Below are 288,358 nucleotides of genomic sequence, written 5' to 3' on the forward strand. Positions count from 1 at the left end.
GCCTTGGAACTTTCGGTGAGGTCGTCGAGTTTGCTCTGCATGTCCGGTTGTGTTTGGGCGAGCAAAACAATATCGTCAGCCAGGTCAAGGTCGTTCAGTTGCTCCATTGTTAAAGGATTCCACGGCAATCCTCGGTTCGGTGCACAGTCGATCGATCCAGTCAGAATCTCATCCATTACGATGAGGAAAAGTAGCGGTGATAAGATACATCCTTGTCTCACTCCAGCAGTTACCGGGATTGGTTCGGACAAGACACCATCGTGCAAGACCTTGCACGAAAATGCCTCGTATTGTGCTTCGATGAGATGGACTAGTTTCTCTGGGACCCCTCGTCGCCTTAGAGCCGCCCAGATGTTTTCATGATTAAGTCGGTCGAATGCTTTTTCGAAATCAACGAACACCAGCAGAAGAGAGTCCTGGAATTCGTTGATTTGTTCCAGTATGATTCGTAGCGTTGTGATGTGGTCCACACATGATCGTCCGGATCGGAATCCAGCTTGTTGCCGTCGGAGTGTAGCGTCGATTTTCTCCTGGATCCTGTTCAGGATCACTTTGCAGAGTACTTTGAGGGTTGTACAGATCAACGTTATGCCTCGCCAGTTACCGCACTCTGTCAGGTCTCCTTTCTTCGGGACCTTTACAAGGATACCCTGCATCCAGTCGGCCGGGAATGTTGCAGTATCCCAGATGTCAGCGAAAAGACGGTGCAACATTTGTGCTGACAGGGCAGGGTCGGCTTTCAGCATTTCAGCAGGGATGCAATCGATCCCAGGTGCTTTGTTGGATTTCATGTTTTTGATTGCCGCTTCTATTTCAGCCAGCGAAGGCGCTTCCGAGTTGACGCCATTTATGCGACTTACTGTTGGCGCTTCAAGCTGCGGGTTCTGTTGGCCATCGCTATTCGTGACTCGGAAGAGTTGTTCGAAGTGCTCAGTCCATCGTTTGAGCTGATCTGTTCGATCGGTCAATAACTGACCTGCTCGGTCTTTCAGCGGCATTCTTGCATTAGTCCTTGCACCACTGAGGCGGCGAGAAATGTCATAAAGTAATCGGATATCTCCATTGGCGGCGGCTCTTTCCCCCTCTTCGGCTAGGGAGTTTGTCCAGGCTCTCTTGTCTCGTCTACAAGCTCGTTTAACTGCCTTTTCCAGCTCCGCATATCGTAAGCGGGCGGCTGCTTTGGCTGACCCGGTACATGCCTGCTCAATTCCGACTTTCGCCTTTCTCCGATCATCGACCATCCTCCAAGTTTCATCCGACATCCAGTCACTTCTTCTTCCACAAACTTTACCGAGAGTACCATGGCTCGTCGTGATAAAGGCATTCTTGATTCCACACCACTGTTCTTCGACTGTTCCGTCTGTCGGCAGCTCCGAGGCTCGGGATTCTAGCTGTTCAACGTATGCCCTTTTCACCTCTGGATTCTCCAACCGGCGGACGTCGTATCGACACCCGACTTTCTCCTCACGCCGTTGGACACGCGCAACTCTCAGTCGTATCTCGCCAAGGACGAGGTGATGGTCAGATGCAATGTCTGCGCTTCGCTTGTTGCGGACATCAAGAAGGCTCCTTCTCCATTTTCGGCTGATGCAGATGTGGTCAATTTGATTTTCTGTTCGGCCATCTCGGGATACCCAAGTGACCTTATGTGCTGGTCGATGGGGGAAGAGCGATCCACCGATCACCATGTTGTTGTTGCCACAAAATTCTACAAACAGCTCTCCGTTTTCGCTCATCTGTCCTAGGCCATGGCGCCCCATGATGCGCTCAAGGTCTTGATTGTCGGAGCCAATCTTTGCGTTGAAGTCGCCCAAATGGATTTGAATGTCACCCTTCGGAATTCTCTCTACCACGCTGTTCAGTTGACTGTAAAACTGCTCTTTCTCCTGCAAATCGGCAACGTCAGTTGGCGCATAACACTGGACCATTGTAAGGTTTCTAACCCGTGTTCTAAATCTGGCTACGATTATTCTTTCGTTTATCGGTTCCCATCTAATGAGGGCCGCGTAGACCTGCGGGCTTAACAGGAAACCAACTCCTCGTTCCCGAGTAGCATGTTCTCCTCGTATGCCAGAGTAAAGCAGGACTTGCCCGGATTGTGTCTTGTGTTCTCCAGTATTAGGCCAACGGACTTCGCTCAGTCCCAGAATTTCAAGCTTGAGGCGGCTAGCCTCTCTAGCAAGTTGTTCCAGTTTGCCTTGTTGGGCAAGGGTTAAAACATTCCAAGTTCCAATTCGTGTCCGTGTTTTCATGCTAAAAGTCGTCGCCAAAGTTCCAGATCGGTCATTTCTTTCGGATTCCGTAACAAGTTATGAATCGGGAGCAGTAGGTTGTTAGCCTAAAGTCCCTATCCCGCGATGGGGCTGCCATCTTGGACTTAGCTGGCGGGAGCCGCATTTCATAAATTCAGCCGCTTGCTGCAAGACAGACGCTGTTTGAGCCGCCCCTGACCTGGAGAACAGACGCTCGGTTGTTGTTGCACGCCGCCCCTGACCTGGGGAACAGACGCGTGCGGCCACCTTCTCAGTCTGCATGCGACCAAAGCATCCACCCTGCGCAAGGATGACACGCAAAATCGTGAAGCGTTCCACATTTTTTCATATTTCGAGCAAGTTTTACAAAAACCTAATGAATGGTTTTTTGGGAGCCCTTAATTTAATTTTAAGTCTTCTGATAAGTTTTTATGAAAAAAAAAATGATATTTCAAGTTTTTTTTTCTTGATTTTTAATGAATAATTTCTGGATTTTGATCAAATTTGCCCGATTTATAATTTGCCCAAAATTTATAAAAAAAATTCTTTAAAAAAAGAAATCAACAAAGATTTTGAAAAAATAAAAGGTTTTTACTCAATGGTTTTGATATCTGAGATTAAAAAAGTGCTAGATGTTTTTATTTTGTTCATTTTTCCCCGTTTTGTAAAATTCCATAATTTTGATGGTATTTTAGAATTGAATCAAAATGCATTTTATTTATTTTTTGAACCATAAGTCAAAACGCTTTGCAGTCTTGAACAGAGTTGTTGAATATAATTTTTTATATATTATAATCTTTGAATATAATATGAATATAATCTTTGATATCAAATACTTTAAGACTTTCTTCAGTGATGTTAGGAATTGTTATGATGCTATTTAGTCATATTTATATACATTGAAAAAAATAATTTTAGAAAATGTATTTTGTTCTCTTTTATAAGATAAATTTCAAACTTTTACTGTAGCATTTCTGCATGTTTTCAAATTTGAAAAATGCTCTTTATTCAGAATTCCAATTTTATTTCCAACTCTGAGTTTTTATTTCTGCTTAGATTTGAATTGAAGTATGATTATGAATTATTATCTGTACGACAAAACCATTGGTATTTGTGAGTTTTTACAGATTTCTGATTTGAAAACTGTATTTTGTTTTTATTATCCTATACCAACACTGGTGGTGTAAACATATTTTTCGGACAATCGCCTAATTTTTTACAATACTTTTTTTTATAATCCAGTTACCAGTCTTGGCAAAAATGCATCAAAATGAAAAACGAAGATGCACCTTTTCAATCTCATTTCCATATGCTGGGATATGGTTGTTTTGCATAACGCGTTTGTTGATTTCAAAATTTCATCCATCAAGTAGAATTTTTGTATCCTTTGTTATCCCTAAGTGTATGCATCACCCTTATTCTTTTTCTGGTATCTGGTTTTTTTGCTCTAGCTGTTGACAAAACCTGCTTATGATGACCATAAACTTCCATGAAAATAATATTAAAACTGGAGTTCGATCTCAGCTATCGTTGAGTAAACAGCTATCTGATAATCAGTCTGTGCGAAATCACGAGTCTATCTGGTTCAAGGGAACCACAAAAGCGCATCCGTTAATATGCCGCAAATTTTACCGGGCCCTTTGTGGTAATCGCTGAAGCTCCAGAAGGAAGCTTATCTACCGCCAAACTATCCGCGCTGATCCATAATGATTTTGGAGAAGGCTATATCAAAGCAGTCACCATGTCGCCATCGCCATGAAGGAAGTCCAAAATTCTCATGGAAAATCGCATCGATGCCAATGCGTTAGTTTCTAAAGAGTATCCCAATACTAAGCTGTACATTCCCCAAAGGTTTTGCGAGTGTTTGGGAGTCGCATATATCGACCCTGAAGTATCCGACTCGGAGCTCGAGCATGCGAATCCATTTGACAAGGTAAGAGCTAACCAAGATAATAATACTTCAATCATTGAATCCAGGCAGATCACGAGAAAAGTGGGAGAAACGACTACTTTACAGTGGACAGTAGTGTTCACTTTTTCGGGCACTCACTTACCTACTCATGTCGAGTTTGGTAAAGTATTGTATCCCATCAAACCTTACTTATATCCCGTTAGGCAATGTCGTAAGTGTTGGCGATTCGCTCACCACGAGAACAATTGTCGTAGTGCGAAATGCTGCAATCACTGCATACAAACTCCCATTGCTGATGATCACGAATGTCCTACGAATGGCCCTAAATGTGTTAACTGTTCTGGAGAACACTCCGCCGATGAACGAAACAAATGTCCTATGTTCACTACAAAACGAGATGAAATGCGAGTGAAGCAGACCACCTTTTCACAAGGTAAAACCAATTGGTTTGAAGCCCTAGCCAATCCAACATCTTTCCCGGTTGTTTTCATAACGAAGCATTTCCTCCACGCCCAAAAAGGCCCCGAGTTAGCTCTGTCAGTGGAAGCTCGATTTCAGTTTGCGTGGATCCTCCACAATTGCAATTATGCATAGATAACAAACTTGGAAGACGTCATAAATGAATCATTATAGTCCCAAGTAGTAGACGAGACTATCCAAAAAATACGGGAAAAGTATTTTGTAGCCGATGAAGAGGTGTTAACCGGATTATCGAGACATACAAACAAACTGACAGCCGTGCCATTTCAGACGAGGTACAGGAGTTCATGAGTTCTGTGCGTTTATGATAAACATCAGGCTCTCCATCGTATATTCCCCTGCGGTTCCTACAGTGGAACTGTAGGGGCGTGGTAAGAAAAGTTCCTATAATTCAAAATATCATCACTTCAAACCAAATAACTATTGCCCTTCTTTCCGAGACCCACCTGGACCAACATATGCGCTTTGGGATACACAATATGGACGTGTATCGACTCGACTGTCGCAGTAATTCTATGGTTGTAGCCATCATCTGCAACAAAGGACTCCAATCAACAAATATCCAGCTACAACGACCGACTTCAATACAAGCCGTGGCATGCCAAGTGAAATTGGGAAGGAGTACACTCATCGTTTGCTCGGTGTATATTCGTCCCCAAGACCGAATAACACCGGATGAATTGGAAATTTTTCTCTCAGAGGTACCTCAACCATGCGTAATAGCAGGCGATTTCAACGCTAAACATAACTATGATGTGGGGATCCCAGGATACGAATACACGAGGCCGATATTTGGAAGCAGCAATCAGCGAAGCTAATCTGGTCGTTATCAATAATAGGATGTTCACCAGATTTGAAGCAAACCGACAGAATAGTGCATAAGATGTTACAATTGTATCTGCTGATATTAGTCTCAACACGAGTTGGGATACACTGGATGCCTTATACACTAGCGATCATGCGCCTATCGTATTCGATTTGGACATCAGAGGAGAATGCACATACCCTGCATAGCCCAATGTTCAGTGACAATATGACTGAACGTGTCGAATCCAACCGAAACATGCCATACGATGAGTTTGTGTCATATATCAGCGAAAGTCTGGTTTCTTCATCAAATGATAGACAATCCATCCATCGGAATCGGCCTAGTCAACATTTTTGAGATTACGAGCTTACATTAGCGGTAAACGATATGAAGAGTAAATTTAGAGCATGGAGACGCAGCGCATACCATCGTGACGCCCATAATGCATATCTAGTTGCCGAAAATAAGTTTAAAATTATGCTTAAAACAAAGAAGCAGGAGTCGTGGCGAAAGCTCTGCGAATTCTGGAATAGTCAAACTGCGCTGAGTAAAATGTGGAAAATGGCAAAGACATTTAAAGGCAATTATAGAGAAGCCTCTAAATTACGAAACGAGGTATTTCTTTATAAGGTTCTTCCATTTCAAGAGCTCCAAAATTGCATTGCAGAAATAATCACTACAGCGGACATTCAGGCATCTCCCCTAGGATGTCATAATTCCTTTCCAGGAGTCGATCAAATTTCAAACGAGATCATCAAACAGTTACATTTTACTGCAAAACACTGTCTTGCAGAAATCTACAATCGTGTGATAAATGAGGGCGCGATTCCGTCGGCTTGGAAAGTTTTCAACATTATTCCGGTACTCAAACCTGAAAAGGATCCGAATGATGCAAAATCTTATCGACCAATTTCACTAGCATGTTGCCTAAGAAAGCTTTCGAAATCATCATAAAAGAAAAACTGGAGTGGTATATGGAATCTTCTGGGCTGTTTCTTAAAGAAATGTGCGGTTTCAGAAAAGACTGCAGTACTTTGGATGCCATCCATGCGGTTGTCGAACAAGCAAGGATAGCAAAATCCTTCAACGTGTATACCTTCATATCTTGCCTGGACATACAGAGCGCATGTGACAATGTTAACATACCCTGCTTGGTTGACGAAATGAGAAAACTAGGTATTAACAGCTGGTTCATCCGAATAGTTTATCACTTAATGTGTGAACGTATATTGGTAACATCGGTGGACCAACAAAGAATGAATTGGCAAGGCTTGCCCCAAGATTCTCCACTCTCTTTAATATGTTTCAACATTTATCTAGTCGGACTGCTGAATTAAGTTAAGCAAACAGTTCCTGTAGTTTGTTTTGCGGACGACGTCACGCTGTTTTACCGCGATAGTTCTCCAGCTAGTGCGGTTGAGAAACTGCAATCGGGATTGGATGTCTGTTGTGATGGCCTACATGATTTAGGACTAAATTTATCGCCTTCCAAATGCAGTGCCATGATATGCTGTCCAACAAACTGAAATCAAATATGTAAACGTTATACAACTGCTCGGTGTTTTCTTAACTCCACCATTATCTTGGGCCGCCCACGTTAGACATCTCATATGTAAAACTTCGCCGTACATAAATTCTCTCAGAAGCATTGCAGGACAAAAGTGGGGCGCTGATCCAGTTGCCCTGCTGACTATCTATCGGTCGTGTGTTAGAGCTTGTTTAGAATATGGCTCTTTATTCTATAGCGAAGCCAAAGATAATATTTTACTCCCTCTTGATCGGATACAGTGGAGAGGCTTACGGATATGTCTTGGTTCCACCAGAACTTGTCACGAAGAAGAATTACTGCTGAAATTATTACGTGTCTAGAAAGCTTCCAATCAGATCGTGGTTTGAGAGTATGCAGCTGATTTAATTGAAACCCGGAATTCTCAAACTTCTATTCAAAGAGCTATACTTCGTGTCCATGACCAGTACCCAACAGCTAAAATGTTAGATCACGCCGTTATCTATATGTTTCCCGATTCCATGCGTAAATATGACATCCGAGTAGATTGCAACGTAAAAGATTCGATCCTAAATCCAACATCACCCCAAGACAGCGTCTGCGCATTAGTGGAAGAATACTTGATAAATAAATACCCAGACTACAAAACTTTAGCAACAGATGGATCGAGAACGGAACACAGTACCGGGTATGCTGTGTCACCTTTGACCAACAGATTTCGCTTAAAATAAAGCTACCTGATTATTGTACGGTTTTCAATGCAGAGATACTAGCAATAAGAGACGGTATATCGTGTATCAACAACCTGCCACGTGGAAAATATGTGCTACTATCCGACAGTATGAGTGCTCTACAATATCTGGTCAATAAGAAAAGCAGAGCTTATTTGCCAGAAGTATGGTTCATGATCCGAGAACAGATTATATAAATGGAACGATCAGGTTATGAAATAACTCTGTTGTGGGCACCAGCTCAACAAGGAATCGCGATGAATGAATCCGCGGATCAACTGGCTAAGGAAGCCACAGATGATGGAAACCCCTCATCTTATACCTTCAGTCACTATGATATTACATTTCCCTCGGAGGTTCGGCAACAAAGTTGGAATAGTGGATTGAAAGGGGGATATTGTTACGGTATCCTGTCGAAAGTACAAATAAGACCATGGTGGATGGGAGAAATCTTAATTAACAAGCTGATCAGTAACCACTCTCGTTTGCCGGCACACCTGACCAGAAACAGGATTATCCAAGATGCTCGCTGTAGTTGCGGAGCAGCTTCAGCAGACCCGCAACATCTGCTGTTTGAATGCTCAACGAATAAGGACGAGAGAAGGACCCTAATGGCGGAACTAACGGAACGACGATAGGTAGCAGATATTACATCGATTTTGAAGCAAAAACACAAAGCTGTATTGAGATCCGTAGCACAATTTTTCCTAATTTCTCATACTGACATGTAAATTAAGCTTAGTTCGAAAGCTTGGCTAGCGAGGCGTAAAGCAAACAACCATTAATTTTAAGACGAAAAAAAACAGAATATAAAAACAATCATTTTTCTAATAACCGTTCTTATTCTTGGAATAAACACAACTAAAAAAAAATGCAATTATACATTTCCTTCAATTTTTTCAAATAATTGTTCTTCGTTTAACTTATGTTTATTTCTGATGAAACAACGAACGAACCCATCATCTAAAGATTTCTAAACCTATTTTTTTTTAAACAATTGAGTCTCATTTTCCCCAAGCTCTACAAAAAAAAACTGTTATCTAATAATTCTCTCGAATTTTCCACATTACACAAAACAATCTGACAGACAACTTTTCCCAATTCCGATGAAGTTTATTGCCTGCCACGGATAATTGATAATGATCACATTAGCAGTAGTCTGGGTCTGGCTGTAGGCTGCTGCCGCTAATTGATAAACTGTCAGTAGAATGTTAATTTATAACTTTCTCTCACCATCATCGGTATCATCTGTCCGATCCTCTTCTAACTGATGTGCCCTATGCCATTCAGAATCGGACTGTAACGGTACCTCTCACTTCCATTTCATGATGGGAAGTTCTGTTCCATGAAGTATGATATGAACTACTGGACAACCTTGGCTTCCATTTGCAAGCTTTCCATTCGTTCTAATTTTATCGGCGTTTGACAGTTCTCAGTTTCGCATTTCTAATTGGAGATCTAATTGCTTAATGCTGTTTGTTTGAAGGGTTAGTGAGTGACTGCTGTTTTTGTCTCAAATGATATATCAAATCTTTTAGGTATTTTTTTCGAATTATTGATTTTATTTATTGATAGTTCAAGAAGAACTAAAGCGATTGATCGGTATATGATTTTTCTCAAGCTCATTGAGTAAATGACTGCAGCATTTCTGGGAATTACCGGTTACAGAACTTTCAGCTGTTATTACCGGGCCATTATGCAATATTTATTGTGAGTCTTTGACAGTTAATGCCGTTAGAAGCGCGAAGCGTGATTCTGCTCCAGCATTGATGATTCCCCATGACATAGTAAAATGGTTTTCGCTTCCACCCACTCGGGTGCCAGCTTATCCATTCGGTGTCTACGGGCCGGGGAGATTCACTCAGTGACTGTCATTCATTTTAATTGCTCTTTCAAGTTACTTAATATTTAACGGCGAACGCCCTCTACTGGTGCTGCATCATTAGTGTTACGTTGTAATTAGAAAATTTTGCTAGGATTACTTTCCAAAAAAGTATCATTCAAATAATTAAAAAAAAAGTTGTAGGTATCTCGATTGTAAGATATTTTACAACAAAATCTGATCAAAAAATTAATAAAACGCTGTAACAAGTTCTACCATATTATTTAGTTGAATCATCCGATTAGCAGAATTCTCCACATTTAATCGTTTCATTGACCGCTCCAAATAAACTGGGAATTCCGCCCGGCAAGCGCGCGTCAAGATTCAAACTGGTTCGGGCTTCACATTCCCCTTTTATTGTGCTAAACTGCTGCTGCATATGCAACAAGCAGGAGGTTTGTTGTCATTCTTGATTTTTGTTTTTCATTACCATACGCAATTTGCGCATGATCCGAATCACGGAATCGAACTGATGTGCAGTTAAAGTTTTATGGTGTTTCATGGGGATGAAATTAACATTTACATTTTGTAATAGTGAATCGATATACTGACAGGAGAAATCAAAGATGTGTGTGCTTATCTTGAAACAATTCCAACCACGCAGTATAACAAATAGTGCAAAATACGATAATTCGTAAATAATTGTTCCCACATTTGCTTCATCCAACAATGTTGAAACTTCAAATTGCAAAAATGCAATGATGTTTATTGCGAAAGAAATTGAAACTATATTCTTCCGCAGCAAACATCACCAATACTCTTTGATCTCACGTTTGCAAGTTAGTAACAAAACAGAAGATCAAAACAAATTTTAATTACTTCCGCTACTATCATTATTCCAGTTCAAAGGATTGGCACTTAACTGTACTCACTCGTTTGATGATCCAAATTTACACCTGAGCAAATCTTCTGTTTTTTTTCTGTCAGCTTTGACGATTGTTTTACGTAGTTGTTTGTTTGTTTTGCAAAATTGAACCCCATCTAAAGAACCCTTTTTTCAACTTTTTTCAACAAGCACCTTTTCATTGTGGATAATAATTCTCGGAAACAGATCCGTTTTGTGTTGTTTAGCCTCAATACATCAGAAAAAAAAATCAATATTGCAACGCATTAAAAACTCTTGTTTTTGATCACGAAAGCAGGATCTACATAGACTGTCGGTCAAATTGAAACATCTATTTTCATAAAATCTCATTTAAAAAACAACAACAAAGTTATACCAACTTTTGAATAAAACTTATGTGTATCTATCAATATCAACTATCAAAATCGACATAAATCCAAACAGACAATTGTTGAAAACATCTTCCATCCATATTCGAACCCAGCACCAAAGTCAATGTTTGTTTACTCTTGAAATCCACTTTAAAACCCGAGAAGTGTTGTGTTGTTTTTTGCATCTTTGTCAGCTGATGGGAAGCTTTTGGGGGAGGTTTGTGTTTTCTGATGAAATTGATTCTTCTTTGGAGAGAAACCAAAGTTGCCCTACTGCATTATGTTCTCCTCTCTTCCATATTTGGTGAGAAAGGAGCTTTCTCGTCGTGAGATGGGAGAATTGTTGGAGCTTGGTGTAGTGTTTCTCACGTTTATTTTTCGTAGGCTATTCTTTCGAATTATTTCTTTGTTATTTGAAAATGTGAATTGATATTTAATAATGATTTCTTTTCTCCCTCTCTCTCTCTTTTCAGGTAAGTTTACCTACCATTTTCACGTATGAACACACTAACTATTGCTGGATGACCAGATTTTGACGTAAGTTAACACATTGAGGACTGCGAAGAAATCGACGTCCAAAAACACAAAAATTTGGCATTCTCTATCTCAGAAACCACTGGACAAATTCTACAAGTTCTTTGAGTTATTGAAAGTGTTTTGAATTTTCTAGAATGAAGTTTATTATTAAAATGTTTATTTGAGTTATGCTTCTCAGTGAAGCGTCCAGCAAAAAATCGAGATATCTAGAGATAGACATCTAATGTGCAGTGAAAATAACTCAATTAGGATATGAGTAAAATGTTTCTTACAAGTTAATTCAAATTGGCTGATATTGAACGTCAAATCATAAGTCTTTTGCATTTTGATCAAAATTCAAGAGACTCAATTAAGAAACAAGAAATTTTGCTCCAAATATGACGTTTTTTTTTCAACCGGATGACTTTTTTGAATGAGAAATCATTAAGCTAAAAGGCATGAAGTGCAAATTAAATTAAATTATAAATTATTATAATTTATAATACAATGACTTCTATTAAGTTTTATTTGATTATTTATAAAGAAGTGGCAACCAAATCCTTCGTGAACAAGCCCAAAAAAAACTTCGTAGTGATACCTTAACATACATGCTCAAAAAATGATATGGTTAGTTTTTCCCTACGCAAAACATATGTGTTACCCAAATTTTGTGTCTTATTATGCTTATATAAATTTCGTGGACTTTTCATCAAAGTTATGAACTGCGAAAATGGGCTGGAAAAGTTCAATAAAGAAGTAACTATTCATATTCTGCAAATCGGAAAAAAGTCGCACCAATAGAGCCTTATACCAGTCTTATGCATTCTGACATCAGAAATTTGATGATTTTGATAAAGTATGAAATTTTAGATCGAGTGTGGAGAGTTGGGAACCAAATATCAAAGGTTCGGGATCATAAGTTATGATTCAAGTGTCGAAAGTCGTGAGCCAAAATGCGAGTATCAAAATCTAGAGTCTAAAGTCGAGAGTCAATAAAATCTTAGCTAAGTTTTGAGTTCAACTTGGTACATGTTTCTACCTGAAAATTATCACATTTTCAAAGGTGATGGAAAGTATTAGAGGAACATGAGATATGAAGGAAAGAAAGTACATAAGCCGTAAATATTATGATCTTTTCACCGACGGGAATTGAAAGCGGAAATTACGGATGTATCTTTTTCGAAAAATTCATGATTTTTACGGCTTAGGTCCTTTCTTTGGGTTGTTCAGATACTATGGAATTATCGACTACTTTGAAATCATAGTTTCATTCAGCCAAGAGGTTCTTCAAACCTTTTATGGAATATGAGTGACGAATGTAGCGTTTTCTTCATACTTTTAAGAAAAAAATGCGGATAATATTATTCGTCACGGTTTCGAAGGAATTCTCGATTTTTTTTCCTGTAACACGGCTTACTAAGCGGCGCACACCATCTTCGTCCATCGTTGTAGCTATCTTATTCCTTCAGGTATTCAACTTTGCTGTAATGACAGCTTGCCAAATCTGACCAAAACATTAAGGCATGGTCGTGGGATCGAATGAACGGCAAAATTCGTTTTTCGAGACACTATTTTTGGAATAGTTCTGACGCGACGTCTTAGTCTTGTTTGTAACGAAAACTTTCGTATTTTTTTTTTTTTGCCGCAGCTCCAAACGCCCTGCCAAATCCTAAATTTTCGTGCAAATTTGTTGGCAAAAACAAATTTTAATTTGGCTGAAACATCCCCCCGAGCCGTTTCCAAGTCAAATTTTTGACCTGGGATCTCTGCCTGAAGTCAGCCTTGACATAGGTTTCGTCTTTCATCAGAAGACACCCGGAAATTTGAATATGGGAGTGTTAAGGAACGTGTAATTGATTACAGGAGTCAAATTTTAGGTCAAGGGTCGGTAAAAGGGGTCGTTCATATCAACTTTTTAATGTTTTTGCGATATTGATGTTATTATACATTGGATTGAGTTTAAAAATTCTTAAGTGAAACTATATTGCTTTCAGGTGTCAAGTTTTGGATCGATAAAAGGGGTCGACCATATTATTTGTTCACTGTTTTTACGATATTGTCTTGATTATGCATAAGATTGTAATGAAAATTTACATATGGGAGTTTTACAGCACAGGTGGTTTAAGGTGTGAAATTTTCAAAAGGAGCGGTAAAAGGGGTTGTCCATAACAATTTTTCAATGTTTTTGCGATAATTGCGTTATCTGGCTCACGTCGAGGCAAAATTTCATACACGGAAGTTTTACAGGGCGAAAGATAGGATCCCGATTTCAAACTTTCTAATAAACGATAGAAAAATTATCCATATTAACTGTTTAATGTTTTTGCAATATCCGAACGAAACCGGAGGGTATCCAGACGAAAATTCATTCACGGGTTTTTACAAATCGGACAATTGATTCCTGGGTTCAAATTTTGAATCAAACTACATGTTTTGCAATTATTATGTTAATATGCATTAGATCGATACAAAAATCTACATTTGGGAGTTTTGGAAAACGAAGGATCTATTCTTGATTTCAAATTCTGTATCACACGACTGACAAAAGAGTCGTCAAACATTAACTTTTAAATGTTTTATAAAAAAAATTTTTGGTGTTTTTTTTATCGACGATCAATCAATTTCTTATTTTTAATTTCAATTTGGTAGATAAGCAAATAGGTCGCCTATATATATTTCAAGCAATTTTGTCGCGAAAATGCTTTCAAATGCCATTCAAATACTAACTCCTCAGCTTTAAAGCTAATGGCGAAACGATGTTCGTACGGGATCATCTATTTCATTATAAACAAACATCATGCGTGTGTTGTTCTCAACAAAACCCAGCTTATCCAAGGTAGTCGGGGAAAGGGCCACATTGAATAAGAGAAAACTCGGATTACATGAAATACTTCGGCATACCCTATCAGTTCGACATTGTTCAGAAAATACATGGTCTTTATGCTATTTAATCTAAGTTTTTCGGCAAATTTCTATTTTAAACTCGCCGAAAACATCGAGTAAAATATTAAACAATGATAAAACTCAACTTTACTTGGATTTGGTATGAAAATGATGGCTTGGATAATTCGGAAACTCAGATAAGCAGGATTCTACTGTATGTTTTATATAGGATTATTTCACTTTTCCGCTTTCTTCGCAGTTCACAGCCAGACTCATATGGGTTGTTCATTATACATTTTTAAGTTTTTCTTTCAAGTTAGAGATCATTTGTTCTGCGCTATGAGCTTGTGTGAAAAAGTCTATTTTTTTTTAAATTTCCGTATAAGGGTTCAGCAAGCCATTGCCAATATAAAATCATAATTTTATGATGCATGATGGTTGATACTACCAGCATCTATATGGATTTGTTTGATGTATTCGTTCAACTCAAACTGAAAAAAAATTGAAAACATTAAACTATCAACTTGTACAGAAATTTACTAACAAATTCGAAATTCAGCAGAATATCCACAAAAAAATATTTTTCACAAAAACAAAGTAGGACAACAACAGTTTTTTCGACCTTCGAAAGTCTTTCTATCGGGATTCATGTAGGTTTTTATTCCCATCATGCCAACTGTTTCTGAAAAAAGCTGGCATGGGCTAAAGAGACTAAATTAAATATAAAGAGATGCCATCCGTTAGAAAAACAAAACACATACATTGCAACCAGGGGTGCCAGGTGGTTTCGTCAAAAATCAGGCAACGCGAAGTCAAAAATCAGGATTTTTCAGGACACCTCTTGATTCATGAAAATAATAAGGATTTCTGCTGAGATTGCATAAATAAAAGCACAATACAGGTGCTGTTAACGCCTTGATTTATGCAACAACAGTACGCAGCTTGTTTGCTGGCATGTAGTTCATATCGAAAAACACCATTCAAATGTCATCTGAACCGAAGATTACCATCTGGTAAATGGGTTTAACTATTTTATAACCTATTTATTCGATTTTGTCATAGTAAAACTACAAATTCGACCATATTTAAGAAGTTTTTATGAGAATCAGGACATATCAGGACATTTTAGGGACAAATTTTCAAAAATCAGGACAACACGACAGTTTTTAAAAAATCAGGACGGTCTCTCGAAAATCAGGACAAATCCCGATAAATCAGGACAAATCCTGATAAATCAGGATACCTGGCACCTCTGATTGCAACCCTGCGGTAAGATCTGTCAGATACAAGTAACATTGCACTGAAAATAATTTTCAATTAAAATAAAAGTGACCTCTTGAGTGTTTTCTGAGGTCATTCAAATTTTCTGTAAAAGCGATTTTTTGTGCTAATTTTTTGTATTCTTTCTGACAACAATGAATATTTTCAAAGGGTTGCATTCATTTAAGTTAATTATAATCCATCAGACATTCAGAATTCAAAATTTTGTTTTCATTTATTTGTTTTGTCTAACAGTTCCGACGCAAATTTTTTTCCCATTCCGAGAAGAAATAATCGTTGCGAATAGTCTCTCCGCAGCCTAATTTGAATCAGAATCTGAAAAATTCATAAAAAATGTAAATATACAACCTTTGATTGATTCATAATTGCAATGCTCGCTACGTTGATAGATAATTTCTCATGAAATTTTTCCTGCTGTTTTGGTGAAACACTGCAAGTTCCGAGCGACATTGTCAATGAGCTCTGAAAAATTATAATTGCTTTAAATCCAATAACTTTGGTCTACTTACATGTTCCGTTGAGTTCAATCGAAACCAAAATAAAAACAATGATTTCCAGTGCAGTTGATCGACGATAGAATTTCAAATGCCAGTCACTTAAAATTCAAGTGATGAATCAGTGATATTGATTCGTTCACTTGAAACTTAAGTGAGAGACAAGTGAAATGTACATGAGCCACTTGAAAGGAAGAAATTCACTTGTCCATTACATTTAACTGAATACTCAAGTGCATTTTAAGTGTGATTTTGGGTTCAGTGTGCGCCTTTCGTTCCAAATCTGTAGTGTAACATTTCATAAAGGGCGAAACTGCCAAATGTAAACAAATCGAGTTAACGGTTGTTCTGGATGAACATTGTACGTGGTTGCACTTTAGCTTAGCTTAGCTTAGCTTAGCTTAGTTGACTACTCATATCCACCTTAAATCATTGAACTTGAAGTGCTTAGATATGACCATTCATTTAAAGCTTCAGATAACATATTTGATTAGACTTTGTTCAACTTACGCACTTCGAATTCCATAATCGCTGGCGTGGCTAAGCAGAACAAGTTCTACCTCGCCAATGGTTGCTACTCCGTGATTGATCGAGGCCATCAGCTTTGTGCAAGGGCCAAAAGAATGATGCTTGGGACTAGCAGTTCATTCACAATGCACAAAACTCATGCTCTCCCTTTGAAAATGATCAATAACGGCGCCGGCCACGTCCTAGTAGTCAATGGGGGAAACAGGTAGGAATGTTAGTATGATACTTTTTAGGTTCAATCGACAACCTCTTATCTCTATATAATCCAAAAACTAGTTTCGAAAAATTCAGAAACAAAGGTAAATCAATATCGCCTACTATAGAAACCGTCTATACGTCTGCGAATCTATATTCAAATATTAAAGGAAAGGGTTATGTTAGTTGGGGAAAGGTTATAGATCAGGATCCATTTTGGTGAATGGTGCGATCGGTTTTTCCTACACCTCCTATGCTCCTAGATTTTTCTTAAGGAAACTCCTATTTCTATCTTTGAGGCAGTGATAAAAAGTTTAATAGTGAAGTGAAAGGTGTGTTTATATTTTCTTTAAACTAACTTGTTTCCCTAATTCTTGTTCCTGATAGACTAATGTGTTTTCAAAAACGACCCTTTAAAGTAAAGATACTTCTATCAAACTTCGAAGAATATTTATAAGCACAAATTTAAAATATCATAATCTTGTTAATGGATGATGTTAATCTCCTTTCTGGAATTTTTATTTTTTAAGTTATGTAATTTGTGTAACTAAATAGGATCGTTTTTGCAAACCCATCAGTGCAATTCAACTCTTTGCCTCATATTGTTTTCATGATTTCACGGATACAACAAATCATTTAAAAAAGAATAATTTTAAAACTTGAAAAGAGTACATTAGGTGCGATTTTCTACGTTGGCTTTTTGAAAATGTCATGTTTCGTGAGTTTAAAATAACTAAGAATTTTGATATTCTCAAAATATGTATAAGAGAACATTAATTTCATTAAATCATTTGGTTCAAGAAAATCTTTAGATCGAAGTTTTGCTACAGAAAGCCCGAACACTATCAAAACAGTTTGGCGAACAAAGGAACAAATTTTGATCGAAGCTGAATCAAATAAGAAAATTAGGTGAATGTCAAGTTGATATTAATATGTACCTATTTCTTATTCGGTAAATTATCAGGTTGAGAAAAAAAGGATAAATTTTATCGAAAAACTGAAAACAAGGGTTTTTGGAAACGGCTTTGAAAAAAGCGCAGTATTTTGATTTTTGTTTTTCAAAAAAAATATTATACTTGAAAAAAAAATATATTTTTAGAGATTTATGAATTAGTGGGTTTTTATTGAATCTTACTTTTTGAAAAACCTTTATCTTACCGTTTGCGTTCAGTTATTATTTTAAATTGAAAGGCTAGTGTACAACATTTCTCAATGTTAAAAAGAAAACTGGTGGTAATAAGTGACCGGCTAGATCGCGAATGAAAAACTATTGGAAAAACGACTGTAATCGAAGCAAATAATAACCGAAAATTAGTGTTGATCAATCATGAATTATATTGATTGGGGATCTTATTAATGAGAAATATTTTCATAAAAGTACCTGATATATTTAAAAAAAATACTCTATCGAAGTAACAATAATTTATAGTATATGTGTTATTTTCATCTATTTTCAACAGCACAAAATAAAAACATGAAACAATGAATTGAAATTTTAATTTTGAATCAGCCCCAGTTATTTAGATGTGTTCTTCGTAATAATTTTTTGTTGCCTAGTTATTCATATATTTACAATCTTTTTGTTCAATTATCGTTTAAATTAAGAGGGAAGTTTTGAAACGGAATAAAAATAATCTTCATTTATTTGTACAATGAACTTCTGTACTCCCCGAATGTCAGTATTTTAAGCTTGGCTAAAAGCTTGATTAGCACCATCTTCATTCTTTTTATCCTATGGAAATTTTATCCCTTAATTTACGATGCGTATTGAACACATTCAATTATGAAACCAAGTCACAAAACTATAAAAAAAATCATCAATACACCTTCACTCGCAGGAACTTCCACCTTCAATTCCATCACACCACTATACACAACCTCTCAACTCACCCCTCGTTATCAAAACTATCACCTTCATAAAATTTTGGAATATTTGTATTACAAAATATATTTGGAATGTTTTGTAATACATTGAGATTAATATCGTTTTAAGTTTCTTCCTGTTTCTGATAAAATCCCATTGGAAACTTTTATTACAGTAGAGGCTTTTGCGTGCAACATTAGAAGCTTTTAATTGCAACAAAACTTGTATGAAAGATTTCATAGCACATAAGTATTGCTGAAATATTTCACATAATGCAGTTTGAAATGTTAAAATGAAATTATAATACTTAATTTAGTGGGAAGAATGTTAAATTCCCGGATTCAAATACTTAATTTTGTGCAAATAATCATCTTCGGAAAGCAATTAAATAAATAAAATAAAACCACTTATCTTCCAATTATAGCTGATACTCCCTTGAATGTTTTAATCTCCGTCCTCTAGCTAGAAAATTCACTCAGGTTGGCCGGAGGGCATAGTCCGGGCCCCCGGAATCATCCAGTTTTTCAATTATTTCACCAAATAACATAAATTTAACTTTTTGTATTCTATAACTTCACTTTCTATCGATGGAAAACTTAAAAACATTCAAAGTCAACCGAGGTTCAACAGTTTAAAACTTGTTTTCGGATAAATTTTCTGAAAATAAATTTCTTTGGAAAAAATTCGCGACACTTCATTCCAACAGTGTTGTCAGTTCCTCCATTGTACGTGGTTGCACTTTACTAAATTAACGCAGTATCATCTTAAAACCACTAAAAACAAAAAAAAAAATGATATTTTTTTTTGTAGAGAAATGAATCCAACTTAGATGAAATTTCAGGGACTAGATAAGAGGAAATCGATGTTGATGTGGGTTCAAGACTCACCGGGAGACAAGGCGAATTTTTTTCGCATGTTTTTCAACATCGATTTTTTCTTATCTAGTCCCTGAAATTTCATCTAAGTTGGATTCATTTCTCTTCAAAAAAAAAAAAAAGTTTCGCTGACTGAATGTTTGAGTCAAGACCCATCTCTGGGTCGCAATTTAAAAATATAAATGATAAATTTCAATTGTGCGACACAAACTGTTGATGCATTTCCGTTGGAAAGTGAAGTTACGCCCATAGGCGTGACTTAGTAGTTGCTAAATACAATGTATAACTCAAATTCCTCTTCAAAGTTTTAGTTTTTGTGTCCAAAAATGAGTTTTAGAGTTAAATTAAAAATGAGCATCAATTTTTGTTTAATCGATTTGAGCGCTGCTGATGTGATTCGACGAAAAATTTAAATTTAAAATAATTTTATATCACTTTTCGCTTGTGTGTTTTTGAAAAATGTCTATATTTGGTTCAGATTTGCCCTGTTTTTTTCGAAAATTTTTGAAAAATCGTTCGAAATTGTGGTAGAAAGTATGGTAGCTTAAGGTTCGAGATCATCGTTTTTCTTAACAGCTATTTTGAACGTACACAGAAATTTTTTTTTGACTATTACGTGTCACTGAAAACTGCAACCTTTAAAATAAATCACCTGTAATTAACAAAACCTGTAATTTTAAATTGTTTTCCTTGAAAGTTAACGAAGATTCATTTATTATTACAGCAAATGTCCTGTAAAAAAATTGTACACTAAAAGTTAAATGTCACGTAATCATGTTTTCGACCTGTTCAATTACGGTAAATGTCCTGCTCCTTTTTGTTTCAGGACATTTGCGTAATTTTACAGAAAATAATTTTTGCTGTGTTGTGAGTTTTCTACTAGATTCATTTATTATTACAGCAAATGTCCTGTAAAAAAATTGTACACTAAAAGTTAAATGTCACGTAATCATGTTTTCGACCTGTTCAATTACGGTAAATGTCCTGCTCCTTTTTGTTTCAGGACATTTGCGTAATTTTACAGAAAATAATTTTTGCTGTGTTGTGAGTTTTCTACTGACATACTAGACATACTAGACATACTCGCAAAGTATTCTTAGAACATACCCAGAAGCTTTTATATTTGTTGACTTTTCTGTTTCATTCATTCCAGTTCAAGCTTTTTACACTGATAGAAAATGACAGTGCTTTCAGAAAATTTGCAGCACTGGTTGGAACAACAGTCTTCCTTTTTTCCGTATATTCATTGCCTTGAAGCAATATTTTGTGCCTTAGTATGGATCCCTTTTAGCAGTCAGGGCAAAATAACCCCCTGAGTAACTAGCAAGGGTTCTAGCAAGCCGTTGTTAATATTAAATTACTAATTAATTTTCATTATTAGTTGAATGATTAATGGCATTTCGGTGAACTATACATTCTAAAAGGAAGAATATCAAATGAAAGTAATGAAAATTATAAATGGATAGATTAGATTAGGAAGCATGAAAGGTGTTGAAAATGAGCCAAGAGCGTGATTTGAGAAAACTTCTTGCCGCACAAGACCATTTGTCCCACACCGTATTAGGGTAACGGACTTATTTTGGACCGCTTTGGGAAGTGGCTATGCTATTTTCTGAAATAAAAAATTACATGTTACAATTTTTAACTGCTTTATCCGTTCATTACGAAGATCCAGGGATTTTCTATCGAAACATATCGTCGTTTGTTGCAATGCAACAAGATTTAAGCCTAAAAACTCGATTCTTCGATCATTACTCTGGTCGGTATTTTGGACTACAGGTTTGATATTTTGGACCACTCTCTGGACCTATTTTGGACCACCCTTAATTTCTTTCTACTACCATCCGTTTTTTCTACAACTTTACCTCAAAAACAGTAATTTTCGATAAGAATAGAATAAAAACAAACAAAAACTCTGTGTTATATGTTTCATGTTATGTTATTGTTGACGAGCACTTAAAAAGTCCGTCGGTACTTCGCGGTTACACACTTGGGGGGAGTTCTAATTCTTGCGAGTAACAACACTTATTTTAAAATTCACAACGATCAAATGTGATCATACACTAAGGAGCAACTTTATTTTGTCCAAGAAGGTACAATTACAACTCGCGATTTAGTTTTAAAGAACGATCCGAGTTCAACGAGCCTTTATTGTCAACTAGCTTAAGTATACAAATCAATTTTTTCTGAAACCTACGTGCGATGTTTTCTCACTCATTATCAGTCGATCGGGAGATCAATAGATCTGATAAGAGAGTGCACCTACAGAACAATTGCTGTTATCATCATCCAATGATGATGATACTTAGGTTTTAAACAGTAGTGTGGCTAGTTTTTCCCTGATTGATGATTTTAATTGGGATCGGCGTTAACAGTTATGTTATCCTATGTTTCAAATATTTCCTACAGCGCACTGCAATTTTGACACAATTTGTTCCGCAGTGTTAAATACTGGCCAGTAAGCTTATAATAAGGATCAATTTTTAGTACACATCAGGTAACCCAATGATAAGTTAAGAAAGTCTGACATCATCAAATCTGCGTCATCAATTTGATGCATTTTGACTTCTAAAACCTTAGTGGATTTGTTTTGGATTCAGTTCTGTAGAATACATAGATTGAAAAAAGATCAAAATGTGCAAGAATTATGTGATCTTTTTAACCATCTAAAAGTCAGATTTTTTTCGCTGAAAAAATCACAAAAGTTCAGTTTTATCTTCATACAGCTTTTGTTCTGCGAAAAAAATTTTTTTTGAGTAAATTTTAACTCTTTTTTTTTTTAATTGCATAACCACAGGGGCTGAAATACTATATTTTAGTACTTTTTCGTTTCTAATTTATACACATTTCACCAATTTTTTTTTCTCAAGATTTGAAACATATTAAGATTATAGCATGGCTATAGCTAAATGTAGTTTTTGTTAAAATCGTTCTACTATTAACTGAGATATTTCAACTGTTATATATTTGCCGATTTATTGTCATTTTTCCCCGCCCCTCCTTTCGACGGGGTTTATATTTTGTCATTTCTACCTAACCGAGCATTTTTTTCTCGAAATTCTACCCTGATTAGTTATAGCTTTTAGACCAAACTGTCAATAATTTTTCATGATGCATTAAAAATAATAATTTAATAAAAAATTGGTCCAAGTACAGTTTTTACAGCTTCTTTAAGCTGTAGCTTTTGACAACTGCTTATTGAACAGTTGACATTAATGTGAGTTGTTAGATTCACGTGGTTTAAAGCATAGTGAACAAAAAGTTGGTCAAAACAAAGCATTGGAAATGATTGGCTCGGTGTCGATTGAAGTGAACTCCGTCTAGAGGTGGGTGTGGGCTTTAGCGAGTTGATTAAATAAAGTAATGCCAAAATTCCAAATTTTATTTATAATAAGCGATTGAAATACTGAGCACCATTCTTTTCATATCGTTTTACATTACGATGTCTTATTACGTTCATGAACATTTGACAGCAAGTTTAATACCCAGGTTATGTTGAGTGGTCCAAAATAAGTTCCTAAGGAATTAAGTAGGACCTATTTTCGACATGGGTCAAATTGCTATCAAAACAAGTTTTTTTGGTTCTTCGAACTTACAAACTAGTTTTCAAGTGTTTAATCATAGCTGTGAACATAAAAGTAGTTGTTAAATTCATCACAGCTGTGCAGAAAACTTCTTGAAAGTTGACTCCAATAATGGCACATCCTCCTGAAATAAGCTTGATTCGGCCCAACTGTGAAATATGATAACTTAATTTTCAATTTTCTCTCCCTTGTCAGCTCATTTAAATGGAATGATAGATATGATTAGAATCATAAGAAGTAGCTTTAATTATATTTTTTGAAAATTTTCATGATTAACATGATTTATGAGAGAAATATTGTTGAATAGCTGCAAGGTGGTCCAAAATATGTACCCGGTCCAAAATAAGTCCGTTACCCTATTGTCTAGAAGAAGCAAAGTCGGTAGGCTGACTTTGCATTGATCTATACAATGATACATGGATGGATCGAAGCACGTGTTTTTCGTATCCCGATCGGACAAAAGGACCCCCATCGCCTATCGACTTTGCTTCTTCTAGACAATAATACGGTGTGGGACAAATGGTCTTGTGCGGCAAGAAGTTTTCTCAAATAACGCTCTTGGCTCATTTTCAACACCTTTCATGCTTCCTAATCTAATCTATCCATTTATAATTTTCATTACTTTCATTTGATATTCTTCCTATTAGAATTTATAGTTCACCGAAATGCCATTAATTATTCAATTGAATAATAAAAACCAGCGGTGATAATCTGTTAACACATAATTAATTTTCAGCAATAATTTTAAAACCTTATTCCAGGTTTTCTATTACGATTCAAAACAGGCTGATATTGTAACTTAGATGTATAGGTAATTGATAACATTTTTTTTATGTAGAATATTAGATATCAACATCGTGTTGGGTTTGTTGAGTCGTAAACAAACGAATGAGACAAACTTGTTCTACTTTTTTCAGTAAACTGAAAAGTCACAAAACTTTATTTGTCTCATTCTTATTGCTTCCACCCCACCGTGCATTCTGTTTTCCATCCGATTTCATCTCACCAAAACGTAAGCTTTGGGAGAACCGAAACGCCAAACGCTCTAACTCTCGTTTAGCAATGAGAGCTTCGAAAAGCTTTCGCTCCCTCAACAGCTCACTTTGTTGATTTTCCACCAACCCACGCGGTGGATAACTGGGGGGCCCTCACTCACTGCAGCAGCTTTCCGGCTGACCAGACCAGATTGGATGAGGATGCAGCAAGCTTTTCTACCCCATGCTGAGATGGGTGGTTTTTGATGAGAGATAAACAGGTCGGTCGATTCGTTTCGTTCGTTCATTTCGATCCCATCTCACCTTCGTTTGTTTGTTGCTCGCTGCTCTTCTCAGACCACTGCAGCTTTTCAACAGGGTCGTACTCAAGGAGTGTATCTGCTGTATTTCTGACGTGTATGTGTTTCGAGCTTTTCCGTTGAACTGGAGCAACACACGCAGCAAGTCTCCGTCTGCTTACTGCTGCTGCTCCAATGGATTAAGTTTCGGTTTCAGTTGTCTTCGGTATCGCGCTCAGAACAGACGTGTAGACGTGTTTTCTCGGTCGTGCCTCTCTTCTGGTTGGGTGCGTTTTTCCCCCATTGAACAGTGTTTTTTTTTCTTCTGTTTCTGCTAAGCGCGTTTTGAGTCGCGTGTCTCGAGCTTCCCGTTCGCCGTTTGTTGTAAATTCGACCGCGCTCCTCCCTTTTCGCTAGAAGTAGTGAGGGGTGCTTTTTTCGCATTCGGTACTAACTAGCTAGCAACTTTTCGGAGTGTGGAGTGTACCTTTGATTTTGAGTGTAGTGCATTGATCGTGTTGCGGGATCAGATTGTGGAATGCTTGTTAGAGCTGTCGAGTGTTTGAGACAAGGGAATTTTGCGTTAGCTTTTCGATACACTCGCTTGCCACTTGCTATTTTATATTAGATGCATCTCGGAATTGTATGGTGAGAATCGGCGATCGAATGGGTTTTGTTAATAATGTGCATCCGTGTAAATTTCTAGAAGCTGTGTAAAATGGACTTTCAACGTGTTTGTCGTGTTTGTGTGCCTGCTATAGCCTGTTTTGAACTTGTTAGAGCAACATTTTGAGTGATCTTAAACTTCAACACGAGAAACTTCCACAAGCGACGAACCCTATCCAATCAGGAATCCCAGCTCAGCCTCGACCTGTTTAGCTGAGCGAAACAGCTGTCAATCACAAAAAGTCCTAATCTTCAGCTCCATTCACCAATAACCGGGTAGACCAAGCCCCTTCAATTTCATGGGACTCTTGAACTTGAACAGCGCCAGGGGCAGGTTGAGCAGCAGGAAAAAAATTAATAATAATCAAAAACAGCCCCCAAACTAAGGTCGAAGAAATGGCCTGCCCGAACCTGAATCCTTCAATACCGGAGAGCTGGGGACTCAAGGTAGCCCCCAGTCAGCAGGGGGGAAACCCAGAGCAGCCATTTTATGTTTATAACTCCCGAGAGGCTGGCTGCCTAGCGGGTTGGTACTTTCTTTTTGCTCCCAGCCAGCCAGCCCAAGACTTCGATCCAACAAGACCAAAGATCGTTTGGGCAAACACAACAACTCTCCGAAGAAAGGTGGCCCCCATGTGCAGGAAGAATGAAATTCCTCCTCAGTTTGGCTCCAAAAGGTGTTACCCCTCATGGATGTTGGATGTGGATGGATGCTTCAGGAAAAAAGTGAAGATGGCGTCCTAGTCCTACTCTGAAGTGGAGGCTGAAGGCGCAGAACACACAAAAAAGCCTCATTCCCGAGAAATGAGTTTGAGCGCAAACCGGTCCGGGTACGCCTTCGCCTTCGGTTCAAGTTATTATTCCAAGAGGGGTTTTGCGCCGATGATGATTTGCGTCAGTCAGCTGGATCATGGATGGAATGATTCGAAGTTTCCTAGGAATTCTTGGGCGAGATCACATGACTTGGGAAGTTCTAAATCTAAATGGTTTCAGAACTCAGAGAGAAACTCAACTTGAAAATTGTATATCAAACTTGGGTTTTTTTACTAGTGATCTTTGTTGAAACTTTTGAAAGTTTTTGAAGAGTTTAATAATGTTTTGCAGTTTTTTAAACAATGATATAAACATATGTACATATGTACCTACTGAAATTTAAACTAAGTTCCATACGAAAAGTAAACTATGAATTTTCAGCTTCAAATGTAAAGAACAGATCAGGAAATATGTTCTGAAATTTCAAATCTATAATCTTATATAAGAAAGTGTTTATAAGGTTTAAATCAGAAAGCCTATCTATTTCTTGAAATTGCATATTAGTACAAAAAAGAATGTTATCCCTTTTTTTGTATCAAAACGTTGAAAACAGATTATTATAAAAACAGATAAACTCGAACTGGTTGACAATTTGGTGTAATTGTTTATCGTGTGTTTTTGTTGAATTTGATTGTATTTAATTTTAAATCTAAAGTTCATCTTGATCTCCAATGATTATTTTTGGTGATTCTTAGTCATTTTTCTGTATCGAATGACAATATTCTATATTAAACTTTAAAAATTTCAATTTTTATTATAAAATGTTATTTTATTAAAATTTTAAATTTTGGAAACAAATCCATAATTTACATTTTTAAGTGCGAATCTGTAATTCAGAAACGAAATTTCAAAGTTTTTTTTTACAATTTAATTTCATTCAAGTTTATTTATTCATTTATTTATTAAGTCAAACTTTTTTTCAAACCAAATTTTTAAGATTTTTTTAAAATTTCATGTCATTTCAATTTCTACATGAGTCAGAATTATGGAAACAGAATGTGAATTACATTCAAATTCTAAGTCACAATCTAGTTCATACACTAATAAATATAAGTTCAGCACATTGGAATTATGAAGCCAAATTCATATTTTCAACGAGCTTACTAATTTTGAATGCATTTTTGACACTGAGTTGTGCAAATTTCTGAAATCTATTTGAATTAGATTTCAGTCTTGTGGTTACTCGCCTTGATAGCCTTGCCCTTTATTTCAAGGTTTTTTACTAATTCTTCTTAAAATAAGGTTGCCAGAATTTTTTCAGCACGTATCCGGGCCGGACAAATCTGAGCAGTTTTATTTAAAAATCTTGCAAAATCTGGGCATTTGACTTCAAAATTGACGATAAAAAATCCGGGCAATATACGGTAAAATTATATCAAATCCCAGAAATTACTGAACAAAAATTGCTAAGAAAAATTTTTGTTTCATCAAAATAAATCGACAGGTTTAAATCGGTTTCCAAAAAACCTTTCGTCATTATTTAAATAAAACGTGTTCTAAACGCTTCGTTCTGGAGCCATAAAAAACATTTTTACAACTCAATTTTTTTGTATGATTTGCCAAATAACGTGAATAAATCCGTGCAACCGGGCCGGGTCAGACTGTTCCTAAATTTGGCTTTAAATAGTCGGCAAACCCGGATAAAACCGGGCAAAATCTGGTAATCTTATATAAAAAAATAATTTTTAACAGTTAGGAACAATTGGTACACCAAAAATAATTATAAAAAAAAACTCGATTTTTCACATTATCTTTTCAATTTTTTCTTTCGACTATATTTCACATTATCTTTTGTAAATTTGTTATTGTATTAAACAAATGACTAAGTTAGAGATTGAAATTATTTTGACATTGCTTCTTAACCCTTTGAGGCATGATTTTATTTGCACTTTTTATAGCAATTACTGAAACAAAAAATTAATACAATTTCAATTTAAATAACACAAATGAGCAGGTTTGAAGTTAGCAAGGTTTCCGAAAAAAAAATCTGTGTTTTTGCGACCAAGAAATCTGAATTTCTGTGATTTTTCCCAAAAATTCTGTGCCGGTTTTCTGAAATGGAAATAGCATTTATTTCATCAAAAAGCTATGAAAAGTGTTTTTTTTTTTACATTTCGCATGGTAAAAATCAATTAACATTACTAATCTTATCATATTTTTCCAAGACAAAGTGAAAAATTAAAAAAAAAATACAGAAAAGAAATATAATTTTGGAAATACGTAGGTACAAAATTTAAAAATCTGTGAAAACTGTGAATATTTCCAAAATTCTGTGTTCTGTGACACAGATTCTGTGATGAAAATGTGCTCAAAATTCTGTGAAATTATTGATTTTTCTGTGATTTCGGCAACCTTCATCATTGTTCTAGTACATATCATAAAAATTATGACTCATCAAACTTAAAAAACATCATTCATCAATTGTTAATTTATTTCAATAAGATTTGTTCAAATTTTACCATAAATTTGTCATTGAGTGCAGGGAGATCTTTTAGATTGATTTCCAAGTAACATTGATTGATTTATAAGACTCTTCAAGCCTCTTATAAAACTTAAACTTGGTCTTGTTGCCGGTTATAAAACCTAAAATGTTGCTTGAGATTGAGACCAAAAAGTTGGTTAGAAATTCCAATTCTGTAGAAATAAGAGCTATTTTCTTAGAAATTTCTTTGTTAAAAATGTAAATTATATTCATTTTAGCCATTTTTATGCATATCCTTGTTAACATGTACAAGTACATTAAACACGAATGCCATAATGCTGGTAAAGTGTCAAAAATAAAACCTAAAAAAAATGTACCTTCACATACAGTGATAGATATACCATGAATCAATTTCTTTTGATCTCTGGAATATTTCTTGTGAATTTTTGACTCAAAATACTGAGCTAATTTAATTGAAGCAGAGATGAGCCACGTTTTGAAGCAACGGGCCACCTTGAATTTGGAATCTTCTTGGCGAGCTGCACTCAAAATAATATTTATTTATAGTTAGCAAAACTTTACGTTTTTTTATAACAAAAATTTTTTTGACGAAAACATATCTGAAAAGGAAAAATAAAACGAATTCATAAGTTTAAATCAAACGGAAATTTAACGCCGTTTTTTTAAATTACAAGGTGGATAATATTTGCCGAAGTTGAATTGGTACATCACTAAATCTCGATCATTTTTGAAAAATTTAAATTTTGTAATCGAATTGAACTGTTTTGCGAATATTCATTTTAACTAGCAGACATACAATTAACCTCCCTTTTTTATTTTAACCAAAACGTTTTAAGGTCTTTTTAAAAAAGTTTGAACCGTTTTGCTAGGAAAAACCCTTTTTTGTTGGAACTGATGCTACAATTCGTCATCACTTCAAACTTAAAGTCTCACGATTCCTTAAAGTGAGGAAATATAATTTTAAGAAATCACTGTCTTATCAGCATCTGACCTCGATTCATTATTGAAATTTATATACTTAAAATCCTTTCAAATTTTGTCCTCGAAGTTAGGATTTTTTCTTCTATCGGTGAAAAATCTGATTTTTTTCTTTCTAAATTTGTAGTTTTGTATAAGATTATTACATTGTTGCATGTTCAGCAAGGTTGTCAAAATCACAGAAAATTCATAATTTCACATAAAATTTATATTCTTGATTCTAGAACATTTTCACAGATTTCAAAAATTTTCTTAATTTAATTTAGACACTGGGACAGGCTTTTTAAGCTGATTCATGAACATCTCATGACTTTGGAAATTTGGACTGCTCAATTTCAAATAGAATTACACAACTTATCGATATTTGACACGACTTGTCTATGATATTTTGAAAATAGCAGAACAGATAATCGTCTCAAACTTTTGGGTCTAATCCCAGAATGACTGACATTGTTTTTGTCGAAAATTCAAAAACATTCTTGAAAACTATGATGCGAAGTCATGTCGATAAGAAATCTTAAATCGTTCACAGAGACTTTATTATTCTACTTTCAACATTCAGGGCAATATTCAAGAACAAAAATATTTCATTTGTTAATAGTTCTATTTTTAATCTCCATTTTTTGTTCAGAACTAGCCTTTTTCCGAATTTGATCAAATAATCAAATTTAAAAAAAAAACTGTTAAGCATATTGATCACAAAACTTTATCTTTGCTTTAAAAGAAATAATAATGATCTAACTAACGGACTTAGAAATGTCTGTGATCATCTGTAGCCTTCCGATTTTTTTGGTTGCTTTCTCGATCCGCGACCATGGATTTTAATTGAATAATATTGCACGACTTCAAAATAACACAATATGAATGATTGCGTGGCAAATGCAACTAGGAACAAGTGAAGTGCATATTTGATCAAGCTACTGATATTTCCTTTTTTTTCATTAGATATGGACAAACATCGTTAAAAAGAAATAATGAAATAAATTCAAATTTGAGAAAAGCTTCGCAGGCCGCACAAACATGCCAAGAGCGCCGCAGGTTGCTCACAAGGTTGGCGAAATCACAGAAAAATCTATAATTTCACATTTCTGAGCAAATGTTCATTACAGGATCTGTGTCCCATAACATAGAATTTTGAAAATGTTCAACAGATTTCACAGATTTTAAGATTTTTGTACGTATTTTCAAAATTCTAATCTTTTATCTCAACATTAATTTCGAATTTCTAACCTTCTATTGGAAATTCATGATAAGATAGTTATTGTTTATAAATTTTTCTCAAATAAAATGTAAAAGAGACACAACATCTTATGACTTTTTAATGAAATCAATACTTTTTTCATCACAGAAAACCGTCAAAGAATTTCTGGGTAAAATCACAGAGTCAGAATTTTTTGTCACAAAATTTGCCGCCGGACGTGGCCTAGAGGATAGCGTTCCAGTCTTCTAAGCCAGAGTCTATGAGATCGAATCCCGATCACGGCACACATAGTACTCTTTCTGTGGTCTGGTGGTTTTAGCATTTGTAAGATGCTAGCCAAAATATCCTTGAAAGATGTACGCCTTAGAGTTAAGTAAATTAGATCTCTTCAAAGAAACAAGAAGTTTCACTGAGATCCTATATGTGTGTGTTCGTTTTAAAATTACAGATTTTTTTTCGGCAACCTTGGTTGCTCACCCCTGTTTTAAAAGCTTAGTCTTTAAATACTGAATACAGTAAATAAAACTTATTGCTTAATTGGTTGACATTATGGAGCCTTTGAAAAATTATGATTTTGGATTTTCAGTCAAAATTGAATATTAATTTATGTCTAAAGGTCGAAATAGAGATAAATATTAAAAAGCAATCCCTAGCAAAATTTTACATTTCACAACAAAATTTCTCTAGAACTAATTATATTTCAACATTTTTTATTTGCTGGAACGCGGGGAATTTTCCGTTCAGAAATCAAAGCTTGATTCCAGCCTTTTGGTGTCGTTTTCGAGTTAACAATTTTAAATATTATTTTTTCTTTAAAAATCTTTTGTGTATTTAAATTCTTAAAAGAATGTTGAAATTCCGATTTTTTATTTTGAGCTCTGAAAAATAAACGGAATTGTTTATCATCAAATTCAGTCATATGTGCAATACGTTTCCATGTTTTTTCCCCCGAATTTCGCATTCTTTACTTGGATCTCAAACTTTAAATTCTGAAAATTTATTTAGAATGCAGGTTCCTCCAAATTATTGAAATCGAAATATAGGAACTCAAAATTTGGAATCGACAATTCAAAACTTAGAATTCGGATTTTTTTTTTATTGTAAATTCCAAGCTCTGAATGCTGAGCAGAAATAAAAAATAATCGCAATACCTTATAAGGTTGTCGAAATCACATAAAATTCATAATTTTGCAGATTGTGTTAATGAAGCTTTCAATGTCATTTTTAAATATTTTGGATTTTCAGAATTTGAGCTTAATTTAAACCTTAATGTTTGAATTGACAATTTTTAAACTTGCATTACGTAATTCTGAATTAAAATGCTCATTTTTAGAAGTCATAATTTAGAAACCTTAAGCTTCTTACAAGCATACATTTTCAAACTGATGTTTGAAGATATGTACTCAATCAGACTTCGGTTTCTAATTTTTATTAAAAGGACGTAAGATTTCTGATCCAGAATTTTCGCTTCGAACATCAATTTGCATTCTTAACCCTCCAAAGCTGTTCGCAAAATATCCGTTTCGGGAAAAATTTATTTTCTTTATATTCCAGTCTATTTTCTTATTATTTCAAAAATTAAGTAGATATGTTCAACCAGGTTTTCTGTAGTTTGTTCCGAATGAAAAGAAGTTATATATATTTTCTGACAGCTTTGCTGTATTTCAGCATTTCTTCGATCTTCGGAATTGCCAAGAAAAAATCTATCCGACGATGTATAAATATGTTCGAGTTCGATAAAATTTTGCCCACTATCCCAGATGTTCCGGTAGAAACAAATCTTTCTTATTAAAAATTACATCCAGTTTTGGCTTTGCTCCGCTGTATCGTAAAAAACTGATTTTTGGTACTAAAATTTTAAATTTTTCTCGTTAATTTGTTTATTACATACTTTGTCTTTATAAAATCTTAGTTTTTCAATATATTGGAATAAACATTAAGATGATCTGAATGTGTGTTTCGGGTCTTTGGCAGGTTAAATATTTTCGAATGGATAACTTTTGAAATCTACCTTTGATTATCAAATTGACACAATATTCTGAATTTTAAATCGGACTAAGAAATTTCGACATGGAAATTGTCATTTTTTGTTATTTTATTTCTCTGCTAAATTTTAAATTTCCAATTTCATTTTTTGTGAGTTCTGAAATAAAAACTCAGAAGTTAGTTCGGGTTTCTATTTTTTTTCCTTCTTTTTTTCTTGTTCTCGAGAGATTTTAAACCAAGGTTGTTTATTTGTCCGATTTTTCAACCGGAACCGCAACCGGAAAGATATTTTTAATTTATGCATTATAAATATAAAACAGTTAATTTTTTTAAGAGAAGACGTTCAAATCTAAAAATCATTATCTGGATAGTGAACAAAATACTGAATATCTGATTTTAAAATTCATATTGTTAATCAAAATTCATAATTTCAATTTTTCATCATCATAGATTGCTCTCATTTGCTCGCTATAACTCTTATAATTTTCTGATTTTTCAAAAAATCAGTAAATTTTTAATCTCTCGAAGAATCATAATTTTTTGAAAGTCAAATTTGGAAAAAATATGACAGATTTAAAATTTATTTAACATAACATCAAGCTTAAACGTTGTCGAGAATTTGATGAAATGCTATCTGCATCTCACTCGCGTACGTGGAAAACCATCATTCAAGCAGGTTTAAACTAGACTGCTGTTCCATGGCAAATCGCAGCAAGCTGTGAAAATTTGTCTCATAAATGCTCAAATGAAGAAAAAAACAAAATTATGCCGAGTATCTTCAACGAATCCATTTTTTTGAAAAAATGTTTTAAGTTTAACTTATCTGACAACGATTGTGACAATTTTCCAATTACATTTCTTTTGAAGGGCACCTGTCCATTTTTTGTTTCTGCAAAAAAACCACACAGAAATCTTTCCACGGCATTAATTTTTTTTCTCAGCCAAGGCCAACTTCGTATTCCTATAGATGATTTTTTGGTTAAATAAAAAAATCCATAAAATCTGTTTTTCTTAGACTTTTGACTTCTAGAATCTGCATACTAAACCTAAATTTTGATTTTAAATATTCAACATGTACTTGCAAATTCAAAATTTTGATATCTATTGTTTTTATTTTCTATCCCAAAATTGAAATCCAATTTAACCTCTATCTGGCTCAATCTGATTCAGAAAATTTCCAAATTATCGGTTTCTGGCTGGGTCTAGGTCCTAGGTTAGGAATTTTTTCTAGTGTTTTTTTTTTTCATTCAAATTTTGAACCTCAATTTTAAGCATTTTCTTTGAATTTTATACTTTAATGGCAAATCTAGATTCAACTAGATTTGCCATTAAGGTTTAAATTCAAAGAAAATGCTTAAAATTGAGGTTCAAAATTTGAATGAATAGAAAAACACGTCTGCTCTTGAATGCAGATTTCGATTTTTAAAAATTCGAAACTTGCGTTTTGAATTTTAATTTTTTTTTCTCAAGATTTTTTTAAATTCCAGATGGTATATGTTTTTTTTTTTTATTTTTTTTAGGACACTTCAATTTGGATTTTTTTTGAGTGTTTGTTGGATTTATTGTTACATCAAGCCTTGATTGGATTTTCACGCGATGGTTCATTTGAAACTTTCTCAATCCCCTTTTTAATTATATTTTTTCTGCTCTAATCAGATTGTTCTAGTGTTAAGACCTTGTGATGTACGAATATATTAGCTCTTACAGTTTTACGATGTACATGGTTTCGAATATGGATCATTGATCTACATTAAAACGCCCTCAAGGATTAATGCTCGAGCCAAAAACTGTCAAATGTATCTAATGCGTCAGGTACGAGCCAAAAGTAGGGTGACAGAAGTTAAAAATTATTTCAAGAATGTGTAGGTATCAAACTCTTCGAATGAATTTCTTGCAATCTTGTCATTGAAATCGGATGAATTTTTGATCGACTGATTTCCAAGTGTGAATATTCAGTTTTCTCGATCTCAATTCTCAACCTCTCTGTCAGATTTTCTAAATTTACATTTTTCCCATCAATCCGTCACCGCATTAATTTGCAATTAATGAAGCCCGGTACAAGATCAACCAACAATGATAGCCGAAAGTAATCAAAGTCAAAGAAACGAACCATTTCCAGTGTGGGTGGGTGGTTTGTAATCGACCAAAAAAAAAGTTGAAATATATGTGACATAACATTAAGTGGCGGCACCACTCCAAATGGACGGCAAAAAGCATGGCAAGCAAACACGACAAACGAATGGAGTTCAGTTGAAAGAAAATTAAGAAAACAGTGTGCGACATAGTGTCTAATTCTTTTTTTTTTTTGGATCGAAACATTTGAAAAATTTTGTTCCAATTGTCATTAAAATGTCGGCTGCGGTTAGCTGTGGCTAAAAAATAAAAGAAAACCTGCGGAGAACATAAGAAGGAAATAAGAAGGCCTACGGTGGATGCGTCAATTTAAAAAATAAACATAGGGCATTCCTTGCTCAATGGGGGTCTTAGTTGTGAATCAATTGCAATAGAGACAGCCGCCGCGTGAAGGTGTCAGACCGAATCAATGATCGGTTTTTTTATTCGATGTAGTATTGTGTTGGTAAATTGCAGCTCCGAAAGACAACTGCCATTGAGAAGTGGTGTGAACACACAAGTTCGAAAAAAAACACAAAACAACAAGAAGAAAAACAAATCGACAACATGGGAAAAAGGGTACGAAACGCGCGAAAAAAAAATTAAATAATCCAAACCCCCTTAGACAGACTTGTGGTCAATTGAAAAGTTGCTGTTGTTGTGGTTGTTTTGCTCCATTGATTAACGAGCTCTTGGCGGTTGTAAAGAAGAATGTTGTTGGTTTTTTCGGGTACAAAATTTCAAAACAAAGTAAAAACAAGAAGAAAGGTGTCCATGCAGTTTTTTTTTCGAAGTTGAAATCGGACGCAGCCAGTTTGTTTCGAGGCATCGTCGTCATTGGAATTCATGCTCGACCGTCAATATGTGACATGGTTAAATTTTTCCGTTTTTAAGCTCTTTATTTCGGCTTCTTCTCTAACTATTTATATGCCCCTGTGATCCACATTTTGTTCGAGATGGTCTGCTCCGGTAAATGTGTGTCTCCGGTGCAAACCTCGAGCCAAGAGGGTTGCAAAACTGAAGCTTAAATCGAATGATTTACTACACTATTGCCTCACAACTACTAGTGGAAGACCCATCGTTGGTAAATGGAATAAATCGTCAAGTTAAACGATGGAACAAAGTGAAATTGGAACCAAAAGCAGCGTCCATGAGTAATTTTTTGGATGAAAAATGTATCCAGATGATGGTCTTCAAGGAAAAGCTGAGCAGAGACAGAACCCAAAACGTTTTGACAGTCAAAGTCAAAACGTTTAAACAGGTGGGCCGTTTCGTTTGAGATTTATTATATATTGTTCAGGTAACAGAACTGATGGTTGGCTTATAGAATCGAATAATTTTGTTTCTTGCATTTTCTTAAAAAAGTCAAAACTACATTATTTATATTGTTCCATGCTCAAGATAAATTTGGAAAGGTTTTCAAACACCTGGAAATATTCCCCAGAAAACCAGAAAAACGGATATTTTGATCCAGTTTGTCTGCAGGATTCCAAAGAAAACTCTACATACAAACAGAACTAAACAGTTCTATTTTTGTGGAAAATATCAATTTTCTATCCCAAAGGGAATAACACAATATCGCTGTCAAATTACTGAAAGTTTCAAATTTAGCTATATTCAAGATTTTAATGTCTAAAATGCAATAGTTCTGCTATGCCGTATATATCATATACTGGGTACTGGGTATAATATAAAAATTAAAAAAGGCTTCTCAGACCATCGAATCTACTTCAGAACACTTTAAATTATGATTCCAAATACCGTAAAAAGATGGAAACACAGCATAGACAGCGAAAATTATGATAATCTTCAGAAAAGAACATCCGAGAAACTCCTACGCAAAGAAAAGGTTGAAGTTAACTAAAAATATTTTTTTTTTAATTCGACATAACTTTTTGTGCAAATTTTCATCACAGAATATGTGTCACAGAACACAAAACTTTGAAATTTTCACAGACTTCACAGAATGGAAGAAGAAATTTTTTTTTTACATTATCAAATTTTGATTTCTTACTTTGAATTAGAAAAGTATGATAAGATATGTGATGGTGTTTGATTTTGCCCAACTTAAATGTGAAAATGACTCAATTTAACGTGAATTTTCTATAAAATTCAAGGAAATAGCATCACAGAAATCCATCACAGAATATTTGAGTAAAACAACAAAATGGCCGATTTTTTTTCTCAAAAACACAGAACTTTTTTCGGCAACCTTGAATTGTATACCTTTGATAAAAATCCGAAATGGAAAAAAATATGTGTGTTTCCATTGTTCAATGTTCGCTTTTCAGCCGAATGTTAAAAATAAAAGCCAAAATTGACCGAAATTCTAATTTCACAACCCATATTTTGGATTCAGAATTGATATAGAAAAATTTTATTAGAAAGTCAGGCTCAGTATGATATTTCAAATTTAGATTCTGAATACATATTTGATTCAAAACTCGGAATTAAGAAGATCGAATTGAGTTCTCTGTGTTAAGACTTGAATCATGCATTCAAAAGTTGGACTGAACATCTTGATGCATTTTTAAAAAGGTTCTGGTATAAGTTTGAGATTTCAAGTTCTAAAATAGAACTCAAGATTAAATTTCAATATGTTCAAATATAACTAAGCTTGAGAATTTCTTGTTATCTTTATTTGAGAGGTTTTCAGCCAAAGGCTGGTATGCCTCTATAAGAATGGGATTTCTAATTCTGTTTCATAATCGGATTTAACATACTCATTATAGAACTGAAATAAAACCAAAACTAGAAAACTAGTACATAATCTAAATCCTTAATTTAGTGAACAGTTCACAGTACTTAAATAATTCTTCAAATAACATTCGAAAATCAAATATCCATATTCAGAATCAAACAAAAAAAAAGCTATTTATTCAATTGATATTTATTTAAATTTCTTTAGTTTAGATCTCAGGATTACAATTCGAAATTTAAACTCAATTTGTTGTTCGACCGGAAATAATTTTGAGGTTATGTATTGGTTTTTCGGTTTTATCAGGTCAATTATAACACTTTTTATATATGCTTCATGAAGCACCTGACCTGATCTGATAAGACCGAAAAGCCAATATATAACATCGAAATTTAAACTCAAATTTCGAAATGGCAAATGAATTTTTAAAATAATACCAACATTTGTGGATCAGAGCTCCAATACCAAGTTGGTACTTCAGAATTTGAGTTCAAATATTCAAGTTCGAGATAAAAAGTAAAAAACATTAACAGCACAAAATAAGTTGGTTTTTTTATCTGATTATACTGATTTATCAGAATTCTTAAAAAAAATTTAATTTGGTTCATTCTGACGATTTTTATAAATTATATTTTTTAAGAGTATTGAGATTGATAACTCCCTTTTCAAATGCACATTTATGACTTTATAACTTCCCAAGTGAAATCAAATAATAGCATTGCAATTTTTCCAGGTTTTGAATAAAAATATAGTAGTTACACAGCGAATGGAAACCATCATAATTTTGCTGCTGGTTGAAAACGAACAGTAAACTCAATTGCTGGAAAATACAGCAATGTTCTTCTCATATTGATCTCTTTTCATAAATATTGCTTTTTGCTCATAATTTGCAATGTAATTTTTTCCCATGCTTTGGTACAAATAATTGGTTTCTTTAATGAATATAAAACAAAATTTAAGTTGCACAAAAAATTAACCAAATCGTATGCTCTTCCTAAATCTTTCAGCGACTATCCGGCCGGGATTTAAAAATTGAATTAATCTGTAAAACAAGAAACGCATAGTGAGCTCCTTTGTCAAATTCATGCTAAATATTCTATTTACAGAATGATTCACTTTTAGAGTTTAGACATCATATTGTGCTTTTCGTTCTTTTTAGAGTTATGGAGGAAATAATGACAATAAATCTCTTTTTTGCGTCCAATCTAACATGATTTTCGAAGAATTAATTTTTTTTTAATCCCCGCAGTTTAAAAATGCCAAAAAATAGCATTTCAAATTTGTTTTCCTCCCAAAAATTTTAAACATTTTACAAAACAGTTACAAACGTGTGTATTTTAAAAACTATTCATTTGGTCGAAACTCTTTCTATGGAGGAAATGAAGGTGTTAATATGACATTTGATCTAAAAATATAAAAAAATATTTATCAATGATTTCAAGAAATACTCTTGCTTTTTCATAAAATCACTTTTTTTTTTTTCTTTTCACACTTTTTTAAGTAATGTATTAATCTATAATCACAAAAGTGAAACCTTAGCAAAATCATGATATTTTACACAAACTCACTTGGAAAAAGCAACTGGAATCTGGTTGGAACCTTTCCATGAGTAGGCATCTCGAGGAATTTGATCTCTTAAATCCGATTTTAACAAAAAAAAAAAATTTGTCCATCAGAACATATCTGTCACATTGCTCAAAAATCGGTTGCACAGATTGCAATCTATTAACTTGCTCACTTTTAGTTATTTACTCGGTGTCTACTAGTCGGGCATCACTTTTTGCCTACCGGAAATAGATTCATTGCATTATTTAAGGGGTCTGTATTTAGTTATTCCCAATAACCATAGACTTTTACCATATTTAGGATCAAGGGTTCACCTTCATTTGATCCAAAAAAAAAATCAGAAAAAATCAAAAGTTCATGAGTTTTCAAGTCAATAATGCAGAATTTTTGAAGCGCAAAACTCGCAAAAGTAGCAAATTCATGCAAAATTATTTTTACCATGTCTTTTTGTACCGTGAATATCTCAAACACACGTTAACATAAAAATCTGGCAAAAATAGACAAGATAGTCCTTTTTATAATCAACACATAGCTGCTAAAGTTTTGCATATCCGACCTCCAGTAATATAGCTATTACCGAAATTAAGTGTCCGGATACTAAATGATCATAGCTTTAGTTAGATGTACCACATGATGGAAAAGCGTTACTTCAAGATTCCAAGATGAAGTCCAAAAGATTCAAATTATAAAAATAAAGAAATTTCCGCAAAAAAAAAAACAGAAATCAGAGTTGGAAAAAGTGTTGTTGTGGAATTATTTTCTTACCCTTTTACATTTCAACATTCAAATACTTATCGGTACGAAATCCTACAAGTCTCATCACAATATTTGTATTTGTGAAAAACTTTCGAATTACAACATAGATTCACTAAAAAAATTTATGTTTTCACACACGTTCACTTACAAATATCAAAAATGACTAATAATGTTTAGAATAAATCGTGTAAAATGTATTGATCAGTGTACTCTTAAACCGTAAAAAAATAAAAATATCACAAGGGAAAACCGGGTTAAAACCGGAAATTTAAAAATGGAAACCCGCTGACCACCCTGATTATTTCAAAGTTGTCTAAATCACTGTAAAATCTCCAATTCCACAGAGTTTTCAGCTATTTTTCGTTCGTACATCCGAAATTATAATTATTCATTTATTTTTCCAAAGCAAAAGGATGAAAAGGCAAACCCTCACAAATTTTTTGGGTAACAGAAATGCATTTTTTTCTGTCAAAAACACAGAATGTTTTTCTTCATCCCTGCATCTTACATGAATTTGAATTCCATAAAGGAAAAAAGAATTTTTTCGCATGTTTTTCAATTTTTTTTTTCAAATTTGTTTCCTTGTCGTTTCTATTTTCTAGACCTGGGAAATTTTTTATTCTGAAACTATCAATGATGCATTTCAATGATTCATCATAGATCTAGATCTTTAACTATTCCCTAATGCCCAAATCGTACACTCAGTATACCGCTTGATCTCATGACTTAACCTTTCAAAGTCTCCTGGTTTCCTGAAATTTAATTGAAAAAAAAGGTCAAATCATTCGTAAATGTTGATGATCTTCGTTCATAGCAGTGTCTCATCATCTGATGTTTGAATAGTTACTAGGAATTAATCTCTGAATCTGAATTCTGAATTCTGCACATTCAACATAACCAATCGAATGTCAATCATGGTCTTCTCGCGATTTGAACATAAAACTGTGCCATAAATTGCCGAATAAAGTAGACATACAAACACAATCTAGAAATTTGAGAATATATTGCTTTTTTGAGCTCATTGACTGGAAACAACTTCTCTTTTCACTATTTTACACAATTTCATCAAATTTTCATAACATACTGAGTTATGATTACTAAATACATATGTTAATTTTTATGTAGATAGACATAAATAAATGAGTAACAAAAATACTCCATTTTGTCTTAATGAACAACTTTGTTGCAAAAATAATTAAAAAACTCTTAAATGCTTTAGAATATAACCTATACAATTGATGGGAATTGATACACCCAAAATTAAGCTTTTACTCCAATCATGAGTTCTCAATATTTCTACGTCATTGGCACACAAAATAAAAACTTCTTCATGTCCCTCCCGATCCTAAGGTTGCCAGAATTTTTTTCAGAACGTACCCGGGCGGACAAATACAGGTTATTTTATTTGAAAACCTGGCAAAATCCGGGCATTTGTATGTATGGTATGTATGAAAAAAGCTGGCATAATCCGGGCTTTTGATTCCAAAATGTCGACCAAAACTCAGGAATTACTCAACACAAATCAAGAAAAAAAATTGGAACAATTACCGGCATAGAATTAATTGATCCGCTACAGTAAGACTAAGACAATTAACCCTCTTTCTCCCTATTGCTTATTTGTTAAGCTGTCCGACAAGGTTGCCGAAATTACAGAAAAATCTATAATTTCACAGAATTTTGAGCCAATTTTCGTCACAGAATCTGTGTCACAGAACACAGAATTATAGGAACATTCACAGATTTCACAAATTTTTTTCAATTTCGGACGTATTTTTTTTTAAATTTAATTGTTCATGTCAATATAAATTTTTGGTAATTATCTTTGAATGGGAAAAATATGATAAAATTGGTATTGTTATCTCATTTTTCTTAAGTTATATGTAAAAAACGCAATTTGACATAATTTTTGAATGAAATTAATGCAAAATGCAACACAGAAAACCGTCACTGAATTTTTGGGTAAAATAACAGAAAAACAGATTTTTTTTCATCAAACACACAATTTTTTCGGCAACCTTGCTGTCCGATGGGCAAGATGACGGTAGAATGGTTGTAAGTTCGATTCCCACCCAAGGCGTTATTTTATTTTCTTGATTCTATTTTCTTGATTATCCATTAAAATGAAATTCCATAAAATATTTTGCTTGTTTCGCTTGAATGTTTTCATGAAGCAGTGCTGCATAGTTTTGCCCGAGAGCTAGAGTCTTTATGCCAGTGTCGGGAAAGCAATCATATCATCTTTGGAGCAATGCACATTTCTACACATTTTCGGCACATAGTTAGCTCCAATCGGCATTAAAATGTTGCGACCTTTTCTTCGGGTGTAGAAATTGTTAATTTCCAGATGTTTCAGTTATTTTGAGGATATATTTTAAAATTTTAGGGGATTGCCGTTGATTTGTTTGTTTGTTTACGCCCTAAAAAAGGTTGCAACAGTTCCATGCCGATCGAGGCTAGCTATGTGCCGAAAATGCGCTAAAATTTGCATTGCGTCGAAGATGATATGGTTGCCTTCCCGTCACTGGCATAATGACTCTAGCTCTCGGTCAAAATGGTTAGGACCATTCCATACAAACATTCAAGCGAAACAAAAAAAATAATTATGGAATTCTCATGTTATTGAATAACTCATGCCAGAAACAAAAAATAAATAATTTAAATGCCTTAGGTGAGAATCGAACTTACAACAATTTACTGCCTTCATCTTGCCCATCCGACAGCTTGATCAATGTACCACCTGAGCAAGATGGAGAAAGAGCTGCTTCAATACACACGCATAGCCGGTAAGTTCGATCGGAGGTTGTTTGCTGGTGGTTTAAAACAAGGAAGTTTTTTTTTCTCTGTAGTTTTCCTAACGCTATCTTACATACACGAGCACAGCATTGACTCAGCGGATCAATTCATTCTATGCCGGTGATTGTTTCCATCCTCCTTTATCTGCCGGTGGCCTCAAACCGAATAATCGTCGCTATTCAGAGTTCCCATCTTATGTCGATGACGTAGAAATATTGTGAACTCATGATTGGAGTAAAGCCTGAATTTTGTGTAATTTTGGTTTCATAAATTCGAATTATAGGTACACAGTTTCCGATACTTGTGGGAGTGTTTTTTTTGGAGACATTTCAAAAATTCCTCCTTGAATATTTTTGGTATTTAACGCTTGATTGTTTTTTTTTGGTTTTGTAGAGTTTATGATATTTTGTTAGTTTACCAAGTGAATTCCAAATTTTTGTATCCTAGTTCCTTATGCTTGATTCTTTAATTTTCTATAAAGCTTGATGAAAAAGAATTTGATCTATTTTTTTTTGGGATTGGCTGCGTCACTAAGAATCTTTTCAAGCTCTCTCTCTCTCTCTCTTTTACCTACATTATTGCTCTAGATTGGAAACCCTTTCAGCCGACCCATTTTCGCTGCCATAAATGTTAGAAAATTAATCATTCACATTCGTCTGTTTGCATCAATGCTCGGCAATCGCCACTATGGCTGGATTCCAGGGTTGGAACTCCCTAGCAAACAACTGCTGGTTCCCCACTCGTGATTCATCGGAATAATTTTCACAGTAATGCGATAAGTGTGTTTGTTGTTTACATTCTGGCTAATAGCCTGTCAATGGGCCTGGCTCCACAGGAGAATGGTAAAACACTGACAGCTCCAAGCTGGAAGCTTGGGATTGCACTTGTGAGTGAGACTTTCTGAGACACAACTGCCAGCAACCCTTTAGGTCTAGTGACTACAAAAAAACAACAAAGAATCATTGATAGAAACAGACTTGTATTAGCAAATGTGATTGATTCAAGCCAGGGGAGTGATCAACTGTCAAAAAGTATCTTATTGATAAATCGGACAGAACCTGTTCAAAGAATTTCTAGAAAAATTGTCTGTGGCCAAGTCTGTTTACATTAATGGATGAACTTAGACATCGCTGAGTAGACAGTAAAGAAACTTGGACAAGTTTCTCTCGCCTGTCGATGCACATTTTTTCTAGCATTTCTGCAGCTGCCTGCAGCTGGCTACTGACACAGATTAAGTGTGCACCATCGACCTGCAGCAGCAACTTGAATTCGAAATTGCTTCATTTATAGGCCCAACCACTAGTCCAAGTGGTGGTGCTATCAATTGTATAATTGCATTCGGAGAATAGTCCAAATTAAAGTTTTGTCCATTTTTTCTACTCTTTCGGTCTGCAGAGGCCATTTCAAGTGTGGCCATTTGTACCTGCGAGCAATTTCGGTCGCACATGCATCGGCCGCGATAAACTACTGGACTTTAGCAACTTAGTAATTTGTGGTTCCAACCTGGCGAGCAAACAGTAGAAATCAGTCACCATTTCGTTGGACCCAAGTTGTTGACGGCTGCTAGCAGCCGGTAGACATTTGTACTACGTTTAGTAGTTCTATTAGCAGTTTAGTAGTTGCTGGCAGGCAGCAGCGGTTAGAAATTTCATAACCTGCCCAAGGCCTTTGCGTTCTACGTCTGCTGTGCCTTCCCCTAGATCTCATTGAAAAACGGTGACCGATATAAAATGTCGAACTAATTGATTACTGCTAAAAGATCGATCGATCGAACCTTTAGGAGGAAGAAATCCTAATCGAATGAATAAACTGTCTTCCAGATTCAACGTTTACATCGTTGATTCAAGTTTGCTTAAGCTACGACCTTTTTCCAATGACATACTCTTATTCATACTCACTGGAGGAATATTGTGTATTTGCGCCTCTAATTCAATATTTGTTACAAAGCGTTTCGAAATGACGACATTTTATTGGAAGTATGGATTAAGCGACTGTTCAGACACTAAAAAGGGCTTTTTCTTAACTGGTTGAAACTTGAACAAGTAAATATGAACTTTTAAAATAGGATTTTAAAACTTTTTGCCGTAAGCTAAAAATTAGTCCCTGCAGGGTAGGGGCATAATGAGAACCCTTTTCTGGGGCAGTATAAGCACCATTAATCGGGGCACGATGAGCGTTTCCTGCCGTAGAATCGAGCAGCGAATTTAACTCGATGATGTCAACTGGATTCAGCTTGATTAATTTCATATGACGATTTGGCCAATTGGTAAGGTGTAGGAGAGATAATCAGAGGACTCGAGTTCAATTCCTGGTCGTGGCGAATGTTTTTTTCATTTACCATTTATGATCAATGCATTTTGCACTAAACGGTGAGTCGTAGATCCATCAAACAAAGCAATAATAAAATAATGTATGAGTGTTTGTAGAATACAATCAATTCACTCACACTCATAAATTATGTTTCTAGTGCTTTGTTTGGCGGAGGATGCTACAAGCCGTGTAATGCATCGATCAAAATAATCGATCATGAATGGTAAGTGAAAAAAAGTCACCTCGAAAAGGAATAGAACTCAAGTCTTCTGATTGCCTCTCCTACGCCTCACCAATAGGCTAAATCGTCAGATGTAAACTAGTCAAGCTGTAGCTCTATAATTCAGCTGACTTCATCGAGTTTAGGTCGCTGCTAGATTCTACGGCAGAAAACGCTCATCGTGACCCGATCAATGGTGCTCTGTTCGCCGCGAGCCAACAAGTTAAAATAACGTTTTAAAAAAGCGTTTTAAAATTGATCATGGTGAAAAATTAAAATTTTAATGATGGTGAAAATTGAGAAATAATGTGTACATCATGTTGCAGTGCGTACATTATAGACCAAGATGATTTAACGATCATAAGAGCTCATTCTCGGGTGCTCAAAAATTATAACAATTTCGTCACTTAAGAGCCTAGTTAATTTTTTTATAATATTTCTGTGAAGATGATAAGGAGATTTATTTTTTGCTGAAAAATTAATGCTATAGGAACTACTAAACTGTTCCTCGTGAATTTTTTTGAGAAAATTGTATTTCCTTAACAAAAATTGGGGGAGCCCAGTTGACCCGGGTGCTCGTTATGCCCCTATCTCTCCTATCACACGTAAAAGAACCATTGAGATTTGTCAGCCAATAATTATGAAAATTATTAGCTTAAAAATTAGATTCGTTGTAAATGTAATGCCTCATGTTATCAAGCGAAATTCAGAAACAAATACCTTAAGACATTTGAAAATTATTCTTGAAGTTCTAAAATAAGGTTGACAGAATTTTTTCAGCACGAATCCGGGCCGGATAGTTCCAAGACAAGTTTTATATGAAAACCTGTCAAAATTCGAGCAAAATTTGTCACCCAACCCAAAATTTACTCAACAAAAATTAAGATTTTTTTATAGGAATTAAACCCATTTAGGTCATTCTTTATTAAAATTGTTATTAAAGGCTTCAAAAAAACCTTTCTTCATTTTTTTTATAAAACTTGCTAAAAAAATTTCAGTCATAAATTAAAAAATTTACAACACATTTTTTTTATTTGCCAAATAAAGTGAAAAAATTCCGCCTTTTTCAATGATATCCGGGCAACCAGGCCAGGTCCGGATAAAACCGGGCAATCTGGCAACCTTGTTCTAAAAACATTATTGGTAATTTGTATTTTATGTTTCAAAAGTTACGATACATTCTTCAGAATTTAAGTTGTTTTCCGTTGGACATGAGTTATTATGGCATTATGACCTCAACTGATCAAAACGCTGCCAGGTTCAAATTGTTCTTTTATCTGCCGTAAACTGTACTGTATGCAGATCACATTTCGGGAAATAAATCAAGATAAGTCGGAAATGGGGAAAAAAAGAAAATGCTTTTATTGACGAAAATTTAAAAAAAATGACATACGTCACTTCGGCATATCACGACAGAACAGCTTTATTTATCAGAGCTGGATCAAGTTCGACAATGTTCAGACGGAGCAAAGGTTTAAAACTGCTTATCTTTTCTTTTCGTGAACTGACGAGCATTGCAAATCACAGTTCAGAAATTCAGAAACATTCCTGACGCCCACAAGAATAGACCAATGACTTACACGTTCCATTGTTTACACATTTACAGTTACTTTTTACAGTTAGAACAAAAAAAATGATATTTCAATATTTTCTAATACGAATCGGTAGAAAAATCGTCTTCGAAACAGCCACAAAATTTTTAAAACCTTTTTTTTTAATTTAAACAACCGAAATTCAGAGGTGCAGGGATGTTATACAGATCTTTGAAGGGCTTAGAGTTGCAACAGGATTTCATTTACAGGGGTTTCTTTTGTTAATTTTGTTCGGTAATATTTTTTTTAAATGGCTAGTTTCACGTTTCAGTCTACTTTTATTCGACCATCCTCAGAGAAAACAATTTTTTTTCGCCTGCAAGAGCTGTTTTTATGCTCTCTGTTAGAGCAGAGAGACGTCCCTAGCTAGTGGAAAATTGCTTTTTTTTCTGAGGATGGTCGAATAAAAGTAGACTGAAACGTAAAACTAGCTATTTTTTTCAAAAACATCACCGAACAAAATCAACTAAAGAAACTCCGAAAGATTTGTCTTGTCTTAGCACATCGGAAGATAGAGAAGCATTCTTCCTCAAAGAAGAACAAACTCACACTCAATCGTACTCACAGAGAGCTCTGAAAGCGCGAGAACTGAACCTCGATTGCATGTTGTGGGTTTTTCCTCATTTATCTGGGAATGCGCAAAACTAAGTTGCAATGAGTGTGATATACGATGGTGCAGCTTTGTTATGCCTGTTAGCACATTTGAACTCACTCATCACTCTCAAAGAGCGTTCTCTTCTTTAGGAGAGTTTAAAAAGAGTTGTAATTTGCAAACTGTGAGTAGAGAGAGGCATTTATGAGTAGGGTTGCCAAATTATTTTTTTTTCAAAATTCAGGAACATGAGAAATGAAAATTAGGATATATGGTTTAACGGAAATGTTTTTTTTCAATCGTCAATCCACATTTTAACATCCACCAGTGTCTTTAATGCAGTTCCGTACTACCCATTTTCCATCATATTCACAAAAATCAGGGAAAATCAGTCTTATTTTCAAAAATCAGGGAAAAACGGAGGCTTATCAGGTTATTAGGTTGGGCCTCCAAAAATCAGGCAAATCCTGAAAAATCAGGCACATTGGCAACCCTGCTTGTAAGTTGTTCCATTTTCATGAGGGCTCGCTCTTTTTCATAAAATGCAGACTGTAACTGGCTAAAATTAACATTTAATTTTCCGATGATATATGATATTGTTCTATAAATAAATCGATTGGAATATCAGACTCTCAAACCGAAAAAAAAACTATGGCGAAGCTGTTGTCAACCTTTGTCATTTCGACGAAAGCTATTCGCACTTGCAAAAAGTCAGGCAAGTGCAGAACAGGCGGCATCAGGGAAAAGGGAGTGTTCTTGAATGTGTAAACCGTCTAACACCTGATTTGTATGATTTTTTACCATATAACCATTACCAATATTAGTGAGTATCGCCATGGCTTCAACTATAGGGTGTCCCATTATGTCTAAGCATGTTTATAATGAACAGGTTAAAAATAATTTAGGAGCGAAATAATTTTTTCTACCACTGTTAAGTTCTCTATAGTTTTTTTTTATAGTGAGTCAATAATATAAAAAATAGATCGTCGTAGTCAATCGTAGGGCAGTGATCGATTTTTTTATCTAGGACTTCTCATCAGCTTCAGCACAGACTGATTCACGATGATTTTGGCCACTTTTTTCCAGTTCCGAAATTTCCGATAGAATCCACAGGCTTCACATATTTTCTCAAATACGGTTTGATAAGGGCCCAGAAAATTTCAATCGGTCTCGTTTGAGGACAGATTGACAGATTATTCGCCGTCCGTACGACGACTTACGTACGTGGACCTTGTGGGATTCGTATCAAGCCATTGTGTTTTTCAAGCAAATCCGACCAAAACAATATTGGGTGATTAGGCAACGGCACAGGCACTCTCGGACGTAAACAGTTGTATACTTTGTCAGTAGTCACGAACGGCTGGATTGCCTTTCCAACGGATTTTTAGTTGAAAATTGATGTCTCCGTATGGTTAACATTTTAGCCATCCCGAACAGTGTAAAACTGGTCACCCGGAAGCGTTTTGTAATAGGTTTCGTCGTCGATGATAAAGCACACCGATTTCCCACACAGCAGTTGATCCTATAATTTTTCGTGTTCTTGGTTTGGCGGAAGCAGCTTGTTTTTGACTCGGCTTCGGCCTCTTCTGCTCCTTACATCTCTTTAGACCCAATATTACCTTGGTTCAATGAACGGAGCTGAGAGGGGATCCGCGCTTTTGGCCACATCCTGAACTGAAGCAGTTTTCTTACTGGCGTAAGTATTCATGACTTTCCGGTCCATAGTTTTGTTCACCGGATCCAGTGGCGTAAGCATGCATGACTTTCCAGTCCAAAGTTTTGTCCACCGGATCCGGAGGCGTAAGCACGCATAACTTTCCGGTCCAAAGTTTTGTCCACCGAACCCTGTTTCCGCCCAGATTTTTTTGTCCACGAAGTTGCTTTACTCGGAGAAATGCTTCTCATTTCAACAAAAATTATAAAAAATGCTCTCGGTACACAGAGTTTTAATTTTAAATTAAACTTTAAACAACAACACCATGCAAGAATCATCTGTTTAAACGTCATCTGAAATGAGCAGGATTCTAACAAAATCGTGCTTAGACATAATTAGACACCCTATAGCTAGAAACAAACTGGAACGATTCGGCTGTAGAAATAATAATACTCTCAACAATCAGTCGTCTGCAACGATCGAACGACGCGACAAGTGAGAGGGATTCCGGACGACGGACTCAATAATATTATTGATTTAGATGCATTGATTTACGATCAACTACTTCCAAGCCCATGGTTGGTATCGATTGGTACCTAAATGGTTTTCAGCTGCCGCAGATACGCAGCAGTGATCGAACGTTCTGTTTTCATTGCAATGAAATCGAATTCACATAGGCCACTAGTTGGGAGAATAGAGAGTTTGAGAGTGGTGGACCATGGCGTTTCGAGACAGATTTGCATGAGCATCCAAACAAACCAAACTATTCTCCGGGGCAGCACAAACACAACTGAAATAAAGCTGCCTAGAAAGCTCAGCTGTGAATTTTCATGACTCAAACTGACTCTGTCAACCGACAAACGACAACCTGTGAGTTGTTGTTTAATCTGGCTAGTTGGAGAGCTGTTTCGTTGATCTTATGATGGCTCTTGTGTAGGGACAGGAAACTTATAATGGGTAGATCAACGCAGTTTGTGGGAGCGGAATTTGCATAACGAGAATCGTTTGACAGTTCGTATTCTACCGGTTGGCCAGACGACGACGTCCTGTTCTTGCTCCCTCTCGGACCAGATCCAGATCAGCTTAGGGATGTATTGTTCACCTAAATTCTTGAACGGATTAGTCGATCGTTTTAACTGATTTGTTAAAAAAAAACTAAATCACCTACCAGACTGCAAATTCTAAACCCTAGAAATCTGATCTACTGAAACTGACTCACCAAGCGAAGTCAACTCTGTCTGGAGGTGGTTTACTATTCACAGACTATAGAATTTAGCACGTAAATTCATATTACATAACACAGAACAACCCGTAAGAGTGTAGAACTAATTAATTGAAAGCCAACGCAGTAGCAAAAACAAACTGACAGTAAATACATCGCCTCAGGAAACGGTCGTCGGGCGGGTGCGTCGAAGGAAGACAAAAATAAAAAGCCCAAAACAACCCCAAGATGAGGTAATATGCGCCGCTCCAAGTTTATGCCCAGAACGTCAACACAAAACGTCGCATCGTCGTTTCAAGTTTGCGTTACAGATTTTGTGCCGGGCTTGGGTCTAGCTAGGCATCACCCATATTTGAAGGCAAGGTAATATACTAAACTTACAAAACGGTCGGTGACAGTTGACCGGCACGAGTCGGGTTGCTAATGCAAGTATGCACAAACATACAGCAGTACGGTAGAAGGTTGGTTTTGCCTCTACTGTTTTTGTTACTGTTGTTGTTATTATTTTTTTATTTTGTTAAAGTCGTTGAAGAAAAGTTTGGGCACTGCTTTGGGGGTTGGACATATTTCTCTAATGATCGAAAGTTTTTTTTCTCTCTTGAAAATACACGTATTTTGGTGAACGAGTATTGATGAATGACGACAGAAACTAGTTTTACTAACCGGTACGATTTAGTAAAAGTGCCGGTTTAACAAAAGATTCAGTTAAAAGAACTAATAACACTAAGGAACTGAATTTTGGTGCCTACGGTTTAATAATGATTTTGGAAGATTTTGTCTTCCCGAATTCAAATTATTTGACAGATTTTGTCCACTAGCTTTGGTGATATGGCGTGGTAATTTTCTTTAATGAGATTAGTTTTGAGTAAAATAAAAAGAAAATAAACCGACATGAAAACTAGATACAATCAAGGATTCTGATCTTTCTTAGATATTTTCACTTCAGACATACTACGCATTCAAAAATAAAATCACATGTTTTTTAGAAATTTTGAATAAATAACTTTAACAATTTCTAACATCATTCAAAAAAGTCTTTGATTATTTGATGTTGTAGATTTCAACTTATTTAACCAGACTAGAAAACAAAACTATTAGATCTATGCTTTGAGAAATTCTTTACTAAACTTTATTAAATTGAATTTACAATTGAAAAAAAAATTAAAAAAGAAAACTTCTATGGTTAACTTTTTTTCTCAGAAATCAAAACATCTAGCAGTCTTCGGAAGAGTTGATTATTTAATGGAAATTTTTTTTTCAAGATATTTGTAATGGTCTTTAGCATTGAAAAAGCTTGGCGAAAATTTATTTACTGAGCTTTTAACCTATTTTTGGGAGTTATCTTGAAAACTAGAGCTGATAAAAACTGTTCCCATAATTGAAATCAACAACCTCAAATTAATCAAATATAACCTCTTAAATTATTTGCCCCTCGTAAGATGTGAATTTTATTGCCTTAGCCTTAGCAATCTATTTATTTGGTTTCACAGTTCTGAAAAAACTTCTCTCAAGCCTCTTCTCCGGCAGGCACAAAACTCTGTTAAAACAATTTTAACAATTAATTTACAATATTATTCCACAATATGTAAGAGCACTCCAGTGTGCGAGATGACGCTCTGTGAAGGAGTGCTTGGCACTATTCGCTTGCTGTTTCACGATTTTATACAATGTATTAGGATTATTCACACTTGTATTATATAGTCGTAGATTATTGCGAGCTGCTGCGGTGGTGCGTGGGTGGCTGATAAAGGGTGGCGGCGCGGTTGGCTAGGTGGAGGGGATAGAATGAAAAAGATGAGATTAAAAAGTTGTCCCGGGCAAAAACGGGAATTGAAAATGGGACCGGGAAAACCGGGAAAAACATTAATTCATGAACATGAATTCTATTTATATTATCATAATTTGTTTCACAAAAGCGATATAATATCCGAATCTAAATTCCATGGAGAAAATTTGGGCAAAAGTCGAGAATTTCTTGAAAAATCGATATTTTTAGCTGATTGCATACCTTTTAGTGCTTTGAAGTATTCCAGTTTCAAATATATTAAGCATATTTTTTGTGAATTTACTCATTTTCGACATTTATAAATTTACAATTTTTTTACAAGCTTAAAAAACGCGAAGATATTATTTCTTAATGGTTTTAAAAAAAAAGTTTTTAACAATTACATCGGGAAATTGGGAATTCACAAGGTAATGCTGGGATACATGTTACAAGATTCATTAAAAAAAATGCACAAAAGCCATAACGAGATACCACATGTTTGCCTGATTCTATTATACATTTTACACTTTTACTGGTAATCGCATTCTTTATTGATTAAAAAATATTTAAAAAAATACAGATCGTAAAAATGTATGAGCAACGAATCACATTAGGATATTATCACATTAAAAAAGCGAATTTGAAAAGTAGATTCAAACCTAAGAATAATTTTCAAAATTTGACTTGAAATTTAAAGCTTGAATTACGATTTTCAATTGATCTGGTTGGATTGAAAATTCAGCCTCAGAGTTTAGATTAACACGCCAAGTCCAAAGTCAAGCACCCAGAACTCAGGTTCTTAAAAAAAATAAAAATGTATAATGAAAAACCTCACTCAGTATTCCAGACGATAATCAAAACAAAATTTTAGAAAGAATAGATTTTAGCGAATTTTGTTCTAAAAATGACAGAGCAAAAATTTAAATTAGAATATCAATAATCAATCAGTTAAAATTCAAACTTGAATTGTGAGGTTTTTGAATAAAGATTCGTGATTCACCCGAAATTCATCGTTGATGATTATATTTCAGATTATATTCAGGTTTCAGAATCAATGGTCAAATTCTGTGTGTGATGATTTATTTTTATTGGAACATCATCGTTTTAATTCAATCAAATGTGTTGACAAAATTATCAAATAAATCAAAGTTTTGCAGCAGATATAGATTGAGATATAAAGAATTGATCAGTTTGTATACTTAACTCAAAATTGACGATATTGGCACCCTTCTGATTCTAAGGCCCTCAATTATTTTCTTAATCCTTTGCATTTAAACCTGCTTAAACTATTTTCTGTAGAAATTCCAACAAACATCACCGTTGTCTGAATAAAATTAAAATTACGTTTAGGTAAATAAAAGTCTTATTTTGTTAAAAAAAAACCCTGATTTTCATCTTCATGTATTTCAAAACTGGGAAGATCATAAAATCCCGATCGAAAAAATCGGGAATTTGAAAATGGAAACTTGCTGGCCACCCTGTGATCGATAAAAGTTACGCTTTGAACCGCGAGGGCGTTGAAGACTGTTTCAGGGTCTCTGGTAGGTTTACTTTCAAAGTAACTAGATTTCTTTTTCCCGTATTCCGTCCTTAGTCGGGATAGGCGGAGTTGATATGCGTTTCTGGACAAACAGTGAGATGTTATTCTTTCGAGGCAGTTCTTTAACATGCTTTGGCCCGAAGCTTTATAGGTATTGTAACCTCGAGTGAAACTTTAGAGCTGTTTCGCTTTTCAGCCAGTGAGTAGGAATAAAAGCTGATATTTCCCATATTGTACCACAGACTGGAGCGAGTGTTCGCTTAAATTGCTCTATATGGACTGACCAGCTTGGGATATTGTACAGAAGTAATCCAAGATATTTGAACTAGCGCGTTCTTTTAACTATCGTACTGCCTATACGGATTAATGGCAGCTGTGGTATGGAGAGACGAACGGAGCTGAACAATATATATGTTTTTGATGGGTTCAGCGGAAGCAGGTAACAGTCGAAGTATTGCTTGCATGTCGTTACCAAACATAAAATTATGGTGTCATAGGCAAAGAGCCGAACTTTGCCATGTAGTTCAGTTGTGGAAGGTCGTTGATAAAAACCGAAAACATCAGCGGGCCTAGGTTACTTCCTTGTGGTACCCTCGTTGTAACGAAACTTTCGCTACTTGAGCATCCTTTCAGAAACACTAATTACTGTCGAGCTGTTATGTAGCTTTTAATTAACCGATGGGGCTGGCCTCGTATAGCATACCTTTCCAACTTTTCCAACACCAAGGCATGGTCTGTTGTGTTTCTTCAGGTCTAAAACCAGGGCACCTGCGTAGTTACGATTGACCATGTCGTCATATACGGGCTCCAGGAGCTCAGTAGATGTTGATAAAGTACTGTATCCTTTCGGCATCCATATGCGTGGACTTATAAAAAGGTCGTACCTCGATAGGTACCTAATCCGGGGTAATATTGATCACTTTTTTTCAATATTTTTCGAGTATTTTTCCTGTTAAAGTGAATGTGGCATGTTTCATATTTTTAAAACCAGTACTGGACTCCTATGAACGTAAAACATGGTTGCAGAAATTTATTTGACAACTTTAAATTTGATTTAAAAATCGATTTCGTCGCTGTTCAAGAATTGATGCTTTGGGGTTACATTGATCAGTCTTCATTTCGACGGTTTTTACGAGTTTTCTTGATCATAAAGGATACAAAACACCTTAACCATTGATTACAAATTCTAATATATCAATTTTACTTTGCTTTTTAATGTTTTCTTTTAAAAACATTTAAAATCGAAAAAAAAACTTTGAAGCTGCATACATCTAGGGGCAAAAATTATAATAATTGCTAAATAGTTTTATTTTCAAAATACAAATGAAATTTTACCTTCACAAATTTCCCTAGGCCCTCCCACTTTTTTTAATTTAATTTTTTCTCAAAGTAAACCATTTGGAAGGGTTTCTATCCGTTTTTCCAGAACGGGCTAACTCTTGGAAAATGTCCCTATCATTTAAATATAAAAAATTTAACATTAAATAACTATAAAAATAGCACTATAACATACATATACAAAGAAAAAAAGTTGTTCTTTCACATTCAACAATCCGTTTGCTTCTATATGCTTTTTGGAATCATCAGGAGAGCTGTTTCTTTGCGAGCCTTGGAAAAACAGATATATTAAGATTTAGAGATTACATTTTTACTAACAGAAAACAATTTAAAATACAAACCAAACTTTATCTATTTGATACTCAATTAATCGGCTTTCAAACGTTGAAAACAGTTTTCAAAAATTCAAACTATAAACTAAGTTATTGATGATAATGTGGAAAAATTTATTGATGGTCAAAGTTACCCCGGTGATCAAAGTTACCCCGTTTTACGGTACTCACTTATTCTAATGACAAGATGTTTTTTCCAAATTTTTTTTTCAAGACTGAGAGTGTTGAGATTGGACGCTAGTTTGGAACGTTGTTGTTGTCAAACTTGAAAATACGAGTTACTTCAATGCGTCGGGAAGGCATGAAAGGATTTTACAGGAGTAAAAAAAGTGCTCTAAAATGCTGGTGCGTACTTAACACCGTCAATACGTTCAATCATGTGATTAATAATAATCAGATAATAATATTTAAGTTTTCAAAACTAGGTAAATTAGGTTTCTTAGTTCCATGCAATAATATGAGTTTGGCCATACAATAAAACAAAAAAAAAACAAATATAGTTTGACTGAAAGCCAAAAGCCAAATCTAAAATCTTTTTGCTTTGCTAGATACTCTTTATGTCATGTATAAAGAGTTTTCTTACTTTTTATTTCTGCGATTTAGATGATTTAGTCACTGGAAAATTCAAGCGTTTTGAAAATTTATTTTTATATTATAGGGCTTGTGATGTAGCTCAGTTGGCAAGCCAGTTGCCCCCTGAGTCCTTGAGTTCTAGCCCTAAAGTAAAAATGTTCCTGATAAGTTGTTCGATGACTGTCCGCCAATTACAACGTTAATATAAGTCACGAATGACATAATAACGTTAAAACGACTCTAATCGAAACAAAAAATAATATTCTTAGAAGAAAATTTACTCACTCTGTCGTTTTTCGACAAAATTTAGCGCTTCTTTAAAAATAAAGTTTTTAATTTTTTTTATGGATCGATCTCAGGACCGTTTTGGGTTAGAAACGCTTCATCAATAAGTTTTTAATTGAAATTTAGGTGAGAAATACTAAGTCTTTCACCAAAAAGTTCACTTTCCATAGCTTTTTGGTAGTTTCGTGAATAATTTAAAAAAAAAAACAAATCTATACCAGTTTGTTTTGCTTAATTGAGCTTTGTTTGAAAACAAAACTAGAAGAACAAAGACCAGATCACACTGCTGCCAAATCCGTAGCATCTGGACCGGTGTGCAAAAATCCTAAGTACCAAACAACCGAAACCACTCGCTCTTATACGTATAGATGCCAACGCGAGAAAACAACACACAAGAGCAAAAGTTGATCGGGTAGCAGCAAGCAGCAGCAGCAGTTGGTGCGGTGAGACGCAAAGCGAGGTTGCTGCTCGATTTGCCGCGCTGCGATATAGACACGCCTGCCTGCTTGCCTGCTTGCTGCTGCTGTGTATGAATCTGTTTCAAGGTCAGCTGAATTGATTAGATGTAAAAAGTTTTTCCAAAGTGGCGAACGCGTGCGCGCTAGTAGAAAACCTATCGAACCTGCAAGGGTGCATACAAACACAAATAGGTACCCAATCACTTACTCAGCTAGGTATCTACTACCTAGTCTAGAACATCGGAAAGCGAAGGGGCAACTCGCGAAAACCATCAAGTGTAGCATAACGACCGATCTGTGATGATGCAGATGCCGATGTGTGTGCGCCGAATCGTGGTTTTCCATTGTTCGAATCAGTGGGAAATCTGTAGGTGCGTTTGGTGATTGAGAGAGCCTTCGTCACTACTGATCAAACATGTAGGGGAACATGCCCTATTATGCGCCACCTAAGCGAATGGCTGATTTTCTATGTATTCCACGTACAAATTGTGTTGAAAATGGGTGCAATCGTTGAAGAAAAGTGTTTTCTAGAAATGCCTATGATATTTTATTACTCAAATTGCTATAGTTGCTTCAAAAACTTGATTTTTAAAAACCATATTCAAAGCCACAGAACAAAACTGTGTTGCAAATACGCGCCGCTGTGTATTCAATATGCGCCTAGCAGCCGAACACACCCGAAAGCAGCCGAAGACCAAAAACACACCAATACTTACAGACACTTTGACTGAAAATAAAATCAAAATGGACTAATCAAAATTTTGAAAAATATGAAAAGTAGATTTTTTGGGCTGAATTAACGCTCAAAATATGGTTTTAGACTTTTTGTTCATTTTCAATGAAAATTGGCCTTTTTGAAAAATTAATGCTATTTTCAGCCTACTACGATTGGCGCGTTATAACGAGCGCATGGGCCGTGATAGAACATACCCATAAAAAGCATACCTTTGCGAGTTCAGTATGATTTTTTAGCATAAAATCATAGTTTAGATTCTCCTCTATCGATGTGTCAGAAAATATTGTCTTATTCGTTTTTCTCTGCTTGGTGACACCTTATTAAAAGTGTTTTTAAATTTAGATCAAAATGACGAAAAACCTAAATTGTGAAATTATCACAACACAGGGGCATTTTAAGGAAAAATTCATCCTTGCCATGACCAATCACAGCATTTAGAACAAATTGGTAATATTTTGCAGGCTTAAAATGTTTCAGATTCTTCAAAACAAAGGTGGCGCGTATTAGCCACATGGGGCGTTATATGAACTTTTCCCCTATGCTGGTAGAGTGTTTGTTTGTTTTCCGTTCGGATGATTGATCACTCTCTTATGTGTGCGTGTTGTAGTGTCGAACAATTTTTCCTAGGAAGAACAATGCTTGTAAAACGTGTACTAACATCAGAACGAGACACGTTTTCGCAATGTTTTCGAGTATTCATTTTCCTAAATTAATTGAATGTTAACTGATGCAAACTCAAAGTCCAAACTTTACACGGAATTCTCCGAGACTGACATAATATAAATTGCCTGCAGTGTAATACATTGATTGATTCGGATTACATCGATTGGTTCCTCGGCTCAAACTCATCAAATTGAATATCGCTTCCTGACTGCAGCTGAATAATCGATCGCTCGTCTGCTTCCGATTGGTACAATCCATTTGGCGATCCGATCCGATGCTGAACCGTTGCAAGGTTGTACATTACCCGCCGTTCGTTGTTTGTTCCTAACATAAGAGCTCATGCAGCTACATGTTGGATATAAGTATATTGATGAGCATGTAAAAATATTCGTCTGTCCGCTTCACAACAAACAGAAGAAGTAGAAGCCTTAAGTTTGACAAATGTGTTTTGTTGTCTGTCTGCAAGAAACAACAATCCACTAGCACACGTGTGTGAGTGTGGGTGCACGTCGTTTGTTGCAGCCCGTTTTTTTATGCAACTTGCAATATGCACTTGCCTGCATTTACATCAGCCGAGGTAACTCAGCGCAGGCACCAGTTGAGTGATGATTTTCGTGACGAAGCGCGTCAAATACATGCTGAAAAAAAGAAGACCATGGTCAAATCCATCAAGATGGAAAATGTGCTTCTAAAAGAATGTTCGATCGTTCACTTGGCGCTGGTGATTGCAGGCTGGCAGCTGAGAGATGTTTGAGATGATTTCAGTTACGGTTTCTATTAACCCTCTTAAACTCAATTTTTTTTGCTTAAATATTAACAAATTTTATTACACGTTTAAAATGTAAATATTAAACATATTTTTCTCTGAATCAAAGCAATCGAAAGATTCCTTTTAATTCAACCACGGTAAATGAAAAGTTCATATACCAGTATTTCGATAGCAACTTACTACCTTCTTCAGTGAACATTTTCGATTGCTGAAGAAGGTAGTAAGTTGCTATCGAAATACTGGTATATGAACTTTTCATTTACCGTGGTTGAATTAAAAGGAATCTTTCGATTGCTTTGATTCAGTTGAATTATTCAACCAAGTAGGCTCATACCACAACAGAGTGATATTTTTCTCAAAAAATCAACTCAGAATTGTGGTAACTCTTAGCCTTAACTGCCAATCCTTTTTTAAGCTAAAAAAAAACTCATGAACCCAGAATTTCTGAAGCTACTAAAATTAAAAATAAAAACCAAAAATAGATTAAATTTCTAGTTTTCTCCTATTTTTAAGCTTCTCTTAGCTGAAGCTTTTGACAACTGCTTGTCAAACAGTTTTCATTAGTACACCCACTAATCTGACTCTACTCCAATAATGAACTTCCTCGGACGAGGAATTATTGGCATAAGATTCTATGCCGGACCGGCATCAACAAGCTTTCTAAATACTGGCATTGTCCATTGTCCAGCGACACCGCATTGCATATGTCTGAAAGAAACCAAATAAAACATACCTATCCCATATCCTATCACAAGACAAAGCAGGATGTAAACAACCAGCCAGCAAGGACCAAGGTTGCGAAATCTCATAAGATTCAGATTTTTTTGAGTGAGATTTTCCCTTTTTGAATCTCAGTGTGATGCTAGGTAATCTCATCGTGAGTATCACAAACGGTTCTTGTCTTGAATGTCAACGCTTTCTCAGACTGAGAATCACGAGCAGAAAAACTACTTTTTGGAAGACAGAGATACCATGGAATAATATTTGTACAAGCTCATGAACAATGAAACAAGTTTTATAGTTCAGAAAAAGCTGAACATACCACGACTTTTTAAAAACTGTCAGTTATACTTGATGAATGTTAAATGCCAGTTATACTTTTTTTTAAACATTTTTCTAGAGAACATACTATTAAAAGCTCAGTACAATCAGGTTGATGATAAGAATTTGTTTTTTTTTATTTATATCTTAAGCAAAGTTGCGAAATCTCGTTCAGTTAATATTTTATCGAGTTAGGTTCTTCCTTTTTGAATCTCAGTGTGAAACGTTAACGTTGATTGTGAATGAAAGTTTTGATTTTAAATCATCTTTCTGAAGAATGTATTATCATGATTTGTAAGAATCTGATTATAATATTTATGTCTTAGTTTAATGAAAGTTTTACAGAATGAGCAAAAAGTTTTTATGACCAAATATGTTGATGAGTCTCGCTCGTATTCAGAGGATTAAAGACATGCAAGTTATGAAATTGTATTTCCTACAGTATTGTACTTTTAAATCTCTTAAAAACGTTGATGCAAAGTTTCGCAATCATGGAAAAGAACCGCAAACATTGAAATGCCCAAGCTCAAAATTCTTCAAAAAACCCCCAATGGCATAATGTGCTTATCAGAAAAAACATCTCAAATCTTCTGGACATAACAAGAAACTATAAAAAAAATAGCAAAATCTGAATAGCTAAATATTTGTATGATTATTACAAATATTAACACAAAAAGTACCGCAAAGACAACTAAGCTGGGAAACACTAAAATTCAGAATTTAAATTATAGGGATCAACCCTAATTTTACAAATTTAGTATCTTTGAATTACCGAAAGTTTTTTTGTCAATTTTGCCGAAAAAAGTTTTATGTATTTATTTATAGCATTCGAGCTATGCTTTGCTTTTACTTGTAGCAGCAACCTTAAAAACGAAGTTGAAATTTATAGGTAGCTATGTAGAGTTTTAATATAAATGAAGAAAATAGTTTCCTAATCTTCCAAACAAATTAAATTTTAAAATATAAAAATTAAAAAAAGATTGTTACCGACGAAAAACCATTCCAATTAAAACGCATGGCATCCCAGCTTATGCAACCGGCTGGAATCGACCACATATGAAAAGCATTTATGAACCAAATAAAAAGTAATAAAGAAATATCAAAATTTTCCCTTTCAAATGAAAGCGGCGGTTTGTAGCTTCTATCCTAACGGTTAAACTTTTTAATTTAAAAAAGACATTTTGATGATTTTTTATGCATTTTAAAGATTTTCTTTTTCAGAAGAAGGAAAGCCGGTTTTATTTGCACCGGCTCAAAGATCTTTATCAAATATTATCTCGACTCGCATGATGTTTGAAATTCCCTGTGGGAAATTTCTGAAGTAGAAAACATGACCGTTGCACCAAAAAGTAGGATATGATTCATACCAGCCTATCTAATGTCCGATAAATTCACTTATTCTATTAAGAGCGTTTCCAGAAGATTTATAGAATTCTCAATATAAAAAAGAATATGACAGAAATAATAATGTGCCATTGAATATTAAGATTGATCAAATATTTTTGTACTACCACTTGGAGTAATTGTAAAATCGCTTCTTTTGTTAAGCGGCCTTACTTCTAATGTTTCGATTATTAACTTATGAGCTTTTAGACACATGCATCAGAAATGAATTGTTCTTTAATTATCATAGCTGGATTTCTTTTCAACGATTTTTGAGTACGTTTAAAAATGTCCTTTAAAAGAAATTCGTGAAACCCTTGGAAAAAACACTGTTCAATTTTAGTAAAATGGCTAGTTTAGACTGTTAATTGATCATTCACAGCCTATTACATCATTTTGAAGTGGTCTTTGTGAAATCGGGAATGTTAAGATTGGTTTTCTCTACGGTTGTTCCGGATCTTTTACAGTCTCTAAGTGACTATTACTGTCAAAAATTCTGCAGAAAATTGCACCATCAATGAGTAGTTTGGAACAGAGAAGGGATGTCAAGGACCAAGAACGTTTAAAAAAAGATCGTTTGGAAAGAAAATTAAATAAAAGTTGAAACAAAGGACAGCTTATCACTGACATCACGGCTTCTATAATTAAATTTTTCATTTAGTTGATATACAAAAGTAGGTTTTAATTCTGAATGTACAGATGCATATTTGTTAGAATACATGATCTTTATTAATATTTTCAAATTTAGATATCCTTCACTCGTACACAACATGCTCTGAAGAAGGGATCGTATGAAATTTGATAACTGTGATCATATTACAGTTCAATATATGTTTTTTTTTTGTATGTCAACAGCCGAGAAAATACAAAAAAAAACCTAAAAAAATCTGAGTTTTGATCTTTTTTTTCTGTAAAAATTTCAGCCCTTGAGAGTTTAAACAAATATCGATTTTTCTATTAATGTATTCTATGCTTAGCTAACTAAGCATATTTTACTGATTCCAAATAGCCAGAAAATCGATTAGAAATGTTGCTTTTAATCCCATGTTATGTTGTTGCTTTTAATTTTGAAAACCAACAAAGCGTCAACGACTAAATTTTATATATTTTTTTTATTTAAGTCGTCTTGACTATGAAATTATGTTATAAATTGTTAAGTACCGAAGCGCCGTATTTGCAAATAATATTATAAAATTAAAGTGTTGTTCTCAACATTTATAAGGTAGTGTGTTGTGTACAAAGACACTTTTTAAAACATAGGTACCACGAGCTTTAACACTTTAGTTATTAAAAAGTTTCAATAAACTCCAATCATTAAAGCGCTCTTATTTTTTTTACATCAAAGCGTTTGGAGTCGTTCAACTTGGAGTGTCGCTAGTGTGAAAAGCTAATCACATTATATGATACATTCAAATATTCCATAGATTCGTTACAAATTTAACTGTCGTCAAAAAATAGTAGGGGAAAAAGTGGGGAATATAGCTGAAGATTTCTCTAATGGAATTCTGGATTCGTGATTTTTTTCTAGATGTGATGTTCAGCGAATTTCGTTTGACATCGAAAGCTTTGAGCATCACAACGAAATTCATTGTGCTGCCTTATTGATACTCATCAAGGTGAGTATCAATTTCAAATGATTATCTGAAATCTTGCAACTCTGCTTTCAACTAATTATTCGTTTTCCGAATTTAAAAAAAAAATAACTATCAATAGCTAAACGTCTGGATTCATTTCCGAAGCATAATTACACATTCGAACCGAGAAATCTACCGACAAGTTGCAAATTCTCAGTATTACGAAAAGATTTTTCAATAACAATGCTATTAAAATAATTATAAACATTTTTCAAATAGCAATGCACTTGGCACCCCTGAGCATTCTACAAAATCAAAACACGAACATGTGTGTTTCGCTTTTCCACATGGCGAATTTGTCGATATTAGTACCGGAATATCGCGTTCATCGTGCACCCTTCCCAAAAATCGAATCTGATCTCCCATGGGTTGACGTTAAGGACTGAGGCCTCTTGTTAAGGTAATGTTTGTGTAGAACTGTCAATATATCCTAATACACTCACTGTCTGTTTAATGTGAAGAATATTCATTTTTTCATGATGTCGAAAAATTAACTTCGATAAATTCCCCGTAAGACCCACAATAAAAAAAATTAAAAATTAAAAATTGTAAAATAAAAGTAAAATAAAGTAAAATAAAATAAAATAAAATAAAATAAAATAAAAATAAAATGGAATAGCCCAAAAGGCTCCAAAGAACTACGTCCTATGGATATCTTTTCAAGCAAAAAGGGCCTTCATTGCCAAACTACCACAGCAATCACAAGCAAAAGCGAAGCGACAAACAGCAAAAAGGAAAAACCTCGAAACTTGTGGCGGCGCTTTCAGTCATTCAGTTATTTGTGAAGTCCATCCAAAGGCGATTGAAAGTAAAACTTTGCACCTTCACGATGTCACCCGTAGCCACCCAAGTTCGGAGTTTCCAACTATACAAAAATATGCATAGCATGGACTGTTTCTTCTATATTTAGTCAAGTACAACTCCACTCAACAAACATGAAGGAGTATAACACCACTTAATTTGGAAGTTTTTATCTTTCCAGTAGCGTATCTCGTGTCAGCACATCCACAATTGATGGCACTAGCCCACAATTGACCATCAACAAGCACAGCAAACGAAAAGCCTTTGCCTGTTAACATAGAAAATTTGACCAATTGGGGACACTTTGGTCTTCGGTCGGCTAGACCAAGTTTGTTGTGGTAGTCAGCCGGTTGATGGATGATGTCGGGCGTTGTGACAATTCTCAGCGGCCGATCTTGAAACTGTCAAAAAATGTCCATCACTGCTTGGGGGTCGATCTTACACCACTACAAATTAACTTAATAACTCAAAGCTCAGTGAAACCTCGTGGTTTGTGTACACCACACCACACAATTCAAGCAAATCTGTTGTATTAGTATGATCTACTATGCAACTTTGAGGGGCTGCTGCCGCTCCGTTTGCCGGGTATCTCCAAATGGGCTGTTTCATTAGACTGAGTCGATTTGGGGTCATTTTCGAATTTCTCAAACCCTGGGGTCTCAAAAGCTTCGTTTTGGTCCAAAACTCATCCATGATTTTTTGCAGAATTTTTAAGTAACGTTTACATGAGTAAATTTTTACTTTTAGGTTTGTATGGGAAAATTAAATATTTTGTACTGAAAAATCAACTTCATTTTTGTTTCTTCTGTGGGATCGAGCCAGCTGGTGGTTTTGTGCCAATTTATAAAATTCCTAAAGGAAATTTTCCGCTGAACAACTTTGTCGAAGACCGTAAATTCATATCTTATTATACAAAAAAGTTATTAGCTGTTTAACAGGAGTATGTCTTTTGGCATTGATAAACAATAAATTCAATTGACACCACTGCTTGTGCCCCGCGAAGTATTGCATGAAAAGTAGTCATGCAATACCTCGCAAGGCACACAACAGTGGTGTCAATTGAATTTATTGTTTATCAATGCCAAAAGACATACTCCTGTTAAACAGCTAATAACTTTTTTGTATAATAAGATATGAATTTACGGTCTTCGACGAAGTTGTTCAGCGGAAAATTCCTTTAGGAATTTTATAAATTGGCACAAAAACCACCAGCTGGCTCAGACCCACAGAAGAAACAAAAATGATGTTGATTTTTCAGTACAAAATATTCAATTTTCCCATACAAACCTAAAAGTCCAAATTTACTCATGTAAACGTTACTAAAAAATTCTGCAAAAAATCATGAATGAGTTTTGGACCAAAACGAAGCTTTTGAGACCCCAGGGTTTGAGAAATTCGAAAATGACCCCAAATCGACTCAGTCTACTGTTTCATTCCATCCGTGCACTTTGAGGGTCTTTATGCATTTGCCTGGCAGCCAGCTGTTTCCAATCGTTCATTGGCAAAAGTCGGGGCCATTCGCTCGGTTTGCTCGGTTTAGACTCAGGCTTGTCTTTTTCGATCCCGCCGCTGCTGTCACTATGCCATGCAGAAATTATATAAACACTCCAAAGTACGTGGTTTGCATCTCCAAAGGAAATGGCAAACTTTACGATGGATGTCTTCGTGCTGTTCTACTCCAATTAAACATAAGATAATATGTTCGCAAAAAGCAATTGTCCATCGAATATACATCTTATGTATTTCATCAAATGAAAAACTTATTATTTAATCAAAGTTAGAAGTTTTTCAATTTTAGACCTTTAGGTACATAACATCCCCTGCATTTTGTAATGTGCCCCCCTCATTGTTCGTATATACATATAAACTGAAAACAAAATTGAACCACTCGTTTTAAGAGTAGAATTTTTCACATCCTACTCTAAAGTGTTAAAAACTGATGTAAACGACTTTCGCTAACAACCAGTAATTATCACTCCTCGGTAGGGCTTGTTGTACAACTAAAGCCGCGCAGCTTAGTGGCATAGAATGAAGCGAGTTATTCTGATGTTTTCCCTGTTTTCAAGTTTCTGTTGATTTGTTTTGGTTTCGAAATCGATCACATACAAAAGAAAATCGATCTGTCAACATGAACACATTTCTTCATGTGTAATGATTAATTGTTTAACATGAACGAGTATGACGATGTGCCTGATCTGTATTTGCTGAAATATTTCACACCCATCGAAAGACAACAACGCCTCGTATTGGCTAAAGCGACAAACCTGGCAAATCTTTCGTTTACCGAAAGATGCAAAACAGACAACGGGTGATACGATTGATTTGTTTTCGATCTGTAAGTTTGAAACAGCGGTGTCGGGAGTTTTTGATACATTTTTTTTTTGAAATCAAAGAATTTTCTCTTGAGGGAAGTTTATTTATTTTGAAGTCCTTATGGGAAGAGAGTTTGTTAAAAAAAGAAAAGCCGAGCTAAACCTGCCAGGTAGGTAAGTTTCGATCAATCCGGGCTTGATGAATTTGTTAAATATAAAGGGTAATCGAAATAACTCGAAACGCGCGTTTGACCATCAATGTCGGCATCGAGGCGCCTAGGAGTCCCATATAATACCCGGCAAATGGCTACGTTCTACTCGATTTTTGTCCACCTGATACCATTTTAAGGCTGACAAAGTGTACGTACACTGTGTAGACAAGACAGTCAGAAGCTTGTTTTATCGTCGTTGTTCACATATGATGGCTATTCGTTCTACTTTGGTGCCGGCTGATTTTTAATTGTTGTTCAATCATATTCCGAACGGATCAAAGGCTAGACGGTAACACAGAGACTCCTGTTTTTCGATCGAGTCTTCTAACAGACTAAAAAACAACGTTAAGTGTTTGAGGAATGGCCGGGGGGGGGGGGGGTGTTTGGGTGTTAACCCCCCCCCCCCCCCATGAGGATCCAAAACAGCAAGCGAGAGATTTTACTCTACATTCAAAAATTTTAATTACGAACGAACCAAATTTTGATAACAGAGTAAGGTTAACGAACAGTCACAATCTAGACTAAAAACTAATGCCATGACCTCAAAACCCACACCCAAGTCCAAAATTCTGCTAAACTTTTTCAAAATTTACTTTAACATCGAAATTCAGGTCTGAATATTGAATTTCGAATTCGGAGGTTCTGATTCCGTAATTCCCATAGCAAAAAGTGTATTTATGGTAAAGTTTTTCGAATTTTGGATTCTGTACCCAGTTCAGGATTGATGATTTTCAGTTCGAATAATCATAAGAAATTAGAAATGAAAAGTTGCTTTGAAATCCTGGTGCATTTTCAATATTTTGATAATAGCTTTCTGAATATGAAAAAAAGAAAAAAAAAAAGTTTTATAATCAAATTCGTAATTCTTGAACATAGTTTTTACACAAAATTAAAAAATTTTAAGCTTCAAATTGGTAATCCAAAATTTAAAAGTAAGATTCAGATCTTTGTAAATTTATATTTTAATTCTGATTCACAATGCAAATTAAAAATAAATAATTTAAAAATTGAATTTGGATTAAACCTGAACCAAAGAATTTAAATAATAAATTCATGAATAACGGCTCTATAACTTTGCTCATTAAATTCTAATCTGGAATAAGATTCGGAAATCGTATGGAAATTCGGATACAAATTCAAAGCACAATTTTTGAATTCAGGTTTAGAATTCATATTCAGAATGCAGATTCAAAATACAGAAAATGGTTTAGCTTGTAAATAAATTTTACAATCTACATAAATTGTTGAGCAATGCAAAGATCATGAACGTAACATATTGCAGACCAAACGAAAAATATTGGTTTTTCACTTGCCAACAGTGTGCAACACTTCGAAGTTTAACTCGAATTGACTGAATTCAAGCGTTAAACTTTATTGGACAAAATTGAACACAACAATTTCCGTTATTTAAAAATGCTAAGTTTTTAAAACTTAGTTCAGGGGTGTCTGAGATACTGAATGCCGAATATCTGGTTTTCTCGTCTTTGCGGTCCTTACTTAGTGTGTTAAGATTGCTTGTCAATTCAATTTTCAGATTTCAATTATTTATACAAAATTAGTTTGTAAACACAATTCAGCTGAAAATCGCAAATAAAAGGTAGAATTTAATTTTTTTTTATCCTCAAAACCCAAATTTTAAAAAAATCATCTACAGAATTTTCTCTATGGAATCGATTCTTTACGAAAAATTTTTACTGTTAAAAAATATCATCACCCAAAAATTCTGGAAAGAATTCTATATTTTTCCAGTGTATTGTTCAACATTATTGACATATTAAGGACACCAAAATTTGTCATTTTAAGTTTCAGGAACCAATGAACAAAATACTGTGTTGTGTTTAATTTTTTAGAATGAGGTTTTGTTATTAGATTCATAACATTTGAATTGTGTTAACAAACTAGCGGCAAGCGAAAAAACTAGATATCTCGTATTTGGTCCGCAATGTATTGCAGTTTCATACTAAAATCTTTGACTTGGTTCATTAAAATTTGATCCTGATGATTTTTAATCGCTATTTTTTTTAATTTGATTTATTTTCATCAAAAGATGAAATCTTTGAATTTGAAAAATAGTTTGGAAGATAATGCTTGTTTGATTTGAGTATAGAATAAGTTTTTTTTTAGAAATGAAAGACTCTCCTAAAAAAGCTTATTTTAAGCCGAAATCAACTAAGTTTGATCTACCAGACTCTTGAACAAATTCAAAGATTTTAACCATCGATGAAAGTGAATAAAGCTCATCTTTAAGGTTAAGAACCAATTTTATAAAGTTACAATTAATACGAAAACTTTTAAGTACTTAAAAATGAACTACCATATAGTTACAAACATATTTTTTTTTTAATTTTTTTTTGTTTTCGTGCATTGTTGGGCAAAAAATCAGTCACCAAAACCCCCTCCCCCCATGAGTCGGTTCTTCCTACGGCCCTGGTTTGATGTTATAATTTGTGATAAGAAAAACAACTTTTCAAGTTTGATTTGTGAAACATTTTCAGAGGATTTAATCTGGAAATTCGAGGAACTACAATTACAGAGTCATTTTTGGTTCAAATAATGGCATCTGGTAACTCCTTAACTTCTGTTAACCCTAAATAAAAAATTTAAATGATGGTAAATTTCATGTAGATGAATTTATCTGAACATATAAAGACTTAAAAGTCAAATCTTCGCTGCTCGAATAAGGTTGGCAAATTTTTTTTTAGCACGAATCCGAGCCGTACAATTTTGGGCAATTTTATACTTATACAAAAACCTGGCAAAATCCGGACATTCGACTTTAAAATTGACGACCAAAAACCCAAATTTATTCAACAAAAATCAAGAAAAAAAATTTCAAAAAATTTTCATTAAAATTTATCGAGAGATTTTAAATCTTATTATTCGAATATTCGAACAATCACGAATAAAACCGGTCAATCTGGCAACTGCTAGAAAAATATTTCTTAACATCGGAAGATTTCCTTCTAGCAATCTGACAGTGTTTCTAGATTCTTTTCATGAAAAAAAAAGACTGAGCCAGAGGAATTGCCGTTAAGACTTAGATATTCAAGTTTCTTTTGAGATGCGAATAGTTCAGAAAACCCAAAAAAACGTAAATCTCCGAAAATTAATTAACTTTTTTTTTAATTTCAATTTTTTTAAACCTCCAAAATTCTGTCAATCTTTTTGAACAAAAAAGAAAATGGTTGAGCTTCAGGCATTTCAAAATTCGAGAAAAAAAATGAAATTTGACTCATCCTAGAGTCAATATTTTAACGAAACAAGCGGGACAGAGCCGAGAAAAGTTGAAATTTCGAAAACTATGCGAAGATGATTTTTTTATGGGCAAACTTATAACAGGATCTCTGATCAAAGTTGTAAAGAAAATATGTTCAGATGCGAAAAGGCAAGAAAATTTGCAGCAAAGGTTAACTCTCATAAATCAATTCAATGTTGATTTCAAACAACAATGCCTTAAATCGAACTATCTAGGATAGGCAAGGAAATTTTTAAGTCATATTTCCGCAAAATAAGGCTGAAGATTGAAGTGAATTTGTTCATGGTATTTTTCCTACTGGTTTACTAGCTTTTTGAAAAAACTTTGAGAGATATGTTAAAAAAAAACATATTTTTACATTTCCTGCACATTTGACCAAAGCAAATCATTAAATTTTACTTACTTTTGGCGCGGAATGTTTCAGAATGTTAATCTAATAATCCATACACCCATAAAAGAGGTTGCAAAAACCCAATGCATATTAAGCAAATCTCTGTGCTGAAAAGTGTACTGTACCAAAAAAGATATGATTGGAAAAGCACAACTGGCATAAAGACTCGAGCTCCCAAGCAAAATGCTGCATGACCACTATTTGATAATTCATTCAATAAAAATTTAGTGAAAATCGAACTCGCTGTAACATCTCATTTCGGCTTGCCAGTCCGATATTTTAACCAGTGCACTATCTGAGTCGGTTAGCAAACGATGGTTTATTGACATAGTCTTTCTGCCACTGGCTATTACCAAAAATCGTCAGGTCGTCAGGTCATCTTTTACAATTTGTTTTTTGCTCTTGTAATCTTTCGAATATTTGATAAATTTTTCGAAATTTCCATAAAATACTTCAAACTTCATTCACTCCCCCCTCGTGATTTTTGTAAATTTCGAAAAGGGGGGCCTAACTGGATTTTTTATGTTATATTCGTTCAGTATACTGATTGCTGCTGATAAAATGGGTATTGGGTGAAAGTTTACAATGATGTAAATCACTGAAAATCAAATTAAACCCTCACAATATTCGTATTGGTTGAAAGGGCTATACAAGGAGTAGTCAATTTTGATATTCTGACGCTATCTTGAAATCCAAGATGGCAGCTTTGGCTTTTCTTTTTTAACCTGTATATTATTGAAAATCGCTTGAAACCCCTATAGTATGGGTACAAGTATAAAAGGCTTCCACCTAACTTAAAAATGCTGAACATTATTGAAAATCGTATGAAACGCCCACAATATGGATAGCGAAATTTGACTTCTACTCGTTTAGCCCTTTCATCCAATACCAATATTTTGGGTTTTTTATGTGATTTTTAGTCGTTTACCGGATATTAAAGTTGAATGGATGCCGCCATCTTGGATTTCAAGATAGCGTCAGATAGCGAGATTCGACTTCTTTTAGCTTAGCCTTTTCACCCAAAACCAATGTTGTGGGGATTTTTTGCGATTTTCAGTGATTAGCATCATTCTGAACATACGCGGAAACCATAATAATTTTATCGAAGATTTGAAAAATATTCATGATGGCGTTTCTAGAACAGTGCCAAATAGCCATATTTTAGCGTTATTAGAGTTCTGGCGCTTTAGCTTTTCATAAAGATTAATGCTATAGCTCCAACGAAGTTGTGTTGAACCTTATAAAGCTAAAATTGTTACTTTGGACATGATCCTTTCGCGAAACACCTTGATTAGCTAAATCAAGAAAGTCATGTATTTGACATTCTCTAGCTACCGTACTGAATTCTGAATGAAGTATGCACCAATTCCACTTTTACAAAGAAAGAAAGTAAAGCGTTGATTTCGGTCACATCAAATGCTTTTGACATGTCTGTGTATATAGCGTTAAGCTGTACAAAAAGTTTATAATCTAAGATTCTATTGGTGATTACAGTATACAGTAAAATTCACTAGTGTTATTTTGCGATTTTTTTTATTCAATTTTCAATTATTGAATGTTGGCCCTGCAAAAAAGGGGTATGTTAAATATTTCTTCGACAATTTTTTTTTTATTTCAAAATTATCTAGTTGGGTTACTCTGTTCGCTTTGCCCAATTCGTTCATTTTTTGAGCATTACACTGCGCGATCAATGATCATGTCACACGCAGAGAGATATGAAAGTTATTCTGATTACAATCTCAGGTCATTAGGATCGCTTAAGCGGTTACCAAAATCGTTTATCAGATAAACGGTAACAGCTCAACAATTTTATCACTACAAAATATGGTGTGTTTGTGTGTAGTTTTCGGGCCAACTCTCTGTTGCCCCGATGGACAAACCGTGTGCCGTTTATTAGTGTGGTGTACGTTCACACCTCATTAAGTTGTTACCGGCGTTTTTTTCAAGGACCTGTTGTGAGCCGCTCTCTCGTACCGTTTCTACTCATTGCTGAACCGAAAGTGTTATTTTTTTTTAAGAAGTGTCTAGCTCAAGCTTCGTTATATTGTTGTTAATTCTTTTTTTTTTTTGCTTCTAAACTGAAACAACCAAGCGATGTGACCATTCATCCAGATTGGCAAGAATGCGGTTCGCGATTGAAAGCCGGCCCCGGTTCAAGTACTGCAAATTATTTTTTTTGCTCTGTCTCTAAAAGAACACGGGCCGGTAGCGTGACGCCGCTCATTGCTGCTCATTTAGTGTTGTGATTACCATTTTCGGGTACAAAACGATGGCGATTGCCATGAAATCACCAATATACGTACTCGATTTTTATTGGGCGTTCGGCACCCATCAAAATCGTTCAACGGGACAACCCCAATCGATATGGTTGATGATGGCCAGGAAGTGGCATGGCTGTGAGTCTTCTTCTAGTTACGCTGTTCATAACTTCTGCATTGCTACTAGTGTGTCTGTCTGCCTGTCTTCTAGTTGTTGGTGGCATATCGTTGGTGTGGAGTTCATCAGCTGACCGGGAAACCGAGGTTGACCGTACTTAGTCCGTTCTGTCTGTTCAAGGGAATCCGGACTCAAGTGGCGTTTTGAATGAACGACTTCATAGGTACGATAAGCAGCTTTTCAGTAGTTCAGTTGATTTCGTTCGAGTTATTTGCGTCCATTACGGTACAATTGTAAGCTAGCAGGTACTTAGTTGCAATCTCGAGGGAGCACAACAGGTGATACTCCGGAACCCAATATCTGCCATAAGCTTCTCTAAAAGAGGGTGATTATCGGAAGTGCGGCTTCAAATCGGTTTATTAGTTTGATAGCAGTGATGTTACTGGACCTAGCTATCGAGTCAAGCGGGGGAGGAAACGAGCACAGGTATTTTGTTTTTTTTTATTTGCTACGAATAAGAAACATCTCTCAGAGCTTGTTATTCGGAAGCAACAATTAAACCGGGGCTTGGAAGTTATTTATGAGCTAGTGCTATTTGCTACTGATAATAATTTCTTCCTGTTCCGACTGGGGTTGGGTAATATCATTTGAGGCGTTTGTGAATTAGTTTCCATGTTTTTTCCTGAATGGATTATTTGTTTTCAATTCTATGATCTACAATAGGACGATATTCGTTAAAACAATTAAATAATCATAATGTTTTAAAGTTAGGAAACGGGAACTGATGTTTATTATAATTACATAAACATTTCGCAATGGATTTTTTCACGCCTTCCATGTGTAGTCGTATATGACTCACTGAGTGAATACATTTTAATATTCATGTTCCGTACGTAATGGATTATTGATTTGAATTGTAAAATAGAACATTGAATTAGTTGTTCGTTATTGTTGTATTGTACAGTTGAGAGAAAGAAATAGTGGGATATTATAATAATGAAATGGATGCGATTTCTAATACTCATCGTAGCAAAAAGTGGTTTTCATGTTAACATTATTGATTTCTTCCTTCTCGTTATTTCCTTTATTTTGATTAGCACCTTTGTAATCTTTAATCTGCTAGAAATTCAAGAAACAGAGTGTCTAACTCATTATTCAATGAAAGGATTTGTTTATCGAGATAAGACGAAAAATAATCTAGAAATACAGTCATGATACAAAATATGAACGCAAAAAAACTTTGACATTTATTTTACCTTGCTATACACATTAGAATGTGTCGATTTGGGGTAATTTTTGAACTTCTCAAACCCTGAGGTCTAAAAAACTTCGTTTTTTTGTAGAATATTCAAGTACGTTTGCATGAGCAAATTTGGACTTTGAGGTTTGTAATGAAAAATTAAATATTTTGTACTGAAAAATCAACATCATTTGGGTTTCTTCTGTGGAACCGAGCCTGCTAATGGTTTTTGTGATAATTTATAAATACTCTAAAGGAAATTTTCCGCTAAACAACTCTGTCGAAAACCATAACTACTTATCTTGTTAGACAAAAGTTATTATTGCAAACAGACAGACAGACAAGACAGACAGACAAGACAGACAGACAAGACAGACAGATTCGAAAGATTATACTAAAAAAATATACTGGTGAAGAATTAATTGTTAGGTCAATTAACCCTCATCCGCATTAGGGTGTCATTTTGACACCATTGCAAGTTTGAAGGCTTGTATCTTTTTTCAGAAGCTTCAAAATACAAAAATTTCTTCGGGGACCCTAAATGAATTCAAAAGTTCTTCAATATTGCATCTTTACTTTTTTTATGGACGAACCCTGGAAGCCTGGACAAAAAAACTCCCTTTTCCGACTTTTGGTGTCATTTTGACACCACAAAAGTAAAATCTATTTAAGTCGTTTGATTTATTATGAACTTCATATAAAACTTATATCAATAGAAACCTTGTAATGTCAGTAAAATATGTTTAGAACATTATATACAGCTAAAGTTACAAATTTTCTCGTTATTCAGCATGAAAGAAAAAAAATCTGAAAAAACATGCCTCACGAAAACTGCTGTAGTTCATATGTTACCCGTCCAAAAAAATATTTGCCTTATGCATATGAAAGCTGAAGTTAATGCCTACATCATGAAGACAAGAAATATTTTTTTAAATTTTGTTTAATGAAATGGTAACAAAAACTTCAAAAAAGTTGTCTAAAAAATCTATTTTTCATTCGATTGCTAGTAAATACTGTTTGAGCGATGGTAGAGTTTAAAAAAAAATACGACTACAAAATGTATTAAAATTCCAACATTTTGCTGTGTTTAGATTTTTGATGCAACAAAAATTGAATTTACTGGAATTTTTCAGAGTTCACTACTTTGCGCGATTTTTTTACAAATTGAAATTTCATCTGTTTTTGTGGTCCACCGTCAGGTTGTACCCGGATTATCAGTGCTTTTACTTTGTTTGGACCAACCAAGAGTATATTCATTGGAAAGCACATTTAATCTACATTCTAGTGAGGTGCTGCAATTCACGCTGTGAGATTTCACAAAAATATGAAAATTATAAACAAAAATCATTCCTGAATTTCTAGAACTACAAGCACCTCGTCCAGCAAAACGTGTTTGTTTGCTCTCCGAGTAGGTACGGTGGGTGGTTATTCGGGCAGAGAGCGAAGCCGACAGACGAAATAACGATGCGTGTCGTGCATTTCTTGGTCTGTCGGCTTCGCTCTCTGCCCGAATCACCACCCACCGTACCTACTCGGAGAGCAAACAAACACGTTTTGTTGGACGCGGTGCTTGTAGTTCTAGAAATTCAGGAATGATTTTACGTTTATAATTTTCATATTTTTGGGAAATCTCACAGCGTGATTTGTTGCACCTCACTAGAATGTAGACTAAATGTGCTTTCCAATGAATATACTCTTGGTTGGTCCAAACAAAGTAAAAGTACTGATAATCCGGGTACAACATGACGGTGGACCACAAAAACAGATGAAATTTCAATTTGTAAAAAAATCGCGCAAAGTAGTGAACTTTGAAAAATTCCAGTAAATTCAATTTTTGTTGCATCAAAAATCTAAAGACAGCAAAATGTTGGAATTTTAATACATTTTGTAGTCATATTTTTTTCAAAACTCTACCATCGCTCAAACAGTATTTACTAGCAATCGAATGAAAAGAAGGTTTTTTAGACCACTTTTTTGAACTTTTTGTGACCATTTCATTAAAAAAAATTTAAAAAAATATTTTTTGTCTTCATGATGTAGGCATTAACTTCAGCTTTCATATGCATAAGGCAAATATTTTTTTGGACTTGTAACATATGAACTACAGCAGTTTTCGTGAGGCATGTTTTTTCGGATTTTTTTTCTTTCATGCTGAATAACGAGAAAACTAGTAACTTTAGCTATATATAATGTTCTAAACATATTTCACTGACATTACAAGGTTTCTTTTGATGTAAGTTTTGTTTAAATTGGTCTAACACGCCAAAAGTTATAACGATTTGAGCTTGTGGTGTCAAATTGACACCACAAGTGCTGATTAGGGTAATGAAATCTAATGCGGATGAGGGTTAAAAGGAATTATTTAGTTTCTTTAACCTAACTGAGAAATTCTAGTTTCGAATTACCGCTCAAAAATAAAAATAAAAATTAAAGCTACAACTTACAACATTCGCCGAAACTTAAAAATGCTTAATATGTAGAATTTGGTCAGAGTTGTTTCAGAGATATAGAATACCAAAGTTTCGGTATTTTTCGGCTTAGTTTTTTTTTCGCGATCCTTAGTGTGTTAAGAAGTCAAGACTAAGAATTTCGAACCATACAATCAGAAAAAATAATCACAGTGCAAAATCCAAAATTGACTATGCAAACGTATGGTCATAAATAATAAAACCAAACTCAAAATTCTGAACGAGGAATCATGATATTTGATTTTGCATTTTTGCTATTTGCAACAACTGCAGATTTTAAAAAAAAAAAAAGGATGTCAAAATCACATCAGTATCCATCTTTAAATTTTAAGTAATTTTTCAAGTTGCAATTTTAATTTATTTTTAAATTTTTAAAATTTTGTTTTTAACTTCCGACGTAAAATTTTGACCATTTTCCGTTTTCAAAATTAAATACGTAGTCTCGAGTTGGGTTCTAACGTTAAAATAAGGAAAACATAGTAAACGAATTTATCAGCCTTACCGATGAAAATTTTTCTCCTTTAGCAAGAATATTTGAAGCTTATGAAAGTTATAGAAAAAAAATATTTAGAAAATCATTTTTAAATGTCGTTCAGTTTTATTTTTTTCCAGATTAAAAAAAAGACGTTTTCTTGTGTACTGATTCCTAACAAATTGAAGAATTTCAACATTCATTTTTATCAATCTGTATTACGATGCGAGTACATAACGTTTTTGCTAAAAAATTATAATGAAGTTCAACATAAAAGCTGGATAACCGAATCCAGTAAAACAGAAATTAAATCCCTGTATTCAAAAATAATTCATCAAACATCATTTGTTTTTCTATTTAGCCTTCGAAAGCCGCCTCATTTAAAAGGATGAAAAACCTTTGAATTGGCTTTGTCGTCATTCTCTAACAATTAACGATAAATCAAGTTTGCCTTTGGAATACATTCATTTTCGAATCCGTTGAATGGTTAGAAAATTTTTCATGAACACAGTGCTGAAGTCTGCAGAACATTGTGATTTGATTTGATTTGAAATTCGATTATTTGGAAGGGTGCTGTGGGAAAATTTTGATTTCTTCAAAAGTAATCTTATAAATTTGGCATAAAATTTGAAAATGAAAAATCAATAATAAACATGATTTGAAAGATATTTTTTTTAAATCCCAATCAAAACTTAGACATCCAAATAAAAAAAACAGTTTTTTTTCTAGCTGGTTGTTAATTGACTGAAATTTATAACTCGAATTCAAAACTGTTGGTAGATTTACTCTATAAGTTTTATTTCAAGAGAAACCTACATAGAACATCTGATAGAACACAGTACTTTTTATCTTAATCTGCTGTCAGATTTTTCTATTCCAGAACCTTTGAAATTGATTTGCCAACATAAAAACATTTCAATTATCATTATATAGTTCTGAGTTTTTGATATAGATATGTAATTGATTTAAAGTTTTCAGAAACTTTTTTCGAACACCCAAGAATATATAAACTTGTGTAAAAAAGTTGTAGTATTAATTTTTGTTCTATATTGCACAAAATAAATTTATAAAGAAAAACATCAAAAAAGTGAAGTCCACACCTTTTTTTGTGTAAAATAAAATTACTTTTGGCCTTCGAGAAAGCTGTTCTTTGATAGAACAAAATCAACGGATTTTTTCAATTACTTTAATATTGTTTTATGCAAGAATTTTTGCTAGTCTTTTTTAGATAGCCATTTTCTGAAACCTAAACACCTGTAATTCAAATTCGTCAAGCAAATTTTTTACGGTCGCCATTTAAGGAAAAAAATCTATCTAAATTGCATTCATTGATTATCGATTCATTTTTTTCTAATACTAAAGATCAGCTTTTTTTTCAAGAAAACAGAAATAATCTCCAAGAACGATGGCATAACTATTTTCCAAAACAGTTTAAGGTGGCAGATTATGATTTGTCCGAAAAAATTTAAACACTTCAAAAAATCCAAAAATCTTCACCAAAAATCGAAACTAGCCAAACTTGAAAACTGCACCCCTTAAACCAGAGTTCAGTATTGACAACTTAAGTTTGTTAAAAATCATAGCTCATCAGTACGTCAAACTTGCCCTAAAAGCGGAAAACTGTTTTATGGGTTTTATTCGTTGGAAAATCTAGTTCTGTTTCCTCCAATGTAGGTGAGTAATGTCTTGTATACTTACATACAAAACAGGAAAGTTCATCAAAAGAATTTTTTTCAGAATCTTTATGTACAAATTTGTCAATTTTGTTCTGTTATGATTTAACGAGAGATGGAGTTGCAAATTGTTGTGCCCCAATTGAGCTTTTCACTCAAATGTTAGAAATAACTAGCAATAAGAGTCTGAATTGGAAAAACGTGTTTCAAATAATTAAATTAAAAACAGAATGGTGAACTTTACTTAAAAATTCAAATATCAGATTTAGAAATAATATTCATATGTGATTGGTTGACTTTTCATGGATTATGTGGGATGCTTATTCGGTTAGCATCCTAACAAAAACGACTATTTATTTATGATTCCGAGGATCGATACGTTGGAATCATAAATAAAAAGTCGTTGTTGCTATTTAATAGATTGTTTGCCGAAAAAGAATCACAAAGAATTATATATTCAAAATGATAAGAATTTCAGAATCTAAATTTATTTTCGATTTGAATTCAAAATTTAGGTAGGAAATTCAAACTAAGAGATAGGCTTGAATTTTCTATTATTTATACAGAAGTCCGACTCAAAATGCAGATGGAAAATTCATGTTCAGAATTCAGGATTAAGATTAAGATTTCTTATTTAGAAATCAGACTGAAATTTCAAATTTACAATCTAAGATTATGATTGAACTGTAATTGAAAAAAAAAGAACAGCTTCAAAATCAGATTCTGCTTCAAGAATTTCTGTGGAAAAGATAAATTAAAAAAAAAAACAACTCAATTTATGCCACTCGAATTAACCTAGATTTTTAAGTTGGAAACTTAGAAAAGAAATTAAAAATATAAATTCCATTTTCAAATTACACAGGTGACCAGCCATTTGTTTGTGCATGTTTGTTACAGGTGACCAGCACTTTAGATTCTGAAACGTGTAATGCTGATTTTGGAAATTTTTGGGTCCTGAATTCAAAATTTCTCATATTTTAAGTGATATGATAGTCTTTTGGAAACTCTAAATCTCATCAGTTCTAAGTAAAATGACCATTGAGAATTGATGAGCTAAATAATCTTTATGAGGCCATTAGAGCCAAAGTGGTGTAAGTGCAAAAATGTTCAATTTTGAGTTAATAACGCCATTAGATTCTTCATATTTGTAATATTTTGTTTTTTTTTATTTAGATTTAAAATATTTAATTTTTATATTTTATAATTCAAAAGAAAAGTACAATTTTTTTTTAATTTACGGAAAATAACCAAACACTTCATTTTTAAAGCGTGTTTTCTCGAAATTAGCTTTTATGCACTTATACCCTCTGGATCAAAGGGCCTTATATGAAAATCGAAAACGATTTCTATCAACTTATGTTGCCCTCAAGGATTCAGATGTTTCCTTGATGTTGTAGATCCCATAAAGTTTTAAATGCTTTCGGAATTTCCGTTTTTTACAGAACCGGAAAAAATAAACGTAATGAAAACTGATGTTACTCGGAAGTTAATACAACTTACGATTTCCAATTAAATTGATATGACAAAATATCTAAAATATTGAAATCCTACGAATGTTGTCCAGTTTTTCTAATAAAGGGAAGCTACATATTTTCAAAATAAATGTAGACTTTTTTCAAAGGTCAACAAAATCTCGATCAACTCTTAAGCTGATAAAAAAAGCTGATTCTTGGAATCAGCACCTCAAATAGAAATCAGCTCTTGAAATTTTGACTCTTCAGAAATAGTAAATATTGTATACCTGTGTTGGCAATGAATTTAGCATAGAATTTTAGAAATTTTAATTCGATTAATTCACTTTCACCTTAAAAATCTGTGAAAAGTCTTTTCTACGGTATACAAAAGTATTTATCTGGGTATGTTGAAATTGAAACCGGAAAAAAGATTAAAATCTTAATTAGGAAAACCGGGAAAAACCCGGGAATTTAATTGTGGACATCCGCTGGCCACCCTGGGTCAAGAATATTCGCCTGAACTCACAGGCAAGGTTGCAGAAAAAAAATTCTGTGTTTTGGCGAAAAAAATTCTGACTTTCTGTGATTTTACCCAGAACAGGGTTGCTAGCGAACCGGGAAAACCGGGAAAACCGGGAAAAACTTTGGAATTTCATCGCGTCACCGGGAAACCGGGAAAAAGCCGGGAATTTCGGCACCTCACCGGGAAAATTGTCATGCATGAATTTTTTCACGGAATAACAAACATATTTTTAAAATTATTCTCCTTTTAAAAGTAGTTTTTAACAGTCCCAAAACAGATTTATCTCATAAATGCTTATTTGAGTTCTTTTGTTAACAAACGAAAAATGAATCGGCTTTTTAACTAATTGCAGAGCAATATGAGATATCTAATTTTGTAGCTCTCCGCAAGTGTGCTACACTTACGAGCATAACTCAAATGTTATAAATTTTAAAATGAAACTGTTATCGAGAAAACTAAACACAGAACTAACTACAGTCGAACCTGGATAAGCGAGAGTCCAAAGGATTGAACTTTTTCCGCGCTTAAAGAAGTTTCTAACTTAACCAGGTTCTCTTTTCTAGAGGGTCAGCAACAAATAAATGCATTAAAGTGATCTGCAACTATTCAATGTGTATTTGATGAAAATCCACTGATTTATAAGAAGCCAGTTGTAAGTTTTCTCGAGTGAGTTTCAATAAGGAACAATGGATAAATTGTTCTTTGGTAGCCCAATATCATTTTGGTACCAAAACTTCAATACAAAAGTGGTATTTTCTCTAATTTCCTTGGTCTAGTCAGGAAACAGACTCTAGCTTATAGAGGCTTTACACTCTCATTTAAGTGATTTTAGAAGCTTGGGACTTGGTGTTTTCTCTAACTTAAAGAGATTTCTCGATGATCCAGGTTCGACTGTACCAGTTTTAGTTGTCGACGTAAAATGATTCAGTGTTCGATATACATATTCCAAAAGTTTTTAATAAAATTTCCACTCAATTTAGTTCAATTATCCAACAAACGCTCCACAAAATTTGAAGTCTTTACAATGACTGAAACAAAGATACAACTATTTCCGTAAAAAAGAGAAATTGGGAATTGCTTTACTAAATATGTTGAATATGCCAAATTTGAAACACAATTAAAGTGATTTTTAATGAAAATTTTCAAAGAAACGGCGAATTTAGGGAAGCAATTCCAAATTTCCAATTTTTACTAGAGCAGCAGTATCTTCGTTTCCAGCCAAATTTCATGAACAAATATCAACCGAGAGAGAAATGGCAGCTTGTCAAAGTTGTAAGAGAGTGAACAACATCACGCGATTTCATTCGTTTTTGAACGCAACTGTATGTCGTATGTAAAAGTTAAGTCGAAAAAAAGCTCCTGTCGAAATCCAAGGGGTTTACCCTGATACCAAATGATATCTTACATTCAAACGGTTAAAGTTCAGCCCTTTTCACGAATCTTTAGTTCAAATGACTACAACTAAAGTCATTCATTGTTTTGTATTTTTAAATAAACATTTTTTTCTAAAACATATCTTTTAATTTGTATAAAAGAATATAACTGCATTTAGAAAATAACTAAATATTTTCCTGTAATCTGATGGTTTTAAGTTTTGTCAGATAAATCCTTATTCAAGTTGATTTGATATCATGTTGCGATGTATTTTGTACATATTTCTATACGAACTATACAATTTTTTTCTAGAACTCTTAAAAAATTTTTGGAAAATTTCACAGTGGCTGAAAATTACTACATTATAGATTAAGTTAACCTGACTTATTTTTTGCAAAATTGTTGAAATTTTGGAGCAAAACAACGAATAGATGCAAATTTCTTTAGATTCATTTAAAAAAACAGAAAAACTTTCAATTCGATATGAAAAGACTACGTGTTAGAAGTATTTGTCATGGTTTTTAACCGGTTATTAACCGGGAAAAAACTGAGAAAAACCGGGAAAAACTTTGGATTTTCAAAAGGAAAAAAACGCTAGCAACCCTGCCAGAAGGAAACAGCATAAGTTTCGTTGAAAAATCACGAAGAAATGAGTCATTTTCACATTTCACTGAAGAAACATCAATTGACTTTGCAAGTTTTTGAAAAACAAAGTTAGAAATCCAAAATTTATGTTGACATAAAATAAATAATTTTGGAAATACGTAAAAAACTTTAATAATCTGTGAAATCTGTGAATATTTCCAAAATTCTGTGTTCTGTGATTCAGAATTCTATGATGAAATTTTTCACAAAATTCTGTGAAATTATTGATTTTCTGTGATTTCGGCAACCTTGCTCACAGGTCTATACCTAAAGGAACATGCCATTTAATCCATCTTGTTGGAAAAACTCTCAGCTAACGATTTGGTACAGATAGGGTCTAGTATAAGCTTGCCAGATTGCCCGGATATTTAAAACAAAATGTGGGAAAAGTCCGGTCCGGCCAGGTTGCCCGAATTTCATTGATAAAAGCCCGGATATTGGCCGGATTTATTTACTTTAATTGACAAATCAAAATGAAACAACAAATTGTGTTACAAATTTTTTTTAATTATGCGCCCAAAACGAAATTTCTTGAACAAGTTTTAAAAAATAATCATGAAAGGTTTTATGGAAGCCTAAAATACGATTTGAAATCTGCTGAAAAGTTTAGATGAAAAAAAAATATATTTCAAGTTTTTTTTTAAATTGAGTTGAATAATTCTTGAGTTTTGACCAAATTTGCCCGGATATTTGGTAAAAAAATTAGAAATCAAATGCCCAGATTTTTCCAAGTTTTTGTCCGGCCCGGATACGTGCTGAAAAATTTCTAGGAACCTTAGTCTAGAACGACATTTACGGAAAATGTGCGAGCGAGCATCCTCGGAGGTATTCGCAACTGGCAAAATGAATGTATTGAGGTCGTGGGAGGGAACTTCGAGCCAATTTTGATTTTTTTTCGTTTGATGTTGCTACCAAGGATTCATAGAATGTTGCTTGTCATTCAAGTGGTTCGATTTAATTTACAACTAAGCAGGGAGATTTGAAGCATTTTTAAATAGTACGGAAACTTTATTGTCACCCTGTAGTAGTCAAATTTTATTCAATTTAAGGTTCTCAATATCAAAATTAACTTTCTTTTGAACAGTTTGGTAGGTAGGGGTTTGCAGTTTGTCCTAATACTTAGGGAAAGGTGAACACAATTTACTTGTTATCATGATCGTTATCTGGAGGCTAAAGACCAGTGAAAAATTCGACAAATTTGATCGTAAGTATCCCCTCGCGTTGGCACTTTTTGTCCAGAATAAGTGAAATTTGCACTCATAGCCTCAAATTATGGAATTATTATAGTGAAAATATTTAATGTAGCTCAACTCAAACAATCATCAAAAGTGCATTTTATCTCTGTTACATCGCAGTTTCTCTTGACTCGATGACGACTTAAATCCGTTTCAAAATTGTAATCATAAACCAAACTTATGACGGTCGCCATGAAGGTATTTTTTCTGAAAATAAAAATTGACTGATATAATTCTGTTGATGAACTGGTTTTAACATTAGAAAAAATCCAAAATTCTTCTAGTTTAATACGTGAATATATAATGTTGGCCTTCGGAGTCCCATGTATTTGAAATGCGGATCACAAAAATCAGCCAGATCACAACAATTTCTCCATTTCATTTGAAACTCATTTGACGCTGAATCACTGTAAATGAGTTCAACAATCCTTGAAAATGATAACCGACGCCATAACCTACTTCCAAATAAAGGTGCTATTTTTAGCCAATCAATTGCTAATGATCATTACGCGGGGAGGAGGGGCGGGATGGATTGGACAATTGTCATCCCATATAAATATTCATCGCACCTGGAAAAAGAGCATCCAGACCGGTGTAGCTGCTCTATTGATGGTGCCCATGCATCGTAAGTACCATCGCATCGCCACAGCTGACTTCCGATTGAAGCTGTCAAAAAACAACTCAACTTAACAATTCCATTCGAAAGAGTGGGCTGGGGTTCTTTCGCAAAAAAAAACTCATATGTTGACATCACCAAACCAACCATCACTCTCGAATGGTGATGGTTGCATACAAATCTGAAAAAACCATTAGTCACGGCAAATTATTTTTGCCGTGCTCGGCCGTCGTTCCACTTCTAAGTGGAAAAGGGAAGGAGAAAAATTTGTAGTTGAAACCTTTACAGAACAGCTGGAGATTGTGTTGTTCCATCAGGTTTTGTTGTTACGCGACACGCAGCCAGACAATATTTATGGAAAATTCGATTCGAAACCAAAAGCCACCGCCGCACATGCAAAAGTCAGTTCTGTTACCAAACAATACCAATGATTCTCGCGAAACGGTGGCCGCCATCCATCGATGGATGGGAACGTTCCGAGCATGCCGGTTCACCGGGGGGAGGGCCTTCTTATTTCCTTCTTGTTTTTTTTTTCGTGAGGGCACCAACCAGATTTCTAATGTTTTAAGTTTCCACAGGTTCTAACTAGATATTAAATGAAGGGGCTGCTTGCAGCAGTAACAATTTTTCGAGAACTCACGGAACTTTACAAATGTTGGTTGCTGCTTGGAAGAAATAGCAACAGTGATCGCGAAAGTGTGTGAGTTTCGCGCGCGAGTGAAAATGTGATGAAATCTATCTTGCCAGCGAGTTGGAGTTTGGAGTCGTCACCCACCGGTTGATGTTGAAGTTGATTTAGACCCGAGGAGGGAATCGACAAAATACATAGTGAAAAAGCGAAGAAAAAACGAAACTCACCGAATGTGAAAGGAAGGAGGTGTTCGGTGTGTAATTCAATCGCTATTCGAAGTTCTGCGACGCGATCGCTGATCGCTTTGAGTGATAGGGAAATATATTTATTTAACTTACAAATACGAGTGGTTTGTGTTTTTTTTTCATCTCTACAGTGTGAGAGAGTGTAGATTCCGAGTGATTTAAGCGCTCCCGGGCAGAGGCGGGACAGGAGGCGCTCAAATGTGACTGAAGCGTGTTTTGGGTCCCAACTTTAGTACGTTACTAATAGGAAAGCGCGGAGTGTCCCGATAGAATCAGAAAAGGGGAAACGGGGAAATAATTGCCGACAGCGAAATGTCGACGATGCCCGTGGTCTGGTGCACGGATCCGAACTCGTCGGAGAAGAAACAACCGTTTGCTCTGCAAGGAATCCAGCTGCAGGGCAACATCACCGAGAAGCATGTGCTGGCCATGAAGGAGCTCATCAATGCCGCCTCGGAAGGTCGTTTGCTGCTGCCCAGTGATGGTGCCATTGTCCTGTTGGATTGCGGTCTCAGTATCGGATCGATGGTGATCGAGGGAAAGGCCGGCAAGGAAGCGGCAGAGGCGGCGGCAGGTGGCCGGAGGTTCGGTAATCATAAATCAATCCTGCCGGCATTGCCGGAGGCATCCGATAGTGATGTTAGTAATTGCATCTCCAAGGAACCGGCGGCGGCAAAAAGCCACGATAATACTAATGGTTCCGAGGCCAGCAGCGGCAATAGAATAGACGATAAATTGGCAGATCGTGGCTCGGAGCCCGAGGAAAGTCGAGTCGATGCGTTCCTAACCGAGCTAAGTCCGGATGAGTGCAAACCTCCGGATCTGTACGGCATTGGTGGCGGCAGTCAGGGTGAGGTTATGTACGAGTTTCTCTGCTGTGCCAAATGCATGAACGATCCGTCGTCCAGTTGCTCCAATCCGCCCAGTCATCGTAGTCGTAGTTTGAACTCACTCAACAACAAATCGCAGCTTTTGTCCCGATTCCTTAACGGTCGCGCCAAAGGCCGGCTCTACTGTGATCCATTGTACAATATCTCAAACCGGTACTTTAAGCGATTGGCCACTTACAAAAGTATCAAATCTCGGTCGGACTCCCGCAGAAATGTGGTGCGCAAAAGTTCGATCCGCAGCGATCGATCGGCCGGGGGCAAGGTGATCAAGAAGAGCACCGAAAATATCCCGATCTATGCCACGGTCAATAAGAAAATGAAACTAAAAGCCCGTCTGGAATCGCTCCGGAGGCAACACTTCGAAGCGGACGCGCTCGCTCTCCAAATTGCCCTCGATAGCCAACAATTGATCAAGGGCAGATCCAACTCCACGATAGACCTTAATTTCTTCAATAATAATCAATCATCGTCTTCATCATCTTCGCCCACCGCCCTACCAGTTCCGTCCCAAAGTGGCAAGCCATACAATAGTTCCAGCAGAAAAACTAGTTTCGATTCAACTTGCACCGTCAGCTCCATGGATTCGGGCTTCATCGATCAGCAACAGCGTCAACAGCTAAAACAGCTTCAGCAACAACTCCAACAGCAGCATCAAAACAAACCCGGAGATGCTCCAACTGCCCCAAATTCCAACCCACCCCCGCTGGACGGAGTGGACAGCTTCAAAACAGCCGAAGAGCCCCAGGCTAATCCCAGTAACGACAACGACGTTGACCGTCTCAATGAGCTTTCTAAGCTGCAGATCAAAGAGTGTCTGGTGACCCAATCCCGGAACCGCCGAAAGTCCTACGAAGAGTTCAAATCCCTGTTCCGGCAGCACCAACAACAACAAACCGAATGCCGCAATCGACTCTCGGTAGTAGACGAAAAAGACTTCACCACCAATGCTACATCAACCAACACTAACTCTAGCGATAGCATTAAAACGAGACGAAAATCTTATGAAGAGTTTAAAGCTTTAGTCAAAATTTGTGATACTAGCATTAGTAACTTAAAACCGACGTCTGAAGAGGAAGAGCTTGAGGAGGATCCGCAGCAGCAAACGCAACACACCCTGTCCGGGGTCAGTGGCCTGTTCAAAATGAAGCGTAAAAACTCCCGGCGCTTGAGCCTTAAAAAACTGAAAATGAACGATAAGGTTGACCCTTTACAGCAGCAGACTCCCGAGGCCAAACCTAACCCTTCGGAAAGCGAAAACAATCACGTCAAAAACAGTACAATTTACGATATCTTGCGCAACAAAAGCAAACCCGAGGAACATCGCAACTCGACCGCTTCCCTCGGCCGGGATACCACTGCCCTTCAGAGAGAAGAAATCTATCGCAAAAACTACAAAATCTACGACAAACTTATCTCGTACGGCAGCAAAGCGTACAAAAAGTACGACAAATACATGACCTACGGGACCATCTACGAAATCCTGCATCGAAAATCCGACGCCGCCGACGATGTCTTCCTCCGGAAGCGAGCCCTCTCGGAAAAATTCGGCCGCCGCAAATCCAGTGTCAACTCGCAGTACAGTTCCCTCAAGTGCGGAACCATCTACGATATCCTTCAGAGCAAACAAGCTGCTATAGAATCCAGTGGACCCAGTGACCAATCCCTCAACAGCAACAGCAGCAGCTCCCAAAAGGAACCGGATTCCATCAGCAACTCCAATACCCTTTCGACGATCTACGACATCATTCACAAGAAGGCCGACTCCCCTAAACAACAAACGAAAAATCGTTTCCTAGTAAAGAAAATCACTGAAGAGGAGCTCCAGAACTGCAACGAAAACAATCGCAACGAGCTTAACACCAAGTTCACCATTCCGGAAATCAAACACACTCCTCCTTCCCCGGAATACACCTCCCCCAAAACCGGCGACGCCTCTAAAAAACCTACCCGAGCCCGCCGTTTCTCCAATATCCTATCCTACAGCCCCCGCTCCACCTCAACCGACCATAAACTCTCCTGTGAAACCGACAACAAACTATCCGGAAACCCAACCCGGCTCAAGAAAATCGCCGCCAGCGACGAGGACCTCTACAAACGTACCAACAGCCCCCTTCGCCATCAACCCCTAAATCGACACCCTCGAACCTCCCCTAACCCCCAAGACGACCTCTATTCCCGCATCGGAAAACTCCGTAAATCGGCTACCGATTCCAGTGCCCTCTGTTCAAAAATCGATGAGGAGGTACTCCCGAAAAGTGTGCTCCCCATCGATCTTCATCTCCCGAGACACCATGAGCGGACGATCGCCAGGATGTTAGTTCCCCAACCGGGGGCCATTTTCAAATCGAATTCTTTGGACATGTTGGCTCCTGCAAAGTTCGCTAAAAATTATCGTTGGTGTAAGCAACCCCTCCGGAAGCTTTCTCCGTTAGTGATGCCCCGGAAGAGTTCTGTTGCCAATTCCGGGCAGAGTAAAAAGAGTACCCGAAGGCTGTCGGAGTTCACCCGCGGGGAGTTCCTGAACGAGAAATTGTAAGTATTGCAAACTAGAACCAATAAATTTACACTAAATAACTGGTAAAAAAGGAGTTTTTGGTCGACAGAAATTTGATTTCTAAAAATAAGAGGAAAATTGACCTACTGATGACAAATTCCAACTAATTTGGAAATATATTCTATGTTCAATTCAATTTCAATAAATATCTTGAATTCAAGGTTTAGAAAAAATTACTTCCTATTATCGAAAGTTAAACCCTTCAAAATTTATTCGTTTTTTGGGAGTTACATTTCGAAAACGCTTTCAAAAAAATTTTTCATAATAATGATTAAATTAATTTATTAGAGCATTCCAAATAGCGTGATAGATTTCTCGTCAGCAATCAAAACAAAAATGTTATTAACTGAAACTGGATGTCAAACAATCTAATTGTCAAAAAAATCGACAGAGAACACTGGTCATTAGAAATTTTATATCTACTATTTTTTATAGTTTCTTTCAAAATATTGCAAAAGTAAAACTTTTAAAAAGAAACAATATTTAAAAAAAGGTAAAAGAACTATCCACATAGCTCCTTCAGATTCCGGAAACAAAAAAGGACATTTAGAGTTTAAAAGTTAATTCCTAAATCATTATCATTATCATTATCATTATCATTATCATCATTATCATTTATTATCAGAAAAATAGTCTTGTTTCTAACAAAATTTATTTAAATCCTACGTTTCGAATTGAAATAAATGTTGTTATTTCGAGCAGAAATTCAACAAACCCATTTTTTTTTGTTCATTTTGCACTGCAATTTTCAATTTGCTTGATAAACTCTAGAGTTATGTACAAAAATGTATGAGAGCACTCCTCCCCCTTCCCATTTCCCCTATGGGAAAATGGGAGAATTTATTTAGGGCGTATTACATCCGGGCAATTTCATCTGAAAATCCTGCTAAAATCCGGGCATTTGATTTCAAAATGTTCAACCTCAAATCCGGGCAATATCCGGGCAAATTTGGTTAACACCACGGAATTATTCAGTAAAAATCAAGAAGAAAACTCTGGAAATATTTTTTTTTCATCAAAACACGTAAGCGGATTTAAAATAGTATTTGTACGCTTCCAAAACACCGGTCATGATTATTTGGATAAAACTTGCTATGACTATTACTTTTTGAATGGAAAAAAAATCTAATATCTCCATTTGAGTTTTTTTTTTGTTAAATTTTACAAATAAAATGAAAAAAAATCCTGGCGAAACCCGGGCAACCGCGTTGGACCGGACTTTCCTCAAATGTTGTGTGAAATATCCGGGCAGGTCCGGATAAATCCGGGCAATCTGGCAACCTAAGTCTAAAGTAAGGTTGCCAGAATTTTTCCTGAAACTATCTGGACCGAGATAATCCGGGTAATTTTTTCTCTAAACCAAAATCTGGGTATTTGCTTTCAAAATTTCCAACTCAAATTCCGGACAATATACAGGCAAATTTGCTCAAAACCATGAAATTATTCAGTTAAAAATCAAGAAAAAAAAACACTTGAAATATCCATCACTCATAACACTCACTGGGTCCAGATCTTTTTTTCAAGTTGTGTTTTCAGAAATTAAGTTTATTAGATTACTGGTCATGATTTATGTAGAAAATTTAAATTTATATTTTTTTAAGTTTGAATGTGTTAAGATTCAAAAATTGAAGTAAAATTTAGAAAATTTCAGAGACAATATACTCCAAATAATCATATGAATTTTTAGCAACTTTGGACAGAACTTTTTGGAGCTTTTTATGAAGGTTTGTTAATGTCGGTAGAAGACACTATGTAAATTCTTTACACATGTTAAAATTATTAAACATTGCATGCAACTTCACTTAAAATATACATAGATTGTGTTTTGAGTGGAATATTGTAATAAAATAACATTATTAATAGACTGAGTCGATTTGGGGTCATTTTTGAATTTCTCAAACCCGGGGGTCTAAGAAGCTTCGTTTTGGTTCAAAACTCATCCATGATTTTTTGCAGAATTTTTAAGCAACGTTTACACGAGTAAATTAGAACTTTTAGGTTTGTAGGGAAAAATTTGATATTTTGTACTGAAAAATCAACATGATTTTTTGTTTATTCTGTGGAGCCGAGTCTGATTATGGTTTTTATGCCAATTTATGAATTCTCCCAAAAAAATTTTGCGCTGAACAACTTTGTCGAAAACCTTAACTTTGGATCATATTAGGAATAAAAGTTATTAGCTGTTTAACAGCGGTTTGTCTTTTGGCATTAAAGAACATTAAATTCAAAATGTTCGTTTTTCTGTTTGCCGAGGGTTTAAAAGCAAATTTTGACTGATTTGAGGACGACATATTCAAATATGCACTGCAATTTGCAGTTGGGTTCTTTTTTTTGCTAGCTCTAGTTTTTGGGATTTTTTAGCAAAATTTCAGAACATTTCTAGGATACTGGAATCGAAGGTTTCGAATCAATGATCATAAATTTTTTGAAGACCGCGAGTTGTTTAAACTTCTGAAATAACTGAGTCGTACTTTAAATTTATTTATCACAGTGTGGTAAAATATGAGAATTTAAGAATATTTTGGATTATTTTATTAATCAAAGAGAATCAAATACTTTTTTCAAAAAATAAGTAAAAAAAATCGCAGTATCCAATAAAGTTGTCAAGGGAATTTGAATCTTTGACACCGAAAGCTCATAAATGTTCTTCAATGTTGTCAGAAAAAGTTAGATTTTTTCTATTGATTTTTTTTTTAATTTGAGGATTTGTTTTCTCAAGCATTGTTCCTTTGAAACCAGAATAGCTAGGCAATATATTAATTCTCTATGAAATGAAGGATAATAAATAGATTCTAAATCAGTTTTTGGTTTTGTAATGAGGATGAGGGCCGTCTCAGAAATTTTTACTCGTTACAGCCCCTGGAGTGTCAATTTGACAATCCTGACTAAAATCAATATATCTGTCGCTTCTTAACCGATTTTAACAAAATTTATAGTTTTGGAAACCTCGTAATGTAACTTAAATATGTTTCTCAGACAATATTCAATTTTCCGTTATTCAAAGTCTAAAGAGAGAAAAAATCGAAAAAACTTTGGAAAATAGACTGTAGAACAGTTACGGAATGTAAAAAATTAAAATTTTCACTTAGTGTCGAAACAGTTTTTTTTTCATATTTAAAATCAAGAAACTGATTCGAAATAAATTATATGTTGTACAATTAATTGTAACTTTTTTCATTGAAATCAATTTCACATTTTTCTGCATAACGAGGCTAACCCTCTACTGAATGAACTATGAAAACGTTGAATTTTTTTTTCAATGGAAATATTCTATTGACCTCTAGCTTTTAAATTGTTGCAATTAAATATGTATGTTTTGCAATCATTCAAATTGTTTGAATTATTTAGGAAATCAGTTTTTTTTAATTATTGATATAGTTTGCAATGTTTTACAGTACTATATAATGCTTAAATATTTTAAAAAGTTCGATACCATATGCAGTAGAGGATTTAATTTAGAAATTTTAACTTTAAAACTTTTTTGGCTACCATACGAAAATAACATTGTTCCATTTTGAATTTCTTTCAAAATTTGTAGTTAAATTTTAAATCAAAATTTCATCTTGAACTTAAAGATCGGTTTCTTAAGTATATGTAGGTCAACTCAAGTTTGAATCAATTTAAACTGCAAAATCATAAATTACAATTTCACTACGCAACGAAAATAAAAAATGATTGTTTCTATTTTTTATAGATTTAGGACATCTGATTTTATTATATGAATTTAGATATCAAAATTTTGAACTCATTTTGCTTTTTTTTTTAATATTAATTTCGAAATTGAAATTCCTTTTTTTTAATAAAAAAAAAACAGTGGGTGAACCTACAGTACCGTTCATAATTATATAGAAATTGGAAGCAAGCGCACTATCATTTCGACTTTGAACTTCCATAACTTTTTACTCTGATGATATTTTTTGATCAAATTTTTTGCGTTAGATAGATCAACTATCACACTATTATATCACCAAATTTGGTTGTTAAACAGAGAATATGATTTTCCTATGGAAACATTCGTCCAAAATTCTATAGAAATTGCATTTCTAGGTTCATGCCTGAAATATTGCACCTCGCGTAACTTTTGATCTCATCGATAGAACTTTTCGAAAACTTCAGACATGCTAGCTTTATATTTCAACAATCACTGTGCAAAATTTCAATAAAAAATGTAGCGTAGTTTCAGAGATATTGCAGTTTGAATGAAAAAAGTCCAAAAAGTCCGATTTTCGTAGAATTTTTGTTTCTTAGGCCACACGAACTCCAGAAAGCTCAATTTTGTTATGTAGTAGTGTGATAGTTGATCTATCTAACGCAAAAAATTTGATCAAAAAGTATTATCAGAGTAAAAAGTTATGGAAGTTCAAAGTCGAAGTGACAGTGCGCGTGCTTCCAATTTCTATACAATTATAGCCGGTAATGTAAATTCATTAAATGTTTTTAATTTTTCTATTTCTCAAACTTTGTCCATATTGTTTTTAAACTTTTGAAGTCAGAATTAAAAAAAGCGATCGTGATTCCCAAGTTCTGCAACTGCAACTAGAACTTTGAAACGATTCAAAAACATTGTTTGGGGAATAGTTTCTAAGTGGTTATTTATTACAATAAGTTGCAAAAATTGACTTCTTTAGCACGAGTTGTAAATTTATCCAACGGAGCTTGCCGAGTTGGACAATTACGTCGAGTACTGAAAAAGTCGAAGCTTGCAACGAATGGCATACACAATTTTAAGCAAAGTCGGAAATTTCCTTTGAATATCCATTAGTTGACCAACAAGAATTGTGTCCTAACAAATAACCACATGTTAACGAAAAGGCAAAATAACTGAAAATTTCTAATCAAGTAAGTGTACTTTTCCAGGCAAAAATCAATAGGTATCGACAATTATCGCTTTCGATATTGTTTCAGGGCCGAAAAGCTAACTTTTTAGCACTGGATTGCATAAAAACCAGCTATAAGAACGATTTAAAAATTTATTTGTTTTTTTTTTCAAATATTGACTTATTCAATATAAAAATCTCTACTGAATTCTAAAGAAAATCTTTTTTAAACTTGGCTGAAAGCAGAAGACAAAGGAGTGTATTCGAAAAAATGAAACATTTTGTTTCGTTAAAAACCTTCGAATGCATGAATGGAAATTGATGAAATTTTCAGTGAAGCTGCCTAGTAATGTAATGTAAACAAGTGCAAATTTTTGTAACGTTATGTCAAGTGGTTTTTGAGATAGCATCTAATGAAGAAGTTAGGCGACTTAAATTTTTGGGCGCCACGTGCGCCATCTATAATGCATACTATGAATCACATTTTTTTTCAAAATCAAGGCTTTTTTTATTACTGTTCTTGTTTCCTGAAGTTTGACTTCCAAAACAACTAAAACTTTTAATTAGATCGAAGTTATGACAATTTTAGCAGATTGTTCTACTTCTACACAAAAACAACATTTTTGACTTTAAATCACTCCCCCTCTGAATTCGAGTAATTGCACCATTCTAGATCCAACCAAAACATAGTATCAACTATTTCGAATCTATGGAAGTATTATTTGGGGAAAAAAGTCGCATTTGGAGGCAACCTTCTTTTTATGTTTAGCCATTCATTGTGTATGTGTATGTAATACTAACTGATTTGCAGCTTTCACAGATCGTCAACCACCTCAAGACCTCAAGTGATAGATATAAAAAAATTCACTTTTTTCTCTTTGTTCATCTCCGGAACATCCAGGTGAGACTTGTCAACGATAAGTTTTTAGCTGGAACCTGCCAGGTGTCCGCGAAATAGTTCGATTTGCTGTCCTTCACGTAATTTTTTAAAACATATCCCCGCTAGCGGTTTCAATATTTTGCGCACGATTTGACCACCGTATTTTCATGGTGGGCAGAAATGAAGTCAGACGTTTTTAGCTAGATAAACTATTAGAAAATACATTTTTTTTTCTCATTTCTTTAATTGAAGTTATTGATTTGCGCTTGATAAAACCTCTAATATTGCATACCTTGATGGAATCCATCATATTCACTCCATGAATAGTGAAAATTAGAATGAATTAGAACACTTTTAGATTCTCTCGGACTCCTTAAACGATTCACCATATAAGCTTTAGTCGAATAGTTGATTTCCAGCTGTTTTTGAGCCTCCCACTGGGACTTTTCTTGAATTTTTCGTAATCCTGCTCAAAAAATTTATTTAATTACCTTCTGTGTTGGACGATATCTCAAAAACCACTTGACATAACGTCACAAAAATTGGCACATGTAAACAATACACTGCTTCACAGATAGCTTCACAGAAAATTTCATCAATTTTCATTCATGCATGCAGAGGTAATAAAAATAACAAAGTGTTGCATTTTTTTCGAATACACTCCTAAGTTTTTCGGAAAACGGAAGGGTCAACTGAGGTTATTGATTGAACACCCTCAGAAAAATTTTGAATATTCTCGTGGATTTTGTGAGCTGTTGTAACAAACTTGGTATCTATAACTTACAAAGAAATGATAGAATGCCAGTATTTTTAAACTTTTGTAAACATGATTTATAACCCCATAAAAATTTTGTTTAGGATGTTTTTGATTTTAACTTTTTAGAAAGTGTGTTAAAAAACTTAAAATAGCATAGACTATATCTTAGTGTTCAATTATTCAAGAGCTATGAAATAATCAAATCAATGAAATATGTTGAAAATTTTGCTATATTCCGACGAAAATGGACAATAAAAGTCTGGGAAACCCTGAATTTTTGACCGGGAAAACCGGTGTGTTTATACTGTTCATTTGAAATCGTGCTTAAACATTATGAAACACCCTATAGAAAGATAGACTATTACATTTGAATAACTTTCGTTCGGAACTACTCCATTCTCATAATTACCCGTACCTACCCGTATTACAGTACATACATAATTTATTAAAAATATTTTATTGTAAAACATCATGTTCAGTCCTTGTTATTGTCATTTCAGCTCATAGCGATTTAAATGTAACATTGTAAAACAGCTCTGTTCAATCATTAATTATATCGAACACGTCATCGCTAACGTGTGATACACAAGATAGTTTTTTCTTCTTTATCACACCAATCGACCAGAGGGCTTCCAAAGCCCTAACAACCATTGGGGATGTATAGCATGGATTGTGCAACAAGTTGTACGGTTGTTGTTCCTTCCGCCCGATTAAGATTGCATTAAAAAAGAGCCAACAAACAGTAATTTATACCGACAACAGACAACAACTTGTGTGTGATGCCTTCAGGGTCCAGCTGGCTTCAGAACAAATTGGTAGAACACGCTCTATCCACGCGGGTCTTGTCCGCATTCTGTCAAGTTCACCTTTTTCCGTCCAGTCCATTTCAGTCCAGCCGACGACGACGACGAGGCCCCCAACTGTTGTCGTTTCCGTACCTTCTACTCCAGTGGCATGGAAAAAATCTAAGAAAAAAAGGATGCAGAGCATCAGCAGCGCATCTAGAAGAACCGTTTATGCAACAAATGTGCACTAACTAGAATGCCATGACCAAGAAACGATTATGCAACAGCGAAGATCTCGTCAGAAACCGGCCTAGGCCAAGGCCAACGATCTGCAGCCACGCATTGGATATGGACTCTAGCTAGCTACAGCATCCTCGGTCTCCTGTTTCCTCCTTCATCAATCTACCGTGATAAATGGGTATCCGCGACGCGGATCAGAACTACCTCGTACTACACGTGCCGCGGAGATCTTACCCTCAGGGCCTACTCTTCTACTAGAATGTTGATCACAATGTTACATAAGTAGGTACCCACTTTAAAGCCGGCTCTCTTATTACGTTCCCGTTCGTTCAGTTGGGGCCTTTGACCTTGCGCCGCTAGCCGAGTTGCATCCGAGTTCAATCAACTCTTTCTTGATGGCTGATGGCGCGTTGTTGTTGACGTCGTTCGTCATCAACGTTGTCGTCATCAACTTCATAACCGCCTTCGACGGTCGATATTAATATTATCCTCCCATCATTCAACGACCCTTTTGGCGGACGGACGGTTTTGGATCGATGGTAATCAATAATGGCTATTGTTTAGCATGACGCCCCTTCTGATGTTGATCGCCGAAAAACTTAATGCTTTTTGAATCACCGACTGCAGTTGTCAGCGCTGTGTCGATTTTTCTATTTTGCCTGTTTAATTATGTAGTGTTGATCAAATATCTTTAGACTCCACGTATAAGAATACATAAACATTCCTAATTTTGATAGTACTGTGTTTAATATGATCTTAGTCGAGAGCTATTAAAACGACACGTCCTAATTAAACTACCTACATCTGATACTGATGTATTTGCACTTGCTGTTATTTTCTGAAGTTACACAAGAAGAAATTGGTCCAGTCCAGGTTGTTTTTTTTACTCTATACTCGAGTTCGTTTTCTCGAAACCGTTTTACTTCTCTCCAAGACTCGATACTGTCCGATCCAAGCTCTGAATCCGTCTGAACGTCATCGTCCATCATCGTGATAGACCTGCCAGCTACTGTGTCAATTTACTGTTGCTGCTGCCGGTGAATGCACTTTACCTCCTGGCCAGGCCTACAAAAATATCTTACATCGATACCTACTTCTGCATATGGAGAGACAACAGTAGTTGCAATTTTATTGAGGTCTCTAATTTGTTCGGTTGCAGTTATTCGGAAAGTTCTCGGCTAGGTATAGGGAGTTATGTCACATCGGTGAACTATATACCGGACTATCTTTGGGACGATAAGGCTTTTTGAGCAGAAGATCAACAGATTCACATCACAATTTCCATAACTTCCATAGAAATCAAAACAAAACTTCGGCTTTGTCACAATAAATAGCGTACGGAGGCCATCCGTTGATAGTCGCCTGGTTAACAGTAAAAAATGTCATAATCGGATCAGAGCATTCTGTTAAATTAACCAAATTATAATCAATGCAATCCCAGTATTGATGGACCTAACCAACAATAGCAAATCATAAGCCCTTGGAGCATCATCATATGCATGACCTAGATAAAGCGCAGCAGATGATAAGCCATAGTTTACGGCATCTTCGGTAAAGCGCTCACATTTTTGCCTCGATGGAAGCCAACATTTTTTTATCGTACATCCAAGAAATACATATCCAGGGGGAACGACAAATCGTAATACCAGTTATGATTTGTTAGTTGTAAATTTGAATATATCGGTAGCTGGTAATTTTACCTTACAATTCAAAGTTGATTGTTTGAGAACGTTTCAAGAACACGAAAAAAATTAAAAATAATTTTTTTAATTCCCTGGAGCCTTAAAAACTTTTTTTTTTCGATTATATTCGTTTTTATGTCATTCGCGACTTATATCAACGATGCAGTTGGCGGACAGTCATTGAAAAATTTATTCAGTACAACTAGGATCGATGTTTACTCTTGGGCTCGAAATTACAGACATATCGGCTCAGGAAGCAACTAACTTGCCAACTAAGCTATATCACAAGCCTGAAAAAAGCTTTGCTTTGGTTTATAACTTATTCATCATTTTTTGCAGAATTTTTAAGTAACGTTCACAGGAGTAAATTTGAACTTTTTGGTTTCAATGGATAAATTGAATATTTTGTACTGAAAAATCAACATCATTTTTGTTTTTTCTGTGGAATCCAGCCTGGTTTTTGTGCCAATTTATTAATTATTTAGAGGAGAATGGGGATACTTACCGTGTAATTTCAAATTTATATGCTGCAAAAGTTAGATCGAAACATGAACTCATAGATGAACTAGAGGCGTTTTCGTGGGACTAAAAAAATTGAGATATTTTGAATGTTAAAGGAGACTTGATCCTTGAATCAGGGGGCCCTTAGCTTTGGCAAAAATCTTGCAAAATCTTGAGTTAAAAGTTCCTTTGACTTTTTTAGCCAAATTAGTTTTTCACTGCATTATTTTCACTGCATACTAAAAGAGGAAATTTTCTAATTTTTAGACAAAACATTTTTGAGTCCTTTTTATCAGGAAATTTTTTGATGAATATTAGTCAAAGGATAATATTAATAATTTCGTACTTAGTCTTAGCCATGATCAACATCCATTCAAAGGAAAAAAAAATTTTTTGGGATTCGGAGGATCAATTGAACCCATAACATAAATTATGGAAACTTTTTCTTAAACAAAATTGAGAGTGTAATATTGTTTTGCTAATATCGCATTAAGAAGTTAATATTATACTCTAACGATTCACATATGGGACTAAGTGTTTTATTATTTTTTTTCGAGTGGGATACATTTTTAAGTGATAAAAATAGAACTTCGAGTCACATTTTTATAGATTTTTCAAACATAGTGTTATGATTTAAAAGATATAATTTTTAAATTTGTTTTAGAAAACAGGTTAGTTGTGTTGTTCTATTTGGCCATTTCTTCTAGAACATTTAATCTATGTGAGATATTTCAGTTTCGAGATATAGCTGAGGAATCAAGTATCCCTAGGGATCAAGTATCCTCATACTCCCCTAAAGGAAAATTTCCGCTGAACAACTTTGTGGAAGTTGTTCAGCTTTCATTTTTTAGGCGTTGAATGGGAGCATGTCACTTGGCATTGATCAATAAATTCATTTGACATCACTGCTAGGTGCCTAGCGAGGTATTCCATGACTACTTTTTATGCAATAGTTCGCGAGGCACCTGCAGTGATATCAATTGAGTTTATTGTTTTTCAATGCCAAGAGACATACCCCTGTTAAACATCTAATAACTTTTTTGTCTAATAAGATACGAAGTTACGGTTTTTGCCAAAGTTACGGAGGCCATCAATTTTGTTCAAAGGTCAAATGAACGGAACCGGGGATTGGAAACATATTCACAATGCACAAAACTGATGCTCTCTCTTTACACATCAATAACAGCGCCGGCCACGTCCTTCATGTAAACGTTACTTAAAAATTCCACAAAAAATCATAGATGAGTTTTGAACCAAGACGAAGCTTTTTAGACCCCAAGGCTTTAGAAATTAACAAAAAAAACCCAAATTGACTCAGTCTAGTAATACAACTCATAGTTTGAATAGAGATTTTTGTAAATGTATTTGGTTATGTTGAAGGTATTCCAAACTAGAGACTTTGTGAGCAAGTCTTATAAAAATAATCATGAAGGTTTTTTGGAAGGTTAAAATAGGTTTTGATGGGAAAAAAAATTTTTTCGAGTTTTTTTTTTGAATTTTGTTGAGTAATTTCCCCGGATATTGCCCGGATTTTTAGTCGACAATTTGCCCAGATTTTGCCTGGTTTTTAGGTAAAATAGCCCGGATTTGTCCGGCCCGCAGGGTGACCAATGAACTGGGAATTGAAAATGGGACCGGGAAAACCGGGAAAAAACCTGAAATTTCAAATCATAACCGGGAAAGTTATTTATGGATTATTTTTCTCCATATATAAACCTATTAAATCCAAAACTTCATTCATTTCATCATAACGGAACTTTTTTTCAGAAACTTTACAATCTATATTCATTTATTTCCGGATTGTTTATCATTCAGGAGGAGTGGAAAAAAGTTAAGATTTAGTATTCATGAGTAAAATGCCGGGAAATGTCAGTAATAAAAAACTGAGATTTTTTAACTCAGCACTTACATCTGACGAACAAAGAAACGATGAGAAAAATTTCTCGACCATAAAATATTTCTTTGCTCACACATATTGTTCGTTGCAGTGAATTAAAAAAAATTATTAAATAAACATTTCACAATTGTGAAGTTTCAATACGTCAAGTCTAGGAAGTTAACATTTATAGCTTCAATTAATTATAGATTTTATACCGTTGTGCACTTTCTTGCCAACATATGGGAAAAATAGAGCTTAAAAATCTGATTGAAGAATAAAGTGAAAGGAACTTAAAAAAAATCTAAAAGCTGTAACTTTATAGTTCTGATGTGAATTCATACGTTGAAATTAGACATTTTTAGATTGAATCCTCATCTCGAAAACTAAAAATTAAGCTTTACATCTATTTTAGAGCTGAAATTTTAAAACACTTGTCCAGAATTTATGATGTTCGAATCTTCATCAAGAGCTCATTTTTTCTTGAGAAAAACATGTTATGCTGAAACGAAACTTTAGCAGAGCTCTAACTAACACATTTAAACAAGGGGAGTTCTTTTTGAAATATTACCGGGCATTTGAACATGGAAACTCGCTGGCCACTTTAGGCCCGGATATGTGCTGAATTAAATCTGGCAACCTTACTTTTGACCCAATCTGGTACAATGGACGGTGCTGTGAGGGGTTCCAACTTTTTTGGCGTGGCATTCCGGTCCAAAGTTTTGTCCACCAGACTCGGTTTCCCCCCAGATTTTTTGCTGCAATTCTCTTTATACTTTCAAATCGTATTTAATGCTTACTTCTTCCATTTTCGCCGACTGACTCAATGAAATGTTGGGGATAGTACACTATTAGTGCAAAATATCTTTGCACTTTTCTGGGGAAATGCTTCTCATTTTCACGAAAATTATGAAATTTGGAGCTCGCGATACACAGAGTTTTAAGTTTAACTGTAAGCAATAAAACACAGCGTTTATCAGCTGTTAGAATTTCATCCGGAATGAGCAGGGTTTGTATCAAAATCATGCTTAGACATAATGAATAACTCCCAAAAAGCACCGCTGTAATTATGAACATACATACAAGTAATTATGAACAGACATTTCACGACCACAAGCTGCAACTTAAAAATGAGAAAAGAAATCATTTTTTTAACCTACTTCCCAGAATTTGTCCATTGAAGAAAGACTTGTTTTAGTTGTTGAAATTGAAAATTAAGTAATTTTGTTCATAACCACCCCACTTAACTCTACAAGTTTTTGAAGTAATAATCAAACACATAACAGATATTATTTTTCACAAACTCGAAAAAATATGCAAGAAGTTTTAGACTTTTAGAGGTTTAGCTCAGTAGCTTCTGCTCAAAGAGGTTGGAACGGCTTTTATCTAAACAATAACAAAAAGCCATTCTGAATTATTTCTGAAAAATAAGCCTCAAGTTGGTTGATAGGTTACACTTTCATATGGATCTATTTTTATTGTCAGGTTATAATTATTAATGCTTCCAAACATCCATGAATCAGTGTTGTTATTGTGTTTTGAAGCGAATGTAACTGAGACGAAAATATTAAATTATTAAAGTTTACTTCTCAAGTTTCCAGCAAATTTATGAATCCAATATTCAATCGTTCATGGTATCCAAATTCTGATGTTACTTGCAGTCCCGATTTCTTGTTCCCTGTATCGCGAAATTTAAGTATTTAAGCCCTGCGGGAAGTTTTTTTTTTGTTTGGTTGCCTTCCTCCTTCGAGGAATGCATTTAAGTCGCAAAAATTACGGAGGGCATGCAAATTCAAATTTATCTTTGCACCGAAACCAATTCCAGGAACTCTGGGAGTGCGCATCTTTTCTTCGTTGGGCTTTGTTAGGGCGATCATTTATTTTAAGGATGGTATTTCTTAACGTTTAACCGGAAAGGGTGTATGGAAGAAAATTTTTATGAAGAAATCTATAAAACCGATTTTTTAATAAAAGTGTTTCAACACATTTTTGTTAAGTTCCTTGAAGAGAATTTTTAAACGATTCTAAGAAACTTGAATCAATTCTTAAAATGTTGCGCCCTTTAGTCCTTCGGGAAAAGTTTGGAGGCTTTTATCCCAAAAAAAAGATAGAAGCCATTAGTTGTTTTCATTTTTTATTTTCGTCTCTCACATATTGCTGCAAGTGTTTATGATCAGGTTTGACAACAAAACAGGTTTACGGCGAGGAAAGCTCCAAAAATAAAAAAACAAGCAAAACTTGTGTTCAGAAACCAGCTTCGATTGAAGATTCAGATGAATCAGGAGCCTGCTAATGGAGAACCCCTCCGTCTTGGTTTTTTTTTTTGCGCGATTCTACCTTGCCAACCAAATTTGCTCATATTCCTTTCGGGGTGTCATTTCTGAACATCGGAATGGTGTGGTTAATTTTGTACACCTTTGGGGCGTAACACGAAAAAAAACAAACGAGAAACGAAATCTTGTAATGTTGAAAAGATAAATATGTTGAAGGGGGAAAAAAAGTCGACCGGACCTTCCTTGGCCTTGCGGTTTTTCGATTATGCGCTTTTCAACCATTGTTGCAATTCCTCAAGGTATTCACGTCTGGTCCAGTTGAGCATCTTTTGCCAGCCCGGGCCAATATACTTTTCAGGAAATCACGTTTATAACCTTAATTGTTTTTTTTTTCGCCTCCAACTGGCTAGCCCTTCCCGACAATGGTTTATCATCTGGTTTCGATTAACATTTAAATGGAAATTCAACGAAGTTACTCGATTAGGTCACTTACATCATGTTTGTACCTACTTGTTGTTTCTGGACAGTGAATGAAAAGTTGGGTCATAACTCAGATTTATAGTTCCGTTCAACGAACCCAGAGGGAAAATTTCCAGCCCATTTCTGCTGTTTCACTGAGTGAAGACGACGCGTCGCGACGACGACGACGTTTCAAAAAGGCTGTTCAATATTAGCATTTCCCATTAGCCGTGAGATGTTTATTTTTTTCTCGCTTCTCAACAACATATTAACGAGCGAGCTTTCACTGCCTAATTGTTTAAACCGATGATGCGATGCATGGCACCAGCAGCATAATTCTGTCGAATTCCCCCCGGCGTGATGCGTATTCGTGCGACATAACGTGACAAGTTCTACGAAGATTGATGGAGCTTTCCCAAGATGATCAATCATTTCGCGAACTAAATGGATTTGAAATAATCGTTGAATTTTTTTAAGGATCAACATAAATAGAAAATGTTCGACGAAATGCAGTGATTTGGAATCTTTTTGAAAAAAGGGTTCGTTGTTTGGCATTAAACTCTCTTACCGGCTTAAATTAAAAGTAAAAATTTTGTTTGTCTAGCAATTTTCTGTGTGATTTAAAAAAACATCTAAGTTAAGGTTGCCAGATTGCTCGGTTTTATCCGGGTTTGTCCGGATGTTTTAAACAAAATTTGGGAAAAGTCCAGTCCGGCCCGGTCACCCAGATTTCATTGAAAAAAGCCCGGTTTTTGCCCGGATATATTCACTTGATTTTCCAAATCAAACAAAAAAAATGCAAATTGTGTTGAAAATTTTTCATTGATCCGTCCAAAAAGAAACTTTTTGAGGAAGTTTCTTAAAAAATAATAATCAAAGGTTTTTTTTAAGTTTAAAATACGGTTTAAAGTCTACAGATGAAATTTTAATGAAAAAATTGGTTTTTTTTTTATTTTGTTGAGTAATTCGCCCAGATTTTGTCAGGTTTTTAGACAAAATAGCCAGGATTTGTCCGGCCCGGATATGTGCTAAAAATTTTTGCACAAAAGGGAACAAATGTGTTTTGATAAACATAGAAAAAGGGTTCGAATACAACTTGAATTTTGAAATTTCCTGCACCCCACCCTGAGCTGAACGGGTTTGAATTTTAAGTGAAAATTTACATTTCGGCAAATACAAACTTACGAAAAAGGTTTTGCTCTTTCGAATAAGATCAAAAGAAATACAATATGTCATAAGATGACTGAGATATGGTCATCCAAAATTTGCATGTTTTTGAGGGAGTGATCCCAAGCTTATGAGTTTAATCATTTAATTACTCTCTCATACGCAAAGTAACGTTGCCAGCAAATATTCTGTGTTTTTTGACAAAAACAAATCTGCTTTTCTGATATTTCAACCAGAAATTCTTTGACGATTATCTGTAGTACTATTTCCACTAATTTATTGAGTCGTTATTAACTTTATACTTGGGAAAAATCAATAAACCTTACGAATGTCATCAGATTTTATAAACCGGAATTAGAAACACAGGATCGAAAGTGACATTGACAAAAAAATAGTGGTACAAAATTTAGCAAATTTATGGAATCTGTGAAATTTTCAAAAATCTGTGATCTATGATACAGATGATTTTGCTTAAATTTCTGTCAAAGTACTGAATTTTCTGTGATTTCGGCAACCTTAGAGCAGTGTTCCGAATATCACTCAATTCTCATGAGAGACACTGAAACGTTTTCAGCAGCGAAAGCAAAACCTAAATTGTCGGTTGGTTTATCTCCCAGTGGGGCAAAGATTGTGTTCGACAGCGCTGCTCCGAGAATCAAAGAAATAAAATTTGAAAGAGAGACGTTTCTTCTCCAGTTGGAATTCTCAACTGAGTGAGGAGCTACCTGATTTTCAGTTTCTTTTTTCAGTCAATAACTTTTCTTGCTCAATCACTCACTCACTCACTCGTTTACTGATCGATGATCGAATGCTGTCTGCCTGATACATCTGGCTTTGTTGTTGCTGTTGTTGGGGAGGATTGAAATAGTCATTCAAACACGCAGGCAGTACGTATGAACATATGTTTCTGCCGCTTTGCCAGAAAGTACGCAGGCAGTATGAACCGATGCAAGGCCGCATTGATTGAGTTTGAGTGAGTGAGTGAGTGGATTTTCGAATTGGATCTTGTATCAGTCAGGGTCTCAATCACTTCTGATACACCAGGTAGTGAGCTTGAGAGATCGACTTAGATGCGAGTCCGCTCTCGCTTTTGAATCTTGTTTACATTGACTTCGCATTGTCGCTCTGCCGATTCTCTAGGGAAAAACAGGCAGCAGCAATCGGCTTTGAATGTTTCCAACTAGAAACCTATCATGAGCGTTTCTTCCGAGTGATTTTCGGAAGACTGCCTTAGAGCAAGTGTTGGAAAAAAGTGGTAGAAGTTTGTGATGCAAAAATAGCAATAATTCTATCACGTATGGCTGAAATAGAAACAGTGCTGTACAAAAAAATACAACGCCCAAAGATCTTGAAAACATTTTTGCATGGTAAAATTTTCTAAATCTTAAAATTTCCACCACTTTTTCTCAACACCAGTGAACTTGCTCTTACCGCAGGGAGCAAGATAGTGTTTATTTTTTCAGAGTGCTTAAATTGGATTGGAAAGCATGCTTAGAGAATATATATAAAATTTCCTTAAAACATCATTCCTTGAAAAATAATTTGTGAAAATAAAATCTTTTGGTCTAGTTTATCTCCCTTGATCGCCGCCATAATGTTTCCATGTGGATAGAATAACTCCATTTACTATCTGGCAGATGAAACTTGAAAAAGTAGGAAATAACGTTAAAACATGCATTTTAGAGTAGTATTTGAAAAATTAAAAATAAGTCTCCGTGTGGAGTTAACTAAGCATCCTTATAAACAAAAGCCTTCGAGTTGTATAGAATTCAAAAAGTACTCATAAATTACTTTAAAGAAAAACTTACTTTCGTAGAAAAAAGGTGTGCTTAATTCATCCCGGTTTCTCGTTTTGCCCTTAATTCCTCTCATGAATTGGAATTGGTAAAATTTTAGTCTAAATTTCAATGTGTGTTGTTCAATTTCAGTTATTCTCCTATATGGTTCTTAATTTAACAGGCAAAACCACAATTCAAACCCTGTTTCCAGATGTTTCGGATGTTGTATCCAGATAAATTTTTGAAATTCTCTCCTAATCCAGAGGTGGTTTGATGCATGATGCAATGATGCATGACCACTACATTGAAGCGAAACAAGTAAAACATTTTATGGAAATTTCATACTATAGGATAATTTTTCCCTAAATAAAATACAGTGAGAATCAAACTCGATACGACATTCTCATTTCGACTTGCCAGACCGATAATTGAACCAGTGCACCACGCCTGATCATCAAAAAACGGACTGCGTTGATCGTCTGCCGTTTAACCAATAGTTTGTTTTCATGCTCCTTATCTTTGATGGGAATGGGATGGGAATGGAAAACGATAAACTGTTTTCTAATGCCGGTTTACATACTCACACAGTAAAATAAATGTTGTTAATTTTTTTAGATAACTACGCAATATCCGAATCCAATTTAGCATGCTCCGTTGCAAAGCTACCGAAATTACAGAAAAGTCTGTGATTTCACAACATTTTCTGCAAATTTCCGTCACAAAATATAGATTTTCATATTAATACTGAATTCGAAAATCTGACCTTAATAAATGAAATGTTATAATATTAGTAATAAAATTTGGTTTTTTGTTGTAAAGCTCAAAAATAACTCGATTTGTTATGTTTCACAAGACATTTTTATGATATTTATAGCAAAAGCATCACAGCAATTGGTCACAAAGTTTTGCAATCATGATATACAATATGTATCATGAATGCCCAGCAAATATGAAATCGTATAAAAAATGATAACTTAAGTTGTTTACAATGGTGTTGAGAATCACAATTCCAGCTGCATAGTGAAAAATTCGTATAAAATGTCGTCTGAACTTAGTTTAAATCGGATATGATAGAAAGTTTTTTTTTTTTATACGGGATTTTTATCCTCTGGGATGATTCATCCCTAATGATAGAAAGTTTGCCATGTTTGTAAATTTTTAAATTGTTGAAATGTTTGTAAATTTTGAATGTTCTCTTAGATGGCTAAAAATCAGATGAAAATTGAGTAATATTGACCAATGGGAGAACTGGAAAATGTTGTCTCTTGTAACGATTTGAAGGCTATGGGAGCCAAATCTTTCGCTCTTTAGCATTCTTCCGATAGCCGGTGGCTACGAATAACGTGTCGGATAGTGCCCAATTGGTGCAGTTTTCGTCGCTTTAGAAAGAAATAAGATTTATGTATGTACCTTGCCTCCACTTTGGTAGGTAAAGGCTGTTTTTTAACTTTTAAGCGATAATTCTATAATGTATATGGAACGTATATTTAAAAACAGTATAAAAACATAGCTACAAAAATGTTTGCTAGGTGTGTGGAGAACTAATCCAGCATATGAACCTCAATTTGGTGTGGTTACATTGGAGTTATGTGTTATGCCGTCATTGTATTCCATAAAGGGCTTATGTTGAAGCTTTTGAAGACTATATTGTTCTTTAATCTTTTAAAAAGAATTTTTTACAGAACTTTTTTTTACTTTAATTGTCATTGGGTGACATTTCATTCATCACACACACTTAATAAAGGAGCAACCTCTTTCGAGGTAAATTTTACCTTTTTTCTTTTCACTTAGAAAAAAAGTAAATTTTACCTTTTTCGGATTCATAGGTCTAAAAGGTACATTCTACCGGTTTCCTATATACTGACTAAAAAGGTGAATTTAATCTTTTTTTCTGTACACCTTTTTAAAAGGTAAATGCTAGCTGTTCTGGCTGGGCACCATTGCAATTAAAAAAAAAAAAACAAAAACACAAATTTATTAACAATTTGTTTTTTATTTCAAAAAAACGGTGTCGTTACCTTATGATTATTGTTCCGGGACTCTCTGTTTGAATTAATGTTCTTTTTTTCGACGATCCGGCTCGGTTAACTTCACCTACATTCATTGTTCTGTTCCAAACTTCACATATTTCGCACAAATACAAACCTTTCCTGATCGATAAATTGCTTAACCTTGAATAAACGGCTTCGGAAAATAGTTACCTTTTTGCTAGGTGAATTGAAGCATTTTATTCAGCTCAATCCACGTAAATTTCCCCTCGCAGCGATTTAAGTTTTATTACCTCGAATTTGTAGAATTTACCCTTTTTTCTAGGTGAATTATGCCTTTTAATTCGGCGAAATTCAGGTGAACTTCTTTTCGCTACGCTAGATTTACTTTTTTTTTGGATTTATCTTTTTTCTCGGTGAATTTTACCTTTTTTCAGCACGATTTAGTTAAACTTTACCTCGCTGTTAGATAAGGTTCACTTCGAAAAGGTAGAAGATACCTTTTATGCTTTCACGAGCGTTCTTTTTGCTATCTAGGTAAATTTTATCTTTTTTTTTATTTTTCCGTGGGTAAAATTCTAATTTAAATGTACACATTTGTACACAACGTACAAAAAAAATTCTCCTAAAATTCAAGCGACATCTGGAGTGAACTTTGCCCATATGTCACATTCCAGCGTAACGTGAAGATTTAGTAACCGATTTATTGCCTGAAATTTTAATTTTTTGTTTCATTTTTCAGTAAAACTTTTCAAACTATTCATATCCGTAAAGCTTATCAGATTTCCTCAAATACATACCTTTTTGACATTTTGTAACTCAGAGTTCGAAAGTGGTTGAAGTGTTTTTCAAATCGCCGTGTTTTGGTAATTTTTCCAGTAGGCAGCTTTTTCACGTTGTTAACTTGAAGTTAGAGGTCTAGAAGTTGGTCACTTTTTATAGGCTGGTAACTCATTAGTAACTTTTTTTGAAATTTGGTCACTTAAGTCACTATTTTTTATTATTTCCTAACAAATGAATACATTTAACCTTTCAAAAATTTGCTTCTGATTTTTACTTCATTTCATATTATCTTTATTGGAGGGGAGAAAGCTCATAAAACTTGGGCAATATTTTGTACAGTTAATCTTAGGCCTGGATTAAGCTTTTCCAAAGTTCTCTGCGAAATTTACATTTCAATGTGCTGCGAGGTTAACTAAAATTAAAATCTCGCGATTGAAAATTCTAGATATTCTAACAAGTGATGCATTTTGTCCGTAATCAGTAAAGGCGTATGATACGACCAGGAAGGACCTAGAACCACTAATGGTATTTTCAAGATCCAATTATCCGTGCGTAATAAACTTTTATATTTCGTTTTATTCTTAAAATCATTGTTTCATTTAATTTTTAAATTCATTTTAAAGTACAGTTTAACCTTTTTAATATATTTGTTCTAGTAGGTAACTTGTTTCTCGGATTTGTAATGTGGGTTTACGAGTTTATAAAATTCAAATGCGGAATTTAATATGAGACATTTTCTAGAATACCAAATTAATATAAAAAAATACCTAAAGTTTTTTTAATAGTCTTTAATACATTTTTGCTTCGTAAATTCTACTCTAGTTGATAGTTTTTTTTAGCTAGTGGCGTTTTGCTTCACTCATACAGTGTTTCATTTCAGGTCTGAAGTTCTCATATTTAAGTATTTTTATGTCTTTTTAAGAGCATGAATTTAATTATTCTCAATTCAAGTTGAAAAATCAACTCAAATTTTAAATGTTTCTAAAATTTATTCAAGATTTTTATGTTTTCTACACGTACATATGTCCTTTAAAACATGCAAGGCGATTCTGAGTCTTTTTCTATCCGCTGCTGTATGAATTATGAATTCGTTGAGATTTTTTCCGGTCGATGAAAACAACTTTTTTGATCTCTTACTAAGAAACTCATGCAAGAAAAACAAAACAATTTTTTCAGTATCATTTGTAAAGTTTAAGAAACGAGATAATTTTTTTAACACTCTTCTTTTTTAGGTTTTATAACTGCCAATACTATTTTTGGTGCATTAAAATCGATACAAGGCTAAAGTCTTTAACAAAGTTCTTCATCGGAAAAAAATCCTTCAAAGAATTTATAACTTAACACAAAGACGGTAAAATGCTTTTCATAGTAAAAAGAAAGATCGTATTTGTTTTTCAATACAATTTTTTTTAATTTTTTTCCATACAAACCTAAAAGTTAAGATTTACTCACGATGACTTTTAAACTAAAATTTTTAGACCTCAGGTCCTTAGAAATAAAAAAAGACCCAAAATTGATTCAGTCTGATGCCAGACTTGTAGTAACATGCCATCAACTTTATTTTTTGTGTTTTTGTCATTTTTGTCATTTTTATTATTTTTGACATTTTTGTCATTTTGAAGCAATCCTTATAAAAAGCTGTTTTTAATTGACAAATTGTTCATTCAATGTATTGGTTGAAATTTGTTAAGTCCCTATTAATGAGATATTTACCTGGTCACCTATTTTGACCTAATTTCATTCGAAAATTACTATTTTAGGCGAACCAGCCAAAAAAATGTATGATTTTTAACACCTCCCTTATTGATATTTTCGGATGGCGCTTTATAGAAACTTTCATATTCATGGATCAATTCTATTAACTTTTATTCAAATTTTCACTGTTAGACCCCCTAGGACTCTTTAAAAGATTTACCAAATGAGTTTTGGTCGAATATCAACTATTCCAGCTGTTTTTGTGTCTCCCACTGGGACTTTCCTGAAGTTTACTCTGCCCTGCCCAAACAATTTTGTCTGTGAGCTTCTGTATTGGACGCTAACTCAAAAACCACTTGACATATTTTCACCAAATTTAGTAAAGGTACTCATTACATTACTGGGTAGCTTGACTTAAAATTATATCAGCTCCTATTCATGCTTCCAAAAGTTATTCACAAATCGAAGTGTTGCATTTTTTCTCGAATACATTCCTTGGGTAATCTCAAGTGCTTGAATTTTGATTTAGCGTAGTATTAAGCTCCACCTTAAACATTTCACAATCCATATTAAATTCGTTTTTCTTCTCTTCTCTTTACAGGTAAGTCACCCTTTCCAATTTCAACATCTGAATCATTGCACTCGATTGCATCGAAGTAAATATCTATGTTAAGAACAGCATATGTCCCAAGCGGTCCAATCCAATAACGCCAAGATATCGCATCAAAACGCAGTTTTCTACCCACTTTTACACATCGAGATTCACACTTCGATGTGATATGCATTGCATCCTGCTATCTAGGTTAACCCGAGCTGCGGCCATCTCCGGAGCCCGGGCCCGGAGTCAACTTTCCAAATCCAGTAACGCAACATTCTTCGCCGCCGCATACGCGTGCCTCTGCTGCTGCGCATAAACAGTGGCACTAGCTTCTTCTTTGGATCGGGCAAGCACCATCTTTAAATAAAATATAGTATGGAGGTGCCCCTAAGAGTAGCACCTGAAGCTCGGGGGTTATCTGTTTCTAATCATCATGGAAACGTTAGAAAACTCCCCCTCGCAACAAGATGAAGCCTCCTCTCACAACAAATATGGATAAGCGTGTGCCCGAGCTTGCTCAAGTTGCTCCATGTATAGAGCTCTTTTGGTCCTCGCGGAGTAAGCCCAAAGTTGTCTTCTAAATGCTACAATGTCTGAGCAGACGCATATCAGCATGATTGAGCTGAAAACAAATTTGCCATGCCGTTCTCCACCTAACTCTTCTCCTCAACCGAGCTTGAACGGAGACTGTCAACCAGCTAAGGAAATATCTCTGTATATAGATAGAAGCAAACACACGGTACTGTCTAAAAATAAATCTCGAATCGAGCGCGGGCACACGCGTTTTGTCGCACCATCATTAATAACAAAAACAACAACATGTACCAAATGAACGTGGTGGTTTTCCCCCCTTTCTTGGGGTCTTCTCGCGCGAGCTTCAATGGGCTCGCAAATGGTTTCGATAATTGGCGACCGTGCTGTGTCGTGTTGAGAGCAGATAGAAGTGATGGTATTTATACCATTGGAACGAGAGGCGGCAATTTATGGCAGATGGCACGAGCTGATTTGTCCATGTTTTGATCCTTTCGTTGTACTAAAATGGTAGTGCACTTATTCAATTTGCCTAGATCACTTTTTGTCTACAGGTGTTCTTGTTTGCCTTTTTTATGTGATGGAAATGTGGAAAGAGTCTGGTAATATTTGAAGTGCACGTGCAGTGCAATACCTAATTTCTTATGTTTTTATATTTTTTCTACGGTAGATCGTGCCAAAATAGAGCTTTTACAAGGCACTAACAGAACTGGGAAATCTGCAATCTTGTAAATGTACCGGAAAAATCGGCCAATTCAGAGAATTAAGAATCAAAACCGAGAAAAAAATATCTTTCTTAGGTTGAAAGTTTGTTTATTCCATCCAGTAGTAAACTTCGTTTTTTTTTTTTTTTTCAAAAGGCGAGAATGAGGATAATTGAACTCTGGGGAAACTTTAATCCTTTGATCATCCAAAGATTAAATGTTCTAGAAAATGTTGCAAATGGAGCTAAACAATAAAGCATTTTTGTTTTGCTTCATTTGGCACATTTTCTAGAACATAGAATTTTAACAAAATAATTTTTTGTGTTATTGAACTTAGTTTGATAAATTTCACAAAATGTGATTTAAAGATCTTTCTTCACAACTTTAAAATGTTTCTTACGTGAAAAAATTATATAAAAATATTTATTCCAATATATTAATCGTTAAAGCGTAATATAAACTTCATAATGTCATATTTCAAAGCAATAGAAAACTCTCAACTTTTTCAGAAAAAGGAGTCTGAAATGTTTATTATGGGTACAATTGATCCCTACAGTTCAATTAGGTATATTCTTCTTCGGAATGGATCGTAATCATTGCTAATTACGAGATTACTAATGCATTACTCCACGCACTTGTATCGCTCACAAATGATGTTTATCTGTTTGCGTATCAAATAATCTCAAACTTCTCAATAATTTTGATAAATCAAATCACACAAAACCAACGGAAAAAGAGAAAAAAATGACATGTTTTATAAAATTTTGAAAATCAAGTTGGAAATATTGTAAATGTTGACAACTTAAAAAAAAAACAATTAATTTAAATGTATAAATATATTGATTTGTTTTGGACTTTTTTAATACCTTTAAAAGTCAAAATATACTGCTTCATTGTGAAGAATAAATAAATTGTTTATATCTAATAAGGGTTGTTTGAAAAAGCGAATAAAAACAGTCTCAAATGAGTGAATTCACGTCATAAAAAAGGAAACTTTTTAATTTTACGAGATAAATTCGACATTTTATAACCAAAAAATAACTTGTTTGAAAATGATGAGACGATTCGGAAATACTAAATTTTATAGAAATCGGTTGGAATCCAGCTGAGCTACAACAGCGCGTATGAGTTAATCCACGTCACAAAATTAGTTTTTTTTTTCTAAAATTTTATAGAAGAAATTTGCTTTGAAAGCTGAAGGCTCTAAACAATGGTTAAGAATAATTTGAAATTTCGTGACATGAATTCAGTCCATTACCCTGTTCTATTTAAACTGAGTGAATTCACGTAACAACTTTGAAAAGGCATAACTTTGGTCTTTGTTGTTCAATCGAGAAGCTACGAATATCATATTGTGGGTATCTAATTGTTTTCTCTACTATTTGAAGACACTGATATCCTATTTCAACAGAGAGAACAGGAAATCAAAGTGTTATGTACTTATTTAAGTCAATTTGGACCGTTTGCTACTATATATATATTTTTTTTCATTTCAAATAAATTAGTTGACTTCTATAATGATAACATTATAAAACAGTCCGGAAAAGCAAATTTCACGTCACGGTAGAAGTGTCTAATATTTATCCAATAACAAATATTTATCCAATAATTGCTCGTGAATCAATTTTCATGAAATTTGTCTTAAAATGGTTCGAGTTATGTCCCATTTCAAGTTGATTTTGTATGGGAGCCCTCCTTCCATAAAAAGTGAGATTTTTGAAACTATTATACAAACCATCTCTGACCTGAAAAACCCTCGGATACCAAATTTCACTTCATTTCGACCGTCCGTTTATAAGTGATGGTGTTACAAAGAAAACGTCTCCAATTTTATATGTAGAATAGCGCCTTTAAATATGCAATGTCACTAGGGTTGAGAAAAAGTTATGGAATTTTCTTCTTCTGACACTCATGAATTGTGAAATAATAACAAACTTGATCAAAGTAGTCATTTCTGTCCACTACGACAGTTTTTCACTTGAACTCTTAGAGCAAGTTCACTGGTGTTGGGAAAAAGTGGTAGAAATTTTTAAATTTTGAAAATTTCACCATGCAAAAATGTTTTCAAGATCTTGGGGCGTTGTATTTTTTTTTTTGCAACACTGTTTATATTTCAGTTGTATGTGATAGAATTATTGCTATTTTTGCATCACAGCATGCGAAAATACAACACGTGTTGTAAAAAAACTAGAAGGCCACAGATCTTGAAAATGTTTTTGCATGGCAAAATTTTCAAAATGTGCCGTAAGTGTCAAAATTTCTACCACTTTTTCCCAACACCAGTGAACTTGCTCTTAGAGTTGAAAGAGTTAAGAACGAAATTTACGAAGAAAGCTTGTTATTTTTCGTTACATATGTTAGGTATGTTCTTTTTAAATAAAGCTTGCTAGATTGCCCCGTTTTACCCGGAATTGCCCGAATATTAAACACAAAATGTAGAAAAAGTCTGACCCGACCATTTGCCCGGATTTTGCTCGGATTTCTGAGGTATTTTTTGTGGAAAAACGATATTTCAAATTTATTTTTTTATTATTAAGTTTTATTAGTGACACTTTACCATCTTCGTGGCATTCGTGTCATAAATATTTCAAATGTTTTTCATGATTTTTATTGTATAACAAGCTGACCCGGTGTGCTTTGCTACACCTTTCAAAATCAAATGATATTTTCAAAAATTATTCAAATTTTTATTGTTTTATTGGCATTACTTTAAATCAAAATAGGGCTTGTGATATAGCTCAGTCGGCAAGTCAGTTGCCTCCTGAGCCGATGTCCGCGAGTTCGAGCCCAAGAGTAAACATCGAACACAGTTTTACCGGATAAGTTTTTCAATAATTGTCCGCCAACTGCAACGTTGATATAAAGTCGCGAATGCCATAAAGATGGTAAAACGACTATAATCGAAAAAAATTAAATCAAATTATAACATAATTTATAAGAAACCGCTATAAAATGAGAGCTGCAGCTAGAGTTTTGAATTGCAACACAAAGATAACTTAAACGAATATTCTAAATCTTGCTCTATAAATTTGTGTTATAGATCTGATAATTTTAAGCTGTCTGGACGGTCTCAAATTAACCGTACGCAAACAATCTAACTTATAAAATATGGTTGTTTTTTCTTAATATGTTCTGGATTTATGCTGAAAAACTGATAAGAAAGCCCCTCCTCTGTCCTTACCTTCACCACCTGCTGAATGGAGGTCGTGATTTTTAATAATAATACCTAATTTTTTCGTTCCCAAAAATCCTCTTATATCAAATATGGTTCCATTGGTTGATAAGTTTTCAAGCTTTACAACAAAATTTACATGGACCCTCCTCCTTTTTTCCCCTATCCACACTGTAAAGCGTAAGGATCTATAACAATCGTAGAAAGATATCTCGTAACCAAATACCTTTCCATGCCATATTTGTTTCCATTTGTTGGCTTCGTTAGCATGAGTTGAGAACTTATGCTAACACTATTGTATTGGGCTCACCTCCCTCTTCCTATGTACTTACTCACTGAAAGGAGGATGGTGTGTCAGATAATCATAGAATCATACCAAAATGATTTTCCATGTTAAGTTTTGTCCATTTCTCAGATTTTGTAAAAAAAAAGGTAATTGTAAGCCTCCTCTTCCCTTCCTATATTCCCAATTCTATCATCCTTCTGCAAGAAAGGAATTGTTTCACATACAAAAAGTATTTTTCGCACTCAAATACTTTTTGATGCCAAATTTGGTTTCATTTGCTCGATAAATTCTCTAGATATGCATAAAAAATATTATATGGAAGCTCCCCTTTCCCTCTTAATATCTTTCCGCTGAAAAAAAGGTGGGGCTTCAATTTATGATAGAAACATTTATCGAATCCAAATACCCTCACATGTCAAATATGGTTCAATTAGCTCGATCAACTCTCCAGTTATACTGAAAATTGTAAGGGAGACCTTTCCTCCCCCTTTTCATCCACCTCTTTGAAGGAGTGAGGGATACCAAATATTCATAGAAGCATTTCTCGTACCCAAATATCATTCCATGCCAAATTTGGTTCCATTTGCTGTTGTAGTTTTTGAGTTATGATGTAAAAATTGTATGAAACTCCCCTTATTCTTTCTTTTCTCCCCACTGGAAGAAGGAAGGGTTCTCAAACAATCATTAGAACATGTCACGTTCCCAAATACCCGCCCATGCCAAATTTGGTTCCATTTGCTTAATTAGTTTTTGAGTTGTGTAAAAAATTATAAAAGAGGCCCCTCCCCTCTTTATTTCTCCCTACTGGAAAGAGGGATGGGTATCAAATAATCATAGAAATATTTTTCGTATCCAAATACCCTCCCATGCCACATATGGTTCCATTTGCTTTATTAGTTTTTGAGTTATGCAAAAAAATATGAAGGAGGCCCCCTCCGCCTTTCCACAAAAAAGGGGGAGGGGTCTCAAATAATCATTGAAATATTTTTCGTATCCCAATACCTTCCCGTGCCAAATTTGGTTCCAATATCTTGATTAGTTTTCGAGTTATATGAAAAATTGTAAGGTAGCCCCCCTCCCCCCTTTCTATCACCCCACTGAGAGGAGGGAGGGGTACCTTATACTCATAGGAATATTCTTTGTACCCAAATAACCCCCCATGCCAATTTTGATACCATTTGCTTGATGGGTGCTCGAGTTATGCAAAAAATTGTCTTTTGTTTGGGGCTCCCTTATTGAGAGAGGGAGGGGTCTCAAACCATAATAGGAACCTTCCCCGGCCTCCAATACCCCCACCTGCCAAGTTTCACGTGAATCGGTTCAGTAGTTTCCGAGTCTATAGGGAACAGACAGACAGACAGACAGACAGACAGAAATTCATTTTTATATATGTATATAGATTTTGTGGTTTTGACCACATTTGCCCGGATATTGCTCGGATTTCGGGTTGAAAATTTTGAAATCAAATGTCCGGATTTTGCCAGGCTTTTAGATGAAATTGCTCGCATTTGCTAATATGTGTATTCATTGTAAAAAAAAAACTATATTTCAGAAGGAATGCATTTGGGGTTAATCTGAAAAGACTATTGCAAGCAAAGTGGATTGTCAACCATATTGTTGGTCTCTGAAGGTTGGGTGCCTTCCCTCGACGAACCATCGACTGTGGAAGCCCTAGAAGCAATTCGAAGGTCAAGCCACACAGACATAGGCAGGACCTTGCTACCGATGGGGAAACCATACATGCATACATACATAACTCGGGTTCTAATCGGGCATATGGAACCAAATTTGGTATTGTAAATTATTTGGGTAGGGGAAATGGTTCTATAATTATTTGAGAACACCCATACAATTTTTTCCAAAACTCAAGATACATTTGAGAAAATGGTTCCAAAATTTTCTTGAGAGAGTATTTGAATACAGGAAATATTTCTTTGACTTTTTGAGACCCCTCCTTCTTTTAAGTACGATGATAGGAAGGGGAGAGGGGCACCCATACAATTGTTTTTGCATAACCCTCGAATTTATCGAGCTTATGAACTAAATTTGACATAGGAGAGTACTTGGTTACAGGAAATGTTTCTAATATTATTTGAGATCCCTGCCTCCTGCCAGTTATGAGATAGGAAGGGGGAGGGGCTCCATACATTTTTTGCATAGCTGGAGAACTAATTGTGCAAATGGAATTAGTGCAAGTTTTTGCATTTGTGCAAGTTTTGATGATTCAAAACAAAACCCAAATCATTTTGGCAGTACATCAAGGACCAGCGGAAAGAATCCGGCCTACCGCCCTCCATGTTTCTGGATGATAATTTAGCGACTTCGGAACTTAAAATCTGTAATCTCTTCGCTGACAAATTCCGTAGTGTATTTGACTCAAACTCAATATCCTCGGACCAAATTACCAGCGCGGCTTGTAACGTCCCTCATTTGAACACATGGCTGAATCAAATTGTTGTAGACGATGATATTATTTTGAAAGCGACCGCTAAGCTGAAACACAGCCTTTCCACAGGACCAGATGGCGTACCAGCTACCTTCTTGAAGCGATATGTATCTCATATGCTGATACCTCTAAAAATAATCTTCCAAGTTTCACTCGATCAGTCTACGTTCCCATCCATATGGAAAGAGGCCTATATGTCTCCGGTGCACGAAAAAGGGGACAAATTAAATGTGAACAACTATCGTGGCATTTCTGCCTTATGTGCGATAGCCAAATTTTTCGAGCTGGTTGTTTTGGAACCCATTTTTTCGTATTGCAAGCCTTATTTCTCAAATGAACAACATGGATTTATGCCTAAGCGCTCTACGACTACAAACCTGTTGCCATTCACGTCTACTGTGCAAGACAGTTTTGCCATGGGATCTCAAACCGACGTCATCTACACTGATCTGTCAGCTGCTTTCGACAAGGTGAATCATGCCACACAGTAAACGAAAATTACCGAGTTCGGTAATTTTTTTACCGAAATCCTAACATGTGTAAATCGTTAAACTGTTCGGTAATTTTTTCGGTAAAAAATAAACGAACATCGGTAAATCGACTCTTCATTTACCGATGTTCGTTTAATTTTTACCGAAAAAATTACCGAACAGTTTAACGATTTACACATGTTAGGATTTCGGTAAAAAAAATTACCGAACTCGGTAATTTTCGTTTACTGTGCATGTATTCATGTGATGTATTCCGAAGAAAAATTCTTAGAGTTTTAAGTTTAACGTAGATTACCGCTTGTATGTACATTGTCTTAAATTATAGTTTTTCATTTGGATCAATATGTGATCCGTTGATTTATAATAAATAAATAAATAAATAAATAAATAAATAGCATATTATCAAGATTATATCTCACTCAGATAGGATTTAGACCACCAAAAATGCAAAAATATGAGTATTTCTCATACGAGCTTGTATGCCATTTTTGTCTTACACGCATTACATGTGTGCAATTTTGGACTACCTCCTGACTTGTACTCGAACTTTCATGCATTGTTTCCAACATGAACAATTCTTGAAAAGTTCGGATACCAGCCAGGAAATTGGAACCACGACCTGCAGGTTGAGAGACGCGCACGCTACCACAGAACCATGCCTGGCGCATTGAAATGAGACGTTCAAACTTCCAATTAACGTTTTCGAAACATTTGCTTGCCTGCAGCAAAAAACAAATGATTGTATCTAAAGAGATATTATTGTTTTTTTCCGGAACGACCAAAACGAAGATTCTGATATCTAAATAAGTTAATAATATCTCGTTGAGATGGGGTTGTGTAAAAATTTGATATGCTCTCCTGAGTCCTGAGTAAACAATCATTAGAAAAACAATCATTTTTTGTTTCCATCCGACTGCAAAAAACCAGCAGCCAAGATGCGTATGTATGTACACCAGACGGCAATTTTACTTATTATTTGACCAAATGTGTTGGAGCCCTCTTGTTAAAAGTAGGTAAAGGTTTCTGAGTATAAAAGACACCATCCCCGTCCCCAGAAATTTCTCCATGCCAATTTTAATGTTAATCTGTCCAGTTGTTATCAAATATTTTGTCAACAGACAGACGACAGACAGACAGAAATACACTCTTTTGTATTTATATCTATATTTTAATTTGCTTCAAAATTTGCACTTTATTTTGCCAAGAATAAGATTCTAAATGACCTGACAAATTCTAATTTTCATTCATTCGAACTGCATTCCTTAGCGTCCGAGTCAACCTGCTCCCTAGATCCGGGATCATTTGCCGCGATCTGTGCAGAAAAGGAAGTCATTGTTGATTGGCCGCGATGCGTCGAAAATTTCTTCCTACCCTCAACATCGCATCGACACGATTGCGCTCTTTCAATCATCGATCGGTCGATCAATTTTTGCAGTCCTATTAATAGATACCTCCCTCCCTGACAGCCATTACAAAAACTTCACAGCCCGGTCACTTCAAATCGATTCAAATCAACGCTGCACGGTTATCCAAGGATCGTTAATCGCTTTGGCCCGTTTTCATCTCCGTGTTCGATCCGAGTCTTTTAAAATGACGATGAAGACGGACGTCGTTGTCGCCGTCTTCGTACTGAAAGAGGGCCCTCTGTAATTCCGATTTTATAACCTAACCATGAATGGTATTATTTTACCTCTCCCTTTTACCGCCCGCAATCTCTCGTGCTCGCTATCATTTATGCAAATGAGGAGTTTCAAAACAAATGATACCTGATGAGTTGTGTGTCCCCTTGAAGGGCCGAAACCCGATTTGGACCACGATGCATCTGCTGCATTCGATGAAAGCGTACCAAATTCCGAAATCGAACGGGCGATACAACAGGAATGCATTTTTGTGGAAGCTGAATGACGTTGAATAGTTTTTGAAGGTATGGTAACGGTCATCGATTCTTTTGGAACTAATCAATTCAATCTTAAAGGAACAAGTAAGTTCTCAAACCGTGTGGAACTGAAACTGCGTTGTCATTTTGAAATTAAATTTCTACAAACCGTTATCTGGAAGAAGGGGCAGCTCTAAAAATGAGCACCTATAATGCTGGTTTCCTTTGTATTTTCGATATTTACAATGAAACCAGTGAAATTTCAAAAGCCAATAAAAAGTGCCAAATTACCAAGATTTTCCACGATCTAAATTGTAAAAAACATGCATTTACCAATTGAACAGCATGGGAACAGCATTTTGGTGCCTATGTTTTGGTAACTGTTGTCATTTGCCAGATTTTGTCTATCAGCTCGTTTTAGTGATATGACGTGTGAAAACTTTAAAAAGGACCGATTTTTAGTAAAATTGATCTTTGCTAACTGATGAGCCAACAAGTCTAAATAAAAAAGAAAAACTGATTTTGAAACAGAAACAAGCTGTTTTTGTTTTAAGAACAGTCCTTAGGATTGCATAATTGGCAATTGAATTTGTACCGAGCATTTTTTCCAAATTATATGACATGCAATCATTTGAATTACTCGAGAATAGTTTGAGTGAAAATGTCCCAACCTGCTAAATTTATTCAATATTCACAACTCTGCAGCGGCCTTAATTTATATGGCTGCCGACGGCTGCCGTAGGCTATTATCAATCATCTTATACTTCAGCAGGTTAGAAGTAACTGGTGACGGTTTTTTTCTCTTGAAAATTTTCATCTAAAATGACAGCTTCTCGTCGATGCATATTAGAGAAATGTCCACAAGCGAGAGATGGCTGGCTATTACTAACGTTGACGAACTTCGTACCCAGAAGACCGCTTGAGGGTAGAAATGAATAAATGCATTTTAATTGGGAAAGCTTCATGACGGCTTCTAAAAATAACTCAAAAACATCATACCTCCTCATGGCAGAGTTGAAACCAGTTTCCTCAAGATAAAGACGAAGAGTATGGTACCGATTTCTTAAAATTCAAACAAATTGACCTAAGCGCCAGTCGATTTTTTTTATAAATCGAAAAAAAAATAAATGTTGGTAATCGAAGGATCTGATATGAAATACAATCATTTAAAAAAAATATTAATAATTACATAATTTTAATTTGAAAATTCCAAACACAAATTCTAATAAATTTGCCCATTCAACTGCTAGTTCCATGAACCGAATAAGCCACATGATAGATTACAAGAAAAAAAAACTATCACTCATTTTAAAAATTGCAACCCCCTGACAAGCCAAATAAAACATGGACAACGACGACGATGACGACCAACAAGGACGGGGGAGGCTTTTTCAGCGCAATTCCAAGCATTCGATTAATGGATACACATGTTTTTGCAAGTGATGGCGCCAGCCACTTGGCTGGAAAGACTCTTGCCGCGAAGGCGGTTAGGATCGGTTCGAGTTTGAATTTTATTTGACTGTTTTTTTTTCTGATTGAATTCAGCCATTTAACGAGGTACTGCAAGAAGTTAACACTACTGTCATTGAGCTCAATTGCGTTCGTTCGGTTGTGAGCAGCAAGCAGCCGTTCGTCTTGTCAATTCACGTTCACGATTCGTGTATGACGTGGCGACTAATTTAATGGCGATAATCTATCAGGTACCAGTTTGATTGGATTTTCCGATGGGGGCACCGATAGTGGTTTTTGTTCTTTTGAAATGGTTACTGTTACGCAGAGAACATTTCGTAATATTGCAGAAATTTATATTACCAACAAAAATGCACAGGCTTTCAAGCCTTTTAATCTGGTTTTTATAAAACAATCGAAAGAAAAAATATTCAAGTCAAATCAATGGATGTGCTGTATAATGAGAATTAGAATTCTCATTCAGGGACCATATAGTTTTGAAATAAAAAAAAACAAAACAAAATTGTTCGGTTTGTCCGGCCCGGATACGTGCTGAAAAAAATCTGGCAACCTTAGTTTAAAACCTTTCATTCAGGTATTTTCAGAACATTCTACAGTTTCGCCAAATATTGGTAACCAGGGCCGGATTTTCTCGGGGGCTCCTACGAATCATTTTTTCTTAATATGCCAACTAATCGAAAACTAAAACTCTTAATTCTGTTTATTTCAAAATTTGCTTCATAATTTATGTTATACCTTTATCAGCAACTAAAATTTTCTAGTAAAGATAAAATCAAAGTTAGATAATAAAATATTTTTATTTCATCATTGATAGCTTGTTATGTGCTTCATTGAAAGCAGGATAAATATTTCCCTCATAACAGTTGGGAAATTACAGGGTGGCCAGCGAACCGGGAAAACCGGGAAAAAAACGGGAATTGAAAATAGGACCGGGAAAAGACCGGGAATTTCAAATCAAAACCGGGAAAATGATTTATGGTTTACGTTTCCCCATATAAAAACATATTAATTCCTTAATGACGTAACTTTTTCTCAGAAACTTTATATTCTATAGTCGCTTATTTCAGGATTGTTAGCCATTCGGGAAGGCGGGGGAAATGTCGAGATATCATATTCATGAGGGAAAAACCGAAAATATATGAAAAAAAAAATTAACACATACATTTGTCGAGCAAAGAAACATCGTGGAATCACTTACTTTCAGAATCTGCATTATGAAAAAAAGTGAAAGGAATTTACAAAATTTTTAAATGTTGCGACTTTATAGTTCTGATGTGAATTTATACGTTGAAATCAGACAGTTTTCGATTGAATCCACGTCTTGAAAATTAAATTTAATCTAAACATCTATCATATGATTGGAATTATTATACACTAGTCCAGAATTGATGATGTTCGCATCTGCATCAGGAGCTTTTTTTTCTCAGAAAAACTCGTTATGCTGAAGCTAAACTTGAGAAAATTAGCAAAAATCTAACAAACACATTTCAACTGTAGGAGTTCAGAGTCCGACTAAAATATCAAATAAATCTGATGCAATAATTTAAATGTTGAACGAACGTTTGAAGAGAAATAAAAATTCAGTTATTCATCCATGAAGCCCTAGCTCGGTCGACTAATTTTCAGAAAAGCAATTTTTTACAAGGGTCTTGGAGGTTGTCTTAAAAAAATTAAACAATGAGATTTTTTGACTTGACTTTACTTATTTTAAATTGAGTGTAGAATACCTCTATCAAAGTAACAAAATTAATCAGACGTTACTTTAAATTTGTATTTGATTGATAAAATATTTAAAAAAAAATCTAAAAAAAAAATCCAAAAAAAAAATCTAAAAAAAAAATTCTTGTTTATTTTTTATCTACTAGCACACTAATAAGTACAAAAACAATCAAAACGAAAGTTCGAAAATCAAACATAAAATTGCTGAGAAACGGCATAACCTCGAAGTAGGGGGAAGTGTTCCTAAATGCGCATGTTGGGTAATATGCGCATACAGCCGATTGACGATATGGCTGGAGATTCATCATATCTAATCAGTGCAGTTTGAGGGTAATACGCTTTAAACACATGGCATGAAAAAATTAAATTGTTATATAAAGTAGAAAAAATTTAAAAATTCAAACAAGATTTTTGTCAGTTTTGTTAGAATATATTGAACTTAAATTATCGTGCGTACAGATTCCGGGAACAAAAATTTTGATAGTTTTTCTTTCTTATTCGTCTGGAAATCGGAAATTCAACAAATTGAAGCTTTTGACAAAGTTGTAAATGATATTGGAATAAGAGACAGGTTCTGTATGCCCATATCAAGGCAGGTTAAATGCCTATATCAAGAAAAATAGATTAGTTTTATATTTTTTTTACTATTGATCATTTAAACATTAAATCTACGCTCAAATCACGATCTTACAGCGAAAAAAGAAGAACTTCATACTGATCCGATAAAAATACGATATGAACAAAATATTACCATGAAATATGGCCATATGGAATATTTAACTATGTTTCATGCAAAAGAACTAGTGATGTAAAAAATTTCACCGAAATTTCAGCCTTGACGTATGCTTAACATCCGTTTCTACCATTTTCAGTTAAATAATATCAAAATATTGCAAGTGTTAATTACATATAGCTTAAAACATAAATATGCGCATTTAGCCCGCCAGTTTCGGAAATCAGCTATTTTGACTTCTTTTATTAAAAAATTATTTTCACAAAAACTGCAAGAGATTTTAACAGAAAAATTGCTCTATCGTATATAAAACAGATGTCCGCTCATGTGTATATAGTTTTCAGACTTCTATCTATTGAAATATGGGAGAAAATGAGTGCTTTCCTTAATATGCGCATATAGCCTGCCTCTCCCCTACTTATCTCATTTGGTTTCTAACATATTTTCTTAGCTCAATTATAACTTTTGAAAATCGGAAATCGTCCCATGCGGAAAAAATTCGCAAACAAAAAAAAATGCCACAATTTTATTCTGTTAATTGATAAACGAAGATGTAACAAAATACTTAGTTTTATGTGATTGTTGTTTACATTTTTCTCTTAAACTAGTAGAATTTTTTTTATTGAAAAATCGAAAAAAACATGCAGTTTTGAGATAGGACTGAAAATCCAGACTTAAAATTTAGATAAATTTACCAGAATCTGTGTAAATAGATTCAAGCGTCTAGAACGTAGCGTATTCTAATTTTTTTTTTAATGTTTCCAATCAAAAACATGATTCAGTGTCCAATATGAGACGGCAGTGGAAAGTGTTTAAATTTGTACAAATTCGAACCAAGATTTTTAAAATATTTAAATAAACTTGTGCGATTTGAATTCGTATAAGAATGCAAATCTGTATTCGACAAAACCCGTTTCTGCTATCGAAATTTTGATGCCCAAAAAGGTGTGGCTCCGCCACAGTGGTTAAAAACCCAGAAAAGCTGGCAAAAAGTATATTTTTGAAGCGGCCGAAATTATCTATCCACGGTGAAGTTCCGGGATTTAAAGGCTACACGAAACCCTGAAGATGATAGTTATGAGTTTACTAGTTCAGGAGTTCTCAAAGAAATGCTAGAAATAGCTTGAATATTGTTTAAAAATTTCTCAAAAATTTGCTTACATTGTATGACGAATAAATACTAAAATCACGAATCTATTTTGCTTTGCAATAATTTTCATATTTTGGCATACTTCACATCTAATTGAATAAAAATTAGTTTTTTTAGATGAACTCGAAATTTTTTATATGGAATTTATTTATAAAAAACGATAAACTTTTTAAACTTTTATTCTTCAACTAGAGATTTAAAAAAAAAACTCCGCATAACTCAACTCTAATTATATATGTTGGATAGATTCTCACATTTTTGGACAACAACATATTGCAAAATTGGTTGCTATTTTGGAGAACGGCTTCGAACAGTAGAAGCACTTTTTTTTTCAAATTTGACTTTTAAGCAAAGAATCTTTTGGATGACGAACTAGATTGATTCCTTATTGTGTCTTTCTTCAAATGCAGTTTGCTCTTGAATTAATTAAAAAACATCCCTTTAATATTTTTATACTAAGTTAATTTAAATTTCGATGTTATTAGTGTCCAAGAGTTATCAACAATAATTGCCAAACACGGTTTAATCACGGTTTATCAAATATTCTACGATTATTTATCAAATCATAGAACCTATTTGCTGGTCAAAAATCATAAAAACCAATGGAAACTTTAACCATTGGAAAAAAATTGAAACTTTAATAGTACCTCATTTTTTAAGCAAACAAAATATGAACAAAAAAATTTTAAATTTTTTATATAAAAAAAATTTAGAAATTTTGTTCTCGTTTAAAATTGACTTGAAGTATTTAATGATAAAAACAACCAATTATAGAAAAAATGATAACCTTAGAAAAAATCTCCTTAATAACCTTTACTTCAAAATTTTGATGAATATATGCGAAGCTCTCTCACATTATGAAAAATTGAAAAAAATGTTCAGCACCAGATCCTTAATTTATGTCATTGTATTTGATTTAATTTTATTTTTGTTACATTTAAGTTGATTAAGATTGATTGAACATTTCTAGGATATGAGACATTTTGCAGCAAGCTGTTAGAAAATTTTAATACTGGGATCCGCTTACTGAACTTTAATTTTTTTTAAAATTCTTTCGGTAAAATAAGTAAAAATATATTTTGAGTAGATATGACACTAATAAGTTAAATTCAGAGAAATCATTATTATTGAATAACTTAAGTAATTTTCAGAGACAAAAATGTTGAAAACATACTTTTTGACAGGTTTTTTTAGGGTATTGGACCGTTGTGCTCTGCCACAATTTCGTGTTAATCAGTGTAAATTCCAATTAGGGTTCGTCGTCTTCACCAAAGTGCAAGTCACTCTTAAACGGTAAGCCAATGAGTCTTATAATTGTTTTTATATATTTTTTCAAATGGTTTATTTTCAACCAACCAATTCGTTAAATTCCAATGATTTATTGTTATTGTTAACAAAAATTGCTTGTTCCATAAACTTTGTAGAAAAAAGATTGGAAAATTTGTTCATAAATAACGATCAATTTGATGGTCATCTAAAGCTACTGAATTCCATAAAAAAATCATTTCATCAGCGCATTAAACCGAAACTTGTTTCGGTCGAAACGCTGCGAGACAATGAAGCCATAAATATTTTTACAATATCATAAGCCAAAGATCTTCTAGGCGAGTAGCAACGATCTAAGGATGCGAAATAACGGTGTTAAATCAATGTGAATTTCAAATCACTTCGCTCCTTTTGCTTGTTAACGATCACAAGCGCAAGCAAAAAATGTCCAGTCATGTTTAGTGAAATGTTGGCTATCTACAGTGGAAGATAGTTATCTCTTGGGAAAAGTATCAAAGTAAATGACAGTTGAATGTTAAAGAACATACTTTATGAGATTATTTGTCAATAAAACAAGTTGAATGTTCTCGACTTGTTTCATAATGTTGAAATGAGTGAAGGAATTGTATGAAAAATATAGTAAATTACAAAATTTGATGCAAACGATTTGTAATAGTGTCCTAGACTTTTTTTTCGCTCGAAAACCTTCAACAATATCTAGACAATTCTAACGTTTTCTAATGAATAAATCAGTATCAGCTTGGTCGAACCTTCTACCGCAAACTAGAGGCCTGACTCAGCACATAGTAGGACTTCCCCCAGCTATTTATTTCCGGTTTCCGATCTGAATCACCTCTCATTTCACCAACAATATCGGACGTGATCGTTCGCACGAGAAAACTTTAAAGTACCCTCAACATCATCAGTAGAGCGAGCCAATCAAGCGAGATGAACTTCGAAATAATAAAAAAAAAATCTATCATATCAACACCACCAGGGACGGTTTCCGAGAAAACATTCCTCCTCCGACAGGGTGCTGCTGAGTAGCGCCTTTGCCTTGCCATGAACTTGTGGCTGGCTCCATTCACCCGTCAATATCCGTAGTTTCTCCGAATTGGAATTCAATTCGGCGATTGGAGCACTAAATACCAGGTGTCAACTTCTCTGGGTGATGTTTTTTTTTGGAATGCGTTTGATGATTAATGGACCATGAATTGTTTGTTTGGAGATTTGTTTCCGAAACATTGGCACTCGTTTTAAATGGGCTGATGTAATGTAGTTAGATATTTGCTCGTCAGAATTGTCCTTCATGATAATATTTTGAGAAAAAATCCGAAAACGACCTAATAGACATTTGTCCATTAGCTTACCCTTAAGTATGAGATACTAGACTGAGTCGATTTGGGTTCATTTATGAATTTCTAAAACCCTGGGGTCTAAAAAGCTTCGCGAGTTGTTCAGCGGAAAATTGCCTTTAGAGAATTTAGAAATTGGCACAACAACCAAAACAAAATATTCAATTTCCCCATACAAACCTAAAAGTTCAAATTTACTTAAACGTTACGTAAAAATTCTGCAAAAAATCATGGATGAGTTTTGAATCAAAAAGAAGCTTTTTAGACCTCATGGTTAGAGAAATTTTAGAACGATTTAAAATCGACTTAGTCTAATTTATATCAAATACCTTTTATTTTTAGAGAATTTCTCAAAAATTAGAAAATGCAAAAAAAAAACATCAATGGCAAATGACAAATACCCCCAAGAGTCAACACTGAAAAGAACTCCATTACTACCAGACACTAAGCTTCCAGCTTTCTTTCTTCTGGCACTATGTGCCAATGAACCCGTCTCAAGTTTAAAAATAGTAAATGTAAAACATCTTACGACAAACCAAAAAAAACAAACACCAAATCATAACAAGCAACTGTCTCGTAGCTTCGACCAAAAAACAACAACATACATAAAGCACCTGCAGTCAGCCAGCTAGCTAATCGTTGAGCAATGCAAGGCCATCGGGGTTTCTCCGATCCGAGTGTCTACTCAGACTATAGAAAACGAGCACCAAAATTGGAGGAGGTTGATCGCGTTTCGTTTCTTTTTTTCTGAACATTTAACCCTCCTCCTTCTCAGGCATCGTCCATCGTGGTGGGCCTGTCATTCACCTCTCGACTCGGTTCTCATCCGAATGATATCTCTCTCTCGTTTGGATTCGGATTCGTGATCGACTGAAAACGTGATAGGGGTAATAGTGGCCTAATTTTATCAATGGTTTCTTTCTTTTCTTTATTTTGCGATCATGACGACCTTGAACTCGGGCAGCGATTTGTAACGAAACATCTCTCATCCCGATTGCGATTTTAACATACTCCTTACAGAATGTTCCGGGGAAATTGGGAGAAACGTTTGTGTCTATCATAAAAAAAATGGGGTTCAAGAGTACAGATACTTCAATCAAACATGTTGTGAATTTTCATTTCCGAGATTCGTCCCAGCAAACATGAAATCGTATCAGAAATGATAACTTGAGTCGTACAATGGTTCATCGAATCGCAATTCCAACTGCATAGTGGAAAGATCGTATAAAATGTTGTATAAAGTCAGATAAAATCGGATATGATAGAAAGTACGCCATGTTTCAATATTTTGAAATGATTTTGCTCCCGCTCGGGCTGCAAGTGAGAAAATCATCGTCATGTTCTCTCTGCAACCAGCAGTTTATCCAGATGGCTAAAAATCAGATGAAAATGGAGTAATATTTGCCAATGAGAGATATGGAAAAAATTTCGCTGGCAACGATTTGAAGGCTATGAGAGCATAATCTTGCACTCTCTTGCATTCTTCCGATATGTACTAATTTGGTGTCGGATAACGTACAATAAGTGTATTTTTGTCGCTTTAGAAAGAAATGAAATTTATTTATGTATATTGCCTCCACTTTGGTAAATGTTGTTTTTTTTTTCAACATTCATACGATCATTTCATAATGTATATGGAACTTATATCAAAACAGCATGAGTGATTAGAATATAGCTACAAAAAGGTTTGTTGGGATTTTTAAAAAATATTCTCTCGAATAACTCAGCCTGAGAATTCTTGAAATGTAAGAACACGAAAATCTGACTCTGTACGAAATTTCAACAGAGAAAAGCCACCCGATCAAATTACAAAAGCTACAAAAATGACAAAAATGAAAAATTTTACAAAAATGACAAAAATGACAAAAATGACAAAAATGACAGAGAATGACAAAAATGAAAGAGAATGACAAAAATGACAAAAATGACCAAATTGACATAAATGACAAAAATGACAAAAATCGACAAAAAGACAAAAACGACAGAGAGTGACAAGACAACAATGACAAAAATGACAAAAAATGACAAAAATGACAAAAGTAACATAAATAACAAAATGACAAAAATAACAAAAATAACAAAAATGACAAAAATGGCAAAAATGGCAAAAATGACAAAAATGACAAAAATGACAAGACAAACATAACAAAAATGACAAAAATGATACAAATGACAAAAATGACAAAAATGGTAAAAATTACAAAAGTTAAAAAAATTATTAAAATGAAAAAATTTACAGAAATGACAAAAGTTACAAAAATTATTAAAATGAAAAAATTTACAAAAAATTACAAAAATGAGAAAAATGACAAAAAGTAACAAAAATGACAAAAATGACAAAATTGACAAAATTGACAAAAATGACAAAAATGACAAAAATGACACAATTGACCAAATTGACAAAAATGACAAAAATGTTAAAAGTTTCAAAATATCTGCAAAAATAACAAAACATCTGCAAAAACGACAAAAATTACAAAATTGACAAAATGACAAAAATGCCAAAAAATGACAAAAATTATTGAAATGAAAAAAATTACAAAAATGACAAAAATGACAAAAATGACAAAAATTACAAAAATGACAAAAATGACACAAATGACAAAAATGAAAAAATGGCAAAAATGACAAAAATGGCAAAAATGACCAAAATGACAAAAATGACAAAAATTTAAAAAAAAAATGGCAAAAATGACAAAACTGACAAAAATTAAAAAAATTACAAAAATGACAAAAAATGACAAAAATGACAAGAATGACAAAAATGACAAAAATGACAAAAATGACAAAAATGACAAAAATGACATAAATGACATAAATGAAATAAATGACATAAATGACATAAATGACAAAAATGACAGAGAATGACAGAGAATGACAAAAATGACAGAGAATGACAAAAATGACGAAAATGACGAAAATGACGAAAATGACGAAAATGACAAAAATGACAAAAATGGCAAAAATGACACAAATGATGAAAATGGAAAAAATGACAAAAATGACGAAAATGACAAAAATGACAAAAATGACAAAAATGACAAAAATGACAGAGAATGACAAAAAATGACAAAATGACAAAAATGACAAAAATGACAAAAATGACAAAAATGACAAAAATGACAAAAATGACAAAAATTACAAAAATTACAAAAATGACAAAAATGACAAAAACGACAAAAACGACAAAAATGATAAAAATGACAATATTGACAAAATTGACAAAAATGACAGAGAATGACAAAAATGACAAAAATGACTATCAAAGGATGATATAGTTAAGTTGTTTTGCATGGATTTTTTTTATAAAATAGGACATTTTGACATCCTACAAGTACTAAATCATATCTTATTTTGATAGGCTAAATTGCATATCAAAATATCTCATCTTGATATAATTTTGTTATTCTCTTCTGATCAGGCATCTTGATTTGCGCCCCGCTTAAAGTTGAAACCCGTAGTTGTACCAAATTATTCCAACTGGACAATACCACCAAAATTAACGGTAATTGTTTTCACCCATCGGATGCCAATTAGTATTCGAACCGTACCTGACTCTGGAAACAACGAATTCTGAGTCATTCTGAAGACATTCCGTTCCCTGGACGATAGAATTTGCTACAATGGGTCAGTTGAAGCCAATAAAGTTTGTTACAACTCGATCAAATACTTCTTTGAATTTCGAATGTAGGTTACGGTTTATTTCGAGGTATTTTCAATAATTCGGACGTTTTATTTTGGCTAAGCGCTAGGGTGTGTTTTTTTTTCAAATGTCAATCGTAATCTTATTCTAAAATTGAGTTATGGGTTGATCCACTGAATGATTAAATTTTCAACAAAAAAGAGATAATCAAGCTTTAATATTACTTTCTTGAAAAAAAAAACCGATACAGTGAAAATACCAATGATTTTACAGTAGTATTTTTTCTCAACTAGATACCATCATTATGTCATTGTTAACATTGTTTGCCATTTACGTGTGAAGCACGTGTTTCAACAAGCTATATCCGGAAACGCTTTTCCCACATTAGACAGCTGTGGCAAGAAACGTGTGATTCGCTTTTGACTTTCCCGGGTATTCCCGAGAAAAATCACCGTGGATCAGATCGCTATCAAGGAAAAAAATGTGCGAATTTTTTTTTCGGGGGGTGTGTTTTTTTTAATTTACTGTGATAACTGGAACTGTAATTCATTCTTAATAATTTTAAAAATATCATTTTCTCTTTTTCTTTCCAGGTAAGTGTCGACTACCAAAGATGAAAGCTGTTGGATAAGTAGTAAATACGTACCTTGAAAATATGAACAATTCTCTTTCCCTTTGAGGATTCGTTATTAGTTATTGATATTGATATTGAGTTTTAAACTAGGAATATTATGACTTTCAAAGTATCAATCAGTACACCAATCTTTATTATACAGTTCACTAATTTTTTTTTTTTGACGGTCGCCATATAAATTTATCACAAATGTTGAAATACTTGCTAGAATTTCATTCACTTGTTTCAGAAGTCAACATTTTATTTTAACATCAAACGATGAAACCTTTTTAACACCTTACGGATCGCGAAAAAAAACATTGCCGAGAAACACCGAAATTTGGCACTCTATATATCAGAAATCATTGAATCAAATTCCGCAAATTTAGCTACTTTGAGTTACGGCAAATGTTGTGTTCAAGTTTGTCGAAGTAAGTTTCGTGATAAAATAAAAAAAAAACATTTGAGTTATGCTTCTAAGTTAAGGTTGCCAGATTGCCCGGTTTTATCCGAGTTTGCCCGGATATTAAAAACCAAATTTGACAAAAGTCCGGTCCGGCCCGGTTGCCCGGATTTCATTGAAAAAAGCCAGAATTTTGACTGGATTTATTCACTTTATTTTCCAAAACAAAAAAAATGTATGCGTCCAAAACAATTTTTTTGAAAAAGTAATCATAAAAAGTTTTTTGAAAGCATGAAATACGATTTGAAAAACGCTGATGAAATAAAATTTTATACAAGTTTTTTTTCTTCATTTGTGTTGAGTAATTCCTGGGTTTTTACTAAATATGCCCGGATATTGCCCGGATTTATGGTCGACATTTTGAAATCGAATGCCCAGATTTTGCCAGGTTTTTAGATAAAATAGCTCGGATTTGTCCGGCTCAGGTACGTACTGAAAAAAACCTGGCAACCTTATTCAAAGTGTACCACACTTGCGGCGAGCGAACAAACGAGTTATCTCGTATTTGGAATGGAAATCGTATTTTGAATTTTTCAAGAACAATTGAGCTCTTCACGTTATTTTGCCGAACGTCTACAATGAATAGCCGTTATTTAAAAATGCGCTTTGTAGCCAGAGTCAGAAAATTCAGCATCAAGAAAATTTTGCCATTCGTTCGTTTCAGTTTATCCCTCGTACTGAATTTTGCTAGAAGATCGCAAAACTTATGCGAAAAAGTCCCCTTGTAATTTCATGCTTTACTGAGCTGGAAATCAGGAAAAAAACCCTTAACTTGATGTTGTGAATTTTTTTGCTTGAACAGATATAAAATGTACTTTAGTATTGCCAAAATTGCTAATTTTTTTTTCAAATTGAATTTTCAACTTTATTTTGGTCAATTTTAAAGTTTTCAAAACAATCGAAACGAACAGGAAATTTCTTGTAATGTGAATTGTATTTAATATAATGACTTAATAAATTTTGTCTCATTTTGAAGCCTTTTTTTAGTTACAGTAAATTTTTCTACAATATGCAATTTTGCAATGCATTTGCTGTGTTATTACATGAAATGCTGTAGAAGTACAGCTGTTTATTTTGTTTATGCGATTTTACTTCATCTAGAAGCTATAACAGTTCATTTAGATTAGTCACAAAGATTTTTTAAAAGCTAAGTGATGTTGTGAATATTTTATTTAGTAAGACGAATCAAAAAAATTTCTCGCGTTTGCTTTTGAATTTTGTATCAACAGGGCCGGATTAAGCATTGGGGGGCCCGAGGCAGTTTTTCTCGGGTTCCCCTACGAATTATTTTTTAAAAGCCCAATAATCAATAATGAATACTTTTATAAAAGCTGTTTTTTCAAAAGTCGATTCATAATCAGCAATTAAAAGCTTGATGAAAAAGTTGCTGCATTTAAAGCAAGATAAATATTTCCCTCATAACAGTTAGAAAAATTACATTAAGAATTCAGACTAAGTATCCAAAATTTATAAAAAACAAGAGAAGTAAATTTAAATTTCATGGATATACGAGTTTAATTCGAACCTTCAAATCAAATTTAATTCAGAACCACAATTCAGTGTCTCAAATTAATTCAACATCTTAAAATCAATATTTTAGAAACAAATTATAAACGCAAATCATATACAAACTTTAGAAACAAAGTTACAATCAGAGCCAAAGAAGGAATTACTAAATTTTTAATTCAATATATTAAATTTTTTTTTTTTCATTTTCATTTTCATAAACACCAAATAAATCGTTGACTTTAATATTTTATAATTTCACTTAAAATATTGGAAACAGAAAAAATTGTCATATAGTTTTTCTAATATTGAAAAAAAACATAAGCACAGAATGTAGGTAAGATGTTCAAATCACTTAATCTAGGGTTGCCATCTGTCACATATAAGTGGGACATGTCTCGCTTTTTAAGAAAATTTCCCGCCGTCCATCTTTTTTCTTAAAATGTCCCGCTTTTTTCTGAGAAAACTTTTGTGGTAGGCTCATCCCTCTCCGTTTCTACCACTTCCTACCAAAGTTGGTCAGTGCTTGATGAAAACTCTTTTTATAAATTGTCTCCTCGATCATTTTCCACTCCCGTAATTTGTTTCTAATCTTCTTTTACACATCTATGATTTTCACAATTAGAAATGTTTTTACTTCAAGAACATGACATTCATCAATAAGGCTTCAAAAATTAAAAAAAAAACACTTTAATAAAGTTTCACTGGAAAATCTAAATTTAGCCTTAATTTAAATTCATTAGTTCTACAATGAAAGTCTTTCAAATATGTATAATGCTTTTTTTGTGTTTTTTTAAGAAAATTAGCAGCATTTTATCAAAGTTTTAATAAGACATGATTAAATAACTCGTTTAGATCTAAGCATTAAAGATTGCCAGAATTTTCTTGCAGACATACCGAGCGAATCCGGGAAGTTTTATCTAAAAACCTGGCAACATCCGGGCAAATTAGGTCAAAACCACCGAATTATTCAATAAAAATCGAAAAGAATACACTTAAAATTATATTTTTTCATCAAAACTAATGAACAGATATTTAATAGTATTTTAAGGCTTCCGAAGAACTGTTCATGATTATTTTGATAAAACTTGCTAAAAAAAATCGACACAAAAATAAAAGTAATAAAAACTCAATTTTTGTTTTTTTTTAAATTATGAAACATGGTGAATAAATCTGTGCAAAATCCAGGCTTTTTTCTACAAAATCAGGGCAACCACCAAACTTTTCCTAAATTTTGTGCCAAATATTTTTCAAGTCCGGGTAAAACTGGCCAATCTGGCAAGCATATCTCAACATCACCATAACAATCTGGTTCAGATAAGCATTCTTTGAGCTCGTTCTAGCGATGTTAATATCTTGAATGTAAAGCTTAAGGAAAAGTTCAAATTCCGGATAAAATAGAACAGGACTACCGAGCGAAAATAAACTATTTTTAACTTGGTAGATAATCAAAAAAGGTTGTTTAAAAATTGAAAAAGTTTCTAAAAATTTTGGATTTTAAATTACTTTGAACTGCACCATTTTCGACTTCGCGGCTTAGAAAGATAGAATTTTTCTTTGAGATTTAAATGTTTTAAACGAATTTCCTTTATTCATATTGTATTACTTTCTATGAACTATTTTAGCTGAGGAACATATACATATATAAAGGAAAGGTCAAGAATTTCTGAAATGTCCCGCTTTTATCGGCAATGTCCCGCTTTATTTCGTCAAATGTCCCGCTTTTTTCTGAAAGTATCTGGCAAGCCTAACATGATCAGTAATCATTGAAAAATCAGATGAGTTTAGAAGTTTCAACAAAGATCTCGAGTTCCCAAAATTTAGAAAACCATGAAACTTTAAAAACACACAAGACTTGAAAATGTCAATCAATTGAATTTCTATTTGTATGGAAAACCAGTTTGAGAATTATCAATTGTAAAATGAATAATTACTTCAGTAAGTTAAAACTTAAAGTAAAAGTATATTAGAATCAAAACCAGCAACAAAAACTTAGGGAAAAATTGAAACAAATTCATTCAAAACTCATCGATAGATTTTGAATCGTATTTTAGGTTTCCATAAAACCTTTCATGATTATTTTTTTTAAACAATAAAAAAAAGTCGTTTTGGAGATATGGATAAATAAATTTTTCAACACAATTTGTCTTGTTTTTGTTTGATTTGCGAAACAAATTTAATAAAACCGGGTAAAATCCCGGCCTTTTTCAATGAAATCCGAACAACCGGGCCGGGTCGGACTGTGTTGTATTAAATGTTGTATAATACGGCCAAAAATGTCAAAGAACCTTTCATCTATCGATTTTGTTTGATTTTTGACAAAGGTTAAGAGTTCCTAAAAAAAAGGATCAAATCTCTTTGGATTTAAAAAAAAATTTATTTCCGATCCACGAAAATGCTTCTAATTCATCTACGAGATCACGTATCGCATTAGTTTTTGGACATTGTAACTAAGAATTACATTCTGTCAGGATCTGTGAAAGACGGTGAGTTGCTAAATGTTTAAATAAAGATGTGTTTAAAACAAATTAATAGAATTTGATCAAATCTTCCTATTCTTCCCTATATATCTAAGGATCGCTTGTACTTGTTGTCCAAAATGAGCTTTTCAATGCTGGAAATTGAAACCAGACGTGCGACCTCGTTGCAAGACATCGAACTAATTTATGACGGTCGCCATACATCATCTGAACAGTTTTGGATTTGACTTTGTTGCAAGGTTTATCTTCTTAAAACAAAAACTGCAAGGTGGAAAAAAATATTTTCGCGAGAGTGTTTTTATCTAGTTATTGTTTAAATTTATCTTATTAGATATCGACTGAATTTTAAAAATGCTTAATAGCTAAATAAGTCCATGGCATTTAATCTAAAAATGTGATGATTTAAAACGTGAAACCACCGTGATTTGTCAAAACTCACAAATATCCCTTCCATCACTAATAAATGGGTTATCGCAATTAGCGGCTACGGCACTAATCAATGAAATCAGCAATAAATTTCCGTCATCACAAATATGTTGCGCACCCTAGAATAAATGTTATGAAATTGCTACCTTGGAACATTTCCACAAGTTCATTGTGATTTGCAAAAAGCGGCAGCTGCTGCTGGAAACTTTTCCACAACTAAATAATTCGTAAACATTTGTAAATTAAATAGGAAAACAAATCCTGATCGAAAACAACGTGCCATCTTCACTCCAGATCTGATCGGCCTGACTGCTTGACTGACTGGCAATTTGCACGATCTAATTGACGATTAATACGGTCGGCCGCTGCAAAACAAAAATTAGCGAGTTCGAGAGTTGCCTGTAACGTCACATGCCATCATTGCTTGTGCATCCACCTGTCTGCCAAGATCTATCAGCAAAGATGCCACCCGTTTGCCGAAAGGCTTCGCCAATTAAATCGGGAGGCACATTTTCAGACACGTTTTTTCGCACGGAGCAGGATGATATTCCGCGGGCTTGTAATTGTACCAGCAACAATACGGCATAATGGAAGCGGCCATACGTAAGTGCTCATTAAAAACGAAAAGTTCCGATGCGATGAGGCTGTTTAATGCGTATGGGGAGCATCTTCCTTCCCTTGAGCAGCGATGGCGGCGAACTTTGATAGTGTTTGAGTCAGATCTAACAGGCGCCTACCAGCTACTTAACTGAGGGGTTGCAAAAAAAACGACATCAATGCATCCGGTGTAGAGGAAGTTGTTTATCTAATCTTTCTGGACCGAGTTTAAATGCGTTAGGTTTGCCAACTTTTTTTTATTGCTATTTTTAGTTAAGTTGAGCTAGTTATTATGATTTTTTTTAACTGTAAGTAGCGTCACGTTGCACTGGAATGTGTGCAACTTGTTTAAAAAGATAATTATTCGTAAACGTGAATCCTAAGGATAAACAGCACGATTTTCTGTTGTACGTATGTTTTTTTTAAATGTTTACTGTCCCAATTATCTCGCGCATCTTAGATTTAAGGTCTGCCGACACTAGATCGTTGATTTATGTCACGTTATCTTGCTTTCCGCATGGCGACCGTCAAAAATTAACTCTCGCAGAGTCAATTTTTGACGATCGCCATGAAAGAAGATGAGTCGTTATTTAAATCAACTCCTTCTATGGCGACCGTAAAAAATATCAACGAATATATGTACATATTTGAATTATTGATTTTTCGTTGTAACAAGCTTTATTGAAATACCAGAATATTCTTAATAGTCAGTGTAATAAATTACGAAACAAGTAACAGTTCATTTGCCTGTGAGTATTGATAGTGGTATGGGTACGGTACAATCAACCACCTTAAAACCAGATAAAAGAGTTATTTTTACCACTAACTTCAACTGCTAACAAGTTTGTGTGCTACCAGTAAAAACTTCTAATAAGCAGCTTCAGCCACGCAATAAAAACCTTCTCATTTTAATAGTTCCACTTAAACAGTCCATGATGCGAAGTTAGCATAGGTAACCGACATGGCAAAAATAGATAGATCGAGATCTGCGAAGCATCATTCAGAGCATGGTTTTTCCAATATGTTCGTTCAAAACGTTCTACGTAAAAATGTGGGCCACCACGATTATCGTAACATGAAACGGACTGAAATTACAACTCGTACTTTCAATAACCGACCCTCGTCTCGTAATTAGACGTTTACACGTTTTGACTACACGTGTGCTTTTGATATAATCTCGCTAAATGACCTATTTATTTTGTCAATTTAACCCTCAGAAAAACAAACAAATATGTAAATTGCCACAATTTAATAACTGAAACGAAATCTTTATCAAAACATCTCCCCAGTCATCCCTTCCACAGCTTTTCCTTACGCTCATAATTGGCAGCAATTAACGATTGTTGTTCGCAGGAGAGCAATCAGAGTAGTTAGAATCTTGTTGCGCCAGTCGCAATAAAAAAAAATCGCTAATAGAACACGCACTAATCGCTCCCGCTTTTCGCACTTGTTAAACGTCAAACTTGCCCGCCGAATGATGGCTGGCATGCGCTAGAACATGTGTTTCTGATCTGATTGGCGAGAATTGGGTTCGATCGCGATGCGGACTTTAATCACACTTTCCAATGAAATGCTTATCGATGATTGAACATCAACCGTTGAAGGCTGTTGAAGATGATGACCCAAAAAAAGTTAAATTAGTCAATGGGAACAAAAGCCAGATTCATTGAAAGTTGATAATATGAACTCTATATTCTTTCATTAACAAATAGAGGTTTCTTAATGTATCCGATATTTGAAAATTAATCAAGAGTATTTTTTTTAAAACCAAAAAATAAAATAAAACTCTGGGGTCTAAATAGACATCATTTGAAAATTCTTTAAACATTACTTTGCTGAAGAGAGAATTTGACCCAATTTTGAATTTGCCGAATTCTAGGCGTACCGAATAGTTGTGCTTAGTATTGAGCCGAATAAGACGAATATTTATAAACTTTTAAGAAAATTCTTAAATTCCTAAAACTCGGAAAAACCAATAAAATTTTTAGTAACACTGTAGCGCATTTTAAGGGTTTCGTATGGAAGATGCGAGCTCAGTGAAAAAATAACAGTTTTTTTATTTAATATAATATTTATTCCCTTATGTATTCAAAGCGAGGTTTGTAAGATAAAAAATAAAAAAAAAATACTGTGATTGATGAAAAAAGTTTGTGTTTTGTTTGTTTGAAATCATCCTATTAATCATGAATGCGGTTCGAAATCTAGATTCCGAGAAGAATGGTAGGCTGTGACCGTTTATGACGGGTGTTTATTTTTCGGCTGCAAATTTTTGCTTCTGAAAATGAAACTATTTTTGAAGAATTGAGGTGCTAAGAAGTTATAAGAAGTCCTGTGTTTTAAATCATAAGAAGTGTTTAATCAAATGAAGTTTTATATACTGACTGACTCTAAGGGACGAGTGCTACGTCCAGGATCATATTCCTCCGTGAAAGACTTTGGCTTCGGAGGGCTCATTAAGATAAGTGTTTTTTTTATTATAATTTTTCTTCGGTTTACGATAATTTTTTCCGCGTTTGTCAAAGTCATAGTAGAAGATTTTTTTTTTCTCAAGTTATTCAATAATAAGGGAGAGAATTACACAGTTCAGTTTCCTCTGATAGTGCATATGGATCAACCTTAAGATGACCCGGTGGCAGCGGCTTCTCTCCGTCAGTGAAAATTTTTTATTATTGTTAATATATTTGTGAAAATGTTTTTTTATTATCGATTTTCCAAATAAACTTTTAATCGTTAAGTGTGATCGTTAAGGCTGCTAAAGCCTCGAATGAATAGTTGTGCCTCGCTCGGTTCAAGTGCTGTGCGGAATTGGAAATCGTAGAGAGCAGATTAGAATGAGGAATCCACCATCAACTACCAGAGGCTTGATGTTTTACTTCTTTATTTGGTGAGTTTGTTCCATGATATTACTAATATTTGGTTGAAATTAAAATTGGGTTGTGGAAGTTCTTATCCGGAATGCTTCAGATTATGGTTACATTTGAATATGCTCGATTGCCGGAACTCGATTTCTGAATTTTTTTGCGCACCAATAAATCTTCCTAATTTTGTCCATCCAATTATTCTTTTTCAAATATGATACATACATAAATAGATAGATCAATCGAGTGTATAATATAATATTATCTACGTTGATTTCTACTGGTCGTTTTTCTTCTTACGGAAATCATTATTGTGGGCTGAATGTAAGTGCGCATGATCGTGCTAACATCTCAGATTGCTATGATGTGAAGTAAATCTGTGCTTCGAGAATAAACAAGGCTATTTTTTGAGTTGATGTGTTCAAAGGAATTGAAAAATTGACTTTTGAAAAAACTTTTCGAGTTCTGTTTAGAGCTCGAAAGGTTCATGTTCTACTAATTTTTCCCGTTTTCCTTTTTATTTTCAAGAGCGAGTAAAGGCGCTATATCCTTGGTCGATGACCAGAAATGATTGTACACTGAAATCCAAAACAGTGCAACGAAAAATAATAAAGATAAAATACTTAAAACCTTTTATCATTTTCATCAAACTCCTCATTAATGCTTCTATTGCCATGTTTGATGATTTCTGTGTACAAAATAAATCATTTCCAGCCGCTGAAGAATGGTCCTAGTGCAGTTACTTAACATCACGTCTGGTTAATATCATCAAGGAGCATTTTTCTTAGCATGCTTCCAACGATACTGCCCATTTGAAACGTATGGTACTGGTGGTCCACGTTTCTTCTGTTCCTGTGTTCCAGATGTCTCTGCGTTCTCTGCTCCATGGTAGGCCCAACCAGTTCATGTTTTCGAATATTTCAATATTTTTATGTTAAAATAATTGAAAACATGATTAAAGACAAGAAGAATAATAAAACACTTTTGTTATTCTTTGGGATCAGACATAAGTTCTGGCTGTGGAAGTACGATTAGTGATTAGTGATTAGTGAATCATCCTATTAATCATGAATGCCAAATTTTGGGGTTTTTACAAAAGTTAGGTAGCAGCTCACAAAATATCTTATGAACATATTGAAGCTAAGATAAAATTCATATTAATCCAGAGCTTAAAACTGTCGACAGCCTTGCGTGAATGTGAAATTTCTCTCCATTCAGAGTCTTCCGTTTTCGTTTCCTTCATTGCCTTCTCTCACTCAAAAAGCTCTCTCTGACTGACAGCGTTTACAATTTTCTTTCGCTCATCTTCCCATTCGTTTTGGCCTACGGTTACAGTCAATTCGAGGACATGACTGTGAGCTTCAATGCAAATTCAGTCATTTCGATTTTGAATGAATGGAATCCGTTTGAGAATAGTTGAACTTATGCATTGTTCCCGGCGCAAAGCTATCAAATTAATAGCGGCTAAACGGTAAACGATAGACTCTTGATGTCTTTGAGAGAATTTATTAATGCAACAAGATCTTCCACATTCTCTTTAAAAATAAATTATTGATTCACATAGAAGGGAGATAAAAAATATTTAAAAAAAATACTTCGTGTATACACCTGATTTATTTAATAGATCTGTAGATCGTGCAATTAAAAAAAATTGTCGAGGACATCACAGAAATCGAATGAAAAAACAGAAAAAGTTATTAGCAATTTAAAGAATAAAATGAGAATTTTTCAGTTTTTGTTAATCCTCTAGAACCCATTTTTTTTTTTGCTGAGAAATTCACAAAAGCCTAGTTTTATGATTACAAACGAGGTTTATTCTACGAAAAACTTTTAAGATGAGACAGAAATTTTGACAATTGCATAGGAGCTAAAGAAATTCACTTTCAGTACTTTTTCGATTGTAGTTTCTATAAATTCAATCAATTTCTCCTTAATTTTGAAATATATAAATCCTGACCAATAGTTATATTTTAAAGTTATTTTTGTTGATATTTTTCCACAAATAACTGAGATATTTCAACTTATACCAAAAGTAAATATTGTACATATTTTTCGAATTGTTGTCATACTTTTCCAACCCAACCTTTAAGTGGGGTTCATATCTCCTACCTAACTGTTTCATCTCTCCTACCTAACTTAGGAGTTTGTCTTCTAAAAAAATCAATCCTCATTGACCAATGATTTCTGAGGCTACCAAATTGATCATTTTTAGAAAAAATAGGTTTTTGGTTTTCTAATATTGTTTAAACTTTTCTTAGCTGTTGCTTTTGACAACTGCTTGTCAAACCATTTGCATTAGTATGCTTTTTTAGCTTACCATATTTAGACAGATTCTGCGAAAAAAGTAATAAAAATTATTGTAGTAAAAAAAAATGATTTTATGGCGATTTTAGTAGACCACCAAGGCGGGTTTGGCACTAGAGGGTTAAATAATTTTTTTTTGATAAAGTTTCAGAAAATCAGTGTATTTATCAATACACATCAATGTTCAAATTGCTAAAACACCCAACTTTGTTGAACATTATAGAGACAAGAAGAATTTATACCAATTCAATGCCCCCAATTATTACTTCAAGAGTATTTTTTTATTATTTGATTCAATTGTTCAAGCTTTGTAATGATGTTAAAACGAAACATTAGATTACATTAGTTTATTTGTATACATTAAATCACCATTGAGCTATTGCTGTTGCTGTGATTTATCATTCATTTATTGACTTTTTCTAAGTGAAAACGCCTCAGTTTGCAATTCATCTAGTGAAAATCATTGTTTCGTGCGCTTACATCGTCTGAAAGCTAATAACTTTGAAAAATGAATCCATTTATAAAAATGTACGAACTCAGCCAAACTCTTATAAGTTTATTGAAAATAGGCATTTTTCCCTTCTAGATGAATTTTTAAGTTGTTTTTTACTAGAACACGAAAGTTTCTGTTGCGTAGATAAATTGTCTCGAAGACATCAAGTGTCTATCGTTTACCGTTTAGCCGCTATTAATTTTGATCACTTTTTTCGGCCTACATGCAAAGTAGCACAGGCGAATATGATTGGCTCACTCATTCAAAGAGGATCAAATCGAATGATTTTTGAACGTTTGAACCTGTTACGACTTTGTGGAACGAATTAGTGTGAAACGAATGGTGAAACAAAAGAGAAGACATTCACAGTCAACAAGAAGCTCGCTCTCTCCAAACGGAGATTATTTCATCGACTGCCGGAGAAGATGAAAAGGAGCTTTTTCTCTCACATTCAACCCGTTTTCTGTCAATGAAAGTGACTGTTTCGAGCACTGTATTAATCTCATTTTGTTCATGTTGTTTTTTAATAAAATTATTCCTTCATTACTATTTCAAACTTTATCAAATTCTTGTATCTTTTTTTCTATTAACAACTATTTTAAAAACTGAAATTAAAAAGCCAATAGAGTCAATATTGATATAATTTTGTTTTGTTATCTTAAAACAAGGTGGATTGTTTTTAAAGTTTTCTAATTAAAAAAATAATAAGCAAAAAATGAAACCACCAAAAAGGTCAGATTCATGGACCTTTTGTTATAATTTGTGATATTTTAACATCCTTACTAAATTATATCTTATTCTAATAGGAAAAGATTGAATTTCAAAAAAAATATCATCTTGATATAGTTTTGTTTTTCTCTTCCTATCGGGGCTTCCAAGCTTGAAGATGTCCATTAATTTCAGTACCAAATCGTTAATTTTCTAAACTAGATTTGAAAAAAGTAGTTCTTGCACCACCGATGGGTTTTTTTTCACGAATATTGTATTCAATAGGAAAGAGCTTCCTTAGAAAATTTTCTGAACTGCCTTTTTTCGTTTAGGTGAAAACTTCATGTTAAAGTTTAATTTTCTACTCTAGCAATAATTTACATCATGCACTTTTTCTCTGCTCTCATAAAACAAATAATTTTCTCTATAAAAATAGCAAAATTTAGCGCTCTATCAATCAACTTGATCTGAGTTTAAGAAGGATATTCAATCCTACACATTTGTGTAGTTAATAGTTATGTTATTTGCGTAGTTAAAAGTTCTTACGTTGGCACAACCAACTAAAATGAGTGATATTCAATCCTGTTGAATGTAACTGACTCAAAAGCTTAGTTAGAAGACTTTGAAGCAAACATAGAATACATATCTCCAGTTTTTTCCAATTGGACTCATTATTCGTATTACCAAATAGTGGAAACAAAAAAAAATTAAAGCATTAGGGATTCGAAATAAGAAGTTCGGCGTGTATCAGTTTAAATAAGGTTGTCAGATTGCCCGGTTTTATCCAGGTTTGTTCGAATATTTAATTCAAAATTTGGGAACATTCCGGCCCGGCCCGGTAGCCCGGATTATTTAAAATCCGGATTTATACACTTTAATTTGACGAATCAAACAGAAAAAAAAACAAATTGTGCTGTAAATTATTTTATGTATGACAACAAAATGATTTTTTTTGAGCAAATTTTATGAAAATAATCATGAAAGCTTTCTTGGAAGCCTAAAATACGATTTAAAATCTGTCGGTAAGTTTTGATGCAAAAATTTTTTATTCATTTTTTTTTCTTGATTTTTGTTGAGTTAATTCTGGATTTTTACAAAATTTGCCCGGGTTTATGGTCGTCAATTTCGTAATCAAATGCCCGGATTTTGCCAGGTTTTTATAAAAAAAAAATCCGGATTAATCGGGCCCGAATAGGTGCTGAAAAAATTCTGGCAAACTTAGGTTAATTTCCTTTAAAAAAGGGGTTTAGTGTTACTAGCACTAGCAAAAAAGAAAATAGCTCTATTTCAATCTTATCTTGCAGCCCGTCAGTTGAAGATTGAGAAAAACAATTCATTGTTACTAGCTGCTAGCAGTAGTATAAGAGGAAAAAAGTTGATTGTTTTAATACTATCTTGCGACCCATAAAGGTTAATAAAACTAATATTGGGAGTGAACACTAGTATAAGGGATAAAATTTCCGATCTTGCGATTGTTCTGATGAAAAGAGAATAAAAAAAAGCAGCAAAAAGGTGTCTTTTTTTCTAAGGTTGTCAGAATTTTTCCAACACGTATCCGAGCCGGACAAATCCAGGCTATGTTAACAAAAAACCTGGCAAAATTCGGGTATTTGATTTTAAAATTGTCACCAAAAATCCGGGCGATATCCGTGCAAAATTTGTCAAACTTAGACAAATTTTTTTTCATCCAAACTGATCAGCAGATTTTACATGGTAGTTAATTCTTCCAAAAAACCTTTCGCGATTATTTTTATAAAAAAGGGTTAAAAAAGTGTTTATTTGTTTCATATATCCGAGCAAACCCGGATAAAACTGGGCAACCAGGCAACCTTATTTTATTCCTATCTCGCTTTTGAAAATAATTTCAATCTGATTTCTCCCAGTTGCCTGAAAACACTCCTTTTCAGAAGATGTTCTGTAAGAAAAAATATAAATAGACTTCTAGCTTCCCATGTATGTTTTGTCTATTTGAATATACATATGTATTTGAAAACCCGTGTTCAGGGTTCGGTCGGACAAGTATGACAAAAATCGATGATATTGTTATTCTAGTTCTAGTACCCAGTACCGCTATAAAAATAGTTTGGATCTCTACATTACGACTGCTTGGGTGGAAGGGCTTGACTTTTAGAAAATGAAAATTGAAGTTAGAAGCGTACTAGTACAACATCTTGAACTAGTTCCGATACCCAATATGATAACAGTTGATTTCTGACTATATCTTGCGACATCCCGGATGAAACTTTATGCTTCCAAAGGAGCAGGGCCTGATGGACTTCCCCCATGTTTCCTTAAAAACTTGGCGGCCGAAAGGACAGAGCCCCTTCTGATTCTTTTAAATATGTCATTAAATTATAGAAAAGTACCCAAATTTTGGAAAAAAACCTTTTTTAATTCCGATTTTTAAGTCCGGAAAAAATCAGATGTACGAAATTATAGAAGAATAGCTTGTCTTCCATCCCAAAACTCTTTGAATCAATAATAAATGAAAAAATTTATCAACAAGTGAAAAATATTATAACGAGTAAACAACATGGTTTCTTCAAAGGACGCTCTACAGCATCAAATCTTCTCGAATTCGTTACATACGTTATCGATTCTATGAGCAAAGGCTTTCATGTTGAGGCTATTTATACCGACTTTAGCAAAGCCTTTGATCGCATTGACAAACCCCTTTTAATCTACAAATTAAAAAAAAATTGGCTTTCATCCAAATCTTCTCTCCTGGTTACAATCATATTTAACTGATCGAACACAAATCGTTCGTTTCCAAAACGAATTATCCGAATCTGTAGCTGTGACCTCTGGTGTGCCTCAGGGGTCTCATTTAGGGCCTCTCCTTTTCATACTGTTCGTTAACGACATTTCCTTTATTCTAAAACGGATTGAATACCTAATATACGCCGATGATATTAAACTATTTCTGAGAATAAAAACAACCGAAGATGTTGAAACATTTCAAAACGAAATCAATGTTTTTTATGAATGGTGCAACAAAAGTTTACTTCAATTGAATGTTAAAAAATGCAACTCTATATCATTTAGCAGAAAACAAAGTCACCCTATCATTAAAACAAAATTAGACAATCAACCAGTACAAAAATGCAAAATTGTAAGGGATCTCGGCGTCATACTGGATTCAAAACTCACGTTTGTAGAACATCAGAACAATATCATCAATAAAACACTTTCAAGATCCGTACACCATAAAATCACTTTATATATCCTATGTTTGTTCGATATTGGAGTACTGTAGCTTCATATGGAATCCTTATTCAAATATTCACGAACAACGTCTCGAATCAGTTCAAAAACAATTTTTGTTATATGCGCTACGTAAAATCAATTGGACTACTTTTCCTCTGCCATCGTATGAATCTCGTTGTAAGCTTATTGATATAGAACCTTCCAGTAAACTCAGAGAATTTTCCCAAATTGCATTTGTAAATGATGTTGTTACACATAGAGTAGACAGTTCTGAATTACTTTCAAAACTAAATTTTTACACACCCTCCCGTCCATTGAGAAATAAACATTTGTTCTACATTAAACTTTACGACAAAGACTATGCAAAACATCAACCTATTATTCAAATGATGTACAAATACAATTTACAAAGTGAAATTATAGACGTAGCGATGAACAAAACACAATCAAAAAAGGCATTCAAAAACAACTTCATAGAACAACAAAACAATAGCTTACATTAGTTTTAAGTATTGTAGTCTACATAGTTTGACTTGATAAATAAATAAATAAAAGAAACGTTGGAAGTATATCAGTACTGACTTTTGTAGGGGAAAGTGGGGTAACGTGGACCACTTTTAATATCTCAGCTGTGTGTTGAGATAAAAATCTCAATCCAACTGCCATCGTCGTCGCATTGCGTAAGCATGTTTTTCTATATGTTCTACATCTGAAATTGCTTTAAAATAACTTAATGAATTATCAAATTTAGTTTTGAGTCAACTCATAAACTTTGCACGTTATCTAGTCAATTTGGATTATGTGGCCCACGTTTCCCCACAGTTTTTTAAAATCCGTAATAAAAGTCCTTTTTTTAAAACAGTCAGAACTCTGGAAATAAATGTATTTCAAAAATAAATAAAAATGCCTGATGATACCTTAAAAATGTAGAAAACCCTTCCAGTTATTTTTTTCTTCTTATCTTTTATAACAAAGAAGTTATGAAGCAAAGATGATACCCATAATACCCCACTCTCCCCTACTAATATCGGTATAAACAAAGTTTTTTCTTCATGTTATGACCCCTTGGCTTGGCTTCAAGGTAACAAAAATTGATGTTAGGAGTATGCTAGTACAAGTATCGGTGTAAATACTGTTTATTTCTCACTTTATCTTAAGAGTTTTTGAACGAAAGAGCTTGGCTTGTGGAGTTCGAAAATTGATGTCAGTGCTAGTATACTTGTGCCAATCAAGTTTTTTGCTTATTCATCATTTGAAATGCTGTGGTATGGCCCTAGACTACCCTGATGACCCTTCACCGTAGTTTGCGATCATGTGCTTTTAGCTTCAACACTTGATTTGAACTTTTATGTATATTCTTGACAGTGTTTTCATACTTTATCGCCACTCACGCATTGTAATTTTCGGTAAAAACGATGAAAATATCGTACTACGGCAAAACAAGTTTTTTTCTGAGGATGGCTAAAATTCAGTAAGCCGAAACGTAAAAAAACAGCAGTTTTATTTTTCGTCGTATATCACCGAAAAATATCAATTAAAAAATACCACAAAAAAGTGCGATGATCAAAACCAAACGAAGAATATCTATTGTGAAATGTCGTAAGTTATTTTGCATATCCGATCACAAGGAACTAAGTTATAAGCTAAAGAAAGTGTCCCATTTCTTAAATGAACTAAGCCTTATGCAAAGAATGGACGGTTATCTTTATTTTTTTTATTCGATCATCCTTCAAAAAAACTTCCAATTTGTCAAAATGAGGAATTGATTTCATAATATTCGCCGATACTCATTGCGAGGTCCATTGTCCTAAGCGTTAGCACCGAGGTAGCGCACTGGAAGAGCAACAAACTGTCGATTTTCGTGGAGCGTTTTTTGCACTTATGTGAGGCTTTTTTATAAATAATCTGACCCTGCCTGTTTCATCAGCCATTCGATATCTCTCACATTGTGAGTATACCTCCTTAAGAACTTTTCTTTTAACCCTGCAGGGTGCCTAGCGAGGTATTGCGTGACTACTTTCCATGCAACACTTCGCGGGGCTCAAGCAGTGATGTCAATTGAATTTATTGTTAATCAATGCGAAAAGACATATCCCTGTAAAACAGCTAATAACTTTTTTTTCCTAATAAGATGCGAAGTTAGGTCTTTGACAAAGTTGTTCAGCGGAAAATTTCTTTTCCTTTCCTTGCTGATTTTTCAGTACCAAATATTCAATTTTTCCATAAAAACATAAAAGTTCAAATTTACTCATGTAAACGTAACTTAAAAAATTTGCAAAAAATCATGGATGAGTTTTGGACCAAGACGAAGCTTTTTAGACCCCAGAGTTTGAGAAATTCCAAAATGATCCCAAATCGACTCAGCCTACTATGACAATAAATCTTCGTTTGTCAACCGACTAAGATGGTGCACTGGATAAGATATCGGACTGGCAAGCCGAGATGAGATGTTGTAGTGAGTTCGATTCTCACTATATTTTTTTTATGAATTATCCAATAGGATGAAAATCCCACAAGATGTTTTTTCTTGTTTCGCTCGAATGTAGTGGTCATGCATAATTTTGCTTGGAAACTCGAGTCTTTATGTCAGTAGTGCTTTTCCATTCATATCATCTTTGGTAAAGTACACTTTTCAGCGCCTTTTCGGCACATAGATTTGCTAAACAGGCATTGGATTTTTGCAACCTCTTCTATGGTTGTAGTTGTTGAGGTACTCATACAGTTTCTTTAGTTTGAGATTATTTTTCAACAAAATTCTTTAGATGATTGTTCCAGAATGAATCAATTGTTTCAACCCTTCGAATCCCACTTTAAGTAGCAGCAACCTCATCAAAAATATGTCATATCTGACATGATAAGTAGTTGTTAGCCAGAAAGTTGTCATAATTGATGGCTCATCATTTGACCCTGCCGCTTCAAAATATGCCCCTGTTGTTATGATGAACGTTGTTCATTTTCAACTGCCTATATAGGTGCAATCACCTTCAAGTCGTCGTCGTGTTTTGTTGTTGCCGCTGTTGTTACTTTAAAAAAAAGTAACTCCTACACTATGCATAAGGGCCGGCTGCGTATTTCGAACATCTTGAACCTTGAGATGATGATGATGATGAGATGCCGAATGCAACCGAGCATTGCCTTCATTGACTTTTTTTTTGCTTTACGCGAGCATGACTAAGCGCTGGCTTTCGTTTTGCCAGTTAGGAAAAGTAAAAATTGAGATGATAAAAGTTCTATTGGAATGATGAGGTTTTTTTAAAGTTGGTTGTATACAACTTGAAACGAATCGAGCCACTGAAGTTCGGTTCAAACATTCGGAAGTGTCCAATCAAAAGCTCTCAGTGGCTTATTTCAAATAACCCAATCCATTATGAGAAATCCGTAAATCCGTCCTCTAGCCGCCTATGCTGATGATGACGAAAACGACGACGACGCCTTGCAGCTGCCAGCAGCCAGCCCTGTCATGTTTAATAACCTTCAAACATTGAGCATAGCATACAGCAGGAGCAATCGATCCAATCGAACGGCCGATCGGTCCAATTAGCGCCACTCACTTACTGTGCCCTGGCCTCAGGCCTTAGCCGCTCTGCAGACCCCGGGACAACTCTAACGGACTCTAACGATGGACAACGACCATGTTGAGGCACTAGCAACAGCAGCAAAAAGAACCAACCTGGAAGAAACCCTTAATTAAGGTGAAAAGCGGATATGATACGCGGACGCACAACCAACTTGGTTGGCAGACTTTGAAGAGATGCGGATTGGTCTCGTATACTTATGTATATCTGCTGTACGAAAAAGGCGGACGCGGACTGAAGACTGCGGCGGCGCCGGCCTTTGGCGACGTTGTACCCAGCAGGCGAATTGCCGCCGCCCTCTGTCAGTTTAAAGATCCCATCACTTAGCTGCTGTCTTTCGCAGTTTACAGTTGGTTTTCACTTTTATTATCACTGAACCCAGGTCGGTGGGGAGGTCTGTAGAAGGTATCTGCCTCTTTTTATCTGTGAACCTTCCCCTGAGAGGTGCCACTCAAACCGCTCTAATGGCTATTTGTTTTTGCGCGAAATCCGCTTCGCGAACTTCCATCGCGAAAAAGGGTAGAACAACGCGATGCCGTCACATTATTGACAGGATTCGAGCTTTTATTGGCATTTGGAACAGTTAGCATTTATTGGACCGAAGATTTGGGTGGCTCATGTAAGAAGGCATCATCTTTAGGCAATCCTTATTTGGAGTTGGACAAAAACATCGTTTGAAAAATATTGCTTTCGTCGTTCAAGTTCTTTTCTATTGACACTAGCATTTGGTTAGGTGACACTTCTATAGTCTGTATTTTTTCTAGGAAGTACTTCGAACGAAACCTAGGTAGTAGGATTTTGAGGACTAAAATGACAAGTTTTAAAAAAAAAATGTCGTTTTTCTTGTTCTTCATACAACCCCACCCTAAACTTTTATGACATTTTTAAACTGCAATGTATACTTATGGTCATGCTTGTCCAACACCTCGCAAACAGAACAGAGCAGAGAACGAATTACACTTTTATCATTTCGGTTTCCGAGTGCACTGCTCAGCCGATTAACGTTCACTTATCTTTTTGCCGAGTGCGCCCGATTGCGGTTGCTCTGACGGTCGGGTGGACGTCGCTCGCTCTAAAGAAAAGAGAAGGAGCTGGCTAGAAAATTGTGCTCTAGCGACGCTGCTGTGTGGCTCAGTGTATCAAGCCAGAAAGATTTCACATTGCAGGAATGTTTTCTTCTAAAAGCCGTTATGCAGTGCGGAACAGTGCATCAGTTGAAGAGGTCCAATGTAGGTTTATGTATGAACTATTTTTGTACGTAGCCGGGCCGGGCACCTCCTGGTAAATTATTTGAAAAACATTATGAAAACCGGGTAAATAATCTGAAATTCTCCATTCCATAAACCGAGCAATATCCGGCCAAATCTGAGGAAATTCCAGACATTCATCTAGTGAAGAAAAACGACTTACTTTTTTTTTGTCGCAACACATCAGCAGTGTCAAATTTATGTTTAAAGCATACGAAGGAAAGTTTTGGTTTCATATTTGATGAAATAAACTTTCACAAATCCAATTTTTGACAAACAATTTTAAACTGAATTCGATTTTCTTGTTTCATTTTCCAAATAATGTGGATAAAATTGGGCAAAACCCAAGTAGTTTTTTCACAGTATCCGGGCATCCACAAATTGCTGTATACTTAGGTTAAGTACTTTTAATATCATACGTGGGAAGCATTAATTTACAAAAGCAGCAATTCGTAAGCAGTAACATTTACTAAAATTATCCAAAAATCTTTGCCTTTTAAACAAACCGTGAACATTCCACAAGAATCTGGGACAAATTTAAATAATAAAACTCCAAAACTTTCACAAATAGTAAAATTTAGGATTTATCTTCCTTAAACTCTACGCTTTTGATATTTATCGACCGAAGAAAGCTATCGCAGCTAATCATTTGTCCTGGTGCAGAACATCAATCTAGAGGAACTCGCTCAGGAATGAAAAGATAGGTGTTTTGGGCAAAGTGGTTAATTCGCATATTTTGATATAAAATTTAAAGGCGAGAGATTTAAAAATAGCGCGCCAGCGGCTTTGGCGTAGTGGTTAGAGTTCAAGTCATCTACGCCAAAGTTCATGAGATCGAATCCCGGTCATGGCATACATAGTACACTTTCTGTGGTCTGGTGGTTTTAGCATTTGTGAGATGCTAGCCATCATTACTTCGAAAGATGTGCGCTTAGAAAGAGGCGAACCAGCCCAAGGCTGAAAGTCTCTATAATAAGAAAGAAAAAAAAAATAGCGCGATAATAACAATAACTTTTAGTAGAGCATTTTTCAAGTATTTTTTTTTATTCAACCGTATCTCCTTGGGTTAAGATTGTAGAACTTTGATATGTTAAGCAAAGTTGTGTATTTTGTTGAGATAAATAACTTTGTAAAAGAAACTTAAACTCTAAAATGCTAAACAAGAAAGTTATGATTTATATCTCGCTATTGGTGAACTTCTAAACTTTATATTTCATATCAAAATATGCGCTTTATTATACAGAACAATGTTGTCGAAAACACCAGCATTCTATCTTAACAACCTTTTGCGTTATTAATTTAGTTCCGTTAGATTTAGTAAATTCTGACGCACTTCCAAACATCGATCCAGACGCAACCGATGAAGACAAACAGAGTTTTCTGTAAAGCTTCTCTTTCGCCCGAGTGCGAACGAATTTATCTGCACCGAGAACGCACTTCATCAGTTTGCTTGCTACTCTTGCCCACACTTGGGTGGACGCTTGGTCGCTCTGGAGGTAACGGAGCATTTTTTAATGATTCTCCGTTTGGGAAGAGCACAGCGAAAAAAATACACGCTCTCACTCTGAACGGGCAAATCTGAGGAGCGATGCCAAGCATGCTTATGGTATACAGCCTTGTTTGTACTGCTTAATATCCTCAAGGTCTTAGGTTGGGTGTGGTACTCCCAAATCAAATGGGTATATAAAAGCCATAAACAGACTCAAACATCCCAAGTATAACTAATTTTAAACACATAATGTCTAGCTTGTTGCATGAGCTTTTGATGAAGTGAAGTATCCGGAAAACACAGCTATAAACTGACATGTGAATAGTGAAATGCATTGAAAAACATAAACAAATTAGTAGTACGCACATGCAACACCTCAAACGTCACCTAGGAAGGCGTGTATAGTCAATCAAGCTAATAACTTTTTAATAGTTTCAACCCGGTACAAACCCGCTGGAAGATGATTTATCTTAAACTCAACTTCACTACCATCAAGCTGAGGTAAATACTAAGTGGATTAACACTTCTTGGTGGCTCATAGGAACCCACCTTTTTTTTTCAATTCATCTCAAAAGGGTTTTTGGAAAAAAAAATCGTAGCTTCACAAACTCCTTACGTTAAAAAAAAAAACGCTGGCGCCTCAGCGCCAATTATGAGGAAATGTTGCTCGAATGTAATTGCAGCCATTACGTGTACCCCCGAAAGACATTCTTCATCTCTAAGCTCATTGGATGGAGGGGTTGTTGTTTGTTGAGAATTCCGCGTACAAACCAGCCGATATTTCTATATCCGGTAGACAAAGCCAACACCGTTCGTGGAAGCATGATCATGGTCATCATCTCGCGTCGGCAGCGATGATGAGATTTTAATTAGCTTCGAATGGAAAAGGAGAGTGATTGCCCAACCGCAGCCCTCGCAGTTCCGAAGAATGAATCGCGAAGCATCACTGATTTTAATTGAACGAACGCTGCCCAGCGTTTCAACTGAAGGCGATGAATTCGTTTGCAGTACACAATGACAACAGGAATCAGAATGGTGAATGATAAACATAAGTTGTGACGTAGATTTGCTCGGAAACAGTGAATTAAACGATAAGTCGTGTGCTTTCTCTATTGATTATCGATGATTTATTCTTGGGTTTATCTATACATGAGATCCTGTTAGACGTCTCATACTTTTTTTGCGAACAACTGCTTGTTTTCGAAACCAAGTTCTCAAAAACACTGTTTCGAGAATTGTTTGCGGTAACATGTTAAAAAACTATTCAACTTTATCCGGGTTTGCCCGGATATTGAATACAAAATTTGGAAAAAGTCCCAATTTTTTTTTCATGCGTTCAAAACGAAATTTTTTGAGCAAGTTAAACAAAATCATGAAAGGTTTAGTGGAAGTCTAATATTCAATTTACAATCTGCTAATAAGTTTTCATGAAAAAAAAAAATTGTTGCAAGTTTTTTTTTTTACTTTTATTGAGTATATCCTGCGTTTTTACCGAATTTGCCCGGACATTGCCGGGATTTGTGATCGGCAATTTTGAAATCAAATGCCCGGATTTTAACGCATTTAAACACATTTTTAAGTTGTGATCCCAAATTAAGCTCAGAATCCCCGAAAAACGCTTCTCAAGGCCAGAAAACACATTTAAAAGTTGTGATCCCGAATTAAACTCAGAAAACGCATTTTAAAGTTGTGATCCCAAATTAAGCTAAAAATCCCCGAAAAACGCTTCTAAAGGCCAGAAAACCCATTTTAGAGTTTTGATCCTAAATTAAGCTCCGAATCCCCAAAAGACGCTTCTAAAGGCCAGAAAACGCATTTTAAAGTTGTGATCCCAAATTAAGCTCAAAATCCTCGAAAAACGCTTCTAAAGGCTAGAAAACGCATTTTAAAGTTGTGATCCCGAATTAAACTCAGAATCCCCGAAAACGCTTCTAAAGGCCAGAAAACGCATTTTAAAGTTGTGATCCCAAATTAAGCTCAGAATCCCCGAAAAACGCTTCTAAAGGCCAGAAAACGCATTTTAAAGCTGTGATCCCAAATTAAGCTCAGAATCCCCGAAAAACGCTTCTAAAGCTGAAACGAGCTGAAAATATCCTGAAAATCTTAAACTAGTAACATTTTTTGGAATTTTGACTATATGTTTATTTTTATTTTCGACTTTTTTCGGCGAATATAATATCTACAAAATTACTTGCCAGTTTGTCTAGACGTTTTCAGTTAGTTTTGTATCAAGTTCCACTGTAACCTTGCAGTTGCTTCCCACTACTTCTTCCACTTATTTTGCCGTAACAGAAAAACTGTTTAAAATACTTTCACAAACTTTCCTGACCTTACAGGAAACACATTGAACGCTAGCTTCTTATTTTGATAGTAAGTTTAATCCTGATTCAACATTCAGAATCTTAATTCTGGATTCTGATTTTGGATACTAATTTGAAAGTGCGTTCTAATACAGATCCTGATTCCGGAACTTAAAAATTGATCTTGGATCCTGACCTTGGTTCCTGATACTGGACTCTTATTTTGATTTCTGATTCGGACACTGATCCTGCTCGTGATCCTGGATCCAAATTCTAAATCATGACCCCAGATTCTAATCCTGATTCTGATCTCGGATCATGGATATTGATCTTGGATTGTAAATATAGAGCCTGATCTTATCTTGAATCTTGATAAAAAATTTAGGATCAGGATCTGGATGCAGGGTGGCCAGCAAACCGAAAAACCGAGAAAATCCCGGGAATTGAAAATGGAACCAAGAAAACCGGGAGTCTAGAATCAAAACCAGGAAATAAAATATGGATCGTTTTTGTTGCCATACATTAGAATAATTGAATTCTGTAGTTCATACACTTCATCTTAATGCTAAATCTTTCACAGAAGAGGGAAAAAATCCGGAAATTCTTAAACAATCGAGATTTTTGAGCTCAAAGTGTTAGCATTTCAGTTTGTATATAAAATATATTTAAACTGAAATGCTACCACTTTGAGCTCAAAAATCTCGATTTTTTAAGAAATCCCGGCTTTTTTCCCTCTTCTGTGAAAGATTTGGCCATGATGAAGTGAATAAATTACAGAATTCAATTATTTTATCTATCTTTATATTATCTATTTTCGCGTCGTAGAAAAATTTCTCAAGCATAAACTATTTCTTAGATAACGGATATTGTGCTGTGCATGGTAAAAAATGTCTTTAAAATGAAAAAAAATTTAAATCACATACATTATTTATAGTAGGTAATAGTTTGTACAAAAGTACACTTTCTATACGAATCTCAGAAAAAATAGACTAGAATATCTAGATGATTAAATAAATGTTTTTTTTTAATAATATTGAGACCTTTTAGATGTGATATGAATTCATACGCAGAAATCAAATAGTTTACATATTTTCGGCTTTTTTGGATTGTATTTATGAAAGGTTTATCAAAAATCACTTTTTATCATTACCTTATTTCCAAGTTTTCGTTCTATTTATACAAAACCTCAAGGAACTTATCTTAAATATATGCTTCAAATAAGGTTGCCAGAATATTTTCAGCTCGTATCCGAGCCGGATAAATCCTTACAATTTTTAATAAAAACTTGACAAAGTAACGACCAAAATCCAGGAAACATTCGGGCAGTTTTGTCAAAACCCTCGAATTACTCAACAAAAATCAAGAAAAAATAAATAAAAATAATTTAAATTTTTAACAGATTTTTTATCGTATTTGAGGATTCCAAAAAGCTTTCACGATATTTTTTTAAAAACTTGCTCAAAAAAATTCATTTCGGAGGCCATAAATAAAAAACTTTTAAAACATTATTTGTTTTTTTTTTTTGCCAAATAAAGTGAATAAATCCGGGCAACCGGGCCGGGCCGAACTGTTCCCAAATTTTGTATTAACTATTCAGGCGAACCCGGATAAAACCGAGCAATCTGACAATTTTAGTTTTTGAATATTGGTTTTTATAATTTTTAACCTTGGAAAGTCGGGATTTCATAATACCAGGAATTAAATATTGAGTAAAATGCGGGGAATAAAAAGTGGAAATTGAGTGTATCATGTTATTTGGTTCGTTGATGAATGCAAAACTAAGGTAGAACAAGAGTTTGTGTGTGATTCGGTCCTACATTTTGCGCTTTCATTGGTAATCACATTCTTCATTAGACATTTAAATTTAAAAAAGTTACAGATCAGAGGGGATTAGTTACAGAATCATATACATGAAGAATTTATCTGAATTCCAGAATACTGCACCTCAGGCTCCACACGCATTCTAAAAAAAATAAAAACAATTTTAAAATTATCTTTCACAATACCTTATTCAATATTCAAGGCGAGCATAGAAAATAAATAATTTCAAAATTCTTATGGAAAAAAAGATCCACTATAATCTGTCTTCAGATTTTCAGAGAAAAAATTTTCATTAGAATGTCAATCAGTAGCAATTAACACATTAACACGTTCGTCGCCACGCTCATTTTGGTAGTTCTACTAGCCGGGCCCAAATAAATTTTCAGAGAGAGAAAGCAAAGAGGGAGAACTCCCATATTTGAAACGTGGGGCGAAGCTGAGCGGTAAGCTCAAGTAAGAGAGCGTCACACGCTTTTTGATGTGACGGGGCCCCCCAGGAAATACACCCGTCACCCGAATATGGATGCCGTGGCGACGAACGTGTTAAGGACCGCGATGAAATCAAAGCCTTGAAAAGCCAAAATTCGATATCATATATCTCAAAAACCATTGGACCAAATTCTACAAATTTCGAATCTTTGAGATACGACAAGTATTGTGTTCAATTTTGAAGAGCACATTTTTTTTAAATTTATAATATCTGAGTAATGCTTCGTATCTCATATCTCTTATTTGGTTCGCAATGTGTTAACATCAAGCTTAAGTTTAGTATCAGAACTTAAATTTAAAATTCAAATTTATAATTAAGTTTTGATTTACAGATTAGTAATTCTACCCGGAACTATGAAAAGATGTACTAATTTAAATTTGAATTTTCAACTTGTAATTCATCTTGAAATGGCAACATAAAAAACAACATTTTACCAAATCCAAATCATAAAAATAGAACATTTTTCTTTATAGAAAATCGAAGTTTTCACTCTTACTTTTTTACAATCAATTTTTTAAAATTGTCTACTAAAAAAAAAATCTATCGAGAAAACCGCGAAAAAAAGGGAAATTGAAAATCTGTGTTTTTGTGAAAAAATACTCTGACTTTCTGTTATTTTGTATGTATGTATGTTGTCTGTTGGTAATCCACCATGGGTGCACGGATTCACCGCAGTTTCTGCCAAAGTATGATTTCACATGTATTCCTTAGATTATTAGGTTCGACAAATCTCCAATGCAGCGCGCTACCATACCCGGACCCCATGGCTTCGTATGAACTGTTATGTGGTGAATGTATTGCGTGTGTTGATGTAGGTATATTTTGGAAGAACGAATCAATCAGGTGGGCTAGTTTACTTACAGGTATTCCGGCATCCGTGTATATACCTGGCCAGCTTGCAACTGATTGAACATTCCAATTATATAGTCAGTTATATAATGAAACACATCTTACCTGTCGGCCCCCGCTTATGGGATTCGAACCCAAAAGTTTTTCTTGCCGATACCGGGAATCGAACCCAGTACGCCTGGCGTACCAATACCAGACTCGCGCCAGCCTATCCACTAGACCACATCGGCGCTCATGATATTCTGACTTTCTGTTATTTTCTCCAAAAATTCTCCATGATGCTTTTTCCATGAATTTCCTTGGAAAGTCACGACAAATACGGCTTTTTCAAACATTTTAGTTTAGAAAATTCACTCAAAATTTCTTTATAATTTTTCAATTAAAAATTAGAAATCCAAAATTTATAAAAACATAGAAATTATTATTTTGGGGAAACGTAAAAAAAAACTGTGAATTCTGTGAATATTTAAAAAATTCTGTGTTCTGTGACACAGATTCTGTGATGAAAATTTGCTTACAATTCTGGGCGATAAAAGATTTTTCTGTGATTTCAGCAACCTTGCTGATGACTGGTCCTGATAATTATCATCAATTAATCTCTGATTTTGATCCTAATCCCGAATCCTGTATTCAGATCCTGATTTTAATTTGTATCCTAATTTCGGAAGTTGATCCGAACATAATCTCTGATCCGGATTCGATCGTTATCGGAATGCTGGATCCCCTTATCTTTAAACAGGATCCTGATACAATACTTGTACACATATGATGAACTTGATCTCAATCCTAATCCCATTCCATATCATGGTTCTCATAATCTGCATACTAGACTCAGATCCTGATTTTTGCTTCTCTTTCTGGATCCTGATTCTGAATACTTTATCTTGATCGGTTTCCTTTTTCTTGATACTGGAATAGCACGGACAAAGGTTGCCGAAATCTCAGAAAAATCTATAATTTCACAGAATCACAGGAAACATAATTTTGGAAATAAAGTTATAAATGTTATGTCAACATAAATTTTGGATTTCTTACTTTGTTTTGGCAAGTCATGCTAAGATTGCTAATGTTAATTGTTTTTTCTTAAGTGAAATGTAAAAAAGCCACATTTCTTCATGAGCTTCCAAAGAATTGATTGCTTTTCTCATCACAGAAAACCATCACAAAATTTCTGGGTAAAATCACAGAAAATCAGAATTTTTAATCGCAAATACACAGAATTATGTTCGGCAACCCTGGCAAGGACTCTGATCCCGAAATTTGTCACTGATTTCAGTATCTGATTCCAGATTCTGAACTTTTTTAATTCAGATTCTTTGTACTGATCTTGATCTCGGTTCTTGAATTTTATCCCGCATTCTGCTCTCGGTGCCTACCGATTCGTCTTCCTGAACAATGATCCCGGATTCGGATTGGATCTGGGATTCTGACCTCGATTACTAATGCTGGTCCCGATCATGTTCTCGAATCTAATCCCTACCCTAATCATAGATCATAAGCCTGGTTTTGATCTTGGAGCCTGAATTTGGGTCCTAATTGAAAAGTATCAGGACCAGGATTATGATAACTTTAAAAAAACACTAACACTGGGTGACAGCCAAAAAATAGTCTGGGGTTTCTCAGCTGATTTGGACTAATTTTTGTATCAGGTCAACTTTTTAAGATACAGCCATATGGCTATATACGCTTCAATATGCTAGTAATAGGGGTTTTGACCTGATTGAACAAAACCATGGTCATTTTCGGACTCAGGGCGTCAATATTAGTCTAATTCAATTGGAAAACCCTGGACTATTTTCAAAAAGTCTTTTTTTGTTACTCAGTGTAATCAAAATCCAAATATCACGGAGGCGCTTCGATATTTTTAAGTGATGTGATGACAAAAAATATTTTAAAGATTAAAAGAAATTCGTTCATGGTATATTTATAACGATATTTTAATGTATGCGTGAGGTATCGAACAAAGTATGCAAAAAATTGCAAAAATCAAATTTATTTATTTTTTTTTGAAAATAAAAGTAGTTTTCCGCTGTTATTTCTATAGATTTGCAAATTCTAACAACTTTTTTTTTAATATCAATCAATCACAAGATCTTCCTGTACCCAATTTACAAGGTTTGGAAGAAATTTGCAAAATCGTATTGAAATGAATTAAGAATTTCAAAAATTATTTTTCAACTTTGATGGGCCATAACTGCTATTCCTATTATAAAAATAACTTTTCAAGCTTTTTCAAAAAAAAATGTCTCAAAATCTTCAAACTCAAAATCAAAGCTTTGATCTTTCCCGTGTTTCGATTGAGCTCAAATTTTGCTGTTGATCTTCTGATATACCAATAATCAATTTAACCTTCGACACGGAAAATTTTCCGACTGTCACGGCGTCGGCTGTTCTGGGTAGGCCAATGAATGTTTGATTTTTGAGTGCTGTTAAGGTCTCGTACATCGTAGATGGTACTTGTAATCCCTCTCATATGATACGATATGATATCCCATTAAATTGAAATATTTATCCATGAACCTACAAGAAGTAGTTGTAGGCTTCACGAAAAAAATGTCAAATTCGAATCGAAAAAAAAAACTTATCAGAACCCCGTGTACAACTAAGAGGGCAACAAAACTGAAGTTGAAAAAATTAACGTCTCGCATTCATCCAGACAAGCTCAATCAACGCGCATGTCAGAACAAATTAGCAGCAATTAATCGACGGGATCATCGCCGCCCATCTAAATAATTAGTCACGTTGCATGGGAATCGATCTCGGGCTCCTCGAGCAAAAACTTTCCACTTCTGGCCACGTTCGCCTAAAAGCGTTTCACGAAAATTTATTATCACCCGAGAAAAACTACATATCGGTAAGTGCACTATAAATAATAATAAGACTGTAATTAGCTGAGGGTGCTGAGTTACAGAACATCGATAAGCTTTATTTATGTAACGAAATCGTACCAGAAAGGTCTCACACATGGCAATACTACTAACTGATTGATAGCCGACATGTTCGCACATGAGGATGTTTTAAATAAATGCGCAATAACAGTAGGATAAACATATTTATCTCAATTACTGCTGTTGAAAACAGCCTAAAGCGTTTGTTAGAAAGATGAATCATAATAATAAAATATTATTACCTGAGATAGTTAATGGTGTTAAAATATCTTCACAAAATACAGGAATTGAAATTTTGTGGAATTTCTTAGACCATTTCTTGACAACATTATGTCAAATTAATGAATTGTAAAAATTCTTCAACACATTGTTGCCGCTAGGATCATTTGCAATTCAAATTATTCCCTGTTGGAAGAGTGGTGTTGAGGGAACCCATCAATTAAAATCATCCTCTCTGAATGAAGATTGTCGATTCCATCCCATTAGTAAATGTTAACCAATTCACTCAAATGGTGACGATATAGATACCTATATTTTTATGTTTCTAATCTTCTAGGAATGATACACATTTCAAAATTTTAATTAAGGCGAGCTATTCAAAAAACGGTTTTATTGCTCGCGCCACCATCGAAGATCGAATGAGCCTCATACTGGTTTAACCAGTGGGATATAATATAGATTCCAAACCTAATTAACACCTGGTTTGGACATCAGAACAGTAGCTCGCTCTGGGTGGCAAATCGTTCTGGTTTACGATGTTTTAATTGATCGATGGATTCAATAAAAATAATCAACCGAACTCGTGCTGTCGCGTTGCAGAAATCTGTAAAACGTCATCCCATAAACAACGAATTGTTCGGTTTTTTTTTCTGCTGCAAAGGGCACCCTCCCTGATGAAATCGATCTTTGTCTACCTATAGGTTAATATGTGGTGAATGAATTGTAATTATTGTGGGAGAATGAGTCAATCCGCACGGGATCATTCACATGTCATCCGGCAACACAACAATACGTTGCAGCAACAGCAGCACGATGCATCTCTGCTGCCCAGTAGTAAAATTGTTTAAAAGGAGATGATTAAAATTGCTTGCTGCGAATGCTGCTACCGTATTTTGCTGACGTTTGGTTATAAAATTTAAAGTTAATCAATTACGAAACTTCTTGGGTGGTTTGTTTATTTAGATTGTGCAAATGAATATTTCGTTTTTATTTTAGTTTTGAAGCTAACAACTGCATATGACAGCATCGAGTGTTTTTGTACAATATTACAAACTTCAATTCGCTTGTCCGGCTTATGAGTTCAAAAGAAGGTATCATGACAAATTTCTATACAGATGTATTGGTTGTTTTAATAACTTGAACAATCTTTTATGAACGGACAAGATCCATTTTAACCCTTTGGGTATAAGAATACATGCGGTCCTAATTGACTACCTTGCGGAGAACTTCAAGCCTTGAAGATTCAACACTAACAGGTATCTCTTTTGAATAGATTCTCCATTTTTTACCCTTTGAATCAAAATCGAAATTTTCTTGGTGGACTTTTAACTTTTAAGGTTTTCTTACAACTTTTTTGTTCATCCTCAAAACTATACAATTCAAATCAATACGGATATTAGCTTTTTTCAAATCATCAATCTATTCGTTAAATGAAAACTTCTTCAAAGCAGTTTTCCGAACAACTTTTAGATCAACACATTGCATTCATTCCTCTGCAATTCTCTTATATCACCCTCATCATCAGCATCCGCTTGCTAGAGATACCAACTCACTTCGTTCCTCCGCAAAACGACTCCCAAAGACTCGGTTAGACTTTATAGACCCTCATAAGAGCCCAATTAGACCCACTTAGACGATTGCGATTGTGGGTCGGTTGATGTCTATTTCTGCTGCTAACTGACTGGCTGCCATGCCAGTCGACTGATATGACGGTTTCATTTCTTAAAACATGCTGAAAACTGACGTCACTCTTCCTCGGCCGATAGAAATTTCCTAGTCACGAATGTTGTTGAGGAGAAAAAATTCATCCATCATGAATCGCCGGCGACGCGTCTTCGACGTGCGGATACATAAATAAATAGGCATCTTTAAGCCGGGGGCGGTTTTTCTTTCTTCTTGGAAAACAAAATGGAAATGACGGTCGGTGGCATCAATTATTAATTTCAGATCAATAGACCGATTCAGTGATGTGTGAGGAACTGACAAAACATAAATTTCTTGAGATTAGTGCGTTAGATGCCTTTTAGGGGCGTTCGAAATATTTTGCTTCAGTCTAATGATTGGCACCTGTATAAAGTTTTGCCCCCATTCTTACGCGAGTTCTAGTGTCTTATCGTTACCCTTATTTCTGCACTAGCGCACAGCAACAGATAGCGCCGTTAGAATCGAACTAAATTTTTATTCTATTTATTTTATGGTTTTTACACGGCATTCTTAGCACGAACTTTTTTTTCTGTTGCAAGAACGAGTCTTCTCGCAGGTGACTCAATCGATTTGCGAAAATAACTTAAAGTGTGTGAAACCAGAAGACAGAAGCTGAACATCAAAAGTTTCTTTTTTTAATTACCAGTATCGTTGAAGATGAACCAATGTTTCTCAAAGATAGCAAAATATCCCAAGGAAAAAAAATTAGGTCACAGCTTCTAAGCTCTAGAACTTATCAACGGATTATTAATATCAAAGGAAGCATTTAAGTGCCTCATTTATTTTGTAGAGGAAAAGGAACGAAAGTTGTTTTATCAACCAAATACTATTTCGTCTTCAAGGCAGAGAAAATCCAATGAAAGGTTTCAGGCTATTCTTAAGTCTTCGGCAGATTCGGGTTCATTTTTTTCGAAGAAATTTGTTTTCTTTTTGTTTCAATTTCAAAAATTAACATCATTATTTCATTAACTGATTTAAAAAAACGCTTGAATATAGTTCACACTTTCAACATCCAGAAGCACGACTCGAAACAAAACATCTAAAATTAATGCTTAACATTATGCTTATCGACTCTCGTATACTTCTTTAATGTTCGTAGGAGTCAAAAAGAGTTATTTAAAGCTTAAACTAGATAAATATTTGAAAACTGCTGCTTTATTTGTTTTGAAATGATGCCAGTTTCGGTAAATACGCTGGACTGAAGAAGCGCAAATTTGAAAGGCTGCTACTTTGTTTGTTTTGAAATGATTCCAGTTCCGGTAAATAAGCCGGACTTAAGAAACACAGATTTGAATGGCTGCTGCTTTGTTTGTTTTAAAATGATTCCAGTTCCGGTAATTAAGACGAACGGAAGAAGCGCAGATTTGAAAATTTGCTGCTTTGTTTGTTTTGAAATGATTCCAGTTCCGGTAAATAAGCCGGACTGAGGAAGCGCAGGTTTGCAAGGCTGTTGCTTTGTTTGTTTCGAAATGATTCCAGTTCCGGTAAATAAGCCGGACTGAAGAAGTACAGATTTGAATGGCTGCTGCTTTGTTTGTTTTGAAAAGGTGTCAGTTTTGAGACAGTAGGACATACTGATTGAGCGCAGATTTGAAAGGCTGCTGCTTTGTTTGATTTGAAATGATATCAGTTCCGGTAAATAAGAAGGACTGAATAAGCGCAGATTTGCAAGGCTGCTGCTTTGTTTGTTTTGAAATGATTCCAGTTCCGGTAAATAAGACGGACAGAAGAAGCGCAGATTGGAATGGAGCTGCTTTGTTTGTTTTCAAATGATTCCAGTTCCGGTAAATAAGCCGGACTTAAGAAACACAGATTTGAATGGCTGCTATTTTGTTTGTTTTGAAATGATTCCAGTTCCGGTAAATAAGCCGAACTGGAGAAGCGCAGATTTGAAAAGGCTGCTCCTTTGTTGGTTTAGAAAAAATTGCCAGTTCCGGTAAATAAGAAGAAGTACAGATTTGAATGGCTGCTGCTTTGTTTGTTTTGAAAAGATGTCAGTTTCGAGACAATAGGACATACTGAATGAGCGCAGATTTGAAAGGCTACTGCTTTGTTTGTTTTGAAAAGATGCCAGAAGCGTAGATTTGAAAGGACCTGCTTTTTTTGTTTAAAAATCTTCCAATTCCGGTAAATAAGACGGACAGAAGAAGCGCAAACCTGAAAGGGTACTGCTTTGTTTGTTTTGAAATGATTTCAGTTCCGGTAAATAAGACGTACGGAAAAAGCGCAGATTTGCAAGGCTGCTGCTTTGTTTGTTTTGAAATGATTCCAGTTCCGGTAAATAAGATGTACAGAAGAAGCGCAGATGGATTGAGCTGCTTTGTTTGTTTTAAAATGATTCCAGTTCCGGTGAATAAGATGGATAGAAGAAGCGCAGGTTTGAAAGGCTGCTGCTATGTTTGTTTTGAAATGATTCTAGTTCCGGTAAATAAGACGGACAAAAGAAGTGCAGATTTGAAAGGCTGTTACTTTGATTGTTTTAAAGCTATTCCAGTTCCGGTGAATAAGACGGACAAAATAAGCGCAGATTTGAATGGAGCTTCTTTGTTTGTTTAAAAATGATTCCAGTTCCGGTAAATATGACGGACAGAAGAAGCGCCGATTTGAAAAGGCTGCTGCTTTGTTTGTTTTGAAATGGTTCTAGTTCCGGTGAATAATCTGGACAGAAGTAGCGTTGATTTGAAAGGCTGCTGCTTTGTTTCGATAAATACGACGGACAGTAAAAGCGCAGATTAGAAAGGCTGCTGCTTTGTATGTTTTGAAAGAATGCCAGTTCCGGTAAATAAGCCGGACTGACTTGACAAATTTGGAAAAATTTGAAAAGTTGCTGCTTTGTTTGTTTTGAATTGATGCCAGTTCCGGTAAATAAGCCGGACACTAGAAGCGCAGATTTGCGAGGCTGCTGCTTTGTTTGTTTTGAAATGATTCCAGTTCCGGTAAATAAGCCGGACAGAAGAAGCGTATATTTGAAAGGCTATTGCTTTGTTTGTTTTGAATTGATGCCACGGTAAATAACCCGGACTGAAGAAGCGCAAATTTGCAAGGCTGCTGTTTTGTTTGTTTTGAAATGTTTTCAGTTCCGGTAAATAAGAAGCGCATATTCACTGACTGAAGAAGCGCATATTCAAAAAGCTGCTGCTTTGTTTGTTTTGGAAGGATGCCAGTTCCGGTAAATAAGCCAGACTTGCTGTCGCTTTTTGTTGAAACGATACCAGTTCCTGTAAATAAGACGGACTGAAGAAGCGCCGATTTGAAAAGGCTGCTGCTTTGTTTGTTTTGAAATGATGCCAGTTCCGGTTAATAAACCGGATTGAAGAAGCGCAGATTTAAAAGGCTGCTGCTTTATTTGTTTTGAAATGATGCCAGTTCCTGTAAATAAGAAAGCCTGAAGAAGCGCTGATTTGAGAGGCTGCTGCTTTGTGAGTTTGAAAATGATTCCAGTTCCGGTGAATAAGACGGAATGAAGAAGGGGAGTTATTTTACTTCCGAGAAAGAATACAGCCATTGAAAAACTTTGAATTGAACAATTTGAATTTTAAAAGAAAGTTCAAATGAAGTATATAAAGAATAAAGAAAACCAAATTGATAAATTGTGTTGTTTTTATATCACGCATTATAATTTTTAATACAATATCGTAAAAACATGAACCTTTATAGCGAAATTGAACACTGAGAAAATCTCTTTTAACAATTTTACAATCAATCACTGCTGGTATAAAATAAATATGGACTTATGAACTAATTTCTTCATTTTTCCCTTTTTATTCCTTTGCAGATGGTACTTCCGGAAGATCAAAAGAATAGAGGCAGAGAAAAAGCTGCTACTACCAGAGAACGAGCACGGGGCATTCTTAATTCGTGATTCCGAGAGCCGCCACAACGACTACTCCCTATCAGGTAAATAAACAAACAAACGGTTGTTCTCGGTTGATTTACTTAAAGTTTCTCGAAGGAAGCTGTCAAAGCACCCAAAAGTCGTTCATGATTTGAGATCAGAAAAAATCTTAAAATACACCTATTTTCTAAATCTTCTCCTCTGCAGTACGCGACGGAGACACCGTCAAGCACTACAGAATCAGACAACTGGACGAGGGTGGCTTCTTCATCGCCAGGCGAACCACATTCCGAACCCTGCAGGAACTGGTCGAGCACTACAGCAATGATTCCGATGGGCTGTGCGTCAATCTCTGCAAACCATGCGTTCAGGTGAGTTGCGAACTAGGAGGACGTTTTTTTTCTCATTCATTTCGGGGTCTCATCTCAGCAAATTCGTACTCAGTTGTTGCGTCTCATCGCAAACATTTGCGATTCAAAACAGACCACAGTCTCTTGAGTTAGAAAAAAAAAACCCGATTTAATACACTTAACAGTGGATTGGAGCCTTTCTAACAGAGTTTAAATTATATTTGGAAATATATAAAATAATATAGAATATACATGATAGATTCCTTCCCTCTGAATCATATAAGTATGATTTCAGATATTCAAACACGAAAAATTCCAATCTCAATATAAAAAAATGATGCCTGATACGTTTTTTTGGGGAAAAGCGAACTGGTATGTAAGGAGCTCATTTTATGTATGGAAAGAATGGTATTTAAACAGTAGAATTTCCAAGATTTATAACACGCTGAAATGGTGCCGTGGTAGCAACCAGAACTTTCACGTTGCTGGTCACGGTTCGAATCTTACTGTTTTTTTATGCTTTTTTTTTACTGAATAAGTAAAACCAACTACAATATTGATGGATAGCCGTGACGCGTGCCCTAGCATGATACCTTTTTTAGAGCTCAACCATGCATAGAGGAAAAATTCCCACAAAAGGAGGGGAAAGTAATATGACTATTAAATGATTAATCTCATTCTGTAAACTAAATCTGAAATCTTATTCTGATTCTAAAGTTTGAATTTTGAGTTACAACACTTAGTCTAATATTTGAATATAAGTTCCAATTTCAAATTCCAGGTTGATCTTTAATCCAAATTCTTAATCAGAATTCTAAATCTGAATTCTCAATCTGAATTCTGAATCTGAACTCTGAATTTGAATTCTAAATCTGTATTCTGAATCTGAATTCTGAATCTGAATTCTGAATCTGAATTCTGAATCTGAATTCTGAATCTGAATTCTGAATCTGAGTTCTGAATCTGAATTCTGAATCTGAATTCTGAATCTGAATTCTGAATTCTGAATCTGAATTCTGAATCTTAATTCTGAATCTGAATTCTGAATCTGAATTCTGAATCTGAATTCTGAATCTGAATTCTGAATCTGAATTCTGAATCTGAATTCTGAATCTAAATTCTGAATCTGAATTCTGAATCTGAATTCTGAATCTGAATTCTGAATCTGAATTCTGAATCTGAATTCTGAATCTGAATTCTGAATCTGAATTCTGAATCTGAATTCTGAATCTGAATTCTGAATCTGAATTCTGAATCTGAATTCTGAATCGGAATTCTGAATCTGAATTCTGAATCTGAATTCTGAATATGAATTCTGAATCTGAATTCTGGATCTGAATTCTGAATCTGAATTCTGAATCTGAATTCTGAATCTGAATTCTGAATCTGAATTCTGAATCTGAATTCTGAATCTGAATTCTGAATCTGAATTCTGAATCTGAATTCTGAATCTGAATTCTGAATCTGAATTCTGAATCTGAATTCTGAATCTGAATTCTGAATCTGAATTCTTAATCTTGTAAATCTCATTTTGATTGTTTTGCATCACACGGTTTTCAACATTGAAATTTCTTTCATCCAAATTTTTTTTTATGATTTCGGATTTTACAACTTTTAATAGTATGGTTTTACCCCTAAAAGTATGCAGCAAACTTAATTTCAGAAAAATTGTGAAAAAAAGTTTTCACAAAACAAAATCGTGTTTTCATGCGTAATGATCTTTAAGTCATCGCAAATTTATCAAAAACTGTGCAAATTGGTATTCTTGGAGAAACAATTCCAGAATTGAAAATTGATAAAGTGAGGAGAAATTTTACGGATGATGAAAAGAGCGAAAGAACATTTTTGCAAGGAAAATTTATTAACGTACACCATACTTTACCTCGCAACATCCAGCTTCATCAATTTTTAATTCTGATATTCTTTCTCCATGAATCTAAATTTTTCACCGATATGCCGAAAATAAATTTACAAAAATTCTGAATCTGAATTCTGAATCTGAATTCTGATTCTGAATTCTGAATCTGAATTCTGAATCTGAATTCTGAATCTGAATTCTGATTCTGAATTCTGAATCTGAATTCTGAATCTGAATTCTGAATCTGAATTCTGAATCTGAATTCTGAATCTGAATTCTGAATCTGAATTCTGAATCTGAATTCTGAATCTGAATTCTGAATCTGAATTCTGAATCTGAATTCTGAATCTGAATTCTGAATCTGAATTCTGAATCTGAATTCTGAATCTGAATCTGAATTCTGAATCTGAATTCTGAATCTGAATTCTGAATCTGAATTCTGAATCTGAATTCTGAATCTGAATTCTGAATCTGAATTCTGAATCTGAATTCTGAATCTGAATTCTGAATCTGAATTCTGAATCTGAATTCTGAATCTGAATTCTGAATCTGAATTCTGAATCTGAATTCTGAATCTGAATTCTGAATCTGAATTCTGAATCTGAATTCTGAATCTGAATTCTGAATCTGAATTCTGAATCTGAATTCTGAATCTGAATTCTGAATCTGAATTCTGAATCTGAATTCTGAATCTGAATTCTGAATCTGAATTCTTAATCTGAATTCTGAATCTGAATTCTGAATCTAAATTCTGAATCTGAATATGAGTTCTGAATCTGAATTTTGAATTCTGAATTTTGAATCCTGAATTCTGATTCCTAAACCTGTATCCTGAATTTGAAAACTGAATCTGAATTCTGCATCTGAAATTGAATCTAAATTATGTATGAGTATGTAGAAATGAAAAAAAAAACATAAATTCATTCTTCAACACGAGTAAAAAAAACGAGGGTCATAAGATCTTCATATAAATTCCCCCCCAACGCAGTTTCCTGTACGGCTCTGCATTTTGTTGACACCCGGCATGGCTTTAGACACTATAATTTCATAAATGAAATTATAATGTCTATAGGCATGGCGGACTCTGAAGGAAACGCCCATCCGCCATTTGCTGCATTGAAAAGCAAGAAGTGTAAGATATAAACACTGTTGCCGTATTTGCCCCAGCAGACTGAGAAACTGCCCAGACCACGGTGCGTCTTAGTAATGCCTTTTACCTATTTGAGTTTGAGCCGCTTTCAATCAAGCGTGCCGATGGTTTATTGGATAGCGCTTGCAACTTGGGATCTGAAGGGTTTTGGTTCAATTCTCGAGTTAATAAAAATATTATTTTTTTATTTTGATTATCTTCAATTTATAAATGATTGCTGGTGCTGCTGCTTCGAGGCGCCACTAGCAACTTTTTTTTATGCCATAATAAGTATGATATGTATTTGGTAAAGAAAACGGTTTCAACTATTTTGTTTTTTTCCCGTTTTTGAAAGGGTTGTGTAGAAAAAAAAATGCATTCTTTTGAGACTAAAATCATTTTAATTGTGCAGCCCAGTTTCGCAAAAACGTTCTAGACATTTTTAAAATGGCACATACAAATCCACGGACATCAACAGAACTCGTCGAGCTGAGTCGATAGGTACCTATAAAGGTATGTCTAAGACCCATAATTAATGATCTCTCAAATCGACCGATAACCAAACCTTTCTGTTAGAAAGGCAAAACCGTTCTGTTGTCTGGTAATCTTGCCTCCTCGAAGAAGTCAAGCCCAAAACAGGTTGCCGGCGCTGCTGTTTTCGGTCGCTTGTTTTGGGCATTGCCACACCTCCTGCTGGTGGTGTGCCCACAATTGAATGACTTTGCAGTCAGGAAACCGCAACTAGTTTATACTTGTAGAGTGAGAAAAAATGCTTATCCGGTTGTTTTGTTATTCAAATAAAAAAAAAACAGACATAACTGATCTCTCCTAAGCCGATGCGTCGGTTTATGGTAAATGTTAAGAAAGATTCCCCAGAAAAAAAAACATGTTTATTTGGTAATCTTTTATTCTCTAAGATATTGAAAATATTACTGTCCTGAATTAAATATCTGACAAATTTTTCAAAAGGCTCAAGGTTGTAATTTTATCAATCCCCAACGGTTTCACTTGTTCGCGAGTATGTATGACTATTTAAAGTTTTTTTTTTCAAAATCATGAAATTCCTAATAAATCATTATATCTAGAATTAGTATTAAAGTTTGAAGCATGTAGAAAACGTTCACTTTAAAACTGAAGATACGAGTTTGAGTTAAACATATGTAGATATTTTCTATCCAAAGTTCAAACTTTAATTCGGTATAAAAATTCATTATACCGAAACTCTTATCTGAAGTTCGAATTTAGGACCGAAAAAGTGGTAAATTTGATAAATTAGAAATTAGGCACAAATCAGAACTGGGCCTGAGAATTTTAGCCTTCTTAATCTCAAAATAAGGCCAACTAAAGTTGCCAGGATTTTTTGCGGGCTTTTCCAGGCCGGTTAATCCCCTGAAATTTTATCTGAAAACCGGGCAAAATCCGGGCATTTGATTTCCAAATTTTCATCCCAAAATCCAGGCTAACTTGGTCAAGATTAGAGATGTACCGAATATTCGGTCGGCCGAATATTCGGCGCCGAATACCGTCAAAAAACCGTTAAGCCGAATATTCGGCCCACCGAAAAGTTGAGCTAAGTATTCGGCCGAATAGGCCGAATATTTCAAAAACTATAACAAACTTGTCAAATTCTTCAAATGATTTTGGATAATTTATAAAATATCCAAAAGTAATGTTGTAAAATCTACACAATCATAAAAAACTTATGGTTTTAGTAAAATATCTGAGGTGTATCCGTATATCTTTCACTGTAGATCGTACAGGAGAATGCTGACATGTTTCGCTTTATACATTGATTATAGTTTATTCCAGATATTCTTGATATATACAGCCTTGTCAATAAATATAATAAAGAATTCAAGATAAGTCAAATCTGACCGGGATGCCTATGTATTGTTTTAAAGTTCCCTGATTCTGCCCAGGGTTATTCAGAATATTTGCTAAATTAAATAATAAACTCAAAATTCTCTTTGAAAATTTTTAGACTTTGTGTTTTGTTTTTAGACTTTGTGTTCAACGACTTTTGGAAAATGAAAAAATTTACACATTTTTTTTTGTTTGATTCTTAGATACAATTTCAACACTGCTGCTGTGATTTAACAAGAACTTTAAATTTCAAGTATTTCTCTTCCAGTTTTCTCTTACATATTTCACAATAATTCCACAATAATAAGATATTGTTCAGATTTGTTTTTTGGATACGCGTGATAGAAAGTATGGGAAGCTTAAGGATAAAGTTCTTTGTTGTTATTATCAAATGTATTGAAGATACCTTGCTCAAATCCGATCATCACTTAGTTCGATATCAAATAAGCAATTTCAAATTGCTTAGCACCTGTTTCTACATGTTTTGTCCCAGATTTCACAGGAACCCAATCTCTTCGATGATAAACAAAGGCACTTGAAAATCAAAGAGACTCCTACTTGAAATTTTTTTTTAATATATCATCTGGATGAATACCACTATTCCGTACATCTCTAGTCTAGATAACGGAATTATTCAATAAAAAATCAAGAAGAAAACACATGACATTATTTTGCATTAACACAAATCAACAGTTTTCAAATTAAATTTCAGGCTTTCGAAAAACCGTTCATGATTATTTAGATAAAATTTGCTCAAAGAAATTCGTTTTTCACGCAAAAATTTCAACTAAATTCGGGCAACCAGATTGCCTGTAAGTTGCTGTTAAAAAATACAAGCAACGAACTATGAACAACAAATTTCGGATCCGGGCAAGTCTGGGTAAGACCGGGTAATCTGGTAAGCTTAAGATAAACTTTTAATCCAGAAATACACGAAATCACCAAATAAACTTTTATCGTTTTTTTTTTTTTTTTTTTTGCAAGAATTCCAAAGGTTGTTTTTCTTTTTTAAATTGCAAGTTAATATTTTTTTCAGGAATCTACCACTCTGTGGCATTCTTCCTAAAATACGTTATAAAATTTGGTTTTCCTTAAATAATTTTATTTTCAAATTTTTCAAGATGATGGATTATTTTAGAGAAACATGAGGATCAAAGAAAAGCAAGAACGTAAGCCTTAAATATCATGAATTTCTCGACAAAGACAGGACTTGAAACCGAAATCTCCGCTTTAAGTCCTGTCGGTGTGCCGTTGTATATTTTTTGAGAAATTTATGATATTTACGGCTTATGTTCTTCCTTTTCTTTGATCCTCATGTTTCTTTAAAATTATCCATCATTTTGAAAAATTGAATAATTTTCAGGTACGAAATGTACCAAGACAGAATCATTACATTTTATTTAATTTTATTAGTTGTTGTTGAAAACACTCGCAAATATTGCTTAGGTACTTATGCCTGTAGAAAAAGATACAAAAATGAAGCCCTAATATTACAATTTGAAGTTAGTGCTCAACACGAAACTGATAAAAGATTGCATGAAATAATATTGACAACTCTGGGTGATTCGATATATTTAATTGACTTGTTGAGAGCTCACTTTTAAAATTAAAATTAAAATTAAAATTTTAAATTTTAATTTTTTTTTAAATTTGTTTTCTAGATTTTTTAATGTCTAAGCTCTCTAATTATTTTTTTCAATTTCAGTCTTAGTTTAATCTCTAAGATTTGATTATTTTTAACTGTGCAATGTGAATTTAAGGTCTCCAGGTAGATATTTACTTCTTTGTTTAGTTATCCTCAATACAGTGAGGAAAAATTCAATACAGATAAATAAATAGTGGAACAGATTTGACAAAACCGGACCATTTTGTTTTATACTACGAATTGTTAGTTCTAAATTTCAAATTGAGTAATCTGAAAATTGTTTTGTTCGGAAACACAAACAGGCTCCTAATTAGAGAATATTTAAAGTTTTAAATTGTCTTTATTTTTTTTAAATTCAATTTTGCCTAAAATGTAAAAAGTCTTAACTGTCCGTGAATCAAGTTCTGAGGAATAACATGTTTATTTTAAGTCTGATTTTTCGATTCTTTTACTCGTTTATCGCTTAATATTTACAACACCGAATAAAAAAAATCTTTTTGTTAACTGATAGTCTTGAGGTTTTCGGTTCTTAATTCAGATGAAAATTTTGGTGGAACATAAGAAATTCATTTTTCAACTGAGTTTCCATTTTTTTTAAATTCCAAGTAGTGAATATAGTTATGGTAGTATAACAAAATACTTGGATTCAAGATTTAATTTTCCTCCAGCATAATTTGCATAATATTCATCTTTGCGCAGACCCATGTTCCCATGTTTTGTACTGCAAGAATCTACCTTCTGGCTAATAAAAATGTAATGGATTTCAGGTTTCAAATTTTTATTTTTATTTTCTTAGCTTAGAATTTGACTCGATTATGATTAGTTTAATTTATTTTAATTGGTAGTGTGTGTTTAGTTATAATATTTTGTGTTTCGAATATAAAATCTTTGATTAAAAAAAATAAATTCCATTTTTAATCAATCAATTCCAAATTTTTTAAGTTCATATCTTCCCATCATCGTTTGGAAATTTTGAACCCATATTTAAAGTTTTCTTTTTTTTTTAACTTCTTTTTTTTTGCTTTTCAAAAAAATCTGATTCTTGATATGAAATGTTTGTGAAGTCTGAGCTCACTTTCTTAAGCTGGTAATATAAGCTACGTTATTTTTTTTTTTTTATTCTTAGCTCAAAAAAACGAATTCCAATTTTCAAATTCTACTTTCTATATTTAAAAAGAACTCAAATAACAAAGTTTTCATTTTCATTCAATTTTATTTGTAGGAGAGTTATCATCATCTTTATCAATGTTTCTAAAATGTTGTATTTTTAATGAGCTCTCTTTTTCCAGAAAATGACTTCAAAATTCGAAAGCCTTCTCGAAACTTCTGAACGCAATTTCCAATTCTATTATATTTTTATTCAATTTTTGAGTCTTCGTGGATTCAAATTTTATCATCGTTTGGAAATTTGAAACCCATATTTCAAATTTACGTTTTCCAACTTTTTTTTTTGCTTTTCAAAAAATTCTGATTCTTGATGTGAAATTCTTGTGAAGTCTGAGCTCACATGCTTAAGCTGGTAACATATCCTTCATTATTTTTTCCATTGCTATTTGCTCAATAAAAAAAACGAATTTCAATTTTCTAATTCTACTTTCCCTTATAGAAAAACTTAAGTAACGAAGTTTCCATTTTCATTCAATTTTGTACGTAGGAAAGTTATCCTCATCTTAATTCATGTTTCTAAAATGCTGTATTCTTAATGAGCTCTCTTTTTCCAGAAAATAACTTTTTAATTAGAAAGCCTTTCCGAAAATAGGGCGCTGAATCCGAAAATGGTATTAAAAAAAATCTCTGTTGATCAGTTTTTTAGCTATGCTTCAAGTATGAAATTTTGGAAAAAAGTAGTTGTACTTAGATTCAAGTATCTCGAAACGCATTAAAATAATTTAAGGTTTTTCTTTTTGTATATTGAAGGTGTATAAATTTGCTATCGATCATCTGAATTTCATTTCTGCGTATGATGAACAGTATTGTTGATATAAGTGAAGTTATAATAGTAAAAAAAAGATAAAAAGTTCATTTTTTTTAGAGGAAATTTTGTTAAATGGACAGTTTAAGACTTGATGGTAACATTTAAAAATCTTATTTCGTATGGACATTTAATTTCAATTCAAAACAATTATTTCAAGTGGTTATTTATCATTATTTATGGTTATTTTACTAAAACAGTAATGTTTGCAAACCGCAGTGTACTTATCTTAGTATACTGCCCCTATTCGCATATGAGTCCCATGTGCATTTTCATCGTTTTTGAGTTATCGGTGGAAAACGCTTCTTTGTGCTCCAATTTACCTATAAAACAAGTTTTTGTTCGAAGTTTGTTCCCAAAATTTTGAAAAAAATATGACCCCTGATGTGTCCCATGTGAAAAATATTCGCATATGAGTCCCATGACCGAAATTCAGCGCCAGAGCTTACAATTGAAGGAAAGGATAGATAGAAAATGAAGTAAATCTATAATTCAATGCTTAAAACATTAATTTACATAAAAATTGAACGTATAGTAGTAAAATGATTCCGATGAAATCTGGTTCTTAGTCACAAAAAACATTAATAAGTAACTGGTAACCAAAATTATTTTTTAGACAAAAATCAACCAATGAACATCGCTCAATAGATCATCTTCGGTCAGGATGGTTCCTTCGTGGGTAATTTCGACGATCTAATGTGTGATCGGGTGGGTGGTACTTGAAGTGTTGTTTAGGTAACAAAATAACAAACGTTGTTCATTACTTTTTTCTATATGCACAACAATATCAATACCACTGTTTTCGTTTATTACCTAGAAAGATGATCCCGGAAGAAATCTCCTTCTTTGACTTGAATCCAGCAGACTTTTGGTCGATGTTATCTATACGTATCCGTAGCACATATTGAATTAAATGATGATATGATATCTGATAAATTCGCAGCAGTTTCACACGAATGAAAACAAAGTTTTGGAAAAACACTGGAAAACCCATCCCACTTAGCAAAAAATCCTTTATTGAAATCAGTTTGGAATCAAGATCTTTCGATAACTTTCATCTGTCATCAAAAAGAAGGGTAAACAAATGAAAAAAGTTTTTAGAAAAGTACTTGCTACTTGCCGATAACTTTAGCACCAGAGACTCATTTGCGAATAATCTCTGTTCGTGGGTTAAGAATATTCGCATATGAGTCACATCAGTGTTTTATTGAAATTTCTCCGTAATTATTAGTTAGTATTAGCCCAAAAGTAAACAAAAGTATTCTTTGAAGTGTTTTCTATCCGAACTATTGATAGGTTTTCTCAACAAATGATGCATACGATTGTTTTTATGAAAACAAGTTTCAAACTTTACAAGCGTTTTTCTCGGTTTGCAGTTTTTACACATGGGACTCATATGCGAATAGGGGCAGTATAGGAAGAATTGAACATGATAAATCTCACTCACTCCAAGCTAAACTTGATCATTAGCTTACCAGTCACATGTCAAATTTCATCAAAATCTGATCATTAAGCGTGAATTTTAAGGTATTTTACTCAAGAAGTGCAAAAAATACTGGTTTTTCATCAATAACTTTTTTTTTTCAATTGATTGATTGCTTTTTATAAATAATTTTCCTTAACTATTGATCATACGCAAAAATGAAGTTCAGATGATGGATAGCTTATTATTCACCTTCAATATGCAAAAAAGAAATGTCAAATTGATGTTATGCAGTCCGAGATATTTCAATCTAAGTACAAGAACTTTTTTTTATTTTTCCAAAATTTTACATTTCAAGCATTACTCAAAAACTGCTCTACTGAGGTTTTTTTGGATTTCATTTTTCCGTTCAGCACTCGATTTCACATTAAAAATTTGGTCGGTCAGTAAAGTTCACGATTTTCCATGATTTGTTTTTTATTTTCTACTGCAAGAAATAGAAATAAAAATTTTTGAAAGCTATTCATTTAGACTCTAATCAGTGCAACGAATTTTATTTTTTTTTATGAAAATTTATATGGGAATTTTTGTTTATTCAAAAATCAACAGAACTGAAATAAACAAAAAATAGAATAGAAAATAATATTGAAAGTTGAAAAATATACCTTTAGATTAAAAATATTTTTGCAGTTCTTTCAGTTCATTTGAAGTGAAAAAACCACAAACCTAACTTGTATCGAAGATATTGCATATTAAACAAAAAAAAATCTGAATAGATATTTTTTTTTAATTCGAGCGCTTTTGTCTGAAAATTTGAATGCTGTATATCTGAAAGATGAAAATACAAAAATCGCAAAAACCTGCTCTGCATATTGAATGAGTTAGATGATTTAAATAACCTTTGAAAAACATTTCATGGAAATATTGAAAGCTTTAGCAAGCAAAGCCTGTTTTTTCTACATTTTTTTTCTATGGATTCAGTTTTTTTTTTGTTTTGAAATGGTTCAAGCTTTTTTCATGAAATACTTAGCTTCTTCTCATGTTCTCATGTTAGTAAAAAATGAAGCTTATGAATAGGCGTAACCAACAATTAAAGACAAACTTTATTTAAAGTTTATATGATTTTTTGGATTATATTTTATTCAAAAATTCCTTTTACTATAAAAAAATCAGGGTGGCCATTCATTCGGGAATGTTCGTAAATGCGGGAAAAAGCCGAGATTTAAAATCCATCGGATAAAAGCTGTGAATTCTCGAAATTTTTCGGGAATTTTTGACAGCTCAGTGCAATGATTACAGTGCCTTAAGATACCCCAGAATAACTAAAAAATTGTAAATTTCACACTCAACCCATGTTCTAGAAAATAAAACTCGAAATTTCAAGCAGCTTAAAAATGATGAAATTGTAGATTTCAATCGAGTTGTATCCTGAAAATAGCTAATAGATATGGGTAAGAGATTTTTTGTTTACTTTTCTTTGTGGTCTTCAAAATGTTAACTCCCGTTTAGTTTGCAGCTTCTTTTTTGTTTAAGTAACAGTCTTTGCAAAAATTCCGATTGTCGACTATTTACATATAATTGAATTTAAAAGTAGGTAACACATAATTAAAAAGACGATACACATTGGAACTCAGATTACGGGTTGATATCTAAAAGAAGAATGCCACGGTGTGTTAAATTTCTGGAAAAAAAAAAATAAAAAAAATATTTGATATCTGCATAATCATCGCTGATTTTAAATACTGATTTCATTTATGGCATATCGGCAAATTATATAATTCGAAGAATTGTTTGACAGAATTGAATGTATTGAAAGGCTGGTATGTTAATAATTTTTCATGTTTATGAATCGTTGCATATTTAAATAATAAAACTGTTTTGCAAAAATTCTTGTGATTTGATTATGTAAGAACTTTACGTAAAATTTATATGAAATTTTTGTAAGACTTAGTAAAAAAAGTCAGGAAACATTGTCAGATGAAATGATGAAGGACAAAGCAATGCACATTCTGGTATTATTATGAATGTATGGCAAATCACGGTAAAATCAAAACTGTTTTTGAACTGAATTCTCGTCAATTCTTTTTCGTGAAATAAAGGGTTTTACTTAAGCACACAGGTTTTTTTTTAAATAAAAAACATGAATTTTTATGACTTGAAAAAAGTTACAGAATTAGGACCGGGATTAGGTCATAGTGAGGTTTTTAAAAATTGAAATTGGATTTAGTAAAAAAATATATAATCACTAATAAAAGCTAGAAACCCGTGAAACAAAGCTTTGTGGTTGATTTTTTTTTTATATTTTTCGAAAATCGTGACTTTGATGCGGTAAATGATCATGCGGAAAATAGTCGGAAAAATGCGGACAATCAAAAAAACAAATTGAGTGGCCACCCTGGATAATAAACCGCGTTGTGCTAATTCAGGTATCAACCTAATCATCTTCTGCTTGGTAACCTAAAAGGCTTCCAAAACTATATGGGGACAACAAGACAATTTTTGCAACCTAAAACCTTGTGCATAGAAGCAACTCTTTAAAAAGTTGAAAACAATTCGCTTCAAAGTTTCCCGTTGGACAATTAACAATAAACATTACAAAAAGTGAATAAAAATGAAAATTGAAAAATTTGTTATTATGGAATATCACAAATGATTCAGGCGTTATTAATTAAAATTCATGAACTTTGATCTCATAATCTTTAAGCTTGACGGGCTTAAATTCATAACTAATTTTTTCTCATTGTTTCAAAAAAATTTAAGGTTATTTTCATTTCATTTATCCGGAATTGATTATTCAATTCTATAGCAGTTTACTGTAGTTTTTGAAAGATCTTGTTGAAACGAGGAATATTTTTAACCTCAGATTATGAAAAGTTTCATCAAAATTGTATTTTTCATTCCTAACTCATCGAGCTCTTTTGAAAAATTTGTCAAAATATTCCACGAATCTTGCTTCTCTAATCACTGTTACTGTTTTCCGGTGTGTTTCTTGTGGTTGCACTATTTTCTTCTGGTACTTCTACTTCGACTTTTTCACTGTTCAAAAACCTCATTCAAACACACTGCAAATACGTCCCCGAATATCATCATATTTCACCCGGTGTGTGCCTATACTATCATCATCTACATTCACATATGGCGCTCTCTTTCATTCGACACAACAAATTTACCAATCATCAGTCCAGTCGTTACTATCAGATGTTTGAGGTAGGATTTATTACACGTGTGTCTATTTCCTGCTGGCAGCATTATTCCCTACCATTCACCCAAATGTATTTTAGGCTGTTAATCGTTTACCTTGCTCGTGATCCCTGTTTTTATTTTACTGTTTATGTTCCTAAATGTTAGAAATCAATTCTCAGAACAAGGTGAAAATTACTGTCGATTTTTTTATCTGTTCAAATTATTTTTTTGTTTATTCAAGATTAAACTCTGTTTAGTTGACTGTTAATTTTTTTTTTGAAATGCAGAAATAATTAGACGGTTTTTTTTTCCAATTAATTATTTCACATGACATGACATTATGATACATTCCGAGTTGCCGGCCAACCGGTACCGGCGCCTTCTGCTCATGATTCGATTCTTGTTTTGTTAATCCGGACCGGCATTTTGTTTTGTTTTGTCACCAAACCCAGAACCGGTAAAATTTTGAATTTAATTACCTTCGGGTGCGGCGTTCATTCGTTCTTCGTCGTCACCCGGCATTGCATTCCGCAAATCTAAAAGGTTCCAATTGAAATGAAATTTATCCATATCCACAACAATGAATGTAGACACCCATTAGAGCACGACGCGCTCTGTTTTGTTGCTGACAAACATTTGTGTTCAAAGTAACCTACCTGATGTTGTATCCGTGTGATTTGATCACACAAATAACCGCTATTTATTTGTTGACTTGAAACTAACGTTCGATTCACACTTCCGTGCTCCGTGATCGCGATGTTCGGGTTTTGTATTAACATAATCCGAACCAACAAGGTGTTTCTTGAGCGTTGAAAGTTGTACAAACAATTCTAGATAGATGAATGTAGGTAGCTAAGTAGGTACAGCAGCGGTTTTGTGTAATTAGAATTATCTTCGTTGTGATGACAGAGAAGGTGATTTCAATCAGCTGAATTCAACAGGCGACGAACCGCTTGCCTGTTGAATTCAGCTGATTGAAATCACCCGGTAACTGTGGACCGCAAACGCGATGATCAACTTTCCTTGTTGAAGAGTTTGCATTCTGAACTTTCTAGAAACTATTCTTTTCCTGGTATCGCTTGTTGTTACCTTTGATTTTGTTCTCATAAAACCAACGACAAAATTTTGAAATAACTTTTGATGGATATAGACTTGGAAAGGAAAGTCATTTTTCTACATCATTTTTCCAAATGTTCCAAAATGGCCCAGCAACAGGAAATATCCATACTAGGAAAATAATTGAAGACTAATTGTTGCAGGAATTTCATCTCGAAGGAATTAGCTGGCGATCGCAGCGAAGAAAATTAATTGAAAGCCATCCATCCCTCCCGGGGTTCGTTGCCTTACCTGTTGAATCGATCGATCGAAGCATTTAAGTCTTTCATTTTGCTTTCGACCTATGGATGTAACCATCTTAAGGGAATGATTAAATTATTTTGTTTCAACAGCAACGTTTTTGTTATTTCTTTTAATTCCATTCAACCGTTTTGAGTTGCCGCCGTCCGCTGGATGGATGCCTGATTGTGCAAAAGGAAGATACTGAGATACTGGCCCCTGATGGACGAACACAGCCAGCTCGTCGATGACTGATAGTTGTCAATGGGTGTAGGACCACAATAAAAGGAAGAATGTTTTACGACAACGTGACAAATTAATCACCAACGATGGCGAATTTTTGTAATGATTGAGTTTTTTTTCCTTGACAAAGGGGATCAATCACAAGAGGATTTTTTCCAGTAATAAGAGATTGGAAACTGGTCAATGGTCTTTTGGGTTAAAGGTCGGTGACATCATTGGACAAGTCTGATTGTGTCCATACTTTCTTATAAGCGCTTTTTCACTAACAAAGAAAGGATCAAATGTCACAAAAATGAACAAAAAATGTCTTTGCATATTGCAAATTGCTTAAAATCGATGGAACTAGTTGGCGAAAATAGATATTTTCGAATCTTATATATAAAAATGGAGGCGTTTTTTTTGTAACAACATCACGTATGAATGGTCGGTCGGAATGAAGTGAAATTTGGTATCCGAGGGTTTTTTGGGTCAGAGATGGTTTGTATAATAGTTTCGAGAATCTCACTTTTGATGAAAGGGGGGTCCCCATACAAAATTAGCTCTTCACATCTTATATATAAAAAGGAGGCAATTTCTTTGTAACAACATCACGTATGAATGGTCGGTCGGAATGAAGTGAAATTTGGTATCCGAAGGTTTTTTGGGTCAGAGATGGTTCGTATAATAGTTTCAAGGATCTCACTTTTTATGGAAGGTGGTCCCAATACAAATTCAACTTTATTTGTTACGATTTCCATAAAAATCTATTCGCGAGCACGATGCAGTTAAGGACGTGTAGATTAAATTAAACATTTATTACGATTTATACTTTAGAAGGTAAAAGGAAGTTTACCGGGTCAGCTAGTATATTATAATTGAGATATTTCAACACTTAAAAAAACCAATAGAGCATGTTACTCCATTTGAGGCCAAAGGGGTATAAAAGTGCAGGGTGGCCAGCAAATCGGGAAAACCGGGAAAAAACCCCTGAATTTAGATTCGAAACCTGGAAATTTTTTATATATCTATCGTTTTTTTCTATATATGAACCATGAAATTCTAAAGTTTATTCATTTCATCATAACAAACTCTTCTATCAGAAGCTTTACATTACGTAGTCGCTTGTTTCAGGGTTACAATTTGGTAAAAGCGGGGAAAAGGAATTTTAGTTCCATGGGGAAATGTCAAAAAAAGTTGAACAATCCTTCAAAAAAATTTCTTGATCGTAAACTATTTTTAGCTATTGTAAAAATGTGTTTCAAATGAATAAACTTTTTATTATTGGGAAGCCAAGACACGTTAAGTTTTAGTAACACACTTTTAAAGCGTTAGTTCACATAAGAATTTAATATGTCATACCTCAGTGCACTTTCTTCATGAATCTTCGGAATAGAAGACCTAAAAATCTGTATGAAGAAATAAATGAATTGAAGTTTAGAGCTAATTATTGTTATAACTTCATCTAAGGCAGGCCCGTGCGAAGGACCCGTCCATGGGGGGGGTTTTCGAAATTCAAATTAAGCTAAAAATAATAACAATTCCAAAAAATACACAATTAACAAAAAAATGCATTTCTAACATCATTTTCTTACTCATGATAATCATGATGGTATATCATTCAAAAAATAATACATTTTACTGATTTAAAAAAAAAATGAAATTTCCCAAACCAATCATAATGAAAGTTTCAAATCAATGATATTTTCGGGAAGTCATCGACAATTTTTTTAAAATGATCTGAAATAGAAATTTGCTTCATGAATTTTTAGGAGTCTAGTTTTTAAATTTGAAATGAATGTTTCCAAAACACAGGCTTAGACAAAATCTGTATTCTAAAATAAATGTCTGATCAGGTAAATCATTCACCATGATAAATTGTTAAGAAATTGATAATAATTGTTATTATCTTTCCATTTTAATTAACAGTTCTTTTCTTCATTTTCAACTAGAGGGTAAATTAAAAAAAATCACTGTAGTGTTTTGAATTTGAAAAAAAAAATCGCGAATTTTTTATTAGGAAAAAAATTAAAGGTTTATGTTTTTAGAATAAAAAAAAATAAGAATTTAAAAACATAGCCAAACTTATAAAAAATATTTCTTAAAATGAAAATAAGTTGTCTCAAAAATTTGGTAAATTTATTTCAAAATAAAAAAAAAACTGTTCTAGTAAATTTGGTTAACTTATTTGAAAATTCAAACAAAATAAGTTTTTAGACATCAATGAAGGAATAAACAAAAAAACGTGTTACTATTATAAAAAATTACTTATAGAATTTAATTGATAACTCAAAGGAACAGCATTTTAGTGGTTATGTTTTAATGACTGATTTGGTAGATTTTAACGTCCTGACCGCTGATCTTTTGTCAAATTGAAACAATCACATTTAGTTTTGATTCTATGGAGTTTTGAAATGTGTCACTTTTAAGTGAAATCAATCATTGATAACTGATAAACTTTCAAACATACATTTAGGAAAAAATCTGATTCTGATTTAGTTTATTATACTTCATTTAAATAAAGTTTTAAAAAAGGAAAACTCAACAGTTTTTTTTTTTCAATTAGTTTTATACCTTACTGACAAAAAGTTAAAAAAAAAACTTGATATCTTTCACAAATTTGTTAGAACCTGCAAAACGGTTATTAGATTTATGCTTAAAAATATCTAAAATTCCATTAAGTTTAAAACTCCTTTTAAATTCGTTAAATTAGAAAATATAAATAAATAGAAAACTTTTGTTACTTTTCTCGCAAAACTCAAAGTGACTTAAAGTCTTGATGAAAGTTGATAATTGATTCAAAACTTCCATTTCAGTTTTTTGTGTTTTAGTTTTCAAGTTCAACTTATTTTGAAAAGATATTTCAATAAAAAAAAGCTGATTAAAAAATTGCTTATTTTGAATGAGGGCACTCTAATTAGTCAAAATCACGTTTGAAATTCATTGCACCTCGGAAAAATGTAAATTTTTTGGCCTTGTGTAATTTATCAAAACCTTTTTTTAATGTGATGCTGAGAGAAACAAGAATAATATAAAATTTAGATTGCAATTGGTTTCTTGAAGAATATTTCATATCATCATAACATTTTTAATGACATAAATGGTTTTATTTAAATCCAAATTTTATGTAATAAGGTAAAAGGTATTAGATTTAAGATTTTTTTGGCTAATTCTGTTAGAGTGAAACGCTTGTTTCATGGTATCCAAATTGTCGGTGTATAAATTAAGTATTAAGTTTTAAGTGAATTTGAAATGGTTCGTTCGTATTTGTTTAGTTAAACTGCTACACTAAAGACTAGGTAGGGTTTTTGTAAGTCAAGTTTAGAGTTTCAATACAAAAGGTTGATTTAATTAATTTATAATTAAAAATAAGTTTCAATTCGTGAACGTCATATAGTGTCGTAAAACTAAATGTCTGGGCTTGAGGTTCAAGAGTTAATTCCGCCGGAGGCGAGCCAAATTTCTGACTTGTTTGTTAACACTTATTTGTAAACACCTTTTTAGGTCAAGTAATTTTCCGATACTACGGTAGAAATTTTACTTGAAAAAAATCTCCATGGGGGGGGTTAAACCCCTAAAACCCCCCCCGTTCGCACGGCCTTGATCTAAGGTCATGTTTTTTTTCTTCAGAAAATCATAATGAAAGCTTAATCAAAACTTGAAAAAAATCAGCAGAAATATAACATAAATATTTAATATTCAATTCTTAGAAGTTCGTACGAAAAACGATAGAATTTTAAAGAAGATTAAATGTAAATAGAACGTTATAAGAGTAATTCAGTAATTCATTCACGCCATCCTGGCTCATCTGTTGACCAACTAATTTACATTAATAGAAATGTTTTATAAAGGTCTCAAGATCGAAGGTTTTTTTTAAATAAATTAAACACAAGTCAAAGAAGTCATTTATCAGAAATATTATAGGTACTCCAAACTTTTTTTTTTTTTGAAAAATATATTGTAATGATTTTCAAATTATAGTAGATTCTATTTTTTGGTTTGGTTTATAGTTATGCATACATATTAGACTGCCCCTAATGACCCGACTTTTGAAAAAGTTATGCGCTGCAGGCTAAAATTGATCCTAGTCCTAGTACAAGATCTCATGCCAAATTTGGGCCAGATCGGATCACGGGAAGGGGTCGCTCAACGAGCCTGAAGTTTGTATGGGATTTTGAGACATTTTGTTGGGGAGAAACATGGAAAACCAGTTTTTCATCAATAACTTTGGTTCCCGTCGGGCGATTTCTCTCAAAAACGGGTTTTCTAAAGGCTTAAATTATAAAAAATATTTCATCCGAAGACTACATTTCAATAAGAGCTAAGATAAAAAAGTTATTAGGCTTCAAAAATGGACTAACTTTTTTACGGTGGTATTCATTACTGTTAATGGGGCGTCAATATGTTCGACCGTCCCGACTCATTAACAGTGATGAATACCATCCTTAAAAAAGTTAGCCCATTTTTGAAGCTTAATAACTTTTTTATCTTAACTCTAATCGGAATGCAGTCTTCGGATGAAATATTTTTCATAATTCAGGCTTTAAGAAAAATCGTTTTTGAAAGAAATCGGCCGACGGGAATCAAAGTTATTGATGAAAAACTGGTTTTTCATGTTTCTCCCGAACAAAATGTCTCAAAATCTCATACAAACTTCAGGCTCGTTGAGCGACCCCTTCCCGTAATCCGATCTGGCCCAAATTTGGCATGAGATCTTGTACTAGGACTAGGATCAATTTAAGCCTACAGCGCATAACATTTCACAGGTTTTGAATTTCCCATACAAATTTGGGGCAGTCTAATACATATGAATAAACATTGAAATTTGTCAAAAACTTTAAAAAATATTTGAAAAAGAAAAATTCAAATTACTGACAAGCAGCAAAACTTCGAGAAACTTGTCTTATACGGTTTGAAAACATTTTTTTTACAATTCAGCTTAGTTTTTAACCTTTGAGAATCGGGAGTTCATATGACTATTTGGGCAAAAAATCGAGAAGCCATAAATTTAAATTGGATGGCCATGGCCTTATTAGTTGCAAAGATCATAAGTGTATGAGCTACGGAATCAGATAATGGGCGATGGAATCGAAAAGTTATTCTTTCTCTTCTAAAGAAAAACCCGTAAGATCTGTCAAAAGTTGGGTGAAATTTTAGTTGCATCCCACTTGCACTAGTGCAAAACCATCACCCAAATTCGGCAGCGCTTCCATCGCCTATTTCATCTTAAGAATATTTTTTTTAAAATTTGGATTTAAATGTCAAATTAAAGGTTCGAATTAGAATTAGAATATGTAAATTTTTTAAGGTTGAACTGAAAATTCTAACTAATACTTTCAATTATTATGAAAATCCAGAATCCAGCGCCCAGAGCTTAGGCATTTGAAAAAAAATAATTAAACGTTTTACACAAAAAAAAACAGATTCAATCTTCAAGACGAGACCTGCTAATACCGGAATTTTAAGTTCTCTCACACTTGAACGTTCAATTTTTACAAAAAAAAACCTCATTAAGATACTTACTTCTGGTTTTAAGAGTCGGGAAAATTATAAATCTCAATCGAGGAAATCGAAAAAACCGAGAATTTGACAATGGAAAATCGCTTGGCACCCTAATGTCTAAATGATCGATTTTGAGTCAACGATGCAAAATGGTTTTTCATATTTCATACTTTATTTCATGATTTTTTTTAGATTCTTTGATTTTTTTTACGTATTTTAACGTTTAAAAGAAACATACTAAATTTCGAAATATATATATATATATATATGGAAAGTGCCCAAACACAACAACTTGAAAGCGTGTTTTCTTGAAACATGCTTCTGTGCACTTATACCTCTTTGGATCCAAGAGCCTCATTTGAAAATTACATTTCCCATTAGAGTATGAGTCTTTTACTTTTAGACTATTTACGGCTTTTGACAGAGTACCAAAACATCTTTATATACCCTTTTTCTTTTTTTTTTTTGGATGGGTATTACTAATATTGATTCAGCCTTATAAAAGTTATCACTCGTCAATTTTCAAAAATATTGTCCATACAATTTAGCTTGTTTTCACAAAACATAAGCCATAAAATACAGGAGAATGTTTGTATAACTACCATCTATTTCTGATCATGCCATGGTTCGTCTCGTCAATTTTTTTATGATTTTAAAGCACCAGAAGAACATTTTCTAAGGCTCACAGGGTTTTGGTAGTACAATGAGACTACTGAGAAGAGTGTTTTTTCTTTCAATTTTAATTTATTTAAAAAAAACAAAAATTTGGAATAAAAAGTAGTAGGTAGATGAAGAATTTTTGATAATCATTTTCCTCAAATTTATTTTGGCGCAAATCAAATTTATCTTAGAATTTAGAAGAGTTTTTTAGTCTAACACAAAATATTTACTTACCAATAATAAGGGCAAAACGAGCACCTTAACAACTTCTTCTAAAAGTTCTAATTTTCAAAATCAATTAACAAGTTTGATCATGGTTTTTTTTTTATTACATGTGTAGTTTTGAAATCTTTTATTCTCTTTTAAAATAATTTAAAGTAAATCTGAATCCAAAAATCTCAGTAGAACTGTTTTTGAGCTATGCTCCAAATACAAAATTTTGGAAAAACAAAAAAAGTACTTGTACTTACATTCAAATATATCGGACTGCATAACATTAATTTGAAACCTCTTTTTTGTATATTGAAGGTGAATAAATTTGCTATAAATAATCTGCAGTTTTGCGTATGATCAATACTCAACAGTATTGTTGATACGAGTAAAATTGAGATAAAAAATAAATGCATTGTTTTAGGGATAAGTTTGATTTTTCGACAGTTTCAGTCTCGACGTTTATATTTTTAAAATAAGATTTTCTTTGGACCAATCTTTTATAGGAACTTTATCAGGGTTATCAGAAGTAGATTGATCATGAGGTTTAATGGTTTATCATAGAATGTCTCATACTTTTTCCTAACATTTAAGACCAAATTTTAAATCATTCCGGAAAAAAAAGAAAATAAATCAAGTAATTTTACTATCGAAAAACTCAATAAAATAAAGAATAAAAAGGTGAAGAAGAAGGGCCACAATTTGTTTATTTGATCTTGTTATCTTTTGGATATTTGATCAATTTTTCTAAATTTCCATAAAATACTGCAAACTTTATTTATTCCTTCCTTCGAGTTTTTTTTTTGAAATTTTGAAAGGGTAGGAGGGTGTGCAATAGAAGAAATTGATATTTGTTCAGGCCTAATCCACCTGGATATCATAACAAAATATCTTTGTTGAAAATCTTTCATCATCAAGATGAATAACTGTAAATCGATTGTTAAACCTTAGACACGGGACCACATAAATGGTAAACTTCATATATTAAAAAAATTATTAAACCTTTTGTTCATATTGATTACAGGAGTCAGCGTTTTTAGATGCATTCGTGTGTGTAAAATGTGGTCGAATTCGAGTTTACACACATTTTAAAAGCGTAAATTCAAGCTGTTCATTTTTGTCAAAAGTACACGAGTTGAGCCTTATATCTTTCATTGATTTTTTTCCGACCAAAACGAAAAAGAAGGTTACAAAATCTCAATTTCAACTTTGTTTTCAACAGTTTTTTTGTGGTATATTTGATTTAATACAATTATTTGCAAATATTTTCTCAAATCACTTTTGTTGGTTGGCATGGTTTGTCAGATTTTTTGCGAATTTCATTTTCTAATAGTTTAACCTTTGTTCAATTTAACGAATATATTTTTTTTTTAAATTTCCTGAATGAAATTGAAAAACGTTCGTTTCATTTGGTTGTATTCTATACGGAACATTGCAAACATTCGTTAGAGGGTTTTTGCAATTTGGACTTTATTTTTTCATAAAAATAAGAATTACTATTTTTTAAACTGTGACCCGGAGATGGGTCTTGACTCAAACATTCAGTCAGCGAAACTTTTTTTTTTGTAGAGAGATGAATCCAACTGTATGTTGAAATTTCAGGGACTAGACTAGATGAAAATTAATGTAGAAAAACATGTGAAAAAAGGCACAAGATGTGGGTTCAAGTCCTACCGGGAGACAAGGCGAATTTTTTCACATGTTTTTCTACATAATTTTCATCTAGTCTAGTCCCTGAAATTTCAACAAACAGTTGGATTCATCTCTCTACAATAAGAATTACTTTTTCTTATTTTCATGAAAAAATAAATAAAATCACTCCTCAAAGTTGATCGTGTCATAAACAGAATTTATTGCAGCGGCTTGATATGCCAAAAATTGTTTTTCCACATTGACTTGCCTAGATTTTGCATATATTCAAGATGTAACATTGCTCAAAGTATTAAATGAATAACAAAATGTCCAAGTAAAGCAGGAGCCATCTTTCTTTGTAATAGAACCCCTTGAATGCTCTTTACTCCAGATAATTCTCATCAAATTTATGTAAAAGATTGTTTTTGTTTAATGTATTTTAACCATCCTGAATAATTAAACACTCTTCAATCAAAAGTTAAGTTGTAAAAATTGTTCACGTTCGATTAAAGGAACGTAGTTATCACTAAAAGAAAGGGTTTCATTTCCTTATGAGCTACGCTTTAGTTCGAAAAATTTATCAAGAACATATGCTAGTGAAAATGTTTCAATCGAATACATTGTTAAATTTCAATCAATAACATTGCGACCTTGAATGGATGAGCCTTGGACCGATTCGAGGACCAACGGCTTTGTCTGTCCACTGGCACTGATCGCCTAAGCATCGACAATCAATGGCCACGGGTACGTGATTCTATTCCTCGATGCCTGATTCTGGCCGTGCTTCTCCACCATGGAACACAACATCTCTTAGGGTGACAATGAGACATCAATTATTGATTGGCGCCTACCTATTTTTAATTGTTTCTTTTTTTCAATGAGATTTTACAATTCTCATTTATTTTTTCCTTAATTTATGCGAAATGTTGAACCACCAGGTGATTTTGTAAAAAAAACACCTCTGGTCACCCTAAGGTCTTTCGAATCGATGGACAATCAATATGGCCAGACCATGTGAGGCCACTGAGTAGCACTCGCTTTGGGCGTGCTACGTTCGTTCTGTGTTTGTTTTTCTCCCCCTTCAACTATCTATCTGTAAACCACCGCGACCGGAAGGTTCATTGACGATTCCAGTCGCGAAAAATCTACTCCTCTCCTATCTCGGAGTGCTGCTCTAGAAACCAGCAGCGAGAAGCAAAAAAAAAATGTTGGATTTTTTTTCTCCTCAGAAAGATCTATGAATTCATACCGCATAAATGGTATGAATTCTTCGATGGGTCGTAAATTTCAAGATTCTATTCAGCTTATGCTGGTTGTTTTGGGTACTAGGCATAGGAACGCGATACCCCCGTGATTAAAATAGCACGTGAAGTCATGAATTTCCATAGTTTATTGGAAGGCGTGGGGCGTGTCCCTTCGTATAAGGTGTCGGGGACGGCTGCTGGACGAGCCTCTTCGGTGCTCGATTCGAAGCGTCTGGAATCCTCGTTCTACCAGGAAGTGGATGTCCGTTTGCTTTTACTGTGTCTGCAGTAGTGCAGCATTATGAAGCAGAAGGGTTATGTGATAAATGTACAAGGTAGTGCGGGAAGGAATTCAAAAACCACTTCATTGGTCCTTATTGTTCGAGCCTTCGAAGCCTCGTCTCGTGTAATGGGGGTGTGTCCCTATGGTGCGTGTTCAATGCTGCGATAATTATCTGATGCTGCAACCAGGGTCCGTAAATCTTGAGATAATGGATGCTTCAATTGCATAAAAAAGGTTATGTATTTATGATAAATGGAGCGTTTCACACTTCCTGATCAAATTGAGCTGGAAGGAGTAACTTTTTTACAAAATTATTTCAATTTTTAAGAAAATTTTAAAACTTTAGGGACAAAAGCTTTAAAAAAAATGACTTAATATTCTAGAAAACGGAAATTGCTTCAGAATTGAAATTTTTTTTCCCATAATTTTTTGTATAGCTGAATGAGTAGAATTTTTAAAATGTGTGTCCTCCATCATCCCATCTGAAACTATTGTTCAAATTTTTGTAAGAAAATTTAGATCGAGGCTCTCTTCTAGAAAAAACGCGTTTGAAGTTTTAAATCTCCACAGGCCTCTAGCGAAAAAAAATGGGTTTCGGATGATTAAAATCCTTCTAATAAATATATAAATTCAAAATGTACATACATAACTCTTCCATACTTTTCCATCCTACTGCTAATTCTATTGGTTTACCTTTGACGCTTTCACCAATATCATAACTACACCCAAAGAATAGGTTGCAAAATTTCTATGCTATGCCAAAAATGCGCTGTAACATGCATTCACATCTTATGCCAATGGCGTTGACATATTAAAAACTCATAATTGGAGTAAAGGCTGAATTTAGGGTGTAGATACCAATACAAAATTGTTATAAACTCACGGTGTCTCCAGGGTGACAGGGTGACAGGGTGACATAAGAAAAAAAACAGCCTTCAGAAAGCCGCAGGCATTCATTCATGTTAATTTGAGTGGATGGTTCTAGACTTAACAAACAAATGTCATTGTAAAGCAAGTTGAGCAAAATAATGTTAGCCATCTCGAGCCAACTAGTATCTGATTAAGCCAACTAGTATTTGAAAGTTTTATTATGGCATTTTTGCAGCTAGTTTTATAACTGTCTTATTAGGGTCATGAAGAATGCTTTGTTTCTTAATTCAATCATTTCTTTTCAGGTAGTTCTGAAAACGCTTCTAAAGCTTTTACTAAATATACTGTTGAAGTTGTTTAGAAAGAGTTCGGAATACTCTATTAAAGCTCCAATAAAACATAAACTAAGAAATTTATTTCAAGCTTTTTTTTGCATATTTTTTAAAGGCACACAGTGCTTGATTTCAAAACTGTTATAAAGTCCGGTAACAATTCTCGATCAAGATGTCAAAAAAGGACACGCTCAGGCTAGATTGCACATATTGAATTGAAGCTCCCATTTTTACACATTTTTGATAAGTCATGTCTGATATTTTTAAGTTGAAAAAACATATAAAAACCTTTGAAATACTTCAAATCATCGGAAGTGGTAGAGATACACTGCCGGCCAAAAGTTTGGGATCACCCGCTAAAAAACATGCAAATTTTGATCGTTCATATCTCAGCCGTCTTAGGACATATTGCAAATCTTCTGATCTTATTTGAAAGATAATGAGCAATAGCTATTTCGGAGGTATTTTTCCCAGAAATAATGTTTTAGTTTTGCACCTAAAACTGAACCTAAAGTTAGAACACTTTCAAAAAATCGCACTCAATATTCAAAGCCGATCATCGATAGGGTGGACAAAATTTCAAAATTTGAGTTGCATTCGAATCCTTACTCTATACTTCTCAAAACACAATCAAAAATTTTTGTGCAAAAATTTAAGAATGTACTTTTAATTAATAAAATAGATATTAAGTTATCGTCCAAAAGTTTGGGATCACCCCTAATATGGTGTATCGGCCAAAAGTTTGGGATCATTCTTTTAAAAACATGCAAATTTAACTCATTCATATCTTTCTCATCTAACATCGTATTGCAGATCTAAAAGGTGCATTTGAAAGCTAAGGAATTGTTGTTATTTCATAAATTCATTAAAAATTATATTTCAAATCCATAACCATAAAAATTTCAGAATCATAAGTGTGAATTTAAAAAAAAAACAATTAATTTCAGTTAAATTTTTTATGGTTAGCACATTTATAAATTTTTGTACAAAATTTTTTGATTGTGTTTTGAGAAGTATAGAATAAGGATTCTAATGCAACTCAAATTTTGAAATTTTGTCCACCCTATCGCGAGATGACCGGCTTTGAATATTGAGTGCGATTTTTTGAAAGTGTTCTAACTTTAGGTTCAGTTTTAGGTGCAAAACTAAAACATTATTTCTGGGCAAAATACCTCCGAAATAGCTATTGCTTACTATCTTTCAAATGAGATCGGAAGATTTGCAAGATGTCATGGCTGAGATATGAACGATCAAAATTTGCATGTTTTTTAGCGGGTGATCCCAAACTTTTGGCCGGCAGTGTATATGAGTTTGAGTGATAGGGCCAAACTAGTAAAAGAAGAAAATTGTTGCTTGACTCCATCATTGATTCAAGATGTCGGCTTCCGCTTTCCTTTTCAAAGCTTTAAATGACTGACATGAAACATCCACAATAAGGATATTGGGTGAAAGGGATAGAGTAGAGTAGAAGACGAATTTCGTTGTCCGACGCTACTTTGAAATCCAAGATGGTTTCATCCGGTATATGGTGATAAGGTAAACAAGAAGAAGCCGAATTTGGTATTCTGACGCTATCTTTAAATCCAAGATGACGGCTTCGGCTTTTCTTTTCAAACCTGTATAAGTATATTATTGGTAATCGCTTGAACCCCCTTAATATGGGTATTGTGTGAAAGGGCTAAACTAGAAGAGGTCGAATTTCGCTTTCTGACGCCATCTTTAAATCAAAGATGGCGGCTTTCGTTTAACTTGAAAATGCTGAAAATAACATGAAACTCGCACAAAATTCAGCTTGGTTTTCGGAATATTTGAAGTGCAGCTATATAATAAAATAGTAAATATTTTTCTTTGATTTTTAAGAAGATTAAATATTTGATTTGTTATGTACTTTTTCCTAATAACTTTATGCGGTACCAGGATTTTAGAAATTTCCGAAGCAATTTAGTTTTTTAGTTCTACAAGAATATTTGAAAAAAAAACGCTTAAAAATACTTAGAACTTATTTTGCGATCATCATATAAAACTCAAATCTCGTTTAACATAATTTATATCATTATTGTCCCCAGGGCCTGAAAGAAAGAACTGACTCATAGGAGGGCGAGGGGTTTTGGTGAATGGTTACCTATTTTGTTTCTATGACATTTTTGCTCAAACTATGCATTAATAATAAAAAAAAATATTTTTTTTAAAATTACTTGATTCCACATTTACTAACAGTTTTTCGTGTTAAATACATCCTGCTTTTGAAAATACATCCTTAAACCTTTGAAATGAAGATTAGGATTTGAATAAAGAATCTTTCAGTAACAAAATAGGAAACTTACTTTCACTGATGGTTAAAATCTCAAAATTTGCATCAAAATCTGGTGAACTTAACTTAAGATTGCCAGAAATTCTCCCGCACGTATCCGGGCCGGGCAAATATGAGATTTTTTATTTAAAACCTGGCAAAATTTGAGCATTCTATTTCCAAATTTTCAAACCAAAATCCAGGCAAAATCCGGAAAAATTTGACAAAAATCCAGGACAAAAATCAAGTCAAAAAAAAACATTTGTATAATTATTTTTTCACCGAAAAACATAACAAAATTTTAAATCGTCTTTCAGGCTCCCAAAAAAATAGTTTATATTTATTTTAATAAATCTAGCTTGAAAAATTTCATTTTCTGTCGATTCAAAATTATAATGATGCAATTTGAATTTTTTATTTGTTTTTCTCAAAAAAAAAAAAAAATGTGAATGAATCCAGAAAAAATCAGCATTTTATTTTCAACAAAATTTGGGCAACCAAGCTGGGTCGAACTTTTCCCAATTCCGTTTTATTAAAAATCCGGACAAGTCCGGGTAAACTCAAGTAATCTAGCCGGCTTAATTTTGCTTATTTGATTTGAATTTACAAAGGTTTTTTTAAGAAAGCCTTCAATTTAAAAAAAAAATTAGAATTATAATTATGCAATTTGTATTTTTTATTTGATTTTCCCTAAAAAAATGTGAATGAATCCCGACAAAATCAGCATTTGTTTTCAACAAAATTTGGGCAACTAAGCTGGGTCGAACCTTTCCCAATTTCGTTTAAATAAAAAAACCGAGCAAGTCCGGGTAAAACCTGGTAATCTGGCCGGCTTAATTTTGCTTATTTGATTTGAATTTACAAAGGTTTTTTTTTAAGATAGCCTTCAATTTCGAAAAAAAAATTCTAAAAATAATTGCAATTTTCGAAAGCAAAAGTAATGATTAAAATTTTGCGTTTCAAATCGGATTTATGCTAATTCGATCCTAGTTAAAGATTTTAATTTGAAATTTGGTTCTTGAAAATATAGCAATATTAACAATGTTGAACAATACGCCAAAACATATAAAATTCCTTGCGATTTCATTATAAGAAAATACATGTTATTACTTTTCATTTAAAATCAAATTCCTGTGGATGTTTTTTTTTAAGTTTTTCAAAAGACAAAACTTGCAGAGTGAACTCAAATTCTACTTAATTTTTGTCATCTTCAGCTGGATTGTGCTAACGAGCTGTCTTTGGTAAATTTTACAATCGAACTAACAATCAAAGTTTTAAGCCTGTGTTCTTTTACAATTTGAATTCTTTACCGAAATAGTCAGTATCATTAATTTATTTTATTTGCGGAACTCATTGACGTGCTGAATCTGCATCTAAATTTTGAGCTGTACATAATTCTGAAACTGAATTTTAAACCTGAATTCAAAATTTGACATTTCCATCTGTTTCGAAATTTCAAGACGTTTTCTGAAATGTACAATTTAAAAGTGTTTTTTTCGTAATTTTTATCTATTGATATTCTTGGTTCTTTATTTTCTAATTATCATTTCAGTTTTAAGGAAGCAAATTACAGAGTTTTACAACTTGCCTGACGTTTCGGCCTTTCATCTTGGCCTTCTTCAAGGGATAATGTGCATTATTCTGTATATGGTACTGAGTGTATACTGCACTTTTATCATTTTTATCATTTTTTCTGGCGGGGGTCGCTTAAAAAAACCTTGAACTTTTTGATCAGGCAAAGTTTTAAATTCAAAAATTGTTTGGTAAAAAGTCTTTTTCGATTTTTTTAAGTCGAAGGTCGCGTAAAAAAACATTGAATTTTTTTAATCAGGCTAAATTAAAATCTTGAAAATGTTTTGGTTAAAAGTCATTTTTTTCCTGGTCGAGGATCGCATTAAAATCCGAATAATCCGTTTCATCTTTCAACCATTCCCCATCGTTTCCACTATGTTACATACGCTAGTGATGTCGCATTTTTGAGTTATTGGCAAAATAAGATTAGTTCTCGTTCATTTTCACGAGAACTGTAAATGGGCTTTAGGAAAGTAAAACCATGAAGAACTTTTGATTGCTTTTGACACAGGGATCATCTCAGTAAATTTCAATCAAAATCTTCATATTTTGATAAACTTGACTCGATAGAGCAAACCAGTTTTCATATTGGTGATCATCATAAGTAATGCCACATATGCTTCGAAAAAAGCATGGTACGTCTCGGTGGTCGAGTGGTTAGCGTGGTAAGACGGTAATCGCTGGTCCACTGATGGCATGGGTTCGATTCCCATTTCGGTACTGGGTGTTCAATGTTAATCTTAAGTTGTCCACGTCATTTATTCAGTCTGTAAAGCCTAAATCGGCTAAGACGGTGTGTGTCTTTTAAAAAAAGCAAACGTCATGTCAGACATCTAGTTTATCAGTATTATCGGCTATACATTCAGAATGAGATTTTTTGTCAAAGGATATCAAACATCCTTTCCGGAAATCCGGAAGTATGCACGAGTAGCTTGTCTTTGTTTTTCCTCGAACGCAGTAAACAAATTCCCAAGAAACCACTCAAAAGTTTCCGATATCACCAGTCTTGCCTGCTGCATTTTGCATCCAAATGGTTTCGCGAATCTGCCGTTAAGAACGGCGGCGCGGCAGTGCGAATAAATTAGCTATTACCGGGTCGTTACCGCACAACGTCTTCGAGCTGGAATTCCGCTTTGAAAAAAAAAAAACAAAACATTCTTACATTTCTCGAAACAGCCGAGTGTGGAATCCAAAATTCAACTGATTATTCAGCCAGTTTTCTTCCTCATGGCGGCGGCACGATTGGATCCACCTCACACACTGGTCAGATGGTTGATGTTGATGGACGCAGCCGAATTCCAGTTTTCTGATCACATCACATTACTACGCGATTTGCACAAACCACCGTTAGGAATATTTAGCTGACTGCCGCGCCGGCCATTCGAGAGTCACGTGCTGCATGGAATCGTTTTGTTTTGTTGATCTGATCGTTAGCGTAAACTTCTACTTAGAAACTAGACCTTGCATCGTGTCCTTATAGGAAACTCCCCGGCTCCTCCGAACGTTGCTCTTATTTATGTGTCTAGTTCCCACGTTAGTTGATTGAAACATCTCCTAGCATCACTCGATTATAGTATCTCAACAGAAGACGTATCCTTTCTACCTGAAATTGTACATAAATATGTCCCTAAACCTCTTGTATCTCATCAAATTGTAATAATCGCATTTATACCTTCAAATCTAGAAAATGAATTTTTACTTACATTTTTCTTCTTTCCTCCTTTGAATCACAGATCGAGAAACCAGTCACCGATGGTCTTTCACATCGCACCAGAGATCAGTGGGAAATCGATCGGACGTCGCTCAAATTCGTTCGCAAACTCGGTTCCGGACAGTTCGGTGACGTGTGGGAAGGCCTCTGGAACAACACCACTCCGGTGGCCATCAAAACGCTCAAATCTGGTAATTTCAATTATATTTCTGGTTAAAGTAACCATGATTATTGATTTTTTTCAATCCTCTCAACTTCCAGGTACAATGGATCCGAAAGATTTCCTTGCCGAGGCACAAATCATGAAGAAGTTGCGGCACAACAAACTGATCCAGCTGTATGCGGTATGCACCCTGGAGGAACCGATCTACATTATTACCGAGCTGATGAAACACGGCTCGTTGCTGGAATTCTTGCAAGGTAAGAGACCCTTTAGGATTTCTCTGAAAAAATCCCGCTCTAAACTTTTTCTTTCTTCTCATCCCGAACGCAGGTAAAGGACGCAATCTGAAGCTTCCACAGCTGATCGACATGGCCGCCCAGATTGCTGCCGGTATGGCGTACCTGGAGTCCCAGAACTACATCCATCGAGATTTAGCCGCCCGGAATGTTCTGGTAGGCGATAACAACATAGTCAAGATTGCCGATTTCGGCTTGGCACGGTAAGACCCTTCTTGCATTCAAACTTCCGTATATCCAGTACGAATTCACCCTTTTTGTCTACTTCAGACTCATCAAAGAGGACGAGTACGAGGCCCGTGTCGGGGCTCGGTTCCCCATCAAGTGGACTGCTCCGGAAGCGGCCAACTATAGCAAATTTTCAATCAAGTCCGACGTCTGGAGCTTCGGTATCCTGTTGACTGAGCTGGTGACCTACGGTAGAATACCGTATCCAGGTATGGTTTTGTTTATTTATTTTTTAATTCTCTGATATACGAATCTCAAAACTTCGCTTTTTACTTACAAACTTAGGAGAAAATTTCATTTAAAACTATACTTTTTATAAGTCAGCCAGTTTATCAAAATAGTTCCAGGGGTAAATTCAACTCACCAAACTGTTTAACGATACAACAAGTGCCTTCTGTGGGAATAGAAAACAATTTTTCTAATAATTTCTGAAAAATTCAAGAAGTTTTATCATAGAGCATTTTTATGGTTTTTTAAACTATTGTCACGAACAAGGTTCCAACGATTTCGAGCATCATAAGTTCACAAAGGAACATGATTTTGCCAAAAAAAAGAGACGAACGAGAATTGGAAACAAAATTTGTACTACAGTATCCTGCGTCTATTCGTGGCCATTTCTTAATCTTTCAGTCACTTAGCTCTTAAAACCTTTGATTTAATTCGAAACTCACAGATGATTTTCTGCTGAATTTTGAAGTTGTTCTTAGTTTATTTACTATTTTGTTCTTAGAAAACATCATTATTTTTCTATCTTCTGTTGAATCGAGATTTTAAAGGTTTTTGTGCCAATATATAAGTTCCCTGATGAACAACTTTGTCGAAGACCACTAATAAATAAAATTATGAAATTAGAAAAAAAAAACAATTCAACAGATATCATTGCAAAGTAGTCATGCAAAACTTCACTTTGAATAAATTGAATTGATTTTTTCAAATGCTAAAAGTTATATCCTATTCACCAGTTTATATCATTTTTTGTTCAAAAAAAAATGATGCGCTGAAAAATGGGCGGAATTGTTCAGCAGAGGATACTCTGGGAAATTCATAAACTGTCACAAAAAAACGTTTGCAGATTCGGTTCCACAGAAGAATAGAAAATTATGTTGTTTCTCCAGAATAAAATATCCGTTTTCCCATATAAACCAGAAAATTAAGATTGACTAATGTAAACTTTGCTTTAAAATTCTTTAAAAAATCATTCATGATCCAAAACAAAACTTTTAAGAACTCGCAGGGTCTGAGAAATTAAAAAATGAATCCAAATCGATTCAGTCTAGTAGATACTACAGTAGAGTGCCTCAAATGACCCGACTTTTAAAAATGTTATGCACTGCAAGCTGAAATTGATCCTAGGCCTAGTACAAGGTATCATGTCGAATTTGAGCCAGATCTGAACCCGGGAAGGAGGCGCTCAATGAGTCTGAAGTTTGAATGGGATTTTGGGACATTTTGTTCGGGAGGAACAAGAAAAACCAGTTTTTCATCAATAACTTTGGTCCTCTTCGGCAGATTTTTTTTTTTGAATACAGGTTCTCTTAAACTTTAAATTATGACAAATATTTCATCCGAAGACTACATTTCGAATTAAAGTAAGATAAAAACGCCTCGAACGATACACTCAATTTGAAATGCATCCCATTTCGTCGAATAATGACCTATTTCAGCCAATTTTGTTGTGTTGAATATAGATTTTTCAAATGTTTTGTTGTGGATAAAATTCACATGATAGTTTGAAAAATAGTTCAGACGAAACTGTAAGGAAGTGTTGGAAAACCTTATCGCCGTTTCCTGTTTTCATCTTATCTCTTAGGGAAAACAAACCCTCTAAACCCCAATTTTTTCGCTGAAAAATTCAAAAAAGCTTACTGTCAAGATTTTTAAACAACTTTTGTTCAACGAAAAACTTTATCGCTGAGAAAACTGGTTTAAACTAACAAACATTATTTATTTTTTATCTATTTTCTTAGTATTCCGTCTTACGACATAACTTAACGAAAACAATAACATAAACTAACAAACAGTAGAACGATATTAAAAAAAAAATTCGAGAAAAAAATCCTAAGTGAGGTAGGAGAGATGAAACAGAAACCTCGTCTGTACAAATTTGAACAATATTTACTTTTCGTGTAAGTTGAATTACTTCCAGTTTATTGTTAACAATTTAAATAAGAATTATATAGACATTTACTATGCGTCACACTTAAAATATTTTCAAATTTTGGAAAAAAGGTTGATGTCTATAAAAACTTCAACCGAGAAAGTACTGAAAGTCATGTTCCTTAGCCCCTGTGGTTATGTGCAAGTTGGAAAAAGTGTCAAAAAAATTTCATCAACGATAAAGTTTTTTGTTAACAAAAGTTGTTAAACATTTTAAAACAAAGCTTCTGTGGTTTTTCAGCAAAAAAATAGGTTTTAGAGGGTTAATTTTCCCTATAAGAAATGATGATAACAGGAAAAGGGAATAAAGTTATCAAACTCTTCCCTACAGTTTCGCCAGAACTACTCTTCAAACTATCATGTGAATTTTATCCACAACAAAATATTTGAAAAATCTATAGATTTTGCACCTTATATTTTGTATACTAACCTAATTTGAAATGTAGTCTTCGGATGAAATATTTGTCATAATTTAAGGTTTAAGATAACCTGTATTAAAAAAAATCTGCCGAAGAGGACCAAAGTTATCGATGAAAAACTGATTTTTCATGTTCCTCGCGAACAAAATGTCTTAAAATCCCATACAAACTTCAGGCTCATTGAACGACCCCTTCCTGTAGACGGACCTGGCCCAAATTTGGCATGGGACCTTGTACTAGGCCAAGGATCAATTTCAGCCTGCTACGCATAACATTTCACAGGTTTTAAATTTCTCATACAAACTTGGAGCACTCTAGTACTACAGCCATAATTTTTTTTTTCAGATCTTTTCGCACATTTGGAAATAGGCGGAATAAATCTTTGTTAATAAAATGCTACATTTACGAAGATCAATCGATCAATCCTACCGTGGATTTAATCCCAATGCTTCAGGTTAAACCCAAATTGTAAATTCTTCTCACGAATTGTTTTCCAAGGCACGCCAAACGACTACATCCTTCCAGTTTGCTACAGTTGGGTCAATTTATGATACCTATACTCTCGTAAACCTGTATGTTCTAAAGTCATCATAAACCTCTGACCTACTCACGTCGCGGAATACTCTCGGGCTCGGGTAAAGCGGTTGCACATCGCCGCCGAGTGAGCCACTCGAGCAGGGTAGGATGACAACATCATCAGGATTCATCTCGCAAGTCGCACGTCTAGGATAAGCTGCTCTCGATTCAGCACCCGGCGGCAGGCAAAATGCCAAGGGTTACCAGCTCTAAAGTTGCCAACCAAAGGATGGAGGAAGACCGGATCACGTTCAGATTAGAATGTCCTTTCGGTGGAGGGCTTTCGAGTCGAGTGCGTCCGAACCTATCAGTAAAGCATACAAAGAAAAGACTTCATATTTCTTTTTTTAATTTGATAACCCAGGTGGTAGATCCATTTTTCGAATTGCATTCCAAGCCACCGCGTCCATCCAGTTTGCTACTCTGGGTCCATGGACAACTCATGATACAATGCTACAAGTAACATTGTACCCCCTCACCATAAAATCCACCTGCAGCCACTTGACTTTTATTCCCACCTCAAACTGTTTAACACACTTTATCTTTAGTGGCGGGAGGTCGCTCCAAGGCAATACTCGTTTCCGAATCGTCTGTCAGAAAATGACCTCTTTTAAACACGACTCGATGCACAACCTCTCCTCTAACAAGTTAAGACCCGACACCTCATCGTGTTAAAAGAGGTCCCCATTCTAGCGCAACTACTACTTTGCGAATCCAGTCCAGGAAGTCCAGAAACACAAAACGCACACGCTAGTCAGGGGGCATTTCCTCCTGGATCACGTGCCAAAATCAGACTCCTTCGAACCTTCTTGTGTTGACTTGAGTCATCACTCAGCGCAACTACTCAATTTGCGGACTCGAAGCGCAAATCGAGCTGTCATCCGCACCCATAACTCGCGATTTGGGTGCCTCAATTCCCGATACGCGTTTCGAACCCTTACACTTCCGGCTTAACACTGTGCCTCGTCTGACACATCTATAAGTGTTGACTTGTAGGGTGTCACCACTTTGCGCAACGACTTATTTTGCGAGTCGGGTCTAGGAGGTTCCGAAACGCAAAACAAGTTGTCTATCATGACCTCCCGAACGAGTGTTGAACTACTCACTCATACACCCGAATACTGGTACCTAAAAACCCAGGTGGCAGATCTATCGACAGCCTCTAGTTGGTTTCGTGATAGTTCTCTTTGCCGCAATTCTGCAATCGCCGAATTTTCAAACACGTTTCCGCCGTGGACCACAAGGAGGTGGCGTGGAACTACCAGCCCAGAGCAAGACTATTCCTTCCTTTTTTAATTAGTTGATCACCCAGGTGGTAAATCCTTTTTACGGATTGCATTCCAAGGCACGGCGAACCACCGCGTCCCCCCAGTTAGCTACTCTGGGTTCATGGGTGCAATTGGTGACTCATGATACTATGTACCCCTACACCATAAAGTCCACCTGGGGCCTCTGGTCATAATTCCCATGCGGACCTGCAACGAATCTCATGATGGGACCCCATACTCGCGCAAAGCGCTCCACGGCTGTTCGTTTTACACCAGCAATCATCATTCCCTCTACTGTCACGATTCGCGACTCACGGGTTGGCAATCCGTTCGCCGCTACTCGTGACTCGAGGCTACATTCGGCCTCTTGTCACAATTCGAAACGCCATGACACGCCTCTCTTCGTGTCTTGAGGGCCATCTTACGCTCATCCTTCTTGACACAATTCGAGACGCCATGACACGCCTCTCTTCGTGTCTTGAGGGCCATCTATCAATCCGTCTCTTGACCCAATTCGAGACGGGAGCAACTCGCCTCTCCTCGAGTCTGGAGATATCCACACACCTAATCTGTTCTCCATCACGACTCTTCGAGACTAATCCTGAGGCCCATCCACTGGGTGCCACATGTTACGGCACAAGACCCTCTGCCCTTCGTGAGTCGATCATATCAGCGAATCGGGGCCAGAAAACTCCCCAAAAGGCAGATCGATCGAAACCCGCTCGAACATTTGGTCGTCCCGCATATCGGGGTCGCGACTACCCGATACGCGTTACGACCCCTCCCTCTTGCAACTGAGCACTGGTACCAAGGTCCCCAGTCGCACCACGTTGGTGCTACACTCGGCACGCAGCTCGTCGGCGTGTGCACCAAGTGTGACGTGTAGTTCTCTTGGCAGTACGCCTTAAGGTGACGAGTCTGTAGAAACGTTTCCACTCTGCACTACGGGGAGGTGGAACTACTTCGCAGAGCAAGACTATACCTTTTTTTTTTTATTAGTTCATCACCCAGGTGGTAAATCTTACGGATTGCATTCCAAGGCGCGGCGAGCCACCGCGTCCCCCCAGTTTGCTACTCTGGGTCCATGAGTGCAATTGGTGACTCATGATACTATGTACCCCTACACCATAAAGTTCACCTGGGGCCTCCTGGCCATATTTCCCACCCATCCGGACCTGCGGCAAAGGCTATACCCGTGATGGGAAGACCATATTCGCGCAAAGCGCTCCACGGCAATACTCGTTTTTATACGTGCTACACCAGCAATCTTCATCCAGTCTTAGTCACGATTCACGACTCACGGGTTGGCAGTCCGTTCGTCGCTACTCGTGACTCGAGTCCCACATACGGCCTCTTTCCACAATTCGAGACGTCATGACCCGCCTCTCCCCGTGACTCAAGACCCTCTCACACTCCTCTTGACACAATTTGAGGCGTCAATACCCACCTCTCCTCGTATCTCGAGGGCCCTCATTCGAAAATTATCTTGACCCAATTCGAGATGAGAACAACTCGCTTCTCCTTGGGTCTGGAGATAATCACACACCTATGCTGTTCTCCGTCTCAACGCTTCGAGACTCATTCTGAGGCCCATCTACTGGGCGCCACATATTACGGCACAAGGCCCCTCAACTCGTCGTGAGTCGGTCATATCCGCGAATCGGGGCTAGGACCACCCGACGCGCGAATTCGACCAAAACCCGCTCGAACATTTGGTCGTCCCGCATATCGGGGTCGCGACTACCTGATACACGTTACGACCCCTCCCTCTTGCAACTGAGCACTGGTGCCAGGTACCCAGTCGCACCACGTTTGGCCACATCGGTACGCAGCTCGTCGGCGGGCTGGCTGCACCAAGTGTGACGTGTAGTTCAGGTCTCTTGGCCGTATGCCTACAGGTGACGAGTATGCAGACACGTTCCCATTCTGCACCACGAGGAGGTGGAACTACTTCGCAAAGCAAGACTATACCTATATGCTGCTCTTTATTGGGCACAAGGGCAGACGGAGCCAAGACCTCAAGTTGTTAGATAAGAGGTCTGGTCTCTAATAGAGGACTCGAAAAGATGAGGACCACGAGTTACGAGCAAAGGCCGGATCTCAAGTTGTTAGAGGAGAGGTCTGTAGTCTTGAATTTTAATAAGAGGCTACTACTCCGCCCTCCAACCAGCAAAAGTCTCCGTAAAAAGCTTCACTGGTGAATGATCGATTGGCCACAATCTACACAGCCCGACGAACGTATGCCATTCGACTGTCGCTTAAATGTATTGGACTCGTAAATTGACGAACCTACGAAAACGTATTTCTAAACCAACTTGCCTGGTGCTACTCTACTCTGAGAGTATTCTCAGATTCATTTTAGCGTTAGCAATTAACAGGTCTGGCCCAGGTGTTGTTGCTATCTTCATCATCCAATTAGCTTGTCTCGTGGCCAACAGCCATGAAGATTTAAAGCTTAGAAATTTATAAAGAAGCTATTGGTCAGCAGCGCTTGGGTGCAACACGAAACAACTTTAGGGGTACTATACCCTTAAAAAGGGTAAAATACTCTTAAGGTCCGCCGTCTACAATCGCGATGCAACATTTTTTTCAAAATAGATGGTCACCTCCAGTATCAACTTATTTATGACATGGCCTCTTGAAGGCTCAAAGCCCGATCTCTCCTCTAACAATTCCAATTCATGGCCGGACCTCTCCTTTAACGACCTTGGTTATTTTTGCATTAATCCTCTGGACTTGTCAAAACGGTTTCTCAGTCTGTTAATAATATGATCACACTCAAGAGTATTGATATCGACACCGGGATACAGTTTTTTGATCTCCGCAAAAAACGAAGCTAGGGGGGCGTAGGGATTGACTGAACCGATGAAAGTAGACATCTTCTCAATTTTTATTTCACTTCCATCTTCGTAAATATTCAATCGGACAAAAGTAAACAAATAATGATGATCATGATTAGTGGATCAGGATAACACCAATACTAGTGAGTAATGTCGCACTGGTGGTTTTATTTTGTTGCAGCTCTCCGTTGCACCCACCAAAGCGATTTACAGCAATCGAAAAGAGGAACTCAATGAACACTTTAAAATTTTACAGAATTTTTACACTCATCTTCGAATCCAATGCTGACGAGAGTCTTTCGGTTTATAGTTAGTTAAACCAAGTTGTTGCTGCTTGAAATAGCGCCTTATACCTTTGGCTTACTTGCTACCATTGCAAAACAGCTAATTTCTTAAATCACTTCCACTTGATGCTCCACTATTCACTATACTATATGAACCAACGATAGGTCAAGTTTTCAACTTACAAGCAAAACTCACAGAATTCCACAGCCGCGATTTACAACTTCTAACTATTGCTCAATGTTCTTCAACTAATAAAAACGCACACGGGTTCTGTAAATCCTCATCGCCACTAAAGTGTTTGAGAAATTCCAGTTATAATTAGTTAGCAAGAAACCACGATGTGATTTATTACACAGTTCAAATCCAACTGACTTTCATTTATCTTTCAATTCGTCTCCAAGTCTTGTTTGATGGGAGCGAACATGAGACCGATACTCGATCAACGAGGTTGACGAACAGAGCCGATCTCTTTTCGTAATGACTCAAGATTTGAACTCTGCTCCAAGCGACTCGGGGTCTATTTTATCTATCGGGCAGTGTTACGACCGGAAGCCTTTTATCCTGACCACGCAATCTTTCAAGGCCTGAGGCCTGAGGTGAGGAATCTCCTCGCTTAAGGCTCTGAAGGGCTCTATGTTGTGACGAATCCGCTGACACCCAGAGAAGATATTTTAGAAAATATAGTTTTAAAAAATTCATATGAGAAAATCTTGAATCGGCTGAACTTGGCTCATGATCATGCAGACAACCAACAACAAACACATCTTCTTACGTTTATTTTTTCCCTCTCTGGAGCCACTAAATCTTTTGTTTTTTCCTATCCGCAGGTATGACCAACGCCGAGGTGCTGACCCAGGTCGAGCACGGCTACCGGATGCCGCAACCGCCCAACTGCAACGCCGCCCTGTACGAGATCATGCTCGAGTGCTGGAACAAGGACCCGATGCGACGACCAACCTTCGAGACCCTGCAATGGAAGCTGGAAGACTTCTTCACCATGGACCCGAGCGAGTACAAGGAGGCGGCACCCTTCTGATAAATCGCGGACCCCAAGCGAACCGTCATCACCGGCGGCATCAGTAATGCCGCCAACGCCGCCTCTAACATCGCTTCTAGTACTACTCCGGCTAGTACGACTATTATTACTACAACTACTGCTTCTACTATCGCCGCCGCTGATTCTATTACAGTCGGGACGCTCGATGGGGCGACCGGCAAGATACGCCGCAAAAAACCGAAGCCTACACAGCGCCAGGTATTATTATTTATTTAAGCGTCTCCACCAAACCCAAACCTATGCTATGCTGCTATCTACCTTTCCGGATGGAATACGGCAGCGTTCAGATTTCTTTTCACCCGCGCCTAAACCTGATCTGATTGACCGCCACCAACGCCGCCAATGCATGAACTCTGGTATTTCTTTCAAGAAGAAAATGGCATACCCACAGTAAGTTTTTGCTAGGAGTTACAAGTACATTACAGTTACGTTAAACGTAGGTTTACATTAATGGATTTCTGTTGAAACCCGAAAAAACTAGAGAAAAAAAGGAAAAACCAGACTATACAGTACACGTTCTTTGTATGCCTTGTTATTTTTCAAGTTGGCATACAGCCCTACGTCAAAGACGACGATGCTCATGTTACATACATTCACAAGCACACTCCCACAGCCATCGATCATTTAAACGGTATTTTTAAAAAAATATCCGGGAAAAGAGACAGACCCCTTCCGGTCCGTTCCACGTTGGTAATCTAACTATAAACACAACACTCGTTTTTAATCAAGAGAAAATTGCATCCATTCCCATAGGTCTGCTGTGTGCGTGTGCGTTTAGTTAGTCTACCTACTAGCAATATGTAATGATAACGAATTCGGAAACAATCAATCAATCAGTTTAAGATTACCTACGAAAATTTGACAAACAACGAGACAGTTCTAATTTCCCAAAATATTTAAAAAAAAACTTATAATTGGCACAAAGCAATGGTCACGAGTCAACTAAAGAAGCGGTTGTTTTTTCTTCAGTTACAGCAGGTCAAATCGATTGAACGAAAATGAAACATCCCAAATCTATTAAAATTGATCGTTATTGAAGGGAAATTGTTGAACTGAAAAAGCCAGAAAGCGGTTTTTGAATTTTATAATTTTGTTTTCTGGAGAAGCACTTTAATAATTTTGTGGTATTATACTAATTCATAAGTATAAAGTTGCATGATCTTCATTTGATGTACGATAGGAAAATAAACCGTAGGGGAACGAAGCGAATGGAACGAGCCAATTAAAACAAAGAATTGAAGGCTTCTGATGATGACTATTCGTTTGGGTCAGTGAAACTTATTCTATTGACGACGAGAGAAATTTGTTTTAAACATCACTAATTGGTTTAAAATCTTCAACACGGGAGAAAATCTAATGCTTAAATCTTGTAAGATAGGAAAATTTGTTTTGAAGCGATCAGAACACTTTTTGAAGCTTGGTTCCCCAGCATTTTTTTTGTTGAAAAACAAATTTTTTAAGAAAAGATTTTCAAATTTTTGATAAGTTATAGTTCTGTTTGAAATTCTGCAGATTCCGTATCAAAAATGAGTTCTTTTTGATACGGAATCTGCATTCGACTACAGTCTGAAATCCTAATTTTTATTTTCATTTTTTTTTAAGTTTTCATGTTTATTGTTTTTATCTTTCCTACAGTTTTAAATTTTTTAATTTATATTCACTGTTTGGCATTTAATTATAATCAAAACAAATGTACATACAAAACGTCTCGAGAGATCTTGCTTTTTGAAAAATTTCTACTAAGTCCCAGCAAATTCGTGCCAAACAAAATTAACGAAAGTTTTTGTTTCCAACAATCAATTGCGTTAAACTCTAAACCTTTGTTAGAAAATAAATGAAAATCAACTCAGAAATTCCAATCTATCTGCCACAAAACTTCCGATTGTTTATGCTCAACATGCGAAAACCTCTGACACGGAACACTGAAATCCAGCTGCTGAATGTTTGTATTTCGTATTGTAATTTTAAACGGCATTTTTCGGGAGCTTTTTCTTTACAAATAAAAAAACCCTATAAAGAAATGAAACCCACTATTTTTGTCTTTCTGCTCTCGTAATGACGATGACGACAAAGACGCGTGGTGTGCTGAAAATGATGACGCTGACGACAATTGTGTAAATAGATATTTTTACTATCCATACTATTAAGAGTAAACCAACAGACGGTCCCGGAGGAAAGCTTTATTTTTACGTGACGCAATCAGTTTTATACGATTGAGAATGAATTACAGAAAGAAACGAACATTACTTTTCCGATAAAGATTTGAAGGTAAAAGTTTTAGAATCCCAAAAAAATTACAAGAAAATGAGAAGAACGAACAACAAAATTTTGAATCTAAAAATCTATGATAGCATTTTGGCACAGTGAAAAAGTTTCGCTGTTCAAAGGATATTCTTGAGGGAAAAGTAACGTATCTCAATGCGCATCTTTACTATTTTGCTAGATAGCTTACTTTTTAATTTTAGTGAATTAGACTGATACAAAAAAAAATCATTGAATTCAACATACTACTTCGTTAGGTCTCATATTTCAATGGAAGAAGCTTGGAGTAAAATAGACAAATGGCACTCGTGGCAGTAATTCATCACAACACTTATATAGATCACACATAATCACACACACCTTACACAACATAAACAAAAACAGAAAATATGTAACCCTGTTCGTGTACATTGGGAGGGCTATGATGCCTCTAATTTATTCATCTCGTCAAATGCTTGGCACCATCATCAGGAAGAAACCTGAAGCAAAAACCGAATTCGCGCAACATTCATGTCTATTAATTTATTTGTTTTAACACCTTGTACGAACTACGGCGACGATCTTTAATGCTTGTGAACTTTCTCTGAAGTTTGCGTTTTTCGCAATTCTAAGTGTGTATAAAAAACGGTCGAATTGGGAGACTAGGTGACGACGTTGATCTAACAAAAATTACAACATTTACACCGCATCGCTAAGAGGAATCGCTACTTGAATGTAAGATGCAGTTACGATCATTCTGTATGCTAAAAGAAAATATCCTCTATTGAATTAACTTTGAAAAAAAAAAAAAGCAACAAGAAAAGATTCTATGTGTTAGAATAGTCGATATTTAATGATACATAATTCATGAGTAAAAGAAAACAATATTTATTGTGCGAATTCAATTTAATCAAGAAAACACTTTCAAAATTGCTCATAATGTAAATTAAAATAGGATATCAGAAGAAAAATGGTAACAGAAGAAAAACTTATATTTGTGAAGAAAAAACAAACTTAAAAACTTCATCCTAAACTTATACACAAGAAAAAGATAGAGAGAGGAAAGAAAACAACACATTTGAAAAAGTTAGTAAAACAATGTACAACTGAAAGACAACTAAAAACAAACGAGAAATCCTCAAAGCAACTCTCTTGCTCTAAGAAGTTTGCTAGAAAATGTGAAAAAACAACAGCGAGAAAAAATAAAAACGTTCAACTGATGAACAAAACCGTTTTGCAATGACAGACAGTACAAAACAAGCAAACTTAGCTCTCGAACCGGTCCCCAGTTGCATTGATAAAATCTTAAAAAGACAAAATAAAAACGAAAACCAACAACACAAACAGAAAGCTCTTTTATATATTTTCCCCCTCTTCTTACTGTAAATGTTGATAATAATCAAGTGATAAGGAATGCTGAAAAGAACAACAAACAGTTTATGTTAGAAACAAGCAAAAAACAACTTCAAACACACTCACCCAGCTCTATTATAAATGGAAAAACAAACTAAACACACAAACAGTAAAAGATTGCAGATGACGGCGATGAATATAGAACGTAGGAAAAGAGACAGAACTACAGTTGAATGGAAGAAAACGAAAAATTAGAAACTGGATAAAGAAGACGAATTACATAACGGATTACATAATGGATAAATAGGAAGGAAAAAAGTGTATCAAAACGTAAAATACAAAAATATAAATAAAAAATTTTATAAATAAATTCAGCAGTGAAGAGTTGCATTAGTGAAATCCGAACGTCCCTTCTTACAGTGCTTAGTCGCAGTCGAGGTTTGGGGGGTTTGGCTTACTGTTTTCTCCGATTGAAGGGGCGTGGTGCATCACGACTTTTATCGACAGCGTAAAACGAGTATATTTCGCGGGGATCGCTTCATCTGATTGGAAATTTATACAAATGATGAACAAATTTCAGAAATAGTTGAAAATTATTGGTCCCAGAAAACTTATTCGCAAATATATCATAGTAAATTTCCAGTAACAAAAAAGGTGCCGAGCACAGGAGTTCCAAGTAGGTTTTTTCTCGTTGCGGTTGCGCTGCATTTTATCTGATTTTTTTCTTAACCCTCACCAAGACCAAGAAATGCACGAAACGCATCGTTAATTCATCTGTCGGCTTCGCTCTCTGCCCGAATAACCACCCACCGACGGGCCACCGTACCTACTCGGAGAGCAAACAAACACGTTTTGCTGTACCGCTGCTTGTAGTTCTAGAAATTCAGGAACGATTTTACGTTTATAATTTTCATATTTTTGTGAAATCTCACAGCGTGATTTGTTGCACCTCACTAGAATGTAGATTAAATTTGCTTTCCAATGAATATACTTTTGATTGGTCCAAACAAAGTAGAAGCACTGAAAATCCGGGTACAACCTGACGGTGGACCACAAAAACAGATGAAATTTCAGTTTGTAAAAAAATCGCGCAAAATAGTGAACTTTGAAAAATTCCAGTAAATCCAATTTTTGTTGCATCAAAAATCTAAAGACAGTAAAATGTTGGAATTTCAATAGATTTTGTAGTCATATTTTTTTCAAAACTCTACCATCGCTCAAACAGTATTTACTAGCAATCGAATGAAAAGTAGGTTTTTTAGACCACTTTTTTGAACTTTTTGTGACCAATTCATTAAAAAAAAATTAAAAAAATATTTCTTGTCTTCATGATGTAGGCATTAACTTCAGCTTTCATATGCATAAGGCAAATATTTTTTTGGGCGTGTAATATATGAACTACAGCAGTTTTCCTGAGGCATGTTTTTTCGGATTTTTTTTCTTTCATGCTGAATAACGAGAAAACTATTAACTTTAGCTAAATATAATGTTCTAAACATATTTTACTGACATTACAAGGTTTCTATTGATATAAGTTTTATATGAAGTTCATAATAATTCAAACGACTTAAATGGATTTTACTTTTGGAGTGTCAAAATGACACTCTAAGTCGGAAAAGGGAGTTTTTTTGTCCAGGCTTCCAAGGTTCGTCCATAAATAAAGTAAAGATGCAATATTGAAGAACTTTTAAATTCATTTAGGGTCCCCGAAGAAATTTTTGTATTTTGAAGCTTCTGAAAATAGTTACAAGCCTCTAAAATTGCAATAGTGTCAAAATGACACTCTAATGCGGATGAGGGTTAATGAAATACTAGTGGTTTGAGAAATTATTCAAGTTGAAATTTACAAGGAATCGAAGAATAGTTTAATTCTGTCAAGAAGAGCTGGTGTGTAAAATTGAATCAAAAAGAACTCGAGTGATTAGTGACTGAAAAAGCGGAGAATGGGAGCTAAAACAGACGAAAGATTTCCCGAAAGATTTGGTGATGTTAATTGATTTTTCTCATGTAAAATGTAAAAAGACTCAATTTTTCATCACTGTTGGGAGTTTTATTTTTAATTATCTGACAATTTGCGCCGGGGGTCTTCAGATTTTCCCCAAAATTGAAAATTGGATTCATTTTTCGACTTAAAAATACATGTATTTTTTCAGATTTCTAAAATTTTTAACAAAACCATTGTATGGTTCAATTTATGATGCAACTTTCATCTGAAGACACCAAAGTGGGCCAACGTCTCCTATAAGAGTTATTAAAGAAATAATGACGATAAATCTCGTTTTTTTTGCATCCAAAACAAACAATGTTCGAACAACTGCACTCACAACTGCACAGCTGCACTTTCTTTCATAACTCTGAAAGGAGACGTTGGCTCTCTTTGGTGTCTTCAGATGAAAGTTGCATCATAAATTGGACTATACAATGGTTTTATTTGCAGATTATTCGGTGATGCAGGCGGTACTTTTAGACATCATTTGAAGCTTATTTACAATTTTTCATGTTGGAGGTCATTACTTAATTTTTTTTTAAAGTATTCTATTTGAAAAGCTGGTAAAACTTTAATGCGTTTTGATGTGCTATTTTATTATTTCCGTTGAAAAATAACAGAGTTCTGTAGCTTTGGAATATGGCTTTATTTTGTTTACAAAAAAAAACGAACGGAATCTAATTTGAAAAATAAAAATGTTAGAAATCTGAAAAATACGTGTTTTTTTAAGTCGAAAAAATGAACCCAGTTTTCAATTTTGGGGAAGATCTGAAGACCCCCGGCGCATACCCGTCATATAAAAAAAAATCCCCTGGATTAAGATTTTTTTTTTGGGCAACCTTGGTTACAGGCTTCGGTTGCTTTGATCGATTAAAATATAAGTGCTGACAGTCAAAATGTAAAGTGATGATCTGAACATCAAATTCTTTCTTTAATCATTATTTCACGTTATGTTCAAAAATATTTTCTGGATACAAATTCTTTTAATATTTTTTCAAGTTGATGCTTTGCCATGAAAATTTGAAGCTGTCGGCCATTTTAATTACGTATACAGCATCTTTCGAATAAAACCTAATTTGTTCATGCATGTAATAAGATCAAATAAGTGTTTTTGCTCAAAGTTATCCAACCACAGTCAAGTTTGTTTTGAACTGGTAGTTTCATTATGATTGTTATTTTTTTACTATCATTTCAGTTCTTGAGTAAAACGCAGAACTTGACTTGAAAAAAGGTTTAGCAAACGTGCTTCACTGGGCATTTTTATCTTATTCTTTTTATTTTTAATTTCTTCGTGGTTTATTATAGAAAATTTTTATTCAGTTTTGGACAGTAAATTTTGTTCAAAAAATATGTATAAACAAGTTTTATCTACTTGAATTGGTAAAATTCATTATCATGAAGCATAGTTTAGTATCGCGTCCATTTATTCGTACAACTTATTTTCCAGATTGTAAAATCGATTTCTAAAATTCAAACAGATGGGTTTTAAACAGACAATCAAAACCAACTCAAAATTGAAATATGTAATGAAAAAACTACATGACGCCTTTAGAGCCTTTAGTCAGAATAGGGATTTGAGTTCAGGGATTTGAGACAAATCACCCGCTCTTTCAATTTTATTTGTCAAACATTAACTTAATTTCACATGTCATCAAAATGTTCAGCTGTTGGTTTTCGAGATAATCGAGGTCAAAGCATTTCTTTTATTTACACTTTAAGTAATAAGGTATCGAAAATAAAAATAAAATAAAATTAGGCCCATATCCCTCTTTCTGTGTACCTACCCACTAGAAGGAGGATGGTGTGCCAAATAATCATAAAATGATACCAAAATGATTTTTAATGTTAAGTTTTGTCCATTTCTCGGATTTTTGAAAAAAAAAATTGAATGCAAGCCCTCCTCTTTCCTTCCGGTATTCCCAATCCTATCTTCCTACTGCAAGAAAGAAATTGTTCCACATAGAAATATTTCTCGTATTGAAATGCCGTCCCATGCCAAATTTGGTTTCATTTGCGTAGTAAATTCTTGAGTTATGCATAAACTTGTAAGGGAGTATCATCTCCACTTTTTATCTCCCCATTGAATGGAGGGCTGAGAACTTAATATTCATAGAAATATATTCCATACTCAAATACCTTTTTGATGCCAAATTTGGTTTCATTTGCTCGATTGAGTCTCGAATTATTCAAAAAAATTTGAATTCAAGCTCCCAAATACGCTCACATGCCAAATGTGGTTCCATTTACTCGATCAACTCTACAATTATACTAAAAATTGTAAGGGAGAAAACTCATCCTCCCCCTTTTCATCCACCTCTTTGAAGGAGTGAGGGATACCAATTTTTTATAGAAGCACTTCTCGTACTCAAATACCCTTCCATGCCAAAATTGGTTCCATTTCTGCCGTGATATGACGAAGTGACGAACATCCATTTTTATCGGTCTTGACTTTTTGACGTTTTTTGATATTCCATATAGTTTCCGAGTAAATTCAGAAAAACGAAGTGACAAACGTTTCATTTTGACGCCTAATAATATCTGTTAATCCATGGAAGGGATACGTTGTTTAGTTTTAATCACCGCACGTACTTATAATCTTTTTTGATTGATATTTTTCGGTGAGCGCAAGACGAAATAAAAATGCTGTTTTTTAACGTTTTCGGCCTACTTAACTTTCGGCCATCCTCAGAAAAACTGTATTTATTAAGTAAAATTAAAAGATGAAATTAATTACAGATTATACTTTTGAATTTGTCAATGCACTGTGCACTCGGAAATTGAAACTCACAAACTTTTTTGCCGCGTGTTTCCTCAACGGCCGTCTCACGATTTTTAAAATCGACGTCAGCTAATTGCTCCTGGTCAGCCGTCGTCCAGTGATGATATCATCGAGTGCGTTCCTGATTGGTTCGTCGTCGGTTGCGTTTTGGGTTTGTTCGCTCTTTTAAATTGTGGTGTCTCTCTCAGCTTCTTGATTAGCGCGTTGTATATCGAGGAAATTTCTATTGCGTCTCTCTGTATGTTGACTGCCTTCTCTCCTCTCAGTTTTATATGCAGAGTTTCCGCAGTTTTCCTCTTGTTGTCATCGCTCATTTTTTCCAGAATCCTGACATCGTTGTAGTTGAACGTGTGGTGGTTTTCCACCGCATGTTGTGTTAGGCCGGTTGTGGAGGCATTCGGGTTAAAACTATATTTGTGGTTTTTGATGCGTTTTTCAATAGTTTGGGAGGTTTGTCCACAATATACACGGCCGCATTCGCACGGGATTTCGTAAACCACTTGTGTTTGCTTCATTTTTGGGATTTCATCTTTGAGCTTGGAGAAGATGCAATTTTTTATCTTGTTCACGCGTTTTGATGAAGCAATGATGTCGTGTTTTCGTAGTATTTTGCTTACTTTTTCACTCAAATGGGGGATGTATGTTAAGGAAGCGTATCTACCCATTTGAGTGTCTCGGTTTTCGTATTATAGCGAGTTATAAATTGCATCTGTTCTTGTTTTCAAAATGTGGTTTATAAAACTGTCTGGATAGTTATTGGAAAGAAGGATTCCTTTGACATTCTGGATGCTTTTTACCCTTTCTTCTACGTCAGTCAGTTTTAGTGCGCGATCAATTAAAGCAATGGCTGTGTTCATTTTGTGCGCATGGAGACTGGCGGATGAGAAATCTAGGTATCGTCCGTTCGTTTGTTTTGTGTCGATTTTAAAAATCGTGAGACGGCCGTTGAGGAAACACGCGGCAAAAAAGTTTGTGAGTTTCAATTTCCGCGTGCACAGTGCATTGACAAATTCAAAAGTATAATCTGTAATTAATTTCATCTTTTAATTTTACTTAATAAATACAGTTTTTCTGAGGATGGCCGAAAGTTAAGTAGGCCGAAAACGTTAAAAAACAGCATTTTTATTTCGTCTTGCGCTCACCGAAAAATATCAATCAAAAAAGATTATATGGAAGAGATACGGAAAACTCTAGCAGTTCTAATAATTTTGAATCGATTTTCATAAAATTTAGGATATATGTAAACCTATCTTGACATGATGATATATTAAAAGAAAAGACACCCCTCCCACCTTAGGAAATGGGGGGGTCTCATTAAAAATAATTCTAAAAAATTTTCAAGCAATCATTTTTTATTTTATTAAATTTGATACGTACAGTACCGTTCATAATTGTATTGGAAGCAAGCGCACTGTCACTTCGACTTTGAACTTTCGTAACTTTTTGCTCTGATGATATTTTTGATCAAATTTTTTGCGTTAGATAGATCAACTATCACACTATTATAACACAAAATTTGAGCTTTCTGGAGTTTGTGTGGCCTGAGAAACAGTAATTCTACAAAAATCGGACTTTTTGGACTTTTCTCATTCAAACTGCAATATCGCTGAAACTACGTGACATTTTTTATTGAAATTTTTCAGATTGATTGATGAAATATAAAGCTAGCATGTCTGAAGTTTTCGAAAAGTTCTATCGATGAGATCAAAAGTTACGCGAGGTGCAATGTTTCAGGCATGAACCTTGAAATGCGATTTTTATAGAATTTTGGACGAATGTTTCCATAGGAAAATCATAATCTCTGTTTAACAACCAGTAAATCTATTTCAACCGAAAAATCACAACAATATCGTGAGATTCTGATTTCAAAACACAAATGGATCATTTGTTCCATTCTTTCTTTTCTTCATTGCTTTTGCCAGACATTTTTTGTCTGATTGGTGGAGGAAACCATGGCTGATATGAATAAAGCTCTAGTAATTGCTTTTGCTATTTTCGAGCAGTTTTGTTAGTCAATTTCTTCGAATGGCATGCATATTTTTAATTCGGAGCAGGTTGAAAGTAAATGTTTTACTCAGCTTTTTCATATCTAGCTGAGCAAATGCTTTCAAATGTTGCCATTCAAAAGTTCGAGCAGAGTAAAAGCTATCGAAGCAATTGCTATTTTTTTATTCATACCACCTATGAGGTTACATATTGTTTTCATGAATCCAAAATCAAAATTCATGAATCGTCCAAAATTCTATAGAAATCGTAACTTTTGATCTTATCGATAGAACTTTTCGAAAACTTCAGACATGCTAGCTTCATATTTCAACTAATACTGTACAAAATTTCAATAAAAAATGTAGCGTAATTTCAGAGATATTGCAGTCTGAATGAGAAAAGTCCAAAAAGTTCGATTTTCGTAGAATTACTGTTTCTCAACTGCAAAAATCTCAAATTTTGTGTCACAATAGTGTGATAGTTGATCTATCTAACGCAAAAAATTTGATCAAAAAATATCATCAGTGCAAAAAGTTATGGAAGTTCAAAGTCGAAGTGACAGTTAGTGGTATGAATAAGGTTTAGCAATTGCTTCGGTAGCTTTTATTTTGCTCGAAATCAAGCAAAGCAAAAGCCCAAAGCATTTGCTTAGTTTGGTATGAATAAACGTTTACTTAGCAGATGTGTACTAAAGTCTTAGAACATAGATTTTGCTTCGAAAAAAGAGCTATCCAACCAGCAGAATCTGAAATTTTCTAAAGTAAAATGAAAGAAGACGATCAAAAAATTGAAAAGTACGGCTAAAATAGTCATGAAATCGACTGTGCGGGTGGTGGGTGTAAGAACGATCGGAGAAATTTAAGTCAATACATGCTCGTATGTTGATGTTTAAAGAAAATTGAATATTGTCAAACAAAAATGGCCTAGCTGTTTAACATTTATCATAAGCTCTCCCACACGTTTCCGGATCGGGATAATCCGATATATAAAAAAAATAGGCAATAGGCGCGCATCTTAGCTTAGATGTTTTTTTTTAATCTTTGAATTATAAAAAAATCATATAAATTTGGGAGATCTGAATTATGTTTTAAATTATTACAACTTTCTTCCAACTTCAAGCCGATTGGGACTTCTTCCACTGTAGCCGGATTTTTTTAATTTGAAATATTTACTTATTGATTTGTTTTGTTTCATCTTAGACGAATCATTTCATACAACGACAGGAATATGAAAAAAGTTGGGGTATCACTTCGACTGTTCTTTATCTATGTTGAAAATGCCTTTTTAAATTGTATTCAAGTGTAATATTGCTAATTTTATAAATTCATGACGTTATTGAAGAATTTGTTTATTGGAAAAGTCTGCTACCAAGCATGCTTAGAAATTAAAGTAATTGCTAGAAGATTTCTCGAGCGATTGCTTCAGATTTGGGCTTTATTCATACCAAACTAGCTTGTTCTAAAAGTAAAAGCTCCTGACTGAGAAAACAGCTGTCAGAAAAAACTTTATTCATATCAACCGAAGCAATTGCTTTCTGCGACTGCTCGAATGCTCGATTTAGTTTAGCAAAAGCAATTGCTAGTGTTTTTTCATACCACCTAGTGCGCTTGCTTCCAATTTCTATACAATTATGAACGGTACTGTAAATTTATACAATCTTAAATATTTTCAGAAAATATTTTTTAACATTCTATACATGCAATACCCCCACTTGCCAAGTTTCACGTAAATCTGTTCAGTAGTTTCCGAATCTATAGGAAACAGACAGACAACAGACAGAAATCCATTTTCATATACAGTAATACCTCGATATAAAGCAACTTCTTTCTAAAGCAACCTCGATATAACGTAAACCAATATAAAGTAACTTTTGCCTCTGTATTACGTAACTTATAAAAATGTTTCTAATTTGAATAAATATGTTCAATTTCAATACTTTTTTGTCATAAAAATATAATAATGTTGTAATAAAGAGCGAATGAGCGCAAGCGTTGAAAATGTAACTCCAGTACTTTCAGTATTGTGATAATCGCTTTTGTGCTTTTGAAAATCCAGCCTAGAGCATGTATCTCCATTTCAAAACTTAAATTTGCACCTACAGATAAGTTGCTTAAGCTGAAGTGAGGTTAGTGCATGTAGTCTTTTATTCAAATAAGTTTTTATGATTGCTGACAGTTGATCAATCACTGTACAGACTTCTGTACCATCGCGAATGCAGGGATTTTATAATTTGCTATGAAAAGGTTCGGTATCCGCCTAAACTAAGCGGAGAAAAGCAGCAATTATAGACGAATATATCGCCAAATTTACAAAAGAAGTCCAAGATAAAAATCTATCTCCAGCTCAAATCTGGAATGCTGACGAAAGTGGGTTGTTTTTTAAGAGCACACCAACGCAAACATTAGTTGAGCAAGATGCCAGATCAGCACCTGGTCATAAAGTCAGTAAGGAGAGGATTACTTTCATGCCATGTAGCAATATGGATGGTAGTTTCAAACTTCCATTGTTGATGATAGGGAAATCCGCGAAACCACGAGCGTTGAAAAACATTAAAGAGCTGCCAGTATACTACAGGTCCTCCAAAAACGCCTGGATGACCAGAACTTTATTTAATGAATGTTTTTTCTGCTACTGTATATAGATTATTTTTGTTAAAGTTTTCAATACTTATTGTTTTATGATTTTCTTCAATCAAATTTGAAAGCCAAACATCGCTTAGTTTGAAAATCGAGAAATAACTGTTTTCGCTTCAAGTTTTTTAATTTGAACCACCTTACGATGAAATATTTCCACCAGCATGCTGTCAGCTGGAACAGCTGACTTTGACATTCCGAACCGACAGCACGCAAGAGGTGGCCTGAAAACCAAAACAAACCGCCCGCTCGCAGCAACCGCATCAATTCGTTTGCGGATTTGCTCCACAAATTTTTCACTAAATTCGTTATCTTTCATTACCCCTAATTATCACATTTGTTTGCTTTGGTGAGCCAATCTACCGCATGCAGCAGCAAACCGGATAAGGTCACTACTTGGAGACAGAAGCTGCAGGTAAGTTGGAATTTAGTTAGGGTAATAATGTAAGCTTACGTAAAACTATTTTACAGACTATCAACCGTCTGAAAATGGCCAGCTCCTGGAACTTTGTTTTTGTGCTGATTTGGCTGTCGGCGATTCTCGGTGCCGGAATACACCTGTTTTCCAAAGGGTTCTTGTTGACGCGTATAGCGCAAACGGATGTGAGCGAGTGTGTCCGCTACGAGGATTACAATCCGTGCGGGGAGGTCAGTTTGTTGTATTTGAAGTTTGATTTGTTGAATAAGTTAATTTTTATAACTTAAATTTTAGAGAGCTTGTGACAACGATGAAAAGGTGCAAACGATTTTGCGGGACGTCAACCAATCGGTTAACATTTGTCTACCCCGCAAGAGCAAGGTCATTCTGTTATTAGTCGACGCTTTGCGGTATGACTTCGGAACGTTTGATCCGACGTTAAAAAACCCGTTGCCCTATGAGAATCGGCTTCCGATTTTGGAAGAGTTACGAAACCTTTATCCGGATCGAACCCGGAAGTTGCAATTCGTTGCAGATCCGCCGACCACAACGCTACAGCGTTTAAAAGGGATGACCACTGGAAGTCTGCCGACGTTCATCGATATCGGGTCAAATTTTGCTTCACCGGAGATAAATGAGGACAACGTGGTGGATCAGTGGGTGAAGGGAAATTTGACGACCGTTTTCATGGGAGACAGCACCTGGACCGAACTGTTCCCAGGAAGATTTAAACGGAAATTCGATTTTCCAAGCTTCAATATCCATGATTTGGATACAGTAGACAGCGCAATTGAGTCGCTGCTTCCGAGAGAAATTGCTAAGAAGGATTGGGACGTGATAGTGGCTCATTTTCTCGGAGTTGATCATTGTGGGCATCGTTATGGACCTCTGCATCCAGAAATGAGCAGAAAACTGGGAGAAATGGACGATGTTATAAGAAATGTTACTGAGCAGATGGATGAAGACACAACACTGATTGTAATTGGAGACCATGGAATGACTCAATCCGGTGATCACGGAGGAGAATCTGCTGAGGAAGTTAATGCTTTGTTTTTCATGTATTCCAAAGGACAAACTCTGATGAACGAAGAGTACGACGGATTTGATAAGGCAATACAACAAATCGATTTGGTTCCGTTACTTTCAATTTTGTTAGGTGTTCCAATTCCATACTCTAATCTTGGACAAGTCAACTTTCAAATATTGCCCGATGTACAGTTGGATTCATTTCAGCGTTACCAACTTGCTTTGATACACATTTGGCAAAATGCTGCCCAGATTCAGAAATATTTCCAGCAGTATGCAGAAGCAAATCGAGGAACATTCACCGTTGAACAGTTGGATGATTTGGAGAACAAATTTCTTATGTTGACTCAGCGAGTTAACACAGTTTACACGGAGGCCGCCTTTCTGAGTCTATCGAAAGACTTGCGACTATACCTGAAGGACATCCTAGAAAGCTGTCGAGAAATATGGGTAAAATTCGATGCCCAGTTAATCTCACATGGACTGCTAGTGACATTCCTCTGCTGTTTTGCCGTTGTCGTCCTGATTTGTAATTCAACTGCTCAACAGTTGGGCCAAATTTTCAACGGAACCGCAATCTACTACATAGTTGTTGTAACTTTTATGGCAGGAACGTCAGGATTTTTCTTCTACCAGGATCTCAACCTTTCGTCAGCTCAGCACGGAACAATTTTCTTTGCTTCAATCACTTCGATTGCAGTACTGCTCTTCTTGATAATCCAGAATTGGGCCAACATAACCGAAAACATCAGTCAACTGAAACGTTCCAAAAATTTCGTGACCCGGATATCGTTTGCATTTACAACCTGCGTCTTCTTTTCCAACAGTTTCATCGTTCAGGAACAGAAAATCCTCTCCTATGTTCTAGTAGGATTTTTCCTGCTAGCTTTGTACAACATTCAGAAGAACAGTCAGTTCAAAATTGTGAAATTCAAATGGGCAAACCTTCAGAAGTCCACATTTCTTAAATTGTTTGCTCTTGCACTGTTTGCCATTTGTTTGATTCGTATTTCGAGTAACTACTTCCGATGTCGGGAAGAACAAGGAAACTGCACCGATTACATCGTAAAAGCACCAACACCCGATGCCAAAAGAAAGAACGGACCGAATTTTGATATTGTTCCGGTACTGGCTTTGGCGCTCTACATTATAATGGCTCGTCTTTACCTCAGGACTTGTGGAAACCTGACCGGAAATGCCGTAAATATCTTGCTGGCAAGATATGGTCCTACTGTCGGAACAGTTTGTGCCTGTGGACATTTTGTTTTGGCCCGAAGTAACGCTAAAGGAATTCCTCAGATTCATGTAGACGCCCTGGCTTGGGTCATCTACATCCTTCTTGTGGTTCAAATTGTGACAATCCTCGTCAGACCGCTGATGGTCTACATTCTACCCAAGAAGAAGGAGATGATGAATATTTTGTACAATGATCGGAACATTGCCCCAGAGATCTATCGGCAACTGAGAGATAACTATAACGGTCGGCCAACCGCTCAAAACGATGAGGTTCCAATCGTTTGTGGCCTCGCCACCGTATATTCTTCCGTCTTCATCGCTATCGGAGTCTTCCTAACCATCCTATTATCTCTCTTGCTCGGCTCAAACGGAACAACTGGTCTCATAATATCACTCGTGGTAACCATCTCATACGGAATGATTACATCCATAATCCAGTACGAAAACTCAACCAACCTATTAACCTGTCTTCAACCGACGTTCACCACACTCCTATCCTGGATCATCCTGCAGCAGTACGGATTCTATGCTACAGGTCATCAACCAACCATGTCCCAAATTGATTGGAGTGCTGCCTTCATCGGTCGTACCTATCATTACGACAACAATAACATCATCTCAGCAATTCTAGTCCTGCTGAGCACCTTCTCCCTCACCTTCCTCCTCTCAATTCTTTTTCCTCTTATAATCTTCACTCCCTTCTGCCTGTACACCATGTGGCCATCTTTAGCGCAAAAAATCTACCAAAAACAACAGCAACAGAAGCAGCCAACAACCAAACGCGGTGCTGGACCTTCTAAAACCACCCGTAAAACCGAAGGTGGTGGGAGTGTGGAGTATCGGAGTGTTACCGTCAACAAGGTGGATGACGATGAAAACGATGGTGAGGAGTCCAATGAGACCGTAGGCACTGCTGCCCGGAAGCACGTCGACTTCGATGTGACCAAGGGCGAAATCAATCTGTACGAGAACGAGAAACTGTTCATCGGGACGGTTTTTAAAACGGCCTGTCAGCTGTTGCTCTTGCATGGAATTCGGGTAAGCATTTTGTATTTTTCCACATCTGGATAACACTGAATTCTGATTTATAAAACCCGAATTAAAATTTAAATCTGAAATTAGAAAATCTAATAATGAATCTTAAATTTGACCTAGAAGTCTGACTCCGAAATTTGAATCCAGAATCTTGATCCATTTTTTTATTTCTCTTCCTATTCCAGATCTTCTGTGCCATGTTCGCCTGTACCCTGCACTGCAGGCACCTGATGGTGTGGAAAATTTTCGCCCCCCGGTTCATCTACGAAGGCATCGGCAGCTATGTGGCCTTCATTGGTCTCAATCTGGGCTTTCTGCTGCTACTGCGAGTCCACCGAGCCGTCAACGGGCTGATCACCCAGATCAACAAGGACCGGTAAGAGGATTCGTCCATTTGATAAAGAGACCACCGATGCTGAGAAAATATTTTTTTCGAAAACAATCTCAAGAGGCGAGAAAAAATGGCACAACCTCCTCTAGTCGTGTGTTCAGTATAATCTAATATTCGATATCGGCGAAGCGAGAACTCGGGTTCCAATTGAGTTACCCTCACTTCATACTACTAGCATTTAGTATAATATTTCCGCAATCACGCTAGCGTATCTCATTATAATTTAAAATATTAAGAAAACCGGCACCATTTGTATCAGACCATTGTAAGTGCGAGTTAGTTGATTAAAACCAAATTGTAGTTTTATAAAACGAACTGTGCGAGCTAGACATACAATAAATTGTAGGCGTTCTGTTTTATTTGACAATTCCTATTGTTTTATTGCAAGTGAAAACCGAAAAATACAGTTTTCAGTTTAATTAGGTAAAATTTTAAAATACATGCCTAGACATTCATCTTAGAAATGAATCAATTACATCACGGTTGTCCTTGGGCATCCGCCCTTCGCTTTTCCTCGGCTTCGCGGTGCTCTTCCTGTTTCCAAAATTCTTGCCACGATTCCGGAATGTCGATATCCCTCCCATAGACCCTACAAAATGTCTCGAACCCTTCGGCCAGCTCCTGTCGAGGGATCTCGAAACCCTCCCGCCTTATAGTTTCGTACAGAATGTTGTTGATCAGTTTGTCCAGCTCCTTCATCACGTACCGGGTACGGCGAACGGCTTGCCGCATAAGTTTGTCCTTTCGTTTGGCGCTTCGATCCGGCTTTTGAACCTTCGTCAAGTTTGATGATGTTTTTGCGTTACTCGGGCCCGGTTGGGACAAGTATTCATCAGTAGCCGGTGGAGCAATCGATGGGGCTGCTTCTGAATGTTGGGATTCTACTGCATTGCTAGGTCGTCCGGAATGTTCTGGAGGGCCACTCGGAACCACTTGATCTAGATTTTGTCCAGAGACTTGTTTAGACTTTTTAGTGTTGTTCGCTTCCCTTCTGCTGGGAGACATTTTTGTTGATGAACTGTGTGAAAGTTGAATAATAGAGGCGTTAGAAATTATAGCTCGTATTGAGTTTCCCTTCCCTTTTCGTTATTCAATTATTAACAGCAGATTATAGCAGAAAAGAATTAAGTTTTCTGAGCGGTGTAAGTAATGAGATCATGGCTGTTAGTCTGGCCTTTGAATCCTAAGCTATGAACGAGAAAGAAATGTAAGCTATTTAAAAACTTATCTGATATGATCTACAGTACGTGGGACCTAGATTCTAGGTAATACCGGTGTCCGGTCAATATAAGTAGAACCTAACTTAAATAATGGCCTCTGAAAAAGATTTGTGGGAGTCCTGCAGCTGAATTTTAAGTAAGTTCCGAACACAATGTTGCGTTGAAGTCACTCGAAAATTGCTCAAATAGGAAACAACAGCAATAAGTTACACCAACGTGCATAAGACCAGAGCATAAATTTTTCAAGCATCATAGTTGACGTGGTTGCTGATTTTCCTTCGCCATCACGTTTCAGGTCTCATTTGACGACTAGTCATGCTTCAAGGGACTGGAAAAGCTTGACTATCGTCATGGATTTCTGTTCGCGTGAGGCATGTTATTTTTCAAACGACGGTCGTCAAGTAAGATGACGGCGTCGGTTGAAAGCATTTGTGCATGATTCGAATAATTTCGAGTATATGGATTGCTTGTTGGACTAATTGCCAGAGTCGAGGACAAATGAAATTTCAGATTTAAATAATACTACTGAACATTTTGAAAGGCTAAATAAAAAGCACAAATAAAAGAAGGATCGTACAGCCGCAAGGTCAATTTGTCCTTTTTAGTCCCTACGGAGTTTCTCCTCGGTCGAGATAGTTGAATGTTTCGTTCGATTTTATCCCGGGCCTTGAATACCCTGAACTGATCTCCAAAAACGGAAACTTAGTTGGAAACGTTTCCATTCCATTGTATGTCTATCTGAACCGAAACCGGTAACGGGTTTCAGTTTCATTAATGGCATGACTAATGATGATGGTGTCCGCCATAACGCCATGGTCCTAACTGTAAGTAAGAAGAACATTTCCCAACAAATGGAAGCAGTAACGAATTGAATTACTGAATATGTCGATTGCAATGGAGTGAAAATTAATTCTGTGAACCAACAGTGACAAAAGTTGTGTTGAAGTAGGTACTTACTTACGATCGATTACCACAATCGATATAGGCCCTTATTCTGCGCCTCGCGTGACGTGATGATAGTCGAGTCACCAAAGTCACTCTATTCCAGCAGTCGGTTTAGGTGAGGATTGTCACTTCGGATGAACTTTGTGAGTTCTTACCTTATTATCGTAGTCACCATGGGTGCGAATTGTCGCATTCGGGTGACGATTTTAGGTGAGAATTGTCGGTATGGATGTAGGTACCGGCGAGGCAAAAATTTTAACAAAAATTCATGTCAAAAGAGATTTTAAATGATAAAAGGGATACGATAACCTTAGTACTGAACGAAAAAGCTTGTTTGATAAGTTTTCAACTTTATTAGAAGCATTTAAAACTGCAAAGTTAAAAAAGTGCAATCAAAAACGGATTCTGGGTTTTACATTTTGCAATCGGAATATTATTATGCAACTTCGATTGAATTTTATCCAAAATCTGAACCTGGAATGCTAATTGGAATCTGCAGCTAAGGCCTTGATTTTTGTATCAAAATTCCAACCTGAAAATTTTCTCGTTTAATGCAATTGATTATGATATAAACAATAACAGTTAATTGATTGCATTCAGCAAGTTCGTTAAAAAGTGTCCCCATAAAACCGACTTATGGACTTATGGTTAAGTTAATTAAACATGCAGACACATTGAATCATTTTACTTGTTCTTTATTTGTATCAGAATCGAATCATGTTCCATTAATTCGATATTATAGGGCACCATTTTCCCGTTTGTTTGGATAACGTGCCACTATTAACCCTACGCTTTTTCGGAACACATTCCCGTCGCTGGGGGGAAGCCGTCACTTACATCCCATATCACATACATACATCGGTATTTTCGGTCTCATTCAAGATTCGGTTTTAAATCCCAAAGATCTTCTTTCTCGACGTCACCACCGATATATCCGATGTTCCAAGGTATCTTCTTCCGCCGTATAAAGAACGAAATGAACAAACAGACTGGTCGGAATAGTTAAATGGATTCCATCGAAAAGCGCAAGACGAACCTGAACACCGATGATACGGCTGATTGTTTCTATGGTCAAAACGATAACCACTAAAATAACCTGTTTTTTCTCATTTCGGGAAACCTAAAATAGGTAGACAGAAATTAGAAATGGTGAGATTAAAAGAAGCAACTTATTTTTCCAACCTGAAATAACTGCTGAGGTTGTCGCAGATTCGGAAGCCTTTTTGCGCACCGGTTTGTGAGACAGCAGTCGCCCCTGCATGCTGTTCCAAGTTTTTGTTGCTCCAGTTTGATGCTGTTTCTAAAATCCGGGCTGGGCTGTAATTTCCACTTTTGTAGCCAAATTTGTCCTTTTTTTCCACTTGATCAGCTTGCTAACACCGTACAATCCGATAATTGTCCAGATCGGGGCACAATTTTCACTCGTTTATTTTAAATTCAATTTTCAAAACCCGATTCGCGAACACCGGCACAACACAATCAGAGCAAATTTCGCCATTTTTCTAGATGGGTTCATCCAGTCACTCAGCTCGGAATGAGTATCTGTCACTTGCTGTCACCTCACTTAAACCGACTGTCGGAATAAGGTGACAAGAGTCGAGTGACGGTGGGGTGACTCGCCAACTGTCACGTCACTCGCGGCGCAGAATAAGGGCCATAGTTAAATACATCAGTTACATACTCGACCTTTACAGACCACCTCATAGAGTACCCCATTATGTCTAAGCACGATTTTGATACAATCCTGCTTATTCCGGAAATGTTTAAAGTGCTGATTTCTGCTGGGTGCTTTTGTTCACAATTTAACTTAAAATTCTGTGTATCATGAGCTCCACTTTTCATAATTTTCGTGAATATGAGAAGCATTTCTCCGGAAAAGCGCAAAAATATCGTGCACTAATGCGGTCTGCAGTTTTGGGGGTTCAACAACCCCCCCCCCCCCCCCATGGAGATTTTTCCAATTACAATTTCGGTTCGCTTCCCTCATGTATCGGTGCGCTGGCTCGTTACGGCTGTAATTTGTTGTTCGATTCTCAACGGTGTAGCGCCTGCGTCTTCTTAAGACCAAACTGCTGGAATTGGTTGTTATGCGGGACCGTAGAAAAGACGAATCTATGATGCCTCGATCTATTTTCAGGAAGAATTTTAAATAGTTTAAGCGGTGCCGATTCTAGTAGATCCAAGTCCAATAGATGACATAAGCTCTCATACTCTGGCATTTGCTCTCTCCAACCAAGATTCCTTACCGCAAATTTCACAAACCGTTTCTGGACAGCTTCTAATCGATTTATATGTACTTGGTACATGGGCCTCCAAACTATGCTTGCAAAATCAAACTTCGATCTAACCAAGCTAATATATTGGCATTTAATTGTGTATGGATCTTCTAATTCACCAGCAAAGCGCCTTACTACTCCAAACATCGCGAGACCATCCGAAGCGAGGCTATTGATGTGATCCCTGAAGGTCAAACCGGAATCTAGTTTTACGCCTAAGTCGTGTACGCTGGAAACTCTACTTATTGCTTCCCCGCTTAAACAGTACGTAAACTGAATTGGAGTGTAGCTTCTGGTAAAGGATATGACTGCGCATTTTGAGTTATTCAATTTTAAATTTGCTCTGACTAGAAAATCTGAGAACGCATCCAAATCCGATTGAAGAGTTCGGCAGTCGTCGATTTTTTTTAAGGGCAAAAATATTTTCACATCATCGGCGTAGAATACCAGTTCCTCCGAAAGCGATTCAGGTAAACTGTTCATTAACACTATGAAAAGTAGAGGTCCCAGGTGGCTCCCTTGAGGAACTCCTGAGGATGCTCGATATGGTTCAGAATAAGCAGAATTTACTGATACGTACTGGCTTCTGTCCGTTAGGTAAGACTTTATCCAATTCCAAATAATTCCTCCAATGCCCATTCTTGATAAAGCCTCAAATATTTCATTAATGCCAGCTACGTCGAAAGCTTTCTACATATCAGTGTATATACAGTCTACTTGGAATCCCTTTACCATCCAATCAAGAACACGGGTAGTGAATTCACATAAATTAGTGACTACTGACCATTTTCTGAAAAAACCGTGTTGACATGGTGAAATTCTGCTTTCTAATACGGGATATATGTAGCTGTTGGTAGATTAACTTTTCAAAAAGTTTTGGCAAAGCGACAGTATGGCGACTCCCCTGTAATTTTCTGCCAAATTTTTAGAACCTTTCTTGTGAATTGGTGTCACTCGCGATATTTTCCAAATGGATGGGAAAGATCCGGTGCGTAGCGATGAATTGAACATAAGAAACAAGGGTGTAACAATTCGTTGCTGCAAGCTTTCAGTAATGTGTTTGGTATTCCGGGGACCTGATTTTTAAATTTTGTAATTGATTAATTAATTGATTGATTGATTGATTAATTTATCAATTCGTCATTATCATTCTTTTTTCGTCATTTTAATAATTTTTGTCATTTTGATAATTTTTGTCATTTTTGTCATTTTTGTCATTTTTGTCATTTTTGTCATTTTTGTCATTTTTGTCATTTTTGTCATTTTTGTCATTTTTGTCATTTTTGTCATTTTTGTCATTTTTGTCATTTTTGTCATTTTTGTCATTTTTGTCATTTTTGTCATTTATGTCATTTATGTCATTTTTGTCATTTTTGTCATTTTTGTCATTTTTGTCATTTTTGTCATTTTTGTCATTTTTGTCATTTTTGTCATTTTTGTCATTTTTGTCATTTTTGTCATTTTTGTCATTTTTGTCATTTTTGTCATTTTTGTCATTTTTGTCATTTTTGTCATTTTTGTCATTTTTGTCATTTTTGTCATTTTTGTCATTTTTGTCATTTTTGTCATTTTTGTCATTTTTGTCATTTTTGTCATTTTTGTCATTTTTGTCATTTTTGTCATTTTTGTCATTTTTGTCATTTTTGTCATTTTTGTCATTTTTGTCATTTTTGTCATTTTTGTCATTTTTGTCATTTTTGTCATTATTGTCATTTTTGTCATTTTTGTCATTTTTGTCATTTTTGTCATTTTTGTCATTTTTGTCATTTTTGTCATTTTTGTCATTTTTGTCATTTTTGTCATTTTTGTCATTTTTGTCATTTTTGTCATTTTTGTCATTTTTGTCATTTTTGTCATTTTTGTCATTTTTGTCATTTTTGTCATTTATGTCATTTATGTCATTTTTGTCATTTTTGTCATTTTTGTCATTTTTGTCATTTTTGTCATTTTTGTCATTTTTGTCATTTTTGTCATTTTTGTCATTTTAGTCATTTTTGTCATTTTTGTCATTTTTGTCATTTTTGTCATTTTTGTCATTTTTGTCATTTTTGTCATTTTTGTCATTTTTGTCATTTTTGTCATTTTTGTCATTTTTGTCATTTTTGTCATTTTTGTCATTTTTGTCATTTTTGTCATTTTTGTCATTTTTGTCATTTTTGTCATTTTTGTCATTTTTGTCATTTTTGTCATTTTTGTCATTTTTGTCATTTTTGTCATTTTTGTCATTTTTGTCATTTTTGTCATTTTTGTCATTTTTGTCATTTTTGTCATTTTTGTCATTATTGTCATTTTTGTCATTTTTGTCATTTTTGTCATTTTTGTCATTTTTGTCATTTTTGTCATTTTTGTCATTTTTGTCATTTTTGTCATTTTTATAATTTTTGTCATTTTTGTCATTTTTGTCATTTTTGTCATTTTTGTCATTTTTGTCATTTTTGTCATTTTTGTCATTTTTGTCATTTTTGTCATTTTTGTCATTTTTGTCATTTTTGTCATTTTTGTCATTTTTGTCATTTTTGTCATTTTTGTCATTTTTGTCATTTTTGTCATTTTTATCATTTTTGTCATTTTTGTCATTTTTGTCATTTTTGTCATTTTTGTCATTTTTGTCATTTTTGTCATTTTTGTCATTTTTGTCATTTTTGTCATTTTTGTCATTTTTGTCATTTTTGTCATTTTTGTCATTTTTGTCATTTTTGTCATTTTTGTCATTTTTGTCATTTTTGTCATTTTTGTCATTTTTGTCATTTTTGTCATTTATGTCATTTTTGTCATTTTTGTCATTTTTGTCATTTTTGTCATTTTTGTCATTTTTGTCATTTTTGTCATTTTTGTCATTTTTGTCATTTTTGTCATTTTTGTCATTTTTGTCATTTTTGTCATTTTTGTCATTTTTGTCATTTTTGTCATTTTTGTCATTTTTGTCATTTTTGTCATTTTTGTCATTTTTGTCATTTTTGTCACTTTTGTTATTTTTAACATTTTTGTCATTTTTTGTCATTTTTGTCATTTTTGTCATTTTTGCCATTTTTGTCATTTTTGTCATTTTTGTCATTTTTGTCATTTTTGTCATTTTTGTCATTTTTGTCATTTTTGTCATTTTTGTCATTTTTGTCATTTTTGTCATTTTTGTCATTTTTTTGTCATTTTTATCATATTTGTCTTTTTTTTTTTGTTCGTTTTTGTTTTCTGTTTTTTTTATTCAATATTTGTAGTGTTTTGATTATTTTTCTGGTCAATTTGGTGATTTTTTTTTAAATTTTGTTATTTTGTCATACTTTGAATTTACGTTATTTTTATTTTTCTTTTTTATTGTCATTTTAGTCATTTCCGTTTTTTTTAATGGTTCTTTTTTTATATTTTTGTTACAATTTTTCAAATTGTCATTTTTATTATTTTTATCACAGTCAACGAAATCGATAAATAGTAGGTTTTCAGCTGAGATTGCACTTTTATTATTGTGTCATTCTACGTCGTTTGTTTTTTTTTTCTATTTTCTCTTTGTCTGAGCAATGGGTATATATAACTAGATTCTTCCCTTGAAATTGTTTATTTATTAACCCTCATCCGCATTAGATTTCATTACCCTAATCAGCACTAGGAGTGTCAATTTGATACCACAAGATCAAATCGTTATAACTTTTGGCGTGTTAAACCGATTTAAACAAAACTTACATCAAAAGAAACCTTGTAATGTCAGTAAAATATGTTTAGAACATTATATACAGCTAAAGTTACAAGTTTTCTCGTTATTCAGCATGAAAGGAAAAAATCCGAAAAAACTTCAGCTTTCATATGCATAAGGCAAATATTTTTTTGGACGTGTAACATATGAACTACAGTAGTTTTCGTGAGGCATGTTTTTTCGGATTTTTTTGCTTTCATGCTGAATAACGAGAAAACTTGTAACTTTAGCTGTATATAATGTTCTAAACATATTTTACTGACATTACAAGGTTTCTATTGATATAAGTTTTATATGAAGTTCAAAATAATTCAAACGACTTAAATAGATTTTACTTTTGTGGTGTCAAAATGACACCCAAAGTCGGAAAAGGGAGTTTTTTTGTCCAGGCTTCCAGGGTTCGTCCATAAAAAAAAGTAAAGATGCAATGTTAAAGAACTTTTGAATTCATTTAGGGTCCCCGAAGAAATTTTTGTATTTTGAAGCTTCTGAAAAAAGTTACGAGCCTTCAAACTTGCAATGGTGTCAAAATGACACCCTAATGCGGATGAAGGTTAAGGTAAAATAATAGATTATTTTGGTTTGATTAATTGATTTTGTTATGGATGTTCTCTAAGATTCCAATTTTTGGATACAAAATATTTTCTACTCTTAATTTTTATTAAATGCATTGGACATATCTAGCAGAATTGCAAGTTTTGATATAAAAATAATTTATTGTAGTAGGTATAAAAAAAGATACTTTCCAATACTTGCACAAACACTTGCATAACAGTTTCAGTTTTTTTTTATAGTAAAGTTGGTATTCAACATTAAACAATTGGTTGTTTCAAACATTTTGTTTGTCATTGGCCGTTGACGGTTAGAAAACAGTTCGGAGGTCTTCATACACGTAATGTTCTTGTTGTGATTGTGAGTGTTTGTTCGTTAGCTGACCAGTCAACCAGTAAAGGTTTGTCAGAAAATAATTATTATTCTTCTTCTATTCTTCAATCGAATTTGTTTGCCAAAACTTCGACTAAAATTTTCGCATTCGTAACGGAAAACAGTTAACTGTTTCGATATACATTCTGGTTGCCGAGTGTCAAACCACGTGTTAAAAACAGTGTCAGTGAAAAATAAGTGCGAAAATGTGCGAACGTAACTCGAACGATGCCGATGACGAAAAACGGTTCCACGCAATAATGATCCTGAAATGTCTGAAGGAGTTGCCCAATCTTTGTCCACATAAGGTGCCCCGGGAGCTACGGGATCTGCTTCCATTGAACTTGGTTCAACGAAATGCTCATCTGAGGGGCATCGACACAGTTCCGATGGGTGAACTATCGGTGCCGGCTCGATGTCATGGTGACATTTGTCAGAGGAACATCCACGATTTATTGCAACATCTTGAGAAACAGCAACCACCAATCATGAGGCAGCGTCGAATTTCGAACATCCTGGACGATCGGATTGAAACGTTGCTGTCTCCGCGGTTTAGGGAAAATAAACGTGTTCGACGGAAAAATAGGAACCGAAGACGAAGGAAAGTGCGGCCACACCAGCGAGTTTATGAACCATACGAAATTGAGGAGATGTTCCCCAGACAGGAATCGCGAAGACAATTTCCAACTCAACAGGACGACTTTTGACAATCGATGAGACTTGTGCTAGACTATATAAATTTTTTGAATTTGAATAGTTAGTAAAACACTTCATTCTGTTTCTATTTACTTAAGGTTCAATTAAATACCTATTATATTTGTACCACGTTATGTTTACATGTTTAAATAAATAGATTGACAAATGAAATTCATCAAATAGATTTTTTTAATTTGAAAAATCATTTTTCATCAATAAGGAAGTGTGGGTACTTCATTCAAAATTATGTTTTAAAATGAATTTGAACTATGATTAGTGATTTGATATTCAGGTTAAGAGTTTTTTTCAAATATTTCGGTTAAATTGAAGAGGAGTTTTTTTGTCAAGAAATGAACTAAAGTTGTGTTTCGCAACAAAAATTATTTTTGGAAATGCGTACTTTCGTTCAAAAAAGTGGTGCTTTTTTGCCTTTGGTGCTCGTTATGCCCTTCTCTTCTTAATTTGAAATCTTAACATTGCTATGAATTTAAATACCTATACTAAAACTCAATGGATTCGAAAGGGTTTCTAGATAACCTAGGCTTGCCAGATACTTTCAGAAAAAAGCGGGACATTTCACGACAAAAAAAGCGGGACTTAGCAGAAAAAAGCGGGACACATAAGATACTCTTTAAAAAAAGCTTAATTATATTGCCACACTTATACGTATACCTACCATCAGCCAAGGTTATTTAAAGAAAGTAGGTACAATAAGATTTTTTTTAACACGGATTGATATTGCTCAGGTTTTCTTACATGACTTCCATTTACACGGGTTTTTGCCATAAACACGGTTTTTTTTTCACTGTTCTCGTAAATTAACATCAAGGTTGTCAAAAAAATTATGTGTTTTGACGATGGAAAAACCTAACGTTCTAATATTTTACCCAAACATTCTGTAATGGTTTTCTGTGACACTTTTTTCAATAATTTCATTAAAAAGTCATGTCTATTTGCGTCTCTTTTACATTTTACTTGATAAAAATCAAAGAACATTACTAATTTTATCATATTTTCCAATTCTGTGAATATTTCCGAAATTCTGTGTTCTGTGACCAAGATTCTGTGTTGAAAATTTGCTCAAAATTCTTTGAAATTACACATTTATCTGTGATTTCGGCAACCTTGATTAACACGTTATTTGAGTAAATTCAAATGCTTTAAGGGGGGGGTAGGGTCTAACGGGTATAAAAATAACACCATTTTCACGACTTTTTTCTAGAGCTATCGTTCAAACAAATGTATTCAAATTTTTTGCATTATACAAAGCATTGTTAAGAGAACATTTAGTAATTTTTTCGTAGAAAAATATTGAAAAATGAGCCGGTGACGGAGCATTTTCGAGGATGCCTTTTAGAAAACACGATTTGCGGTGGACACTGTATCTCAGCACAGAATCATCTGAAGTCAAAAAATCAGAGCAAAATATTTTTAATAGATGTTTTTCTGGACCCCAACGTTTTTATTTAACTTAAAAATATTTTTAAGAAATTTTTGTGGCTGTTTGAAGTAAAAACTACGATTTTTCACTTAAAAATCCGCCATTTTTCACCTGTATAACCTCCCCAAAGTAAAAAAATAAAAAAAGAAAAACGTTGGGGTCTGGTATTTTATATGTAGAAAATATGTTCCAAATTTGAAAAGAATCGGATAAGTAGTTTTCAAATGACGATGTCCACGGACTTTAAAAATGTGCTTTCGAGAAAAACGCGTTTGAAGTTTCTGCTCTTGCTTTCTTGCAGTATTAGATAGGAGGAGATAAAGGCCTATAACTTCTACAGTTTTGCTTCAATTGACTTGAAAATTTGACACAACATTCTTGAAATGTTTTACAATAAGAAAATAAACAAATAAAAAAATCGATTTTTTGAAAGTGTTAGACCCTACACCCCCCTTAAGTTAAAGTTCTTTATCAAAACTTTTTCTTCATTGAAATTGTTTATGTCTTTCAAAATTTAGAAGCAATTCCAATCTGATTCTATTCTATTCTACTCTATTCTATTCTATTCTATTCTATTCTATTCTATTCTATTCTATTCTATTCTATTCTATTCTATTCTATTCTATTTTCAACCAATCTGATTCATGTTGTTCATTGCGCTTTAAAGTCGTTTTAACACTATTTCAATCCTTATAAACTGTTTAGAATGTTACTCCATTTGGAGCAATTGCAAGGAAATGTTCGTGGTTTGAGCCTAATGGAGCTGTTTCTAGCTTATTGATCCTAATTTTTTCAAGGTGTATTTTAATTTTTTTTATTTTCTATGCTGTTTGATATTAGCATAAAATTTTTTTTAAGTTGATTGGAACTGTGATAAAATCTTTTGAAGCAGTTTTTTTTTTCATTATTTTCAATTATGGGCTTTTTTTATTATCTGAGGTCAGATTTTTCCCAAAATTTCAAATTTGTTTCAGCTCATCAAATAAACATAATTTTTTTGCAGATATAAAAAAAAACAAAATATTTTAGGTTACATTTTTAGTTTAAACAAATTAAAACACATTTCAAGCAGACATCCAGCGAGTCCGACTTTTCCAGGAGAAAAAGCGCCGCCTGGAGGAGGAGGAGCTCGAGGAGCTGGAGCAGCTGCATCGTTCCCAAGAAACACGAAAGTTCGATCAGAAACTCAACGCATCCCGCAAAGGCTTCGTGCCGCAAGCCGAAATGTGCCGGGATAAGGACGGGGGTATCCTGACGGACAATCGTGAGGTGATCAAAAGGTGGAAGCAGCACTTCGATGAACACCTGAACGGCGCACATGCAGGAGATCAAGACGGTGGGGGAAGGTACATCGCCGGCGTAGCCAACGACGAAGAGGAGCCACTCCCAACGATGAGTGAAGTTAAGGAAGCCATTCGCCAGCTGAATAGAAACAAGTCGGCTGGGAAGGATGGCATCGCAGCTGAACTCATCAAAATGGGCCCGGACAGGTTGGCCGATTGCCTACATCGGTTGATAATCCGGATCTGGGACATAGAACAGCTACCGGAGGAGTGGAAGGAGGGGGTAATATGCCCCATCTACAAGAAAGGCGACAAATTGGACTGTGAGAACTACCGAGCGATCACTGTCCTCAATGCCGCCTACAAAGTGTTGTCCCGAATCCTACTCCGCCGCCTAACGCCACAAGCAAACAGATTCGTGGGCAGTCATAAGGCCGGCTTCATGGAGGGACGGTCTACGACGGACCAGATATTCACATTGCGGCAAATCCTCCAAAAATGCCGTGAACACCAAGTCCCTACGCATCATCTATTCATCGACTTCAAAGCCGCATACGACACGATCGACCGTAACGAGCTATGGAAAATCATGGACGAGAACGGCTTTTCCGGGAAGCTGATCAGACTGATCAAGGCGACGATGGATGGAACGCAGTGCTGTGTGCGGATCTCGGGTGAATTGTCGAGTTCATTCGAATCGCGCAGGGGGCTTCGACAAGGTGATGGTCTATCCTGCATGATGTTCAACGTGGCGCTAGAAGGTGTTATTCGACGAGCGGTGGGCGAAATGCGGGGCACGATTTTCAACAGATCCAGTCAACTTATCTGCTTTGCCGATGACATTGACATAGTGGGCAGATCATCTGCGGCGGTGGAAGAGATCTACCGCAAACTGAAACGCGAAGCAGGAAGGATTGGGTTGATGATTAGTACGTCCAAGACGAAGTACATGCTGGCCTGCGGATCCGAGACCGACCGAACCCGCTTGTCCAGTAATAACAAGGTCACGATCGACGGCGACGAGCTGGAGATAGTCGAAGACTTTGTCTATCTCGGCTCACTGGTGACGGCAGACAATGACACCAGCCGTGAGATCCGGAGGCGAATTATCATCGGAAGTCGTGCCTACTATGGACTCCACAAGCAATTGCGGTCGAGAAGACTTAGCCCTCGCACGAAGTGTAACCTGTATATGACGCTTATTAGACCGGTTGTTCTCTACGGGCACGAGACATGGATATTGCTCGAGGAGGACCTGCGTACACTCGGAGTATTCGAGCGACGAGTGTTAAGAACCATCTTTGGCGGCGTACAGGAGAACGGAGTGTGGAGGCGAAGGATGAACCACGAGCTCGCGCGACTCTACGGCGAACCCAGTATCCAGAAGGTGGTTAAGGCTGGCCGGATACGCTGGGCGGGACATGTTGCGAGAATGCCGGACGACTGTCCTGCAAAACAGGTGTTCGCTACGAATCCGGTAGGAACAAGAAGAGCGGGGGCGCAACGAGCGAGGTGGTTAGACCAAGTGGAGCGTGATCTGGCGAACGTGGGGTGCCCGAGAAATTGGAGAACGGTTGCTATGAACCGAGTGAATTTTAGGAATTATGTTCGTCAAGTTATGTCGTGAGACGGAATACTATGTAAATAAAATAAATAATTCAAGCAGACATAACTTTGTCATTTTCCTAAGGAAATTATAAAACAGTACATTCACGGATAAAAAACTCTACAGGTTTTTATCAAAATTCGTATGGTTGGCTCTTCCATATCACAGATTTTTGGTTGAACCCATAATATTGCCCAATCAACATCGATAACTACGAACAAACTTGCGTTGCTGTAAAGTTGTTTTGGCTGTAGAGCATTTCTCAACCGCATATCGCTAAAATAATTCAACAGCTAGTAGATTTGACTATATTTTTCTAGTCTACATTATACAATCTGATAGTTAGTTCTCAAATATCACTGATGTTTGACTAGATCTCGAATTTCGTATGAACAAGAAGTACATTGTCCGACTTAGTTATTCCTCATGGTAGAAGTCGACCAGCACGGAGCGGAAAGGTAAATATGATTAATTTTTTCCAGTTGATTTTCTTTTCAAAAACAATATTTAATCTTTTCAGATACATAAAGAGAGGGTTTACTTTGTCCCCCGAAATCTCAATCCAACTGTCATCGTCGTCGCTTTGCGTAAGCATATTTTTCTATATGTTGTTGCAAGACCGTGCGAACGGAGGGGGGGTTTTAGGGGTTAAACTCCCCCCCCCCATGAAGATTTTTTCCAAGTAAAATTTTCGAAGTAGTAAAGAGAAACTACTTGATCTTAAAAGGTGTTAAAAAAGTGTTAACAAGAATGTTAGAAATTAATCTTTAATCAAACATTTTATTTTACGACATTACAAACCTATATGCCGTTCACGAAATGAAAATAATTTTTAATTGTCAATTTAGATTTGAAATTATATCAACCTTTTGCATTTAAACTCTCAACTTGACATACAATCACCCTACCTCGCCTTTAGAATAGGTTTTTATTCAAATGTGTAACCAAACAAATTCAAATTAATTCATCGAATACTTATTTTCTACATAAAAATCTAAAACCTGTAATTTTCTACAAAACCAATTTTCATCAAACCAATTCCAGTCTCAATTTTATTTTGTGTTTCTTGTTCTTCTAAATGCTCAACATTACATTCAAAAACGTTTTGATAAATTATAAAAGTCTACAAAATTAACATCTTTCGAGGTGCGAAGTATTTAAAAGCAAATTTTGACTGATTTGCCCTGGATCTAAATATGCAATTTTTCTTTCAGCTTTTTTTTTGTATAACTTTTGCAAATATTTCATAATCATTTAAAAAATTATGTCTTTCTTTTAACAAAACATTAAAACAAAAACACAACATTTAAAAATTAAGGTATAAACCAATTATCGTTATCCTTCTAGACTTCAAGTAATTTTGAGTTTTACGAAAAAGGTTATAGAGGTATTCCATTTATGTACTTCTTCCATTTTAAATGAAGGTTTAAACCAAATTGAATATTAGATGTTTTTAAAGCAAAAACCCAATCGTTTTGCAAATTTGAACAATTTTTTTAAAATAAATTCATTTTTTTACTTCATTCAGTAATGTCAGAAATACTTGTAATGATATCTTTCCAAATTTTTATAAACTGTAGAATTTACCTTTTTTAGATCATGTATCATCATTTTTGAAATATTTTCCCTTATTGAAGTAAATGTGTATAATAAACAAATTCAGTATCAGATTTTTTCTGTAACCGTAAATTGGTTACTTCATCAGTTATCAATGATTGATTTCACTTAAAACTGCTACATTTTAAAGCTTATAAACAGGTGATAGATAAAATTTGACAATAGATTCGAGTTCAGGACGCATAAATCTACCAAATCAATCATTCAATCATAGGCACCAATATGCTGTTCCTTCAAGTTATCAATTTATTTATTTTTTAAATTATAAGACGAGTTTATCGAAAAAAATCCTTCTAAAATATTAAAAAATTATATTTTCTATCGCCATATTTCGTTTAAATTTTCAAATAAATTTACCGAATTTTAAAGTAAAACTGTTTAAATTATATTAAATATTTTTCATAAGTTTGTCTTTGTTTTTCAATTATGAAGTTTTGTGTTTTAAAAACATATAAAATAAAATTTTCAAAAGCAAACATAGTGTCCACCTTCTGCCTTTATCAGGACCCAATTTTCCAAATGATTACGACAAAGTATTCAGATCTTGAAATTTTAAATTTTAAAACCTTCGATTGAAAATTTATAAACTTTGCTCTAATGTTCATTATATTAAGTCATGTGTTTTAATCGATAATGATTTTTAATTTATTTTATCTATAATTCGTAGTAGCAACTTTAAAGTTTAATTTTATACGCCATGTTAACTAAATTTGTATTATCTTTGTACTTTCAATATTTACAATTAAACGTTTAACAATTAATTTTTATTTTTCAGATCATTTCCCAACTTGGAATTTGTCAGTATAATTGAATATGTTATATTATAAATATAAATTTATTATTTTGAATTTCAGAACTTTTATAGCCTTTTATTTTTATAACTGAACGATTTTTTAATATAGAAAAGAGTTTTATCTTTGACTTTGATCACAGGCAGTCTTGAAATAAAATTGAATATTTTCTTCTTTTTATCAAATAAAATTCAATCATCAACTATCGAATAAATTCTCCTTTCAAGTATTTTTTTTTTCCTAATCGAGAATTCATACTTCTAATCGTGATATTTTTTTTTTTTTAATCCAAGACACTACAGCAGATTTTTTTAATCAATCCTCTAATTGAAAATGAGGAAAAGAAATGTAAAATAAGATGAATAATAAATAACAACCATTACTATTTTTCTAACAATTTTTAATCATGGTTAATGTTTAACGTGATCTGACATTTTTGAGAATTATTTTTTTCAATTTGGCGATTTATTTTATGTATTCTATTTCTGTGCATTAATTCTTATGTCCGAAGCTTTATTCAAATTTTTGATATGCATTCTTTTTCTAGTGTTCGGAAATATTGGTTTTAAATTTGAATACATACTTGACTGCTCAGAATTTATTTTTAAGCAAATTTCTAGTTCAGAACAAGGAACAGCGTTTTTAATAATTTATCAATGACTTACCCGAAAAAGCATTGATTTGTAACATTCATTCTGATTTATTTAGAAAATGGAGATTAATTTTATCAGCAATATATATTACTAGCTGATCCCATACGAACTCCGTTTCGCTTACAACTTGGAATATATCATGAACAGTTTGTATGAAGGTCAATTGCCAAGAATTTTCCAGATTCATTGTTAAGTAATTAGTGCAAAAATATTGGATGATCACTACGTCTGTCGTCTGCTACTAAATATGAAATCAGGTATCAAAAACCACGTGTATAAATTGTATAAATTTCGACTTAATCATTGCATAACAACGCAATTGCCTTTGATATCTGAAATCGATTGTCCTTCCCTCAAAACTCCCGTGTGCAAATTTTCAAAGCAATCCATTGTATAATAACGTCAATATTGCTAAAAATAGTGAAAAATTAATTTATATGGACGACCCCTTTCGTTGACCCCTGGCAAAATATTTGACATCTGAGATCGATCGTCCGTCCTTGAAAACTACCGTGTGGAAATTTTCATCCCAATCCGATGTAAAATAACGTCGATATTGCAAAAATATTGAAAGTTTTATATGGACGACCCCCTTTGCCGGACCCTTAAACTGAATTGAATACCTAAAATCCATTGCTCATCTCTCAAAACCCTCGTGTACCAATTTTCGTCTGAATCCGATGTATAATAACGACAATATTGCATCAACAGTGAATAGTTAACATGGACGATCCCTTTGGCTGACCCCTGATTTTAGTTCGGATAAGTGAAATCAGTTATTTGACTCTAATAACTCCTATGTGCAAATTTTCATCCCAATCCGATGTATAGAAACGACATTATCACTAAGATACTGAAAATTTAATATGGACGACCCCTTTTGCCGGCCCCTTACACTAAATTGGATACCTCAAATCGATTGCACGTCACTTAAAACTATCATGTACCAATTTTCAGCTGAATACGATGTATAATAACGTCAATATCGCAAAAACAGCGAACAGTTAATATGGACGACCCCTTTGGCTGTCCCCTTACACAAAATTTGACACCTGAAATCGATTGCTAGTCTTTCAAAACACTCATGTGCAATTTTTTAACATAATCCGACGAAAAGTAATGTCAATATCGTGAAAACAATATTTGTCTTGTATGGACGACCCCCTTCAGAAGGGGTCATCCAAAAATCTGAAAACATTTTTCATCATTCCTGGTCCTAATGAGTATGCATGCCAAATTTCAGCTCTCTAGCTCTTAAAGCGGCTGAGTCTATAGAGGACAAACAAACAAACAAACAAACAAACAAACATACAGAAATTGCTTTTTATATATATAGATTTTATAAGTTTGTTTTTATTTTTGGCTAAATTTGAATTTCGAAACCCCTCCCCTCCCCCCATGGACAGATCCTTCGCACGGGCCTATGTTGTTGACTTATATACGCATCATATGCTTCTTTTATTTATCAAGTTTAAAAAAATTACTTAAATATATAAACAAGCGACCGCAAATTGCATCAATGGGGAACCTAAAGTTCATAACAAAAATACGCTCATTAGACCGCTACAAGCTTTGTACGAAAATTTCAAATTTATACATTTTTTACACCTTCCATAACTTTTTTTGGTAGTTTTTATTGCCACAAATAGCAATAAAATTTTTAGAAGCGTTTCATTAAGGCCTGAATTAGCACAACGAGTTTTAATTTAGTAAGGAAATTTGTATGGAATAGCAAAAATTTTCATTCAAAAATCGCCAGAGATGTACTGAAAATTCTGAAATTATATCTTTGAATTTTAAATACTCATTGATTCTTGCATTACATTTAATGCAAACAAACTTTAGACCTAACTTGAACCCCAAAAAAGATATTCAATGATATGGAAAAAAATCAAAATATATTTTTTTAATTTTAGCGTTTATGAATGCTTATTTTAAAGCTGTTTAACTGTAGGATTCAAATAAAAAGTTACAAAAAACTGCTTTGCATAGCCAATGAATTTATTGATTTTTGTAAACCTTGACAAAAACATTTCTTGAAATTTGCAAAATCTCTAGCCAGCAAAAGCTGCTAATTTTTAATAATTTTCATTGCATTCTGATTTTTTATTTTAAAATGGTTATAACTTTTTTCACGAAAGACTTAGCTTCTTCTCATGTTATCAAAAAATGAAGCTTGAGACTAAGGAAAACCAATAATTAAAAACAAACTTCATTTGAAGCTTATTTTACACTGATGTTTGGTGACCTAAAAAACATAAAAGAAAACATAGAGGAGCAAAAAAATTTTAGTTTTTTTTTTAAATATATCTTTATTAGTACCAATTCATCATTACATTTATATTACATTAATACATTAAATTAGGTGTTCAGTTCAATAATGAACTTTCAGAGCCCTATAGTTTAATAATCACTAAAATTTATTTATTCGACTTAAATTTGCTGAGCACAATCAAGCATTTTTATAAAGGAGAACATCCTGTAGTGAAAAAAAAAATATATTTTAAACTAAAAACTAAATCTATCCTAAAATTAAACTAATTGTAGAGAGAGCGAATCTCTGCGATGGAAGACTGCATCGATTTGCCTCTGAAGTTGGAGATGATTTTGTTGGCCATCTCTTCGATAGATTCAATGCCTGCAATCCGATGAAGATCTTCGGTGCTGTGCCAAGGTGGAAGCCGCAAAATCATTTTCAGAACCTTGTTCTGAATCCTCTGGATGGCTTTCTTCCTCGTCGCGCAGCAGCTAGACCAAATCGGAACTGCATACATTATCGCTGGTTGGAAGACTTGCTTGTAAATAAGCATCTTATTCTTCAGGCAAAGTCGGGATTTCCTGTTGATGAGAGAATAAAGAGATTTAGTGTATTTATTACATTTAGATTGAATATCTTCAATGTGATTCTTAAAAGAAAGATTCCGATCAAGTGTGAGTCCCAAGTACTTCACGTGATCAGACCATTCTAAAGAAACCCCATTAAAAGTTATGGAATGATTTTCATTAGGTTTTAAAAAATTTGCTCTTGGCTTATGGGGAAATAAAATAAGTTGAGTTTTGGAAGCGTTAGGAGAAATTTTCCACATTTTCAAGTAATTCAAAAAGGAATTTAAATTTTGTTGCAATCTACTGCGTACCACCCGTAAATTTCGACCTTTGGCTGATAGCAAAGTATCGTCAGCAAATAATCTTCTACCTTTTCCTTCTGGGACATCAGGAAGATCAGAAGTAAAAATATTGTATAAAATAGGCCCAAGTATACTACCCTGAGGGACACCAGCTCTAATGGGTATCCTTTCAGAGCATGAATTTTGATATTGCTGATCCACTCTTTTTTTCTATTTCTGCGATAGCTGATTTGGGCTCCCGTAGGGTACCACTGTAAAAAAAATTACAGTATTCAAGAAAATAATGAGCATTATTCTTTATAAGGATTATTTATCGACTGAAATTCAATCGGATGAATAAGCGGAAAACATTGAAAGATGATTTACTAAAAAGTTGTCAAACAAACATGTATACCAAATATTATTATCGGATTATCTATTGTTTATAAAACAAAAAATTGTGTTTGCCTTGAGCTTGGTCAATCAGCGGTCAAAATCACGGAAAAAGGAATAATAAAAAAAAACTGTTTGCGATGGGGTCAATCAGCGGACAAATTCACGAAAAAAATGAAAACCTGTAGTTGTTTAAATAAGTTTAGAGTTCGACGACACGGTAGCGATCATTCACTGAATGTTGGATTTCGTGCTATGTTTTGCAGTCGGAGTTATCCGTATAAAGTTTAACTGAAAAGCGGTTAGCGTGTAGAAAACCGTCAGATTTTATACTGATTTGACAGATCGCACAAATTTCGCAGTTATGAGTGCGCAGTCCAATTTTTTTTGCTATGCAAATGGTATTATTTCCTATAATAGATTATTCACCGTACACAACTCCTTTTTTTAACTTCTCATATACGATTTGTTACATTTTAACGACAACATAATTGAATTCGACCAGCATATAAAGTATCATAGACGCATTTATCGCATCAAAAATCTTCGTCATGCCAAATTCGTTAATTCTCAGGCTATGGAAAAATGTGTTTTCAATAATGTAGATTGTTTTTTGTTTTGTCTGGGATTTTAACGCTCGTAATTAATTCAATCTCAATGAATACTAAGAATAATAATATTTCATTCCGATGACTTCATGTTTTGACCTCTCTTGCAAAATAATTATTTGAAGATTGATTCAAGAATTACTTCTTAACTTTTCAATGAAATTAGTGAGTAAGAGTGAATTTTTTAACTGTGTTTACTGCTCCGGCTAGCCTACCGCACGGAAGGCTACCGTCGCGCGATTAGAAATTTTCCCAGTAACCGCAATAGCTTACTTGCAAAGTTCGGCTAGTCAAATAATTTTGAATAATTTTGGTGAGATATACAGGAAAATCAAATCGAGCTAATTTAGCTACTAAACCTCTGTGCCAAACACTGTCAAAAGCTTTTTCAATAGCAAGAAGAGCAACACCAGTTGAATAACCCTCAGATTTGCTAGCGTTAATCATATTAGTTACACTCAAAAGTTGATGTGTAGTAGAATGTCCATGACGAAAACCAAATTGTTCATCAGGGAAAATAGAATTCTGATTAATGTGAATCATCATTCTATTCAAAATAACTCTCTCAAATAGTTTACTTAAAGAAGGAAGCAAACTAATTGGTCGATAACTTGAAGGCTCTGAAGCACTTTTTCCAGGTTTCAAAATTGGAGTTACTTTGGCATTTTTCCATTTATTGGGAAAATAAGCCAAGTGAAAACATTTATTGAAGATTTTAACTAAAAAATTTAAAGTGCTTTCAGGCAACTTTTTAATAAGAATATAGAAAATCCCATCTTCCCCCGGGGTTTTCATATTTTTAAATTTTTTGAAAATCAATTTAAGTTCATCAATATTTGTCTCACAAGAACTTTCAAACACAATTTGCTTAGAAAGAATATCATCAAGTTCTAGGGAAATTTGAGCATCAATTGGACTTACAACGTTTAAATTAAAATCATGAGCAGACTCAAATTGTTGGGATGAAAAATTATTTTTTCCAGCCGTCCCATGCTCATACGCTTATGATCTTAGTTTTGTCATGTTCTTTCACGTGGAAAAGGAATTTTTGATGAAACATCTATGAGTCACACAAACACAAACACCTATGTTTTGATGTTTTTATATCGTTTTTTTTCTAATGCCAAATGAAGAGTTACTAAAAATATTTTGTCCATTTTTTTCCAATGCGAACATAAATCATATTTAAGGAATTTTGCCGAAACGTTCGCGAGCCAGGTTTAAAGAACTACTCGATCATACACAACTCTCTTATTTATTTTTTCATCTGAAATTGCTTTAAAATAACTAAATGAATTATGAAATTTCAATTTTGGACCAACTCATAAAATTTGCACGTTATCTAGTTAATTTGGATTAAGTGGCCAACGATTCCCCATCATTTTTAAAAATTAAAAAAACCTTTTTAAAACAGTCAAAACTTAGAGAAATTAATTTATTTAAAAAACAAAAAACTGCCTAATGATACCGTAAAAATGTAGAAAACTTTTCCATTTATTTTTTTTTTCTTTTTAATGTTTATAATAAAGAAGTTATGAAGCAAAGAAAAAAAGGAGCCCATGATACCCCACACTCCCCTATTTAAAATATTAAAAAATAGGAGTAAAGCTACCGCTTGCATCACCGAATATTCTTCAAAACTGCAAAAGTTGATTTTTTTGGCCTTCAGATGTTGTACCGAAAACACCAAAATAGGCCGTTCACATCTTTTTGAGTTATGGAAGCAATCATTGAAGTAAATTTGAATTGTTATTTTCGAGTCGGAAACTAACAATTCTCGAACAACAACACTCACAAATGCAGATAGCGCGCGCTTTTAACGCCTCAAAAATATAAAAAAAAATTCATAATCAGTAAAAATAGCGTTTTTGTTATTGTTGCTTTGTACAAAGCAATCAGCAAAAGCTTTTTTATGATTTACTACTAATTTTTTATTTTATTTATTATATTCGAAAAAATTAAGAAAATGGTAGTCTTTGAACACCAGTTTTTGACATTTAGTTTCTCAAGCCAGATATCTTTTCTTGGAAATGGTTTTGGAGTTAGATCCTACACTCGTATACATGTAGTTGATTAAAACAAAAACAAAAACTTGAGGTCCAACCCAAAATATTAGTGTCTAATTTCTGAACTTTCTTTCTAGAATTCAAAGCAGTAGAAATTTGTATGAAAAGGTTCTTTCTATCTTACATAAATTTGAGGTGAAATATTGAGTAGGTATATCAACTTTGCTTTACCTGTGATGGCAATTTCGGGCTTTGTCTTATAAGACCAAATAAATCTTTATTTGACTTACTCAATTTGCACAGCATCATACCGACTAAGATGAAATTTGATTGATTGGTAATGCGTATAACTTGTTTTGCTGTTTTCGAAAGCTAGTTATGCAAAAATCAAATTGCAGAAAAAAACACTTCTTCAATGTTCAAATAATTAGAGGATAAAAATTATATTTGTTCAATATTTCTTGTTGGAATAGTTTAGCTTTAAAAAAACAAGCTTTAAATGAATGATTGTGATCAATTTTCGAGAAAAATAATGTTATGTTTGAAATTGAGCAATTTTGAGGCAACAAGTTTTATGTAAATTCTGCAAAATGTGTGCATTTCTGACTGAAGCTGCGCAGATACGAATATGTTATAGATTTCGCAGGTATACATTAAATCTAAGCACATGATCTTGCTACGCAGAAGAAACTTTCAACTTCGAAATGTTAAGCCAAAACGTATTTGCAAAATCAGGGCGTTTCATACTTTCTGTTGTACAGAGCACTTGTAATAATGTGTAGTGCGAAATATTGTAAGGTAACACCCCTGTTTCGGGTACAAAGGAGATGCAACGTTTTCGATTGCACACGAACAGAGCTATTGGAAAAAGTGCTAATTGCATCGGTTGAGTACCTGGAGTCCAACGGTTTTTCGAGCCTTTACCTACTTCCGATAAAATCTACCTCTTTAGTTTAAATATTGAAGACTTGCGGGCGAAAAAGTCACTCTTTGTTTTAACATTACTGGAATTTGTTCTGTATCTTTGCAGATTATAACAATAATTGCCATTGAGATAATGGTTCGAGACAATCGTAGATCAAATCAAGATAATACATCACTAGCAACAGCAGCGAAGCTTGCAAAACTAGAAGCCATGCCGAACCTCACAATGTGGCAAGCGTTAGTAGAAGTAGCTAGTCTGTGCTACGAGGAACTGATTGCGCAAGAAACTAAGCCAAAGCCTCAAAAACTGGCCAACAAAACGTTAGATTCAGATGCCGATTCAACTTTCGATCAAAGCACGATTATTGAAGCGAACAGCACCACCTATGAGGAGGATAAGGAAAACTGTGCGCTAGTAATTGATGAAAGTGCAACGAGACCCTCGGTGATTATCAGAGAAATCAAGAAAGAATCAGCAGTAGCTGGACCCTCAGGTATCCTTCGAGAATCCAAACAAATGCCAGTCGCCGGACCTTCGAAGGTGAATAAAGAAGCGAATAATAGCTTTACTGCTAAAAATTTGCCTCCGATGCCGATGACTTCTTCAGGTACAAGGACAGGAGCCAAGCCGAAAACCTCGAAGAGTGCTCGAACGGCGGCCAAACAGCAGCCAAAACTGAATCAAACGATACCCGGGGATGGATCGCCAGTCTACAACAGAAACATGGCTCGAGTGTTCCCCGGCTCCGAAAACCGCACCCCCGAACAGCAGGCAGTCCGTGAGAAGAACACTCTAGCTGCGCGTCAAAGCCGAGCCAAGATGCGCGAAATGGACCGGCAACTGCAGGAAGAATCGAGCGAAGAAGAGATGGTTAACCGATTCCTGAAAGACCGCCTGGCCGTTTGTTTCGTGTACGCCAATCAAATGCGCAAGAAGCTCAACATGGGTCAGGTAGACTTTCTGGACAAGTTCGAGGCGTCAAAGCAGGACTACGAAGTTAAGCCGGTTCAGCTGTCGGACATCAGCTGGCCGCTGAAGGACATCAAGTACGAACTGCACGAACAGGCCAAGGTGCAACAGCAGGAGATGATGCAGTGGCATTTGCAACGGGTTTTGACTGCGGCCGAGGATAACATTACTCCGGGTGGCAGTCCAGCGACTATGGATGGGGAAAGCGCTTCGGAGGGTAATGTGCAGACTTCACCCAGTAGCGTTGAAACGGAAAGCGCACCAGAAGCGGAGGCAGAAGTTGAGATTGAAAGTGAAGATTATTACGAGCAGTGAGAGAATGATGTTTTTGTTTAAAGTGTAAATATTTTTAAATTGGTGTAATTATTTGTATTTTATGTTGCTTACATGTAAAAATTTGATAATCCAACATTCTTGTAATTAATTAGTCTATTATGGCTTGTAAAATATATGTTCTAGATGACATTAAAATGCTCAACAAAATCAGAGTCATGTATACTTATAGGTTTAAATGTAAATAAAAAGAATGAAAAAAATTAGAAAATTTGGAATTAGTTCAGAGAGACATTTCATGATTGAATCAAAAAAATAGGTGAGAATTATAAATTTGCTTCTTGTGTCTTCATTTCAGTTCTATGTGCGTGAAATTTTATGGTAAGATGGTAAGAGATGGTAAGATAATGAAAAAATTACTCTTGATATAATTCAAATAATGTATCTTTTTGTACAACGCATATTGCTGTCCAAAACAAACCATTCGGTGCAAATGAAAAAAACATAAATAGTTAATCAAGTTAATATAATCTTTGATAATTTTTCTACATATTTATTCTATTGTCGCTATATTTACAACAACTTTCAAAATTATACTTATTAAATCAAGCACTTCAGTTGGACATAGCAAAATCCTGTAGCTTAACCGAAGGTTGCATCACGTTCTTATATGTGTAGTGAGCCTACTTGGTTGAATTTCAACTGAATCAGAGCCAGGCCCGTGCCCGTCTATTGTGTGGGGTGAGTGGTGGGTGAGTAATGTGTCAAAAATCAAATTTAGCTAGAAATAACAACAATTCTAAAAATGCACTATCAATAAGGAAACTAATTTCAAGAAGCATTTTCTAACTTTCGGTCTTCACATTAACTCGAAAATATAATAAACGTTGTTCCTTATTCTGAATTAGAAATTTGCTTGAAAATAAATTTGAAGCAGTATAGTTTACAATTTTGAAATCAATAGTTTCGAACCACCAGAAAATTAATACGAATTTTAATTTCGGATAAAACCTGAATTTAAAGCTTCGAACATGAGAATCAGTACACAGAAATAGAATCCATAAAATATAACAGCAGATTAATAAGAAATTAAATCTGAATTCTTAAAAGTATCAGATGAGGTCAGAGTTAAACCAAGATTTAAAATTGTTTATCAAAATAATAATAAGTGATTATTAGCTATCAACTTTATTTACATTTCATTTGTTTATTCTCAATTGAAGGGTTGATTGAAAAATTCCGCAGTAATATCTTGAATTTGGAAAAATATTCAACAACGATCTAACATTAGAGGATTGATAAGGAAAAAAAAAATTTTTTTAAATAAAAGGATTTTTTTCAAAACACATAGTTGTTGATTGAATTAAATTCAATAAAATAAGACAATTTTTAACTATATAAATTAAAAGAGTGGCAGTGATCAAAGCCAGAGCATTTGTACATATTCAAATTCTGCCAGTTATCAGAAAAGTCTAAGTAAGTTAACTTTCGAAATTCACAACATTAATTTTATATACTTTAATTCACCATTCACTCATACTGACAAAATATAGGTTGGAAAATTTAATTCCTTGAATGAGCAATGAGAAAATGATAAAAATAAAAATTAGCAATTACAAGTTTTGCTGTTGATATTGAAAACACAAAGCAAATACCTACTAATATGCATTAAAATGTGCATTCGAATTTTAGTTTTAAGTTGTTACTTTGAATCATTTATCGAACTTTTCATAGATTTATTTAAAAACCTTGATCGATAAAAAATAGTTTTTTCATAATAAAAATAAATATTCAGAAATTTTTCTCAGCCGGTTTTATAGTTTAAAATTTAAAGCTTTAAACTTTCAATTGAAAAGTTGGGTCGTGGAAAGAACAAAAGTTACAGCAGTAGATTTCTTGTTAAACATATAGATTTATCAATTTGAATTTGGCTTTTTCAGTATTAGATTCAAACAACGGTTTTCAGACATAACAATTCAGAAAAATAAAAATAAAATAAAAAAGAAAATGGACTGGGCTGTGAAATTTGGTAAATGTAACGAGCCTATGGTAGACAAAGAGACGAAATGTCACGATTGGATTTTTTGGTTTTCTGTCAGTATCATTCCAATCGAGCAAAACCAAGCAGTCTTTAAGGCAGCCCTACAGCAGGGTTGGAAGCTCATTATTTTAAAAGGGATCAGATGGCGTCTCTTTGTTTACTATAGGCTCGTTAGGTAAATGTATTGATAATCAATGTAAACTATGAAGACGAAAAAAAAGTGTTTGAGCATTTTAGCTATAAATATTTTCTATATAAACGTCATTCCATTATAAAATCTTATTTATGAAATTAAGGGTAAGTGAGCCTAATTTCGCTATATTTTGTCAGAGGTTTTTAGATTTGACATTATTACGCCGAATCTTTTATACTTAGTGTCGTACTTGCAATCAAATTGTCACTAAAAATTACAATTGATTTCTGAAACTAACGATTTTTTTCATCTTCTAAATGCACGACCGTTAATCCCAAGATTAGTTAATAGACTGACCCAACTCGTCATCGTGATACGCTTTCCTCTTTCTTTCGTTATCAACTTGCTATTTTCGCTTTCATTCTCTCAATCTGTTTCTCCCGGGTGCGTTCACGCATCTTCTGAGTCATACACGCTAAAAGGTGTCTATTGCATATTTCATAATATATGCTCATAAATATAGTTTATAATAATTTCATGATTTATACTGATATTTTCTATTAGCTCCTACAATCACTACAATCACTACATTACTACCCGCCTCTACTCTTCAACGGTGTATGTAGTATGTTGTATGTAGTTTTGTTCATTTGTATCCTATAAAATTACATACCAAAGTATGTTCCAGTAATTTGATAAGTTCCCGAGATACTTATGCAGCAATTTTTGATATAATTTTATCAGATGCTCAAAATTTCATCGCAATCTGATAGTTGAACATGTCGACTATCATAGCTTCGATTGTTAGATATATTCGGAATTACTTATAGTAATGAAATAGTTAATCCAGTTTCACACGAGTTTTGCACTGAACTTTTTTTTTTATTATTTCTAACCGATTCTAATTTCAAAATGATCAAAAAACCAACACTTCATTGGGATATACATAATATCTTGTCAATTTTTTTTCTCGTATATAATCCATCATCTCATTTCTCTTTTTATTAATCTCACTGTTCTCGTCACTTCTCACATTGGTCGATCTTTATTTCTGTTCTTTCTGAACTCGTTTTTTTTATTCTATTTTTTTTGCATTTCTTATTTATTTTCCCATCTATCGTCTCTTTATGTTCTTCTAGTTTTTTTTCTTACTCTCCTCAATTATTAATCTTTTGATATTGCTTTTTCATCGTATCTTGTTTTCTAACCCTCAAATTCTTTTTTTTCTTGTTCTGTTTCCCTTATCTATGACCATTATCAATTTGTATTTTTCCTTGCTGATAATTTTCTTTCTTCATTTTTTCTCACTTGTTGTTTCTTTTTATTTTGTTCTCACTTAAACCGTTTTTTTAACCCACACCTTTTTTTTTACTCAACTCACTTATCGTTCCTTTTTTCCTTCAACTCATATCTATCTCATTTATTTTTTTTTGTCACACTTCCTCTCTTTTTTCTTTATTTTGTTTACTTTAATTTCAGTTTTCTTTTTTCTATTCATAATATTTTTCTAATTTCTATTCAGTTTTCTATCATTTCTATTTAATTTTTTTTATTTACATGATACTGTACTTGGTTTGTTTCTTACTTTCTTTTTTTTGTTTTCTCAACTTTTTTCGCTTTTTTTCAATCATTTTTCACTTACTTTAATTTTCACATTTCCTTTTTCGAATCTTTTATCGACTTATCACTCAAAAGGAATGAAATAGCTCTTCCTGAATATTTGAATTTTCAATTGAACATAATTTTCTAATCATTCTACCTGAATCTTTCATCGGATTTTGTCATTCATTCTCCCTGTACGAGTCTTTCATCGTTATTGTTTCTAGCTGAACAAAGTATCAACTTTGCTTCTATCAAACCGAGTTTTCTTCGGAATACGTATTCAATATTTTCTTCCGAATCTTACATCGGATTTGCAGCGGAATTCTGGCCAAGTCTTCCATTAAATCTTCTCTAACTTTTGTTTCGTTTCCAAGTCTTTCATCGGAAAATCAATCAAGTTAGTTCATCGAGTCTTTCATCGGAAAATCGATCTAGTTAGCTCATCGAGTCTTTCATCGATATCTAATTCCTATCCGAATCTTTCATCAGAGGAACAAAATTCTGAGTCTTTCATCAGAAATACATAAAAATCACTGAACGCTTTCGAGTCTTTCATCGAATCATGCCAAATATTTCATCTTTTCTTCGAGTCTTTCATCGAGAAAAAATGAACTAGCCGAATCTTTCATCGGAAAATCTGAGTCTTTCATCAGAATGGTGTAAATTTTTATTGATCCTTTTGACATGGGAACTTTTCAGAACCACATTAGTCCGTCAGATCATCTATTTTTCACACTATCTTGTAATTCGGCTTTCTTTTTCACTGATGAACCTACCTTCTGCGCCATTGTCGTACTTGCAATCAAATTGTCACTAAAAATTACAATTGATTTCTGAAACTAACGATTTTTTTCATCTTCTAAATGCACGACCGTTAATCCCAAGATTAGTTAATAGACTGACCCAACTCGTCATCGTGATACGCTTTCCTCTTTCTTTCGTTATCAACTTGCTATTTTCGCTTTCATTCTCTCAATCTGTTTCTCCCGGGTGCGTTCACGCATCTTCTGAGTTATACACGCTAAAAGGTGTCTATTGCATATTTCATAATATATGCTCATAAATATAGTTTATAATAATTTCATGATTTATACTGATATTTTCTATTAGCTCCTACAATCACTACAATCACTACAGACATCTTTACTCAATTTATTCAACCGCCTTTGGCACAAAGGAGAATTTCCCGAGGAATGGAAAGAGGGGAAAATAATTCCTATCCCAAAACCAGACGGAGATTTAGATAAACCAGACGGATTTAGACCGATCTCTTTACTCAGCTGTTTCGGTAAAGTCTTCGAAAGGCTGATAAATCGTAGACTAATAACTGAACTGGAAGATAATCGACGAATTGATAATCGCCAACATGCTTTTCGAACTTTGCCGAACTTGGTAGTGATTGTAGGAGCTAATAGAAAATATCAGTATAAATCATGAAATTATTATAAACTATATTTATGAGCATATATTATGAAATATGCAATAGACACCTTTTAGCGTGTATGACTCAGAAGGTGCGTTCACGCATCTTCTGAGTCATACACGCTAAAAGGTGTCTATTGCATATTTCATAATATATGCTCATAAATATAGTTTATAATAATTTCATGATTTATACTGATATTTTCTATTAGCTCCTACAATCACTACAATCACTACACTTAGATATACAATTTTTTGGTGACTAAGTTCGAATTTTTTTTCTGAACTCTGTTTTGGTTTGAAATAATCATTTCAAGCCTTAATTTACAAAAAATATCATGTTTTATAAAGTGTGTCGATGTTCCTAATTTGGCACTAATTGTTCCTAATCTAATTTTAACATATGGGTGTTCCTAATGTTAACATATGAGGAAAAATGTATCAGCGTGCCCAATATTACACTATTTTTTTAAATACTTTATTGAGAAAAATATCAAAACTCACCTTTTTATAAATTTTACAACGTTTTTGGAACATGAATAGAGAAATAAGGGCTATTTAAATCCTACACAATAATCCTTTACGCTAATTTTGAAGAAAGTAGTGGATTTTGAGCTTATCAAAATTCAAACTTTTACTTTTTCCAAGGATACATTTATAATATTTCAAAAAGTAGAAAATTCATTGTAATGGATACAAATAAGTACAGTCAAAAAGAGCATCATTCAACAGCATGGTTCGATGCAACATTTGTGTATCACAACACTTATTTATCTTTTATTTTAATATAATGTATTAAAATTATCATTGAATGATACCAAAACGATGATGCCATAGTTTCTCACATCGTGAGATAGTTTTTTGAAGTTTTTGATTCTCATAGAAAATTTGAAAAATCGAATTTTTTACATTTTTTGATGCCGTAAAAAACATTACACAATGTGATGGATTGGTTTGATGATATTACCTACAAGCTTTATATGGTTTTAATTATCCTATATCAATGCTGTTGGTGTATGCATATTTTTCGGACAGTCATTTAATTTTTTAAAATGAATATTTTTAAAATTCCGTTACCAGTCTGGGCTAAAATGCATCGACATGCAATTCAATGATTCACAGTTTAATTCTTGTTTCCATATGCTAGAATATGTAAAATTTTGTGTATCCCTAAATGTAATGCACCCTTATGCTTTCTTAAAAAAATATAAAAAATATAAACTTTAATTCTAACAAAATCAAAAATAACTGCAGATCGTGCTTTATGCGTAATGACATCATACACATTTCAAAACTATAACTATTCAAATTATTTTTTTTGATTTTTCATTAAAAACAAAGGTTTTTGCAACTTACCTGCAACTTTTTCTTAGTAGGATGAAAATCGCATGTTTTGTAAATTTAAAAAAAAAATGGTGCAACCAATTATTTTTCTGACTACGTTAATTTGATGTCGCATTAACCTTAAAACTGTTGATGTACAAACGGTAGGATTATCTGTGGACATTAGGTTTTGAGAAGCCATTGAAGTTGAAAAGTGTTGCTTGTGCCCAGATGACGGTATAGGTATGTTTTCCAATTCAACATATAAATATCCTTAAAATTGTTGTGATGAAAACTGCATATAAATTTAAACAAACATGAGACATGGTTAAAGATAAACGGACATGGCGCGTTTTGCCTTGCCTATACATGTTTATTAAAAATCGTTTAAAATAACAGAAAAAATAATTGAATAAGGAAATTTTTCGTTGTGTGATGATTGTCAAGACCAATGTTCATCATTGGAACAGATGCCAGGTTAATGTTTTGCTGATAGATGCCTTAATTCCTTATGAGAAAAGTTGAAAAATTGCAAGAAAAGCTCCTAAAAATTTTGTTTTTGTTTTTCGTCAAATTTACGCAATATAGAAAACTTAGAAGGTCCACAAATGTTTATAAACGCATAAAAGTAAAAATTGAACAAACTGGCATTTTCAGAAATGTTCAGAGCTGGAAAACTAGTTTGTTTGTAAAATGAAAGTTCACATGATCCGTTACATTATCATTTTTCTAATAATTGTGAGTGAAAAATAACGTCAAAAACAGTCAAAATCGACCGGTATGTTAACATTAGGTACACATGACCAATTAGGAACACCTACCCGCCTCCCAATCGCCTCTAGTTTTGGTGATGTGGCGTTTAGAAGTTTAAAAATGAATCAGATTTGAATAAAATCAATCATTGATAACTGATGAACCAACAATCCTACAAAAAAAAACAACTGATTCTGAATCTGTTTTTTATCCTCCATTCGATCAAGGATTCATATTTTGCCCAGATATTCTAACTTTGTTTAGAAGTTTTATGAAGGATTAATCACCGTAATTTATATTTGTAGATTTAATTTATCGGCCTAGCGGTGAAAAGTGATGTCCTTTTTAGTAGAGAAATCTAAAGATTATGAATTTTTTTATATACATAGGTGGATAGGAGGTTAGATGAAATGAAAGATGTTGAAAATGAGCGGGTATAATTTATTTAGAAGCATATCATCACATACCAAATTTTTGTTCCTTGATAAATGTGATGATATGCTTCTAAATAAATTCTACCCGCTCATTTTCAACATCTTTCATTTCATCTAACCTTCTATCCACCTATATAAAAAAAATTCATAATCTTTAGATTTCTATACTAAAAAGGACATCACTTTTCACCGCTGGGCCGATAAATTAAATCTACAAATTTGTTTAGAAGTTTGAAAAGATATCATTAAAGTATTTCTGGTATTACTAAAGACTTGGCAAACATTTTTGTAGGTATATTTCTGAACAATTTTGTTATACGTTTCATATACATACAGAAACTCCAAAGAACATCATATACTTACCTAAGTGGAGGCAATATACATACATACATATTCTTAAATTCTGTATAGAGCGATAAGAACTGTGCAAATTGGACGATATTCAACACCTTATTCGTACCTCGTTAAAGTATGCTAGAGAGCGCAAGTTCTGCTATCAATTCATGTTAACCGTTGCCAGCGGCAATATTTGCTGCTTCTCTCATTGGACAATTTATTCAAATGAATCATCTGATTTTTTTTTGTAATCTGGTTGCACTGCTACTCGCAGAGAGAACAATAAGGTTTTTTTCTCACCTGAATCCCGCACGGGAGAACCAATTTGCCAACATGAAGAACTCTTTATCATAACCGATTTATACCGAATTAAGTGACAATTTTTACGATCGTTTACTCATTTGGTAGGAATTGCGATTCGCATTAACATTATTAACGACATAATCTATCATTTCTAATGCGATTTAATGTTTGCTTGGGAAAGTGTTTCATTTAACAATTCTTTTGAAGAATACAGAACAATTTGACTTTTGCTTTGGAAATATGTAATTCAATTTGGTTTAAATTTCTGTCAAAATTTGTCAAATTTCCCGTATTTTGCAGAATAGACAAATGTAAACAAATAAAACTGCTATAACTTTTCCCACAAACGTGAAATTCTGATTTTTTACAGTTTTGTCAGAAAAGTGCAGAAATTTCAATAAAATGATTTTCTCCAATTTTCCAAACTATTTTATCAAAAATAAAAGATGACTGAAAAAATCATTTCATATCTGAATTAGAGCTCTCAAATTAACCAAAATAAGCTCTTTTGTTCTTTGCACATGTGAATTTTGTTGCCTTGTGAAATCTTTCAAAACCCTTTCGAATGTGGAGTTAAGCATTTAGAGGAACAAGAAACAAAATATAAAAATGAGGCTTAAATTGGTTTCTTTAAGAATATATCATATAAGCATAAAATTAGCAGTGACATAAACTGTGTGTATGGATTGAACCAACACTTGGTCACCCCACACGAGCGTGTACGCGAGTCAGCCAGTCAGTCAGCGAGTGCGAGCGGGTGAGCGAACTAAGCACGACGGCGCGTAGTTGTCCCGGCCAGATACGGTCAAGTGATCCGGTGGTTCCACTACGGAAGGCCAATCCAGTGTGCACATTTGGCGACCGTGGCAAGTATTTGCCAATCAAATTGTGTTTCATTACATAGTTTGGGAAATAAAAATCGAGCCGAATAAAAACAAACATCGTCAAAGTTTCACACGCTTAGAAAGTTCTACCAATAGTTGGGAACATAATAAGTAGTTTTGATATAATTGAATAATGATTTAAGTGCAAAAGTGAATTAGACTTAATTTCAAATGTGGTGAAATGCTGTTCAGAAAGGAAAATATAAAGAAAAATAAATGAAAAACAGGTAAATTCTCTAAAATGAAACCACCAGCTAGCGAGTTCGGAAGACTGTTTGGTGATTTAATAATATTCAAGCGAGTTGAGAGGACAGCTTGATAGAAATTGAATAACACCAATAAGCGAGTTGAGAGGACAGCTTGGTGATCAAGCGGGTTGAGAGGACAGCTTGATAGAAATTGAATAGCACCAATAAGCGAGTTGAGAGGACAGCTTGGTGGTCAAGCGGGTTGAGAGGACAGCTTGATAGAAATTGAATAACACCAATAAGCGAGTTGAGAGGACAGCTTGGTGATCAAGCGGGTTGAGAGGACAGCTTGATAGAAATTGAATAACACCAATAAGCGAGTTGAGAGGACAGCTTGGTGATCAAGCGGGTTGAGAGGACAGCTTGATAGAAATTGAATAACACCAATAAGCGAGTTGAGAGGACAGCTTGGTGATCAAGCAGGTTGAGAGGACAGCTTGATAGAAATTGGAAAAAAAACACCAATAAGCGAGTTAAAAGGAAAGCATGGTGATCAAGCGGGTTGAGAGGACAGCTTAATGGAAATTGAATACCACTAATAGCGAGTTGAGAGGACGGCTTGGTGATCAAGCGGATTGAGGGACAGCTTGATAGAAATTAGGGAAAAAACAGCAATAAGCGGGTTGAAAGGAAAGCTTGATAGCAATTGAAAAAACACCTATAAGCGAGTTAAGAGGACAGCTTGAAATAAATGGGAAAAAATACGATAAAGGTAGTTGAGATCACGCTTATCAAGCAGGTTGAGAGGAAAGCTCAATATTAATTTAAAAAAAACACCAATGAGTTGAGAGGACAGTTTATAGATGGAAAACTCAAGTGTGATGTGAGGACTGCTTGAAAGAAGTTACTTTTGAAAGTCAGTGTATTTTATTGAAATGAAATAGATTCAAAGGACAGGTTTCAAAGAGATATTGAGAGATCACGATAAACAGAAAAAAATGGTGAAATTAAAATATTAAGTTATTGAGAGAAACAACTTTAAAAACCCGATTTAATACACTTGACAGTGGATTGTAGCCTTTCTTACAGCCTGTAAATTATATTTGGATTCATATGACACAAAATAATAAAAAATGATTTATAAATTCTGAGTTAAAATTATAGAATTTTAAACGCAGTCAATCCGAAATGAATTTAAGAAATGAAGTTTCAAAGTTTTTTATTGGATATAAGTATTTTGATATAATCATAATTTTCAAATGAATAACATTATTTGCAACTAATTGAAGATTTTTGAATGACTGGATTCTGGAATGCCTTGTATGATTCCGTTTCTATGACATTTTAGTCTCACTCAATTTACTCTGTTTGGAGAAATAGGTAACTTTAAAATGGAAGGGGCATAAAAATTAAGAATACAATTCAAAAAAGATTCCTGACCATGAATTTCAAATAATTAATCCTTTCAATTAAAGAAACAAATACTTGATAAAATTATTGGATAAAATTACAATTGCTAGAGTAAAATACGATACTGCAACGAAGTGTACCAGAAAAGGTAAAATTAAATTTGAAAGTAAAAAGTTTTGACAATTTTGAAATGTCAATATTTTTAATTGTGTCATTTGACCATTTTTGTCAGTTTTTTACAAATCCGCCATTTTGCAATCTTGTTAATTTTGTCAATTATGTCAAATTTGTCAATATTGTCAATTTTATTAATTTTGTAAATTTTGTCGATTTTCTCCATTTTGTCAATCTTGTCAATTTTGTCAATATTGTCAATTTTTTTAATTTTGCCAATTTTGTCAATTTTGTCAATTTTGTCAATTTTTTCAAAATTGTAGATTTGGTAAATTTATGAAATTTGTCAAATTTGTCAATTTGGTCGATTTAATCAATATTATCAATTTTATGAATTTTACTAATTTTGTAAATTTTGACGATCTTGTCGATTTTATCAATTAAGTCATTTTGTTAATTTTGTCAATTTCAACAATTTTGTCAATTTTGTCAGTCTTGTCAATTTTGTCAACTTTGTTCAGTTTTGTTAATTTTGTCAATCTTGTCAATTTTGTCAATGTGTTCAATTTTGTGAATATTGTCAATTTTGTCAATTTCGTCAATTTTTTATATTTTGTCAATTTTGTCAATTTTCTCCATTTGGTCAATTTTGTCAGTTTTGCCAATTTCGTCTTTGTCAATTTTGGCAATTTCTTCAATTTTGCAAGTTTTATCAATTTTGTCAATTTTGTCAGTTTTGTCGATTGTGTCAATCTTGTCCATTTTGTCAATCTTGTCAATATTGTCAATTTTGTCAATTTGGTCAATCTTGTCAATTTTATCAATTTTGTAATTTTTGTAAATTTTGTCATAATTGCGAATACTTTAAATTTTGTATATTTTGTTTTTTTTCGATTCTGTCAAATTGTCAATTGATAAACTGTCAAAAATTCATCAAATTGTCATGATTGACAAGTTAAACTGAACTAACAATTTGTAAAAAAATGACAATATTGACAAAACCTTCAATCTTGATAAAATATTCAACTGACAATTTTACGGTTTAGGCATTAGCCTATCGTATGACAGTGAAAGATTTATGATCATGAATTTGTTAAACAGTCCAGACATTGGCCGAACCGAATACCGAATACTAAATACATTCAGAACAGAAGTTTCGTCTATGGGTCTATGGGACAAGCATAGGGACTTCACTCTCACATCATTTATTTCTATAGTGATTGCAAGTCCCACCCTGCGCCCAACCATAGATTCTCAAGCACAAATTTCTCTGAGAAGGGGAAAACGACACGAGGACACGGGGACGCAGACGATGCCTGCACACCATCTCATCTTCTCTCTCACGTGCGTTCGTGCTCAGGAAGCTTTTTCCTAAGCACAAACGACAGAAGAGAATTTCACCCGTGGAAGCAAATTGAATCCAATAAGACAAAGGCTTCTCAGACCTCTCGAGCTTTAAGCTCTCGGGCTAGTTTTTTTGCTCCCTTTTCTCTTTCCTCTACAGATCTCACGTTGCGCGATGAAAGCTTTTCGTTCGCATTTAAAAACCTGTGCAATTGTTGCGTTGTTGTTGTTGGGGTTGGTGTCTGAGGATAACGGCTTGGGTTGGGAGTTGGGAGTCAATTCGAACTCTCACTTGCTGAAGCCAATGGAAGATAATAACCAAACAGTAGCGCCACCAAGTCCTCCATAATAAAGTTTAAAGCATTTCTGAATTTTTTTTTGGAACATGCACTAAATCCGAATGAACCATTTTGGCCAGGATGATCAAAAACAAAATTGACAAAATTGACGGAATTGAAAAAAATTACCCAATTGACAAAATTAACAAAATCGACAAAATCGACAAAATTGACAAAATTAAAAAAAAATTACAGAATTGACAAAAATGACAAAATTGATAAAATCGACAAAATTCGCAAAATACCCAAAATTGACAAAATTGACAAGATATTTGATTTTTTTCAATTTTGTCTATTTTGTCATTTTTGTCTATTTTGTCATGTTATTCAATTTTGGCAATTTGGTTAATTTTGTCATTTTTGTCAGTTTTGTTAATTTTGTTAATTTTTTCAATTTTGTCAATTCTGCCAATTTTGTGAATTTGGTCGATTTTGTCAATTTGTCGATTTTGTTAATTTTGTCAATTTGGTAAATTTTTTCAATTCCGTCAATTAACAAAAATTTTGTTTTTGGTCATCCTGGCCAAAATGGTTCATTCGGATTTATATGCATGTTCCAAAAAAAAAATTCCCAAAGGCTTTAAACTCTATTATAGAGGACTTGGTGGCGCTACTGTTTGGTTATTATCTTCCATTGGCTTCAGCAAGTGAGAGTTCGAATTGACTCCCAACCCAAGCCGTTATCCTCAGACACCAACCCCAACAACAATAACGCAACAATTGCACAGGTTTTTAAATGCGAACGAAAAGCTTTCATCGCGCAACGTTAGATCTGAAGAGGAAATAGAAAAGGGAGCAAAAAAACTAGCCCGAGAGCTTAAAGCTCGAGAGGAATGAGAAGCCTTTGTCTTATTGGATTCAATTTGCTTCCACGGGCGAAATTCTCTTCTGTCGTTTGTGCTTAGGAAAAAGCTTCCTGAGCACGAACGCACGTGAGAGAGAAGATGAGATGGTGTGCAGGCATCGTCCGCGTCCCCGTGTCCTCGTGTCGTTTTCCCCTTCTCAGAGAAATTTGTGCTTGAGAATCTATGGTTGGGCGCAGGGTGGGACTTGCAATCACTATAGAAATATGCGATATGAGGGTCTAGTCCTTGGGCTTGAGTCATTCGATTTCGGGGTTGTACCCCATGGTGCAATTCCTTTAAATGAACTTTAATTTTGGTTTTCAAACCCAGAATTAAATTTTGGTTCCGGTTCGTCCTAAAGGTGAACTGGTTAACATATAATATTTAACTCATTTACATGATAAGATTGAAATTTAGGCTTTCAAGTTTAATTAACATCTATTTGTCAATAAAAACAAGTATAACGTTCGATCGAAGGCGCCCTCTGTTTTCCTTACGGGAAATTACACGGAGTGTATGCGTACAAAGCGCTTTTCGCGCCATGTTTTCGATCAGCTTGATTAGTGATTGCTGGTTGTGGCTAGCAAGCCAAATTGACACGTTTTTTGGAGTGATGATTTGATGATAATTACTATGAAAATTTAATTTTCATACTATTTTGTTTTTTTTTCTTTCTTTTATAGGTTGAAGAAGAAAAAAAATCAAATTTTTCAAGATAAAAATCATTTTTATTGTACTGCTCAGTTTCACAAAAACTGCGAGAACAAAGTTTACTAAAATTCACACAAATACACACAAATACACAGACATCATCAGAACTCGACGAGCTGATTCGATAGGTACCTATAAAGGTATATCTAAGACCCATAATTAATGATCTCCCAAATCGACCGATAACTATACCTTTCTGAAAGAAAGGCAAAAAGGTCTCCAACCATGTGTTTCAATCAATTCAACGTTTGCTCTGGGAACACACATTTGAGTGAAGATAATAGAGAATCAATGATTCTAACACAGAGTCCAATGATCGGTAAAATATATTTTCGAAATCAATTAAGAACATGAATAAAAAATTCATTATTACAATATAAAAAAGGCCTCCAACCATGTGTTTCAAATAATACAACGTTTGCTCTGGGACCAAACGTTGGAGTGAGGACAGCGAGAATAGAGTATCAATGATTCAAACATAGAGTCATTGAATCGTTAAAATATATTTTCAAAATCAATAAAGAACATGAATATAAAATTCAGGATTACAATATAAAAAAAAGGTCTCCAACCATATGTTTCAGATAATTCAACGTTTGCTCTGGGACCAAACGTTGGAGTGAAGACAGCGAGAATAGTGTATTAATGATTCTAACATAGAGTCCAATGATCGGTGAAATATATTTTCAAAATCAATTAAGAACATGAATATAAAATTCACGATTACAATATTAAAAAAAGGTCTCCAACCATGTGTTTTAGATAATTCAACGTTTGCTCTGGGACCAAACGTTGGAGTGAAGACAGCGAGAATAGAGTATCATTGATTCTAACATAGAGTCCAATGATCGGTGAAATATATTTTTAAAATCAATTAAGAACATGAATATAAATATTCACGATTACAATATAAAAAAAAGGTCTCCAACCATATTTTTCAGATAATTCAACGTTTGCTCTGGGACCAAGCGTTGGAGTGAAGACAGCGAGAATAGAGTATTTATGATTCTAACATAGAGTCCAATGATCGGTGAAATATATTTTCAAAATCAATTAAAAACATGAATATAAAATTCACGATTACAATATAAAAAACCCGATTTAATACACTTGACAGTGGATTGTAGCCTTTCTTACAGCCTGTAAATTATATTTGGATTCATATGACACAAAATAATAAAAAATGATTTATAAATTCTGAGTTAAAATTATAGAATTTTAAACGCAGTCAATCCGAAATGAATTTAAGAAATGAAGTTTCAAAGTTTTTTATTGGATATAAGTATTTTGATATAATCATAATTTTCAAATGAATAACATTATTTGCAACTAATTGAAGATTTTTGAATGACTGGATTCTGGAATGCCTTGTATGATTCCGTTTCTATGACATTTTAGTCTCACTCAATTTACTCTGTTTGGAGAAATAGGTAACTTTAAAATGGAAGGGGCATAAAAATTAAGAATACAATTCAAAAAAGATTCCTGACCATGAATTTCAAATAATTAATCCTTTCAATTAAAGAAACAAATACTTGATAAAATTATTGGATAAAATTACAATTGCTAGAGTAAAATACGATACTGCAACGAAGTGTACCAGAAAAGGTAAAATTAAATTTGAAAGTAAAAAGTTTTGACAATTTTGAAATGTCAATATTTTTAATTGTGTCATTTGACCATTTTTGTCAGTTTTTTACAAATCCGCCATTTTGCAATCTTGTTAATTTTGTCAATTATGTCAAATTTGTCAATATTGTCAATTTTATTAATTTTGTAAATTTTGTCGATTTTCTCCATTTTGTCAATCTTGTCAATTTTGTCAATATTGTCAATTTTTTTAATTTTGCCAATTTTGTCAATTTTGTCAATTTTGTCAATTTTTTCAAAATTGTAGATTTGGTAAATTTATGAAATTTGTCAAATTTGTCAATTTGGTCGATTTAATCAATATTATCAATTTTATGAATTTTACTAATTTTGTAAATTTTGACGATCTTGTCGATTTTATCAATTAAGTCATTTTGTTAATTTTGTCAATTTCAACAATTTTGTCAATTTTGTCAGTCTTGTCAATTTTGTCAACTTTGTTCAGTTTTGTTAATTTTGTCAATCTTGTCAATTTTGTCAATGTGTTCAATTTTGTGAATATTGTCAATTTTGTCAATTTCGTCAATTTTTTATATTTTGTCAATTTTGTCAATTTTCTCCATTTGGTCAATTTTGTCAGTTTTGCCAATTTCGTCTTTGTCAATTTTGGCAATTTCTTCAATTTTGCAAGTTTTATCAATTTTGTCAATTTTGTCAGTTTTGTCGATTGTGTCAATCTTGTCCATTTTGTCAATCTTGTCAATATTGTCAATTTTGTCAATTTGGTCAATCTTGTCAATTTTATCAATTTTGTAATTTTTGTAAATTTTGTCATAATTGCGAATACTTTAAATTTTGTATATTTTGTTTTTTTTCGATTCTGTCAAATTGTCAATTGATAAACTGTCAAAAATTCATCAAATTGTCATGATTGACAAGTTAAACTGAACTAACAATTTGTAAAAAATTGACAATATTGACAAAACCTTCAATCTTGATAAAATATTCAACTGACAATTTTACGGTTTAGGCATTAGCCTATCGTATGACAGTGAAAGATTTATGATCATGAATTTGTTAAACAGTCCAGACATTGGCCGAACCGAATACCGAATACTAAATACATTCAGAACAGAAGTTTCGTCTATGGGTCTATGGGACAAGCATAGGGACTTCACTCTCACATCATTTATTTCTATAGTGATTGCAAGTCCCACCCTGCGCCCAACCATAGATTCTCAAGCACAAATTTCTCTGAGAAGGGGAAAACGACACGAGGACACGGGGACGCAGACGATGCCTGCACACCATCTCATCTTCTCTCTCACGTGCGTTCGTGCTCAGGAAGCTTTTTCCTAAGCACAAACGACAGAAGAGAATTTCACCCGTGGAAGCAAATTGAATCCAATAAGACAAAGGCTTCTCAGACCTCTCGAGCTTTAAGCTCTCGGGCTAGTTTTTTTGCTCCCTTTTCTCTTTCCTCTACAGATCTCACGTTGCGCGATGAAAGCTTTTCGTTCGCATTTAAAAACCTGTGCAATTGTTGCGTTGTTGTTGTTGGGGTTGGTGTCTGAGGATAACGGCTTGGGTTGGGAGTTGGGAGTCAATTCGAACTCTCACTTGCTGAAGCCAATGGAAGATAATAACCAAACAGTAGCGCCACCAAGTCCTCCATAATAAAGTTTAAAGCATTTCTGAATTTTTTTTTGGAACATGCACTAAATCCGAATGAACCATTTTGGCCAGGATGATCAAAAACAAAATTGACAAAATTGACGGAATTGAAAAAAATTACCCAATTGACAAAATTAACAAAATCGACAAAATCGACAAAATTGACAAAATTAAAAAAAAATTACAGAATTGACAAAAATGACAAAATTGATAAAATCGACAAAATTCGCAAAATACCCAAAATTGACAAAATTGACAAGATATTTGATTTTTTTCAATTTTGTCTATTTTGTCATTTTTGTCTATTTTGTCATGTTATTCAATTTTGGCAATTTGGTTAATTTTGTCATTTTTGTCAGTTTTGTTAATTTTGTTAATTTTTTCAATTTTGTCAATTCTGCCAATTTTGTGAATTTGGTCGATTTTGTCAATTTGTCGATTTTGTTAATTTTGTCAATTTGGTAAATTTTTTCAATTCCGTCAATTAACAAAAATTTTGTTTTTGGTCATCCTGGCCAAAATGGTTCATTCGGATTTATATGCATGTTCCAAAAAAAAAATTCCCAAAGGCTTTAAACTCTATTATAGAGGACTTGGTGGCGCTACTGTTTGGTTATTATCTTCCATTGGCTTCAGCAAGTGAGAGTTCGAATTGACTCCCAACCCAAGCCGTTATCCTCAGACACCAACCCCAACAACAATAACGCAACAATTGCACAGGTTTTTAAATGCGAACGAAAAGCTTTCATCGCGCAACGTTAGATCTGAAGAGGAAATAGAAAAGGGAGCAAAAAAACTAGCCCGAGAGCTTAAAGCTCGAGAGGAATGAGAAGCCTTTGTCTTATTGGATTCAATTTGCTTCCACGGGCGAAATTCTCTTCTGTCGTTTGTGCTTAGGAAAAAGCTTCCTGAGCACGAACGCACGTGAGAGAGAAGATGAGATGGTGTGCAGGCATCGTCCGCGTCCCCGTGTCCTCGTGTCGTTTTCCCCTTCTCAGAGAAATTTGTGCTTGAGAATCTATGGTTGGGCGCAGGGTGGGACTTGCAATCACTATAGAAATATGCGATATGAGGGTCTAGTCCTTGGGCTTGAGTCATTCGATTTCGGGGTTGTACCCCATGGTGCAATTCCTTTAAATGAACTTTAATTTTGGTTTTCAAACCCAGAATTAAATTTTGGTTCCGGTTCGTCCTAAAGGTGAACTGGTTAACATATAATATTTAACTCATTTACATGATAAGATTGAAATTTAGGCTTTCAAGTTTAATTAACATCTATTTGTCAATAAAAACAAGTATAACGTTCGATCGAAGGCGCCCTCTGTTTTCCTTACGGGAAATTACACGGAGTGTATGCGTACAAAGCGCTTTTCGCGCCATGTTTTCGATCAGCTTGATTAGTGATTGCTGGTTGTGGCTAGCAAGCCAAATTGACACGTTTTTTGGAGTGATGATTTGATGATAATTACTATGAAAATTTAATTTTCATACTATTTTGTTTTTTTTTCTTTCTTTTATAGGTTGAAGAAGAAAAAAAATCAAATTTTTCAAGATAAAAATCATTTTTATTGTACTGCTCAGTTTCACAAAAACTGCGAGAACAAAGTTTACTAAAATTCACACAAATACACACAAATACACAGACATCATCAGAACTCGACGAGCTGATTCGATAGGTACCTATAAAGGTATATCTAAGACCCATAATTAATGATCTCCCAAATCGACCGATAACTATACCTTTCTGAAAGAAAGGCAAAAAAAACATGATATCATGTAGAGCGGTAAAAATTTAAAGTACGTTATAGGACAGCTTATCATTAATCAAATAAATAAGAGTAACAAACTACGAAGCAACGGTATCACTAAGTTTTTCCAAAGCAATGCCTGCGGAAATAATGGGAAATAAAGTTGCGTAAATATAGGTGTATCCAAAGCGAAGGAGTAGTTAAAATATATATTTTAACCAAGTAGACTGAATGGCCAGAAACTTTAGCAATTCGTGTTAACATGACAGTTTGAGATAAGAAAAAATATGGAGAGTGTCATCACTTCCATCTGTACCGTTGAGCCGTCAACACGTACGCCGGAGCATCGTATCGTTGCTGTGTACCTGCAGGAACATTTTTACATTATTTAGTTTTTGCTTACCTGTTTTTCAATCAGCACTTTTCAGTGCTAAAATTATTTTCATTTTCTTTTATTCATATTTTCTCTTTTCTTTCCAGCATGGGGAAGTCATCGGCCGGCTCAAGGGCCGGTAGAAAACGGATTGCCGAACCTAATTCAGGTCCATCGCCCAAAAAAGTTGAAATTTCCAATTCATTCGATGTCCTTCATAACATCGGTGATGAGGAAATATTCATATTTAATTCTGATAAGAGTACTAAGAAACCTTCTTCTTCTTATACTCTTAAAAACGAAAAGATTCCACCAATAACGGTCACGATTCCCGACTTCAATGCCTTTCGAAAAGAAATCGTCACTTCCGTCAAGGATGTGAAGATTTCTTTTCAGATCGGTCGAAGGGGAACTGCTCGTATATTGGCGGAATCTTTTAATGATTTTCAAAAGGTTTTAAATTATTTGAATAATAAAAAACACCAATTTTTTACGTACGACACTAGAAGTGATCGTCCATTTAAAGTTGTACTTCGTGGTCTCACTGGCGATCAGACACCGGATGAGATCACAGCTGAATTAAATTCTTTGTTAGGTTTTTCTCCAATTCAAGTAATTCAAATGAGGAAAAGAACCAACACGAATAATACCAGTAGTGTTGGTTTTGCTCCTGAACTTTATTTGATCCATTTTAAAAAGGATCAGGTTAATAATTTGCAAATTCTTGAAAAGGCTCGTCTTATGTTTCATTGTCGAGTCAAATTCGAACCTTTTCGTAAATCTTCTACCAATTTTCTTCAAAATATTACGCAATGTCGTCGTTGTCAAGCTTTTTGTCATGGCACTAAAAATTGTAGAATGAATGCCAGATGCATGTTTTGCGGCTCATTCGATCATGAAAAATCTAAATGCCTTTTTGGTGGTGATAAGCCAAAAACAGAATTTTTTAAGTGTGCAAATTGCGCAGGTAATCATTCCTCGAATTCGCTAGACTGTCCCATCAGGGCAAAAATTATTGCTTCTAGGAAAAATCCCAAAGTTTCCAGAAAAGTTTCTTCTCCCCCTTCCTCTTTTTCGTCTTCACACGTCGGGCCGGCAAACAACCTGCCTGTTCGCGGTCAGCCTCGGCCTACATTGGAATCACGGCTGGGTAATACCCGAAGTGATTTTAATGTTACCTGGGCTGATTCTGCGCCACAGACTCGTTGTTTATCGTTCTCAGAGGTGGTTGAAAATGGGTTGCCTTCTTCAGGTTTAACTAATAAAAATGGGAAAAAACCAAGTCTCAACGTTCATGCGAAGGCTTGGGAAAATCCCCGAAATTCAAATACTTTTTCTTCTCCTTCCTTTTCTGATTCTAACAATTTTGTTGATTTGGGTGAGATTACTGAGGAAAAATTAAAATTTTTGCATCAAAATTTAATGGAAATGATGCAACTTATGTTGAAAGCAAATTCAATGTTTGAAGCTTTCCAAACTTCTTTTAATTATGCTAACAATATTATTATGACTTTGCGATTCCCTCATGGATCCAAATAGATGTTTAAATATTATGAATTGGAACGCTAGATCTTTGCTGGCTAACCAAGATGAATTCTTTTTATTTTTGAAAACTCAAAACATACATATTGCTGCCATCACTGAAACTTTTTTAAAGCCAGACAATAACTTGAAAAGCAATGCTTTCTTTAAAATTTTACGAAATGATCGACTTGATCGACAAGGTGGGGGTGTAGCTATTGTCATCAATAGTCGTCTCAAATTTAGACTTCTTCCTTCTTTCAATACAAAAGTTCCACAATTCCAAGTACAATTGGAATTGAATTAGAAACTTCTATGGGGAAAATTATAATTGTTGCCGCATATTTGCCTTTTCAATGTAGCGGTGAACAGAAAAATTTTTTGAAGGGAGATTTACAAAAACTCACCAGAAATAAATCTAAATTTTTTATTATTGGTGACTTTAATGCAAAACACCGATCTTGGAATAATATTTCATCAAATTCAAATGGGAATATTTTATTTAACGACTGCTCTGCAGGTTATTATACTGTTGAATATCCTAATGGGCATACTTGTTTTTCTTCAATTAGAAATCCCTCCACAATTGATTTGGTTCTAACGGATTTAGGCGAGCATTGTAGTCAATTAGTTACTCATGCAGACCTCGATTCAGACCACCTTCCAGTAACATTTTCTTTATCCCAAAGTCCCATTGAAAACCCTTTAAAATCAGCTTTTAACTTTCAAAAGGCTAACTGGGAGCGATATATGAATTTTATTGAACGTAATTTAGATGTAAACGTTCCACTTAATTCAATAGAAGATATTGATTTGGCTGTAGAAAATTTGACAATTTCAATAGTCAATGCTAAAGCCGCTTCAATACCTAAAGTTAAACATAAATTTAATCAACCTTTAATTGATGATGATCTTCAGTTTTTGATACGACTGAAAAACCTTCGTCGACGCCAATATCAACGTACTAGGGATCCTTATTTGAAATTAATTTATTGCGACCTTCAAAAAGAGATCAAACGTCGTTTAAATTTCATTCGTAATGAAAATTTTTCTAAAGCAGTAGAGGACATAAAACCCTACTCAAAGCCATTTTGGAAATTAACTAAAATTCTAAAAAAGCCCCAGAAGCCAATTCCTACTTTGAAAGACGGGGATAAACTTCTTTTAACGAATGCAGAAAAAGCTCAAAAATTAGCCCAACAATTTGAGTCTGCTCATGATTTTAATTTAAACGTTGTAAGTCCAATTGATGCTCAAATTTCCCTTGAATTTGATGATATTCTTTCTAAACAAAATGTATTTGAAAGTTCTCATGAGACAAATATTGATGAACTTAAAATGATTTGCAAAAAATTTAAAAATATGAAAGCCCCAGGGGAAGATGGGATTTTCTATATTCTTATTAAAAAGTTGCCTGAAAGCACTTTAAATTTTTTAGTTAAAATCTTCAATAAATGTTTTCACTTGGCTTATTTTCCAAATAAATGGAAAAATGCCAAAGTAACTCCAATTTTGAAACCTGGAAAAAGTGCTTCAGAGCCTTCAAGTTATCGACCAATTAGTTTGCTTCCTTCTTTAAGTAAACTATTTGAGAGAGTTATTTTGAATAGAATGATGATTCACATTAATCAGAATTCTATTTTCCCTGATGAACAATTTGGTTTTCGTCATGGACATTCTACTACACATCAACTTTTGAGTGTAACTAATATGATTAACGCTAGCAAATCTGAAGGTTATTCAACTGGTGTTGCTCTTCTTGATATTGAAAAAGCTTTTGACAGTGTTTGGCACAAAGGTTTAGTAGCTAAATTAGCTCGATTTGATTTTCCTGTATATCTCACCAAAATTATTCAAAATTATTTGACTAGCCGAACCTTACAAGTAAGCTATCAAAATTCATGCTCTGAAAGGACACCCATTAGAGCTGGTGTCCCTCAGGGAAGTATACTTGGGCCAATCTTATACAATATTTTTACTTCTGATCTTCCTGATGTACCAGAAGGAAAAGGTAGAAGATTATTTGCTGATGATACTTTGCTTTCAGCCAAAGGTCGAAATTTACGGGTGGTACGCAGTAGATTGCAACAAAATTTAAATTCCTTTTTGAATTACTTGAAAATGTGGAAAATTTCTCCTAACGCTTCCAAAACTCAACTTATTTTATTTCCCCATAAGCCAAGAGCTCAATTTTTAAAACCTAATGAAAATCATTCCATAACTTTTAATGGGGTTTCATTAGAATGGTCTGATCACGTGAAGTACCTGGGACTTACACTTGATCGGAATCTTACTTTTAAAAATCACATTGAAGATATTCAATCTAAGTGTAATAAATATACTAAATCTCTTTATTCTCTCATCAACAGGAAATCCAGGTTGTGTCTGCGAAATAAGATGTTAATCTACAAACAGGTATTCCGACCAGCGATAATGTATGCAGTTCCGATTTGGTCTAGCTGCTGCGCAACGAGGAAGAAGGCCATCCAGAGGATTCAGAACAAGGTTCTGAAAATGATTTTGCGGCTTCCACCTTGGCACAGCACCGAAGATCTTCATCGGATTGCGGGCATTGAATCGATCGAAGAGATGGCCAACAAAATCATCTCCAACTTCAGAGGCAAATCGATGCAGTCTTCCATCGCAGAGATTCGTTCTCTCTATAATTAGTTTTAATATATGATAGTCTTAGTTTTTAGTAGTAAGTTTAAAATATTTTTGATATTACAGGATGTTCTCCTACATAAAAATACTTGATTGCACTCAGCAAAATTAATGCAAATAAATAAATTATAGTGATTAATAAACTATAGGGCTCTGGACAGTTCATCATTGAACTGAACACCTAATTTAATGTAATAATGTAATATAAATGTAATGATGAATTGGTACAAATAAAGACATATTAAAAAAAAAAAAAAAAATGGAGAGTGTCAAGATAAGAATACTTTGCAAAAATAATTTTAAATATCAAGTGAATTTATAGAACAACTATAAATCTGGAAAAGGATATGGATAAAAAGACAAAAACAGATGTGGAAGGAAAGCTGCAACACTGTGTTGGATTCATGTCAAACGAAACATTAGAAAATCTTTAGATAAGAATACATCATAAGGTGAATCGATAGAACAACTCGAAATTGTATAGTGAATTTAATAGGATTTGAACCACTTTAACGATTTGAGAGAACACTTAAAGCATTTTTAAACTTAAAAAGAATAAAAGAAACCGCTAACATGAATGAGCTTGGCCTATACTCTAAAAGCTTGAACACCTTGAAATTGGAAAGCGAGTTAAGAATGTCTCTTAGAAATGAAAAAATGCGAATCAACCTAAACATTTTATTTGTATACAATAGAAGGGGCTAAAAGGACCTACAACTTGTATATTGAAAAACATTAACTTACTGATATTTGAATTGATAAATACAATATGCTTTGAGAGCGAGTAATTGTACTTTGCATAGAAAATTATAATTGGGCACGAGAAACGATTGAAAAATTTCCTGGAACGGTGTATTTTATTAAAAATAAATTGCATAAGAAAAAATGCCACGATAGCAACAAAAGCTTTCAAATATTTTTTGATTTTTTACCTCATAAAGATGAACGAATTTGTGTATTAAACAAAGTAAAAGATATAGATATATTAGAACTAAACAAAAGACAATCATACAAAACTGTAAACAATTATCGGGCGACAAGTTTTTAGAACATCATGATCCAATTGGCGTGTGATCTTAGATTGTACTTGCAAAATTTTTTTGTGCTTAGAAATCCTTTTCTGGTCAAGCTTGTTATAAATCAAACGACAAATATTTTGGCTATCAGGGTTTTTTTTTTAATATTTTGTTTGGGATAGGAAGGGGATGTGTGTATGGATTGAACCAACACTTGGTCACCCCACACGAGCGTGTACGCGAGTCAGCCAGTCAGTCAGCGAGTGCGAGCGGGTGAGCGAACTAAGCACGACGGCGCGTAGTTGTCCCGGCCAGATACGGTCAAGTGATCCGGTGGTTCCACTACGGAAGGCCAATCCAGTCTGCACATAAACGATTCTTTTTAAATATTATAATAAGTGATTAGTTATAAAATAATAGATATTTGGGTTTAGTTTTTTTTTTGCTCACTCTGTTGACCGTCGTGAGTTTAGTTGATGTGTTATATAAACAGTTATGATTTTCGAAGTCAAAATGATTGATTTCAGATTCTGAACTTATTTAGTGGGACTTCTAAAGGAAACCCCGCTACAAAGAAGAATATGGGGTTTGAGTTCCACGATTTGAGATTCAAAACAAAAAAAAATATGGTATTGCAATTCTAAATTTACAATTTAAAATTGGTATCCATTTGTGAACGTCATATAGTGACGTAGAATGAAACGTCAAAGGCCTCTAGCGTGATATGAGATTGGATTCTGAGCTAATTTTCTGACATATTAACACTTGTTTTTTAATACCATTTGGGACCGAGAATTTCCCTTTACTACGGTAAATTCACTTCTTATACTGAAAATTTTACTTGGAAAAAATCACCAGAAGGGGGGTTAAACCCCTAACAGACCACCACCACCACCCGCATTCTCACGGCTTTGAGCAGAGCATTCGAAATATTCCCTTACCGTGGTTGAGTTAAAGGGAATCAATCTATAGATTGCTTTGCTTCAGTAGAAGGATCGCAATTTGTTTTCGTGCCTTCTAGGCCCAAGAATAAACAGCAATCACTGATGTACCGGATAAGTTTTTCAATAACTGTCCGCCAACTGCATCGGTGATATTAGTTGCGCCTGAATGATACAAAAATGTTAAAACAGTATTTAAGTAGGCACGCTTGGTAGGCACGGTTCGCCCCACACTCACGAGCCTATAGCAATGACCATGCCTATAGTAAACAAAGAGACGAAATGTAACGATTGGAATTTTTGGATTTACTGTCAGTGTCATACCAATGGAGCAAAACCAAGCAGTCTTTAAGGCAGACCCGGCAGACCTACAGCAGGGTTGCAAGCACATTATTTCGAAAGGGATCAGATTGCGCCTATTTGTCTACTATAGTTTCTTTACCCCACACAACTCCGAAAAAAACAAAAACATTCCGCATGCGGTAGTCTTCATTCGATACCTCGAAAAAAAAAACACTAGAATTGTCTCATTTGCTCCGAAATCTTCTATACCGAACAAGCTTTTTCTGAACTTTATTAAAAATGTTTGGAAATTGGGGATAAAACGGGCAATACTCCAGTTTCCGATGCGTGCAGTGGCTCAAATAGCCTTCATTTGATTCCTCGCAAAAAAATCACTCAAGATAAGTCTCGTTTGGTTCAAAATTATTAGGTCCAAACGTGCGTTTTTTCCTGAATCGATTGCAAAATGTAGGGGAAGTGGCCGTTATTCGATTTCTCGAAAGAAATCACATAAGGAAAGTATATTTTCATAGATTTGGTTCATGTAGGACGGAAGAGATTGAATTTCTTCGCGATTTATACACTTTTTCCCCATCCCCACCCCATAGGCTTTATAAAAAAATCTCAATTCTATTCAAACCATATGTTAGCCATTATGTTTATGAGTCATTAAAAACTTAATCTAGGGTGGTCATTAAACAAATTAAAAAAACTCAATTAATCAAAATTGCATTGCATCGAGTGTCTAACACAAAGGAAAACTACGTATTGGTCATCTTTATCATTTTTGTTATTTGACATTTTTATCATTTTTATTTTGTTTTGTCCTTATTGTTAGTTTTGCTATTTTTGTCCTTTTAGTCATTTCTGTCAATTTTGACATTTTTGTAATTTTTGTTTTTTTTTATGAAGATTGTTTTTTTTGTGATGCTTGTTAATTTTGTCATGTTGTCACTCAATTTTACAATTTTGAGCAATTTGTCATTTAAATTGCACTTTAAAAACATTTTAGGGGTTTCAATGTTTTAGGACCACCCTATTGAAAAATTATATTTAAGATGCATTATAAATATTCAAATGGTTAACATGTCGTTTGAAGCGATTTACAGTTGCGTTCAAAAAAGAATGATACTGCGCACTCCATTCCAAATTTGACAAGCTGCCATTTCTCTCTCGGTTGATATTTTTTCATGAAGTTTTCAAACAATCTAGTTCAACTATCCAACTAACGATCTACAAAATTTGAAGTTTTTACAATGAAAAAGATACTGCTATTCTCGTAAAAAAGGGAAATTTAGAATTGCTTTACTAAATTTGCTGTATCTTTGACAATTTCCATTAAAAATCTTGAAGTTTGGTCCAAAGATATAAAAAATATTCGATCTAAAACCAGACCAAAATTTGTCAAAATCGATTAAAGCGATCAAAAATGGTGCCGAGTATAAAATGAGGTTCATTATCGTCCAACAGACGATTTCATTCTTTTTGGACGGATGTTTGTATGGAAAACACCGTAATCAATGTTTTGTTGGTTTTTTCTTTCACAAAATCAAAGTTTATCAAAAAGAATTTTTACCCGGCACCATTTTTGATCACGATAATCGATTTGACGGAATTTGGCCAAGTACTAGAACAAACATTTTTTATATCTTTGGACCAAATTTCAAGATTTTTCAATGGAAATAGTCAAAGATACAGAACATTTTATGAAGAAATTCCAAATTACCCTTTTTTACGGGAATTGTTATATCTTTGTTTCCAGTCATTGTAAAGACTTTAGATTTTATAGATCGTTAGTTGGATAGTTGAACTAGATTGTTTGAAAATTTCTTGAAAAAATATCAACCGAGAGAGAAATGGCAGCTTGTCAAAGTTGGAAGTGAATGCGCAGCTTCTTGCGATTTCATTCTTTTTTGAACGCAACTGTATGCAGTAAGGCAACTTTGAAACATTCTTTCTTAAGTCCCAGAAAATCTAATTTTATTATTATGTTTTTAAACAGAGAAGAACATATTTCGACATTTTACGCATTTTAAAGTCATTCGGCATCAAAATTAAAAATAAGATTAACTCGATTTATTTTGGTCCATCATTAATTGATTTTTGAGGGTAAAAATCGAAACTTCGGGCGCTTTGAGACACCTCAAAATCAAATCCGTTTTTTCAGCCCGAGCTGCACATTAGATTTAAACAATTCGTGCTGAAAAATCTATATTTTGCAATGTGTAACTATATGTATGGACCTACAAATGTATTTCAAACAATGATGCGAACATTATTTTGACCGTTAGAGATCGTGACAGGTAGATGACACTGTTATAGCACTTTCTTAGGAAACCGAAAGCAAACGCCATAATATTATCTTTTTATTGTATTCGTCTCGTTCGATGAATGTGTACAAGTCTTACAGAAACGCGTGCATGTTCAGGTAAACGGAGATGTTTCAGAAGCGGAACATAATAACGGATCGTAGATACAGGTAATACGAAAACCATCGAAACGGTACGGCTATTGGCGCAACTGTCCATGCAATACTCTTACACCGATACTTCGTACTACCTATTCTAAGGATAAAAACGAGCGGTATTCCGTATTACTGCATCACAGTGAATTCACCAGCCGATTCCAACGATCGAGACGATGGCTCCACCTCTGGTTCAACAACATCACCGAATTGTGCCGAAAAAGGTTGCTCGAGGTGTCGTAACCCGCCACGATCAGATCCAGAAACGGAAAACCCTTCATAACATTATCAAAAATATATTCTACGGAGTCGAAGGCATCGAAGAATCTGCAACAAAGAAATGTGAGACAAAAGTCGATAAACCCAAACAGGAACCGGATGTAAGTTTCGAATCAGACCAAATTGTACCATCCACAACGACATTCGCTGAGTGTGAAACGTCATCTACGTGTTCCAGCAATCCATCAACCAATAGTGACATGTATCAAACCGCGTCCGAGTTCGACAAAGTGGTGCTTCTGAAGAAGGTCAATCGTGTTCCGGCCCGAATGTCCGCTCTATCAGCCAAGGAGTTGGTGATTCCGATCGAATACAACGCTCACATGGCACGCACCCGTCCCGAAGGAGTTGATCCTTCTCCAACGAAAGAGGATCGCAGGCAGAAAAACACGATTGCAGCACGAGCCAGTCGAGCCAAGATGAGGGCTATGAATTCCATGCTCAGTAAAGAATACGAACTGTCGATAGAGGAAAATATGCAGCACAAGAAACGGTTGGCTGGCTGTTTGGAATACGCGGCACTGTTGACTGAAAAGCTCGGTTTGGAGAGGACCGACTATCTGGACGTTTATTGTCGAGCTCTAGGAGAGCCGGAACTTGCCGAATTTTGCGCAGATTCTGACGAGGCTGCACCAGAGGATGCCGAACAAGTATCGATTCCAACTATCGATGAAACTGTGAAAACTGAATTTGAGGAACCATTGGCCGGCAACGAAGAATGATGTATTAAAAGTGTTTATTAAAAGTTCCTTACGTTTAAGTCAGTGTTAGTGTAGCATAATCGATATTTTTAGGTAAATAAAGTGATATTTCAATAAAAAATTGATAAAAGAAAATTGATGTACGCTCTTTTTTATGTAATTTAGGACTCAGGATCGGTCCAAAACTGATGAGATTTTTTTTTTTCCTTTGTCAAAACTTTATTTAGAAAACGATAAAATACATAAATACAAAATAATGATTGCTACATATTTCTCTTAACATTTTCTGTTTAGTACTTGCTAACAACTCTTATTCATTTATTTTTTAATTGTTACTGACAATTATATCTATTTTTCTTCACAAGACTCCTTACTACTCAGTTTTGAGAGAAAGGAAAGAAGAAGCTTTTTTAATGTTTCAATTTCTATTTTGTTTAAATTTAGAACTAATATAAGATTTAAAACTGAATTTTTTTCTGCATCTTCATTGCTTTTTCTCTGGTTCGGCGTCCAGGTCCATTGGTGTCCTTTAGAGACGTTTCCGGAACCGATGGCTCGGGCAACGCAACCGGTGTCGCATTGCTTTGGGGCTTTTTCTTCTTTTTATTTTCTTTTTCTGAAGCCGTACTGGGGCTGGATATGGTCCGCTTAAGAATTACCTTTTCCGAGTTCATTTCAGCGTCGTCGTCGTTTTCGTCATCGTCGCTTCCGTCGTCGTCGTTTCTGCTATCGTCGTTTTCATCTTCGTCGTCATTATCGCCAACGACGCCGTCGGATTGTTCATCTTCGTCGTCGTTTTCTGCAATGGTTATGACTTCTACAGATGGTATTTTGACAGCAACTGGTGCGTTTTTGGCTGCAACGTTACTAGTAAGCTGCTTCGGGCTTTCGTGTGGTAATCTATTTTTAGATTTTATCGACAAGGTGGTCATGTTCGTTGTTGAACTTCGGGTGTTCCTCGTTGCTCCGACCGTCTCGTTTTTTAGCACTTGACTGAAAGATATTGGTTCTATCCTAGGTGCATTTGATTCCATATTTCCGATTTTGTAGCTAGCTAACTTGGGGCATTCAGCCTTGAGATGGCCTTCATTTTTACATAAGAAGCATCGATTTCTCATTCCTTCGTAAAAAATTCTCACCTTAAAATTAGCGATAAAAATATTCGCAGGGATCTCCTTGTCAACTTCCATAAGCACTCCACGAATACCGTTGAATACTGGAAAGCTGGAATTTGTAGCAAATCTTTCACGTACCTGTTCTTCAATTGTGCCAAACTGACCTAGGACTGCTGCTATTTCCTTATCGTCGATTTCAGGCGGCAAGTTGAATACTCTGATGTACCGGAAAATTTTGCTGGCGACATTTAATCTTACAGTAATCATCGTCCCATCGTCGTAAGAAAAAGGGTACTCAGCGGCCATTTTGCATGTAAAGCTGTTGAAGACAGTTTCATCTATAAACTTTATATAGCAGCAACGTTCATTTTCATCCTTATACAAAGAATGTACAGATGAAGCTTGAATCGCCAACGTGTTTCCGACAAATTTAAAGATGTCCAGATATAACGGGGGTTTTGCCGACGCACCAAATGCTATTTTTATTGTATTCTTCCGTATTTTCTCCATTTCGGCACTACGAAATAAATTCCGTTTACGTTAAAAAAACTGATAAACTTTTAGTGGCAGTGTTCAGATCAATCACGTGTGATCGCATCGACGTCCTAGTGTGAACTGCCGAACAAGTATCGATTCCAACTATCGATGAAACTGTGAAAACTGAATTTGAGGAACCATTGGCCGGCAACGAAGAATGATGTATTAAAAGTGTTTATTAAAAGTTCCTTACGTTTAAGTCAGTGTTAGTGTAGCATAATCGATATTTTTAGGTAAATAAAGTGATATTTCAATAAAAAATTGATAAAAGAAAATTGATGTACGCTCTTTTTTATGTAATTTAGGACTCAGGATCGGTCCAAAACTGATGAGATTCGGATCCAATTTGGTGCTGTTCTAAGCCGTTTGACATTAATTAGAACACGACGGGGTGATGCCTGTTTTATCACTGGATTGGATCTAATTTCGTAGGACTCCGCACACCTACCATCTTTTTGTTTGTTTGCACTGCAAGTTTCCGCTTGTAGAGCGAATAACGCTTGGCTTACTAATGTGTGGTGGTAACACTGATAAGCTGATAGATTCAATTCTATCTGTAGCTACCACTTCATAGCTATCAGGTAATACAGGACCAATAAGTACTTCTTATGAAATGCCATGGTTAATTTTAACAACTCAAATTGCATTATTTGTTTTGGAATCAGCAATAGCTATAATTCAATCTTACGTATTCGCTGTACTAAGAACATTATACTCAGGTGAAGTTAATTAAAAATTTAATTTACTGTCAAATCATAACCACCCATTTCATGTAGTAGATTATAGTCCACGACTTTAACAGGAGCCACTCGAGCAATAATAAGAGTAACAGGATTAGTTCAATGATTTCATCAATATAACATAAATTTATTTATGTTAGGTAATATTATCACGCTTTTAACTATATATCAATGATGACGAGAACATTTAAAGGACTTAGTACTTTTATTGTAACTATAGGATTACTATGTGTAATAATTGTCTCAGAAGCAGCGTCTCCATTATTAACACTCACAACACAAAAATCTGACAAATCAAAGGTAAAGCCTACTGTAAATTTGTTTGCAATGCTTTCAGTTGAAATTGGACGGTGTTTCAAATGATGACGTTAATGATTTTCAAAGTGCACCTGATGATTTTCAAATGAAAATGAAAATTTTCTATTTCAAACAAAATTGAAAATTGTTATTTTTAGAGCATCTGTATTCGTGGTCTATTCTTGGGTCTAATTTATACAAGAATTGAACCAAAGAAATTAGATCCGATCCAATGAAAAAACTGGCAACTGCACTCGTGTTCCATTAACTGTCAAACGGTTTAGAACTGCGTCAAATTGGATCCAAATCTCATCAGTTTTGGATCAATCCTTATACCAGCTCTAAAAAAAGTTGAGTTGAAACTGGTATAATGGATCACCAGTGCGGTTGCTTGGGTCGGAATTTGGGTCTAAACCGGCTGTTTGGACCACGGATTCAGGTGCTCTTATATGATTTTTTTCAAATCTAGTTTTTTTTTTCTGTGAGTATACACTATTTCAAAAAGGAATTAAGCCAACAAACTTTTTATTTATTTCATTTATTTTAATTTTTTATTGAAGTAAGTATTTTTTTTCATTTTGACAACTTGATACTGTAAAAAAACGTTCTAATAATTTAAATTTATCTACAAACCCCGTTCGTTTTTGGCAACATGCCCGAACATTTTGTGTTGTTTTTCTCTTATTTTTACAAAATTACTTTTTTTATTATCATTAACGTTATTTTAACCTTCCGTTTCATAAAAAAAACAAATTTGAAATTTTCTTGATGTACTCATCAATTCCAACTGTTAAAAAGAATTTTTAAACAAAAATAAAAAAAATCATGAATGAAGGGTTAAGTCAATTACCGACCATTTTTAGAATTTTTATAATTTTTTTCCATGCTTTTGATGCATTTGGCACTATTTTTGTTTTGTTTATAATCTTTGTTTTTTTTTTTGTCATTTTTGCTGTTTTTGTCATTCTTCATCATTTTTATGTTGATTTTGTTATTTTTAGTCTTTCGTTTGTATTTGTTTTTGATTTTTTTTTAAATTTTCCATCTATTTGTAATTTTTGAGTACTTATGTTGATTATGTTACGTGGTCGGATTATGTTGCATGGTCGGATTATGTCACATGGTCCGATTATGTTGCATGGTCTGATTATGTTGCATGGTCTGATTATGTCACATGGTCCGATTATGTTGCATGATTCGATTATGTCACATGGTCAATTTTTGTTGCATGATCGGATTATGTCACATGATCCGATTATGTTTCATGATCCGATTTTGTCACATGGTAGATTATGTTGCATGGTTGGATTTTGTTGCATGGTCTATAATGTTGCATGGTCCGATTATGTTGCATGGTCGGTTTATGTTGCCTGGTCGGATTATGTCACATAGTCCGATTATGTTGCATGATCCGATTATGTCACATGGTCGATAATGTTGCATTTTCGGATTATGTCAGATGGTCGATTTTATTGCATGGTTGAATTCTGTTACATGTTATGTTATGGTCGGATTATGTCTCATGGTCTGATTATGTTGCATGGTCCGATTATGTCACATGGACTGCTTTCTCAGATTATTTCTGGTGATAAGTTTATGTCACATGGTTAAATTCTGATATATGGTTGAAATTGGTCAGTCATATATTGACATTTTGACACTGTCATGTGTTGGTCATGTCGAAAACACACCATAAGTTATTTTATTCTATACATTGACAACATAATTGCGTAATTCTACGTTTAGCGGTCGTAGCTAAATTACTACCTTGTCCACTTTTTTACTGAGATCCTTGAAGAGTCTCGATTAAGGAATTTTCAAGCTCCGCAAATTTTTCGTAGATTTTCTATTTTTTTCCCAGAAGTAATCCAGAATATTGAAAAAACTAATATAGTGAAAAGTGTAATCGGTAATCCTAGATTCCCCTGGAGGATGATTTGAACGACAACTAAACGACAAACCTTAGCTAAGTATTAATATCTATTGTTGAGCGGTTTTAAATGATTTTCATCTTAAACTGCCTAATTTGTCAAATTTTATTATCAATATCAATTTGTTTTGTAATACTAGTTTGAACAATGTTTCAAAAAAAAAAGACAGGAGGATTTTCAGGATTCGATACTGAAATGTGTAGTTTTTTTAGAAAAAAAAAACGGATGGAATCATTTGCTCTAAATGTTATAACCGTGTAAACTGAAATATTGAAGTGCGCTAGACATCAAAGAAAATGAAATAAGGATAAGAATGTTGGCAGCAATTGGTGAGACCGAACCATTTTCAAACATAATTTTTCTTCATACAATATTACAAAAGTAGTCCATTTCGTTTTCTAACTGATGTTCAATTTTCCTTCAATATATTTTAGCTTGTTGCTTGTTTTTAATTGAAAACTTAAAAATACTTATCGTTGATTGAAACAATTTCAATTACTGAATCAAAGAAATCGAAAAATTCCTTTTAATTCAACCACGGTAAATGAAAAGTTCATATAGGTACCGGTATTTCGATAGCAACTTACTACCTTCTTCAGTGAGCGTTTTCGATTGATCAATCGAAAACGCTCACTGAAGAAGATAGTAAGTTGCTATCGAAATACCGGTATATGAACTTTTCATTTACTGTCGTTGAATTGAAAGGAGACTTTCGATTGCTTTGATTCAGTTGAATCATTCAACCAAGTAGGCTACAACACAACAGAGTGATTGTTAATTATTTGTATTGGTTTCTGCAATAATGTGAAATTTGAAATTTTTCAACTTTTGAGAAGGACCAGTTGATGGCTCAAAAGAGCAATCAACGATAAAACAAGAAGAAGAAGAAGAGAAGGATTTTTTTTATTATCTTTCATAAATGTTAGTATTTGAACAATTACCTTTCAGCAGACCTTTCAGTTTTAGTTATACATATTGGAAACAAAATAATTGCATTCTCATTATTATTAGACAGGCTTAGGTATACTGTCAGCTGAAAAGGAAATCTAGGTATAAAATGCACTTAAAAAGTCTTTTTACAGTGAAGTTTTGCTGAGGCTTTTTTCAGAATTTTCTAGCTTTGAGGTCAATAAAGAAGAAAACTATATTTGGAGTAACAATGATAATAAAGTATTGATTTGAAACCTAACTAGTTATACATATGGTCTGTTTGTTTTGTAGTTTTAATAACTATCGTTATTTCATTTATATTTTTTGTTGGCACGCTATGTGAACTTTTTCAGAAAAAACATAGTTTTTTGTCAACCTTAAAGTTCTTGTAAAATCATCATTTCTTACATATGGCCTATGATAGTAATTTTTATTTAAAATAGCTTAGCTTAGCTTAGCTTGTTTGACTACTCATATCCACCTTAAATCATTGAACTCGAAATGCTTCATTAACAGGTTGTAAAATATCCATTCTAGTTGAAAAAACTTTTTTTTTATTCTATACGTTTCGAACTCCATGATCGCTGGCGTGGCTAAGTAGAACAAGTTCCACGTCGCCAATGGTTGCTACTCCGTGATTAATCGAGGCCATCAATTTTGCACAAAGTCCATAAGAATGGTGCTTGGGATTAGCAGCCATTCTCATTGTACAAAACTGATGCTCTCTTTTTTTATAATGATTAATAACGGCGCCGGCCACGTCCTAGTAGTCAATGGGGGAAAAGGAAGGAATGTTTTTTTTTTTTTTTTTGTATGAGCAAATCCACTGCGACCAATTTATTTGATCTATTGTGGAGTAACCCAATTTACTATTTGTCTGATTACGAATCTGATAAGGAAGGAATGTTAGTATGATACTCTTTAGGTTCAACTAGCAACCTCTTGCTCCGGCATACTCCAAAAATAGTTTTGAAATAGTCAGAACCAGAGATAAGTTAGTATCACCAACTATGGAAACCGTCTGTACGTCTGCGAATCTATATTCAAGTATCCAAGGAAGGGGTTGTGTTAGTAAATGAAAGGTAGAGATCAGGATCCATTATGGTAAATGGTGCGATCATGGTCTTCCTACACCTCCTATGCTCCTAGACCTTTCCTAAGGAAACTCCTAATCGTATGAGGCATTCAATAAACGTGCAATTAAATATATCGCATTGAAATATATTATCATTCGTATTTTCACTAGTGATAAGATTTGATAATTGCTGATTATGCTTTCACGATCTAAAAATTTAAACTTTTAGTCAAACTAGCTCATTTCCATATCCGTGATCCCTGTGTAAGCAAAGAATTTTCAAAGCAACTTCGAATGGCAATAGATAAGAAGAATTGGAATGTACTGAACATGTTTGCAATTAATATTTTCCACTATCTTAGTCACTTTGGGAATTCTTTTATACTTTTTTAACTTTTGCCTCTTGCTTATTAGAAACTTATTATTTCATAAAAAAAACAACAAATTTTAATGGTCTGAAAATAAAACATTTGAATTTAAAACGCTCCCAAATATTTGACCATGCTTTCTATACTGTTTAATAAATCCTTTTGAGATAAACGATTTTTTTTCGAATTTCTTAGTTCAATCAAAAATTAAATAATCAGATTATTAAACTATTCTCATCATCCTTAAATATATGAATTATTTCTACCTGGTAAAAAACAACATTTTAAACGCATTTTTATTTGTAGCAAAGAACAAATCTCGAATTCCACCGCGACATATTTCTCCGTAGAAAACAAAAGCTTATATAGTAAGATAATATTAATTTACTGAACATATTGATGACGAAAAATGAATGGCTGATCGTGATTATAATTGAAAAATCAAGTTATGTTTCATTAAGTACGAGCTGCAATACCTGAATGCTTTTGTTTCTATTGATTAACAGTACCATCTAATGCCCAAAACAGCTTATAAAAGTTACATAATAAATTGCAAGCTTACGAATTAAAACTATTGCGTAAAAAAAATGAACAGCGAGTAATGATTTAGAAAGAATCATTTCAAAGGTTTCCTGCATGTCTTTGAATTATCCATGATAAAAACAAATTCGTTACGTTGGTAATGTATTGAAACGAAACAAAAAAAGTTATCTCAAAATTCTTCAGCAATCTTTGTAAAAGGTTTTCTTAAGAATTCATTTGCACCTAAAATTGCTCATCTTTTATGAAGTTAACGAAACGGTTTTTGAAAATAAAGAAAAATGAAATGAAATTGAATAAAAAGATAAAACGAAGACTAATATTACCGAATAACTATCAACGTAAGATTTGCAACGTAGTATTTACAATGAATACTAATAACTTCACTTCCAAAACTGTATTCAGTTTCATTTTGATTAAGAAAAATATGTTTTATTATTATTTTTGAGCCTTTGATTTGAACTTAACTAGCTTTTTTCATCTATTTTGTGCAATTATATTAATATTTGAATATTGTTTTATTTAGAAACTATTCTGGCTGTAGGGTCTGTTAAAAATGTTGGACTATTTTGAATTAATGATTGGTGGAAAATACCAAAGAAAGCTGAGTAACTTGATACACCTACATCCAATAGGACTATTAATTACAAAATAACAGATATAAAAATAGTTAATCGTGAAAAAAGTTAATAGACACTTGTTCTTCTCCTCTTTACCATACTTTTTAATTACCTCAAGTACTAGCTACAGCCCGCCAGACATTCATTAGCATTGTCACTACCTGACCTAAACACCGAACTAAAAAGAATTCATCGAATTTGCAACTTACAAGATATCTCAGCCCTAGAAATGCAATGTTAGAAGAGATAGATATGAAACTGAAAGCTCGAATCTGTAGGATCTTCAATATGATATTTACTCAGGATTTGATATTCTGATCTAAAAACTTTATCTTCTCATATCAGGACCGATACGAAGTTCATAGGATAGGTTTAGGTTCGTGTTAGCATGAAAATTACTCTAATATGGATAAAATATTGGCAAATTGATTGGAGGCATTGCTGACTGCTTGAATATCTATGGATTACTCTCAGTTTCACAGGGGAATCCTCTATTACGAACAAAGACATAGAACATGTTTGAGGAAAGGATGTTTGCGTTCAGCTAACCTACTGCTCCGGCACATTGATCCAAAAAAAAAACCTCAGGAGTAACTCCACAATCTGTATCCGTTGGTTCCGTGCTGTTACAATGTACATACTATTGAACTATTTACCTGTGTGAAAGTTGTTAAAGAACCTGTATTTTGTACTTGGTGTTCCTCTTGTAACGATAAACCTCATCCCGTTCACAAAT

The 288,358-nt window shown here is 34.5% G+C and overlaps 4 protein-coding genes across 5 annotated transcripts; 3 read left to right on the forward strand and 1 right to left on the reverse strand.

The window, feature by feature from the left end:
* The first annotated feature begins 24,515 nt into the window (after positions 1-24,515).
* Positions 24,516-211,377, forward strand: LOC129757985 (uncharacterized). Of its 2 annotated transcripts, XM_055755404.1 has the most exons (9): positions 24,516-24,928; positions 84,026-87,745; positions 166,901-167,022; positions 167,168-167,331; positions 198,266-198,434; positions 198,505-198,663; positions 198,737-198,905; positions 198,973-199,139; positions 207,303-211,377. In XM_055755404.1, the coding sequence occupies exons 2-9, from the start codon at positions 84,636-84,638 to the stop codon at positions 207,509-207,511; spliced, it is 4,269 nt and encodes a 1,422-aa protein (XP_055611379.1). In that variant the 5' UTR covers positions 24,516-24,928; positions 84,026-84,635; the 3' UTR covers positions 207,512-211,377. The 2 variants fall into 2 exon arrangements, with proteins under 2 accessions (XP_055611379.1, XP_055611380.1); XM_055755405.1 differs by lacking the exon at positions 24,516-24,928 and having other exon boundaries at positions 84,017-87,745.
* Positions 211,378-220,762: 9,385 nt separating this feature from the next.
* On the forward strand, positions 220,763-224,994 carry LOC129751571 (GPI ethanolamine phosphate transferase 3). Its single transcript, XM_055747158.1, has 4 exons — positions 220,763-220,926; positions 220,983-221,159; positions 221,224-224,229; positions 224,412-224,994. Exons 2-4 carry the CDS (start codon positions 221,001-221,003, stop codon positions 224,604-224,606), a joined length of 3,360 nt encoding a protein of 1,119 aa, XP_055603133.1. The 5' UTR covers positions 220,763-220,926; positions 220,983-221,000; the 3' UTR covers positions 224,607-224,994.
* Positions 224,995-233,603: 8,609 nt separating this feature from the next.
* Positions 233,604-250,243, forward strand: LOC129756669 (uncharacterized). Its single transcript, XM_055753597.1, has 2 exons — positions 233,604-233,695; positions 248,899-250,243. Exon 2 carries the CDS (start codon positions 248,926-248,928, stop codon positions 250,075-250,077), a length of 1,152 nt encoding a protein of 383 aa, XP_055609572.1. The 5' UTR covers positions 233,604-233,695; positions 248,899-248,925; the 3' UTR covers positions 250,078-250,243.
* Positions 250,244-279,851: 29,608 nt separating this feature from the next.
* Positions 279,852-281,157, reverse strand: LOC129750675 (uncharacterized). Its single transcript, XM_055745676.1, has one exon. The coding sequence runs from the start codon at positions 281,092-281,094 to the stop codon at positions 279,928-279,930; it is 1,167 nt and encodes a 388-aa protein (XP_055601651.1). The 5' UTR covers positions 281,095-281,157; the 3' UTR covers positions 279,852-279,927.
* Positions 281,158-288,358: the final 7,201 nt, after the last annotated feature.

The sequence above is a fragment of the Uranotaenia lowii genome, chromosome 3 (assembly GCF_029784155.1).
Source record: "Uranotaenia lowii strain MFRU-FL chromosome 3, ASM2978415v1, whole genome shotgun sequence".
Taxonomy (NCBI): Eukaryota; Metazoa; Arthropoda; class Insecta; order Diptera; family Culicidae; genus Uranotaenia; species Uranotaenia lowii.

What these genes read in the sequence shown, in the direction of transcription:
- LOC129757985 (XM_055755404.1), top strand. Translation starts at nt 84,636, where the DNA reads ATGTCGACGATGCCCGTGGTCTGGTGCACGGATCCGAACTCGTCGGAG. An exon ending in TCTGCAAACCATGCGTTCAG is followed by an intron (nt 167,332 to 198,265) that starts GTGAGTTGCGAA and finishes TTTGAATCACAG; the next exon opens with ATCGAGAAACCAGTCACCGA. An exon ending in GTTGCTGGAATTCTTGCAAG is followed by an intron (nt 198,664 to 198,736) that starts GTAAGAGACCCT and finishes TCCCGAACGCAG; the next exon opens with GTAAAGGACGCAATCTGAAG.
- LOC129751571 (XM_055747158.1), top strand. Translation starts at nt 221,001, where the DNA reads ATGGCCAGCTCCTGGAACTTTGTTTTTGTGCTGATTTGGCTGTCGGCG. An exon ending in ATTACAATCCGTGCGGGGAG is followed by an intron (nt 221,160 to 221,223) that starts GTCAGTTTGTTG and finishes CTTAAATTTTAG; the next exon opens with AGAGCTTGTGACAACGATGA. An exon ending in TGCTCTTGCATGGAATTCGG is followed by an intron (nt 224,230 to 224,411) that starts GTAAGCATTTTG and finishes TTCCTATTCCAG; the next exon opens with ATCTTCTGTGCCATGTTCGC.
- LOC129756669 (XM_055753597.1), top strand. Translation starts at nt 248,926, where the DNA reads ATGGTTCGAGACAATCGTAGATCAAATCAAGATAATACATCACTAGCA.
- LOC129750675 (XM_055745676.1), bottom strand. Translation starts at nt 281,094, where the DNA reads ATGGAGAAAATACGGAAGAATACAATAAAAATAGCATTTGGTGCGTCG.